Raw genomic sequence first — 288358 nt, 5'->3', positions numbered from 1 at the left:
CATTTTTATTCTTTTACAGAATCCATATAACGCTCAATCAGATCCTGATTGGTTAATGTTTGGATATTTATATCAAGTAAAATTAATACAACTGACTAGGAACAGAAAAAAGGACTGAAAAGTTCTTTAGACTCAAGTGAGAAGCACAAACTCAAAGACCTAGGATTGTGTTTCCACGCTACACAATAACTAATTATACATTACAAAAGATTAATATTTTCCTTGTTCTCACCATACAAAGACTTGAGATTGTATTGCAGTACAAATGATTCAGCAGATTATTTCAGCAGAATGAGTAATAGAGATAGAGGGTTTAGAGAGTGGATGACAAACAGAAGCACCAAATAAAAACTATTTTCTCCTATTGCATCCTTTAATTAGGGTTTTTTGTCTAAAAGCTTGGGTTCCTATAGGCAATCCAACAAAATTTTGATATTATTGGATTTTTCAGCAACATCTAATGTTATGAAAATAGTGAGAATGCCTGTGCATTATATTACAGATGTTATTCAGGGTACAGTATCTGTCTGCCTGTCTTTTAGTTAGCAGAAATTAAACATCTAAGGGCAGCTAAAAACAAACAAGTTTAAATCTCCCGATTAATTGGATTGATTGGCTGAAGTACAGCTAATGACTCAAAGTAGAAGGTTCTAACCTAATTTCTAGCTGCTACAGCTATTCTGTGTTCCCCTTGATTCCTGTAATTGTTCTGACCCAAAGAATGAAGAGGTGTCATAAGGAGTACAAAACGAGACCCGAAAAAAGACAGCCTACAAGAAAATGGTACAAATGCGTTTTTACATCAGTTTTACCACATTTGGATTTTTTCCTGCTTCTTTGTATATTGAATGCTGGCTCTCATACAGCTTTGTACACAGAAAAATAGTTATGGATTTTGGAAGGAGGGGAGCAAAAAAACTGAAACACAAAAAAACTGAAACACAAAAGGAGTAATAGCGGGAAGGTGTAATATTATCCCTTTTTCTGTCACGCATATGCCATTGGATAGAGAGCAGTGCTTGGTAGCTCCCTGCCCTGTATTTGTGACTCTTTTTTTATTGCAGGGCTTTCTTTTTGTCATAGCGGTATTGTTTTTGTATAACCCACCTTGTTTGAAAACGTTCAATGTACAAATCCAAATATAAATGTTAGCAATTACACATATTTGGGCTCATTTGGACTGTGCATCTTTTTGGGGGCTAAATCGGTTTGCACAGGTATTTAAGAAGTGTGTGACTTCCATGCAACACAAATAAAGGGGCGTGCCGTCGGACAATCCGACTGATTCGGACTGAGCGCGGGATTTGACTCTCAAATTGTGTCGCAAGCCCAATAACTTACATGCACCACTAAAAAGATGGTGAACTCTGTCAGACCTGAGCGGGGAAGCGACACATGCAGGATATCGGGCGCACGATCTTAGTGAATCACAGCTCAGTGCACTTTCTGTGAACTCCGGTGACCGTGTAAGTAAATGTGCCTCGTTGTGCTATTTTGTGTAACATGTTGGACTCCATAATGGAAATAAGTGCATTATAACCAATCAGGTCCATTATTGTTATTTTCATTGTTCTGCTCCTACACTTGTTCAGAACAACAGGATATTGATGCGAACAAAGAATGACCTCTTTGAACCTAAATAATTAAATGAATAAAGATTGATGATTGTGTAATTTTTGCTCTAATTAATTAAAACATGATGGAAGTGAGCCTTCTGTACGTGCAGATAATTATAATAAAGTGATTATTTGTTATTTTCCCTCATTTCCTGCTAGTTGAAGGTAATCAACTACAGTGTTCCGGTTCTGAAGCTGGGCCATCATATGAATCCATGCAGAATGTGTTTGATAAGAAGTCATTTCGGCCAACCTTGAATTATAGCCGACCAACTAGTGTGAACATCTCTTTCACTATCTATGCAGTGCTTGGAGTGGTGAGTATTCTTGCGAAGTTGAGATTCCACATAGTCAGGAACTTAGACATGATATTACATAGGTCCATAATAATATTACTGTTGTCGATGCTTGAAACATGGGCATAACCACCAAGTTGCAATCACATCAAAGGGAGTTTACCACCAACCAACTTAACCACAAAGAAATAATAGAGCACTTTAAGGACATCAACCATTTGATTTTATGCACTTTATTTTAAAATATTTCAGTCCAGAATTATAACATTCAGGACCTTGGTAAAGCTGGGTGCTGCTGGCTGCCATACATACCCAGCTTCACCAAAGTACTGAATGTTATAATTGTTACACTGCATCAGTGTAGCTACAGCATTCTCGAGGTATGTTTAGTTCATAATGCATGAAATTAAATGGTAGATTTCCTTTAAAAAGCTATACAGACATACAATTTTGTTTCCTGTTAATCTGCAATTTTAGACACATTTTTAAACAAAATTCTGATTTTATATTTATAAATATAAGCCTCTTGTTGCACCAAGTACAAGACCATAGCTGGTGTTGTACCATTTTTTCTTTTTATGCATTCAAGCAGCAACTTGCAGTTCTCATTTGAAGAAGGACTGAAATATTTTAAAATAAAGTAGGTGTAGAAAGAAGAAAATACCAGACATGAACTGGTCCCTGGTGCACCAAGGAGCTAATTTGCATAAAGATAAAAAGCTCTGGCTAATAGAAAAAGGAATCTCTAGGAAGTTTATCACATACCCTATAGAATGGTGCTTTTACTGGTGGGAAAGTTGGGAGGACTTTCCTTTAATAGCTTCCAAACATCAGAACAAAGAAAAAGTCAAGATGCATGCAGTAGTGGACCATCATTGGGATCAGTGGGGTACCAGTGGCTGAACCTCAGCTTTTTAGGATTTTAAGTGCTTTCAACACATTGGGGCAGATTTACTTACCCGGTCCATTTGCGATCCAGCAGCGGGTACTCCGACGCTGATTCAGGTCCGGCCGGGATTCATAATCCGATCGTGTGCGCCAAAATCCTGGGGCAATTCAGGGAAAAAATGGTAATATTCGGGAAATACGTTGGAAAATAGCGATTCGGGCCCTTAGTAAATGACCCCGACTGTTATATAGTTCACTAGTTTCTGTGTAACTAATAGTCATCTGATAATATTTTAATATTAATTTTGAAAGGGAGCAAGCTAAGTAATATATGTTATAAATAAGAAAGAAATGGCTTAAATAATCTGCGCTTGCTTAATGAACTGTGGTTTAAATATAAGGGTAATGTCAGCATATGATCGCGATAATCCAAACACTAACCTGTGGATGATGATCCAGTTGTATCCATTTTTATAGATGGTCTGTTGCGCTTTGATAGTGGGATTGCTATATAAGTGAATCTCACAGGCTGGTAAGTGGAATCGTTAGTTCATCCACAGATGCTCATGTTAAAGTCATTTGTACTATTACTCCTAAAGACCTACCTTAGGTACAGAGAGTCAAGTGGGACAAGTAACTTCCACCGACACATTCTTTGGCTTTCTTCCTCAGGGTTGAGACTCTGGTTCCACTATAGGTTCTTATATACACTCCGTAAGCTATTTACTCATATGGCTGAAAAACATCCCATAGAGCCAATTTCCGCACCATCAAAGAAACTGCACAGAAATTTTTTGTACACCTTAACGGCTTGAGAGTGCATATTTAATTAAATTTCTTACAGTACCAAGATAATTAAAGATTTTTATTTTTATTAATTTTTATTATGTAATTGAGCCCTAGGAGTCAACATAGTCCCTTTTTAATGTTTCATGTATATTAAATTTGAAAGTAATCCATTTCCAATAAGATACAGTAAGAAAAGATCCAAGCAGCACTGTCAAAACACACAATAAGTAAAAAGTGGGTGCACGCCTATGAGGGCCAGGCCTCAGGTCCTTCAGTTATAGAGACCTCAAGCTGAGAAAGGATCACTGTTTGGAGCCGAAATGTTGCTCTTTTACATGGAATAAATCCACTAAGGTATTTTTCACTACAATTTGGTGTGCTGCCTTTTTTTTCATTTGTTTCCAATAAGATATTTATATAATACATAACCATATTGGCGCTAATGGACATATGTTAGATATACGGTACAAAAACCCCATCTCTAAAGAAACCATGAGGATAAAAATTCAACAATCCCATGTGAAAACAGAGCTACAAGCTTGCGGATACAAGCTATTGTATATAAGTACCGATAGTGGAGCCTTCGTCACAAAGTTTCAGCTAAGCCGTTTGCTGGCGATTCCATGCTGATCTGTTACCTTGTGGATTATCGTAAGTAGTAATAGTAGAAACTACTACAACATCTGTGGATGAACTAACGATTTCACTCACCAACCTGTGGGATTCACTTCAACATATAGCAATCTAGCTATTGAAACGCAACAGCCCATCTATGAAAATAGATGCATCTGGATCATCGTCCACAGGTTAGTGTTCGGATTATCGTAATCATATGCTGACATTACACTTATATTTAAACCACAGTTTGTTAAGCCAGCACAGGTTATTTAAGTCATTTACTTAATAGAGATCTTATTGTTGTCATTGGATAGCCACACTGATGTTACCAGCGAAGGCACTGTACACCCAGCAGATATCCAATTAACCATATTCTATTGCGCTGTATATAAAAAAATTCAAGAAAGAAAGGAATAAAGCCAGGGTAAAGGAATATGTAGCCAACTGAATATGTAGCCTTCAAAAAATCAGCTATTTTTCTTACAGCTGGTTGTTGAGGTGGTTTTTATACAACAATGGTTGTCTGTAATAAGAAATCTGCTCCAGAAATTGGGACTACAAGTCATCTGACCTTTTCTACACAACTCTCTTTTCTTTGTAGAATGAAAAATCTCAGATACTCACCACTTTCCTTTGGCTACGGCTGGTACGTAACATTGCCCATATAACTGATAATTTACACATTACATGTATAAACATGCATTTTAGGCCAAATGCGCACGTACATGTGCATGTATAGTAATATCTTTGTAGTAATACATTACATGCGAGCTGAGTGCCACTTCTGAAATTGCTCATAGAATGTAGTAAAACTACATTAGTTTAATTTTAATTTTAATTTGTGTCGCATGTATCTGGTTTACTCAAAATGTATAAACACTTCATTTAAGTGTAGGGTCTTAAGAAACTTTTCATATTAATCCACATTATTTCAGAAACTTCACCAGGGGAGTTCCAAATGTATTAAACTGTTACTCGTCACATGATAAAGCTGTTTGCATATCTTTTAAAAGCTGAACTTCACCAAAAAAATCTTTTCCTTTTTAATAAATACAATGTGCAAATTAATAGGTTTCAACCACAAAACCAGTTTGAGAGTCAGCATGTTGGACCTACAGTGTCACCTAGCTTTGGTATTCTGACAACTTTCCTGGTTTTCAATCTTTTACTTCTATACAGGGATCTGGACTCTTCAGTAGCCATTTTCTCGACCATGGACTGATAATGGTCTGAAGCACCAGGCATCAGACAGACAGTCATCAAACACCAGGACAGGGCAGATGGAGGTCAAGCTCATTCAGGAGTCAGGTCATAGGTTGGGATGGACAACACAGATTTGTGTTCAGAGGCTAGGCAGCATCGACACAGGAGATTTACAAATCAGGGTAGAGTCACAGAACCAACGTCGATGGAAAAGCCAAGGTCTGGAACGGTGAAAAGAGTAAATAAGCAGGAATGCAGGATAGCTGTGTACAAACTAGCTAGCTTGGAGAATTTTATACCATAGGGGTACTTGCCACTCAGGACAACAGGATTTACCGTATTCAAAATTGAAAAGTAAGATGCACTGGCCCTTTAAATTAACAAGAGCAGCTTATATATGCTCTATGATCTGAACAGTTTTATGGGGAGTAGAACATGAAGGATTCTAGAGATGCTAGTAGGATGCAGAACTAGTAACCTGGTAGCTGTGACCATTAGGAGAAGAATGATAGCAATGCCACAGACAACCATACACAGCCCATTGGAAAGTAAAGTGCTGTTTTGGGAGAAAAAATACTCTTTAATTGCTTTACAGTATTATTTTTTTCCAGTTTTGGTATCATGAGTTTCTGACGTGGACCCCTGAAAAATGTGGATCAGTGGAAAAAATTTCTTTGCCCGTTGAAGACATCTGGACTCCAGACATAATTGTCTATGAATTGTATGTATGATTTGGAAGTCATGTAATTATTATTCTACCTGTGCATACTATGATTTAAACAATTAGCAAATCACTAAGTGGACAGTCAAATATTCTGAGGTGGCTGTAAATAGAGACATAGCAGGATTGGTCAATGAGACAAATAATAAACGGTAAAGCAAAGGATAACTTTATTGTGAAAATATAATCCTCATGCATTCTGTATACATCTATATGAAGCAAACTGTTTTCTCTGCAGTATAGATGAGGACAAATCACAACGTACTCCCTTTGTATATGTTAATCATACTGGACGTGTTCGCTATGACAGAATGCTTAGAGTGGTCAGCTCATGTAACCTTGGTATCTTCAACTTCCCATTTGATGTTCAGAACTGCTCTTTGACCTTTGGATCATACATGCACACAGGTTTGTATTACAGAATTATATAGTCAAATAAGATAAACAGCGTCACCTTCCCAAAAGAGACGGGGAGACGTTTTTATGGGGTATTGTGAAATGCCATGTGTCTCTGTAGAAAGTACTGTTATGATTTTTTTTTTTTTAACAAAAAAAACATTTTATTTTTATTGGAAAGATACAACATAACCAAATTATGCCAGAAAGCACCAATAAAGACAATAAGTATCTGGTTTAAATAGTCATTACCTCCGACCTTAAAACACATTTTTGGTCCATGGTGTTACTTCATAGGAGTGAACATCAAGGTCAAATTTGATTGTCACCTACTGACCATTAATATGAGTTGGGTTAATAGATTTTTTGGGGTTTGATTATCACTTCTGGTGAATCAATTGTCAAAATGTATTACAAGGACCAGTAAATTACCAAAGCAGACCCTCTAATTTGTTCCCCTATCCTTGAATTATGGCTTACTCATAGGAGAAACAGTGTTGTGCTAGCAACAGTAACCAGGCTTTGTCGCAGCAGAATCAGACATTCTCCAGAGACGCTAGTGACTACAGACTCCAAAGCTCTCAGATACAAGGGGTTATCTGTGGTGAGACAACATGTTACATAAAGTAGATATTCTCATTGTTAAGAGTGACCCTTTTAAGGCATTCTTTACAACATATCAAATCCAGGCTATTTTTAAACATATTTTTCCCATCTTTCTGGAAGAAACATTTGCTTTCTCCCTAAAACAAACCGAGACACTCTTTACTATGGGTTAGTACTTAACATGTTACAACACTGAAACACACCATAAGCTTTTTCATTTAACACTATAGAATTTCATTTAACATTATAACAACTTCACTAAAATTGGGCCCAAAAAACAAAACCCAGCAACAAAAGTTGAGCACAATTGAGAGACAAAAAAAATAAGAAGGCCATGCTTGTCAGAAAACTGAGTTTTTTGTGGTGTTGACACAGACACAAAGTAAAAAACCCTGTGCCCAACAAAAAAACAGATGCAAAAACAAGTAATAAATTCCCCCCACTGTGTCTGGTAAATGCAGATGTAAACACTTTCTGTTTGGAAGTGTCATGAGATTTATATCTTCCCTAACTCGATGCTGATCTATTTATGACACATATTCATAAAGAAATCTATGTGACCTCATTATATTGCACTTCAAATATGCAAATATGTCCTTTGTTCCTCTTGTAGTAAGGGATGTGCGCCTAGGGTTGGCCCTTCCTGTGGAACAGATCCTTCAAAACTCTTTACAGTACCTGGAGACAAGCGGAGAGTGGGAGCTCCTTAGAATTGAAGGTGGCCCTGATATTTTGAAATTTGGCATTGATGAATGGGATATAATTACATTCTGGGTAAGATGACTGTTTTCACCAAAAAAGGAGTGCGAGGAAAATAAATATGCAAATATTTTTTTAATCCATTGGGTGTATCTGCATTCCTGTGTCATATAGCATTAAAAATGTGTTTGCTGCTCTAGTGTATTTTATTGTATGTGTCAATGTCTACCCAATGCTGTATTTTAAACCTACTTGCTATTATAGGGGACCTATCACCACATTTTTCACAAATACAGCTAGTGACAGATTCCCTTAGAGCCCATTTCATGTTCTCCTACCTGGCATCAGAGGGCATGTGAGCTAATTATCCACCATCCACCCATTTACCCCTCCCCGTGCCACATGCCTCCTCACCATTCAGCACTTCAAGTCATGTGACCAGCGTGTGATGTCATTTAAGGTCCTTTACCCAGTAACATTTATGTAGGGTAGGTCCCTGATGGAACACTTTAAACTCCAGTCTATAAGATGAAAGAGCTAATAACAGTACTGTAGATTCTGCTGGAGCAGTTGTCATGTCTTCTGTTTACAGTGCTGCTTGGATAGGTAAGTGAGGGTTAGAGCCTTGAGCTGTTTGCTTATTTTCTCTCACCATTTCATTGGCAAACTATAAACCTTCCTTGGGTCTGGATTCCTGTGACAGTAAGGGATTTTTCCAGTGGGTAGTGGACCCACTGGACCACCATGGACGATGACGTAAGCGGACACCTGGGACTGGAGTCTAGGTGGTACCCGGTTTTCACCAGAGCCAGCCGTAAAGCGGGTTGGACTTGCTGTAGCGTGGTACCACCAGGTCATTTCACAGGCGCGACTTTGTCCGGCCAAGGCGTAGTACAGAATCATCAGGAAAACTCGTGGTCAGGGACAGGCAGGAGGTCGAGACCGGCAGCACAGGTTCAGAGTCAGGGGTGTAGCGGTAGGATAGGACGGGCAGCACGGGGTCGGAGTCAGGAACGGAATGAAGGTCACATCAGGATAATCACAATGGGCATGGAACAAAGCTTTCTCTTAAGCATAGAAGCACAAAGATCCGTCAGGGGACACAGAAAGGGGCTGCAAATTTATCTTTGCAGGCGGCCAGCCAGCACCAATTATCGTCTTGCTGACCCTTTAAATATTACAGAACCAGTGCGCGTGTTCCCGTCTCCTAGGGAGCGAGGAGACCACTGCTGTAGGCGAGAGCGGTGAGTCAGCGTACAGGCAGTCTTCGGGGCTACAGTAAGGTGCCCGAGTGTGCCTGCAACCCGGGATATGGGTTGCAGGGGCACCCGTGACACTATTGCCTTCCGTGATCTGCATCTGTGAAAAAATAGGACATGTTTCATAATTTTTTCCACGAACAACGAATAAGTAAAAATACAAGCCAATGTGAAAACACCCATAGAAATAAATGGCTTCATGAGGCATCCATGTAAATCACAGAACCATACGTGAAAACCTATATGTGAAAGAACCCTTATTGGTTTATTTTCCTTTGTATTAATTCTGCCTGATCTGGTTTCTAGTTTCCTACATTCTGCTTTGCTGTCTAACAAGCCTTTGCTGCCTGATTTTTTACTGTGCTGCCAGTACCTATTTTCTGTACTATGATTTTGTCTCTAATGCACTCTCTCAGTTTGACTTGTTGACCATGACTTTGGCTTTCCCTAATCCCTATGCCTCACATTAGCTAGTGTAGGCAATGTTGCCTAGTTGAGAGCTATCATCTAGGATGGTGATGTAAGCTGAAACCACAGGGTGGTTTCATATCAGGCCACATTCTCCACACACCTGGTGCATACAGAATGTAGAGTGTTATAGTATATAAGGCTGTAAGATGCATATTGTATCTAATTAATAGTACCATCCACTATACATGGCCAAAATTGTAATCCATCTGTTGTTTGCAGGTTGTGATAAGGCGTCGTCCTATACTTTATGTGGTGAATCTCCTAATTCCTAGTGCCTTCCTGATGCTGATTGACATACTGAGCTTTTTCCTTCCACCACACAGCACTGACCGTGCATCCTTCAAGATGACCTTGCTCTTGGGATACACTGTGTTTCTACTAATTATGAATGACTTACTACCAAGCACAGCCAATGGGACTCCTCTAATTGGTAAGAATATTTTTACCATGTCTTATAAATTATAAGGGTATTTTAGTAGTTACAAGTAATTCCATATCCATTCAATAGGAGATCAGTGGGGCCAGGGAACCTTTGTGCCCAGTATGAATGTAACAGCAGGTTGCACTATTCTTCTATTTGGGACTGCTTTTAGACCAGAATAGACCAGCAGCATCCGGTAGTAACTTGTTGCTCCATTCATATGTGACACACGGAACCGCTGTGGGTGCCTAGGATGCAGCAGCCAAGAGAGAAAAAGAAAAGAAAAACAATCGCTAGGCCAAAGATTCAAAAGACAAGGTTGGAGCAAGGTCAGAAACAAAACCAAGCTCATGATGAGGATTTGCACTGTGAGATTTCATTTGTTTAAACACAAAGGTGAAGTTTATCCGAACTTTTTGCTTGTTTTCTGATGGACAAGCCTTGAAATATTCACAATTCTTGCCCATTGCCAGGAATTTAGACTATTTTCCCCCTTTCATCACCTTCACACAAAGTGGGCGTGAAGGGGCCTGTGTAAATGCGGCTGCGCACTAGCTAGGACCTGGTGCAATTCAGTAAGTCCTGGAAAATATACCATAATTAATTGGGACAATCTTCTGAATACCAGGGGCACTCTACTGAAGTCATCGCACTTCATATTAATATACATAGTACCATCAGTTTCTGTGGAAACATATGTATTTAAAGGAAACCTACCACTTGAAGTGGCAGGTTTCAGATGGAAATACCGAGCACCAGCTCAGGGTGAGCTGGTGCCGGAGCTTATTTTTGTTAGTGTTTAAACCGCTGTATTGCGGTTTAAAACACTTTTTAAACTTTATAGCCGGCGCGGGGAGGTACGCGCTCGGCGCTTACCATGCGCGCGGCTCTCGTTCACTTCCTATGTAGCCGCACGGTCGCGGTCACGCATGGTAAGCGCCGAGCACGTACCTCCCTGCGTGGGCTATAAAGTTTAAAAAGTGTTTTAAACCGCAATACAGCGGTTTAAAACACTAACAAAAATCAGCTCCGGCACCAGCTCACCCTGAGCTGGTGCTCGGTATTTCCATCTGAAACCTGCCACTTCAAGTGGTAGGTTTCCTTTAAATAAATATATCATCAATGCTTTGATTTCTCTGATATTTCAAAATAATTATATGTAACATTTTCAGACAATTGTATTATTATGTTCTACAGGTATTTACTTCTCAGTTTGCCTTGCACTACTTGTACTCAGTTTATTGGAGACGGTAATAATAACCCATGTGCTTCATCGAGGGACACTGCAGAGCGGCTCTATGCCAAACTGGGTCAGAAGATTTGTCCTAGGTTTTTTAGCCCAGATCATATGTTACAGTGACCCCAATGTCCATAATGATATATCCTCCTCCAATAACCATGTTTTGTCTCCAACTAATGAAAATGCATCAAGACAGTCGCCACCCAGTCCCTGCCATGACAAAAATGGCAATACAGGTAATATCCATAACAGTGGACGTTTCATTAAAGAGGGGCTCTGCTGTGGACATTTCTTTAGTGAGGGGAGGCTGCTGGACATTTCAGTAAAGAGAAGGAGCTGCATGTCTTATCCTAGTCAATGGGGGAGATTTATCGTACGCTGTTGGCCACACCCCCCATTGGCCAGCAAGTAAACTACTTGGCGTAGTTTTGCGTAAAAACTTTCGCTCGCTGGTTTTGCATAAGAATACATAGCGTGGAGTTCGCTTATTCGCGTATTCTTGTACTGTGCAAGAATTTGTGATTATTCCACTGTTTCTATGCCAGAAAACTGGCAGAGATGCAGTGATAAATCTTCCCAATAAGTTTTCCCAGGTTTTTCTTTTTGTAGTATAATTTGGTGCCTTTGCTTGTACTCCAGTATGTACAGTATGTATATTGTTTTTCCTCATAGTGGAAAACTCCGCCTGCCCATGGCCCAAGACGAGGCCGTGGAACACCTGGTCCGGGGCCACGGCCAAAGAACTGAAACTTAAAAAAACAACTCGATACTCACCTTTGGCTTCTTCTCCTCTTCATCGTGGCTCATCTTCTCTTCATGGAAATGACCTGTCTGGCGCACACACTGTTACGTCACACAGTTTCGCGGATGTGTGAAGTCATAGTGTGTGCGCCCCTGCAGACTGCTGCCATGAAGAGAAGATGCAGCTGCAGGGACAAGAGGCCAATGGTGAGTATTGAGTTATTTTTTTAAAAGGGGCTCTGCAGTGGACATTTCGTTAAAGGGGGGGCTCTGCAGTGGGCATTTCATTAAAGGGGGGCTTGCAGTGGATATTTCATTACAGTGGGCTCAGCAGTTTACATTTAATTAAAGGTGGCTCTGCAGTGGACATTTGATTAAAGGGAACTTGTCACCAGAGATCTCATTTTCACTAAAGACAGGTTACCAAAGCCCATTACAGCTGCATTGCAAATATGCCTTTCTGCCTTCTTTAAGCATTTGCATTACAATATAACTGTGTGTTATATCTTGCACCCTGACAGAATCCTCTGTGTAGTCCCAGGGGTTGGGCTTTGGTTTGGACGAATTTCAAAAAACAACATGTGATTTGTCTGTGCTGCAAAATCCTGCACAGACTAGTCACATGTTGTGTTTTGAAATGCATGAAAACCAAAGTACAGCCCCTGGGACTACACAGAGGATTCTGTCAGGATGCAAAGTAAGTTATAACACACAATTATATTGTAATGCAAATTCTTAGAGAAAGCAAAAAGCCAGGTGCAATCCAGGTGTAATGGACTTCTGCAACCCGTTTTAGTGAAAATGAGGTCTCTGCTGTAGACATTTCATTAAAGGGGGCTTTGCAGTGGACATGTCATTAGGGGGGGGGGGTTGCTGTGGACATTTCATTAACAAGGGGCTCTGCTGTGGATATTTCTTTGTGAAGGGAGGCTGCTGGACATTTTAGTAAAGAGTAGCGGCTGCATTTTCCACTCTAGGCTTATATAGTTTTCCCAGGTTTTTCTTTTTGTGGTAAAATTAGGTGACTTTGCTTATCCTTGAGAATGTACAGTATGTATATTATATTAGTATTTTATTTATAATAAATATTATTTTTATATTTGTTTCCTCATAGTGGAAAGGCTAAAGACAAAGGAAGGTGTACATTGTAGGTGTATTTGTGTGAGGCTATAGAAAAAGGGGTATTATAGTGTCCCCTTTTCTGTAGCCCCCTTCGTATAAAGAAAGACAATAGAAAAAGGAGCAGCTAAAGAAAAGAGGCACTGACACATTGTAATGTTTCAAAAACCATACAGCCTCGGTCCTTACAAAGAACATGTGAATGCCACACCCCAATGACGACACGTGGAGTGATGATGCAAATAAGATGACGCACTGCTGGACTTTGTCAATGAAAGGGTTAACACCTGGTGGCACCAATCTCGGTTGTCAGCGGTGGGTGTTTGCTGCAATATGCAGCAAGCCCCATATCTGAATGATGAGGTGTCAGCCTGCAGGCCCTCTTCATACATCATTGGAATCTATGAGCCACACTATAAAGGCGTGGAGTGCTAAGAGGTTAAGGATCATTTTTTTTTCCTTTATTATATTTTTTATCAAACTTTATAATTCACATTTTTTTCATGACTGCGTGTACAGGACAGAGAAACATAAGCAAGGGTTTTAACATAAATCTACCCTCAAAATCAGGCATGTTAAACCAGGGACACTTACACTGTGACTATGGTAATCTTGTTATATTTGTTGTCCACAACCTCCTTCCTTCTAAAATGAACATTTGCTAATGAGCCTGAAGGGTTTTGGGGGGTGTTATCAGCACCCCTCCATGCTGTAGCTTCACAGGTTGTTACACTGTTTCCCCCTCACCCCTCTGCTCACTGAGCACTTCACCCTTCCCTATACAGCAGAGGAAGTTTCAGTACACAGTAGTAGGGGTAAGGGCTCTTTGCATGCTATAACAGCAGTAAAACTGCTCTGGAAATACCATCCAGAACCCATGTAACTCATTAACACAATTTTAAAACTGATTATAGAAGGAAGGAGGCCACAGATAACAAATATAAGAAGATTACCACAGTCACAGTGCCTGGATCTATGAGTAAGTGTCCCTGGTTTATCATGCTTGATTTTGATGGTAGATTTCCTCTAAGCTAACAACTACCTGGGTACTGAGAAATCAGGGAGACATAGGGGCACATTTACTTACCCGTTCCCTGCGCGATCCCCGATCCGGACTGTCTGACGAGGATGAACTCTGCTGCGATTCATGAAGATCGTGCGCCCGATATCCTGCATGTGTGGCTTCCCCGATCAGGTCCGCCGGAGTTCACCTTCTTTTTCCCGGTGCATGTAAGTGCTTGGCTTGCAACACAATTTTTAAGTTAAATCCCGCGGTTTGCCCGAATCCATCAGATCGTCCGACGGCCCTCCCCCCAATTTGTGTCGCATGAAAGCCGGCGCGATTGCCAAAATCCAATCATATGCGCAAAAAAAACCCTTGTAAATGCCTGTCCCAGCGCCGCAAAATGTAAATCGACGGGATGTCCGACGAAAGTGTGATCCGTGGGGCCTTTAGTAAATTTTTTAAAATAAAGAAATAAAAGTATAGAGGAATTGCTAATGGAAAATATGTTTTTATATCTATTTTTTCAGAGCACAAGGAGTTTTCACCACCTGTCCTGGAGCTGCTTCCCCCAGAGGCCTTGTGTCCAGGTGCAGAGCGGCAACTCGCTCTTATCAGTCAAAACCTGCGTATGGTGAGAGAAATGTTGGAGAGTAGAAACCAGCTGCGGGCACAGGAAGAAGAGTGGGTGCAAGTTGGTTATATTCTTGACTCATTGTTGTATCGTCTATATCTGATCTTCTTAGGATCATATGCTATTATAATAATCAGTGTGTGGTGTGTTTGGTACAACATATAGACATAAGAGGGCAGCTTTGGACTGCTGAGGAAATCATTCTGAAGGTTCACTATTCATTTAAATGGAATTTGTACAAATGTATTTTAATGTCATAGTTTTCTTTGTTAGTATCACATAAAGGACATATAATCAATAAAATATTATTATCTGTCAGTTGTTTATGAATCACATAGAACCTAGAATAATCTTCTGTGATATTACTGCCTCATTACTTTTTTCAGAGCTTAGGTCCTTGGTAGGGAAGAAAGAAATCTTGTTTGTCTTGATGGTGCTTCCTTTTCACAGGATTACTGTAGCTCCGGTGATGAAGGCTTGGATATTCTACTTTACATTTGCAAAATACAGTTAAAGAAGATATAATAGCGTTTAGTATGGAATAGACAATAGATGATGGAGCACATTTACTTACCCGTCCCATTGACGCCGCCGATCCGGAATACCTGACAAGGGTTCGGAGCTGCCGCGATTCATTAAGATCGTGCGTCCAATTTCCTGCATGTGCCGTTTCCCCGCTGAGGCCGGCCAGAGTTCACCTTCTTCTTCCCGGTGTATGTGAGTGCTGTTAGCGACACAATTTCATTTTTAAATTCTCCGGTTTGTCCGAATCAGTCGGGTTGTCTGACGGCCATGCCCCCCGATTTGTGACGCACGAAAGCCGACACGCCGCAATCCAGTCCCGTGCGCCAAGAACACGGGACAATTCAGTGCAAATCAGAAAAATTTGGGAAATCCGACGTAAATGTGTCTGACGGACCCCTAATAAATGTGCCCTGATGTCTTAGTTTATTTACACCTCCTATCTGCCCAGGGTATGACTAGAAAACTCTCCATACACCTCAATGAGCCAATGGCCTGCTGTAAAGCATATTACTAAATGATGTTACTAAAGTCCAGGCTAAAGTTATTAACCCCTTCACGCTCTACAAGGTGTGTGGGCTGTATGAAGAGAGCTTTATACAGAGGTGGTGTTTGCTGCATATGACACCTCACACAGCTCTGTACACCATGGTATGAAAAAGTTATTTACGCCAGAAGATGGCAATTTTTTTTTTTTGTACACATTCATTTAATTTTTGAAAATGTATTAAAACACAATAAAACCCTTTATAAATTTGATATCACCATGATAGTACTAAACCAATGAATAAAGTAAATGTATCATTTGGAGCCCACAGTGAAAGCCGTGAAACTGAGCCCACAAGAAAGTAACTCAAATGCGTCTTTTTGCCAATTTCACCTCATTTTAATTATTTTCCAGCTTCCCAGTACGCAGCATGGGATAATAAATAACACCACTAAGAAATAAAATTTGTTACACAGAAAAAAAGCCCTCACACAGCTCTGTACATGGAAAAATGAAAAGTTTATGGATTTTTGAAGGTGAAGAGCGAAAAATGAACAAAAAAAACCCTGCGTCCTTAAGGGGTTAAGCTTTGTAATTTCTGAACATTTGTCTGCAACAAGGTCAATATGGTCATTGGATTTAATAAAAAACTAATTCTGGCGTGATGTGTGGTATAAACTAAGGTCATATAAAATGCCAGGGCGTAATTACAGGGGTAGAAGCCATAGCAGCCGGTATGGGGCCCACAGTGTCAGGGGGCCCCATCATCCTACCTGACACACTAAAGAGTGGAGGATGTGAACCAGTATATACATATTATGCTGCACATTGTACAGCATTATATGTATATAACATATATATGCTGCATCTGTGATGTGTATATTCTGTATTTGTATACAGCGTATGGTGTCTTTATATACTGTATGTGTGTATAAATTCTGTATGTGTGTGTATATGCTCTATATTTATATGCATGAGTGTTTAGCCCCGTAGCGCAACAAGACGTACCCTTACGTCTTGTTGCACATGGGAGAGTATGAAGAGGGCTCACGGGCTGAGCCCTCTTCATACTCACCGGGCGTTTGCTTCACAATGAAGCAAACGCCCGTCGGTAACACCAGTGATCAAAAGGCTGTACAGTGCTAAAAGCAGAAGCATTGAAAATGTCATCAAAAGTCGCAAAAAATTACACCACCCACAGTTCCGTACACTGAATTATGAAAAAGTTATTAGCGCCAGAAGACGGCAAAATGAAGTATTTTTTTTTTGTACAGGAGGTTTTAATTTTTGTAAATGTATGAAAACATTATAAAACCTATAAAAATGTGGCATCCCTGTGATTGTATTGACCCAATGAATGAAGTAGACATGTCATTTGGGGTGCACAGTGAAAGCTGTAAAATCCAGGCCCACAAGAAAACGGCGCCTATGCGTTTTTTCACCATTTTCACTGCATTTGGAATTTTATTCCCACTTCCCAGTACATGGCATGGAATATTAAATACCGTTACTATGAAGTGCAGTTTGTTACGCAGAAAACAAGCCCACACACAGCTCTTTACATGGAAAAATAAAAAAGTTATAGATTTTTGAAGGTGGGGGAGTGAAAAATAAAGACGCAAAAACAAAAAAGGGCCTGGTCCTTAGGGGGCTAAATGTGTGATTGTAACTTGCACGTGTGAGTATATAAATATGTATATTTTTGGGAAGGGGTGCTCCATGCAGAAGTCTGCTATGGGGCCCAGGCTCTCCTAGTTACGCCACTGATTTAATGAGTATTTTAGACTCCTTCCAGATACTTACGTGTACAAAAAAAGGAAACGGACTGAAAACGCATGCATTTTTAAACACATGCATTCTTGTTTGTTTACCAAGCATTTGGCTGGTTCTAATTTGCTTTCTAGCTGCCTACACTTCTAGAAATGAAGATAAACATGTTCAAAGCAGCCAAACGCAAGGGAAACATTCAAAAACGCATGCGTTTTTAAGTGCATGGGTTTTCAGTCTGTTTAAAAATGGTCCAAGAACGCCCTGTGTGGCAGCCCCCATGGGTGCCTTACACCGTATCCCAAAAGATGTGCCTGTGCACCCAAATTTTAGTACATTGTTCTGTCATTAACTATGATAAGGATAGAAGGTGTAAAGAGTAGACGACCTATACAACCAAAAAATATTGGGGCACATTTACATACCCGTCCCTTGCGCGATCCCTGCTGTGTGTTGTCCGACGATCATGGACTCCAGCGCGTTTCACTAAGATCGTGCGCCCGATTTCCTGCTTGTGTCGCTTTTCCGCTCAGGTCCGCTGGAGTTCACCATCTTTTTCCCAGTGTATGTAAGTGCTTGGGCTTGCGACACAAATTCAAATGTGTCACAATCCCCTTTTAAATGCGGCACAAAATGGTAATCGCAAGACATTTGTGCGGTCCGCGGACCCTTAGTAAATGAGCCCCATTGTGTATTACACATGTCTCTCTAAAAGATACTGGAGGATATGGAGACAGAATAGGCGAGGGAAAACATCCACTACTGAGGCATGTTAGATCTGCTATATGCCATAGCGGTTGGGAGGGAGTGGGTGAATAAGAGGGATTGGCAGGATAGCGGCTAAAGTACATTTCTCTTTTGTAGGTTTGTTGTTCTTATATGATGTCTTGAACTTACCTTTGTTTTTTATTGAAATAAAAGAAATTTCAAAAAAAGACATGTCTCTGCATGACCTGTATCTTTCCCTCTTGTAAAATTTGCAGTATTTCCCTTTTATCAGCATGCTGCCCTCTGCATACACACAGCTGCCCTCTCTTTCTCTACTTCAGGTTGTCCCTGTGATGTCACCCTCTCTTTCTTCTCACAGTCCCTCCACACTGACAGAGACAGGGAGAGTAGAGAGGGAGAGAGCTCTGAAATGTAAAGAAAGAAGCATAGTAAGTCTGCACACAGAACAAAAGTAGCAGGACTGCTGAAGCATGTAGTGAATATACAGGGATTATTCACAGGGCAGTAAAGCCACATGGGCAATTTATGTAAAAGAGTGGCCAACCCCTTTAAGGTGGTTATCCAGTTTACATAAATAAATGTTATTGTTAGTAAAATGAAAAGTTATTCAACTTTCTTATATACTCTCTGTATCAATTACTCACGTTTTCTTGATTCTGTTAGTTGTCATTCTATGAGTAGCTTCACTGTTTACTTCTTGGTGATAGAAATCTGTTCATGTGATGTCACACAGGTGCTGGGCTCAGAAATCAGTGCTGTGTGTTATAAGGAGCTGTGCACCTGTGTGGCATCACATGACCATGGGCTGGTTTCTCTCCAGTTCCTATACTTTGTCTGAAAGAAACATTATGGGTTTGGTTACATGTGGCGTTTAAATTCCGTTTGGAAATGCAATACGATGCATAGGCTGACACACTGCCAGTAAGGTCCTGTATGTAACAGGACCTTTACTATGGACAGCCCTGGGGTTGGCACAATGCAACAATGCTTCGGGGAGTGGTCAAGCAGGGAATCTCCCTGCAGTCATTTAAATTCTGCGGTTCCGCTGATCGGGGCATTTAAACGGTTATTACCCGTGATCGAAGCTCACTTGGTGGTTTAGCACTGCTGACACCCTGCAATTCCCAGTTGGGGCTCAGCTCTGATGCAGAGCTGAACTGGAGCACTAACAGTGGGAGCCCGCGCCGTAATAGTACAGCACAGAGTGGGAAGAGGTTAATTATGCCATGCTTAAAACCATGTTTTCAAATTCCATCTCCCTACTTTATACTTTAGATAGAATAGGCAAAAAACAGATATTCAGATTTGCAATTTTTGTAAGGATGCAACATTTATATACATTACAGGCAGTCCCCGGGTTACATACAAGATAGGGACTGTAGGTTTGTTCTTAAGTTGAATTTGTATGTAAGTCGAAACTGTATATTTTATCATTGTAGTTCCTGACAATTTTTTTTTTTGCCCCAGTGACAATTGGAGTTTCAAATTTTTTTGCTGTAATAGGACCAAGAATTATCAATAAAACTTCATTGCAGACAATTTTAAGCTGATTATTGCAATCTGGGACTATTTTAAAGCATCCAGAGAGCTTCACCAGAGGTCACAGTGGGCAGAGGGGTCCGTCTGTAACTATGGGTTGTCTGTAAGTCGGGTGTCCTTAAGTAGGGGACCGCCTGTACTGTTTACCTTTTTTTGACCCCTTAAGGACGCAGGGTATTTTCGCTCATTTCTCGCTCTCCATCTTCAAAAATCCATAACTTTTTTATTTTTCCGTGTACAGAGCTGTGTGAGGGCTTATTTTGTACGTAACAAATTTTACTTTCCTGTGCGTCACGTTCTTGTGGGCTCAGTTTTTACGACTTTCACTCTGCGCTCCAAATAACACCTCTGCTTTATTCTTTGGTTCGGTGCGATCGCGGTGATACCAAATTTATACAGGATTTATTGCGTTTTAATACATTTTCAAAAATTAGACGAATGTGTACAAAAAAGAAAAAAAATTTTTTGCCATCTTCTGAAGCTAATAACTTTTTCATACTTTGGGGTACGGAGCTGTGTGAGATGTCATTTTTTGTGAAATGAGCCGACGTTTGCATTGCTACCATTTTGAGGTCTGTGCGATATTTTGATAATTTTTTATTACATTTTTTGTCATCTAAAAAGGTGTAAAAAACGCGTTTCGGACATTTGGACGCCATTTACCGTCTCAGAGGTCACCGCCGTCAATAACCTTTTTTATATTTTGATAGATTTGGCATTTTGGGATGCGGCGATACCTAATGTGTCTGTGATTTTTACTATTTATTATATTTTATATCAGTTCTAGGGAAAGGGGGGTGATTGAACTTTTAATATTTTATTATTTTTTACATTTTTTAAACTTTTTTTTCCCACTATTTCTTAGACCCTCTAGGGTACATTAACCCTAGATGGTCTGATCGCTCCTGCCATATACTGCAATACAACTGTATTGCAATGACACAGGCTCATTGTAATGGATATGCAGGAACTATGTATCCTCGGGTCAAACGAAGACCCAAGGGTACCATGGCAACCGATCGCCGCCCCCCGATGACATGCAAGCACCGACCGCGGGTGATAGCAATGGGTCTTTGCTGCGATATGCAGCAAAGCCCATCTCTGTATGAAGAAGGCTCAGCCCGTGAGCCCTCTTCATACAACCTTCACAGCTCCGAGCGTGAAGGGGTTACACTGCATTCTAAGGGTGAATATTTTATGTGATAATTTATCTTCAATTTTATCTGATAACTTATTTTATTCCATTTTTTTCAAATGTTCAAAATTAGACTAGTATCTTCACTTTATAGATGTAATTTAAAATCAATGTCATATATTTAATACCATCCGTACAGAGCCCCTATATTTCAAATCTTAGGCTATAAACACACGACTGTTGGGGGGCGTATATACGGCAATGGGCACACAGCCACGTGCAGCACCATACCACATGTCCTATCTTATCCCCTATTACGGCGCCCTGCCCCCTCTCCTGCTCTCCCACGCGCCAACATGTGCACACGTGTGTGTAAATGTAGCCTAACAGAGGGTTGCATTCATATTTTTTCTCAATTTTCAAAGACATAAATTTAAAAGACTTAGGCTATATGCACACTGCTGTTGCCCGCCGTACCGTAGCACGGTGGGCTCATGGCAGTGCACGGGGAGAGGAGGAGGATGTATCGCTGCCCACCCCTCTCCATAGGAACATATGGCACATGGTGCCGTAATACGGGAAAAGATAGGACATGGGAAGGCAATCCAGGAGAGAGGTGGGCTGGCCAGGAGATAGGTGGGCGGTAGACGTTACACAGACAGAGGGCCCGGGGGCACGATCTGGCAGGCACCCGGCAGTACGGGGCCATGGCGAAACACTGCAGGGGCTGAACCTCATGGCCGCTATATGTCATGAAATCACAGCATATTTTATCACATGAAATCACAGCAGGCTGCATGGAGAGGAGTAGAAGTCCATGGAGGCTGCTGTGATGGTTTTATGTGGTCAGATATGTACATGGGGTATAGTTTTCATATTAAGTAGCTCAAGGACCTTTGATGATGTCACCCTGGTCACATGACATTAGGCCACGGGCGCGGGCGCCGCCATCTTTTTTCTGATCGCCACGCCCCCGAACGTCATCGGGGGGCGGCGATTGGTTACCATGGTAGCCTCGGGTCTTCTTTTGACACGAGGCTACATGGCTTATGCAGGTTCGTTACAATGAGCCAGTGGCTCATTGTAATGTATGACCTGCAAAAATGCCATATATTGCAATACTGTAGTATTGCAGTATATGGTAGGAGCGATCTGACCATCTAGGGTTAATGTACCCTAGATGGTCTAAAAAATAGTGAAAAAAAAAAGAAAAAAAAAAGTTTAAAAAATAAAAAAAATTAATAAAATATTAAAAGTTCTTTCCCTAGAACGCATATAAAACATAATAAACAGTAAAAATGACACAAACATATTAGGTATCGCCGCGTCCCAAAATGCCTGATCTATCAAAATATAAAAACGGTTACGGCCGGCGGTGACCTCCGAGGCGGGAAATGGCGCCCAAATGTCCGAAATGCGACTTTTACACCTTTTTACATAACATAAAAAATGAAATAAAAAATGATCAAAATGTCGCACAGACCTCAAAACGGTAGCAATGAAAATGTCGCCTCATTTTGCAAAAAATGACCCCTTACACATCTCCGTGCGCCAAAGTATGAAAAAGTTATTAGCGTCAGAAGATGGCAAAATTTTTTTTTTCTTTTTTGTACACATTCGTTTAATTTTTGAAAATGTATTAAAACACAATAAAACCTATATAAATTTAGTATCACCGCGATCGCACCGAACCAAAGAATAAAGTATGCATGTTATTTGGAGCGAAGAGTGAAAGTCGTAAAAACTGAGCCCACAAGAACGTGACGTTTTTTTTCAATTTTTCCACATTTGGAATTTTTTTTCAGCTTCGCAGTACACGGCATGTTAAAATAAATAACATCACGGGAAAGTAAAATTTGTTACGCACAAAATAAGCCCTCACACAGGTCTGTACACGTAAAAATGAAAAAGTTATGGATTTTTGAAGTTGGAGAGCGAGAAATCAGCCGAAAAACCCTGCGTCCTTAAGCGGTTAAACATTGTGCACCATATGTTAGTACTGTATAAATATTCTACTTCTTGTGCAAAGCATGCCCCGAACTAAGCACTTTTTTTGTGACATATGGAGTTTTCTATGGTGGAAAGGGAATTTGGGACATTTTTATTCAAGAGAGTCTACCCAAGCATTGTAATCTTGTCTGAATGCCTCTGCAGCCCCCTTAGTCTCCATCTGACTGGACACAATAATGGCGAATGCGCACCATTATATACATTGTACATCATAATATGTATCTAACAGTAAAATACTCTATAGTACACGGCTGAGTCAGGAACTCAGATATAAATGGGAGGAGAGAGCAGGACTTTGAATCTCTCATCTCTATCTTCCTGTCGTCTACTTCCCCCATGTGGTCTCCAGTTACTGGGACAATATATTTAACAAGCCAGACTCCAGTAGGGGGCTATAGCTTTAACAAGGCCGGCAAAAAAAAACCCCTGTGAATGGTGCCTTTTTGTACACCATAAAGGGAATGATACCTAACTCCCCCACACCTCCCAACTGCTTCCTGATTCTTGCACAGAGTCATATATATATATATATATATATATATATATATATATATATTTTGTGGCAGTTGTTTCTGCTTTTATACTGCTTTCTCCTGAGGAAAGTTTAACATATTCATTACTCAGATCAGTTCTCCCCGCAAGGAATTAGTACAAAAACAGAAGTACATATTTCAGCACATTAACCAAAAACAGTGGAATTGCCATTTCAGTGAAGAAATTTGTGTCGCATTGGGTATAATGCAGCCGCAACACAAAAGGGTCGCGTGTGACACGTATATGGCACGGTCAGTTCTTAAATACCTGTGCAAGCAGTTTGCACCAGAAAGTGAAAAGTCTGTCAGAAAAGGACAGCGCAAGGACTTGAGTAAATGTATGAATAAGAAAACAGTGAAAGCAGGAAGACTAGAAATGTCTCCATTTTTCCTGCAGATACCACACTAGGAGTAAAGGCAGACTTCGAAATAAATAGCTAAGTAATGACATGGATCTGCCAGAGGTGCTCACAGAGCGGTGAATGACAGAAGTCTGCAGGTGTTTTAATATGAAAACAAATCTAATGCAGCTGCGACCAGGAGCAAGACTCCCGTTCAGTTCTATGGCTGCTCCGCCTCCGTGTGGTCATCGTGACTAATAACTTTGGGTGCACCAAGATGGCTATTCTGCTGAATTGACAAATTGAAAACTCTTGTCTCTTCTAGGCCACCGTAGGCGCCGCCGGGTGACACCGCGTACGGTGGCCGAGGAGGCTAAGAGTGCATGCGTGAATAATATGGCTTCGCGTGCAGGGAAACGCGGTGCCGGGGCAGATGATGAATTGCCGCCGCTCCAGGCCGTGCTGATCGCTGACAGTTTTAATAGACGCTTTTATCCCGTCACCAAGGACCGGCCCAGGGTGAGCGCCCTGTCATGTGGGAGAATGGCTGACAGATGGCATGTGCCCGCGTGTGCAGGGCTCTGCTGTGCTTCTTCCTAGTGATTGCATCAGACTTCTACCTATGTTACAGTGTAGACGGGTTACTGTGATGCTCAGTATAGTATAGTGCACCTGTCATTGGGCTCTAGAGCACCTATGTAATTGTAGTCAATGAGATCTCGCTAAATATGGGGCATTGATCTCATGATACCAGTATAAACAGCGCCTCAGACACTGATTCTTTCCTAATATTGGAGAAGCTGGTGAGGACAGATGCTGCTTCTACTAGCTAATCTGGAGGGAACACTCAGGACACACTGCCCCTATTCTTTAAGAGGAATAAAGCAGTCATATTATGTAAATAATCAACTGTGAGCACTGTACCATACCATACTGTCTGGTGGGGAGCACTATACTATACCATACTGTCTGGTGGGGAGCACTATACTATACTATACCATACTGTCTGGTGGGGAGCACTATACTATACCATACTGTCTGGTGGGGAGCACTATACTATACCATACTGTCTGGTGGGGAGCACTATACTATACTATACTGTCTGGTGGGGAGCACTATACTATACCATACTGTCTGGTGGGGAGCACTATACTATACCATACTGTCTGGTGGGGAGCACTATACTATACTATACTATACTATACCATACTGTCTGGTGGGGAGCACTATACTATACTATACCATACTGTCTGGTGGGGAGCACTATACTATACCATACTGTCTGGTGGGGAGCACTATACTATACCATACTGTCTGGTGGGGAGCACTATACTATACCATACTGTCTGGTGGGGAGCACTATACTATACCATACTGTCTGGTGGGGAGCACTATACTATACTGTCTGGTGGGGAGCACTATACTATACTATACCATACTGTCTGGTGGGGAGCACTATACTATACCATACTGTCTGGTGGGGAGCACTATACTATACTATACTGTCTGGTGGGGAGCACTATACTATACTATACTGTCTGGTGGGGAGCACTATACTATACCATACTGTCTGGTGGGGAGCACTATACTATACTATACTATACCATACTGTCTGGTGGGGAGCACTATACTATACTATACCATACTGTCTGGTGGGGAACACTATACTATACCATACTGTCTGGTGGGGAACACTATACTATACCATACTGTCTGGTGGGGAGCACTATACTATACCATACTGTCTGGTGGGGAGCACTATACTATACTATACTGTCTGGTGGGGAACACTATACTATACCATACTGTCTGGTGGGGAGCACTATACTATACTATACTGTCTGGTGGGGAGCACTATACTATACTATACTGTCTGGTGGGGAGCACTATACTATACCATACTGTCTGGTGGGGAGCACTATACTATACTATACTATACTATACCATACTGTCTGGTGGGGAGCACTATACTATACTATACTGTCTGGTGGGGAGCACTATACTATACCATACTGTCTGGTGGGGAGCACTATACTATACTATACTATACCATACTGTCTAGTGGGGAGCACTATACTATACTATACTATACTATACTATACTATACTATACCATACCATACTGTCTGGTGGGGAACACTATACTATACCATACTGTCTGGTGGGGAGCACTATACTATACTATACTGTCTGGTGGGGAGCACTATACTATACCATACTGTCTGGTGGGGAGCACTATACTATACTATACCATACTGTCTGGTGGGGAACACTATACTATACCATACTGTCTGGTGGGGAACACTATACTATACCATACTGTCTGGTGGGGAGCACTATACTATACCATACTGTCTGGTGGGGAGCACTATACTATACTATACTGTCTGGTGGGGAACACTATACTATACCATACTGTCTGGTGGGGAGCAGTATACTATACCATACTGTCTGGTGGGGAGCACTATACTATACTATACTGTCTGGTGGGGAGCACTATACTATACCATACTGTCTGGTGGGGAGCACTATACTATACTATACTATACTATACCATACTGTACCATACTGTCTGGTGGGGAGCACTATACTATACTATACTGTCTGGTGGGGAGCACTATACTATACCATACTGTCTGGTGGGGAGCACTATACTATACTATACTATACCATACTGTCTGGTGGGGAGCACTATACTATACTATACTATACCATACTGTCTGGTGGGGAACACTATACTATACCATACTGTCTGGTGGGGAACACTATACTATACCATACTGTCTGGTGGGGAACACTATACTATACCATACTGTCTGGTGGGGAGCACTATACTATACCATACTGTCTTGTGGGGAGCACTATACTATACCATACTGTCTGGTGGGGAACACTATACTATACTATACTATACCATACTGTCTGGTGGGGAGCACTATACTATACCATAGTGTCTGGTGGGGAGCACTATACTATACCATAGTGTCTGGTGAGGAGCACTATACTATACCATACTGTCTGGTGGGGAGCACTATACTATACCATACTGTCTGGTGGGGAGCACTATACTATACCATACTGTCTGGTGGGGAGCACTATACTATACCATACTGTCTGGTGGGGAGCACTATACTATACTATACCATACTGTCTGGTGGGGAGCACTATGCTATAACATACTGTCTGGTGGGGAGCACTATACTATACCATACTGTCTGGTGGGAAGCACTATGCTATACCATACTGTCTGGTGGGGAGCACTATACTATACTATACTGTCTGGTGGGGAACACTATACTATACCATACTGTCTGGTGGGGAGCACTATACTATACTATACTATACCATACTGTCTGGTGGGGAACACTATACTATACCATACTGTCTGGTGGGGAACACTATACTATACCATACTGTCTGGTGGGGAGCACTATACTATACCATACTGTCTTGTGGGGAGCACTATACTATACCATACTGTCTGGTGGGGAGCACTATACTATACCATACTGTCTGGTGGGGAACACTATACTATACTATACCATACTGTCTGGTGGGGAGCACTATACTATACCATAGTGTCTGGTGAGGAGCACTATACTATACCATACTGTCTGGTGGGGAGCACTATACTATACCATACTGTCTGGTGGGGAGCACTATACTATACCATACTGTCTGGTGGGGAGCACTATACTATACCATACTGTCTGGTGGGGAGCACTATACTATACTATACCATACTGTCTGGTGGGGAGCACTATGCTATAACATACTGTCTGGTGGGGAGCACTATACTATACCATACTGTCTGGTGGGAAGCACTATGCTATAACATACTGTCTGGTGGGGAGCACTATACTATACCATACTGTTTGGTGGGGAGCACTATACTATACCATACTGTCTGGTGGGGAGCACTATACTATACTATACCATACTGTCTGGTGGGGAGCACTATGCTATAACATACTGTCTGGTGGGGAGCACTATACTATACCATACTGTCTGGTGGGGAGCACTATGCTATAACATACTGTCTGGTGGGGAGCACTATACTATACCATAGTGTCTGGTGGGGAGCACTATACTATACCATAGTGTCTGGTGAGGAGCACTATACTATACCATACTGTCTGGTGGGGAGCACTATACTATACCATACTGTCTGGTGGGGAGCACTATACTATACCATACTGTCTGGTGGGGAGCACTATACTATACTATACCATACTGTCTGGTGGGGAGCACTATACTATACCATACTGTCTGGTGGGGAGCACTATGCTATAACATACTGTCTGGTGGGGAGCACTATACTATACCATACTGTCTGGTGGGGAGCACTATGCTATAACATACTGTCTGGTGGGGAGCACTATACTATAATGTCTTAGGGGGGAAGCACTATACCATACTGTCTGGTGGGGAGCACTATACTATACCATACTGTCTGATGGGGAGCACTATACTATACCATACTGTCTGGTGGGGAGCACTATACTATACCATACTGTCTGGTGGGGAGCACTATACTATACCATACTGTCTGGTGGGGAGCACTATACTATATCATACTGTCTGGTGGGGAGCACTATACTATACCATACTGTCTGGTGGGGAGCACTATACTATACCATACTGTCTGCTGGGGAGCACTATACTATAATGTCTTAGGGGGGAAGCACTATACCATACTGTCTGGTGGGGAGCGCTATACTATACCATACTGTCTGGTGGGGAGCACTATACTATAGGAGAAAAAAAGGAAATGCGGTCCAGCCAGGCTCCAGATACAAAACGATTCTTTATTCAGTGCAGGGTAAAATATGACAATCCACACCTGGTAGGCGTATAGCCTACGCGTTTCGGACGCTTGTCACGTCCTTAATCATGGCTGATTAAGGACGTGACAAGCGTCCGAAACGCGTAGGCTATACGCCTACCAGGTGTGGATTGTCATATTTTACCCTGCACTGAATAAAGAATCGTTTTGTATCTGGAGCCTGGCTGGACCGCATTTCCTTTTTTTCTCCATTTGATGTACCCCAGCAGTAGGGGGGGCCCGTGCCGGACTCGATACTGACGGGGAGGTGAGCTGGCGACTCTTTTTCTTCTAGCACTATACTATACCATACTGTCTGGTGGGGAGCACTATACTATACCATACTGTCTGGTGGGGAGCACTATACTATAATGTCTTAGGGGGGAAGCACTATACCATACTGTCTGGTGGGGAGCACTATACTATAATGTCTTAGGGGGGAAGCACTATACCATACTGTCTGGTGGGGAGCGCTGTGCTATATTATACTGTCTGGTAGGGAGCACTATATTATACCATACTGTCTGGTGGGGAGCACTATACTATACCATACTGTCTGGTGGGGAGCACTATACTATACCATACTGTCTGGTGGGGAGCACTATACTATACCATACTGTCTGCTGGGGAGCACTATACTATAATGTCTTAGGGGGGAAGCACTATACCATACTGTCTGGTGGGGAGCGCTATACTATACCATACTGTCTGGTGGGGAGCACTATACTATACCATACTGTCTGGTGGGGAGCACTATACTATACCATACTGTCTGCTGGGGAGCACTATACTATAATGTCTTAGGGGGGAAGCACTATACCATACTGTCTGGTGGGGAGCGCTGTGCTATATTATACTGTACTGTCTCGTGTGTTATAGTCTGGTAAAAATTTAATTCAAACGCATCCTGTGAATGTGAGCTGTTAAACACTGCTTCGATTGGTCACTGAATAAATAAACTGAGTTCTCACCATTCCGATGTCCCGAGCAACTCCTCTTTTATTTTCATGGGTGCGGACGGCTCCAAAATTGTGCTGAAAAACACGACTTTTACTCGAATATATACGGCAATTGTTTTTTCAATCTTTTATTCTTGTTGTACAATGCAGTCTGGTTACCCTGCAACCTAGAAATAGGCTACAAATACTTCCAGTGGACGTACTACCAGATGAAGCTACTGTTTGTGGGCTTGGGGGGAGTAGGGTTAGTGTCGTGACAGGTTCCCTTTAAGTTGACTTTGTGGTTATTGGATGTGTTTTAAATGCATCCCAGAAACCCAAGTGCTTTTACATGCTACCATGCGTTTGGCTAATTTGAAAGTGTTTTTCTTCATTGCTGAATGTAAACATCTATGTCCCAATGTTAACACAGCTGCTTACACTTCCAGCAATAATGAAAACGCTTTCAAAGTTGCCAAACGCACATATCGTGTAAAAACACATTTGTTTCAGGAATGCATTTAAAAACCCAACCAAAAAACGTCACGTATGAACGCACCCTCAGACTGCCATTGTCCCAGGGCTGTATGAATATTATAGCCCCTACAAGTCTGGAATTCACTTCCTACATATGGTACTAGAATCAAGCTTGATGGGGAATGAAGGATATGTCCCTTCTGCCTGCTTTCAATCAGCAGTTTCAGGATGTTTGGAGGACCTTCAAAGGTCCTGAAATAACTCTCTTGTAAATGAATATTGAGAGTTGGAACAGATGTATGAGAATTTCATGGGTGAAAGCCGTTATCAGTTTAAAATGTGATTGGTGGTTTGTGTGACCATGGACCCCCTAGAAGGCTATAGGATACTGCCCAAACTGCCTCAATTATGATCCACTACTGCCTGGGACTAAAGTACAGTAAATTACCAGCAGCCATTAGTCCCTTTGTAAGTTGGGTGTCCTTAAAGGGGTTTTCCTACGAAGACAAAATTCTCAAATGTACAAATAACAAAATAACACATTCTCTATTTTACTGTTATTAACAAAAATACAACATGTCACAGATATGATTTCAACCTGTTTCTATCAGTCCTGGTGTTTACAATTTTGGTTCTCCGTATATACGACCGTAAATATTCTGACTATGGTTGCATTCTTCTCACGAATAGCTTATCTTGTACCTGCCTCTACCCCCCATGCATTACAAGACCAGCTCAGACACAGGCACTTCCTGCTAGCAAGCAGCATTGCGCAGAGTTTACTCTACAAACTGCAGACAAGATGAGGTCTTTTTTCTAGGGGAGGGAGGTATAGCAGAGGGTGTCATTGTGTCTTATAATCCATCTCATGAATCTTTTATCCCTCTTTTTTATGTGTCAGATACTAATGAATGTTCAGAAGTGAAATAAAAGTGTAGAAAAACCCTTTATCCAGATAATTTAGGTACATTGTTGGCACGCAGCATCTCACAGCACTAGGGTGATCATAAAGTGTCTGCTTATAGGGTCCCCTCCCACACTATAGGAGCTAAAATAACGATAAAACTGAGTATTGTGTAAACATTACTAGGTTTAAAATTAAAATTTGAGAACTTTCGTTCATGGGTAAAACCCTTTGGAGACTTCCTGTATCTGAATACCTTGGGTGTTCTTATTTTCCTTGTTCTTCACTATTATTATTTTTGAAGGACAGATATGAATACAACCTTTTATATTTAGCATCTTCTGGATGGTGTCTTCTGTGGTCTAATGCTCTTAATGATTTTTCTCTTTGCAGGCTCTTCTACCATTGGCTAATGTGGCTTTGATTGATTATACTTTGGAATTTCTCACTGCCACTGGTGTTAAAGAAACATTTGTGTTTTGCTGTTGGATGGCAAATGAGATAAAAGAACATCTGAGGTAACAAAAACTTAAAATGATATAAAAGCTAAATCAAAACCTTTTATCCAATATCTTCCTATTCAAATTCTGGTACTGCCGCACAATATACCCATGTGTTGACCTTGCGTGATAACATACACCTGCTGCGGAGTTTCCCCCTCTGGAAGACTAGCGATACATTGATTTCATTGAGCACAGTGACTCTAAAGGGGATCTGAAAACCAGATGACCACCTCTCCTATGATGACAAATGTCATTTTAATGGTGAAGTGAGGAAAGGTAGCAGCTTACATGTGGCCACCTGTTACTAGACATTCATCTTTATTATCTTATAAGTTTATGGAGAAACTAATGTTCTTTGATCAGTAATGTAAGTTGACTCTCCTTAAATATAGATATGATTTGCATAAATACCAATTTATAAGAAGCTGCCGTTTAAAATGTCTTGTTCCTTGGCAGGAATTCCAAGTGGTGTCGGGCTACTAGTTCTAACACAGTGCATGTGGTGACCTCCGAACTTTACCGCTCTCTTGGAGATGTCCTCCGAGATGTGGATGCAAAATCTTTGGTCCGCTCAGACTTTGTGTTGGTCACAGGGGATGTGGTTTCTAATGTTAACATTGAAGCAGCTTTGGAGGAACACAGGTCAGAAATGGAAGTTTCCACAGGGCTCTTACATTTAACTTTTCAAGACATTTGCTAAAGTGACCTGTTATTTTTCTTCAGGACTCGAAGGAAGCTGGAGAAGAATATTTCGGTTATGACCATGATCCTTAAGGAGTCCTCACCAGGGCACCGCACAAGGTGCCAAGAGGATGATGTTATCATTGCTATGGATAGCAAGACCAAAAGAGTGCTGTTGTACCAAAAAAAACAGGACTTGAAGCGCTACCACTTTCCAACGGTTAGATATCAATCATTTATCCATATTTATATACCGGTCACATACCAGCACCCCCCCCCCCCCTTCTCACTTTAAAGGAAACCTACCATTTGGGATAGGGCTTATAAGCTGGAAATGCAGTGCACCAGCTCAGGGTGAGCTGGTGCCAGCGCTTATCTCCGTTTGAAAGTGTTTTAACAGTTTATTAATGTTTATATCCTTACTAGCTTCCCCGCACCGGGGTCCGCGCTCGGCGCACCATGCGCGCTACCACTTCCTATTCAGATGCACGGTCGCGCGCATGGTGCGCCGAGCGCGGACCCCGGTGCGGGGAAGCTAGTAAGGATATAAACATTAATAAACTGTTAAAACACTTTCAAACTGTTTAAAAACATAACGGAGATGAGCACCGGCACCAGCTCACCCTGAGCTGGTGCATGGCATGTCCAGCTTATAAGCCCTACCCGAAGTGGTAGGTTTCCTTTAATGCAGTGGATCTAGGTGGCCCTCTTGAGGGCCCCTCTGAAGGCGTGAAGAATTTATTTGAATACTTTACCAATCCTTAATCTGTTTTCAGAGCATCTTCCAGAGTAAAGCGGACGAGATAGAGTTGCGTCATGATTTGTTGGACTGTCACATTAGCATCTGCTCTCCCCAGGTAAGTGAGTGTTTTTGTGCATCATTGCCTTATGTAGATTTTCCCAGAATGATTTTTCAGTGACCAACCCATGGATATGCTGATCTTTGTGTCCGGCATTTAGTAGGAAAGGCTGTAGATTATTGTGAAAAAAAATGAGTTAAGTGAATTATGTTTTTCCTGATGATGGGTTTGTGTACATCCCGGATATGAGATTGGGTCTGGGCAGCATATATTTTGAATTTTGATCATATTATTGTATCCTGCCTACTACCTCCAAGGTCTGGGTCTGATCCAATGTAGGAGGGTTCCTAGAGCCCTCCTATGGGTGTGAAGGGTTATGACTTCTCCTTATATAACCAGGGCATCTCTTTTGTCCATTGTTCTTTTACCATCACAAGATCAGGTAGGAAGAATTGTCAAGTGTGAACTATCTTTTCTGTACACAGTAAGGGAATTGCTAGTTTTACACTAGCAACCTGTACTCTATTAACCTGTACATATCTATTGTGTGTACTGTTTTGTCTAGTGTGCCCCTGCATTGTTCTTTTATCTTGATTCACGAATCCTCACGTACGTCTGTCTGTTATAAATACGCTACCAAAATGTGTTTGTGCCCTGTTGAACCCGGATGTATGACACACATACACTGCTACCCGGCTACTACCAGTCTGAAAGACATTACACTTTAAAAATAAATTCTGCATTTTTTTAAACTTTGCATCTGGTGCAGATCTTAAATATCTAGATTTTTCCTTCATTTGTGGGTAATGATACTGATGGTTATATCTTGCACCCATCTTTCTGGCCTCATATTGTCTAGCACTACCATTCCTATCTTAGTAAATTAGTTATTTGACCATTTTAATTATGATTTTATATTCTTTCCATTTATTACACCTGTAGGTAGCAGAACTGTTCACAGACAACTTTGATTACCAAACTAGGGATGACTTTGTTCGTGGAATTCTTGTTAATGAAGAGGTGAGTAGAACTGGAGGGGGGTCTGATCCATAATGACTTATTTCTTTAAAGAAGTCCTGTGACTAGAATCCCCCCCTCCTCCCTCCTAACCAACAATGCCTGCTGGTAAAGGGTTAGAAGTCTTCCCCATATCACCTAAAATTAGCTGACAGTGAGAGCTGTACCCTAATTACAGCCATTTGTCTGATATGCAAATTAGCCTTCTTGATTCTTATATCATGGGTTTGACTCTTCTCATCTCCCCGGCTGCCAATATTCAACTATTTATTTCTAGGAAATATTGTGTATGTTTTTTTACACAGTGCCTTGTGTTACTTTCTTGTGACCAGGGTGATGTCATTTAAGGTTCTATGCCCTTTACATTTGCAAAATGCCTTTGTGGGAGTACCCCTTTAATGATCAACTTGCCAAATTCCTATTTGTGGCCATTTTCTACAGATCTTAGGAAATCAGATACACCTGTATGTGACCCAGGAAGAGTATGGTGCACGTGTATCCAACCTCTCAATGTATGAAGCTGTTACTTCTGATATCCTGTGTCGTTGGCTGTATCCTATAACCCCAGAGACAAACTTCACTGACCAGGAAGAGCAGAGTTATACACACTCCCGCCACAATATTTACAGAGGGTCAGAAGTCAGCCGTGGCCATGGCAGTGTCCTGCATGAGAATGTACTAATTGGAAGCAACACAACAATTGGCTCAAAATGCAGCATCAGCAACACCAGTATTGGGAAAAACTGCAGAATCGGTGAGCTATGACTGGTCGAATATTATGGAAGTGAAGTGAAGAGAAGATCATGTAATAAAATTGTTCTGGACATGAAACCATTTTCAGTGAAGTGTTGCCAGATCAGCAGATTAAAGGCTGTATAATCCCTAATATATTTATATACATACATACATCTGGTATTGTCAAACAGAGATGCCCATATTTAAGGCTGATGGCCATCCCCAGCACTAGGCTTGTACTAAATACATTTTAGCTACCTGTTTTTCTGTTCTCTTTTGCTAGGTGATCGAGTCATCTTGGAAAATGTGTATATTTGGGATGATGTTCGCATTGAAGATGATGCTATAATCAGAAGATCTGTAGTTTGTAATAACGTTGTTGTGAAGAAAAGAGTGCGGATTAATGGACACTGTGTCTTGACCTCAAAGGTATTTGAAATACTTACCTGCTGATCTCTCCATACAGATGATACCCACAATTACTATTACTCTGTCAACCTCTAGGTCATAGTTGGTCCTGATTTAGAGCTGCCAGAGAATACAGTTATTTCCCTGCATCATCCAGACGAGGATGAGGAGGATGATGATGAGTTCAGTGATGATGCAGCGTCTGGCAAAAAGGAGGAACAGTTAAAGGTCAAAAGTAAGGAATATAATAATTTGCAGTATTAAATATAAGGTGTATAATGTCAGGAAGATCCCTTATAGTCTTCACCAAATTAAAATGCTTCATGTTTCTGTATATTTATCTGGTTAGTGTGATTTGGATTATCTCTTGTTATGCTTCCTGCAGTATTCCTGGGTAATATCTAATACAGTCGGTCCTGTACTTAAGAACACCTGACTTACATACGACCCCTAGTTACAAACGGACCTCTGGATTTTGGTAATTTACTGTACTTTAGTACTAGGCTACAATAAACAGCTATAACTGTTATCACAGGTGTCTGTAATTAAGATTTATTGTTTATCCTGGTTCTCATGACAAACCAACATTTTTACAATTATAAAGTATACGATTCAGACTTGCATACAAACTCAACTTAAGAACAAACCTACAGACCATATCTTGTATGTAACCCGGGGACTGCCTGTATTTAAAAATGAAAACACTTACCATTTTCCTTGCCTAAACAATAGTATTATCTGTAGCAATTCATGCTTAAAGTGAACCTGTTAATAAAACACGATTTCACCTAATGACGGTTCCTATAGCCTTTTTAATACTATTTCCCAATCTGTTTTTATCATTAACATTCCTGGTTAAAATGATACAAAAGTATAACTGACTACTTGCCAGCAAACTGGATCAAGTCACAGGATATCATAATCATCTGCTCTGCTAGCTCTCCCTCATTCCTCCTCTCTCATTCAGCCTTTAGCTGACCCAAGCAAATCCGTGAGAGATCTAGCAGAGCAGATGATGAGGATGACAGCAGGGAATCCAACAACATGTGACCCAATGCAATTTGCTGCCAGGGGGCCAGGTAAACTTTTATCAACTTTTAAAAAGAAGTAGGACCATTAATGTTCATAATAAAAGCAGACTGGGAAATAGGTTCCCATTTTCTGTGTAGTACTTAATCCCAATCTGATTTTATAATTTACATTACATTACATGGTTCCACCCATTTTTAAAAGTTGATTAAAGTACTCTTGGCGTTCTGTCGGCAAACTGCATTGAAGGCATTGGAGTCCTTGCTGTCAACATCATCATCTGCTGTGCTAGATCTTCTTCCTTCCTCCCTACCTCACACAGACGTGAACTGACAGAGATTTGCTTGGGACACACGTTCAGGTAATGGCTGCATGAGGAAGAGCTAGCAGAGCAGATAACTATGATGATTGCAGTCTTGTAACAGACGCCCCTGTGACTCGATCCAATGTGCTGGCAGAGGGGCCAGGTAAAGTTTTATCAACTTTTAAAAATGACTGGAACCATTAATATTAATTAGAAAAGCAGCTTGGGAATTGGTATTTGACTATGAGAACCTGTCATTAGGTGAAAATTATTGAATTTCCATGTATATTTTTGTGTTTTTTTTTTTCTGTATAAAATATGCTGTAGTTTGACACATTACGAGATGCAAACCTTTTATACCAACTATTTGTGAACAGTGTACAATAAAGTAGAAGTTGGATCGGAGGGTGAAGGTTATGTATGGAAGTCATCGGCAATGGCAGATGAAGAGGAAGAGGAGGATTTGCAGAAAAGCCTATGGGGTGAGGTTTTCAAACATAAACTGCTATCTCTATATTTTTAGAAAGGTACTGTAATTTACTGTGCTAATATTGGCAGTTGTAATGATCACCTTTGTAGTTTGCCATTTTTTTGCAGTCTACACACAGGTGTATGTTGGTTGTAGGTGCATGACTTTTCATTTACACATGAGTCTAAGACAAAATCTTGGTTGATGCAGTGAGAATAATTTTGATTAAGTTAAAAGAACATGTTGTCAACAAACTTTGCAGAAATCAATCAATTCTCAATTTTTAACAGACCTCATTTCTGATATCTGTATCTACTTTAATTTCCTCTTTGTATTGCAGGTGGAGTGTAACCAAGTTTCTTTCACTACCAATATATGCAAAGTTTGTTGTAAAGTTTAGTGATCATCTTAGAATCTTTGTACTGTTCCCTCCTGAAAGAAAATCTACCATTTTATTACATGCATTATGAAGCAAACATTCCTTGAGAATGCTGTAGTGACACTGATGCAGAAGCATATCTTGTTTAATCCCTGAGCTGAGTGGTTTTGCAGAAAAAACAATTATGACATTCAGGACCTTGGGAAAGCTGGATTGCATGCTTCTTGCAGTACATAAACACTTTACACATGCTGTCTGCAGTGTCTATACAAGACTAATCAACCTCTGCTGCATCACTCATACACAGCAGCTGGGAAATAGTGCAGCTAGTGCTTGAAGTCAGTGATTACATCATTCTCCTGAGCGGTGTAAGGCCGACGGCACACCTGGCGTTTTGAACCCTTTTTAATTAAGATAATTTGTAGTAGGAATAACAGAAGACCAGCGCTATTTAGAGTTCTAGATGCTGTAGAACTATAACTTTGTGGCACAAACATTGGGGCACATTTACTTACCCGTCCCATTGACGCCGCCGATCCGGAATTTCCAACGAGGATTTGGAGCTGCGACACAATTTTGAAAGTTAAATTCTGCGGTTTGTTCGAATCAGTTGGGTTGTCCGACGGCCACACCCCCGATTTGTGTCACATGCAAGCTGACGCCGATGCGCCACAATCTGATCACGTGTGGCAAGAACGTGGGGCAATTCAACGCAAAACAGGAAAAATCGTGAAACCCCACGGAAATGCGTCCAACGGACCTTCGTAAATGTGCCCCATTATGTACTTATTATAGATATGTTGGTATCCAAACTCCATTCTTTTTTTTTTTCTTCTTCTGTTGCTGGAAAACCACAGATAGAAACTAAGTTAAACACTAGATAACCATTTTAATGGGAACTACTTTTATAATTACACATCTTTTGTTTCTGCTTTTAACAGTTTTATCACTTTTCAGGCCTCAAAATCACAATTGACGAGGACAGTGACAGTGATAGTGTGAAGATATTTTCGGACCCGGTAGGCAGCCCTTCTACTTCTCCCCTACCAGATGACATTAAAGGTACACGTTCTGTGAATGTTTGTGATCATGTCCACGTCATGGACTGTGTGGGTTAAACCAAAATAAGCCCTTGAAATATTGGGTTTAAATTGTTTCCTCCTTTTTATTTGGTTCTAATTTTTTCATGCTCTTTCACTGTTTAGTGTTTCAGAATGAAGTTTTGGGGACATTGCAGAGAGGCGTAGAAGAGAATATTTCCTGTGATCATCTTGTGTTAGAAATCAACTCTCTCAAGTAAGTTTGAATTGGAAGATATGCATTCAATACATTTTTTTTCCTCCCTCCATTAAGTGTTTTTTATTTTCTTTCTTTCTTTCTTTCTTTTTTTTTTTTCCATTGTTAAAGTATTGTTAATGATATGGCTGGGGGATCATATACTCGCCTCTCTCTCTGCTCCAGTTATCCTGCAGCGCTGCCCGTCACTGCCAGCTTCTGAGTGTATACTGAGGAAGGCGGTGATGCACGTTTATAGCCATACTCCTAAGGACATCTAATGTCACAATCAAGCATTGTATACCATTTACTTATAGATTTAGGCACTGTGACTGTGGTAATCGTATTATGTTTGTTATCCATGGCCTCTTTCCTTCTAAAATTAACTTTCAAAACTATGATATTGTGCTATAAGAGCTATGGGCATGTTACAGAAGCCCTCTGTGCTCTGGCTTCACAGGCTCTTGTTACACTGTGCAGCAGCACATCTCAATCGCGCCCTCCCCCTGCACTTCCTGTAATCTCAGTAACAGTGAGCACACAATGGGAGGGGGAGTGGTCCTCTATAGTGTAACAAAATGTGAAGTGCTTCTGATGACACACCCCTGAGCCCTTCTGACTCATTAGCCTAAGTTTACAAGTTTATTTTAGAAGGAATGAGGACATGGATAACAAATATAAGAAGATTACCACAGTCACAGTGCATGGATCTATAAGTAAGTGTCCCTGGTTTATTCTGCTTGATTACAATAGTAGATTTCTTTTATGCTACATTCCCACAGCTGTGTGCTCGGCCATCCCGACTGTCAGACGAGCACAGGGCTGAGAGGAGGAGGGCTAAGCCTCCTCGCCCTTCCCCTCTCCATACTACAATGAGCAGCTGCGCAGCAAATCTGCTAAAATATACAACATGCTCAATGAATCTTGACCAGGAGACATAGAACTCTATGGGGGCCATGTTCTGGTCACAAATTATGTGACCAGATCACTGCCCCCGAACGGCCTTGTGAATGAGCCCTCAAGCTGAAAATGTGTTTTTTAAATTGTCCCTTTATTACAGATATGCCTATAACATCTCGCTGGTGGAAGTGATGCAAATTTTATGCAAAGTGGTCCTGGACTTCCCTTTGCAGCAGCTGAATGGAGTACTTGATGTGAATCCTTACTGTAATGCACTATTACCAGTGAGTCTTTTATTTTAAAAATAGAAAATAATCTTAAGAGCACAGGTTGGGTGCTTGGCCTCCTCAGACTTGTAGGCTTTGAATCTACTTATGCCTCTTGCATAATTCTACCTGGCCAAGTGTTTACAAGTTCAATGAAAGTACTTATTTGGCATCCGGGTTTCTATACGTGTATCAAAGGTATCCCATATCCACTGGAAAGGAGTCAGCGGGACCACCAGGCCTACAGCAATCCCATAAATTGGGGGCACTAAATCTACTGTGTCAATAAAATGGTTGTGCACATTGAAAACTACTAGTCCCTTTCATTAGACTGGTGGAATGTTGAACTTTAATATCTCCATTTGTCCAATAGAAGTTTGGCCCCCCGAGATCTTGGGAACCATCCCATCAATCCAGTTATCAGATATTTATTCTGCGTCTTGTAACATGTCATAACTACTAATTAAACAACAACAAAAAACTTCTGTTTACCCAGCTCTTAAAAAGATGGACCCCAGTGTTCAAGAATTATGTAAAGCGTGCATCTGACCACTTGTGCTGTCTTGGTGCAATGGAAGAGTTTTTTTTGGATCATGAACCTCTTTGGGCAGCAATTGCAAAGGTAATAAAGTAGAACTGTATTATCACATATACAGTGTGTATGTTTCTAGTCAATCTGGGCATTAAGGGGTACAAGTTAGTGACTTACAAGTTAGCCTCTATCCACAGGATTTGGGCTAACCTGCAGATTGTGGGGGTCCCACGGATCATGAGAAGAGGGGTCTGATGTACCCCCGTCATTTCCTGAAGAGAGCAGACGGTCGCGCATGTGCTCCATTCATCTCTGTGGGGCTAACAGGGATAGTCGAGTGGTGTACTCTGCAATCTCTGTCAGCTCCATAGAAATGGATAGCTCTCCTCGTCTTGGGGTACAACAGAACCCCCCCCACCCCCCATCATTTGGATCCACATCAATCAGGTTAACCCCAATCCTGTGGATAGGGGCTAATTTGTAAGTCATTGGAGAACCACTTTAAGTAAACATGTTTTTAATATTTAAAGGGGTTGGCCAGTTTTGGCGAATAAACTGAATATGTTTGTATAATGAAAAGTTTTTACAATTTTCCAATATACTTTCTATCTGGAGATCTCTGCTCTCTACCTTTTAAGAAGAAAGCTCTGTGTTGACTTCCAATGGATATAAATGCCCATGGTCATGTGATGTCACACAGGTGCATCAGATGATTATGGATGGATTTTTACATATCATTAGTTAACGATATTGCATTGATCTTTTACGTTTTGTTTTTTTTTAAGCCTCCCTCACTGTTCCCCTTTATTCGTAGGTTCTAATGGGATTTTACCAGCAGGATGTGTTGGCAGAGGAGATGATTCTCCGTTGGTTTTCACAAACAGAAATAACAGAAAAGGGACGGCAGCTACGTAAAAAACAAGCAGTAAGAATGTCTTTTACATATCATTCTTGTCAGGTTTTATATTATTTTTTTTACTTTATTTACCTTGTTTATTTATTTATGCAGCTTCAGAAGTTTATACAGTGGCTGGAAGAAGCAGAGGAGGAATCTTCAGATGATGAGTGATGTCGAGGGGGACTTCCTGCTCAAAACCTTTGTTTTTGTTAGCTAGTCACTACTAAGTGATGAACCAGAATGTGGGAGTAGAGGATGGGCCATTTATTTTGTACTCCATTGCCTCTGTGCCACATAATGCACGTATATAATTTAACTGCCAAGGATTATTTAGACCCTTCCACCTAATCCTCACCATCACCAGGGTCAAAAGGATTTGCAGCTTCTTTTGTACTGCTCGTTCTGAGCTCATTTTAAAATGCACCTCTTTCAGCATACTATTTTGTATTCTCTTTATCACATCTCAGTTGACAACTTCTGACATGATAGTTGTCTCGGACTCCTCCATGATCTTATATAATCAGAAGAACTTGCTATATGGCCAACTGTGCTCATACCAACCTTGACAGAACTAAAAGCTGATGAATGCTCTTTTGAATGCAAATATTTATTTTGGGGAACAAATAAAGGCTTTATGGTTCTTGATTAGTTCAAATCTACAGTTCCTATTGTATCAATTTAAAAACGTCAACTCATCCCGTGAAAATGTCACTTTCAGCTCCGTCAACTGAATTATAAAAAGTTGTAGGTTTTGGTGTATGGCTATTATTTCAAAAGATTTAAAATGTTTTTAAAGGCATTCAAACAGCACTAAATCAATACAAATTTGGTATATCCATTATCATATTTTACTGCATTGGATTTTTTTTTTTGCAGCTTCCCAGTAGTGTGCATGTAATATTAAGTACTGCCACGAGGATTTGCATTTTGTCCCACAGATAACAAGCGCTCATACAGCTCTGTGAACTGAAAAATAAAAAGTTATGGGTTTTAGAAGGTGGTGAGTAAAAAAAAACTGGAAACACAAAGCTGGATAAGGAGATCTGCATGAAGGTGTTAAGACTTGTATTTATATGTGTGGATGATAACCTTATCAGAATTAATTCTCGGATACATGAATTATTTTATGGGCTTGTTACACGTCTCTGCTAAACTCCCAATACTTGGAGGTAGTGTATCCAGCCTGTAATGGTTAGCGAAGGTCAAGGATGATGAGGAGGTGGCTGTAGAACAAGGTGAATGTGCCCTGAGACCTCCTAATAAAGATAAACCAATTATGGCGGACGGTATGCTTAATTCACCTGGTGAGAATGGACTTACTAGTACAGGGAAGCCTTATTTTTTCCATAAATGTGTCCTATACCCATGATTAAAAGGGAGGAGATGGAAAAAAAAGAGAGCGCAGACCGTGTGTAGTATGTCTGCATATATACACTTTTCTGTCATGGAGTAGAAGTGTAGAGAATAGGCACAACTGTGCAAGAAGTTCCAAGCAGAAGTGAATGTAGCTGCAGTGTTCAGTCCTCAATATCTAGAATGGAACCAGAGGTACATGGAAGTTGCACAGTGGAAGGATAGCCAGTTCTTAGGGGGGTATAAACACTTGTGAATGGCACTTCTATTCTCCCCATTCACACATCTTAATTTTGAAATTACCTACATAAGATAAGGAGATGTAACACAGTAAAAAAAACTTTATTTAGTACATAAAATAATAAAAAGGACAATGGGAACTTAGGTGCTCGGACCAAGCAATTTGTCAGGTTTTCTGTTTTTTCACGTGATAAACTCAAAGTTAATGGTTAACGCATGGCAATAATTTAAGGTGTTTTGCATCTTAGAGTGTGGTGCATAGACGGCATGGCCTAGCGGGCAGTGTAGCCGCAAACGAGAGCAGAGCTCCAACCAGGACACTTGTAAATACAGCCTGTAAGCAAAGCATTCACCAGGTTTTTACGTATACCAACAGCAGAGGGGTCAAGCATAGTCTGGATCTGTCAGCAGTAGGGGAAATTTGTCAGAAACTGCAGGGAAAAGCTAGAAAGTCAGTCAATCCAAGTTGGACTGAGGCTGGGGCTACGATAGGCTCCTCATCAGCAACCTGATTCTCCACCAGCAGGGCATAGTCCTCTCCCAGCTCCAGGTACTCTGTAATAGCAGTGGGGTAGGGGCAGCTCAGAGTAGGGACTCCAATGACAAGCAGTATTTATTTTTCTTCCAAGACTTCTCTCTGGAAGTACAAAATTGAAGTAATAGGCTTTGTGGATATAAAGCAATGCCCAAGAGGCATACTTTATCTATCCGAGCTGTGGGTGGTCGTGTTTGGGAGTACAAGTTTTTTTTTTTTTATGAACCTTGGTCTACCAATAGAGGTCATTTTATTATTATTTTTTTCAACTATATTTTTTATAAAATTTTTCAAAAAGGGAGGAATTAAATATACTTGTGCACCAGATAGCACTTTAGAGTAAGGAGTTGGTTCACATGGTGCCTAGCAATGTCTTATCTTATAACCTTGCACAGGGTTACTAAAAGTATACATTTATCAAGTATAGCAGAAATAGCTATTGTAGACAGCTAATTTCCAATGGTCTACGGAAATATCTGGAACAGCAATATCCACTAGGGTGGAGAAGGAAAATAAGAAAACCGACTCACTATGGTACCCAGGGATAAAATGGAGGTACCGAGTATTTAAATGAGTACTATATGTAACTGGGGGTGGAGGAGACTTTTTTTAATCGGGGATGAATATTAATGTAAATAGGGGGTTGGTCATAGGTTGCTGTTTATAGCTTTACAGAGGAGTATTTATGGAGAGGGCTGTTATGGGATACTATATATAATTAAAGTGGGAGGTTCCATCATGGGGGTCAGATTTAATTATGGGGGCTGTATATGGGGTTCTGTATATAAGTTCATTAGGGTGACACTATTTCTGCAATTATTAGGAACTGTATATTAAATTTTGAAGTTTGGGATACAGTATATAACACTTAGGAGGAGAGTGTTGTTATCTAGGTGACATATTGTAAGTGAGTGTTGTATTTTTATGGGCGCACTGTGGAAATACTGCATGGAACTGAAGACATCTGGCGGTGAATTCAACAGTGACTGTCATGGACGGGAGAAATCATAATGAAGTTCTCTTACTAACAAAGCAAATACTCACCATGTTGCTAATGTCTGTGTCACTGACTGATACAGGTGTGTGAGGTAGTGTCAGTGATCAGTGATGCTGTGTGAAGATATTATTAGTAATGTTGTCAGCATACTTTAACCCCTTACGCGTGCCATACTAGTACAGCGCTTGTCGGGTCCCGATGCATGGAGAGAGCTTGCGGGCTGAGCCCTCTCCATAGCCGGTAAGTCTTTGCTGCATATTGCAGCAAAGACTTACCGGTAACACCCGCGAACGGTGCTAGCGGCATCTTGTCACGGATCGTTGCTCCCCGTGACGTCATCTGGGAGCGGTGATCTGTCGCCATGACAGCCCTAGAACTTATATAAATATTAATGAACAGTAAAAATCTTAAACACATTATCGCAAAATGGTGATCAAAAGGTTGCACAGTCCTTATAATAGCAATGCAAACGTCATCAAAAGTCGCAAAAAAATGACACCACCCACAGCTCGGTACATCAAAGTATGAAAAAGTTATTGGAGCCAGAAGATGGGAAAATAAAAAAAAAAATTGTGCAGGAGGTTTTCATTTTTGTAAATGTATGAAAACATTATAAAACCTATACAAATTTGGTATCCCCATAATTGCAACGACCCAAAGAATAAAGTAGACATGTCATTTGGGGTGCACAGTGAAAGCTGTAAAATCCAAGCCCACAAGTTAGTTTTTTTACTATTTTCACAGCATTTGGAATTTTTTTTTCCCGCTTCCCAGTACACGGCATGGAATATTAACTATCATCACTATGAAGTGCAGAAAATAAACCTTCACACAGCTCTGTAATGGAAAAGTTATAGATTTTTGAAGGTGGGGAGTGAAAAATAGAAATGAAAAAAAGGCCAGTATATGGTGGATTTGCTGATGTGGCACATTATAACAGATCTTCAGAAATTAGGACCAAATAACAATGGGACAGGCACTACCAATGTAAATAGATAAGGTATAGTCCACGTATCCTAAGTATAAACTGAATCAATAGATAAGGTATAGTCAGATCTTCAGAAATTACAATGGCTAAAGTGACGGATCATTGCTCCCTGATGATGTCACGGGGAGCGACAATCGTATCCAAGACGGCTGCTTTGCATGCAGCATGTAAAGAGTTAATACCCTGGCCTAAATGTACACCAACATAGCTTCACCATATGGAGGGGACAGATTAAAAATCCTACCCTTAGGCCTATGTGGAGGTAAAGTATCAGCAGCAACTTTGTCAAAATCGTCAACAAAATTGGGAATAAAGTCAGGCAGATTCACATCATCAGTCTGGAGTTCAGAAACAAGTAATGCTTTACAGTGAAAAGAACATTTTTACCCCAATTTAACAATTAACCAGATGTCAAATCAAAGACAGGATTATGCAGGGCTAACCATGGAAGCCCATCAGCAGATACATTTTTAAAACATAAAATTCCAATTGTGAATTGACACTACCTGCAAAGTAATCCGGGGAGTCCTAAAACAAACTTTGCAGTCTGTCTCTTAAAACGGGAAGGAGTCAGCTCCTGTTTCCAATAATGGAGCATCCGGTTTAGCCAAATTAACCACAGGCTTTGTGAGATACAGATTTCTCAATAACCCAAAGGGTTACAGGCAATAGTATTCTTGAAACTGGTACAGGAAATCCCTGTGTGGCTGTTTCCTCAGCTTCACGGTATGAACTGAGGGATGTAACATAGCCTTTTAACCCCTTAAGGACGCAGCCTGTTTGCAGGTTAAGGCTCGCAACTTTTTTTGGAAATTTGACCAGTGTCTCTTCCTGTGGTAATAACTTTTCAACGCTTTAAGATATCTCTGTGATTTTGAGATTGTTTTCTCGTGAGACATTGTAGTTTATGTTAGTAGTGTCATTTCGGTGATCCGTTCCTTTTTTGGGGGGTAAAAATTCAAAAATTTAGGAAAAATTTGAAAAAAATGACTATTTTCAAAGTTTCAAATGTTATAATTTTTAGACAAAAAGTGATACCACAAATTTTTTTTGATAGAAACCTTTTGCCATTGGTCTTCTTTTTATATCCATAATTTGTTTTACGTTTCCATTATTTTTATGGATGTGAGAAGGTTTGAAGTTTTAGTAGCAACTTCTCAGATTTTCTTGAAATTTGAAAAATGCGAACTTTTTGGTGATCAATTCAGTTTGGAAGTGCCCTATAAAGACTTATGTACTATATACCCCCACAAGTAACACCATTTTATGAACCTAACATCTCAACCTATTCAAATCAGCATTTAAGAAGTCTGTTAACCCTTTAATTATTTTTCCGGAAGCATATGAAAATGGAGTGGAAATTTTGAAATTTCAATTTTTGATTTCAATCTTTCCAATTTAGCCCTAAAACGGATACATTCAGAAGGAATTTGCGGTAAATATATATTCCTAATTTCTTGCCCTGCTTCTTCCGAGTACGGCAATACCAGACATGTGGATGTCAGCTGCTGTTTCCCCGCACAGCGATGTCCAGAACAGAGTTAGCGATACTGGGAAATTGGAAGGCCAATTTGGCAGCAAATATTTTGTGGTGCCACAGTGTAATTGAAGAGCCCCTGAAGTAAAAGTACAATAGAAAACCCCCCAAAATGTCACCATTTCAGAAACTAGACCCCTCAAAGAATTTATCGGTGGTTGTGGTGAGCATTTTAACCCCCGACACGCTGGTCAAAATTGCGTTTTTATCTCAAAAATGTCATTTTAGTGCCTCATATACTGTGCCCAACCCATGCCACTTTAGACAAACACCCCAAAAATCATTCTGCGGGTTGTCCTGAGTACAGCAATACCACACATGTGCCAATAATTTACAGACTGGGCACACAGAAGGGATGAGAACGGAAGGAGTGAAATTTTGATTTTACAGCTCCGTTTTCACATGTTTGGATTTGGAGTGCCATGTCATGTTGGCAGGGCCCGTGAGGTGCCAGTGCAATAGAAACCCCCAATAAATGATACCATTACGGAAACTAGACCCCTCAAAGAATTTATCGGTGGTTGTGGTGAGCATTTTAACCCCCGACACGCTGGTCAAAATTAAATGCAAAGTAAATGGTGCAGAGTAAAAATTGCGTTTTTATCTCAAAAATGTCATTTTAGTGCGTCATATATTGTGCCCAACCCATGCCACTTTAGACAAACACCCCAAAAATCATTCTGTGGGTTGTCCCGAGTACAGCAATACCACACATGTACCAATAATTTACAGACTGGGCACACGGCAGGGGTCAGGAATAAAGAAGCACAATTTAGGTTTTCAAGCTTCGTTTTCACTAGATTGGTAATGGGGGGTACCCCCGAGGTACCAGTACAATAGAAACCCCCAAGTAGTGAACCTATTTTGGAAAGGGCACCCCTCAAAGAATGTATGTAGGCTTGTATGAGCATTTTAACCCCCAACACGCTGGCCAAAATTGAGTGCAAAGTAAATGGTGCAGAGTAAAAAATGTGTTTTTATCTCAAAAATGTCATTTTAGTGCCTCATGTACTGTGCCCAACCCATGCCACTTTAGACAAACACCCCAAAAATCATTCTGCGGGTTGTCCCGAGTATGGCAATACCACACATGTGCCAATAATTTACAGGCTGGGCACACGGCAGGGGTCAGGAAGAAAGAAGCACAATTTAGGTTTTCAAGCTTCGTTTTCACTAGATTGGTAATGGGGGGTACGCCCGAGGTACCAGTACAATAGAAACCCCCAAATAGTGAACCTATTTTGGAAAGGGCACCCCTCAAAGAATGTATGTAGGCTTGTATGAACATTTTAACCCCCAACACGCTGGCCAAAATTGAGTGCAAAGTAAATGGTGCAGAGTAAAAATTGTGTTTTTATCTCAAAAATGTCATTTTAGTGCCTCATGTACTGTGCCCAATCCATGCCACTTTAGACAAACACCCCAAAAATCATTCTGCGGGTTGTCCCGAGTATGGCAATACCACACATGTGCCAATAATTTACAGGCTGGGCACACGGCAGGGGTCAGGAAGAAAGAAGCACAATTTAGGTTTTCAAGCTTCGTTTTCACTAGATTGGTAATGGGGGGTACCCCCGAGGTACCAGTACAATAGAAACCCCCAAGTAGTGAACCTATTTTGGAAAGGGCACCCCTCAAAGAATGTATGTAGGCTTGTATGAGCATTTTAACCCCCAACACGCTGGCCAAAATTGAGTGCAAAGTAAATGGTGCAGAGTAAAAATTGTGTTTTTATCTCAAAAATGTCATTTTAGTGCCTCATGTACTGTGCCCAACCCATGCCACTTTAGACAAACACCCCAAAAATCATTCTGCGGGTTGTCCCGAGTATGGCAATACCACACATGTGCCAATAATTTACAGGCTGGGCACACGGCAGGGGTCAGGAAGAAAGAAGCACAATTTAGGTTTTCAAGCTTCATTTTCACTAGATTGGTAATGGGGGGTACCCCCGAGGTACCAGTACAATAGAAACCCCCAAGTAGTGAACCCATTTTGGAAAGGGCACCCCTCAAAGAATGTATGTAGGCTTGTATGAGCATTTTAACCCCTAAGGTGCTGGCTCAAATGTAATACAAAGTGAGTAGTGCAGAGAAACAATTCTATTGCAATTTATCAAATATGCCATTGAAGTGACAAAAGTATTTTGCCCAACTCATGCCACTGGGGAAAAACACATCAAAGATCATTCTGCGGGTTACCCCGGTTAGGGCAATACCCCATAGGAGGCAATAATCTGTAGAATGGAGACACGGCAGGGCTCAAAAGGGAATAACATGTTGGAGCACAGACATTGTACATTTTTTTTTTCTTTTTGGCATCATGAAAGATTTGTAGATGCCAATAGGGGCCAGTACAGTAGAAACCCCTAAGAACTGACCCTATTTTGGAAACTACACCCCTCCATGAATTAATCTAGGGGTATAGTTAGCATTTTAACCCCACAGGTGGACCCCTGAAAAAGTGCATAATGGATAGTGCATAGTAAAAAATATCCATTATGTCATTTTTTGCCCAGCTGCTGCCATGGGAGACAAACACCCTAAAAATCATGATGCATGTTTTCCCGGGTAAAGCATACGGGGCAGTAATCTACAGGCTGGGCACATGGCAGGGCTTAGAAGGGAAGGTGCGGCATGCGGCATGATGTATAAGCTGTGCGTCAAGGTAACAACAGGGTACTCTAAAAATCCAGGGATGTATGATAAATTCGGAAGCAATCTTTCATACATAACCCTGGTTTTTCTGGGCATGTCTCACAGTGATGAATGGTGTCCTTCCTAATGCCATTTTTGGAGCACACCCTGCACCTCTTTTGTGACCTTCCCTTGCTGGCTGTTTGGGGAACTACTCCTGGAAAGTGCTGCCCTGGTACAATACGTGATGGGGCCTCACTTCCAGATGTGCTAGCACTCCCCCCTTCCTGGTCTCCAAAAAGAAAGTACTTTATTACCACCTCTTGAAATTCCAGGAAAGTTCCCCTCTGGCCGGCATATCTATGCAGCACATAAGCATTATACAATGCCATCTGCATGATGTGCACGGCCAGCTTCTTGTACCACACCCTCGACTTCCGCATGGCATTGTACGGCTGAAGCACCTGGTCAGACAAGTCCACCCCTCCCATGTATTTATTGTAATCTAAAATACAGTCTGGCTTGGGGGTTTCTGTACTGGCACCTCGTACTGGGACAGGGGTGGTGGTGTGCTCATGTATTGTGGTTAATACAAGGACCTCTCTCTTGTCCTTGTACTTAACACACAATACAGAGTCGCTGCATAGTGCCCTGCTTTCGTGCCTTTTAAGTTTTTGCCCAAGCAGCGACTTAGGGAGACCTCTCTGATTTCTGCGTACAGTGCTGCATGCCGCAGTATTTCTGGAAGTGAGGCACTTGAACAGGGTGGTGCTCGTGTAGAAATTGTCCAGGTAGAGGTGGTAGCCCTGGTCCAGCAGTGGGTGCACTAAATCCCACACTATCTTCCCTGTAACACCCAGGAAGGGGGGGCATTCTGGGGGCACTATAGTGGAGTCCTTCCCTTCATATACCCTGAACTTGTATGTGTACCCTGATGAACTTTCGCACAGCTTATACATCTTCACACCATACCTTGCCCTCTTATTGGGCAGGTACTGGCGGAAGTGAAGTCTCCCTTTGAATTGTACCAGGGACTCGTCTATGCTCACATGTTTGGCGGGGGTATATGCCTGGGCAAACTTGGCACTAAAATGATCTAATATGGGCCTGACCTTAAATAACCGATCATAACTGGGGTCACCTCTGGGTGGGCACTCTGTGTTGTCAGTGTAGTGCAAAAACTTATGGATGGCTTCAAAGCGCATCCTGCTCATTGCCATGCGGAACATGGGGGTGTGGTACAGTATGTCTGTGCTCCAGTAGTCCCTGATTGAAGGCTTCTTTACTATCCCCATGAGGAGTATTATGCCCCAATACTTGTGCATCTCTGCTGCAGTGACAGGGGTCCACCTGTAGGGTTGTGCATAAAAGGATGTGGGGTTTTGGGCAATATGTTGTGCAGCGTAGAGATTTGTCTGAAATATAATAATATTCAGCAGCTCCTCATCAAAAAAAAACTTAAAAAAGTCCACAGCTCTGAGCCCTGTCGTGTCAAAGTTAATTCCAGGATGGCCCGTAAAGTCAGGGACCTGAGGGGTATAATTATCTGGGGCTACCCATGTGGGGTCAGTGGAAGCCCCAGACGCTTCTCCTGCAGAAGTCCCAGAAACTTCTCCTGCAGAAGTCCCAGGCACTTCTCCTGCAGAAGTCCCAGGCACTTCTCCTGCAGAAGTCCCAGGCACTTCTCCTGCAGAAGTCCCTGGAACCCTACGGCGCCTTCTTGGGGGTCCTTCCAGGTCACTGGCAGATGAGCAGGAGGATGATGATAAGTAAAAGGGACCATCATCCCCACTAGCTGACTCGGTGTCAGAGGCAAGCATGTTATATGCCTCCAACACGGTGTACGTCTTCTGAGACATTGCACACAAAAAAAATATAGAACTAGAAAAATTAGATAATGTGCACCAAACTACACGGATAAACCGTCTAGCAGGCACACAAAAAAAAAAATATAATGCACACCAAACTACACGGACAAGCCGCACAGATAGCACACACAAAAAATAATGTGCACTAAACTACACGGACAAGCCGCACAGATAGCACACACAAAAAAAAAGATAATGCGCACCAAACTACACGGACAAGCCGCACAGATGGCACACACAAAAAATAATGTGCACTAAACTACACGGACAAGCCGCACAGATAGCACACAAAAAAAAAAGATAATGCACACAAAAAATAATGTGCACTAAACTACACGGACAAGCCGCACAGATGGCACACAAAAAATAATGTGCACTAAACTACACGGACAAGCCGCACAGATAGCACAGAAAAAATAATGCGCACTAAACTACACGGACAAGCCGCACAGATAGCACACAAAAAAAATAATGTGCACTAAACTACACGGACAAGCCGCACAGATAGCACACAAAAAAAATTATGTGCACTAAACTACACGGACAAGCCGCACAGATAGCACACACAAAAAAAAGATAATGCACACCAAACCACACGGACCAGCCGCACAGATGGCACACAAAAAATAATGCGCACTAAACTACACGGACAAGCCGCACAGATAGCTCACAAAAAAAATAATGCGCACTAAACTACACGGACAAGCCGCACAGATAGCACACAAAAAAAAAATAATGTGCACTAAACTACACGGACAAGCCGCACAGATAGCACACACAAAAAAAAAAGGTAATGCACACCAAACTACACGGACAAGCCGCACAGATGGCACACACAAAAAATAATGCGCACTAAACTACACGGACAAGCCGCACAGATAGCACACAAAAAAAATAATGCGCACTAAACTACACGGACAAGCCGCACAGATAGCACACAAAAAAAAAGATAATGCACACCAAACCACACGGACCAGCCGCACAGATGGCACACACAAAAAGTAGCTACGGGTACACCTACGGCGCTAAAAAAACCTATGTGCACCGCGCAAAAAGGCGCTACAAATGCACCTAGCTTGCCCTAAGACAAACTAACTACCGCTAAGACTGCTAAAAGATTCTGTGCAGCGCTATTCACACGGCGCACTGAAAAGTGCGTCCAGTGCAGAACAACGCTAACACAGCGCACTGAAAAGTGCGTTTGGGTTCAGAAGGGACAGACAGGGAAAAACGGAAGACACGTGGGATCACACAAGGCGATCACACAGGGAACACACAGGACACAGGAAAAAACAGATAGGGATGGGAATTTGTAGGTAACAATAGGGATCAGATAAGGATCAGAACACTATTTTTAGTGTAAAAGTGTATTTTGGTGCACACAGTAACGCTCTCTCCTCTCTCCAGCGATACCAAACCAAAATGGTGCCGCTGGAGGAAAGGGCTAAAACCACGTTTTTTAGCCTAAAATCGCCGTAATTGGCCAGTCAGGTTTGACTGGCCAATCACGGCGATCGGCGGGCGGGACCGATTTGATTGGTCGGGTGACAGAGACAGGAACTCCTCCTGCCTCTGTCACCCAAATCTCAGCCCGCTGTCACCACGTCTCGCGACGTGGTGACAATTCTAAAATAGTATGCGCTCGCGCAGTAGCTGTACTGCGCTGAGCGCTAATCGTCGGAAGCTGCGCAGTACAGCTACGGCGCGGAGCGCTAAGGGGTTAAAGGAACCTGTCACCAGGGACCTCATTTTCACTAAAGACAGATTGCAGAAACCCATGACACCTGCAGTGCAAACATGCCTCTCTGCCTTTTCTAAGCATTTGCATTACAATATAATTGGCGGTTATACCTTACTTTGTGTAGTCACAGGGTTGTGCTTTGGTTTGGACGCATTTCAAAAAACAACATGTGTCTTGCCTGTGCTGCAGACTTCTCAACTCTCAGCCTCCACCTTTGTGCTCCTGTACAGCTCCTCCTTCCCCCACTGATGTCAGCTCTCCAGGCTGTGACCTCTGTGAAGGAGCAGAAGAGAGAAGCTGTACAGGAGCACAAAGGAGGTGAGGAGTGAGCAGCACAAGTCACGTGTTGTGTTTTGAAATGCATCCAAACCAAAGCCCAACCCCTGTAACTTAGCAGAGAATTTTGTCAGGGTGCAAGGCAAGTTAAAACACACAATTATGTTGTAATGCATATGCTTAGAAAAGGCAGAATGGTATATTTGCACTGCAGGTGTGATGGACTTCTGCAAGCTGTCCCTGGTGACAGGTTACCTTTAAGGAGTTAATTTTATCACAATTTCCAGGCCCAGTCTTTTGAGTCTGTTTTTCACAGTCAGATGTTTAGAAAAAAAGACTTGTTAGACATGTTAGGGAGCTCCCAAGATCCCTTTTGCTGCTTCCAAAAATCAAACCTAAAAAGGATATTAACTGAATTAAAGGGACTTTTAAGTGGAATCTGTAAGAATATGTGAAATCTCATTCAAGCAGTGGGTCCTCGTTAAGACTTAAGAATTTTAAGTATTTTTGTCTGATAGCAATACTATTGTTTTCAGATGTGGTTGGAATACAGGAGACAGTATAGAAAAGTCACTTTATATCCCCAAATAGGACCAAAACTGTATACTGAACAGAAATAACATTACTCTCTGTCACAGATTTACTTCTTCGATATTTGACCCTAACTGTGGCATGGAATACAAAGCTTGCAACTTTGCGAACTGTCATACATCGGGTGTGGTTTATGTCAGTCATTGTATATGTGGAATGAAATACCTTGGGAAAACAATCTGAGAACGAAGAAGAATCCTTGAATATATTGGAGATAAGCCTATTGCATGTCATGTAAAGGAGAATCCAGGAGAAGCTAATGCTATAGAAGGTTTTGTGGCCCCAGAAGTAGTTACATCTACAGAGTTACTTTATTCAAATAATCCTCATGAAGGAATGTACAGCTTCAAAACAGAAACATCCATAGGCCTTAACCTGTTTTGGACCGACTTTAGACGTCAGCGGTCGCAGGTCCAAGGTCTGCTCCCGGTTTATTACCGCTTCTGCACTCCTCAAAGCATCGCGCTGAAGTGCCATGCATCTTTAGGCGGTCATGTGACTGACTGGGGTCTAAAGAGTTAATCATAGGTGCTGGAAAGCTCCAGGAAAGCTCTAATCAGAATCACCTGTGACAAGCGGTCTTTTCCCTTTGTAACTGGGGCTCGCCCCGTTTGCCCAGAACTGTACATAGTTTATATCAAAACGACCAAAACAAAATGGGAAATTCATTAATAATGTTCTTTTTGAGTTAATTTGATAATTAAAAAAAAGTACTATAAATGACAAAAAAAAAATACTTTTTTCCGCTTTTAACCCCAAATAAAAATGAAAAAAAAAATGTTAAACTTTTATTACATTTTAACTAGCCCTATGCACCCTGAAACCTGAGATAAGTCCTCTCAGCAGTTAAAGCACTTATGTCTATTGGAATATAAAAATAAGGACAAAAAAGCTAAGTGAGTATTAAATGTGAACACAGTGGCAAGATAGCCGTGATATCACTGCCTGGTCTGAGTCCTACTATTACATTAATGGTCTAGCCCTTTTCCACCTTTTTCTATTTAAAATATTTCACTCCTTGTCCCTTATCAACTCTCCCTTCCTTATTGCAAACTTGCCCTGTCCCTTTTATGTCTCCTACATGTTTCACTAATGTAATTATTCATATTTAATCTTCTACATACTTCAATGGAGCCAATTCCTCATTACTACCTTAAAGGGGTTATCCGGGTTTTTAAAAATACTGAGGGCCGGGCTGGGGTGGGCTAGTTAAACATAATAAACGTGTACTTACCTCCTCCGGCGCTGCCGATGTCCCGCGCCGTGGTCCGTCTGTCCCCTGTTGTTTACAGGGGCACAGAAGCCGCACACTGGGAGCTTCCATTCCGCGATGTGGCCGGCTCCTCCCATCCGTCCCTATCTCTCAGCGTTGTAAGCGCTAAGAGATGGTGTCGGATGGGAGCTTCTGGCCGGCCGGAAGCTCCCTGTGCGCCCCGGAGGAGGTAAGTAGATGTTTATTATGTTTAACTAGCCCACCCCAGCCCGGCCCTCAGTATTTTTTAAAACCCGGATAACCCCTTTAACTCCTTGTTGTCAGCTGCTATATATGAAGGCAAGGTTTTACCAAAAGCAGATCCCAGGGAGCTATTAGACAAAATTCTTTCTGTTATTAGCCACCTCTTACAAATAAGGGAACCCCTGTCTTTACACTTCCCCTTCTTACCTTCCTGCAATGGAAATTCTTATATAATGTAATTCATTGTAAAATTGGGGTATTGTTACATCTTCCCATAACGGGAGTTTATTTAAGAAACATGGACCCCAACCTGTCCAATCCCTAATCTAACCCAAGAGCTCTGTACTCTAAGCATTTCTTAGGGTCAGAAAGTAGAAGTTCTCCTTACAGAGAGTTTGCCAATTAAGGCTGCCTTGTAAACGTGTCCTAGACACATAGGGGCACATTTACCAAGGGTCCGCAGACCACATTTTCGTCGGGTTTCTTAAATTTTTCCATTTTGCGGCGCATTTAACTGGGGTTTTTGCCACAAACAACCGGATTTTGGCGCAATTGCGCCGACTTTCATGTGACACAACGTGGCCGTCGGACAACCCGACTAATTCCGGGATTTAACATTCAAAGAAGAAGACGGTGAACTCCGGCGGACCAGAGCATGGAAGCGACACATGCAGGTAATTGGACGCACAATCTTAGTGAATCGCGGCAGCTCCGAATCCTTGTCGGACAACGCACATCGCGGCGGGATGGGTAAGTAAATGTGCCCCATAGACATTGATGCTCCATTAAGGAGTTCTGGGAAATATGCAAATACATTTTCCAGGATGAGGCATGGAAAACAATGCCTCTTTTTGCTATCTAGTAAGGGAGCTCCCTTAGCATCAATCATGACGTTCTAGAAGCCTAATGACATGATGTAGGATTACCGTAAAGTCAAACCAGTATATGTATGTGGGCAGCACTGTTGCAATGGAAATTCTTATTTAATGTAATTCATTGTAAACTTGGGGTATTGTTACTTCTTCCTATTCCATGAGTTTATTTAGGAACATGGACCTCAACCTGCCCAATCCATAATCTAACCCTAGAGTTCTGTACTCTATGTATTTCTTAGGGTCAGAAAGTAAAAGTTCTCCTTACAGAAAAGTTGCCAATTAAGGCTGCCTTGTAGATGTCTTACCTGTCCCATTTATGCTCCACTAGATGACTCTGGAAAAATGCAAATATGGAGGAATAAGGAAAGCAATGCCTAATTTTACTACCTTGAAAGGAAGCCCCCTCGTCCCATCCTGGAAAATGTTTTTGCATAGTTCCCTATGTATTTATTGTGATTCAAAGTGTATGTAGCATCAGATGGGGGAGATAGAGATGGCATGGCATTGCCATGTGTATTACGATGCAAGGATTGTTCGTGTAGTGATTAGACATTAGATGTTGGCGTCCAACATGCCATTTGCAGATAGTAAAGAAGGGAATGACAGGAGCAAGGCTTCCTGGGGACCACTATCATCCATGTGACATCCAATGGATACTTACATGACTCATTTAAAAGGCCACTGTGTTTCTTTGACCCGTCTGGTGAACATCACACACAGCCGGCATAATATATGAAAAACTCAATACCTTCCCATACCTTAAAAAATATTGTTTGATGTCAGTACTTCACTATGTCACTATTTCTCTGTCTCTGTGCAGATAATCCAAATAACTCTGGGATTATAAAATACTATTACACATAGGGTGACTTGTCATTCTGCTAATACCTACTTTGGATCTTAAACTAACTATAAGCTGTTAACTTGGGTAAATCCTTTATTTATTGTTGTGTGTATACTTAGACAATAATCCTGAGATCTCCCATCTATTATTTGGCTTCTATTTCTACTTTGAGCATCTTATAAGCACATGTATCCAAGTATTGGCACTATTTTTGAAAGAAAGCAGGCATGCTTTTCAACCTCTGGACTATCTATTTAATGGCCCTTTTTTTCTATCCAACATGCTATACCACACTCCTCCTTACATTGTTGCTCACTTAGGTCAAACAGGCCTGAACAGCCATGTTTAACTACAGCTGACTAGGAAGATGCGGTGGGGATGGGGCTTCGGATTGTGGGCCTTTACTAGTCTTTATCTTTGTTTCAGCCATAGTAATTAGTCAAGCTAGTTAATTTGTCCTAAAAAACACTTTGCCTACCCCACTAATGCTTAGTGGGTGGACATGGTTTCATGGTCTTTATCATTTTGTCCCAATGGCACTCAGGGTTGGCTCCATGGCCTCTTTAACTTATTACATTACCCCAGTCTGAAAGCCAAGAGGACCAGAATCTTGATGGATAGAACACTGCCTTGGGAATTTTTGGACTCTCATGCTGATAAGGAGGGACTTTGTCAACAGAAGTGTTTCTTCTCAGGTATACACTTTTGGCTCTTTATAACCCCCTAATTCCAAGCAGGATGAGGCCTTGTCTGTTTTTCTTGATTACTTTGGGGTACACAAGGTCAATTAATCTGTTTTATACAAATTAATTTTGTATTAATTTGTTTTATACACACTCCCTGTACTCACGGGTTCTGGGAGATGCAGGAAGTGAGTTGGGGCTGTCCACACAACACTATCTTGCAACCCTGAACGGGCAAAAGACCCCTTTCACTAGCCTCAGTGAAACAGAAGCTTATCAGCTGCACATCCATGATGCAAATCTCCCGTTCCACCACATCCCAAAGATGCTCTATTGGATTGAGATCTGGTGACTGTGGAGGCCATTTGAGTACAGTGAACTCATTGTCATGTTCAAGAAACCAGTCTGAGATGATTCCAGCTTTATGACATGGCGCATTATCCTGCTGAAAGTAGCCATCAGATGTTGGGTACATTGTGGTCATAAAGGGATGGACATGGTCAGCAACAATACTCAGGTAGGCTGTGGCGTTGCAACGATGCTCAATTGGTACCAAGGGGCCCAAAGAATATATTCCCCACACCATGACACCACCACCACCAGCCTGAACCGTTGATACAAGGCAGGATGGATCCATGCTTTCATGTTGTTGACGCCAAATTCTGACCCTACCATCCGAATGTCGCAGCAGAAATCGAGACTCATCAGACCAGGCAACGTTTTTCCAATCTTCTACTGTCCAATTTCGATGAGCTTGTGCAAATTGTAGCCTCAGTTTCCTGTTCTTAGCTGAAAGGAGTGGCACCCGGTGTGGTCTTCTGCTGCTGTAGCCCATCTGCCTCAAAGTTCGACGTACTGTGCGTTCAGAGATGCTCTTCTGCCTACCTTGGTTGTAACGGGTGGCGATTTGAGTCACTGTTGCCTTTCTATCAGCTCGAACCAGTCTGCCCATTCTCCTCTGACCTCTGGCATCAACAAGGCATTTCCGCCCACAGAACTGCCGCTCACTAGATGTTTTTTCTTTTTCGGACCATTCTCTGTAAACCCTAGAGATGGTTGTGCGTGAAAATCCCAGTAGATCAGCAGTTTCTGAAATACTCAGACCAGCCCTTCTGGCAACAACAACCATGCCACGTTTAAAGGCACTCAAATCACCTTTCTTCCCCATACTGATGCTCGGTTTGAACTGCAGGAGATTGTCTTGACCATGTCTACATGCCTTAATGAGTTGCCGCCATGTTATTGGCTGATTAGAAATTAAGTGTTAACGAGCAGTTGGACAGGTGTACCTAATAAAGTGGCCGGTGAGTGTATATATAATATATATATATACACACACACTAGGAAGAAGTCCAAGCAGCACAAACGAAAGCATCAAATGCAACGTTTCGGCCTCAATGGAGCCTTTCTCAAGCAGTGTACAAGTGACAAATGGGGGTTATATATACCAACATAAATGGGTCACATCTCTCATTAAATATGTAAACTTCCATCTTAAAACTATTTGTGATATATGTAAGACATCATGTGTGAATACATAACACCATCATCAGTGCGTGAAAAATACATATATTAATAAACAATGAATACAGGCAGTCCCCGGGTTACATATAGGGTCTGTAGGTTTGTTCTTAAGTTGAATTTGTATGTAAGTCGGAACTGTATATTTTATCATTGTAATCCCAGCCAGAACTTTTTTGGTCTATGCGACAATTGGATTTTAAAAATGTTGGGTTGTCATAAGAATCAATATTAACACTAAAGCTTCATTACAGACACATTTGATAACTGTTACAGCTGATCATTGTAGCCTAGGACTAAAGTACAATAAATTACCAATATCCAGAGGTCCGTTTGTAACTAGGGGTCGTATGTAAGTCGAGTGTTCTTAAAGGAAACCTACCACTTGAAGTGGCAGGTATTAAAAGGAACTACTGAGAACCAGCGGTTTAAAACACTTTTTAAACTTTATGGCCAAAGCTGCTTCGGCGCAGGGAGGTACGCGCTCGGCGCTTACCATGCGCGCGGCTCTCCTTCACTTCCTATGTAGCTGCGCGCACAGTCGCGTGCATGGTAAGCGCAGAGCACGTACCTCCCTGCGCCGAAGCAGCTTCGTCCATAAAGTTTAAAAAGTGTTTTAAAACACTAACAAAAATAAGCTCCGGCACCAGCTTACCCTGAGCTGGTGCTCGGTAGTTCCTTCTTATACCTGCCACTTCAAGTGGTAGGTTGCCTTTAAGTAGAGGACCGCCTGTACATCAGTGTATATATAAGAAACTTATAGTCATTGATACTATACACCAGTGATGGCAAACCTTTTAGAGGCCGAGTGCCCAAACTACAACAAAGACCCGCTTATTTATCGCAAAGTGCCAACACAAAAGTTTTATTTGTGATTTATACTCCCTTCTCTGTCACAGTTTTCATTGATACCAGCCCCTGAGGACACCAATAAAGCAGAAAATAGTCCCAGGTAGAGCTGTCACTTTAAAATATATAAAATAGCTCTGTGCACAGCAAGTCCTGGGCTGTCTGGGACTGCAGGAAGATACCTGGAGTCATCTCTGGTGATGGCCTGAGTGCCCACAGAAAGGGCTCTGAGTGCCACCTCTGGCACCAGTGCCATAGGTTAGCCATCACTGCTATACACTATCCATATTTTATAAAGTGCCGAGTGCTCAAAGTGTAATCCTACCTATGTAAACATGCACGATCATCTCCCCATATTCTGCTAGCGGCAAATCTGTGGTTTGTTTGTTTAGATGCGTGCCAGGGATGCGTGAATATCCAATAAAGTTCCCTCTTTTTTATTATTTTTTTCCCATTCACCACCTCTCCTCAGGGGTGGAACATGATCAATTATCCAAAACTGCAATCGCTTCTTGGTGTGTTTGAAGTCAAGAAAATGTTTGGACACCGGAAGGTCTCTTCGCCCACCTTGGATGGTGAATCGATGCTGATTAAAGCGAATCTTGAACTCAAGGGTGGTTACCCCTATGTATAATAACCCACAGGGGAAAGTGAGTAAATAAATAACAAACTCGCAGTTATCTGATAACTGTCCCCCCGATGTGTAAAATATGTGCCCTTGTCCATTTGTGGACAATTAATTCAAGGGCAACAAAGGCTCTTTATTAATTAAAAAAAATTCTCACAACACAGACAACACCCAAACACATGGACTTGTCACCACTATATCATCTCACTGACTGGGCATCAGTTACAGCAATAACAATCCTGTGTTGTAATGTCAGTGGCCTGTACACTATCCATGGTTTTCTGGCAAAAGGCAAAGCTGGTTTTGGGGTGTGTTTACATGGTACCATAGTGATTCTTTTTCTGCAGTTTTGAAGGGCCAGAGTGCACCTGCACTATAGACATGGTATTACCACTGAGGTGACAGGAGAACCAGGCAAGCATAGCTTCTTTATTGTTTTTACAGCCTCCCACACCATCTTAAAAGAAATTGATGCCCTGACAACCCGTGAGGCTCCAGGGGTAGTGGACCCACTGGACCACTGCGGACGATGACGTGAGCCAACACATGAGACCGGAGTCTAAGTGGCACCCGGTTTTCACCCGTGCCTGTCGCAAAGCAGGTTGGACTTGCTGCGGTGTGGGACCACCAGGTCATTCCACAGGTGCGACTTTGTCCGCAGTGGCAGCCAAGGCAAACTACAAAGACGTCATAGTCAGGGAGAAGGTCAGGACGGGCAGGATGTAGCAACAGGTCAAGGCAGGCAGCAGAGCAGCGTAGTCAGGAACGCTATCAAGGTCACAATGGGAAATCACTATAAACGCAAAGGACATGGGAAAAATAGCTTTTTCTACGGCTTTTAGTCACAAAGATCTGGCAGGGAACACAGGAAGGGGCTGGGAATTTATCAGGAAGGGCAGCTGGCCAGCACCAATTACAGGTGCACTGGCCCCTAAAATCTAACAGAGCCGGCGCGTGCGCTCTAGGCCCTGGGAACGCGCGTAAGGTGCCGCGTGAGTCGCCGGCAAGGTGAGTAGCGCGGCAAGCGCATCGACCGACATGGAGGTACATGGATGCGCCTGCAACCCAAGGCAGGTGTCCCAGGGGCACTCAGGACAACCCCTTTAAATTCAGTCCGAGGTCTGACTAAAAAACTGCATGAAGAAGGGCAAATTTTCAGCAGCTAAGGGAGGACCTTATAGGTATAAACTGGAATAACGTTCTCAAAGACAAAAGCACCCCCCAAAAATGGTTAGCTAATACTGTAAGGCGAGCAATAAGCGAGAAAGATAAGGCGTTTGAGGTGCTAAAACACTAAGGTAGCAATGAGGCGTTATAGAAAAAAATAAAATCCTGTAAAAAGCAGATAAAGGCCGCAAAAATAGAGACTGAGAGAAATATTGCCAGGGAGAGCAAAAAAAATCCCAAATTATTTTCCAAGTACTGCATATAAATGATAAGAAACTAAAAACGGAGAGTGTGGAACCTCTGAGGAATAACCTGGGGGTCACGGTGGAAGGAGATAAGGAAAGGGCCAATCTACTGAATGTAGCCTTCCTGACTGACTTTACCCAAAAAAATCCCTTGGTGGAAGACATGATGAGGAATGTACCGTATATACTCAAGTATAAGACGACCTGAGTAAAAGCCGAGACCCCTAATTTCAACACAAAAAGCTGGAAAAACCTATTGACTCGAGTATAAGCCGAGGGTGGGAAATGCATTGGTCACAGCCTCCCCAGTATATACAGTATACATAGCCCCCTGTAGTATATTGCCTGCCAGCCCCTGTAGTTTATAGTCTGCCAGCCCCCTGTAGTATATAGCCTGTCAGCCCCCTAGTATATAGCCTACCAGCCCCTTGTAGTATATAGCCTTCCATCCCCCTGTTGTATATAGCCTTCCAGCCCCGTCGTATATAGCAAACCAGCCACCTGTAATATATAGCCTCTCAGCCCCCTAGCATATAGCCTGCAGCCCCCTGTAGTATATAGCCTGACACAGTGCCACATAAAAGGTTTGTGCATAAAATGAGACTGCTGGGACTAGGGGAAAATCTGTGTGTTTGGGCAATTGGCTTAGTGATAGAAAACAGAGAATCATCATTAATGGCACATTCTCAGATTGGTTGACGTTACCAGTAGAGTGCCACAGAAGTCAGTATTGGGGCCACTTCCTTTTAATATTTTTACTAATGACCTTGTAGTGGGTTTATACAGTCAAGTTTCAATATTTGCAGATGATACTAAGCTGTGTAAAGTAATAAATACTGAGGTCGATAGTTTAGCATTACAGAGGGATTTGTGGAAGCGTGAGGAGTGGGCAGAAAAATGGTTGATGAGGTTTAATGTAGATAAATGTAAAGTTCTGTACTTGGGGCATGAAAACAAAAAGTACAATTTTTTTCTAAACATCAATTACTTGGTAAAACTGAACTGAGCCAGGCGGCTGCTGCTAAGGCAAATAACATTATGGGATGTATCAAGAGAGGAATAGATTCTCATGTAAGGACATAGTTTTGCCCTTATACAAATCACTGATCAGACCACACATGGAATATTGTGTACAGTTTTGGGCACCAATGTATAAAAAGGACATAGTAGAACTGGAACGAGAGCAACCAGGATTATAAAGGGAATGGAAAGACTAGAATACAATTACAGATTACAAAATTTTGGGTTATTCAGGGGAGACCTCATTACAATGTACAAATACCTGAATGGACAGTACAAGGATCTCTCCAAAGATCTTTTTATACCTAGGCCTGTGACCAGGACAAGGGGGCATCCTCTACGCCTAGAGGAGAGGTGGTTCTACCATCAACATAGACAAAGGTTCTTTACTGTAAGAGCAGTGAGACTATGGAACTCTCTGCCGCAGGAGGTTGTTATGGCGGATTCTATGTACATGTTCAATAGAGGCCTGGATGCCTTTCTGGAGAGCAAGAATATCACTGGTTATGGGGAAAAACATGTATTTATTTCTTAAAGGTTGGACTTGAGTCTTTTTCCATCCTTATATACTAAGAAGAAACCTGCACAGGTAAATATACCTTCTGGGCACGCTAACACAGGAAAAGTTGGATTCATTTTAATGAAGGTTTGTTTGTTTATTATTATTATTGATATCTCCCATTCTTCTGGCTGAATCAGTTTAGAAACCACGAAGCTTTTGGGCTATTTGTGTGAGTATCCCCCTTCTGTTGGATGATTTTCTGCTGTAAACAGCGCCTATTATTTAAACGGGTTTTTCATAGAAGTACTGAACATTGTCTCAGCACCAGTCTGTAGTTAGTGACACAATGACAGTACGCACCCGCGTTACACGTCAGTAATGAAAGGACGCAACTTCTATCCATGCTGCTCGCCTTCCAAACTACACAGCCAGATACTTGCAGTAACCCGCTGTCTGGCGGATATCCGGCGCTTCGTCAGGTCACATGACAAGGGGCGTAACCAGAGTCTACTGTTCGCCTCTGCGGCGCTTGCGCAGGAAGCAGCTGGCTCTTTACTCTTTTGCGCATGCTCAGTTCTAAGAGACGGACACCGAGTGACAGAAACAGACCGAGAACCCAACCGGGAACTGGCACCGCGGGAGTCTCCGTCGGCTCGTGTGCCCGTGCAGGGGGTATCCAAGTCCCTGGAGTGTCAGCGAGGCGGGCAGTTATTGGAGGAGCGGGCCTGAGTGTGGGGCAGGGGCTGACAGGCCAGACACTAAAGTGTTTATTAGTGCCCCCCACCCCCTCAGTGTCTGCCTCCGCCGCCTCACTCTCTGGCCTGGGCCCCTGCATACGTTGTGTCAGTGGGGATCCTCCGTCCACCTATGGGCCGCCTTGTATGACAGCTCCCGGGGCCGGGCCCCTCCTCACACCTGGATAGAGCCGTCTCCTGTGCTGCCCGCACCCCGGCTGCATCATCATGGGGGAGACCAAGGTGATCTACCATCTGGATGAGCAGGAGACGCCGTATTTGGTCAAGTTGCCAGTGCCCTCTGATCGAGTGACTTTAGGAGATTTCAAGGGAGTGCTCAACAAACCCAATTACAAGTTCTTCTTCAAGTCTATGGACGATGATTTCGGGTGAGTGATAAAGTCCAATGCTGGAGCTGCCTATAATATCTATTGGATGGGATCTAAGATGAGCTCCATGGTAAAGGTTGTTCAGTTTGATGGGAATATCAGGACTGTTATAATGGAGACAGCATAATCTGCATTCGGGGACCAGTGTCTACAACCATATAGATATTCCACTATATATGACATTTGCTTCCATGTGGCCTCAGGGCAGCAGAATTTCTTTGAGCAAATCTGCATCTTTTCCTGGTAGTGCCAATCAGATGTTCTTAAACGGAACCTGGTACAGCATAACAATAAAAAGTCAGCCTAAGAGTAGATTCACATTGGCGTGGTTGGTCCATGCATCACAGAATACGCTCGGATTTAACAAACTGACTACAGTGTCCATAACAGTACGGCAAGCATAATCATATGTCGTTCAAGGAATCCCTGCTTCCCCGCAGAACTAAAATCATGGTTACAGTCTGTTCTGCTGGGAAGCAAGGATGATATAAGCCTATGATGCTCAAAGTTCTGTCCTAGACACTGTAGTCGGTCCGTGAAACAGGACACTGTCCTTGATGCACTGAACGTTCTCACCAGTGTGAATCTACGCTAATATGTAATTAGCAAGTTATTATGCTAGAGAAGATTGATATATAATTATAGTACAACTTATCACTTACTAATTTAAATCTCTGCTCATTCAGGTTCATGGGTGCAGTGGATGCCTTTACTTCATTAATAATAACTGTACAACGAGAAATAGCAGTCATTGACAGTGTATAACCTCCATCTGGAATCCTAACCACAGAAAAAGAGCAGATGTTTGACAAGTTATTATAAAATTAAAGGAAAAGCTCTTTGTGATGACTGCCACAGTATCATAGTATATATCATAGTTAAGGGCTCTTCTAGGGAAGGTCTTATTATGTATGTATAATTATATATATATATATATATATATATATATATATATTACACAAATTCATCATAAAGATCTGATCTTGACTGTCTGCATTACTATACATCAACTCTTCCCATGCTCCAATATGCTTTTATCAGACAACACTGCTTCTTCGTGATGACATGTTTGCTTACTGCTTGAATTTAAGTCCTACACACGTGGCAACTCTTATGGATTACCATAAATGAGTTGAATTTATTTACCCTGTCTTGTTTGTTATATTTAAATAACCCTAACATGTAGACATCCGCCATCAGAAGTTTACTTTTCTATATTTAGATATTAAATGCCATCTTTGGGAATGATGGTTATAGATGAATCTACATACTTCTGTTGTTTTGAAGTCTTGGAGGAACCAGTGATGTGTAGGACAAGTTGCTGGACAAAAAATAAATCTCAAATCCAGACATTCTCAGTGACGGACATGAGTCATTGTTCTGTAGGATTAGGGAATAATAACATTGCTGAGTCTTTAGGCAGATGCATGAGTTGTCACGGTGTATCTGATATTATACAATCATTATATAAGCTGTAATGATGTCATTGAGGGGGTTGATGAGCGGCCAGCATCACGGAGTACAATGACTCGGCTCTAGGACTGTTTGCCTCTTCCTTACCGCCTTGAAGCTCTGCCCAGGCCCTTTGTCTGCCGGAGAGTGAGACGCTACAGAGCGAACGAACGCTGCTGTGACAGAACAGAGTTTAGGAGCAACCAAGTCTTTCTGCCATACGTAAACAAAGGCAAAGGTTGAGCATTCACGACTACAGTAGCCCATATTATTTATATAGACGCTTAGTAGGGTGACTGGGTACTGTGTCACTTTATATTGTTACTGGATTGTCATTAACATGACAAGAATGTGCTAGAACACAACATGTTTAGCAGCGATGATGAATTTTGTGACTACGTCCCATTGAAAGAGCGTAAACTCAATCTGTTGTCATATGTAAAGAAACCGGAGAAGTGATGCCCGCCTGTGTTATTCATAGAAGTTTTGCATCAGGTTTCCCTCATTCTTCACTTTGCCCTATGAAAGATGACTTGTCGTAGGGTTTTTCCCTCCTGTTAACCTCTTTCCTGCCAGATATAATATCTGGTAAGATGATCTCTGTTTTTACCTTTTTTTTTTTTTTTTTAATAAGTTTGTAATGAAGTTCAAAAGCAGCAGCCTGTCGTCTGCCTGTCATTCCCAGGTGGGATGAGCATGTCCGGAGCTGTAGCTTAGCTTTCATTTCTTGTTTGAGGATTACACAGTTACTAGCACATGATGCTGTCATTTACCAAGTACACAGTGTGTAGCAGCAGCAGAATATTGAATTAGTCATATTAATAGCGTTGTATTTTGGCATAGTACATTTAATAAGCATGATGTATGTATATACATTTATATTTTACTTCACTAGCACCCCCACCCTTTGGTTCTGGGGTTCCATCAGTATGAAAGTGCTGACATCATGTTTATTATCCAAGTGACCTCAGCAGTCAAGTGCAGTATAAATGTGAGGTCAGCAACTGCGATTAGAGAAAACCAGATGCATTAGAGAATGGGAACTACTGCTGGTGCCTTAGAGATCCTCTCTAGAGAGGCCAGTATGCAGTTTTTTTTACTGATCGTTTGGAATAGATAACAGTTGCCATAAGTTGTTTTTTTTTATGCTTGTAAAAAAAAAAAACTAAAAATCGATGGAACTATCATATAACATAGTAATTTTTAATGATTTTGCTAAATGTGTAACAGCAAGAGTCTGCTATGGACATAATGTAAAATAGAAAGAGACACAGGCGGCGCCCCTAGCGCAATAGGTAACTTAAGAGTGTGATGAGATAACAAGGATATCTGCTCACCTGAAGACACCTTGTGTCTTATGCGTTTAGAGCAGATATTTGTTGTTCCGTCTATTCTTCAATGTTTGTTGGTAGGGTATGCTGCTTCTTCCCGGAGTCCGGTACAGGATTGTGCCGGATAGGAAATCGCATAGATATGGAGTTTAGAAAAACCCGGGTTTGTATAAGACGCACTGCCCGAATAGGTCCGACACAGTTTGTATGGTTCAAGGTTAAGTTTATTTGTATTGTAAAAGGACTACGCGTTTCGGGGGTGGTCTACCCCCTTCATCAGGTCTGTGGTGGATACTTATGCGCCGAGGTGACAGAACTAGGCTGGGTGTAAAACCCAAAGCAGGTAGAGGACGGTTGGTCCGGGGGTGATAGTTGTATGCTTGAATCTGGCGCGAAGGTCACTATCTATGTTGCAGTAGATGGATGTGTTCCTGCCAGAATTGAGAAGTAGGGAGACTCCTTAGGGAAACTGTCGCTTAAGGCCACCTCGCAGATATGTGGAGCCATTGATGCTCTACTGGGGGATTGTGGGAAATATGCAAATACATTTTCACAGATGGGACAAGGAAAACTTTGCCTCTTGACTGCCTTACATATTAATCAATATATCTAATCCATAAAAGAAACCGACCCCCAAACTGCAGGAAGCAGACTCTGTCTTGTGAATGAATAGTATAGTATAACCGCTGGCCTGTAAATTTTTTTTTTTTTTTTATGTAAAATATCAGGATTAGGGGAGGATATTGTTTTCTCTTTCTTGGTTACGGTCTCTCAGTTGTAGGTTAGAGAAAGGACCTTTTAGAAAAGCATCCACTATTACATCCTTTATGAGGATATCCTACACGTGCCATTGTGAGAGTGATTGATGGGTCCATTTATTTCCTGTTGTCAGAAGGACAGGTTTTGATATTTCTCCTTCCAAATTTTATTTTTAGGGGTAGAGGAGGGTTAATATATTTAGATATTGAAGCTCTTTCAAAATATTTCTGACCATAGCTAATAAAGGGCATCATCGTTTCCTACCAGAACTAACTGCTGTGCTATGGAAGGCTGTACCCACACAAGTTGCCCATAGATTTGCTTTGCTTTGCCAGCTACCCCTTCCATGCAAGAAATAAGGCTGAAGTGATTTGGGGGAGTGACAATAGCAGTAACGATATATGGAACAATATTTTCAGCATGAGCTGTAATTTGGTTATTCCTGTACCGCTATTAGTAGTTGTGTTTTACCACTTGTGAGTAATGTCCATATAGTGATTTCTAGACTAAACAAACTGCAATAAGTAGAAGTGTCAGTAATATAACTGGGGAAATATTAACGCTATATCAATGTCAGTGTCTCAGGCTTGTCTTTTATAGTTTCCAGCACGGCAGGATTTTGAGACTGGTTCTTTTTACATGCCTCCTCCCTACACACTCCCTTCAAGAACGCTGCCAGACCATGGAAAGATATCAGGCAGAGCGGAAGACTACAGATGTCAGACAGAAAAGCAACAAATCCTTTATATTGTTATTAGAAAGAGACCTAGGAAGTAAAAATGTGCTTACTTGCCAAATTTAGGACAAGACTTGTGCCTGTTGTATAGAGCTGGGATTACAATAAAGTTTGTAAGGTTACCAAATATCACCTTGAAGCTAATTTTACCAGGACTAGCAGGTATTTCTAATTATTTCTAATAAGGAATCCAGGCTTCCTGCATTCATTATTATTACAGTTTGTATTTTAGAACAGGGGTTCATCTCCTTGTTTGCTGGAGGAAGATTTGTCTTTCTTTCTGTGTTGATGAGACTGGTGGAGGTCTGGTGGTCTCCTCAACCAGAGGATTGCAATCTCCTTTTGTGTATAAATATGTCATATCATACATTAGGGAAAACATATATGCATTAAAATAAAATTTGACAGGTGCAAAAGTATGGGCACCCTTATCATTTGAATACTCCTATGTATCGGTCAACAATACAGTGCACTTTGCACAAGTAGAAGCCGTATGGGAGAGTGATGCAAAAGAAGCCGTTTCTGCAGGCACGCCACAAACAGAGTCGCCTGAGGTATTCAGAAGCACATTTGGACAAACCAATTTCATTTTGGAAGAAGGTGCTGTGGACTGATGAAACAAAGATTGAGTTGTTTGGTCACACAAAAAGGTGTTATGCATGGCGGCCAAAAACCACAGCATTCCAAGAAAAACACTTGCTGCCCACTGTAAAATTTGGTGCAGGTTCCATCATGCTTTGGGGCTGTGTGGCCAATGCCGGCACCGGGAATTTTGTTAAAGTTGGGGGTCGTATGGATTCCTCTCGGTATCAGCAGATTCTTGAGAATAATGTTCAAGAATCAGTGACGAAGTTGAAGATACGCCGGGAATGGATATTTCGGCAACACACTGATCCAAAACACCGCTCCAAATCTACCCAGGCATTCATACAGAGGAACAATTACAATGTTCTGGAATGGCCATCCCAGTCCCGAGACCTGAATATCATAGAACATCTGTGGGATGATATGAATCAGGCTGTCCATGCTCCGTGACCCTCGAACTGAACTGGAATTGTATTGTAAAGGGGAATGGTCAAAAGTATCTTCATCCAGGAACTAATGAAATGCTGCAGGAAGCGACTAGAGGCAAAAGGAGGATCTACTAAATATTAATGTCACTTTTCTGTTGAGGTGCACATACTTTTGCACCTGTCAAATTTAGTTTTAATGCATGTTGCACATTTTCTGTAAGTACAATAAAGCTCATTTCAATCTTTAAATATTACTGTGTCCATCAGTTATTAGATATATCAAACTGATATAGCTGTTGCAAAAACCCAAATTTCCATACCTATAAATGATTAAGACTAATAGGGTGCCCAGGGGGCGTGGCTAGACCCTGAGCCTGATGGCAGCACATTGAGACAGCTCTGCAGCCCCGGTGCCTATTTTACCCTAAAGGAGGGGACCTACCCTGGCCCCTAAAGCTAAAAAGACCCCCAGAAGGGGAGTAAAGACCTCAGGACCCCAGAAAGCGAAACGGGTGGGCGAAATACCACTCACCCGCTTTTTTCTCCGCTCTTCTGCAGCAGCCAGCACAGGACCACGTGCTGCCCAGAGAACCGACGACCTGCCGAGGAACCAGCCACAGCCGACAGACGCCCTCACCATGGCACCCACGCCTGCAGCGGGTAAGCGGGGATCCGCGGTATCCACCGCCGCGCCGCCTCCACACGTGGCCCGCGGCGATCCAGTCCGGGCCTCTCAGGCCGCGCCGAGCCGCCATTCTGGCACGCAGCCAGACAGACAGCGCGGATCTCCTGAGGCGCAGCAGCGCCAGAATGAAACAGCGCAGCAGCGCCAGAATGAAGCGGCGCAGCAGCGCCAGAATGAAGCGGCGCAGCAGCGCCAGAATGAAGCGGCGCAGCAGCGCCAGAATGCAGCAGCGCCAGACTAAAGGGGCACCTCCGCAGAATCCTGACCAGAAAGGCAGCCCACCCCACACTGAGGGGGGGTCGCCCCTCCATCTTAAACAGCCTAACCTGCAACATTTACAGACCTCTGAAGACGAACACGACCCTATGGATGAGGGTCAGTTTGAAAGCGAAGGACAGGGGCGGCATCTTGAGAACATCCCACTGAGATCCCCCCAACTCCCACAGCCTGGGGAATTTGTTCCTGGAATCCCGTTTATCCTCCGGTCCCAAGCTACGGAAGATGAGCTAAGTGCAACCCCTACTTTTGCCCGCTACGCTGCACCTTCCCCAGAATGGGCGTCATCGCCTGAGAACTTCGGCACAGACGAAATGGCGGTCAAGAGACCACCGGTATCAGAACCACTCTGGCACGCTCATCTTCAGAATCTCCCTACCAAAGAGGGCTTTAAATCTTTAATTGCTGAAGTGAAGGAGGCTTTCAGATCTGAAATTTCGGAGATACGGCGCGACATATAGGGCATGACGCAGAAAATTGACCACCTAGAAGCTGGACAGGCGGACTCAAGGCGCCAGATCGCACATACGCAACATACCCTGCACTCCCATTCTGTCACACTACAAGACATGGCCAGACACCTGGAAGACCTCGACAATAGAGGAAGGCGTAATAATATAAGGGTGAGGGGCCTATCGGAGGTGGAAGGTAAAGAAGATGTCCGTGCCACACTTCAAGCGCTTTTCTCGACACTATTGGGGGAGCCGGAAACGCAAGTAAAGCTTGACAGAGCTCATAGAGCATTGAGGCCCAAAGTAATGGGAGGAAATCCGAGGGACGTGGTCTGCTGTGTACATGACTTTGAATTAAAGGAGCGCCTCATGTTTGCGGCGCGGAAGAAAAAGAATTTTGCTTTCAATGGGGATACCATACAGCTTTATCAGGATCTCTCTGGGATCACCCTTCAGAAGAGACGGATTTTACGGCCGCTGCTGGACATTTTACGTCAACACGACATTTCCTATCGCTGGAACTTTCCTTTTGCCCTGTCGGCCACTAAAGATGGAATAACGGCGACGCTCTCAACGATGGAGGAGCTGCAGGAATTCTGCGACATCTGGAACATCCCGACTCCACGACTGGACGACTGGGGGGGCCTTCCCCCCCAGATGCGACAAACGCAGAATAAGACCCAGCTGCAACAGAAGAGACGAAGGCCGCGAACCAGAGCTCCATCCCAGGACTCTTATGATTAGAGAGGAACATCTGCTGAACATATATCCTTTATAGTTATTATACTTGTTTGAAGGGGGTCTTATGTTTGCCCATATTTGCATTGATTTGGGGTACCTTTCCCCTCCTTTGTGAATTCAGATGTAATTTGCACAAGGGCACCGGGGTTAGTGTCTCGATAGTTAGAGTTATATCTCAGTTTCTATTTTTGTGTAGAACTACACTTGATGCTTTTTTCTTTTTTCCTCTATTAGGTTCTATTGCCACGTTTTTCCCCACCGAGTGGGTCTACTCCGGATCCCGCCCTCTGACCCTGGCATAGGGTTGATACAGGAGGTGGTGAAACCGGTTCAGCTGACTATACTCCCCCATCTTAGGGGTAGACCAGCTGAATAGACCTGCACTAGGGCCAGGAGATTCTCCTCTCCCTGGTTATAGTATTAGGAATTTATCCTTGTTTTCTTATTACCCCCCCCCCTTTTTTTTCTCTCTCGGGGGTTTTTTTTTTGTTGTTTTTTCTTTTTTATCTGTCTTGACTGTTTGTCTTGTGGAGTGCAAGGTTTGTCCTTTCCCCTGTCGCCCCCCCCTGTTGCCTCTACGGGTTTCTCTGACGCTCTAGGCTTCTGTACACTGACACCCTTTAGTACAGTCACTCTAGGGCTTTAGGGAGAAAAAGCCACACTTAGCCTCTCCTACCTCCCTCCCCCCCCTCCTAACACAGAACTTGTCCAGTTACATCCTATTCAGGGGAGACAGCGTATCTTGCCCAAGAGTATTGGTTAGCTAACTCACCATGGTTCAGCTTTTGACACTCAATGTAAAGGGTCTCAACTCAGCTCGCAAGCGACGTCTCACGCTTAATGAGCTAAAGAGGAGTAGAGCAGATGTGGTGTTCTTGCAGGAGACACACTATGATACGACGGGGAACTTTAATTTTGCTAAGCACCTTTACCCGGTATCTTATATGGCATCTACAGAGAACAAAAAAGCAGGAGTGGCGATCCTGTTCTCCACCTCGTGCCCCATAGTGCCTGAGACAGTAACTGCGGATCCCATGGGCCGCTTTCTCATTGTTCAGGGCAAAATGTTCGGCTCGCCTGTGATTTTATGCAATATTTACGCACCCAATTCATCGCAGGTCCGCTTCATTACCAAGGTCCTGAATAAAATAGCCAGACTCCCAGCAGCACCCCTACTGATAGGAGGGGACTTCAATGTAATCTTCTCAGAAAATATGGACCGGCTGGCTATCGACCCCAATCCCGCCACTAGATCACAGAGCACTATTTCAGCGGCTTTCCGTAGAGTCATCAGGAGGTTTGCTTTATATGATTTGTGGGGAGTGGGCAACCCGGGCGACCGCTCATTTACTTTCTACTCTGCACCACATGGCACCCATACTCGTATAGATTACTGGTTTGGAGACATCCAATTCTTGCGAATGATGCATTCCGCAGAGGTGGGAGACATATCGTGGTCAGACCATGCGCCAGTCCTATTACAGCTTAGTGAGGGCCATACCACAACGAGGGCATGTCATTGGCGTTTAAATGAATCCCTTCTTAAGAAACCCCTGATCAAGGAGGAGTTAAATGGAGCACTACGGGAATATTTTCAGCTTAATGAGGATTCAATCCCCTCTATCCCTATGATATGGGAAGCTCACAAGGCGGTCTTCAGAGGCCATTGTATAGAACAGGGAACCAGATTGAAAAGAAACAGGGTCCATCTGGAAAAGGAATTGAGAAAGGAGATTGGTAAGCAAGAGGCAGCCCTATTAGCCAAACCCACTAGGAGGAGACTCCAACAGTTAATTGAGGTTAGGGAGCAGTTGCGAGAGGTTCAGACTCAAGAGGTAGAGAAATTACTAGTGTTTACTAGGCAACGGTATTACGAACAGGCCAATAAGCACCATTCTCTCCTAGCGAGACAATTGAGAGAGAAGAGAGAGCACCAAACTCCCCATGTTATACGGGATCCCCGGGGAAATCTATTACATGACCCGAGAGCGATTGCCTCTCGCTTCCAAGAATTTTATGCCAAACTGTATTCCCTGCCAAATACTCTACCCCTGGATGAGGGCCTTAGAAAAACGCTGCTCTCGGACTTCTTGAGCTCCTGCTCCCTACCGGGACTCCCCTCAGAGGCCATCGAGACGCTCAACTCAGAGTTCACGTCGGATGAGATAGAGGAGGTGATCAAAGAAATGCCAAATGGGAAATCCCCGGGCCCAGATGGGCTCACATATCTTTACTATCAGACCTTCTCCCCTGTGGTGCTGCCACATATGACAAAAGTATTTAACGCGTTCTTACAAGGTGAACCCATGCCTACAACTTTCACCCATTCCTATATCACCCTTATCCCCAAGCCTGGGAAAGATGCAACCGATTGTGCTAATTATAGGCCGATTGCACTCCTAAACGCAGACCTAAAAATATTCACAAAACTACTGGCCAATCGCCTGATTCAGTGGATTCCTCAGGTAATCCATAAGGACCAGGTGGGCTTTGTACCTGGACGGCAAGGTGGCGACAACACGAGGAGAACAATTGATCTTATCGATGTAATTAATAAGCAAAAAGATCAGGCCCTAATTCTCAGTTTAGACGCAGAGAAGGCGTTTGATCGCCTCAGCTGGCCCTTTATGTTTCAAGTCCTGGAACACATAGGAATAAAGGGTCCCTTTCTCCAGGCTCTGAGGGAGTTCTATTCAAATCCCACAGCAGAAATTAAGCTCCCACACGCGTCCTCCCCACCTCTGCGGATCAAGAATGGTACACGTCAGGGTTGTCCACTCTCTCCCCTCCTCTTTATTCTTTGCATTGAACCCTTGGCCTCCATTATCCGTCTAGACCCCAATATCCATGGCGTTATGGTTAGAGACAAGGAATTTAAATTGTCGTTGTTCGCAGATGATATCCTGCTCACCATCACTCAGCCCCTAGTCTCCCTACCCAACCTACAAGCGAGGCTACAACAATATGGCCGTCTCTCGGGCTATAAAGTGAACACCTCAAAGACGGAGGCATTGCCCCTCAATTTTACCCAACCGCTGGTAGACCAATTGAAGGGCACATTCAGATATAACTGGAAAGCAGACACTATCAAGTACCTGGGGATACTCCTGACCCCCTCTTACAATACACTGTATGGGCAGAATTTTCCTGGTAGTTTTCAGGAAATAAGGACTCTCCTTAATAACTGGAACAGTCTCCCCCTCTCTCTTTTTGGCAGGATAGCAGCGGTCAAAATGACTATTCTGCCTAAGCTGCTGTACCTTTTTGAAACCTTGCCAGTAGCGGTGCCGTTGGGCGCTCTGAGGTCCCTGCAAGCATCAATATTGCACTTTATCTGGGCGAAAAAGAGACACAGAGTTTCCAGGTCTGTTCTACTCTCTCACAAATCCAGGGGCGGCTTATCGGTGCCGGACATAACCAAATACTACTGGGCAACACACTTGAGACGCATTCCTGCATGGTCCACCCTACTGGCATTCTCTAAGTGGATGGAGATAGAGAAACTGTGGCTGGCCCCTTTTCATCCTAACTCCTACCTTTGGCCCAAAGAGGCGCCTGCGCTGCCTGATTCCCAACTAGGCCCTATCTCATTTACGATTAAGTTATGGAGGGCCTGTTTGGCCAGGTTCCCATTGGTGTCCAAGTGCTCCCCTATGCAATCCTTTTTACACACTCCCCTCATGCAACAAGCTGGGGCTGGGCAGGAAATTAAACCCTGGCATGAGAAGGGTTTATTTAGATTTGCAGATATTGTGGATTACCGCGATAGGAAGATCTTGCCCTTTGCAGCCCTACAAGATAAATTCCATCTCCCACAGGCGGCCAATTTTCACTACATTCGAATTAGACACTTTTTACAATCCCTGGACAGTGCTGAGACTGTCTCGGCACCCACTACGTTTGAACACATTTGCAAAACTGCGACCCAAACATCTGGACTCATATCAGATATCTACATGATACTACTCCATCCCAGCCCAGACGAGCTCATTGCACACCCGTATATGGCCAAGTGGGAGAGCATAGTGGGGGGGCCGATATCTCAGGACACTTGGCGACTGATTTGGCATAGGGCGGCTAAGACCTCCCTGTGTGCTACACATAAGGAGAACCAGTACAAACTGTTGATGCAGTGGTACCATACCCCATCCTTGCTGCACAGATTATTCCCAGACACACCAGATACTTGCTGGCGATGTGGTTCAGTGGGAGGTACTCTTCAACACATCTTCTGGACGTGCCCATTGTTGCAGCCTTTTTGGCAGGCAGTAAAGACTCTCCTTCGGGAGGTCGTAGAGGTGGATATCCCACTCTCCCCATTATTTCACTTGCTGAACGTCTCTCCACACCCCATGGCCAAGGCAACCACAAAACTGAGCTTACACATTCTCACAGCTGCGAGATGTCTGATAGCGCAGTTTTGGAAGAGACAAGCCCCCCCCTCCCGAATGGATCTTCTTTCTAGGGTTAGAGAAACTCGCAGTATGGAATATCTGACCGCTTCCCTGAATAATCGTATTCCACAGTTTGACAAAACCTGGGATCGATGGGACCGCTACTGGATTGAGGAACGAGCAAGAGGAGGAGAGTGACAGGGCCATCCTTTTAGTGTCTTCCCAAGTGGTAATTGTTGTCGTAGTGAGTATGAATGACTTTGTCTTTGTCCGTACCCTTTTTCCCAACCTCTTCAGAATGGTTAAGCATTGATATGATGCCATCTTTGGTATTTGTTTTAATATAGTAGGCATATGTTACTGTTGGATTTTGCATTATGATACGCAAACAGGATATTTACACTGTTGATACTCCACGGGGACATGGATCCCTTCTCTTTTGTCTTTTGATTGTTTTGTTATTGGAAGATTTTTATGTGATATTTGTACATGATAACTTGTTTGTTAAATATTTTTGAAAAATAATAATAAAAACACAATTATATAAAAAAAAAAGACTAATAGGGTGCCCAAACTTTTTCATATGACTGTAAAGGAAGTACTTTTGCCCTTTTGGATACATACATTAGTGCAGGTAGCAATAATTCTCTAAGCCCAGGGCACGTGGCTGATGTGCACAGTCCAGGTCACAGTCATACACTGCTGACAGTCAATCCGGTAGACTATGTTGTACAATGAAATCAGCGAGCGCTACAGACCTGTATCTCTATGCCAGGGAAGCCGTTGCTGTAATGCACTTCAGTATATCTGCATTCAGTCATATGTTTTCTCCAGACCCCGTGGTGGATGTAGGTTTATGTCTTCTTTTGGCAGCTGCTGTCTGACACCATAGTTTCCAGAGTTTTCTGTGGAATGATGTTTACAGTAGACAGGTCACAATTGTAGAGGAAATTCCTGGCAGCAGCTTTTGGCATTCGGTGCAGAGGTTGTTTTTGTCCGCTGTGAACCCACACTTACCTATATGTCTGTCCTGTGCATTACATGCTTAGACCAGGTGCAAACAGATGACTTTTGTTCTCCTGCTGAGAAATACTTTTTTTTTTTTTTTTTTTTAAACAGTATTTTGGCAGGCTAAGTAATATACTGGGATTTTGGGAGCAAGTGAATTTACTATACAGTAATCTTTTCATTTCACCCAGTTGTATAACTGTACTTGTGTTCTTTGCTTTATAGGCCTAAGGCACATATAGATTGCTTATTTAAAGGGGTTTTCCTACGAACAAAAGTTAGAGCCACAGATCACGAAAACGAGGGGTCCGATGGGGTCCCACGAACCTCCGTTGGACCCCTCGTGGCTCCGTCAGACTAATGGAGCAGACGGCTGCGCATGACTGTTCTGCTCCATTAATCTCTGTAGAGCTGACTGAAATTGCTCACCGATCTCCGTCAGCTCTATAGAGATTAAACGGTCATGCGCGCCCGTCTGATCCATTAGGGTGACGGAGCCACGAGGGGTCTGATGGAGGTACATGGGACCCCTCGTTTTCTGTGGGGGTATCCCGTGGATAGGGCCTAACCTTTGTTTGAGGGAAAACCCCTTTAACCCCATAAGGACCAGGTCCTTTTTCGTTTTTGGGTTTCTATTTTTCACTCCCCACCTTCAAAAATCTATAACTTTTTTTTATTTTTCCATGTAGAGAGCTGTGTGACGGCTTGTTTTCTGCAAATTGCACTTCATAGTGGTGGTATTCATATTCTGTGAAAATGATGAAAAACCACATTTGCGCCATTTCTTGTGGGCTTGGATTTTACGTCTTTCACTGTGCGCCCTAAATGACAGGTCTACTTTATTCATTGGGTCAATACGATCATGTGGATACCAAATTTGTATAGGTTTTATAATGTTTTCATACGTTTACACAAAATAAAACCTCCTAAAATTTTCTATTTTCAGACTTTAAAATGTTCTGTTTTTCAAACTGTCTTACAACCTAAATTAGTTACTAACATTTGCCATATCTTAGCTTTGTGTTGCCGTCCTTTTAGAAGTGTCCTTTTGTTTTATTACGACGCTAGAAAGATCACAAATTGAGCAGCATTCTCTCAAATTTTTTAAGAAAATTTTAGAAACAATTATTTTAGGGACCATTTCATTTCTATAGGGGTTTTAGAAGTTCTGTTAATAGAACCCCCACCCGTTCTATTAATTTCCCTTGTTAACCCTTTATGTATTTTACAGAAATGCAAACAAAATGAAGGTTTGATTTGGAATTCACTAATATTTATCATAGATACATTCATTTACCCACACTAACTGAATAAAAGTAGAAAATGCAGCTAGGAATATATTGTGCAGGCTCAGCCCATGAGCCCTCTCCATGCACCCGCACCTGATGCGCGCCATACTATTACGTCACGCGTTGGGAACGGGTTAGACCTTTGCCACTGGTGGGCTTTTTCCATGTTACTTTCTGTTTATCGCTCCCCACTTATAAAAAATCAATAACCCTTTTTAATTTGTACAGAGCTGTGTGAGGGCTTGTTTTTTGCGTAACAATTTGGACTTCCTAGTGGCAGTATTTTAGATTCCATGCTATGTACTGGGAAGTGGAAATATAATTCAAAATGCAGTAATATTGAGAAGAGCCGGCATTTGTGCCATTTTCTTGTGGGCTCTGCTCTTGCGTCTTTCAATGTACACCCCTAATAGCGTCTATAATATATTCTTTGGTTCGGTACGATCACAGAGAGACTTCATTTATAAAGATTTTATTAGGTGTTAAGAGATTTTACAAACAATTAAAACCTTTTGTACCCCCAAAAAATTATTACCTTTACCATATTCTGACTCTAATAACTTTTCCATGCTTAGGAGTACGGAGTTGGCTAAGGTGTCCATTTTTCCGTGACGAGCTGACTCTTTCAGTGCTACCATTTTAGAGACTGTGCAACCTTTTAGATACATTTTTATTACATTTTTTTAATGTGCTGCGAAACGGCAAAAAGGTGGCGATTCAAACATTGGAGCACATTCTTCTGTTACTGGGATCATACCGGGAAGAACAGTTTTTATATTTTTATAGATTGGAAATATATTGGGTATCACCACATCTGTTGTGGGTTTTTTTTTTTCCACTTTTTTCCACTTGTGATTGCACCTCCCTGTAATGTCATCGAGAAGTAGTGATCAGTTGCTATGAAGTACCCTAGAGGGTTTAAAAAAAAAAACAAAAAAACTAAATAAACAGTAAAACTCACAAACACGTTAGGTATTACCACCTCTCAAAATGCCTCATCTATCAAAATATAAAAACTGTTATTGCCGGTGAAAAAGTCTGAAACGCTACTTTTACACCATTTCACATCAGATAGAAAATATAATAAAAAGTCATCAAAATATTGCGTAGTCCTCAAAAACTTTTATGCCTTTTCCAGAATTGCGATATCAGACACCTTGCTGCAGTAAGTATATGTAAACACATTCTAGTGGTTGCCTTGGCCAGAGGCTGGGAGGAGACGTTCAGCAGATAAAATAGGGGGGAAAGTGGGACATCCACCGCTGTGACTGCTTGGATAAGGGTCCTCACCTCTTGCCAGAAGGGCTGAATATATGGGCACGACCAGAAGATATGCTGAAGGGTCCCGCCTGCGAGGCCACAGCGCCAGCAAGTGTCAGGTGAATCCGGAAACAGTATGTGGAGTAAAGAAGGTGTATGGTACCATTGTAACATCAATTTGTACTGATTTTCTTTGTAAGTGGTGCACCGGGAAGTCTCAGCAGCCCTTCGACAGATCAGCTGCCATGTCTCGTGCGTTATTGGTTCTCCCACTATGCCCTCCCATTTGGTGTGAAGTGGGCCAAAGCCAAAGAAAGGTGGTTTAAAGACTGGACATTAAGGCAGATATTCTCCCCAAAAGGAGACCTTGATGAACTGCCTCTGTATAAACCGGGGTAGTATTTGTTAATATATGGATGTGTGGTAGGTTTTTCCGGATCTGGATGCAATAATACCATGTAGATGTCTGATATAAGGCCAGCGGTGTGAGTAGCATTTTTGCAAATGTGTTCAAATACCGTTGGTACTGAAACTGTCTCGGTGCTCTCCAGGGATTGCAACAAGTGCCTGATACGCATATAATGGAGGTTGGCGGAGGGTGGGAGATGGAACTTGTCCCGCAGGGTGTCAAACCTAAATAATCCCTTCTCATGCCAAGGCTTGAGTTCCTGTCCAGTTCCCGCATGCTGCAAAGGAGTGTGCAAAAACGACTGCATTGGACACCAAGGGAAATCTGCTTGTACAAACTCTCCAGAGTTTTAATGTAAAGGCAATGGGGCCTAGTAAAATGCTAGACATCGGAGGTGGCTCCTTGGACCAGAGGTAGGAGTTAGGGTGGAATGGGGCTTACCATAATTTCTCGATCTCCATCCATTTGGAGAATGCCAGAATACGCCGTAAATGGGTTGCCCAGTAATACCTAATTATATCTGGTATCGACAAACCTCCCTTAGATTTATGGGATAGCAGGACAGATTTGGAAATCCTGTGTCTCCTTTTAGCCCATATAAAGTGTAGAATTGATGCCTGTAGAGACCGCAGGGCACTTAGTGGGACCGCCACTGGTAGCGTTTCAAAGAGATAAAGCAGCTTGGGCAGGTCATTGGTCATTGGTCATTTTAACCGCTGCTATTCTGCCAAAGAGAGACAAGGGAAGGCTGTTCCATTTGTCAAGCAGGGCCCTTATTTCACGAAAGAGGCCGGGAAAGTTCTGCCCATATAGGGAATTGTAAGAGGAGTATCCCCATGTATTTGATAGCATCTGTTTTCCAGTTATATTTGAATGTGGTCTTAAGGTTGTCTACTGGGGTTTGTGGGAGGTTAAGTGGCAGGGCCTCCGTCTTGGAAGTGTTAACTTTGTAGCCAGTGAGGCGACCATATTGTATTAACCGCACTTGTAAATTGGGGAGGGAGATAAGGGGTTCGGTTATATACCCCATTATCTATAAAGTGCTACAGAATATGTAAAGAAAGATTTATTATTCATCCCTTGTGCTCCCTCATGTGATTAGTGAGGGGACAGGTCAGTCATTGCGTCTGTGGTGGTTCCCAGTGGCAGGTAAGTGTATGTATACCGTTCATACTTGGGATATATGTTTTCTATCTTGCCATACATGACAAGAAGGTTTTTCCTTTTTTTTTCTTTTTTCTGTAGTTCACATTTCGAGACGTTATAATAAACAAAGGGCAGGTGTCCTACACTAAATCCTGCCCCTTCACTGACAGCTGTCTTGTCCCAATGGGTGCCATAGAGCCTCCCTGACACTTATTGTTATTCATCCCTTCATAGCCATGGGGGATGGGAGACTTTGTTCCTCTCTTAATTTAACAGCTGTGTATCTGCTATTCCTCAGTGCTGGGAGATTGTAAATTCTGCCTGCTTAAGGAAACATGGTAAGACTGTGTTTAGACAGTGCCATTGATGCACATGTTTTCTGCTTAGTAGTGAAGTCAGTGTTTTTTGTTTTGTTTTTTTTTTGTTTGCCCAGGAAACACAGGGTTGGGGGTAGTGTGTGTGTGCATATAAATCGGTATGTTTTTTTTAAAATATATAAATATATATATATTATATTATGAAAAAAACATACCAATTTATTACAACATGTGCCAAGCTGTTAATAAATCAGTACTTTTTTTTTTCCACATAAAACCTCGGAATGCTGCCATTTCTTTCTGCTTATACTTTGGAGGAACTGTGGTCCAGGTTTAGGAAGTGCACCTGAGTGGTATTTACATCTAGGAATGCTTCTATAAATTTATATATATATATATATATATATATATATATATATACTCACACTCATGTTTGGCCTACAGGTGGCTGTGGATTTTTCAGTTTTAGTTATGAACATCACCTCCTCTTTCTGCATGTGCATAGAAAACTTGTATTTTATATTATTATTTCATCAACATAGTAAATAAATGATCTATTCCATCATATTCTCCAGAGATTTATATTGTGGGGGTCATATGCAAATAATAAAAACCGTCATAGGAGTGAGATCAGTCTATTAGGATGCTTGTATAATGGTCCAGTCATTCGCTATAAGGCAACGGAATAAAACTAATCAAATAAATAAAAATTCTGCTGTTTGAACCAGTCAATAGCCAACATCTTGTGTACAGAATCCAAAGTCAGTGTGATGCTGGGAAGTCTGTAGCTTGGTATCTGGTGTTTTGCTGGATAATGGATGGGAGTACATGGAATGTATTGGGAAAGAGTGAGTTTAAAGGAAATCTACCATCAGAGGTCGCAATAACGCCTCTAAATGCATCTATGATGCTTGTACAGGCTGATTTACTCCCCCCCCCCCCCCCCCTCTCAAAAAAAAAAAAAAAAAGCACCAAGCGTATCAATACACTTAGTGATTATCCTGTTTGAATGTGGACTTCCAGCTCCAAGCGTTGCCAGCACTCGCTGCAATCTTACTGCAAAGGATATTTTCCTCCTTTGTATCATAGCACTGAGTGACTGAAAGAAGAATGAGGGACTTCCAGCTGAGTGTCCGGGCTCTACCAGGGGGCTCTCTGTGCCTGGTGCTGAAAGACAGGTTAGGGAAGGAGGATTGAGGATTGGAGCGGGATTTGTTCTCCATGAGGTGTAGACTGGTGGGCGGGGCCATGGTTCGGTTGCCAGGACTGTGCTCCTCAGTCATTGTGGATGACGCTAAAATGTCTGATCTGATTACAATTATTAGATCACCTGGCTGAACAGCCCAAAACATTGCTTGGCTCTTGTCTGATGCCCACTGGCAGCTACTGTGTTGTCTGTGCCCATGTGAGCGTCACTGGCAGGTACAGCACCTCATCTCTGTGGGAAGTAAGAGAATTCCTAAAGAAGCCGTTCTTGCCAGTCATAACGTGTAGGTGCCATTGGTTTATAGTTGCATTCTTGACTGTTCATTCTTATTTTTTTTCTTTGCTGATGGTAGATCTATATGGCATAGCATCTTTATTTCCTTATGATAACCGATTTCTCCCAATACTATATAATTATTAAACATTGCAGTACATCACACATTCTTTATATTCTCTAGCTTTACAATACTGATCTTTTACATTATCTTGCGCATAGTCCTAGTTATTTCTGTTGTACATCCTGTTCCTCCTGTTGTTTGTATCCTTGGTAATAACCAATATGTCCAGTTCTCTGACTCAGGAATGTACTAACTCTCTTTAAGACTTGTACAGAAGGGGACCTACAAACCCTTGTTTGTACCTTCACTATCAGCTTCCCTTGCGCTTTCATTATTTCAGATGGAAAAAATTGCGGAAATAACAGTAGCAGTAATTATAGTCAATTGAAAGTAATGTAAATTTTTAAGCGTATCTCTTAGACTTCCATCAATATTGCTTTGGTGATGGAAGATAATGTAGAGCTGAACAAAGGTGTGAAGTGGGCCAAAGCCCAAAAAAGTTGGTGTAAAGACTGGACATTGAGGCAGATTTTCTCCCCAAAAGGAGACCTTGATGAACTGCCTCCGTATAAACCGGTGTAGTATTTGTTAATCTTCATCTCCGGCCAGAAGTATCTGTATACTGTACAGATCACTGATTACAGTGATCCAATGGGCTGTTGCCATTAGATCATTGTTATCTGTGATCTATATACATGTAGTCCCCTACTTAAGAACACCCGATTTACAGACGACCCCTAGTAACAAACAGTCCTCTGGATGTTGGTAATTTACTATACTTTAGTCCTAGGCTACAATACACAGCTATAACAGTTATTTAATGTGTCTGCAGTTAAGATTTATTGTTAATCCTGGTTCTTATGACAATCCAACATTTTTAAGATCCAATTGTCACAGAGACCAAAAAAGAATTAACTGGAGTTACAATTATAAAATATACAGTTCCGACTCGCATACAAACTCAACTTAAGAACAAACCTACAGAACCTATCTAGTATGTAACTGCCTGTATACGAAAAGCAGGGAACACATATATAATGTGTTCCATTGTAAATGTGCCCCTGTAAAATAAAGTGTAATTAAAAAGCAAACAAAAACAAATTCTTATAAAAGATGAATTTAGAAGGAAGGAGGCCATGGATAACAAATATAAGAAGATTACCACCGTCAGTGTCTGGATCTATGAGTAAGTGCCCCTGTTACCTTTAAAGGACATCTACAACCATGATGAAGGATTGTATGCAAATGAACCTGAGGGGCTCCAGGCTCTATTAACACATATGGAGCCTGGAGCCCCCCAGGCTCATTTGCATACAGTCCTTCTTCCTGGTGGTAGATGCTCTTTATGTTTCATACAAATAGGGAATGAGATAGCCCTGTATGAAGAGATGGGTTTGGAAGCACATTTGAGACTTCAGTAGTTGGTTATTAGTCTGATAGTTCGAGGTAGTGCGTTCCGGAGAATTGGTTCAGTTCAGGAAAAGTGCAGGAGGCGGTTTATAGGCGTTTTCATTTGAAAAGAGTAGATGTAGTATTAGCAAGAAAAATGTGGCTGATCGTTGCTATGGAGGATTGGCTTTTGGATCGACCACATTGAACATTTGCAGTTTATCAAACCAATTTATTGGCGCTGTATATGGCTTGGAGGGATGGCAGGAATCATACATTTTACATCAATCTGCCATGAGTAACTTGGCAATCTGCAGATAGATTACATTTTGAGGGGCGTTTTGTTGTGCAGTAATAGCATATTAGAAATATATTTGAGATTTTCAGTTATTTTATGCATTCTCTCCATTTCTCTGAGATGAATTCCCAAAACAATCAAAAATGATAAAGAAAAACATACATTGTTCCATTTGTGGAACATACGGCAGAAGTCTGACAGATTGTGTTGACTTTCACTGCTTGGTGGTGACAGCTGGCCAGTCTGAATGGATTTCTCTATATCTCTAAGAAGAAAACACAATTATTTGGCCACTCGTGATGATGATGGTAATAATAATATTATTGATTTCTTGTGCGATGGTTGTCTGCAAATAAGTAAGAAGGGATTGAGTCTTTGTTCACACCATAGTTGCTATATGTATTCGGTTTTTGCACAGTGGAATGAAGTTTTCTCCAGCACATAAACCAAACATTAAGGTTAAAGAAGATGTGAACCGCGTCTGTAGAGGGCTCTGAATGCTCTAGGAAACTAAAATGTTGGATGTGTCCAAGAAAAACAGCTTCTGGCCCCATCCACACAGCATTTGCTTTCTGAAAAGTAGACCTTGTATGGCTTTTAAGTAGGATCATGGTTAGATCCTGAGGAGTTGTGCTTCCAATTGTTAGCTATTATTCTACATAGAAATGTCTTTCTATGTATACATGTAGGTGTTCTACATGTCTATGCTCTAAATGTAGGTGTTGGTGAATTTAGAACAAGTGTTAGATATTGGGTAGCTCAGTGATCATTGTATATATCTTGCCTATAATTTCTATACGCAGGACTATGCCTAGAAGTGGTTATTACAATTGTGCTGGTCCATGTACAGCCTCTGTTCCCTGAATTTGTTGGTATTCAGCACATGAAGATGTGGAGTGGGCTGGAGAGATGACTGTGTGTGGCCTGCAGTGACAGTAGGTGGAAGCTATACTATCTTTAGCCTGGTTCTTTTCTGTCCTGGCTTCTTATTCTGTATTTCTGTCTCTTCTACAGCATGCTACATACGTAGGCTCGTGTAGTAAGAGTGTTGCTGGTTAAAGGCATCCGATGAGCTGCCACGTAATAGGCAATTTTTTGAGCATTTCTGACAGCAATAACCGCACTGTTATTCTGTGTGCTCCTCTGCAATGTAGGTTTGTTCAGCTGTGTCTCTAGGTCCACTGTTGAAGCATCCACCCTTACCAGCAGGAATCCCTATACTTATGTCTGCTTTTATGGTGTTTGCATATTCCCAGTGTGGAATTTATTCACAAGGTTTATGTTATTGGGAGTGTCTACTGCTCTTACTCTGCAGACATCTGTTAATATCCCAAGGGATCGTAATTGGGTGTGCAAGTCACAATGGTGACTGCTATATGTTTACTAGGACATTAAAGGTCATGGCTTGGAGAGCATCCGAATCATCTACCCTTAATGTGCCATTTGGTTTTAGTTATTGCATTGATTCCTTGTGTATATTTTATGCTGCTGACTGACCTAATAGGAAACACATTGATGGTTTTCAGCTTTACTCTGATCTTCTATACACTCTGTTTTTTTTTTTTAGAGAAGTGTCTCACTGTTTTTGTATTTATTTTATTAGTTGCTTGTTATTTCTCGTATTAATCTCCTTTTGATTTTTATTACAGTTTTTACAATACAAAGCTGACAAAATAGAATACACACAGTATACATTCACAGCATCATACATTTTCCTGCCAGCAACCTTAATTTACACATTATTTGTCATTTTATGATCCTCCCCATCCTCCCACTCACACCCACCTGACCAGAGAAGAAGAAAAAATATAAAGCAAATGTACCTTTTGCCCGTCATTCTATATCCATTTCCCCCATATTTTAGTACATTTCTCAGTATTTCACTTCTTTCAGTTTTTATTATTTCAAATAGCTTAATTTTCAATGTCAAGTTCTACCAGCTTTTAACATTTTGGCGTCGCATTGCTTGCCCATTCTTTGGTGATGGGAATCTTCGCAATTGTCATTAGTCTTTAACAATAAAACCTGGCTTATTTCTCCTGTACCTCTAGTCTTAAACCTCCCAATGACTATTGGGATTGTAGGGACCAGGGCCGTTCACAGGACACTGTTGATCCGTTCATATATATCTGCCCAGAGTTTACTGATGTTAGGACGGGACCAAACAATGTACAAAATAAGCATTGTCGTGGGCTCTCCCCCTCATACATTATACTAGGTAATATGATGCATTTACTTTCTGTTTTATTCACTTAACCTACTCCCTTATGTTCTCTTGGCTGCTATTACTCTGCACACAGCACTTTATTTGTGCACTACCATCTTTGTGTTTTATATTACATTGTTGTAGTGAAACTGTCTGTGATTGAATCCACGATGCACTTTATTTGTATATAATCTTTTCTTAAGCATTATTTGGACCCCATTATTGGGATGATGTGTATATATATATCTAATTGACAGCCTTGTTCATTTTTTCTATTTTTGTTTTGTCATTTACGTGAGGAATACCTTATTGAGGAGAGTCCTTTATGTTTGTCATTCCCTACATTGGGTTTTTAAATGTTTTTATTGTCTTGTTTATGAATTAATAAATTGATATTTTCTACACATCCGCTGTTTTTCTTCTCTGGATCTGATGGGAATCTTCGCAATTGTCATTAATCTTTAACAATAAAACCTGGCTTATTTCTCCTATACCTCTAGTCTTAAACCTCCCAATGACTATTGGGATTGTAGGGACCAGGGCCGTTCACAGGACATTGTTGATCCGTTCATATATTTCTGCCCAGAGTTTACTGATGTTAGGACGGGACCAAACAATGTACAAAATAAGCATTGTCGTTTACACATTTGTAACATTTAGAGGAGTCCCTAATTTTTATTTTATAAAGTTTGACAGGAAAATAATAGAGCATGTAAATTTTAACTTGAATTTATCTCAACATTTTCTACATATCCCGTCCTTACTTCGAAATCGGACCTACCCATCTTTCCCACCCAATCTGACTTCTCTTTGACCCCTTCAGAGTAACCAAATATTTATACATTCTTGAAAGTGTGCCCCTTTTATTCCTTGTGGTTTTAATATACTCTGTAGATTGGTGTGTGTCGATTCTTACATTTTTATAAGCTGATAACATTTTTACTGCGTGAGCAACCGTAAAAAATCCCTACAAAACTATAAATTCTAAAACCATTTATAACCACAGAATATGAATACGGTGCTCATGAAGGTTGAATGTAGTGGACGATCCATGTTACTGCAGTTTAGCTCACATCAGAGTGCAGATGTTCTTTGTTAGTTTCCCAGTTCCTGAGAACAGCTGATTTGTAGGTTGTTGGACCCTCAACAATCTCTCCATGGGTTAATCAAAATTTTGATATAAATGCAATAGATTCCAGCACCTCGTGTTGATATTAAAACTTCATTTTTTCTTTTAACGTGAATTGCTGGACTTTATTGCATTTATGAAAGCTTTGAATTTCTTTCTGCTGGAGAGCTGATATGTGGTACCCATTGATAGAAGAATCATGAGGCATTTGCAGGCTAAGAACTTGCATGAATTTACTCTTGTGAATCATTCCTTTTTAGGCCACCAAATGCCTATAACAACTGTTCATTTATTGGTTATAAGGAAAAATATTTATAAAGCACAACCAATAAGAAATCAGTAAAAATGTTTCCATAAGTGTAGCCACATGCATTGGTATACCCTACTTTGACAACTCATGCAGTGGTGTTACTGTTAATATTTTTCTTATTTAAACTTTGTGTATTCTGATTTTTTTTCATTTTTTCTTTTTCTTGTAGAGTGGTGAAAGAAGAAATTTCAGATGACAATGCAAAGCTGCCATGCTTCAATGGGCGGGTAGTATGCTGGGTAAGTTAGTGTGTGGTCACATAGCCTCAGCCAGTTTTATCATTCAGCAGTAGTTATCTTCAATGAAATGTTGTTTTGACCTTGGTCTCACATATTCCTTTCTATATGGGCTCATGCACATAGCCATGGTTTGCGCTTTCATGTGTGTGAGCCACCTGTCTTGCCCACAAAACGCAAAGCAGGACTGTTTTCCTGCTAAGGTTTGTGGACCACACACACAGATGGCATGAGCCACAAACAGTGGACCACGGATCGGTTCTTTGCAGCCCATGAATGCACATGTTATTGAGCAGGTCGGGTGAGTTTGAGAATGTCTATTCTAACTTTACACCTCATATTTGTTGACTTAGTTAATCCTCCAAAAATGTGTCAAAAAGTTATCACATTTGCAAAATTGTTGGAGTAACCGAAGCCGGACCTATTTTGTTGCACGGGTTCAAAAAAGGCATTGAAACATTTTTGTATCCAATCTTTGATTGATAAATATGCCTTTATGTTTTTTATTTGAAATGCACAGTCAACATAAGTACAGACTAAAAGTTTGGAGACGCCTTCTCATTCAAAGAGTTTTCTGTATTTTCATGACTATAAAAATTGTAGATTCATACTGAAGGCATCAAAACTATGAATTAACACAAGTGGAATTATATAGATTTTTCAAAGTAGCTATCTTTTGCTTTGATTACTACTTTGCAGACTCTTGGCATTCTCTTGAGGAGCTTCAAAAGGTAGTCACCAGAAAAGGTTTTCACATCACAGGTGTGCCCTGCCAGGTTCTTATAAGTGGGGTTGGGACCATCAATTGTGTTGTGCAGAAGGCAGGTGGAACAGCTGAAAGTCCTACTGAATAGACTGTTAGCTTTTTCTAACCATAATACAAATAAAGAAAAGTAAAGAAAGAAATTAAAGAAAAACAAGTGGCCATCATTACTTTTATTAAATGAAGTTCAGTCAGTTTGAAAAATTGGGAAAACTTTGAAAGTGTCCCCAAGTGCAGTTGCAAAAACCATCAAGAGCTACAATGAAACTGGCTCACATGAGGACCACCCCAGGAAAGGAAGACCAAGAGTAACCTCTGCTGTGGAGGATGAGTTCATCCCAGTCACCAGCCTCAGAAATCGCAGATTACCAGCAACTCAGATTAGAGACCAGATCACTGCCATACAGAGTTCTAGCAGCAGATGGATCCTTACAACAACTGGTAAGAGGAGACTGTGTATAGCAGCCTTCATGCTAAAATAGCTGCTAGGAAACCACTGTTAAGGACAGGCAACAAGAACAAGAGACTTGTTTGGGCTAAAGAACACAAGGAATGGACATTAGTCCAAATTTGAGATCTTTGGTTCCAACCATGGAATGGACTCTGCATGCCTGGTTCCCACTGTGAAGCCTGGAGGAGACATACTGAACCAGCATGGTTACCACAGCATCTTGCGGCGACATGCTATTCCATCCGGTTTGCGTTTAGTTGGACCATCATTTATTTTCCAACAGGACACTGACCCCAAACACAAATCCAGGCTGTGAAAGGACTATTTGATCAAGGAGAGTGATGGGGTGCTACGTCAGATGACCTGGCCTCCACAGTCACCAGACCTAAACCCAATTAAGATGGTTTCGGGTGAGCTGGATCACAGAGTGAATGCAAAGGGGCCAACAAGTTCTAAACCTCTCTGGGAACTCCTTCAAGACTGTTAGAAGACATTTCAGGTGACTACCTCTTGAAGATCATCAAGAGAGTGCCAAGAGTGTGCAAAGCAGTAATGAAAGCAAAAGGTGGCTACTTTGTGGATTCACACTGAAGGCATCAAAACTACGAATTAACATATGTGCAATTATATATTTAACAAAAAAGTGTGAAAAAACTGAAAATGTCTTTTATTCTAGATTCTTCAAATATTTAATTGCATAAGTTTTAATTCGTAGTTTTGATGCCTTCAGTGTGAATGTACAATTTTTATTTTCATGAAAATACACAAAACTCTTTGAATGAGAAGTTGTGTCCAAACTTTTGGTCTTTACTGTAGGTCTTTGTAATGAGGGAGCTGGTCTGTATTAAATTAGGTGCACTATTTGAGTTTTTTGGGGTTTGCATTTCTCCTGACTTCACATCAGACTGGGTAGAGTATAGGAGACTGTGCACACAGGTTAGATGCGGCATTGCATGTAGGTGATATCACTGTAATAAAGCTTCCAGTGTCATGTACAACTGTAAATTCACAACAGATTCATTCATTTAATAGCTATGTGTATACATATTTTACACTTTGTTTATATACAGTGAAAATCTGTCCATGTCCTAGTTGTTTCTATGCTCCGGAGCAGAGCAGCAAAACCTTCAAGGGGCCGCACTAGAAACCAACACCATAGACATACTAAAACCACAGTACATCACATTGCCACCCCAGAAACAAGTACTGTTGTAACTAGTGCATTTGTACAATTACTAATGCAGACCACAGAGCGTGCTCAAACCAGACGATAATAAGACTCAAGACCTAAACTCGCTAGACTGATATGGAGACTAAGAAGGTTACTGCCTATGCTAAGGTTCCACTGCAAAATCCCTTATGGGACAACCCTGGCCTCAGACATATTACAAATGAGATAGACCCGGCTTTCTGGAGATCTCATGGCGTCTATACCATATCCAACATATGGGATAAAACCTCTCTTTTTACCTCTTGAACAACTAAAGGATAAATTCCAAATCCCCAGACATAGCTTTTAAAGGTTCTTGAAACTGACACATGTGCTGCAAGCACAGTTTTCTAAGGGGAGCTAAGATCCCAGGACCCTGGTGGCCTTATAGCTAACACATACTCCCACCTAATCCAAGCAAAAACCCACACCATGCTTTGTCGAGCTTTGGAGGAATGAAAATCCTTGATTCCGTCCTTGAGCAGGGATGAGTTTGCAGATTTATTGTAGTCACATAGGTTTCACCAGCTATAAATAATAGCTTGATTCAATTTGTCCTATATCAATCTATCTTTCTTTAATCTGATCATTTAAGATGGGACACATTCCCTCTCCCAACTGTCCTACATGCCAGTATATTCCGGCCTCCTTCTATCATGTGATCTGGGAATGCCTGACTTTGCTGTCTTTTTGGGCTGCAATTCTGACTACTTTAACCGATATAGTGGGTTAGCCAGTTTCTCTTGACCGTAAGATCTGCTTTTTTGGCTGAGGAATTCTGGTCCAACTACACTAGAATTTTTTTGAGAGAAACTCTTTGCATGGTCCGTAAAATCGTACCCATCCACATGATGGATTCTGGTCCACTGAGCATATCCCAATGAAATAAAATTAGTGAACTATGTTATTCCTTATAAAAAAATGCAGTATAAACCTAGATCCGCCCAGAGAAATTAAATAAAAATGGCGAAAATGGTGCGACTCTCCTCTAACTCTCTGCTCTACTGCCGCCTGATTTAACCATGATCATATTATCCAAACTGAAAAGTTGGGATGCCTCTGCAGGTTAGGCGACTTCACTGTGTTGTTTAAGGACCTTGCTATGTTACAAACAGACCGATATCTCACGAGACTGTTAATGTTTCATATATGGTTTAGCATTCAGTTTTTTTAGGTCTTGTATAGTACTTATGATATTATATTTTGATGTATGTCATGTAGTATGCCTTAATACATGATATTGTAACCTCTATGTTCAAATAAATGAGTTTAAAAACAAAATATTACTGGAGACCACCCTTAGAGCTGGCCTATAATTTAGTAGACCCCCAAGAGGATATAATGCAGGAGACCCCGAGAGCAAGCAAACAGCCATGAATACAGGCAGTCCCTGGGTTACATACAAGATGTAGGTTTGTTCTTAAGTTGAATTTGTATGTAAGTCAGAACTGTATATTTTATCATTGTAATCCCAGCCAGAACTTTTTCGGTCTCTGTGACAATTGGATTTTAAAAATGTTGGGTTGATATAAGAACCAGGATTAACATTAAAGCTTCATTACAGACACCTGTGATAACTGTTACAGCTGATTATTGTAGCCTAGGACTAAAGTACAATAAATTACCAATATCTAGAGGTCCGTTTGTAACTAGGGATCGTATGTAAGTTGAGTGTTCTTAAGTAGGGGACCGCCTGTACTGGAGACCTCTCCCTCCCTCAAAGCAGTCAATAATACTGGCTATATGACTGTCCATTAGCTCTGCCTTTTGTCGATGTTAGCTCGTCATCCTGCAGAGGGGAGGGGTTCCCCAAAAGACTGTTACTGCTGTATATTTATATAGTGGGATATATATCAATGGAAGAAAGAAACTTAATGTGAACAGAGCTTTAGTCTCTTTTAACCCCTTCTTTGGCTCCAAAGCTAGAAGTTCTCTAAGACAATATGTACATTACACAAATAACAGATCCATGCTCCGTTATTTCCAGTCCATGTACCAAACTCCGTTATTTCCAGTCCATGTACCACAGCTGTGTGTATGAGTCCATAGAAATGAATTTGTTCTTGTAATATCCTTTGAATCAATGGATAACACACATACAAAAACAACATTTGTATGCATTCAGACCAAATCAGATCTTGACAGCTGCTGCAGTCTTGGAAACCTGTTGTGCTGCCATTACATATGGAAACCGTTAAATGCTTTATACTCTTCCAAATCCAAAACAGCTTATTTCATCCTTAAATGCCTGTCCAGGAAAATCCATCTCTGCTTCTGCCAGGCTTCTGTTATTATCGTGTGTTGTTTCTCCATTGAATTGTTTCCTCCATTCTTCTTTGTCTTTCCCTTACTTGGCTCTCCTCTTCCAATCTACATACTTGTGCTGTGAGTCACAGTGTGTACCAGGTCTGTCGGCTTAGGGGAATGGCTGACCACAGTCTCCTCTGTCCTTTTGGTCTCCAGGTCAGATGAGGTAATAGGATGTTGTCAGCACCAGAATTTTAACCTGTAATTGTGGAATATTCTTGACCATGCAGGAGATGTAGTGGCCTTTAAAGAATTCAGTTCCTTGTCATGTTTGGGTACTTGGTTGGTTCATGGAAGCATATCTGCTTGTTGTTCTACCGATAGGCCTATATTTATATATAGTTTTTCTACTCTGTATGTTTTTGTTTTTTGTGGTGTTCAGTATTTGCAGTTGTTGTTTTGTATAATAAATGGTAAATATTGATATTTATGTGTCTGTAAAATCCTAAATGTAATCATTAGGTGGCAGTGACTGGGTTCTGTCAGCAGACACATCCCTTCAGTCTGTAAATTTAGTACGTGTGTGGTCACCAATGGCATTTTCTTTACTTTCTTCACAGCTCGTCTCTGCAGATGGTTCCCAGTCTGATGCGGGCTCTGTGTGCGCTGACAGTCATTCAGATTTGCCTCCACCAATCGAGCGGACAGGAGGCATTGGAGACTCCCGTCCACCATCTTTTCAGTAAGTGTGTATGTTTTTTGGGAACCAACTCTGGAAAAAGATGTTACTTATGACTGCTAATAAATAAATTATATGAACCCCTTCATGACCGATTGTTGACCGAGGTCATTGTTGCCTGAATGTTCAGGTCAATTTTTGACATTCTGCTATGCGCTTCTATGGAAAAGCTTTACATATAACAATTTTTACTTCCTGTATATACTCGAGTATAAGCCGACCCGAGTATAAGCCGAGACCCCAAATTTTACCACCAAAAACTGGAAAAACCTATTGACTCGAGTATAAGCCGAGGGTGTAGTTTACAGCCAGCCTGCCCCCTGTAGTTTACAGCCAGCCTGCCCCCTGTAGTTTACAGCCAGCCTGCCCCCTGTAGTTTACAGCCAGCCTGCCCCCTGTAGTTTACAGCCAGCCTGCCCCCTGTAGTTTACAGCCAGCCTGCCCCCTGTAGTTTACAGCCAGCCTGCCCCCTGTAGTTTACAGCCAGCCTGCCCCCTGTAGTTTACAGCCAGCCTGCCCCCTGTAGTTTACAGCCAGCCTGCCCCCTGTAGTTTACAGCCTGCCTGCCCCCTGTAGTTTACAGCCTGCCTGCCCCCTGTAGTTTACAGCCTGCCTGCCCCCTGTAGTAGTATACAGCCTGCCTGCCCCCTGTAGTAGTATACAGCCTGCCTGCCCCCCTGTAGTAGTATACAGCCTGCCTGCCCCCCTGTAGTAGTATACAGCCTGCCTGCCCCCCTGTAGTAGTATACAGCCTGCCTGCCCCCCTGTAGTAGTATACAGCCTGCCTGCCCCCCTGTAGTAGTATACAGCCTGCCTGCCCCCCTGTAGTAGTATACAGCCTGCCTGCCCCCCTGTAGTAGTATACAGCCTGCCTGCCCCCCTGTAGTAGTATACAGCCTGCCTGCCCCCCTGTAGTAGTATACAGCCTGCCTGCCCCCCTGTAGTAGTATACAGCCTGCCTGCCCCCCTGTAGTAGTATACAGCCTGCCTGCCCCCCTGTAGTAGTATACAGCCTGCCTGCCCCCCTGTAGTAGTATACAGCCTGCCTGCCCCCCTGTAGTAGTATACAGCCTGCCTGCCCCCCTGTAGTAGTATACAGCCTGCCTGCCCCCCTGTAGTAGTATACAGCCTGCCTGCCCCCCTGTAGTAGTATACAGCCTGCCTGCCCCCCTGTAGTAGTATACAGCCTGCCTGCCCCCCTGTAGTAGTATACAGCCTGCCTGCCCCCCTGTAGTAGTATACAGCCTGCCTGCCCCCCTGTAGTAGTATACAGCCTGCCTGCCCCCCTGTAGTAGTATACAGCCTGCCTGCCCCCCTGTAGTAGTATACAGCCTGCCTGCCCCCCTGTAGTAGTATACAGCCTGCCTGCCCCCCTGTAGTAGTATACAGCCTGCCTGCCCCCCTGTAGTAGTATACAGCCTGCCTGCCCCCCTGTAGTAGTATACAGCCTGCCTGCCCCCCTGTAGTAGTATACAGCCTGCCTGCCCCCCTGTAGTAGTATACAGCCTGCCTGCCCCCCTGTAGTAGTATACAGCCTGCCTGCCCCCCTGTAGTAGTATACAGCCTGCCTGCCCCCCTGTAGTAGTATACAGCCTGCCTGCCCCCCTGTAGTAGTATACAGCCTGCCTGCCCCCCTGTAGTAGTATACAGCCTGCCTGCCCCCCTGTAGTAGTATACAGCCTGCCTGCCCCCCTGTAGTAGTATACAGCCTGCCTGCCCCCCTGTAGTAGTATACAGCCTGCCTGCCCCCCTGTAGTAGTATACAGCCTGCCTGCCCCCCTGTAGTAGTATACAGCCTGCCTGCCCCCCTGTAGTAGTATACAGCCTGCCTGCCCCCCTGTAGTAGTATACAGCCTGCCTGCCCCCCTGTAGTAGTATACAGCCTGCCTGCCCCCCTGTAGTAGTATACAGCCTGCCTGCCCCCCTGTAGTAGTATACAGCCTGCCTGCCCCCCTGTAGTAGTATACAGCCTGCCTGCCCCCCTGTAGTAGTATACAGCCTGCCTGCCCCCCTGTAGTAGTATACAGCCTGCCTGCCCCCCTGTAGTAGTATACAGCCTGCCTGCCCCCCTGTAGTAGTATACAGCCTGCCTGCCCCCCTGTAGTAGTATACAGCCTGCCTGCCCCCCTGTAGTAGTATACAGCCTGCCTGCCCCCCTGTAGTAGTATACAGCCTGCCTGCCCCCCTGTAGTAGTATACAGCCTGCCTGCCCCCCTGTAGTAGTATACAGCCTGCCTGCCCCCCTGTAGTAGTATACAGCCTGCCTGCCCCCCTGTAGTAGTATACAGCCTGCCTGCCCCCCTGTAGTAGTATACAGCCTGCCTGCCCCCCTGTAGTAGTATACAGCCTGCCTGCCCCCCTGTAGTAGTATACAGCCTGCCTGCCCCCCTGTAGTAGTATACAGCCTGCCTGCCCCCCTGTAGTAGTATACAGCCTGCCTGCCCCCCTGTAGTAGTATACAGCCTGCCTGCCCCCCTGTAGTAGTATACAGCCTGCCTGCCCCCCTGTAGTAGTATACAGCCTGCCTGCCCCCCTGTAGTAGTATACAGCCTGCCTGCCCCCCTGTAGTAGTATACAGCCTGCCTGCCCCCCTGTAGTAGTATACAGCCTGCCTGCCCCCCTGTAGTAGTATACAGCCTGCCTGCCCCCCTGTAGTAGTATACAGCCTGCCTGCCCCCCTGTAGTAGTATACAGCCTGCCTGCCCCCCTGTAGTAGTATACAGCCTGCCTGCCCCCCTGTAGTAGTATACAGCCTGCCTGCCCCCCTGTAGTAGTATACAGCCTGCCTGCCCCCCTGTAGTAGTATACAGCCTGCCTGCCCCCCTGTAGTAGTATACAGCCTGCCTGCCCCCCTGTAGTAGTATACAGCCTGCCTGCCCCCCTGTAGTAGTATACAGCCTGCCTGCCCCCCTGTAGTAGTATACAGCCTGCCTGCCCCCCTGTAGTAGTATACAGCCTGCCTGCCCCCCTGTAGTAGTATACAGCCTGCCTGCCCCCCTGTAGTAGTATACAGCCTGCCTGCCCCCCTGTAGTAGTATACAGCCTGCCTGCCCCCCTGTAGTAGTATACAGCCTGCCTGCCCCCCTGTAGTAGTATACAGCCTGCCTGCCCCCCTGTAGTAGTATACAGCCTGCCTGCCCCCCTGTAGTAGTATACAGCCTGCCTGCCCCCCTGTAGTAGTATACAGCCTGCCTGCCCCCCTGTAGTAGTATACAGCCTGCCTGCCCCCCTGTAGTAGTATACAGCCTGCCTGCCCCCCTGTAGTAGTATACAGCCTGCCTGCCCCCCTGTAGTAGTATACAGCCTGCCTGCCCCCCTGTAGTAGTATACAGCCTGCCTGCCCCCCTGTAGTAGTATACAGCCTGCCTGCCCCCCTGTAGTAGTATACAGCCTGCCTGCCCCCCTGTAGTAGTATACAGCCTGCCTGCCCCCCTGTAGTAGTATACAGCCTGCCTGCCCCCCTGTAGTAGTATACAGCCTGCCTGCCCCCCTGTAGTAGTATACAGCCTGCCTGCCCCCCTGTAGTAGTATACAGCCTGCCTGCCCCCCTGTAGTAGTATACAGCCTGCCTGCCCCCCTGTAGTAGTATACAGCCTGCCTGCCCCCCTGTAGTAGTATACAGCCTGCCTCCCCCCCTGTAGTAGTATACAGCCTGCCTCCCCCCCTGTAGTAGTATACAGCCTGCCTCCCCCCCTGTAGTAGTATACAGCCTGCCTGCCCCCCTGTAGTAGTATACAGCCTGCCTGCCCCCCTGTAGTAGTATACAGCCTGCCTCCCCCCTGTAGTAGTATACAGCCTGCCTGCCCCCCTGTAGTAGTATACAGCCTGCCTGCCCCCCTGTAGTAGTATACAGCCTGCCTGCCCCCCTGTAGTAGTATACAGCCTGCCTGCCCCCCTGTAGTAGTATACAGCCTGCCTGCCCCCCTGTAGTAGTATACAGCCTGCCTGCCCCCCTGTAGTAGTATACAGCCTGCCTGCCCCCCTGTAGTAGTATACAGCCTGCCTGCCCCCCTGTAGTAGTATACAGCCTGCCTGCCCCCCTGTAGTAGTATACAGCCTGCCTGCCCCCCTGTAGTAGTATACAGCCTGCCTGCCCCCCTGTAGTAGTATACAGCCTGCCTGCCCCCCTGTAGTAGTATACAGCCTGCCTGCCCCCCTGTAGTAGTATACAGCCTGCCTGCCCCCCGTATGCCAAGTGAATAAAAAAAAAACAAACTTAACCCCTTAACGCTGAAGCCACTTTTCACCTTCCTGACACGGACCATTTTTTAAAATCTGACATGTCTATTTAAGTGGTTATAACTTTGGAACGCTTTAACATATCCAGTTGATTTTGAGATTGTTTTTTCGTGACACATTGTACTTCATGCTGGTTGAGAAATTTAATAAATATATTTAGTATTTATTTATGAAATAAATGGAAATTTGGCAAAAATTTTGAAAAAAACAATGTTTTCCAAATTCAAAATTTTCTACTTTTTGGAAAGTTGGTCATATCACTAAAATAACTTGATAACTAACATTTTCCATATGTCTGCTTTAACTTGGCATCATTTTTCAAACATCTTTTCCTTTATTTTGGATGTTAGGAGGCTTATAACTTTAGGTGCAATTTTTCAGATTTTCACGAAAATCATCAAAACCTACTTTTGGAGGGTCAATTTAGTTAGAAGGGACTTTATAAGGCCCACATGACAGAAACCCCCCACAAATGACACCATTTTAGAAACTACACCCCTCAAAATATTCAAAACAACCTTTGGGAATTTTGTTAACCCTATGAGCGTTTCATGAGTGTGAAAGATAAATGAAAGTGAAATTAGAGAAATGTAATTTTATCTTACTATAGATTCATTGAACACTAAAATTTGCACCTTCACAATGGGTTAAAAAGGAAAATGCATTTTACAATGTTGAGGGCAATTCCTCCTGAGTATGCCAATACCCATTTTGTCACTGTACCCTGCTGTACGGGCACAGGGGGGCACTTGGAATGGAAAGAGCGTTGTTTCGTTTTTGCAGGGTAAATATGGCTGAAAAAGTTTACATGTGTCAGGATGCATTTGGAGAGCCATAGTGGTACCAAAACAGAGGAAAGCCCCAACATGAGACACCATTTTGGAAAGTACACCCCTTGGAGAGTTTAGCAACGTGTAATTTGTGTATTTTTCCCAACAGGTGTTTGATTCAATTAGGCCCCAAAAGGGAAAAAAGGTGAAAATTTTCTCAAAAAAGTCACTTTTGCCCCAAATTTTTGTAAGCCACAAGGGATAAAAGATGAAACAACCCCATAAATGTGTAAAACTATTTCTCCTAAGCACAGAACTGCACCACTTTTGCATATAAAGTGTTGTATGGGTGCAAAGTAGGGCTCAGAAGGGAAAGAGGGGCTTTGGCCTTTTAGAAGCCAGATTTGACAATCATCCTTTACATGTGTCAGGATGCATTTGGAGAGCCCTAGTGGTACCAAAACAGAGGGGAACCCCAACAAGTGTCACCATTTTGGAAAGTTCACCCTTTGGAGAATTCAGAAAGGTGTAATATGTGTATTTACCCCTACAGGTGTTTGCTTCAATTAGGTCCCTAAAAGGAAAAAGGTGAACATTTTCCCCAAAAAGTCACTTTTACGGCTAATTTTTGTATCCCATAAGGCATTAAAGATGAAACGACCCCAAAAAATGTGTACTAGCAATTCTCCCGAGTATAAAATTGCCCCACACATGCAAATAAAATGTTGTATGGGTACGCAGTGAAGCTCAGAAGGGAAAGAGGGGCGTTGGCCTTTTAGAAGCCAAATTTGACAGACATCCTTTACATGTGTCAGGATGCATTTAGAGAGCCGTAGTGGTACCAAAACAGAGGGGAACCCCAACAAGTATCACCATTTTGGAAAGCACACCCCTTAGAGAATTTAGCAAGGTATAATATGTGTATTTGTCCGTAAAGGTGTTTGATTTAATTAGGACTTAAATAGATAAAAGGTGAACATTTTCTTATAAAGGTCATTTTACTCCTAATTTTATATAGCCACAAGGGATAAAAAAATGTAATAACCCCTCAAAATGTGTGAACCTATTTCTCTGGAGTGTAGAAGTACCCCACATGTGTATATAAAATGTTGTATGGGCGCACAGTAAAAGGAAAGGGGAATGTTTGCCTTTTAGAAGCCAAATTTGACAGAAATGTTTGACATGCATTTGGAGAACCCTAGTGGTATAAAACAGATAAGAATCCGAAAAGTGACCCTAATCTTTGAATGCACACCCCTTAGAGAATTTTGCAATGTGTAATATATGTATTTGCCCCTACAGGTGAATGATCCAATTAGGCCCGAATCATTAAAAAGGTGAAAATTTTCCTATAAATGTCACTCTACCCCTAATTTATGTAAGCCACAAGGGATAATATATTAAATAACCCCAAAAAAGGTGTAAAACTATTTCTCCCGAGTGTAGAAGTACCCCACATGTGCATATAAAATGCTTTATGGGCGCACAGTAGAGGAAAAGAGGGATGTTTGTCTTTTAGAGGCCAAATTTGTAAGAAATCCTTCACATGTGTCAGGATACATTTGGAGAGACGTAGTGGTACCAAAACAGAGGAAAACCCGAAAAGTTACCCTAATTGTTGAATGTACACCCCTTGGGGAATATAGCAAGGTGTAATATGTGGTGTAGTGTAATACATGTGGTGAAATGAGCATTTTGAACATATAGGTGCTTTCCAAATATGATGTGCAATGGAGTCCAAGATGGAAATTGCAATTATTTCTGGAAAGTTCAGTGCCCGTTATGTGGCGCCCCTTATGAGATAATCGAGGGGTATAGGGAGCAACGGGACCTAACAGTTGTTACAATTATTCATTTTACCGAAATTAATTCACAATAGGTTGGGCGTGAATTGTGAATGTCTAGTGTATAAGGAGGTAGAATATACCAGGGGACCAACTAAACTTTTGTCACTCTAGAGTTGTCGCAGGTCTCTTAGTACATAGTGTCCATCCTAACTTCTCTTTTGGAACAGACTCTTTATTGAGTCCTACCATTAGAAGCAGCAGAATTCACCGGGAAAATGCTGTCCTGGCAAAACACAGGAACATCTAAACCAGAGGTACTGGGGCCCCGTCCTTCTTGTCCCAATATTAGTTTCCTAATATCTTCCTCTTGAAAACAGAGAAATGATACGGCAGGACATGCACATTGGAACAGCTCGTAAGAGTTGTACACCATAATCTGTACAATGTGCACGGCCCGCACTTTTGTACCATATCTTGGTTTTTCGTAGGGAAATTATCGCCAAGTGTTGCTCTTATTCACCCTAGCGATGCCCATTGTGACGAATATTGCTGCTTTTGGCTGGACCATATCGACCAGCAAATAGCGGCAAACATGGACAGAGGGGGGCAACAAAACCCCTCTGGACCGCAAGGCAAAATTGGTGGCTGTCAGGAACAGCCGCCACCCTGCCCCGATCACCATGTCTACAGACATAGTGACCGGTATTACTGACGTCATAAGTAAATTCGCTGCTATTGGCTCGTCTGAATTGATGAGCCAATAGCAGCGATAATAAACTGGGGGTGTGTGGGGGGGACGTAACCCTTCTGGTCCATGGGGCAGGATGGATGGCTGTCAGGAACAGCTGCCGTCTTACCCCGATCAGTGAACAGCCGCCGTCTTACCCTGACCGGTGTTGGAAAGTCACTACCCGCCGCACCGTTCTATAACAACGCTCGTTGGGAATAGGCTATACAATCTTTATTTATTTTTTAAGCAATTTAGACAAATAAGGGCTTATTTTTTGCGAGACGAGATGCACTGTAAAAAAAACTTAATTTTAGTGGGTTTTTAGCTTATTGAAGAAATTTTATTAACTTTTTACGTGTGGAGGAAAATAAAATCATCAATTCTTGTTTTGGATTTTTAGCATTTTTTTGGGGGGTTGTTCACTGTAGCATAACAATAATATATTATCTTTATTCTACGGATCACTACGATTACGGTGATACCTCATTTATATAGTTTTATTTTTATTTGTCCAATTTTATTGAAGGAAAACTAGAATAGAAAAAATTGCATTTGTTTTAGTATTGCCATTTTTATAGTGGCATAATTATAGTATTTTTTGGTTTACGGAGCTGGTTGTAAGCTTATTTTTTGCGTGACAAGTTGCTCTTTTTATCGGTATCATTTTGGTGCTTGTAACTTTTTCGTATCACTTTTTAGAACATTTTTTGTAAAGCAATTTGATAAAAAGTTTTAATTTTTGGCAAGTTTTTTGTTTTTTTTTTTACCACGTTCACCGAGCGGGTCCAATTATGATTAGGATTTATTGTACATATTGTTACGGACGCAGCGATACCAAATAAGTGGGGTTTTTTCGTGATTTAGTGTTTTTTTATACTTTATTACTTGTGTAAAGGGAAATGTGGTGTTTGGGGGGACTTTCACTTTCTTTTATTATTTATTTTAATTGTAAAAAACCTTTATTTATTTATTTTTACTTTTTTTACAGTTACTGTCATCTAAGCTTGAACAAGTGATCTTCTGATCACTTGTTCAAGCTTTTTTACAGGTTACACAGTGCAATACAGATGTATTGCACTGTGTAATGTAAGACACTGAGCATGCTGCGCATGCCCAGTGTCTTACAGCCGGGTCCTGCCAGGAGGCACGGACCCGGCACCGAGAGGAGGATCGCGCAGCCCCGGGCACCGGCAGTCCCGGGGCTGCGATCGGAGGAGCGGACCCCCCCGGTAAGCGCCGCGGGGGGTCCGATTCGCATTTAATTTACTTTAAATGCCTCTGACACGCCGCGGTCAGCGCGACCGCGGCGTGTTAGGGGTTAACACCCGCGATCGGAGAAATCTCCGATCGCGAGTGTTAGAGGCGGGTGTCAGCTATAACATATAGCCGACACCCGCAGCTTCTGGCCCCGGCTCCGTTCAGGAGTTGGGGCCAGAAGCTTGACGTAATAGTACTGCATTTTGCGGGAACGCACCTCCCGCGATGCAGTACTATTACGTCAAATGTCGGGAAGGGGTTAATACTCACCCTCCGACGATACTTACCTTTGATGCTCTGCGTGGCTCCCGGTTCTGGCGGCGGCTTCCGAACCTCGGTGGCAGCTCCTCTCTTCTTTCTTCACTGGCGTCTCCCGGGCTCTTAACTTACTTCGCTAGCCGGCAGTCGTGTTCATGCGATCTGCGGGCGGGCGCACACTATGATGCGGCAGTCATAGTGTGCGCCCGTCGGCAGATCGCATGGACGCGACTGCCGGCTAGCGAAGTAAGCAAAGAGCCCGGGAGCCGCCAGTGAAGAAAGAAGAGAGGAGCGGAGCCGCTGCCGAGAATCGGGAGCTGCCGCCGAGGATCCGGACACCGGAGTATTATTTTTTTTTTCTTAGTTGACTCGTGTATAAGCCGAGGTGAGGTCTTTCAACACATTTTTTGTGCTGAAAATCTCGGCTTATACACGAGTATATACGGTACTTTTTTCATGACATGTGAGACGTTCACTTGTTAGATTTATTAATTACATATTTTTTTCTTTTTAAATTTGTCAACAATTGACTACAAATAAATAAAAAAAAGGTTTGTCCAATTAAATTTATTTAAAAAAAATAATAATAAGTACCGTAGTAAATTTCACCAAAATATGTTATAAATATGTACAGCATTATTCCATTACACTTTCCCAGGTTAAGCTACAGATGCAAAGGGTGCATGTACTTCTTCTATATTTTAAAACTAACTATGTGTTGCACACTTATCTCCAGGAGCTGCATACAGCCAAAGGACCAATCCAGTATAAATCCAACAATTAAAACATACTAAGGTATTCTGACCAGAGCACCAGGATCACTTTCTTCCACTGCTTTTTTCAATGTAGTAGTTATCACTTCTCCTCCAGTACAAGTTTCCGAATCCTCCATTTAGAATAAACCACCATTCAGACGGCTATTGCTGCGTTTTTTGGTGTATCCTCCTTCGATCACACTATTCGTTCTAGCGGATCGCTGGAAGAAATTCACCCAGATAGTGTAGTACATTCTTGGCACTCAGGATTTATTTAATAAAAATCACAAACAATCATAAAAAATGCACATGTAAAATTTCCAAATGGGACGCCAGCTTCACATTACCGCCCGACCCTGGGTTTCGCCAAATACACCTTTTGACGGGGCGTTGCTAGCTTCCAGTCCCAATTGCTATTTATGCTACACACATGTAATTGTAATTCTTCATAGATTTCTTTACACAGATAAAAATACATAATAATTATATGATATACACAATAAATTATATAACGTGCAGCTCCCATACACAGGGTCGAGACACAGTATAAACCTATGTCCATATAACTATGGTATCGGATGGCTATCTTATCTAATGCTTAGTATTTACCAACATCCTCCAATTCATTCATAAATTGCGCTCTTAGGCTGGATTCACACTACCGTTGCCCGCCATACCGTAGCACGGCAGGCACACGGCGGCGCGCGGGGAGAGGAGGAGGGGGAGAGCGCTGCTCACCCCCGCCCCTCTCCATGGGGATGTATGGCGCACGGCGCCGTATGCCGTGAAAATATCAGACATGTCCTATTTTTTCACGTGGTACGGTGCCGCGCGTCTGCTGCACCGTACCGCTCCCGTAGGGTGCTATAAGCCCATTGCCGTCTATGGGGGACGTTTATTGGCCGTATATACGTCCCCCATGCGGCAGTGTGAATGCAATCGCAATCCTGGCGGGGAATTCAATTCCTCCCATCAACAGCCCTATGTGGGACACACCTTCCCTTTCACAGAAAAGGGAATCAGAATCTGTTGTCCTTCTCCAATCCCCTGCTTAGTGGTTCAGTCGTATAATCCTATCACAATCTCACCATCTGACACACCGCTTCACAACCCACAACTCTGGACCAATCTGAGACGATAGTTTTCTTTCCAATCCGATACTGAGCGGTATCTTTGTATAAACCTATCCGGACCTCACCATTTGACACACCACAACACCCATTAGGGGTGGGATTTTAGTATCCTCCTATCCATTCCTCTAGCAATGATACACCTTCCTATTTTTATAAACACTCCTGCTCTTAACACATTGAGGAGCTTCTACCTTTCCTGCACCTTTTGTAAAACGGGTTACAGCTCTATTCTTTTCCTCAAACGGAAACAAATACAAAATATGCCCCAATGAATCTACTATTACCGGAAATATGTACAGGCAGTCCCCGGGTTACATACAAGATAGGTTCTGTAGGTTTGTTCTTAAGTTGAATTTGTATGTAAGTCGGAACTGTATACTTTATTATTGTAATCCCAGCCAGAACATTTTTGGTCTCTGTGACAATTGGATTTTAAAAATGTTGGGTTGCCATTAGAACCAGGATTAACAAAAAAGCTTCATTACAGACACCTGTGATAACTGTTATAGCTGATTATTGTAGCCTAGGGCTAAAGAACAGTAAATTACCAATATCCAGGAGTCCGTTTGTAACTAGGGGTCGTATGTAAGTCGGGTGTTCTTAAGTAGGGGACCGCCTGTAACAGTGGGGCAGATTTATCAAGTGTCTGAAAGTCAGAATATTTCCAGTTGCCCATGGCAACCAATCACAGCTCAGCTTTCATTTTAACAGTGCTCATGAATATTTTAAAGGGGAGCTGTGATTGGTTGCCATGGGCAACTGGAAATATTCTGACTTTCAGACACTTGATAAATCTGCCCCATTGTCTTTATCAATATATATCGGACATCTATTCCATACCCAACTTTATGCACTTGCCCAAAGTTATAGATGGCATATATCCTGCGTGTACATTTGCTCTCAAAGGAGTACATCGACTTTTTGGTTTTATAAAACCCTCCCGATGTGTTGCATATTGTATTCTTTGTGCTCCTTTTATTCATTATTAATTTTATGAGGGTGACCTTCCACCTTACACACCCTCCACTTTACACATCTATAATTCACCTTTTTGTAAACATCCTTCGTGTTATCTTCCCCCAATATAACTATTCCATATTTAGAATTACTCCGTTATCACGTACATACAATTTCCTTGCACTTCAGCCTTTTTCTTTTACCACCACTGTACCTAATCCAATGCCCAAATTTTGCTACTCCAAAAATTTGACTTTTCAACATTCAGTCGAGCATTACCACCTATAAGTGTATTATTTTTAACAATCCTTCAAAATGCATTTTAATTCAAAGTCAATATTTCATCCCCCCGGTGTCAGTGTCCCCAACTTATGTATCCAATATCCCTCCCTTCTACTTAATATTAATGTGTTCCCATTGCTAATGTGCTGTAACTTTTTCTATTGCCCAAAAACGCAACGGGTCTGAATTATGTGTTTTCCTTTAATGTGCAGAAACACTGTGGCTAGTGACACCCTTTCTTATATTACGACAATGTTCAATATCCTAGTTTTGAGGTTACGCCCAGTTCTTTCTATATGTCCCCTGTTACAAGTGCAAACCATCAAATAAACCTCATTGGTGGTATCACAATTCATATTATTTTTTAATGTGCTTCTATGTCCATGTACCTCAGGATTGTTTCCCTGTGATTTTCTATTTTGCCTAGTTTCCCTACATGCTTTTTGCACTCACCACAATGTGCAAACTTCCTTTCTGTAGAGTGGTTATGGAGATATGTTATATCCCTTACATAATTATTGGTCAACATGTCCTAAAGCAAAGGGGCCCTACGTTTTTTCCAACAATAGGGGAACATCTTTTGGAAAAACCATAGATTATTTTCTCGCTGAAGGACATGTTGACCAATAGTTATGTAAGGAATATAACAGATCTCCATTACAACTCTATAGAATAACTTTGTATCTTGTATATTTTGCCTTCAGATGACAGACTGGAGGGGGGAACACTTCAAACACCTATATCTTCTGAACCCTAGAAACCCAATTCTATTGTTATATTAACCCCTTAACGACTTGGCCTTTTTTAGTTTTTTCACTTCCATTTTTCATTCACCAACTTCAAAAATCTATAACTTTTTTATTTTTCCACATAAAGACCTGTGTTATGGCTTATTTTCTGCGTAACAAATTGCACTTCATAGTGACGGTATTTAATATTCGATGGCGTGTACTGGGAAGCAGGAAAAAAATTCCAGATGCAGTGAAAATGGTGAAAAACCACATTTGCGACGTTTTCTTGTGGGCTTGGATTTTACAGCTTTCACTCTGCGTCCCATTCTTTGGGTCGGTACGATCACGTGGATACCAAATTTGTATAGGTTTTATGTTTTCATACATTTTAAAAAAAATTAAAACCTCCTGTACGAAATAATTTTTTTTTTTGCCATCTTCTGGCGCCAATAACTTTTTCATACTTTGGTGTACGGAGCTGTGGGTAGTATCATTTTTAGCGAATTTTGATGGTATTTTCATTGCTATAATTTTTGGGACTGTGCGACCTTCTGATCACTTTTTATAAATTTTTTTAATAATTTTCAAAATGGCAAAAAAATGCCATTTTCGACTTTGGACGCTATTTTCTGTTACGGGGTTAAACGCAGTGAAAAACCGTTATTATATTTTGATAGATCGGGCATTTTCGGACGCGGCGATACCTAATTTGTCTGTGATTTTTACTGTTTATTTATATTTATATCAGTTTTTTTTAAAAACTTTTTTTTATTTTTACTTTTACTATTTTTCAGACTCCCTAGGGTACTCTAACCCTAGGTAGTCTGATTCATCCTATCATATACTGTCATACTACTGTACGGCAGTATATGTGGATTTTACTCCCCATTCATTACAATTAGCACATTGTAATGCATGGGTTAAAACGAAGTAGCCTCGGGTATTCGGAACACCCGAGGCTACCATGGCGACGGGCAGCGATGATCCGTGACAAGATGCCGGCGCCCATGCGGCGCCATCTCTTTGAAGCCGCCGGCAGCATTGCCAGCGGCGATCCAGGTGAAAACACCCGCGATCGGTACTAGCACCGATCTCGGGTGTTACCGGTAAGCCTTTGCTGCAATATGCAGCAAAGACTTACCGGCTATGGAGAGGGCTCGGCCCGCGAGCCCTCTCCTTGCAGCGGGACCCGTCGGAAGGGGTTAAACAGGAAAGTCTCCTCTTTAATATGATATATGGATTTTGCATGGATGCTTAAGAGAACCGGAGATATCCACTCTTAAAGGGGTTATCCGGGTTTTAAAAATTACTTATGGCCGGCTTGGGCTATTTAAAAATAATAAACATCTACTTACCACCTCCGGCGCCGCCGATGTCCCGCGCCGCGGTCCCTTCCATCCGTGCCCCTGTTTGTTTACAGGGGCACAGAAGCCGCGCACTGGGAACTTCCGGTCCGCGATGTGGCCGGCTCCTCCCATCCGTCCCTATCTCTCAGCATTGTAAGTGCTGGGAGATGGTGTCGGATGGGAGCTTCCAGCCGGCCGGATCACGGATAATGAATCCGGCTCACAGAGGAGATGGGCCGCGGCGCGGGACATCAGCGGTGCCGGACAATGTAATTACATGTTTATTATTTTTAAATGGCCCACCCCAGCCCTCAGTAATTTTTAAGACCCGGATAACCCCTTTAAAGTTAGTCATGAATGGAAAGCATCATACTAAAGGGGAGGTTCTTCTGTTTAAAATTACAAAATTATGTTTCTATGTGCCAGGGTTCAGGTATGGCCATTTGAAATTTGGGCAGTGTCAAGACTTCTATGGGGCATGTGCAAATACGATGTATATAGCCGTATGGCAGTCGTGAAGGGGTTAACTATAACAGGAAAACTCCCAAAAACAACTTGGCATTATGTGCACTTTTATGGTTTTAACTTTTTTTTTGTGTGTGTTTTCTTCCTATAGTTCATATCTAATATATACTTGTGTGTGTGTGTCCGCTAAAGTAATCGCTGTAATCGCTGCCTGTGACTCAGACTTGGGATTGAGCCGAAATCCACACTATTACCCACCATATACAGGAGCCATTTGGTCTGCTGCTTCTCTGGCAGTTAGAAGCTGAGCCGTGATTGGTCCCTATTCTGACACAGGTCATTAATATGAGCTCTGAGCTTTGATTGATTGGTTACTATGGGCAATGAGTATAAGACAACTTGTGTGAGATAAGATGGATAGGGATACAGAGATGGGGGGAGCTTTATCAGAAATGTAAATCTGTTCGAGTTGCCCATGGAAACCAATCAGAGATCAGCTGTAATTTTATTAACATCTGTGGCAAAATTAAACTTGAGCTCTGATTGGTTGCCATGGGCAACTAGAGCAGTTCTGCTCTCAGACAGTTCTTATAAAACTCCCCATAAACATAGTGACCGTCAGACACAGTCACTTTTATGTGAGTGTCAGAAACTAAGACAGTCGCTGGAATGAGTGTCAAAAAAGTTAAAAATAAGGGATGGTCAGTGACAGTCTGACACAGTCTATAGCTGCATATAAAAAAAAATGTTTTAACCTAATTTATATTGTTGTAGCTAAAAGCACTCATTGGTTAATTTGAGTTAAGAATGTGCATGTATTCAGTGGCCACATGTCCCCATCTGTCATAAATTAGTGCATAGGATTTAATTTCTAGGGCTTAATTCTCAAAGCTCTATGGGGCCCTCAACATAATTTGGGTTCCTTCTTCCCTTCAGTATGGTTGCTATATAACTTTTGATGGAAGATTCAGGAACTGCAAGGTCTACATGGGATTTCCCAATACACCCTACTCATCTCTGCCCAACCTACTTCAACTTGAGGGAGGTAGCGGATGTGAGTTATTAGAGTGTCACATCCCATCTGCAACTTATGGCCGGGGCTGGCTATATACCACTTTCCCGCCGCAGCCCATTTATGTTTTTGCGTTTTCATTTTTCACTCCCCACCAGAGCTCTGTGACGGCTTGTTTTCTGCATAACAAATTGCACATGCAGTGAAATTGGTGAAAAAACACATTTGCACCATTTTCTAGTGGATTTTACTGTGCACCACAAATGACATGTCTACTTTATTATTTGGGTCGGTACGATTATGGGGATACCAAATTGTATAGGTTTTATAATGTTATCATACATTTACAAAAATTAAAACCTCCTGTACAAAAAAAAGTTAGTTTTGCCATCTTCTGGCGCTTATACTTTGGTCGCAGCGATATCTAATGTGTTTATGAATTTTACTTTTTATTTATATCAGTTCTATTGAAAGGGGGGTGATGTGAATTTTTTGATTTTTTTTTTTTTTATAATTTTGGTTTAAAAAAAACCTTTATTTTTACTGTTTTTCAGACTCTCTAGAGTACTTTAACCCTAGGTTGTCTGATCGATCCTATCATATACTGCCATACTACAGTATGGCAGTATATGGGGATTTTCCTCCTCATTCAATACAATGTGCTGATCTCACATTGTAATGAAAGGGTTAAAACGAGACAGACCCGAGGCTGTCATGGCGACGGATCGCCACTCCCCGATGACATCACAGGGCGCGACGACCCTCACAGGTGCCGCCATGTTATTATTTGCCGGTGGCGATCAGCGGGTTGACACTTGCGATCGGTGCTAGCATCACAGACTTACCGGCTGTGAAGAGGGCTCAGCCCCTGAGCCTCTCCATGCACCCGACAAGTGACGTACTATTACGTCACATGTTGGTAAGGGGGTATACTAAAGGGCAGGGGCCAGCAATATATTACAGAGGGCTGCTGGCTATATACTGGGGGGGATGTGACCACTCATTTCCCACCCTAGGTTTATACTCTATAGGGTCAATTGGTTTCCCTTTTTTTTTTTTTAAATTAGGTGCTTATTTGGCTTATACTTGGATCGGCTTATACTCGAGTATATACGGTAACTTCAGGGCTGATTATTGAAGGGTGGGTGAATATTGGTGGGATACATTGGGGAGTGATATAAATACTGCATCAGCAGTTTTGTTTTTTTTTTTGTTTTTTTAAATTTTGGTTCTTTTTGTGTTTTTGCTAAATGAATTAATATATATATAAACACATACCAAGATGTGATTGTCCCTTCTAGATTCTGCCTCCCTTTTCTCTCTCCTGTAGAAATCCTGCAGGTTAATTGAACTGTCTGCTAAATACAGAATAAACAGATTTCAGTTGCATTTTCATTATTGATGAGAGAAAAAAATGCTGAATTTTATTTTGCCTGATCTTACTTTTTCAGTCCAAACACTCGAGGCAGCCAAGAAAACCTGGACAATGACACAGAGACGGATTCTGTTGTATCGGCACAAAGAGAGAGGCCAAGGAGAAAGGAGACATCAGAACATGGTAATTGTAGATGTGTTGGGCGGTTATTACTATGTTGTGCTCTGAGCGATCATATTGAATTCCTATTGTAGCAAGCCAAGGAACATTTCAATTTGTTGCTTTTTAATTTGAATTCTTTTTTTTAAATTATTTTTAAAGTGATTTAATTTAATATGTATGGCTTACCATGAGGAAAGACTCTCCCTTTGATCAGTAAATATCCAAGCTTCAACGTGATTACTTGCTTTGTGTTGTGTCCTCCTATTTGAGCTCTAATACAAGGCTTAGCCGCTACCAAAACTACCTGCCTGTTGCACAATGGCGTCTCGTGGAATTCGCCATAACACCCCGACCTATGGAAAAACAACACTTATTGAGTATCCATAGTACTTTTAAGGTACTGGATAATTCCTTTGTTTTCCGGCCCCTGGATATGTGGTATTTTGCCACGTGTTTCCCAGAGGAACACCTCGTTCAGCGTACGTGTCACCTGCTTGACTGCAATGCTGAATGGCTTGTCATTTTTTTATAACTTCAAGTAAATCTGTCATTTGACACTGACACAAGCTCATGAGATATTCACAAGCTCAATAGCACGTCTGTGAATTTTTTATGGCTTCGCTTATAAATTAACTCCTTGTATCCTGAGTGAACTTGTTTTTTTTTCTTTGTGAACGTTACAGAATTGCCAGAGGTGACTGCACTGTGTTAATACAATGTGTCCTTTGAGACCCATGGGTTTCGTCTGTTGTCCCTATGTGTTATCTCCTGCAATCGTGAACTAAGTAGCAGTTTTTACATTTATCAACTCCGACGGTCATTTTATGTAAGAATGTTGATCATTTAGAAGGAAGCGGTTGTTTTTTTTTTCCCTCATTAAGTTCATGCATCATTAATCTTACTTGCAGGATCGCATGTGAAAGCCGCTGCATTATGCAGCCATTTTTAGCTGGGGTATGACATGGAAGGAATCTCCGCAGGAAGTCCACATTCTCAAAGACCATTTTGACTGCTGAATAAAAAAAAAGGTGACTTAAAGGACATCTACCACCAGGATGAAGGACTGTATGAAAATGTGCCTGAGGGGCTCCAAGCTCCATAGATATTAATGGGGCCCTCAGGCTCATTTGCATACAGTCCTTCATCCTGGTGGTAGATGCCCGTTAATGGCACCATCATAATATACCCACCTTTAAAGGGGTTAAAAAGCAATTCTGCTTTCTAATTAAAGGACATCTCCATGCCTGCCCTTGTGGAATCGGTGGTACTGCAACTTTCATATATTAATTTCTATACAGATGAGCTGCAGTTATGATACAAGCCATGGTCAGTTGTAGTGATATTTTGTAATGGTTATTGGCATTACTACAGATTTCCAACTTCTCCAGGGCTTGTCAAAAATGGAAAGAGAAGTATTTTTTTCTGTTCCAGCTTTATCATGTTCATTTAAATTGCCAGACACCCAGCAGTCGTGCAACTCTTAGATGACCATTCGTCTACAGTGGGTACTGAACACCATGGTGATTTATCACTGCAGAGTATGCCACCCAATTCTTTGGGTTTTGCAGAACATATACCCACTTTGCCTCTGAAACATAATCGCTTACTGTCCCCTGGATAACGCTTATGTGACACACTGTGCTGCTAAAAAATAAAAACCCAAATTAAAAAATTGGCCACCCTTATTTATATATTGCTGTCAATTTATAGAATATACACCTCCCCCAATTTAATATACTATATAAGCTATCCTCCTGAATATACCATATTTCAAATATAGCAACTCTCTAATTAATTTATATATAACAGCCCTCAAATTATATGCAGCACCCACCTTAATTGATGTAATTTTATAATATTTATATAGTGCCATCATATACTGTAGCACTTTACAAATGCTCTATATGCACTGCACCCACAATAATTTATTTATTTGCAGTGCCCCAATTTATTTGATTGTATACAGCAGAAACCCTCCCCTATCATTTACCATATTTACTAGAGTATAAGCTGGCCCAAATATAAGCAGAGGACCCTAATTTTACAAAAATAGAGTGGGGAAAATACATTCACTATAAGCCTAGGGCGGGAAATGGATTGGTCACAGCCTCCAGCCAGAATATAGGTAGTGAGCCCCCTGCCTCCAGCCCCCTGCCGGCCAGCCCTTCTGCAGTGTGTAGAAAGGTGAGTACAGATTTTTATTTTATTTTTATATATACCCGAGTGCTGAAAAACTTGGCTTATACTCGAGTATATACGGTACTTAAAGAGAAGCTGTCATCAGGAGCCCTTTTTCGAGCTCCCCCATGTTCCTATAGAAAATAGTGTACACGTTGCCAAAGAGTTTTTATAATAAAACTGGATTTTTCCCTTGGAAAACCACTTTGTCAGGCATCGATTTTAAATTAAAACAAAATCCCATATCATCCATATTTACTCTACTGTTGTTTATTTTCAGAGTTCTTAACTTGTATGATTTATCTTGGTTTATATTTCAGGCAGCCGACTCTATGGGGTTTATTGTGACTTTTTATTAAATAGTTGCACAAAAGTCTCAAACTCTTCTGCAACTTTTTCTTAAGTTTTTCATTCGCCTGACCACAATTTCTGCTGAAAGATTTTTTTTATACGTTGGCATCTGGATCAGACGCAACACTGAAAAATGTGTGCCTGGCTAACTTTGATAGATAAGTGGAAAATTTGGGTGCAAATATATCAAATGTGCCAATAAAGTCACAAAAATAAGAACATTCTAAGATAAATGAGCCCTTAGTGTGGGTGTGGTAAAGCAACACCTGTCTAGGAATGTGTGAAGACCCCAAATCACAGAGAGATTTACATTTCTATGGATGCTTTCACAGACTCATTAGTTTAACTAGTTTTAGGAGACTTGCCTTATCTTGAATATTTATTATGGCCAAGGTGCTAATGGGGGAGGTCCAGATGTATCAATTGCAGAAGAGGTCTTTACAATTCGTTTGCTATCTAAGTTTTAAAGAAACCAAAATTACTGGGTAGAGAGAGATTAGAATTATTCGGAGGGATTTGAAGTCTCCTCCCTGGATAACAGACAAAGAAGATTCTGCACTCCTAGTTGTATCCTTCCTTATATGACAATGTGGCCTCCGCTATGGCCACAATACAGCTCACACACATCTTCTCCGGGATCCTGAATGGGGAATCTGTCTAATTACATAGTGACATGGGTACATGCAGCACTCCATAGCCGCACTGTTTGTTATTTCAGAGGGCTGTGGGGAATCTTTGTGGCAGTTTTGGGGTGGGAATATTTGTTGGAGATTTGAATTTATTATAATAATAATAATTATTATTATTTATTTTACATTTCTGTAACTTTCTATAATGTCTGCTGTAACAAATTCTATCATACTTACCATACCTAACCTTAGATTTAAACTCTAAAGCATTTTATGCATCCCTCATCTCTGCTGCTTGGTAAATAATTCAGTCCTCCCTGTAAGCTCTAGTGGCACCAGGTGTATTCATAGCATTGAATAGTAAAGATAACACGGTTAAGTAGACTAAGGACGCCCACACCCTACAGGTAGCTTATGTTGTTTGACTTTGTTGCTGAGAGACACATTGACCCCCCCCCCCCCCCTCCTGCAAGGTAAAAGCGTGGGAGAAGTAGAGGAGGAGGAGTCGTATCGACATTGCACGAAATGCTGGAAGAGGACGTAAGCTAGGAGACCAGAAATGACTTACAAGTGTGAGCAGCAACACTCTAAACTTCCCTCCTTTCTAAGGAGATTGTAACGCCAAAGGATTTCATGGAGACAGAAGACCACATGTACAGAGAAGAGATGGATACTACATTTTTTCTGTATTTGTAGCTGGTAATTGCATCAATGTAGTGCAGAATCTTTTAGTTATATGACCGTGTGATTGGAATTGCCATCTGATGGTAAAATGGTCATGGTTCTCTGCTTTGGAAGTAAGGAGAGGAATCGTTCTACATCCAGGGCGTCTACAGCGCATCACCCTCTCAATGTACATCCAGAATTCTGGTACCCGGGTCCTGACCAGCCAAGTCTGCAGAGTGAGTGTCTCTACAAACAGAAGTTTGTTTTTTTTGTGGCTTTTTACTTTGTAATTTTCTAAAATGCTGTCTTCATACTGGCCTCATGGCTTCTGTTCCACATGGTCTGATCCATCATCACCCTGGTGAATAACTTAGAATAATTTGTCTCCTGTATGTACTTTGTTACATAATTCTGCTCGGGAACCCCATGTCCTGTGATCCCCCTCCCCACTATGACCACATATGCTGGAGATGAGATTCTAGGCTACTACCATTAGCCACCATTGCATGCTTGTAGCCACCAAGCTTCTTATTTCTGTAAATTACGAACTTAAGTTTTATTCAAGTAGAGAAATTCTTCAGGAGGTCTCCCATAAGAGAGCTTGTATGTCCCACATACACTCTTCTCACTTCTGTCCAGAGCCCTGCATTCTTTCTGCTGCTTTGTTAGCGCTCTGTTTGTTAGGCTAAACCGGTTATTTTAGTTGCTGAAGGAGACGTCACACTTCACATATCGGATATCAGTGTAAAATCTGTCTCTGCTGTATTTGCACTTCATAACTGGTGTCCTGCTTGCATGTTGTTGTTTTGTCTGTGACTGTTTTGTCTGTGAATATTCAAACCTGATTAAATATATATAACAGGTTTCTCACCTATAAAGAAGGAGTTATGTAATTTGTATCATTAGTAAACTTCAACTGTGACAGACAGAATCTACAAATAAAAAATACCTAAAATCGCCTATCAACCACCAAGAATTCTGGCTCTCGGACATGTTACTTTTTGTCTAAGGCCCCTTTCACACTCGCGCTTTTGACGCGCAGAACTTGCATTGCACACTGACCCATTGTAACCAATGGGTCTTTTCAGACTTGCATTCTTTTTCACGCACACATGCGCGTTTTTTTAAACGCGCGTTTAAATCTCGACATGCTCTACTTTTGCAAGTCACGCGCGTGAAAAACGCACCATACAAGTCTATGGAGATGCATCAAAAACGCATTGCACTCTGAGACACTTGCAAGTGCAATGCGTTTTTCACGCATCAATTGCCATAGAAAAGATACAGCTCAGCCCTGAGTCCATTTCATGCGGGTGAAAAACTGAGACACTGAACAAACTCTGACTGAAAACTGATTGCACTCTGATGCAAAATGTGCATTTTTCACTGACCAAACCCTGATCGCACCCTGATCAAACTCTGACGTGAAATGCAATGCGAGTGTGGAAGGGGCCTAAGAAGCTCCTTACTATGAACTTATTACCTGTGTTAATTGCAACTCCTTGAACTTGTTACATTTTATAAAAGACCCCTTTCCATACATTCATTCACACACTCCAACCTCTCCACCATAGCCAAGACCAAAGAGATAAGGAAACCACAGAGGCAAAAAATTGTAGACCTGTGCAAGGCTTGGATGGGCAACAGGACAAAAGGCAAGCAGCTTGGTGAAAATGCAAAACTGTTGGCACAATTATTTGAGAATGGAAGAAACTCAAGATGACAATGGCTCTTACTTGGTCTGGTGCTCCATGCAGGATCTCACCTTGTGGGATAATTCAAAATGAGTAATTTCAAAAATTGGCCCGGAACTACACAGGAACACCTGGATAATGACCTGAAGTGAGCTGGGACACAGTCTCAAAGATTACCACTGCATCATTGTGGGTTAAAATCTCGTGGGGCATGCAAGGTCCCCTTGCTTGTGCTAGTACATGTCCAGATCTATTTGAATGATCCCCATGAGGCATGGGAGAAGATCATGTGGTCAGATGAGACCTCTTGAGGAAGTAGAAGGATGATTACAATCCCAAAACTCTGTACCAATTGTTAAAGTTGGAAACCTCATACTTTTGGGGTGCATTTCTGCAAAGTGGACAGGACAACTGCTCTAGAATGAAGGAAGGACAGATGAGGCCATGTATCACAAGATTTTGCCTAAAACCGTTTTGCCCAACAAAGAGCATTTGAGATGGATTGTAGCTGGGTCCTCTAGCATGACAAAGACCCAAAACACACAGCAAGGTCAACCAACTAAGGAGTGGCTTCGTAAGCAGAATTTCAAGCTCCTGGTGTTGACTAGCCAGTCTCCAGATCTGACCCCAATTGAAACTCTTTGTAGGGAGCTGATCTCTGCTTGGTGTCAGAGAAAACTTCAACGTATACTTCCAGTGGATAGAAATGCCCATGGTCATGTGATGTCACACTGGGGCGCTGCTCTTTATATCTCAGAGTAATCACAACTGGAGGTATTGATACAGAAAGTATATTGCAAAATTATAGATTTTTTCTTCATACAAACAGTAACATTTATTTGCTGAAATGGTAATTATATTTCTATGTATTCTTTCATGCAACAAAATTATAATTAAAGGGGTATTCTCGTCTGGGAATTCACTTTCGTATATAAACATTTCTTCAATTAGATGTTGTTAAAAAAATGTTCCAGTGTAAAGATAATTTCTGATTTGAAGATAATTTCAAGTTCCAGTGTAAAGATAAATGTAGCGATATGGTCCCTTAGAAACAAGACTGTGTCCCTGGATACGACCACCTCTGCTGGAGGGATTGCACAAAGAAACAAAAAGTTTCTGTATATGAAATGTCTGGAAGTTACTGCAGGTCCCACAGCCGTCCTGTGGTAATGAACGCTGAACCCAGGAGGTCAGGCAGGACTCAATAGCGCATGTCTGGCCATTGCTGCCAAAATATGAGGTGGTCGTATCCGAGGAAGCCATTTCTAAGGGACAACATGGCTATGTTTATGAGAAATTATCTTCACATGGGAACTTTTTTTTTTTTTTTTTTTTTTTATAACATCCAATTGAAGAAATGTTTACATATGTTAAATACATTTAATTAAATGTGAATGCCCAGATTGGAATACCCCTTTAATTTAAATAGTGATTTAATTGTGATTTTCCTTTTTTTTTTTTAGTTTATGTCTTAAAGTTGAAGTTCCATTCCATTGAAAGTCAAGTATCAAATACTTATTTTACCCACTGAATGTATATATGTGTACAGGAGAGGGGGGATGAATAGCTCATGCTTATACAGAGGGGTAGGATGTATGGAAAAGTGTGTTTCCTTATTGACTGAAGAAGGATCTCAATACACACAGCCTACTGTGCAAGGTTTTAAGGAGATATTCTGAGCAAGTAAAACAACCCCACAGGAAGTAAGTGGTGTACAATAGGTGTGATTTTCATTATTTATTTATTGGGATGATTCTAAAATCCTCACATTAATACAGATCAGTATTTGTCGAGGGACATATATAGGGAAAACTGGAAAAGTAATGCAATTGTTGGCAGTATGGGGCCCCTTCATCATCCGGTCCCAGAGGTAATATCTATCTGAAACGCCCAGAAACAAAATTCTGGTGTCAGAATCTCCCCTTGTCAATATAATATCAGGATTGTGTTTCTTGTTGAAACTATACTGTAGAATATCCACTTTTAAAGTTGTAGTAAAAAATGTGGATTTTTATTTTTTAATAAATTTCTTAATTCCTGACTGTAACTACGACAGTGGATATCTCCAGTTTAGATTCATCTAGAAACACAATCCTGATATCCTTTCTAGGTGCCACTGTTCAGAAAGCATATTTTCAAAAATACATGCACCCTCTGCCTTGGCTCTGAACCTGGAAAACCGTGATTGATTTGGTACATATTTATAACTAGAGATGAGTGGATCCAGCATTCGGGGTTAGGCCACGTGACCCAGACTTATTGCTGGATTGGCCAATTCGGCAAATTGACGGCTCTAGCTACTATGCATGGCTATGATTGGTCAAGGGCAATACAGCAATTGTCTTGTTCTGTCAAACTATTCCAAAAACAAGAACAAAACAGAACTGCAAAAATTGACCTGGACATTCAGGCACTAGTGACCCTCACAAAGGGATTAAAGGACAACTACCACCAGGATCAAGGATTGTAAACCAAGCACACTGTGATATTGGTGTGTGCCCCCTCTGGCACAATCTGCTCTTTTTTTAAGCCTTCTACACCCTTATTTTTTAAAGACATAGGCTTTAAATAAATTATGCAAATAAGCCTACATGCATGGGGCTTGGAGCCCCTCTGGCTCATTTGCATAATTGTAAAAGCCTTTTTTTTTTTTTTTTTATAAACTCTAGAGTGTAAGAAGCTTAAAGAAGAGCATATCCTGCCAGAGAGGGAACGCACCTATAGTAAGCAACTCCTAGTGCCGTAATTCAGGGTGACGGGTCCTTTTTAAGATTATTGTCCAGAGTGAGATACAGAATATTGTTACTGTTTTATTGTTTTTGATTTTTTTTTTCCCCCCTTGTATCTATAATTAAAATTTTGGTAAACTAAATAAATTGCCAAAAAAATTTCATTTCCTGAGGACAAGTTCCCGTTTAGACAGTTTCAATTATTCAACTGGGGCAGGACATGTGCCAAATGTAAAGGTGGCAGGTTTTGGCAATATGTTTTCTCGGCATTTCTGAATGTTAGTAGTGTCCAGAATTGACTGCATACATTTTACCAGGTGAGGTTTTTTTTTTCCTACAGTTTAAATTCACAACGTCGTAATGAACTTGTCTAACACGCGATGGGAACAGCAGAATTTGCCCAGAATATGAAGTTTGCATTCTTGTGAGGCTTACTATAAGCTTTATATTTGTTATACATTCTTCCCATCACTTGTGATTTTAGTAAGTGTAGAAAGTTAAAGCATGTTTTCTTAAGACCTGTTCATAGTACCAGCACACACTGTGCATTGTTTTAATCAAGGATCAGAAGAACATCTGCCTTTTCACTAGCAGCCTATTTTGACCTTTAAGACCAAGCAGTTATTGTGGTGGTGGTTGTTGTTTTTGTGGTTGTAATATTTTCGCCATCCTAAACCCATAACTTTTGAAAAAATGTTATCGCTGTCAGGACTGTAGGACTGGTTGTGTTTTGAATGGCAATATATTTAGGGTACATAAAACATTTACCGTATTTTCCGGGCCATTAGGCGCACCGGAGACCCGACGGGACGAGACGCGACGCCGAGACGCGGAACGCGGGGAAGGTGAGGGGGAGATGGAGAATGGCATACTTACATAGGTCCCCGCTACCGGAGACGGCAGATCTCCAGCGGGAACTGCAGACCGACGCGGCAGACGTTGTTCGTGCCGCGTGGTCTGCAGTTCCTGCTGGAGATCTGCTGTCTCCGGTAGCGGGGACCTATGTAAGTAGGGTCCGCTGCCCTCCTATAGGGCGCACCGGACTATAAGGCGCACTTTGGATTTCCAAGGAAATCCAAGGCTTTTATGTGCGCCTTAGAGTCCGGAAAATACGGTAATAACGGTTTCTGTGGGAGGATTGGGGGAAAAAAGCTATTCTGTTCCTTTTTTGTATTTTGAAATTTATAGGAAATGTACCATTAAAATCCATCATGATAAACCAGGGACACTTAATCATAGATCCAGGAACTGTGACTGTGGAAATCTTCTTATATTTGTTATCTATGGCTTTCTCCCTGCTAAAATCATCTTTTATAATTATGCAAACAAGCTTGAAGGATTCTGGTAGGTGATTCCAGAGCCTCTTTGTTGTGCCTTCATAGGCTTTTACAATGAGCATAGCAGGTCCCCTCCCCACTTCCTGCTACTGGTTGATTTTAGACGGAGGCCATTGTCCCTGGTTTACGGATGAATTATGATTGGTAGATTTCCTTTTAATTTTTTACACTTTTACAAATAAAACCTGTTTATTGGGCTCCCAGGTCTGTATTTGAGTGCATTCACCTGCTAAAGTGTTATTTGTGGCAACTAGGGCAGAGGTGATCATTATCTTTATTTACTTGTACTGGCATGCACTTTTCTAGAATGTATTATATACAAGAAGATCTGGGCATGGTTATTAGTTATAATAAGCCACTGCATTTTATGTGGGTTCTTTCCTGTCAGCAATTTTAACATTCCAATAAAGGAATTAACTTGTTTGTAATCTTCTTGTGTGATGTGCTTTGCTCATCCTACTTGTAGTTGTTAAATTTAGGTAGGATATAAATGTGTTATAAACCTAAGGAAGAAAGGCAGCAATCCAAACCGTAGGAGAGAGTTCAGATATAAGTTGCATGCAGCCAAGGGTACTGGCGCTCAAAAAAACCCCATGTGGACATAGTAATTGGAGAAGACCACAGCACCGGAGGAGTTAAATTCCAACGAGTCTTTATTTACAATTCATCCAGGCATAAAACAGCGACGTTTCGATTCCCATTGAATCTTTATCAAGCATGGCCACAGACCTGCCACATCATTTCTCAGGATAGATGGATATTTTGTTCGAAATTCACATATGCCAAAATTCACATATGCCATATTTGCAGCTCCAATCCTCTTACTTCTTGCAATGGAGCATGAAAACGCTTTATTTCAGACTGATCCCACAAAGTCCATAAGTAAAATCCAGTTTAGAGACAAAACCTCACAAACCCCGACTCAACATTCCAATTTTATAAACTGAGTCATATGAAGGATTTATATCCAGGCTCTTTTGTTATCATATAATCTTCTATTGACATAGAAAATTAAATTTCCAGAAAATGGGTAACTATTCAGACTCCTCCGCTATGCGTTTTACTTTTTTCTATCCTCCTCAAACTATATCTAGCAATGAACTCTAGAGGAAATCACATAAGGATGTGCAAAATAATTCTTATTCTTTATTGTAGTCTACTACAAGCCTACTACAAGCATTGTTTTTAACATTTCCATGTTAAAAACAATGCTTTTCATAAAAACTGTGCATGCATTTAATCAGCCATCAAACATTTATTGATGCATACAGTGGGTTTGGAAAGTATTTAGACCCCTTAAAATTGTTCACTCTTCGTTCCTTTGCAGTCAATTGGTAAGAACAAAAAGTTCAGGTCTAAGTAACTGCCCAAGGAGCTCACATACAGAATTGTGGCAAGGCACAGATCTGGCCAAGTTTACAAAACAATTTCTGTAGCGCTGAAAGGACACTTGTAAGGTCTCTGTTACTACTACCTGTTGGAGCAGCTCACAAGGATCCCATCCCAGCCTCTTTTTAGTCAATTCATACATAAATCATTCTAAAATAATCTTTTCTTTATTATGTAAATGAGACTGGTCACATGGTCAGAGGCAGTGATGTCCCCCCTGTTACTTCTCCCCTCTCCTCCCCCTGCTCATGTCTGTGTGTAATGTATAGTAAAGCATTGCTAGTGTCTGTGCTTTATCTTCTGACATGCTATCCCTCCTAATACACATGTGTGCTACACAGACATGAGCTACACATGTATCTGACATGTTCTGCTATAACATGGCTACCTGGAGCTGTTGTATCTCTACTACACACACACACAGGCTGCAGGGGGTGCCAGCACCAGGAAGCACATGGAGGAGCCATTACACCATTATACCTCACACCATTATACAGACTGTCATTGCTTAAGTTTACAGGCATGTAGAGGGACTTTGAAGGGATAGAGGCAATGCTTTCTAATAGCAGTTTATGAAAATATATTTAGTTTAGGGGATTAATTTGCCTAGCACAGAGGCCTCCATATTCCTTAAATGGAAGAAGTTTGAAATGACCACAACTCTTCCTCAACCTGGTTATCCAGCCACACTAAGCAATCGTGAGAGGCTTACCAATGACTGTGGAATGTTATTTGTGCCCAACGACTGTACGCACCGCATGCATGTAGGCTAAGATTGACATTTACATATTTAACTGAAGATATGATATAAAGTGCTGTTTCGTGCAGGGCTTAGCAGATTCACAAAGTTTCATTAATAAACCTGGAGAATGAAGCCCATTTAAAAAAATTATATATTATTATTATTCTCCTTTCAGTCTCAACCCTGGCTTTTCATAGTGTAAATATGCTTTTCGCTTTACTGAGGTACAGTAACCCAGTTTAATAGGGATAGATCTGGAGCTAAGCTTGTTTAAAAGTTCATATAGCTGCCAACGCCCTTTATACCCTAATTCCATTAGGCAAAATGACCCCCTTATTCTTGGCATCCTGCTGCCCACCAAATCACATTCCTTGTCAAGCTAGTAACTATGGAAGCCTTTCGCTAACAATCACCCTCATTGTATGATATTTAGTGGTCTAAAAAAACAAACCCAACAATCGGCAGGAGAAAAAACTTCTCCACCACAGCAGTGACAAATGTAGTGTACTTTGTGGGGCAGTGGAGTCTGTGGCAATTTTGATGGAGTTGGACTGACTCCACAAATTATAAAAATTACAAAAATTTCCTTCTATTCTATTCCTGATCTCAGGGCTTAGGCCCTGGGTGAACAACATTTATTGGTCCAAGGGCCGTACTGTTCAACTTTAAGTGGCTGGATCAGTAACCAGCATCCTAGATGCACTACTACTAGTACTAATAATAATACCAGTATGTTTTGGAGTGTGGGAGGAAACCGGAGGACCCGGAAAAAAACCCCCGCAAACACCGAGAGAATATACAAACTCTGCAGATGTTGAAGACCACAGTACAGCACAAAATACCAACCCAGAAATTATAAATACCACAGTGCAGCAATAAATGATAGTCCAAAAACCAAATACTGTATTCAGAGCAGACAATAATAGTACTGGAGACCCCTCCACAACAGACATTAGAGACCCCCTGACTAGATGAACGCCAATATTGGAGTCCTCCCCCAGAGCAGACAAACACAGCAAAAATAAGTAAATCCTCTCCTTTCTTGGATACTTTTCTGCTCCCTGCACCCCACTGCAGCTTCTTCTCTCCTCTATGTGCCACTCAATTGTGTCCCATGCTGGTTGTGTGCGCTGAAGCTGTACAGTATGGCTGACAAGTACTTACCACTCCTGGATCGGCAGGAGAGGACCTGGAAGCAGTGAGGACTTCTCTTCTGCACTCAATACTACGCAGTCTCCTGCCCCAATGAACGATTGCATCAATTATCACCTGTCCACGCGGGTTGTGCACCTCTGATCCCCCTTTTAGGTTAGCTGAATGTGTGTTGCACTTTATGTATATTTTCGGTATTGAAGCTCCTCTGCTGTAGATTAGATGAATAAGGCACTGACAAGGAATGCCCGCATTTATCTCCGTACTGCTAGAGGGACCAGGAAAACGGGAGTCTGGAGTCGTTGATCATTTTTGGGGTAGTGGAGTCGCAATTGAAGTTTGACTTGCCGGCTCCACATCCCTGGTAATTGATTCTTTTATATGTATAAATAGCATAGCGTGTTAGATCATTTTGCCTTTTGTGTAGTTATAATGAAGCCTGTCTTATGATGATCCTGACTATTATTTATAGTGACCATAATCTCAATGGATAGTTAGATGTTTCACTTCTTTTTATTTGCTTCTATCTATCTTCTCTATCTCTTAAAGAAAATGTGGGATGGAATTGGTTGTTATAAGCTACAAAATAGGTGTTTTTTTTTTTTATTTTCTTTGTAACGACCGGACAGCATAATGTACTATTGCTGTCATGTTGGTTAGGATCCATGAAAAGAACTCAAGCTATCTTATCTATTAAAATAATTGTCCCATACAGTGGACATTTCAATGCAAAAGTGACAAGTTTTAATTTTTTTTCTTTGACTTGAAAAAATGTGTATTTCCTAAAATGGTATTGAAACAATAGCTTGTTCTGCAAATAACGATACCTTATGGAGCTGCATACAAAAAAGTATACAAAAAAAGTTCAGCTCTGTTTATTCTGACCCACAGAATAAAAAGCATGTGTCATATGGACTGCATTATAATAAATTGGTGCCACAAAAACGTACAATGTGTCCCACAGAAAACAAACCTTCATATTCTGTTTTGTCAGCAAAATGTTATGGCTTTTTGAATACAGAAAGTAATCATCTAATAATTGTTGTTCATACTGATTGAAACAAAGTTTTAGGTGAAAAAATAAACTCTACGAGTTGTTCTGCATGCATGACTTCTTTTAGCTGCTGCCTGCTCTTTGCTTTGGTGTTCTGAGGATGATGGGACTTATACCACCAAAATCAAGGATTTTAAACCAAGAGCACTTACATGCTTGTGTGTTCCCCCTCTAGTAGCCGCTCTTTATGCCCTTGCTTTTACAAAAAATAATTTAAAAAATATATGTGCAAATGAGCCTTAGGGCGTCCAGGTACAGTACATTTAACAGCTATGGAGCCCAGAGCCCCTTGGGTTCATTTGCATAATTTTGAATTATTATTTTTTTTTGTTTAAAAGAAGGGCATAAGAAGCTAAAAGAAAAGGGGGCACATATCTGCATTTCAGTGTGCTTTGTTTACAATCCTTGTTTCTGGCTGTAGATTTCTTTTAATGATTGGTCATAAAGACTTGGATATCATATTGACAAAAATGACCTCCTAATGGATTCCTTAACTCAGAATAAGCATAAACTTTACTACAAAAGTTTGTATCAATTCCTTTACTTCACTTTAAACAATGAAAATAACTATTTCCTAATTTCCTATTAAAGCTCCTAGGCTCAATGGCACATCAAAGATGGAGAGGCGCAGGGATACAGGAGGATATGAAAGCTCGTCCACCCTAATGAGCAGTGAGCTGGACTCAACTAGCTTCTTTGATTCTGATGAGGACGATTCTACGAGCAGGTATGTAGAAATTCAAACCTACGTGGAATGTGCCAGAAATAAAGTTAGAACAACGCCTTAGTACAGAACATGTGAGTTTAAAGGGAACCTGTCACCAGGGACCTCATTTTTCACTAAAGACAGATTGTAAAAGCCCATGACACCAGCAGTGCAAATCTGCCTTTCTGCCTTTTCTAAGCATTTGCATTACAATATAATTGTGTGTTATAACTTACTCTTGCATCCTGACAAAATCCTGGGGTAGTCACAGGGGCTGGACTTTGGTTTGCATGCTTTTCAAAAAACATGTGACCTGTTTAAGCTGCAGGCTGTCCTCCATGTTTGTGCTCCTGTACAGCTTGTCCCTCCCCCACTGATGTCAGGCTCACCAGGCTGTGACCTCTGAGAAGAAGCAGGAGGTGGAGCTAGACAGGAGCACAAAGGTGGGGGCCAAGCTCTGAGGAGTGGGAAACACTGACAAGCCACATGTTGTTTTTTTTAAAATGCATCCAACCCAAAGTTCAGCCCCTGTGACTACCCCAGGATTTTGTCAGGGAGCAAGGTAAGTTATAACACACAATTATATTGTAATGCAAATGCTTAGAAAAGGCAGAAAGGCAGATTTGCACTGCTGGTGTCATGGGCTTTTACAATGTATCTTTAGTGAAAAATGAGGTCCCTGGTGACAGGTTCCCTTTAATGACACCATCTCCTTATCAGACTGATGTTGCATGACCTCTCTTCAGTTCCATCACATATTATGTATACTTTTAGCTTCTTATAAAGGATGGCCCCCTTACAAGACAACTTTTATTGTAACACCTTAACCGCCCCTGTGAACTCAAATTCAGAGCTTCAGGTTTGTATCAGAAATGATATTTCCTGAAGATCGTATGATTTTGACAACGTCTTAGAAAATTGATCACACAATTAAGTTTTTCCACTATGCAACAAACTGCAAATCTGGGCCTATATGTAACCTCTTCTTTTTGGGTCCATATGTTTAGACAAATTTCCTTTTTTTTGGGGGGGGGGGGGGATCCGATGCTTGTATCTTTAGTACATAGACATGGGATGTGATTTTGTGTAATGTTGATAAGCATCAGATGTGTTATTAGTAAAGTCTCTGCGAGGATGTTATACTAACAAATCTAACACTCATCACACCGATAAATGTTGAGTACCTTGTGACTGACCTACACTGTCACATTTTGCATCTAAATGTAATACCAGGTTGAGGGAAGAGCTTCATTTGGCCTACATGTTATAGCTAACTTTATGACTGGGCAAGGTCTATTTGATCAGAACGTTGACCATTCAGTTTGATAATCTATAATTTTTACGATAATTGTAACATTTTATATGTATAATTTGATTGCTTGAAATGGTAAGTAACATTGTATATTATGTTACATTGTTTTGTACATCTTTTGGAGTCTAAAGGCTCATATAAGAGTTTGCTTAACTCTTAGCTCAAATACTTTTATTAAATAAAAACTTCTAGTAGACAAAATTTAGCTATGTTAGGGTGACTTGGTTCTTTATGATGCTATTTAATGAGTGCTGTTTTATTATAAACATTTTTTTTTCTAGAACAATGCAGATAATGTGATCATCCCCTACACTTTACTTGATAATCGGATACTAAAATATATTAGTATGGCATATAAATACAGAAAATGTTTTGCTTTGCAGGTTCAGCAATTCCACAGAGCAGAGCAGTGCATCTCGTCTAATGCGGAGACATAAAAGACGCCGAAGAAAACCAAAAGCCCCTCGTATTGAGCGGGTGAGTAGTGTATTTTCCCTGATGGTTGTGTTACTGCATGGACATGTATGTGGGAATGTGAAGAGCATTACTCATTTCATCATTTGAGTCGCTAGTCTGTAGCCTTTACTTTTAGTGTAGGAGACTCAAATATCAGCAATTCCGTTGTAGAATCTCTGCAACATAAAGCTTACAAAACTGTTGAATATGAATGTGCAGAAATTACTGTTTTTATGCCCCTTCCATAATAACCACCCAGATATAGCTGCTAGGCTTCCCTCTAAAGAAACAGTAATGACTTTGTTTTGTGATCTCTAATCATACTGATACCCTTTTATCTTCCAGTCGTCTTCATTCAGCAGCATAACAGACTCCACCATGTCTCTAAATATAATCACTGTTACTCTAAACATGGGTGAGTAAGCTCAACCATTCTTCATTGTATTTGATGTTTCCTCAAAGATCAGGTGAAATCGTTGGCCAATGTGTCTGTTTGTTTGTATTTCATCAGAAAAATACAACTTCCTGGGCATCAGCATTGTAGGCCAAAGCAATGAACGAGGTGATGGAGGAATATACATTGGGTCTATCATGAAAGGAGGAGCTGTGGCTGCTGATGGCAGAATTGAGCCAGGGGATATGTTACTGCAGGTGCTGTAAAGTTTGTGAACATTTGGGAATGGTTTTGGAGAGCACAAATCAACAAGGTCTCATGAAACAGGTTTTACTTATGGTATTTTATTAATTTTTTTTGTAGGTCAATGACATAAATTTTGAAAACATGAGCAATGACGATGCTGTGAGGGTCCTCCGGGAAATTGTGCACAAGCCTGGGTAAGTGCATTGTGACATGCATGTTCTAATTCTGTATTACCGAGATTTGATGGTATGCTAAATAACAGTTAAAGGAAACCTACCACTTGAAGTGGCAGGTATAAGAAGGAAATACCGAGCACCAGCTCAGGGTGAGCTGGTGCCGGAGCTTATTTTTGTTAGTGTTTTAAACCACTGTATCGCGGTTTAAAATACTTTTAAAACTTTATAGCCGAAGCTGCTTCTGCGCAGGGAGGTACGCGCTCGGCGCTTACCACGCGCGCGGCTCTCCTTCACTTCTTGTGTAGCCGCGTGCACGGTCGCGCGCATGGTAAGCGCCGAGCACGTACCTCCCTGCGCCGGCTATAAAGTTTAAAAAGTGTTTTAAACCGCGATACAGCAGTTTAAAAAGTGTGTTAAACCGCGATACAGCGGTTTAAAACACTAACAAAAATAAGCTCCGGCACCAGCTCACCCTGAGCTGGTGCTCGGTATTTCCTTCTTATACCTGCCACTTCGAGTGGTAGGTTTCCTTTAACCATTCTATATTATTCCCTTGCTTAAAATGGAGTTCAACATTGTATTTTGGAAATGCAAATGTTAACGGCGATGTAATTGGGCAAATTTCTTCTCTGCTGTTGTATTGCGTTTCAAACCGCAATGTAACCGCCACGTGTATGTACGTATTGTAACCACAATGAGACTGCCAAGTACCATAGGGGCCTTAAAAAAAAAAAAAAAAAGTTTAAATCGCCCCCTTCCCCTACGTTTAAATTTAAAAATAAACCAATAATTTAAGGTATTGCCACATTTTTAAATGCTCAATCTATCAAAATATAAACCGTGAACTCATAACAGAAAAAACAAAATGTTGGCATCAACACTGTTTTTATTTTTTTTAATGTGTTAAAACATATTTAACCTTTTTTTATATCTCTGTGATCGTACTGACTGAAATGCAAAAACCTAAAAGTACATCGGTGACAAGGGGTTCAGACTTATAGTGGCTTACAGGCCCCTGACTAGCTGTATATAATGGTTAGCTGGTATACTGGATCATCCGAGCTCTTTTTTTTTTGCAGGCCCATAACTCTGACTGTGGCAAAGTGCTGGGATCCCTCTCCTCGAGGTTGCTTTACTTTACCAAGAGGTAAGTTCTAATAATTTAACCCATTTTATAATCTGTTACTATTTTTTTTAAATGCAATGTCCTCCCTTGAACATATTCTATTGGTTCAAAATAGTATACACCTTTTATAGTGGTCACAAATCGGTCTCTTTAAAGGAACCCCTAATTTCCTGCATAAATGTTGATTTGAAATACTGACTATAGAGGGAACTTTCTGAAAAGTATCTAACTGTAGGCACTAAATAATGGTAAAATAATAAAAAGAGGAGATTCACTTTGAGGTTTTAAATCTACTTTGCAACAGTAAAGCTCCTGGGGCTAAAGTGTTCATGAGGATTTCCTGCTAACGTTTTATATTGCAAGTTTATAAAGTAGTTATCATTTATTAGGAACTCCCATTATAAGTGCCCTCTAATATAAAGAACTTTTCTGATTTCATAAATTTACTTTTGTTTGGTTTTTGTTTTGATTGGTTACCATTACAATTCTAAATTGCACAGTGCAGACAAATTAAATGAAAACCAGCAGTCAGGAATCTGAGCTAAGGTCCACTTCTAACTGGTACAGATCCAAAATTAGCATTATATTGGAGTTATTCTCCAGATTAAAGAGTATAGCCAAAATGTGAAATGACTGAATCCTCGGGCTGAATGAAAATAAATTGTGGCAACCTCTCCATTCCCTCTCAATGGATGCAGTTTCCTCATTTGGTTGGAGTCTTACAGCTATGCTATGTGTAGGAAAAGGGAATTTATTATATATCACATTCACTGTTCCACAAAACAGACTGAAATAGAGCATGACTTTGTGGCGGTTTTTGAGGGACCATTAAATCACTAAATTTGATATTTGTGTGTTCTGTTTTTCATAGTGAATGACATAGGTAGGGATGTCAATTCCTGTTGTGGTAGAAAGCAGCGCAAATATATATATAGAGGAGTCTGATGTATTGTAGGGGCATGAGTGGAGCATCTGACCCCGGCACGGTCTGTCGCTTGTCTTGACATGCGAGGATGACCTAGAAAACAAACCTATAATTAGCAGAGCGAAGGGACAAGATGTCCGGCGCTCTCGGCTTTTATAGGAGTAAAATAGACAAACAAAAAAAAGCTGCAAATACTCACCCGCTCCTCTTCATCTTGATCCCAGCGCTGTCTGTCTCTTGTCTGGATACGTTCAGGATCACCTGGAAAACAAACTTCTACTTGGCAGGAGCGGGACAAACTCTCCGATGCTCCGGGCTGCTAATAATGCACGCCACCACACCTCCCTCGCCCATTCTGGGAGCATGGGAGAGGTGACATCACACGAGAGGCATGACATCACTGGGAGATGGAGGTGTGGGGGCGTGCATAATTAGCAGCCCGGTGCGCTGGACATCTTGTCCCGCTAGCGGTGCTGCTAATTACAAGTTTGTTTTCTGGGTTTCCCGGCATGTCAAGATGAGTGAAAGGTGAAAAGGAGCGGGGGTGAGTATTTGCAGCCTTTTTTTTGTTTTTTTTTAGTGGTCAATTTCCTTTAACGTAGCTGTCCACTTTCAGGAAATAAATGATATTTGTGTAATAAAAAGTTATCAATTTTCCAATATACTTTCTGTATCAATTCCTCATGGTTTTCTAGATCTCTGTTTGCTGTCATTCAACAGGAAGGCTCATTGTTTACTTCCTGTGGATAAATGCCTATCTCTAGTCATGTGATGTTACACAGGCGCACAGCTCCTGTGTAAGAGTAATCAGAGCTCTGTGTTACAACAAGCTGACATAAAATGGGAAACCATATCAAAGATCTTTTTATGAAGTTGGATTATTAATGATTCATTCTTACGATTATTCAGTATTTGGGCTTATGCAGAAACGCTTTCCGCATCTTTATGCTATCAGTGATTTTCGTGGAGTTGTGTGAAAACATCCTTTTTTTTTTTTTTTTTTGTGGAAATGAAAATTCAGAGACATAGAAAACACAATATAGAAAAACACTTGGCCTGCAAACAATCATGTCTTGTGTGAACATGTCACATCCATCTGAATGGGCCCACTAGCCTAAATACACATGACATGCGTAGTTATACAGGACGCAAACAACGGTATTGTATGCAATCGGTATATGAGCTCCAGTCGCATGCTAATGACAATTGAATAAGACTGCCCAGGACTCGAACACAAGCAGGAATAGATTTTTTGCGTGTCGGGCAGTCGTCTCCTACACAGAGCCATGGAATCCACCACAGCTGTGTGCATGAGCCCATAGAAGTGAATAAGAACATCTGCTAGCACATGGCTCAAAAGGGTATTCCCACTTCAGCAAATTAATGTAATTTTTTTGTATGATGAAACATTATACAATTTTCCAATATACTTTCTCTCAATTCCTTAGTTTTCTAGGTCTCTGCTTGCTAAGATTCTATAGCAAGCTTCTATGTTTACTACCAGTCAGTGGCGGATTAAGACAACCATGGGCCCTGGGCTGTATAAAGATTGTGGGCACCCCAAGCGGACTTGAGTTTTACACACATAAGTAAAGCCTGTTACCCCTTATCCCCTGGTACATTAGGCAAGTCTTTAAAAATCCCCCATAGAAAAATGGATTTCTGCTGCACACTAAATCAGGTAGAATATACAGGTGCTCTGGAGGGGGTCCCAATCCCGTATAGTGTAGGAAATTTCTAGATTCCAGTCTGTTTCAGTTGTAAAATCCGATTTTTATTATACAAACCTCAAATGTGACATTTCGGTCAAGCTATTGACCTTCATCAGACTCAGTTTGCACAGAGAAATCAGACATGTGGTTTGTATATAGCAATAGCGGTCACAGCCATGCAGCACCTTATCCCAGAGAGCAGGTGTGATCGCCATTCCCACACATTGACCGAAACGTCACGTTTGAGGATTGTGTAATAAAAATCTGATTTTGCAACTGAAACAGTGTGACTGTAGTCTAGAAATTTCTTTTCAAAATCCCCCCACTCCCTTATCAGATAAATCCAATAACAAATGATAATGCCTCCACATAATATTGCCGAGACACTTTCAGAAGCGAACCTGGCTCCCTGACACTCTGTGACTGATTGACTATAAGGTGTCTACAGGACTAACCTTAGGTGACAATTACTCCATTATGAGTGCTCCCTCCTGGATGTAACTCCAGCTGTTTAATTCGCCCCGAGGTGTCTCCAGGTCCATACAGCATATCCTCCACTGCAACCCAAAAAATAAGTCACTTACAGTATAATTACAGTGTAATGCATTATATACTTTTTTTCCCCCTGCATACATTATCATATATCCCCCCAATTATTTGATAAATATACAGTGTTTTAGTGATTAATTATCCTATATCTAGTCCCCCAGAGTATTTACAGCATCCACAATTTATTATGTATACTGCACCCCCTGAACTGAATAGATAAAGCTCCTCCTAATTAATTAAAATAGAGCCCCCCGAGGGTGCGGTCTCATGTACTGTTCTGATTTTGTTTAGAAACGGAATCAAAGCGTACAGGGGCCCAAAAGCATACGTGTTTCTGTGGAAACGCATACGATCAGTAACCAGCACCTGGTATCTTGTATTGTATAAATGCAAGACTCTGGTGCTGGTTACCAATCACATGTGTTTCCATAGAAATACACATGTGATCGGCTGTGACAAGCCCCCATGCACTTTGATTTTGTTTCTAAACAATAAAAACTGAAACGTGTGACCACACCCTGTGTTTTGAGACGTATTACAAATGCATCAGTTAATGTAACAACTTATGTTTTCTTTTTTAACATTAATAATAATGATTAATGATGTGACATGATGCTCCATACATGCGATTCAAAACACATGGCAAACGCATCATGTGAGGGCATGCTCAATATTATATATTGTTTCCTCTAAACTATGTATACAACACCCTATTATTCCTTTATGTACAGCACCCTCCTTATTAATAATACCCCCCTTCCTCCCGACCCTAATTATTATATATAAAGCGCAACCCTAATTAATTTATATTTATTGCATCCCCCAGGAATTTATATATAGCCCACCTATTTTTTTTTATACAGCCCCCTACTTTATTTACTGCCCCCATATCAGCTCCTCCCCATTTTCTAATATAAAGCTCTTATATACAGCCTCCCCACTTTAGTGATATATAGCCACCCCCCAGGACAATTTAACAATATTTCATATAAATAACTATATAGGTCAGAACATTCCACAGCCCCCAACCCGACTAACAGATCTTCTCAACAATAAGCATCAGACACACCAGGGCTCAATCCTTCCCCCATCCACATACTGGCTACCAGATACCTTTTGAAATACCATGTAGAGCCGTCTGGCATACTTCCATTATGTGTGCACATTTACTGACAGGAAGCAGACAATGTGTCCAACACTCCTGTGATGCACCAGGAACAGCATTATTAACTGTTTCGTGCCAGGGAACAGAGATCTGTCCACAGCTGTGTCAGCAGTGCCGCTGACTTAAAATTTACAGAGGCCAGGCAGATTTTTACGTGTGTATGAGCGGCCTAAGACCCCGGGGAAGCCATTGACATACCGCCTATATGAGGTTCCCCCCACTGCTACCAGTAGACAGAAATCTGACCATTGTCACCAAGGTGCACGGCTCATCAGTATCACAGAGAGTAATCATAGCTGTGTGACATGCACCTGTGTGACCATGGTCAGATTTTTGTCCACTAGAAATGAAGAATGAAGGACCGCAAGCAGAGTTGTAGAAAACTGTGAGAAATTGATGCAAAAAGTATATTGGAAATGTGTATACATTTTTCATTATTCAAACTATTTCAATCACTTGCTCAAATGGGTATACCCCTTTAAATATGTTGTCATAGATTGGGCTTTCATTCCTTCAGGATGACATACACAATGACCCTTAATAAACATATAGTTCACTTGAGTAATGTTGTTGTTTTGTTTTTTTTAACCATCATCTCTCTGATGATCTATCATTTCATCTTGCATCTGCTCTTTGCTTTTCATTAGGTGAACCAATAAGGCCTATTGACCCTGCTGCTTGGGTTTCTCACACCGCAGCAATGACTGGTACCTACCCGGCATATGGAATGAGTCCATCTATGAGTACAATCACTTCAACCAGCTCCTCCATCACTAGCTCTATACCGGAAACTGAGCGTAAGATGACTTCTAATTCTTTAAGAATGTTATAGATTGTTATTCTCTTGCTCATGAAATGTTTTATTTATAAGAACAAGAAATCTCACTTTTTAATCATCTGGTTTTTTTTTCTCTTAAGGCTTTGATGACTTTCACCTATCAATACATAGTGACATGGTTACAATTGTGAAAGCGATGAGCTCCCCAGAATCTGGTTTGGAGGTGCGGGATAGGATGTGGCTTAAAATTACTATCCCCAATGCTTTTATTGGTAAGTAGGAAATTTATGCTATACTGATGACACTTCAGAAGGACTTTAAGTCCTCATCATTAAGGGAAGATAAGGTTTTCTGTGTCTTTCTCTTTCAATGTAAACTTATTGTGTTTATGTTAACATGATATTAATTTAATGCAATTAGGCAAGTCTCCTCAAAAGAGCCTTTGCATTGCGTTTCATTAGCTGCTTAGATGCCACATATGAAAGCACTCTCAACAAACAATGTATCTAACAGCCCAGATCCTTACACAGCATAGGACGCTATTGATTAACTCTATCCATGTCGCTAAGAAGTATGAAAGGCGTCTGTCAATGTTTTATACTAGAAAGAGGATCTTCAAAATTGGAAACCCTTGAAAATAACTTCCTTATCCAATTGGATTTTCGTGGTTAATTCTGATTTGCCAATGTATAAAATGACACTAGAGGCACCCTGGCCCGCTTTATGCTGCCCAGACCTCATCTGATACTATTTCCTGGTCTTCCCATTCTACGTCAGTGTGAATGAGTAGTGTGAGTATGTATGCAGTGTTACCTTTGTTCTATACTTCCCTATCTGCTATTTTATACAAAGAAGAAAACGGCAGCACTCCATTCAAGTGAAAAAAATGGTGTTTATTCCATCCTCTGCAACGTTTCAGCTGTATCCCAGCCTTTGTCCCAGCTGGAATACAGCTGAAACGTTGCAGAGGATGGAATAAAAACCATTTTTTTCACTTGAATGGAGTGCTGCCGTTTTCTTCTTTATATCATTGGACTCTTTTGGTGAGAGTGCAGGATAGCACCCTATAGTTTTTATTTTATTTTTTTTTACATAAGGATTGTGCTGCTGTGCTTTTGCTTTTTTCTTGCTATTTTATACAGTTAGCTCAATGCTGATATACCAATACATCTTTACTATAACAATCTGACTTAATGTGAGTAAGTAGTGCACACACTATAATGTCAGTAGGCAGCAACACCGTCAGATCATAGGGTGTACAGGGAGGAGGCGCAACAAGTAGAGGAACTGCCGAGGAGCATTGTAGGTAAGTATAACCGCTTATTAGATTTAAATACTCTTGTATGGTAAGGAAGAACTGTTTGCTGTTTTGTTCCTTTTTAAAAATGCTAAATAAAATCTTTAAAAATATATATTCATACCTATAGATTATTGGCTATTTTTTTTTTTTTAATGAAAGGTTGGTTGGCAGTCTCCAACTTATAGCGAACCTGTCATCAGCAATTGGCCTAATAAACCACTACCAGAATATTGTCAAGCAGTGAAGCACCATCTAGTTTTTGTTTCTTGCATGACCAGGCCGTGTGGCATTATCCAGAAAATCAACTTTTAAGTGAGCTGTAAATTGATTTATGCAGTCAAGGAGGAGGAGAGTTTAACACTAAAGTCAAGGTGTGGAACTCTGAAGCCTCCTCCTCTGTGATTGACATTGTGCATTGGACTTCAGGGGATCTGGTTTGTGATGTCTCTGGATGCAGAACCATCAGTTACAGTGAAGGGGACTTTCAGGGGAAGAGAGAGCTTAACCTCCCTGTTAAAATCTCTGCCTTTTATACAACTAATTTACATCTCACTTCAAAGTTGATTTTCTGTATGAGGCCACCACGCTGCGTCATGAGAGAGACATTATCTGGATTGTGTTCAGCTGCTTGGCAACATACATTTAGTGGTTTATTTCTGATCAGTTTCTGATGACCGGTTCCCTTTTAAGGACACCCGACTTACAGACACCCCCTAGTTACAGATGGACCTCTCTGCCCACTGTGACATCTGGTGAAGATCTTTGGAAGCTTTACTTTAGTCCCAGGCTGCAATGATCAGCTGTAAGATGCCTGTAACTAAGCTTGATTGATAATCCTTGTTCCCATGACAGCACAAAATTTTGAAAATCCAATTATCACTGGGACAAAAATAAAAAATTTGCCTGGAGCTACAATTAAAAAAATATACCTGTCCCCCCCGCTTTCGATCTTAAACTCCTCTCTTACCACATTTGAGGAACTTTGCCTCACCAAGACCCCAATCACACACACCATTTCACTGCTATATGGAATCTTTTTGACAAGGGAGACAGGAGACTGCAGACCGTACTACGCTAGGGCTTGGGAATCAGCTATTGGTAAAGAACTAACCCCAGAGCAATGGGACACAGTTTATTCCCTAACTCATGTTCTATCATCATCATGTAAACTGCAAGAGCTTAACTTTAAAATTCTTTCATGCTGGTACCGTACTCCGGTAAGGTTGAAACAAATATACCCCCAGGTCTCGGACCAATGCTGGCGATGTGAGATGCATGCTGGAACAATGGTACATATATGGTGGAGCTGCCCCTCAATTGTACCCCTTTGGCATGATGTCAATCTTCTATATAATGCCTTAACAAAATCTAATTTGACTTTTACTCCCGAACAGGCTCTGCTCTCAGCTTTGTCTGGTCCCATCTCAAAGATTAAAAAAGGCATGCTGAGGCACTTTCTTGTCGCCACACGCCAGATTATTCCCAGACATTGGAGGTCAACCACACCCCCGTCGAGAGCTGACTGGGTGGGTGCCATGACATACATTCAAAGGATGGAAGAGCTCAAGGCAATAGATGAGGGTAGAGCGACGGGATTCCACTCCACGTGGTCCACCTGGCTGGCCTTCAAAGACTCACCTGCCCTTGCTACGTGGGTCTCGTCTGGGGTGGTTCCTTGACTTAAATATACTTCACACCTTTTCGAACTATCCCTCAGGATACCGATGCTTCCCTTGGTTGTTTATTCTGATCTAGATATGCTCCATCTTCTTCCTATGTCGATTGTCGTATGATTGGATGTGTGACTGTAATTGTGTTTTAATGTTTGTTCAAGTTCTAAAAATTTTACACGTGTGAAGGTAACTCCGAACTGTTCGACGCTGCTCATTTACTTCGAGCTACACAGCCTCAGGCTTGACAAGGTACATAGATTAGTAATACGAGTTTATCAGTTAGTCGACTGCTAAGAGGCCATGTTAGTACTTTTGGATTGTCCAAAGATCGTTTTAAGTCAGCACTGATCTGACACTGGCAATCAACCTATCCTAAACTGCATGATTTTCATGCCTCATGAGGCAAGCAGTTCAGTGATACAAGTTACCGGTTCAGAGAACCACCGCTTTGTCATGCTATTGTTGTTATTTCTGTTTTTGTTTTTGGATTGTTCAGATAATACTCTTTGTATGACTTGTCTTGTACTTTCCAATAAACGTTTATTGACTCTAAAAAAATATACCTGTCCCAACTTACATTCAAATTTAACTTAAGAACCAACCAAATCTTGTACGTAACCCGGGGACTGCCCCCTTGCCTCATGCTACACCGTGACTTTGATCAGATTAATACATCTGTAGTGCGATACAAATCAAATATGCAGGATTCCCTCATTTATATAGAATTAATAGATTTTTCTGTTTCCAGGCTCTGATGTAGTAGACTGGCTATATAACCACGTGGAAGGTTTCACAGATCGGCGGGAAGCAAGGAAATATGCCAGCAACCTCCTAAAAGCCGGATACATCCGCCATACCGTCAACAAAATAACTTTCTCTGAGCAGTGTTACTACATTTTTGGAGATCTTTGTGGCAGTACGTAGCTATTTATTATGTCCCCTTTCACAGCTCTCTTTTGTTTTGCATTGCCTAATCTATTAAATGCAGAAGGGTCTTGGGTTTTCTGGGTTTTTCTCAGAAGATGAGATGCAGCCACATCAATAGACCTCTATGGGGGCCATTAGCAATCTGTGCAAGTAGCTTACTGCACCCATATACAGTCATGTGTATAAGGACTAAGCAGAATGTGTCACCAAATTTTGTTTTGATTCTAAAAGCCAGTTAACAAAATATATCACTTTATAAAATAGATCTGTCTTGGTTGTAATGTAAGTGATGTGACTGTTGCACATAAATCTTCTACAGTCCAAAATTAGATTGAATAAAAATTCCATATCCTACAATTTTAAATAGTGACTTGAAAAATATAACAGTATGTTAAACAAAAGTGCATTTCCTTGTGACACTTTCTCTTACATAATTGCAAAATGTAATCTTTTTCTTTGATTTTCTCAATGTATCAGACATGGCAAACCTTTCCTTAAATGACCATGACGGTTCCAGTGGGACATCTGATCAGGACACTTTGGCTCCTCTTCCACATCCAGGAGCTGCACCCTGGCCCATGGCTTTTCAATATCAGTACCCATTGCCTCACCCATACAGCCCACATCCAGGATTTCCAGAACCAGGATATAGCTATGGAGGTGGTAGTGCTGGCAGTCAGCACAGTGAAGGTAAGTGTTAGCGACAAATATGTTAGCAACATAAGGCAAACAGGTTTCTTAGACCTGTGTTCTCACGTGTGCCACTTTAGTGTTATTACAGTTAAACTTCCTCTCATGATCTACTTATTCTGGTTTAACACTATACTTCCTCACAGCATGAGCAGTGCAGGGCAAGGTAAAAGGAGTACAAGCTTACATCATTGAAGGACATTACTGATCTTTAGAAAAGAAAGACTTGGTAATGACTTCTATGAAGTGTTGTGTCCTTGTGTTTTTACTTCCTAGATGCTTTTTATACTCTTCTGTAACGTGAAAGTTTATGATTTTCAACTCTCAGGAAAAAAATTAGGCTTCCTCGTAGTTTCAACAGGTAAAATTTATGTGCATATGCATTGTTTCATTCACACTCTCTTCATATTTTTCTTCCTCTTGTAGGTAGTAGAAGTAGTGGCTCCAACCGTAGCAGTACAGAAAAGAGAAAAGACCCTAAGACTGGTGACTCAAAATCTGGAGGTAGTGGAAGCGAATCGGACCACACTACACGTAGCAGCCTACGAAGAGACCGAGCAGCCAGTGAACGCTCAGTACCAGCAAGCGAACACAGCCACAGGAGCCACCATTCCATAGCACACAGCATCCGGAGCCACCATACACACCAGTCTTATGGTCCTCCTGGGGTGCCTCCTCTGTATGGCCCTCCAATGATGATGATGCCAGCACCACCTCCTGTAATGGGCCCCCCAGGAGCCCCACCAAGCCGGGATTTAGCCTCCGTCCCACCTGAACTCACCGCTAGCAGACAATCCTTCCGCATGGCTATGGGCAATCCCAGTGAGTTCTTTGTGGATGTTATGTGAGCAAATTTCCAACGTTGGTCCAGTTTTTAGCAAGTTTGTTTCCTGAAAATTTTCTAATAATTATTTACATCCTGATACTAAGTCGAAAAGTGGAGAGGCCAGCACTACTCTGCTGAGATGTATGTGTGATGTTCGCATGGCCACTAATCCATGCACCTAATCCATCAGACCCCGCTCCAGACTGTGTGTTTGTGCAGAGGGAGCAGGAGGCTGCCCACATTCTTGCCTGGTTGCTTGGCTTTTGTAACAGATTGATTTTAACAAATTAATATTGCATCTGTTTAAACAAACAAATGCCAGTAATGGAATGGATTTACTCTTGTTTTGCTTCCTTTTTTTTCCTTTACAACTCTGTTTCTTTTATCAAGCAGCCAAGAATTCGGGGGTCTTTGACTTTCTCTGAGCAAGTTGCCAGTGAAAGTGCATGATCCTCAAGTCGGAGGGTATCCCTTCCTTGAACATATCATGGCGTCATTGTATAGATGAAGAAAATCCTTTGCCACAGGAAGATTTTGGTCTTTTTAGTAGAAGACGACGATTGGATTGAAGCACCACAAGCCTTACATTTTCATACAACACGAAGAACATGACTATTTTGCCTTTGGAGTGCCATGAATTTTCTTATTCCTTATATAAACTAATGTACATCAAACCTCATACCCTAAAATCTACTCTTCCATATGATGCAGCCCTGATAGCTCCCTTTTCTAAAGGTACCATTTTTTTTTTTTCCTAAAGAGTAGTAGGGATCTTAAGCTGCATCATCTTGTCTTGTATGAACACTTTTCCTGTCAGGGATGTCTGTAATTTTACCCCAAATTTTATTATTTTGTTGCAGTATATTGCACATCATACAGGCAGCATATGAATTAATACCTCTTTTTATGCGCTTGTGGTTGTCCTATTAAACACTACACTTTTATTTGTATTATTTAATCATTATTTTTTTGTGTGCAAACATTCTCCTGTCATCTAGAGAAAAATACGCACAAATGGTGCTAATACAATATAAGGATAATTTAAAATTTGTGTGTACTTGTACACACACACACACACATATATATATATATATATGTGTACAAGTTAACACTTTTTAATGTTTTTTTTAAACCTTCCTAGCCCCTCTCTCTCAGCAACACTAAAAAAGGCACAATTGGGGCTAGTGGCAAACAGATTCTACTTCCACTAACTTTGAACTTTTCCTCTGAGTTTGCATACAGACTGACAGGACGACGCAGAATGGCACAATTAGGAAAATTCATGATTTGCCTTAGCATTTACCCAAAGGGAGACTTGTGTTGTGCACAAGGTCTGTTCCCGCTTTCTAGGCTCTGCAGCGGACTTGTGAGCAGGAGCCTTCGTTTTACATTTGGTTGGTTTTTTTTCCATTGCTTTGTTGCACTGAGATGTTTCTGCTGCAATAAATCTACACACATTTTATATATTGTCCTATGTATTTGTGGAAAGGTCTAAAGATTTCGTGTTGGTTCTTGAAATGGGGTTTATTTTGCAACCTACTCTGATACTGTATACTCCGAAGTGAATTTCTGCATTAATTGATGTAGCAGGATTAATGTTACTGGTGTACATGGTAAGCATATTTATAGCCTATGGAGAATATCCTTGTGTGATACAGCAAAGAGAGATACATTAGCGTGCTTCTTATTTCACTGAATTGAAAATGCAGGCTGAATGCGCTTGTCAAAAAGAACTAGTCAGTGCTGTATGTGACACTAAACCACTGGGTTCAGTGAACCAGGTAAGTAGCACCATTTTGTTAGTTGTTTTGTTTTGTTTTGTTTTTTTTTATACTTTTTAAAGCTTCAGACTGCTTTCATAGCTCTTTAGATTTCTAGTTTTCTTATGTATTCTCACTTTCTTCATTTCTCCCGAAACCCCAAATAATCATACTAAAACAATCTTTATTACACCCCTAGATGAATAAGGGCTATTTCTATAACTGAGGACAATAGGGTAAAAAAAAACAGGTGTGTCCATTATGAACAAACATTTCAGAGACCTGTGTGGTAAAAATGTTCACTATAAACTTTTATAAATTCCAATGATTTTTTTTTTTGTTATTAAAATGGGGCCACTCTTTTAGGGTTTATAGTAGTGGGGGTAATGTGACTTACTGCTCCCAGCAAACACCATACTTTTACAGGGCAAGTATATTAGGTTCTTATACTTACACCACACTTTAACATGGTAAGTGGCCAACCCATTGAAGTATAATTCCGTTAGATGAAGCAAACCAACTTCATAAAGCTGTCAGTTTGACATTTTGATCTAATTTTGGACCTTCTTCAGACACTGATTGCAAGCGTAGTTTGTAAGTACCGTAGCTGTAGAACAATGCTTTAGAAGGCCAGCGATTGATTAGAGCAGTAAGCACTGCTGTAGAGAAGGCGCACCTTTTTAAGCGTTTTATGAACACATTTGAGGTATTACTATACTCGAGAGCAATTACATATGAATGCTTTTTTCACCTTTAAAAACAGAAACCAGTAGGTTGATTTCCTGGGAACCTTTGGCAGAACACATAATTTGGATTTCAGAAGCAAAATAAACTGCTTCTTTTAAGGCCACATGCACACAAATTTGTAAGTTTTTCCCAGCCACATGGACTAACACCAATAGGACCTGCTCTATTGTTGGTGACCTAAACAGTTGGCTCATGCATGGGGTTGTGGAATCCAAAGCCTTTTGTATAAGCACATAGAAGTGAATGAAGTGTGCTAGCAGTAGAAAGTGGCTTGCACATGGCCCAAAACTGTACTGCCAAATGCTGGACTCTCTAGTTGTTAAGATGCCCATCTTGTAGGTCTTCTTGACTGTTTAGAATAGGAGGACAAATTGCATAAGTTAAACTTTTAGATTCTCAATTTAAATAAAATTACAATTTCTCAAATAAAACAAAAAAAAATCATAAAATAAACTTTGGTCTACGTCTCCTTTAACAGACGGAGATGGCTGTGGGGGAAAATGCAGTTCATGTAATTGATTACATGGTGCCCAGGCTCCTCCCTGCTAAACTCGTCTATATAGAACATGGGAACCAAGTCTAGTTGACTGTACCAGAGGTCTGATATAGATTCTCATTGAAGATAAAAGATAAGCAAATTACAAAAGTGAAATTGGAGGATAACTTTTCACTGACCACAAGGGAGTGACTTATCTGGCCCATAGATAGATTTATAACTACGCATTTCCCATCTTCTTCTTCCGATACAGTTTCGCAGAGAATTTCATAATCCATCAACCCTGCAACAAACTTGGCACAATTCCTCAGAGCCTACCCATAATGCCTAATTTTTTAAGTGGTTTACTCAGATGGGAGTATGAAGAACAAGTGGTTAATGTGCTGGGAAAGTGGAAAAAATAGGTACTTGGGAATTGTCTTTCCTTGAACCACGACATTCACCACCAGGAAATGATTTGTCATAATCGTAATCCTGAATCGTTGAGGGAGAGGGGGGACAGAAAAAGGTAGTTTCAGACCCTCTCGGACGATCTTTAAAACCCATTTGTTATTGGAAATTTGTTCCCATTACAGGAAAAAGTGCAATAGCCTGCCCCAACAGTCATTGCTGGAGGGATCTGGGGGATTGTTCAATATTTCCAGCCCCCCTCCTTCTTTTCTCAAGATTTGTGGGTAGAAGCAAACCTTCTTTGGGGACAAAGGACATTTTTCAAAACTCCTGTCAAAGGGAAACCCCCTTTTTTTTTTTTTTTTGGTCAGAAGCCTTATCCAAGATTTTATCAAGTGCTGTTCCAAACAATAAAGCCGCACACAGGCATCTCCATTCCAGCTTTTTATCCATATGGCCCGTCTAGCTGAATTAGACAAGGCAGAGGATCTTGCAGAAAGTCTTTGGGCATCTACGGATCCGTCAGCCAAAAGGCTTTCTGGGTTGCTTTGACATCCAATCAGGGTCTCTTGAGGGGAACCTTCTTTCAATTTCTCTTCCATCTGCGTGTCCACATAGATAGCTGCAATGTTTGTCTTAAAAGCTGCAGATGGAACTTCCCAGGCTCTATTTAAGAGACCAGCAACTTTTTTTTATCCATGGGGTTCTTCAGAGATCCAGCATCATTAAATGGTAGGGCAGATTTCTCTGATATTTTGGAAATTGCTACATCAGTCTTTGGTTGGCCATTTCAGAATTCAGATTATTTTTTGTTAAAGGAGTATTTTTGCTTGACGGCTCTTGTCTTAATTCCTTCTTTTTACGTTTTTTCCACTTGGGTTTTAATTAAAGATGTGATGTTTTTATGCAAGAGGAAAACACACTTCTGTTTCTCACCCAATCCTTGAAACATCATGGACTGGACAATGCTTTTTCTGCTCTTCAATTTCCATGGAGGATCTGACCAGCTTTATCAGATGATCCACATCTTCCACCTGGAACAAGGGTCTTCCTGCATCCTCTTGATCTGAATCTAATACAGAGCTGCCATTAGAGAAATTATATTTATCATTTGAATCAGATATACAAGGCGGTTCAATAAGTACCACTGTTTGATGACAGAGGGCGTTTGTGAGGGAATTTGGTTTTATCATCATGTGCTGCCATCTATCAAACGACGGCAAAACAAATTGCAGACTGATTGATAGGTTAGTTTGGATTTGGCAGCCATTTGAGTAAGACGTGTTTCATGATTTTTCGCTAAGATGGAAAAAGAGCAGTATCGTTCGGTAATTCGCTTATTGTTTTTGGATGGGAAAAAATGCGGGGAGATAAAAGCAAAGTTGGATTCTGTTTTAAGGGGACACTTCGCAATCTATGACCACAGTTTTAGATATTGGTTCAACGAAATTTAAACGTGGGCGAACATCCGTTTTTGTTGAGGAGAGACCAGGACTCCCAACAGACGTGGTTACCGAGAATATCATTCAAAAAGTCCACGACATGATCGACTCACTGATCGACGATGAAAAGTTGCGCGAAGTAGCAGAGGCTGTAAGTGTGTCGACTGGAGCCGTAATTAATATTTTACATGATAAGTTATCGATGAAAAAATTGTCGGCCTGATGGGTGCCGCGAGTGCTCACGCAAGCAGATGCGACTGTTAACTTCGAAGCAGTGTTTTTGAAGCAATTTAAGCGAGATCCAAAAGAGTATTTGTAGTCGAGTTGTCACTGTTGATGAAACCTGGATTCATCATTACACACCAGAAACTAAGCAACAATCAAAACAATGGAATTCTCCTGGTGAATCTTCTCCAAAGAAGCAAAGGCTGTCCTGTTGTCCAGAAAGTTCATGGCGACGATTTTTTGGGATGCGAACGGCGTCATCCTCATGGATTCTATAGAAAAAGGAAGAACGATCACTGAACAATACTACAGTGAGTTATTGGCCCACCTGTGGGGTCGTGCGTAAAAAAAGGGTTTTCTGCAATATATTGTGCAGTGTAGAGATTGAAAAAAAACCTTATTGTCCTCCAGTATGAGCCCTGCCATGTCTCTGTGTATCCCAGAACTGACTGTAAAATCTGGGACCTGAGGGGCATACTGGGGGTCACCCATGTGGGGGAAGAAGTCCCTGGAATTTCTTCAGCACTAGTCCAAAGACGCCTTCTCTTTTCTGGGTCACTATGGGATGAGAGGATGGGATGATGATGATGATGAGGATGACAAATAAAAGAAACGCTCTTTCCCTCTAGCAGTTTCGGAATCAGAGGCAATAAAACTGTACGCATCCAATGCGGTTTAAGTTTTACAACTACCTCCTCCACACACTTTGTGCACTATTACCTCCTCCGCACTACCTCCTCCACACACGGCGTGCACTACTACGTCCCCCACACTACTACTACCACCTCCACACAGTGTGCACTAGCTCCTCTGCACTATTACTGCCATCACAGATGCCGTGTACTACTACCTTCTCTGCACTACTACCGCCTCCACATACGGTATGCAAAACCTCCTCTGCACTACTACCTTCTCCACACACAGTATGCACTGCTACCGTCACTACACACGGTGTGCACTACTACCTTCTCCACACACGGCTTAAAAGTGCGGTTCGGGGGGGGGGGGGTAGACACAAAGAAAAAGGCAGATTGAGGAGGAAAATGGTGTTATTGGGGACAGATCACAAGCACTCCGCTCTCCAACACCACCAAGCGTAGCAGGGCAATACTAGGATATGTCCCCAGGGTTATAGATCACTGTCATTGGCCAGTCTGTATTTACTGGCCAATGGCAGCAGTCAACATCACTGGACCAATCAAATCGTTCCTGTGATGTCATGGGGGGGGAATGTGACCTGTCACCCTGTCGTGAGCGTTGGCTGCATTATGCAGCAAACACCCGGTGAGTATAAGGAGGGCTCAACCGTGATCCCTCTTTGTAACCTTCTCCCCCCCCCCCCCTCTCCCACAACAGGATGTTCAGAAATGTCCAAATGCAGTAAGGTAAGGTTAAGGTATATCTTTGCTGATATCTTGGCTGATTTCTATAGACATTCCCATGACATGGCACAAAGAAGCAGTGGGGACATTTTATTATGACGTTTTTGTCAGTTTTGTGGTGCACTCATCATTTCCTGTTTGGACTACAGCAACATTCTTCTCTGCGGTCTCCCAGCTAACTCTCTAACTGTCCTCCACTCCATCCTTAATTATGCTGCCCAGATAATCCATCTGTCTCTTCCTTTCACCTCTGCCTCTTCTCTCTGCCAGTCTCTCCACTGGTTACCCATTGCACATCAAATTTGATTTAAAATTCTTACCATGACTTACACAGCCTTCCACAACTTGTCCCTTCCATATATCTCTGAACTTATTAACCAATAATTGAGCCAGCTCAAAAGCCAAAAAAAGCCTTTTAAAATTATGCAAACAAGCATAGCATGAGGGGATCTGGTCTCCATAGGTGTTCATGGAGCCCCTCATGCTTATTTCCATAGTTAAGTTTTTGTTTTTTTTTAAACACTTTAAAGTCCAGGCCATAAGAAGCTAAAAGAAGAGTGTATCCTGGCAGAAGGGGCACCTGCCAGTTTGTCAGCTTGGTCTACAATCCTTCATCCTGGTGCTAGATGTCCTTTAAAGAGAACCTGTCACCAGGGAACCTCACAAATCACATACAGAACCTTTTATGTCTTCTACATATTCCACTGATGCTACTACCCATGAGATTAGAAGCAGTATTCTTGTGCAAAAGAATTTTATTGATGTCCTGTTGAATATTGGCAGACTGTCCCTAAGTCCTAGTTCCATAATGCAGCATGTTATATAGCAATAAGCCCTAACAATCAGGTACAAGGAGGCAGCGCAGTGCAGTGCAGTGCAGTGCAGTAAACACTACATATGCAGGACCCCATATCTTTGAACTCACATCAGGGGAGTTGCATATAAGTTTATAAAGGAACCATTTAGGGATAAGAGAAATGCTTTTTAACCCTTTACCAGTGTGTGATGTATTAGTACATTACAAATATTGGGCAGTCCTTTTGCTCAGTGGTATTGAATGAATGAATTCCATGTCCAATGTTTCCAGCTTAGTGCATCTGGGGAAGCGGAGCCCAGCCCTGCACACAACTGGGTGTAAATATGTAGCTGTAAAACATAGTGTGGGTGGGGGGCACTATAGTATGACAGGCCACTAAGGGGGGAGGTACTAGTTGTTGGAGTTAGGGGTAGAGTAAAGGCAAAGTTTCAAAAGGGAAAAATGTTTGTTTTTGAAATGTTTTGTTGTCCATAAAGGTATGGCCTGTATATTAGTGTTAGTGCGTCTCCCCCTCTCTGGCTACACGGCTGGAAGCACAGTGTATGTGCCCTCACTCAAGGTCACAGGCGATCACCATGTCCTGAGTAACCTTCCCTTAAGACTGCACAGCCCCTCAGACACTGCAGTACTCCAGGCACTTCTACTATCAGTTGAAATATATTAAATTCTATTAAACTACGGAAAAATACAGATATAAAATAAATCTACACATCGAGGCGCTTCTCCAGATCACATGACATGACCTGATCAGTCAGGTGACCAGACAGGCGCGTCTTTCCCCTGCGCATGCGCATACCTCTCTGCCTGTCATGAGGGGGGGGGGGGGGGTAGTAGGAATTTAACGCAGCTGCGCGATGACGTAAGCACTGCGCAAAGAAGCGGGTGGGAGGAGGGTCGGCCATCTTCCACTCTCGTCTGAAGCTCTGGGACCGAGAGCAGGTAAACGGGCGGTGACAGGCGGAAGGTTGTGCGATTCTGCTGCGGCCATTCTCTTGGGTGGGTGATGTCGCAGGAGGTTATGAGCTCTAGAAGCTTCTCTTCTCCCGGGCTTGGGGTGTGTGCCGGAGGGAGGATACGGGCGCGGCTGTCAGATTGGCCGGTGGGGCTGTGCCTTGTGATGGAGCAGCGGCGCCATGGCTCATCCTCAGGGCGGAGGGGCTGCTCCATCCTCGGCGCTTATTATTACCCATCATGTCCCAATATCTCCCGGTACTCCCATAGGCCTTGTCACCAGTGTCCTGGCATATAACCTCTGTATGATGAGCCTCGTTATCTGTGGCCATCGGTCTTGTATCTTATAAAGGGCTTGGGGCTATTATTATTAGTTGTTGGGTAGTAGTAATGTTTCAGTCTGAGGTGAAGACCTGCTTCATCCTCTGCTTACAAGACCTATTCCCATAAAGAAGCGCTGTGTAATGCTGAATTTCACCTGTGGTGGCGCTGCAGGAATATTATACAGATTATTGGCATGACTGCAGAGGATGCATGTACATATACCAGTCAGTAGCCTGGCGCTGCTCATCAGTGACCAGACCTGATGTACATTTCATTTTGGTACATCTGTGGGGAACAGAATTACTAGGTTGGTAAATCTGCCAGGCTTAAGAAGTCCCCCACATAGAATAGGGCCAAGTCTTTCCATTATACATGGGTATGGGTTCAATATCATTCAGACAGCTAACTTGTAGGGGGAAAGAAAAAGTAACATGAGGAGTGCAAAATGTTGAACTTCGAGTACAGCCAAAATCAATAGCGAGATAACATTGGTCATAGAAAGCAGAAGCTTCTCATTACATTTACCTTTCTTGTTAGTTAGCGTAACCACTAGTGTATTTAGGAACCATTGAACTAAGGGTGATGAACTCCTCAGTAGAATGCACTGCACAGAATTGGGGATACCTGCTGGTATCAGTTCCTGCAGACAAGGAGGATCCCTGACATTGTAACATTGTGCTTGGTCTGTAGTCTGGAAGAGAAAAGACTTAACTTGTGAAGTGTAAGGTTGTGTCCATGAAGTATACACATTACTGTCTTCAGTGGCTTGCATCAGGGAGATCTACTGATCCGTACAGTGTCGGCAGAGCTGATAACGGGTTTCTATCTGCAACTGTCAGTCTATTAACCATAATGTTTTGGGAAATGGGGTACAGTAGAGCCTTGGTTTAGTATTAACTATTGGGAATTGTTTGAAACCACATTGGTTAAAGTAGATATTTTTTATTATACATTTCCAATAAAAAATGGCATACATAATGGAGCAACAATCAGATAAAAAGGTTACCCTTTGGCCAGGTGTAAACAAATGAAAGTCAATGTTTCCTTATACACAATAAAGTGCTAAATACGACAAGGACCATATTCCGTCCTGGTATAGAAATAGTTAAAGCTAATGCCTCCACTAGAAACGGTTAACAAGACCATTCCTACCCCTTAGTTATCAGAGTTGATTCTGGATGCCACAATTGTATCCAAAAGGAGGAAATAACGATAAGGGAACAAAAAAAAATCAATGACATATACAGACCGCAGGCAAAGAGAACCGACCTGCGACACGTGTTTCGCCCAGAAAATGGCTTAGTCTTATGTTGTATGTGAGGGGACATTGACTTTTATTTTACACCCGGGCAAAATGCAACCTTTTTATCTGATTGTTGCTCCATTATGTGTTTGTCATTTTTTTTTTTTTTTTATTGAAACGTATATATAAAAAGGATCTACTTTAACCACTGTGGTTTCATGCATATTAGTAAATTTGATAAGTATTGGATATTGTATGTGAGGTCACAGTGTTTGGCCCATGACTGTTGCCTCTTCAAACCTTTTTCAGTGTCATATTGGGAAATGTTGCGGCAAAATCTTGGGCAGGTGAAGATGTGGCCTTTTTTTCAGCGAGTTCTCCCGAGCCTCATAGGATCCAGTAGCCTCTAATCGCAGCTCTCATGTTGCAACACTTCAGTGCTTCTGTTTTCCTTTTTGTTGGCCATATTTGTGCCCTGATGCCCGTGGTTGGATCGACTTGCAGCTCTAAGTGGATTGGCATTCATTTTGCACATCCAATCTACAGTTGACATGTTACAAGGGGTGTTCACCTTGCCAATCACAGCCATACTTACTTTCTAGGGATGTTAATCTGTCGCATAGGCTGCTCGACAGCCCATTGCAAAACATGTCCAGCTTGTGTCGGTGTTAGGTGGAGTGACCCGAACACCGAACTTCAAGGAAATTGGCCCGCAGGATCAAAGACTGTAAACCAAGCACACTGACATGATGGTGTGTTCACCCTCTGGCAGGATCATCTCTTCTTTTAAGCTGCTTATACCCTAGTTTAAAAAAAAAAAAGTTAATTATGAATCTGAGGTGCTCTGGGCTGCATAGATGTTAATGGAGCCTGGAGCCCCTTGGGCTCATTTTCATAATTTTTAAAGCCCTTTTATTATTATTTTTATTTTTTTAAATAAGGGCATAAGAAGCTAAAATAATGGATCCTGCCAGAGCATTATTGTACTTTATTTAATCCTTGATTTTAGGGGGTATAGATTTCCGTTAAAATCGAGCAGGAGTAGCTGCCCTGATTGATTTATAGCGTTTATTAAAAATATTTTGGTCTAAGGGGCAGTTCTCCCTTCAGCAATGTTGTGGCAGCGGTGGAGTGGCAATGAGAAAGGACGAGTTTGAAATTCGGCACATGGCAGCTGAAGCCAAGGGTTGTGGCAGCATGTTGCCTTCACTCCTGGTCTGATGGAACCCTGAAACCACTTTTAGGCCCCTTTTACGTTGATCCATCATTACGACCATGGCGTCTGCTGTGACTGAACTAATATTGATACATGATGCACATGATATTATATCAGGGAAATAAGAACTCTGTGCTTCATATAACAATGTAATGCAGAGTGAGAAGTCCGTGGCACTGCTGTGATCACGGAATAACGTCAAAGGGGCCTTAGAGTAATGCCACACACAGCGTTTTTGGTCTGTTTTTAAGCCTGTTTTCAATCCGTTTTAAAACGTAACAGTTTTTGAAAACACATCAGTTTTTACCATTTACCATGCTTATGGCTGCTTCATCACCCTGTGTACGGCGGCACGCGTAGTGTTTTAAACCCGTTTTTGGGCTGTTTTTAAGCAGTCCCTTAAAAAATGCAGTGAGTTTTTTAAAACGCATCCATTTTTGTCCGGTTTTACCAATTATCTTCATTAAAACGTGTCAAAAAAGCATGTTTTTTTTTTTTTTTAATGGACTGCTTAAAAACGGCCCAAAAACTGGTTCAAAACGCTGCTCGTGCCGCCGGCCTTAGGGTGATGCCACACGTTACGTTTTTGGACCGTTTTATAGCATGCTTTAAAATGCATGTGTTTTTAAATGTTTACCATGCGTTTGGCTGGTTTTAATCTGTTTCCCAGCTGCCTACACTTCTAGAAATGAAAATAAACGGGTTCAAAGCAGCCAAACGCATGGTAAAAGGCTTCAAAACGGCCCAAAACCGCAACGTGTGCATCACCTTTAGGCCGGTGGCACACATGGCATTTTGAACCTGTTTTTGGGCCATTTTTAAGCAGTCCGTTAAACGCATGCATTTTTGAAAACTTGTCCGTTTTTTGACCAGTTTTACCAATTGTATTACTTAAAACGGGTCAAAAATGCTCTTTCAAAAACTGCATGTGGGTTTCTTTTTATTTTTTTATCGGACTTCTTAAAAACGGCCCAAAAAACCAGGTTCAAAACCCTATGTGTGCCACCTGCCTTAGGGTGAAGACACACGTGGCGTTTTTTGGGCCGTTTTTAGTTAGTGCGTTTTCAGATCGTTAAAAACACATGTGTTTTTGTCCGTTTTTAATTGCGCAAATTTGGAAAAATGGACTAAAACGCGTGCGCTTTTAACGATCTGAAAACACACTAACTAAAAACGCCACGTGTGTCTTCACCCTTAGGCTACATTCACACGACGTTGTACCCGCTGTACCGTAGCACGTAGGGAGAGGAGGAGGCCCCTCTTCCTAGCAAAATATGGTGCACTGCATTGTATTCTGGGGTAAGATGGGACATGTCCTACCTTGCTCCCAGCTATGGAACCTGTACCGCTTGGTGCCTATTGCCATCTGTGCGAATGTATATACGTCCCCCATACAGCTGTGTGAATATAGCCTTGGGGTGATTTTTGCCTGCATCAAAGGATTGAAGGAAACGCCCCTGTTAAATTTATGGAATCGTTTTTTTTCTAATGGTCTTTAGCCCTCTGAGCAGCCTTGGAGCTCTATGCACTTGGCAGGAGTAATGCTTGGTGCATGTTCAAAACCTAACATTTATGCAGAACTGATGCTGAGCCTTGGCGTCTCCTGCTCACGTGACCCCAGGGTGATGTCTAGTTTCTGTGAATTATCTTCTGTCGAGGCTGGCAGTGTTTTTGTGGACTTGTATCTCGATGAACAGATGGAAGCATGAAAAAACGGTTAGACATCACTGCTGTCAGCTACCAAGTTATTGCATACTTTCAGTTCTTGACTTGTGGTGTTACTGTAACTGAACTCTGAATGGCAGGAATTACCCATATATGAACAGTCTGTTATGACATATGACGGGTGAAAGGGGCTCTGCTGCTTTGGACATTTTGTACTTTGTAATAAGCTATATTTTACATGTGCAGACCCTCCCCCATGCCACCTCCCGGGTCTAGAATTCCAGAGTCTGCAGTCGCTTTCATCTGGAAGGACTTAGTGTTTTTCCCCTACTTCTCTATTCTTTGTATTATTCCCTGTGCAGTACAGCTGTGAGCCCCCCACCTATATGATCCATGTAATATGATCTATGGTTTGTCTTCTTGTATTTTCTATGCTCAGCAGTTCCTGGGCAGTTTCCTCTGAATTCAGCAGTTTCCTTAGAATTTGATGTGTGAGGATCCCGGCCTCTTCCTTCCTCTAGTGCTGACTGTTCATTGTTACAGATGAGATTATGAAGCATCCTTCTGTGCCAGCTCATCTATGCCGCCCCCAGTTTCTGTAATTCTCGCTGTGTTATATGCTTCAGCTGCTGCTCTAGACAGAAAACAGGCCCTGAAGAGCCATCATTGATGGGCGTCACATTGTCTTTCATGTAGTCATTTGTCACTTCTCTACAGGAAAGATGGCGGCTGGAGGTAGGCGTAAAGGTTGAATCCTTGGGTTTCTGTGTTCAGAGATATGATGCTTAGTATTCTGCTTACTGCTTTTTCAACAGTGTACATTTTTTTGGCGCATACATACACTTGGGAATATTGTACATGTTATTTTTTATTTTGTTTTTTGCCACATACCTAGAATGGTAAAGGGAATTTTGCTACTAGTATTATTCGTTCATCTTATTTTTTTTTTCTACCTCCTCCCCCCTCTCCAGGTCTGTTGTAATCATCATGGGAAGAGGAGACTGAAGCAGATCCACCATGATCGGAGGGCTCTTCATCTATAATCACAAGGGAGAGGTCCTGATCTCCCGGGTGTATAGAGATGACATTGGGTAAGCAGGTTTTTTTTTTCCTTTTCTGGGTTTTATAGTTTTGAGTAAAATCACATATCTCACACACTGCTTCCTGTGTGTACAAGCAATCTCATTGTTAAAACATACTGATAGGAGAGACCTTAGTAGAGTCAGGATATAGGAGCTACCGGTATTGGCTCTATTCTCCGTAGGCTCTAGACTGTTTGCTTTTCACCTAATGTAGCCATGGGGCAGACATGATCTCTTTGGTCTGCCAGGCTCATCATTATTGGAGATATTTTGTGCCCTGAAAGGGGATGCTTGAGAATTCCATGGGGGAGGCTTGGGGCTCACACACTCCACACCTGCTGTACATCCATAGTGTAGGACTCCCAGTGATTACAAGTATTTAGAACCTTGCACTGTCAGTTTGGATGGAGCAGTGGTGTGCATGTATGACCACCCATCAATTCACTGCTTTGGAAATGCTACACATCAGTTCCACAAGTGTTAATGGATCAGTGGTCATGAACACTCACAAGGTGCTTTAGCATTTTGGTACTTGGCTTGGACCCCCACCATCTATTAGACTTCCTTACTCAATTGCCCCTTAACCTCCTGGCTGACAGTCACGTTTATGTATAGACATCTTGGGTGCTTGGGCATCTGGCATTAAATCTTCTGTTCTGCTAACTGGCACCTTGGCTGAAGGGCATGCATTTATAAAGTTCTGTTCCATATTTACCACTTCTTCTGCTGAAGCCTGAGCCTCAAGGTATGACTGTTGTGTACTATGGAGGACCACTTATTCCCATGCACTGAGATTTCTTTGGAAGGTCCCATGGTGCTTTGCACTCCAATTTTATCAAGTGACATCAATTGTTTTACTCGCTGTAAAATCTTTCTTCTTTGGTTAATAACACATGGTCCCTACATTTATAGATTTGACCACTTCCCCTCTCTATTCCCCTATATTTCACAATGTTCAACTTCAAAAACGTGACCATTGAGCAGTTACTTTATTCTAGGGATTTTAAGGAGGACAAGCTTATGGTGCCCTCCTTATGGCTCTTCTCACATCTGACTTCTAAAAACATAAATGGGGGAGATAACTTGAATGTGTTCTGTCATCCCAAGGCCAGCTTGATCTTGTGGGGACGCTGGATGGAGTTATAAAACTATACTGTGAGGTTTCAGTTGTGCATTTTTCTGCCTTTCTTCGCGCATAAGCATTCTCCTGTACCCCACATGATTGATGGTTGCCATGTGTTTTATTTTTTCCCCTTTTCTCGTTTTTGCACTTTCCATCCTGTTTAACTGCAGAGTACAGTTCCTTTTTAATAAGTATTTGTAAAATGTTTAAAAGGCTTGCATACTTCATAGTGACTATAGGAATCAGCCTTTTTCAGAGAATGTACATTTTTCATGAATATGCTTTGATTTGAAGGGGTGATTGGGTGAAGTCACACAAATTGCCATTTAGGGCTGAGTGTTCGGCTTTAGATATAGTGGCGTGGCCTTATTCTAGAGGGAGCATTTGTGACCAGGCTACTGTTGCCTATCCTGGTACAATGTTCTCACTAGGTGATGTCTTGGCTAGACCAGGTCCTGCATGAGCACAACGCATGGTGCATGCCCTCCCTCTTGCAGAAATGACTGATTTGCATTAAAGGTTTTGCCTATCTACATTTAGCATGGATTCTGGTAGAGCTTAGCTGCCATCCAGTACTGAATAGCCAGGTCAGCTGTAGACAACCAGCCAGGGGTTAGGACATAGCTTGCTCAGCAAGCAGTCATATTACTTTGTTCGTTTAGGCCATATCTTCATTGGCATTAAGCAGAGAAGTGGCGTGACTGTTCTCTGCCCCTCTTTACTGTATGTTATAGCTGATGCATGTGAGGTGTGCATTGCTTCAGGGCGCTGTACTTTGCAGTATTCAGTGTGCACTTCTCCTGGGTCTTTGCTAGTGTGTGTGCTGTGTTCTTTTTAGTATTTTATTTCTAACCCTTTCTTTCATTGCTGTCACTGTCCTTTCCCTTGCTGGTGCCATCTCTATTCATCTCATCACTTCATTGGCTGCTGTAGTAATAGGTAAGATCTCTTACTGCTGCCACTTGCCCTCTTGTGCCAGCCCTATAGAGTGTCTGTGCTTGTACCAGATTTGCTCCATTCGTGACCCTAGAAGTTTTCATGTTCTAACCTTAAATTTAATGTATTGTGCGGTAAAAGGGTTTAGTGCCGATTGGCATAATTTACCTTTGCTAGAGACCTATTCATGCATCTGTTGTTCTTCTGGGAGTCCCTTTCCAGCTCCTGTCCAGTGAAAATAAATAATTATTACATATATAGTTATTACATGGTCACGATGCTCAGATAATACACTGAGCGCTTATGGTGGTGTACTAATACATCCTAATTTACTTTTATAGGGGTCAGATATTTAAAGAGACATTCCATTCCCTCCACTGCTATTCTTAAAGGGAATATATCACCAATTTTAGTTTCCTTTTTTGATATGAAGTTTTGTTCTTTTAGGGGTATGCGATTGAACTTTGTATCCACTACCGACAATGGATGATATCACAATGATAGGGGGGGGGGGGGGGTTTCTATGAAGGGGTTAAAGCAAACCTGTCACCAAGAATGTTAAATTTACCGGCTGAAGGTTACAATAGTCTATGCTATGCTGCTTTTAAAAATACCTTTGTCATCTTTCTAAATTATTTCAGTAGTTTACTTCCTATTACCTGGCTCCCTTCTAGCAGCATGTGGTGAGTCCCCCTGGTCGGACAGCTGCAGCAGCCTGTGTCTCCTCCAGTCATCCAACTCCCTCACAACTTCATGTTATATGCATTGAGCAGAAGGGATGGAGAGGTGTGGTGGTGAGGTAGGATGTGCAGGTAGACACAGCCTGTAGTTGCCCCTCCCCTGGGACTCATCTGTTTAATTCGCATTACCTATTCTAAACTACTGAAATGGTTCAGAGTGCTGACAAAGGCAGCATAGCATAGGCTATTGGAACAGGTCACCGGCTAAAAAAAACACATTTCCCGTGACGGGTTTGCTCTAAACGAGGTGACAGCTGAAAAGAACCCCCTCTCCTTCCCCTACAGACCTAGAAAGTTTCAGGCTATTGGGCTTTAATAAGAGTACCATATGCTACAATTTTCACTATATATTGTGAATTTGAAATTGCTACAATTTCTTTGGTGATGCATTCCCATTTAGGTTCCATGACACTGGGGTTTGGAGTGCATTGCACAAGATCCTGTTTCCCTACCATTAATATCTTTGATGGGGAATAAGCCTTTACCAGAAACCTACCATCAGAAGTACATCTGATAGTAGCTTCTTCCTGCCTGTATCTGCCCTAATCTTAATTTCAGTAAACTTGAACCCGTACTCTTAATAAACATTATAAAAGAAATATGTAAACTATCGGCAGAGGCTACTGGGTCATAAAGTAGCTTGGCCGGGAGTAGGGTTGCACCAATACCATAATTTTGAGTGTGAAATGATATGATGAGAAGTATCACGATACTCGATACCAATACAATACTTTTCAAGAACTGAAATAAGTATTGTCTTAATTCAACTTTAAGGTTGCGGTCACATGGGGTGTTAACATTCCGTTTAGAAACCCAATTCGGAAGTCTAGGGGCGGGGCTCAGCCAAATTGCATATGCTTTTCCAATGAATTGCATACGATTAGTAATGAGACCAGCAATTTGCGAGGAGAGCTTTCGTTTTTATGAAGATTGTGTTATATGTATTGTGAAGGTTATCCTGGTAATATAAAATGTATAATTTATTTTGTCTTAATTTTTTAAAAATACAGTTAAACTGAATAAAAATGTACAATACAGGCAGTCCCCTACTTAAGAACACCCGACTTACAGACGATCCCCTACTTACGAACTGACTTTTGGTCATTTACTGTACTTTAGTCCTAGGCTACAATAAACAGCTATAACAGTTAGCAATGGTGCCTGTAATTAAGCTTTATTGTTAATCCTGGTTCTTATGACAATCCAACATTTTTAAAAGCCAATTGTCACAGAGACCAAAAAAATTTTTTTTTCTGGAGCTACAATTATAAAATATACAGTTCCGACTTACATACAAATTCAATTTAAGAACAAACCTACAGAACCTATCTTGTATGTAACCCGGGGACTGCCAGTATAGTGATATATAGAGAGATCTATGAGAAGATACATTGAGCTTGTGTAACTATGGGACATCTAGTGAGATAAATCCTCCCATTGACAACAAGTCCATAATCCAGTGGATAGAGACTCTAGAGGGGGAGACTTGTCAGAAGGGTCTGAGGTTAAACTGTTCATGGCAACCATTCAGAGCTCAGCTTTAGTTTTAATTGGTTGCAATGGGCAACTAGAACAGTTTTGCTCTTAAACACTTGTGATAAATCTCCCCATCTACCCTGCTTCTCTATGGCGGGTGGAGGTTGTGAGTTCAAATCCCCATCTGGGCAAAAAAAATATTTAATTAAATAACGTGAAATAATTTAGAGATCATGTGTCAGGGGAAGCCCTGGGAGCTGTAAAAACACCATATATAGACAGTTCATGATCTTTCCTTGATGACGTGGTCCCTGCTCTGCCTCTGGCCTGACACATCTATACAAAGAATTCCCTGCCTGAGGTCTCTGGGGAATCCCGGACAGACAATAAGGGTCTGTACAACAGCAGAAGGCATTCGGAACAAAAAAATGACAGAAACCCAGTAATGAATCGTTCTGAGTTCGAAATCTCAGTCGTTGTTCGATACTTTCAATCTATTGCGCAACCCTACCCGGGAGTAGAGGGAACTCCACGCCCCAGTAGCCTCTGCAGCTATGGCCCACTTGCACGCTCCCTCTTCATGGTGCAGACATTGCATAGCTGGGGAATGATAGCGGAGAGTGCACACCACACACCGAGGCAGTACTATCAGTATGACGCGTCGCCCAGGCTCTCTGGCCACCTACCTGTAGACAGCACCTGTCCTGACCTGCCACAGGTTCTTCACTACAGGCAGACAGCAAGCCAGGGCTGTGAATGTCAGCCTCTGCTGTCCACAGGTGTGATAACATAACAGGGTACTCATAGCATCTATTCACTACCCACCACAGGAGTAGGAGCTACTGCGTGTGTACAGTAGCTCCATATAGGCTAGCGATGTCTGCACCATAAAGAGCAGCGTGCTGGAACGTGCAGGTGGGGAAGCCTCTGTGCCCAGCTAGGCTACTCCACTCCCCAGGTAATTTTACATATTGCTCTTATAACATTTATTAAAAGTTTTAAGATTGGGTCGGATGTAGGTATGGGGAATCTACCATCAGATCTATTTATGGTAGAATCTTTATGGTAGGTTTTGTCTCATTTCTACTAACGTATGAAAACATTGCAATTTATAAACAGAGGCTTCCAAAACCATGTCAAATAGCCTTTGTCACTGATGCTAAGAATAACATGCCATAATATATATATTATATATATAAATTTTTTTTTTTCTCCCTTCTGGGAATATGGCTTGCCTGACTTTGCAGACCCAAAACCTTCTGAAAGAGTCTTGTGATAACTTGCACCTAAAATCAGTAGGGGACTAGTTTTAAGTGATGTGTGGACTAGGGACAAGTTACACCCCGGGGACAGACTAACCGGGGTCATTGGATTCTTTGATGGCTCTGTGTTTGAAACCTCATTAAACCATAATGGGTCAGAAGTATTTTCCACACTGTTTGCTTCAAGGGGTATTCCCATGTGCAGTGTTCGACACCTCCTGTGCACCTGCCTCAAGAAAAGTCTTCTGGCACCACTCCTGCTACTAGGTAGGCTGATTTCAGTACCTGAGAGAATGTGTCAAATGTTGTGAAGCAGACATTTTCAACTTCCGTTTTATTTGAACAAGGTTGTGCAGCCAACTTCACTCAGCGTGTTCTCAGCGTCACTTAAAGTAGCTGCACATGCATGGACAAGTGTCCATCCAACCCAGCTGTAGGCTGGTGGTTCGCTAGATAAATACCCTCTGACTATCATTAATACTGTTCATGAATTCACGAGTTCATGAAGTGAATTTTCTTCATGCCAACCAATTCATAAAATTGTAATTTTCTGTTTGGATTAGGGGTACACACTGTACTTCATTGGTTTCATTTGACACCTAAAATGAAGTCTATGCACTTTCCCGAAGTATTGTGTTAATGTGGTTTTTTGTTCTTATTTTCCTTCATGCAGGAGGAATGCAGTTGATGCATTTCGCGTCAATGTCATCCACGCCCGGCAGCAGGTGCGCTCTCCTGTCACCAACATTGCTCGTACCAGCTTCTTTCACGTGAAACGTTCAAACATCTGGCTGGCAGCAGTAACCAAGCAGAATGTCAATGCAGCAATGGTGTTTGAGTTCCTCTATAAGATGTGTGATGTCATGACTGCTTACTTTGGAAAGATAAGCGAAGAAAACATCAAAAACAACTTTGTGCTTATCTATGAGCTGCTTGATGGTAAGCGCCCAGAAAGTTTCTTGTTGTCAGGCTTATCCTCTGTATGGCTTTTAGATTTAGGGGCACCTGTCACCAAATTTTTCACAAATTCAGCTAGTGGCAGGTCCATATAGAATCTTAATACAAACTGACATCCTTCTTGGAGCTTGAATGATGTCGGACATGGGAAGGAGCAGTGAAATTCGGCCCAATGAGGCCACGCCTTGTCTGACTGGCTCTAGATATGGCTATATTCAAGGTAAGGTTATACAGTTGATTTTATGGGAATCTTGAGGGGAATTGGTTTTTTAGCTAAAAGGTATTTTGAATATTTGTGAAAAATGTGGTGACAGGTTGCTTATGGCCGGGACGGGCTATTTAAAAATAATAAAGGTGTACTTGCCTCCTCCGGCTCTGCTGATGTCCCGTGCCATGGTCTGTTTGATCCTTGCCCCTGTTTACAGGGGCACAGAAGCCGCACACAGGGAGCTTCAGGTCTGCAACGTGGCTGGCTTCTCCCATCCGCCCCCATCTCTCAGCGTTGTAAGCGCTGGCTGTAAGCTCCCTGTAAACAAACCGGCGCTGCGGGACATCAGCGGCGCCGGAGGAGTTAAGTACACTTTTGTTATTTTTAAATAGCCCTCCCCAACCCGGCCCTAGGTAAATTTTATGAAAATGAGCCTAAGGAGCTCCAATGGTGGTAATGGAGCCTGGAGGTCCTCGGGCTCATTTGCATACAGTCATTCATCCAGGTGGTAGATGCCCTTTAAGTGGAGCCCTGGGCAGCTTAAGGAAAGGGGGGAAAAAGGTCATTTTCTAACTAGTGTGTTTTGGGTTTTTTTTTTTTTTTTTTTTTAATGCACGGTAATAGAAATCCTGGATTTTGGCTACCCACAAAATTCTGAAACTGGAGCACTAAAGACCTTCATTACCCAGCAAGGAATTAAAAGCCAGGTAATCTATCTGTGTGTGTCTGTATATACATTAACTACATGGGATTGATACCCACATCTTTGTAAAACTCAGTAGCTAAAGTTTGTTAAAGGGATTGGAAACTTTCTGATAAACTTTTGAAGTGTCCATAGCTCCCAGGACAGTGACAGTCAAGTAATTTGTCGACCTGATCAACTTTCCTGTATATGAGTTGAAAACCTGGTAACTCGCATGATTCCCCCATCTGGGACACTATAGATACGTTGACTGCCACATCCAGTGTTCATAAAAAGTATCTAGTGGCAGCAGTGGACAAGGCTCATCCTCTGCTCTGTAATGGGAATTACTCATTACTCGGCTTGGCAAATAGATGCTAATTTGTAAAGACTCATTCAAACGGGCGTGTCTGTTTCTTCTAAAAATACAGACTTGTGATATCCGTGTACAGTCTGTATTGTATCTGCATCTGTTTTTTTTCATATCCATATGTTGGTTATTTCAAGTCCACAAAAAAGGATAGTTTGAACGGACCCATATAAATCAATGGATCAGTATGCTATTTTCAAAAGAAAAGAAAAAAAGATGATATGGGCCAGAAACCTGGCAGTGCCAGACGTTAAACAATTAAAGAATTGCAGCTGGATATTAATATTAAAGGGGTTTTCTGGATTCAAGATGTCGATAATGTGTCTGCAGAATAGCACCTCCATGTTGTTTGGGGTTCACATCCAGCACCCCAACAGGTCAGCAGATAAATGGAGAATGACAAAGGAATGTAGACGGGTCTCTGGTCTCGCCACTACTTTATCAGCTCCTCTGTGGAGGTAGCGACCAGACAACGGCCCCCATAACGGCAATCTGAATGAAGCCTAAAGGGTTTGTCTAATTTCAGCAAACAAATCTGCTTCCTGTCATCCATTTCTTCCAATAGACAGATAATAATTGCTAGTCTGTTACTGTAACAAACCATGCAGCTCACAAAACCTTTAATTGGGATACAAGCTATAGTCTTTGCTGAAACTGATGAACCTTTTAATGTATTTCTTTTTGGTTTTATGCAGTTTATGTGGTGTCTGATGTACTAACTGCTCTCACTTTCCTTTAGCTGCCACCCTAGACTTTAACCTTTTCTTGTTTTTATCTCTGCATTTCCTGACCTGCTTGTCCACTTTCCCCACGTTTTGCCTACCGTATTGCTTCTCCTCTGCTTCATGTGACTGGATTGTAGCACCAGGTAGGAGTGAATGGAATAATGAAGCAGATTGTCTGGTGTGGGTTTTTCGATATGCTCTTTGGTATCTAGTAAATACCTAAACATTAAAGAAAATCTCCCATCAAAATAAAGCTTGGATAAACTAGGGACACTTGCTCATAGATCCAGGCATTGTGACTGGTAATCTTCTTCTTATGTGTTATCCATGACCTCCTTCCTTCTAAAATCAACTTTAGGATTGTTATTGAACCTGAATGGCTACTGGGGTTTTACCTGAGCCCCTCCGTTGTGTAGCTTCACAATATTTCAGTCTCGCCCTCCCCTTTATACACCCTCAGCACGTCCCTCTTCCTGATGTGATCTCATTGTCGCACAGGAAGTTTCATTATACAGTGAGAGGGAGGAAGTCATCCTGCACAGTGTAACAGCTTGTGAAGCAACAGCATAGAGTTGCTGTGGTAATGCCCCAAAGAGCCCCCCTGGCCCATTAGATTAATTATTCAAGTGGATATTAGAAGGAAGGAGGCCCTGGATAACAAATAATAACATTCTCTGTCACAGAAACCTCATCTATGAGTAAGTGTCCACTGTAGTCGTATCATAAGATTAAAGGAAACCTACCATGAGGAATCTACTGTCAGAAGTAGATCTGAAGGTAGATTGCTTCTGCCTGCCCACCCCTGCCTAATCTATCATTTACGCCAGAGACTACTTGGGCATGCACTACCTTGGCCAAGCAATGGGAGCTAAGGGTACTCCACGCGCCAGTAGCCTCTGGCCCCAGGAGGTCACTGTGTGGCTCTCTTCCATGGATAAGGGCATATGTGCACCATAATGTGATATTAGCTACATTGCCTACAGGATGATTTAGTATAATACATTTTTTTTAATTCCAACTTGCGTCCATCCTGTGCATGTTTGGTATCTTATTGTTGTCCATTGGCTGTTATTGTTATTATACTTTTTATTAACAAAATGACTTTTGACGATCTGTAATTATATGACATTGTTTGTGCCGACACCATATTGTGCCAGGCAACTTTTTTTTTTTTCCTGTGCATCGGTTTCCAATACAATTATATTTTTATGATTATTTACAATATTGATCTTTTATTCTACATGTTAGTGTGGAATCATCTTTTCTTTTTTTTTTTTTTTTTTTTTTTTTCCCCCGTGGTTTAAATTATGCCCAATACTAGTTATGTGCCTTCCCCATTGCCTATGGCCATGATGTCTACACAATTTTCAATAAACTGCAGGTCAACAGTCTGCCAGGAAACCAGAATAAGTTTCTACTGAAAAATCTTGGATAGTATTATGCCAGAATCCACAACAGAAAATATTCTTCCATTAGTCAATAAATATTAGATATCTTCTACCTGCCTTTGACCCAATCTGTAATTTAATAATCCTGGAACCTAACTTCTGCATTTAATTTACATATTGCTGAAATAAAGTTAAGAGGCTACTGGGGCATGGAGTAGTCTCTGCCGTTAATTTACATATTACTAAAATAAAGTTTTTAACAAGTTAGGTTCCAGGATTATTATTATAGATTAGGCAGGGATGGGCAGATCTATTTCTGATTCGTCATGGTAGGTTTCCTTTAATCTTATGATACGACTACAAGGGACACTTACTCATAGATGGAAGTATTATGCCAGGCAAATTTTTCTGTGCATCGGTTTCCATTATAATTATATTTTTATGATTATTTATAATCTTTTTATTCTATGTAATTGTTTGTGTGGAATCAATTTCTTTTGGTTTAAATGTTCAATACACATGGAACATGCCTCGTGCTCTGGATATCTGATTTGACTGTAGTGTCAATAGCAATACTTTCTGTTTTTTTTGGCTTGGTTGCCTAGTATTGGGCAGCAGCATGAGAACGCTGTAATATGTGTAGATAATTGCTGATGTCCAGCACTGGCAAAAAACATTGTAAAATATATATAACTTAATTTCTGTGTTCTGTTAGACCAAGGAGGAGCAGTCCCAGATCACCAGCCAGGTAACTGGTCAGATTGGTTGGCGGCGTGAAGGAATCAAATATCGTCGCAACGAGCTGTTCCTGGATGTGTTGGAGAGTGTGAACCTACTAATGTCCCCTCAAGGTAAGTGCAGTGTAATGTTTTACAGTAAATGAAGTTGTAGTCCTTGATACATGAATGACTCCATCTTGATTGATATTTCCAGGGCAGGTACTTAGCGCCCATGTTTCTGGTCGGGTGGTTATGAAAAGTTATCTGAGCGGCATGCCGGAATGCAAATTTGGAATGAATGACAAGATAGTTATTGAGAAACAAGGCAAAGGAACCGCTGATGAGACGGGCAAAACGTGAGCATCTTGTACTGTTGGGGGTTTTGCAGGAGATGCATATTCTTCATCTTCGCACCTATAATACATGGATGTGTGCCCAAATTGTCTTTTTATGTGTCTATTTGTTGCAGTGACTAAAAATCTATTCTAAAGGCAAAAACATTAGCAAGAAACGTGTGTTATGAGCTACATTTCTCCATCCTTAACTTTTTGTCTATTTCTTTAAAGGTAAAATGTTACATTTCCTAAATGTTTTAGGGGGAAACAATCCATCGCTATTGATGACTGTACATTCCATCAGTGTGTTCGACTCAGCAAGTTCGATTCGGAGCGTAGCATCAGCTTTATTCCACCCGATGGAGAGTTTGAACTAATGAGGTAAACTTTTATTGCTTTACCCCCCGATTAACTTTATCCACTGATACTTCTTTTCTGATTGGAAATGCAGTCACCGCTAGTCACTGTAGATTTAAGCCTTGCTTCATTATGTAATTTATTTGGCTTTTCTTGCCACAGAGAATGAATTTGTACCTGCCCTAATTTTGCATCTGTTTTGTCGCTAGAAAAGCTTTCTACTCTTGATCCTTCCCATGCCATCCATTGCTTGTGACTTTTCTCCTGCTTAAAATTGGAGTAGAGCTTTTCCTGTTTAATGCCATTTCCTGTTTTCATAGATATCGAACCACAAAGGATATCATCCTTCCGTTCCGTGTTATCCCACTGGTTCGCGAGGTGGGACGTACTAAACTGGAAGTTAAGGTGGTGATTAAATCCAACTTCAAGCCTTCCCTGCTGGCTCAGAAAATTGAGGTACTCAAGAACTAGGTTTTGAGAGAGAATCTCCCAACTTTGTACCTGTAACCTCTGATCTGTAAAGTACTGTGGAATATTATGGCACTAGATAGATATATTATATTTTATTTTATTTTTTTACCTTTTGTGAGAATTCTTTAATATTTATTCATAACGCGCATGCTTTTTACTGCACAGGTCCGAATCCCAACACCACTCAACACAAGTGGAGTGCAGGTCATCTGTATGAAGGGAAAAGCCAAGTACAAGGCCAGTGAAAATGCCATTGTCTGGAAGTGAGTGACTTGTTTTTTTGTTTTTTTTTTTTCCCTTGGAAATCTTTACACAAAACAGTTTGCAATAATACCCTGTGGTTCAGTTAATGGATTCTAAAACTGCTTGCTATCCATTGAAACCCCTTTCTCTGGAGCTGTCTGGAGCAGTCAAATGCATTTCAGTGGGCTCACACACACGGTTGTGGTTTTCCAAGGCCTCATTCATGAGCCGACAGTCTTTTCTGCTGTCATTGGCGTGTGAGTGGACTTCAAAATATATCAGTGTGTATTTCACAATGTATGTCAGGGCACAAAAGTGAGTCACCTCCGGACCTCGCAAATCCACAGTCAATGCAAGCAATTGGTACCACTGACTGAATGCTTCACATTTTTCTCTGCTATCCGCAGGTAAATACTTTAATTTTGTATAAAAAAAACTTTCCATACAACATTTTTACCATGCGATCAGCAAAACATGGCAAAAACTTTAGGGTACTCATCTTAGTCCATAAGTCCATTAATGTTAAAGCGCCATGCCAGACACAGTATGCTGAGCCCTCGGTAAAACAGCCTGCTATTGTGTATTGTGCTTTAACACTAATGAACCTATGGACTAAGATGAGTACCCTAAAGTTTTTGCCATGCTTTGCTGATCGCATGGTAAAAATGTTGTTTGGAAAGTTTTTTTTTTAATGCAAAATTAAAGTATTTACCGGCGGATAGCAGAGAAAATGTGAAGCATTCAGTCAGTGGTACCAATTGCTTGCATTGAGTGTGAGTGGACTTCACATACTGATGACACAAGGCCTACAAAGAGCCCATTTGATCTGTTGTTTTTAGGCCAGAAGGGAACCCTCAAGGAAAGTGTAAAAGCTTCTTACTTTGGATTATTTGGCCTTTCTTACGGCATGCTGAGGTCAACAGTTGAATTGGGGAGCTCCTGGAGCAATATTTTGGTGCATTACAGCATGTCTTGTTTTAACTGAAAGTGGTGTCTTTCATTTCTTAAAACTTTGATTACTAGTACGTCATCAGTGTTGCCCTTTTGTAATCGGTTATATGTTTATCACTCAGGATTAAAAGGATGGCTGGAATGAAGGAATCACAGATTAGTGCTGAGATTGAGCTCTTGCCAACCAATGACAAGAAGAAGTGGGCTCGCCCTCCGATTTCCATGAACTTTGAGGTAGTGTTTTTGTTTTGTTTTTTGTTTGTTTGCAAATAAATGAGACTTCAAAAATACTTGTAAGAAACCTGAAATCTGTCTCCTGACAGATTTACTTAGTCTCGGAGACAGTAGGCTGTCCACTGGGCAGTCATACCAGCATCAGCCGTGGTGGTTAGAGGCAGGTGTCGGCTGTGTTATACAGCTGACGTCTGCTGTGTAAGGAGAGAACTTGTCCCGTGAGCTCTCTCTCCATACATGCAGTGTAAGCGTAACTTCCGTATGAAGCCCTCTTCAGTATTGTATCTGCACTTGCTGTAATAACTTCTATTTCTCTTTCTCAGGTCCCCTTTGCTCCGTCCGGCCTCAAAGTTCGTTACCTGAAAGTGTTTGAACCTAAGCTGAACTACAGCGACCATGATGTTATAAAATGGGTGCGATACATTGGCCGCAGTGGAATCTATGAGACACGTTGTTAATGCATCAGTACAAGAGGAGGGAGCCACTTCCATTATTAATGCTGACCCCATTACACTACACACAGATGGGGTGAATCCAGGTCAAAAAGGAGACTATTCTCCAAGGCACTGAAGAGTGGAAAATGCTCCTTTCCTTTTTTGCTTCTTCCGCCCGACCATTGCAGCCAATTTGGCTCTTTATCCCCATTCAGTCTGGAGGCTCTACACACAGATTCAGCATTGGAAAGGTTAACCACAGTTGGAGATCTAGATTTATAAGGCATCTCCTTGTCCACCTTGCTGCTATGTGTTTATTCTTTTTCTAAAAGCCCTTCTCACATGCAGCTGCCCTTGACCTTGTATACTAGCACGGTCTGTGAGTATTGCTAGCGGATAGTAATTCTGAATAGTGTAGTGCTTCCTGCACGCTTCCCATCACATCCCTCCTTACCAGTAGCTAGCAGCGTCATGTTTACTGTGTCCAGGTAATCCGGTATCATTAACTATTAAGGCCAGCTCAGCAACCCGAGGGAATCATCATAGTGAATGGGGAAACACAGATGCCTATGTGTAGAGGAGTGATTACTTCTACAATTTTAGGGGGTGCAGTATGCAAAGTTTAGGACCAAATGTAGGGGAAAGGGTTAAGCGATTGTTCTCCAGGCCCTTTCACTACTCATCAGTGAGGAAGAGGAGGAAAAGACCATTCTATAAATGTCCCACAAAAGTCATTGTCATGGAGTGCAAAGAGTAAACATATCACTGCCAGCGAGCAGTCACTTTTCCTAAAGCAGCAAGGATGGGCTCCTGTAGCTCCCACTGATGTGATTTGTGTGGCCCTGTGACTTCTCTCATGTCCCTGTACTCCTTGTGCTGTGATTTGCTCTGTTTTTCTTTGTGATGGTCGAATCATAAACCTAATAAACAGTGTAGAAAATGGACAACTTGAAGCTGATTTATTTCTCAAGCATAGTACTTTTTTTTATCATTATTAAAAAAATATGACAGACTGGATGTAATGGAATGAGCACATTGCCAGTGTTGGGATGTCATAGTGAACTATCATTCAGGGAATCCCTGCAACGCATTAGAGCTGCACTGCAATCATGTTTAAAGTGTCTTTGCTACTACTCTGCTGGGAAGTAGGCACTCTGTACATCGTATTTCATGGGCGTGTAAAAGATCTTCCTTAATAAAGGGATACTGTACAAAATGTATAGACCAGATTTACATACTGCAGCTATCCGCTTAATTTTGCAACACTTGCACTGGTGACTTCTTATTCTATGCAGAATACATCTTGGAGATGAACATTAATTTGTTTTTTTTTTTAATTCTATTCTTGGCAGTGCAGCACTAGTGACTAGAAGAGATGGTCCAAGCTGCCTATGCTTATCTCTTATCTTATTCTCTTTAAAGGAAAGCTACCACCATGATAGAGGATTGTAAACCACCAACACTTACATGCTGGTGTGTGCCCCTTCTGTCAGGATCTGTTTTTCTTTTAGCTTCATGCCTTGATTTCTTCTTCTTCTTCTTCTTCTTCTTTTTTTCTTTTTCTTTAATGCAAATGAGCCGTTGGAACTCCGGGCACCGTAGGTGTTAATGGAGCCTGGAGCCCATCAGGCTCATTTGCTTAATTTTAACGCTTTTTTTTTTCCCATTCTTCAAAACAAGGGCAAAGGAAGCTTAAAGAGCAGATCCTGCCTGAGGGGCACACCAGCATGCAAGTGTACTTGGTGGTAGATGTCCTTTAACCCCTTCCCGACTTGCGGCGTACTAGTATGGCGCAAGCTGGGTCCCGGTGCATGGCCGAACCCTCCATAGCCTGTAAATCTTTGCTGCATGTTGCAGCAAAAGCTTACCGGTAACACTCGCGATCGGTGCTAGCATGGGCGCCGCCATCTTGCTGGGGATTGTCGCAGCCCGTGGCGTCATCCGAAGACCGGAGGCTCTTGTTTTAACCCTATCAGCACATTGTAATGGATGCGGAGGAAAATCCCCATATACTTCCATACTGTAGTATGGTAGGATCGATCAGACAATCCTAGGGTTAAAGTACCCTAGGTAGTCTGAAAAATTAGTAAAAATAAAAAAGTTTAAAAGAAATTATAATAAAAAACCAAAAAATTCAAATCTCCTCCCTTTCCCTAAAACTGATATAAACAGTAAAAATCCTAAACACAGTAGGTATTGCCGTGTCCGAAAATGCCCGATCTATCAAAATATAACAACTGTTTTTCATTGCGTTTTACCCCGTAATGGAAAATAGCGCCCAAAGTCAAAAATGGCATTTTTTTGCCATTTTGAAAAATATTTTAAAAATCTATTAAAAAGTGATCAAAAGGTCGCACAGTTCTAAAAATTATAGCAATGAAAACGCCATCAAAAGTCGCAAAAAATGACACTACCCACAGCTCCGTACACCAAAGTATGAAAAAGTTGGCGCCAGAAGATGGCAAAACTTTTTTTTTTTTTTTTTTTTTTTTTATGCGGTTTCTACCATTTTCGCTGCATTTGGAATTTCTTTCCCGCTTCCCAGTACACGGCATGGAATATTACCGTAAATACCATCACCATGACGTGCAATTTGTTACGCAAAAAAAAAAGCCATTACACAGCTCTTTGTGGAAAAATAAAAAAGTTATAGATTTTTGAAGGTGGTGGTGGAAGTGAAAAAACTAAAAAGGGCCAGGTTGTTAAGGGGTTAAATTATATCACTGGGCTGCTGTTAGTCAAGTGACCATGAGAACTGCTTAAGAGGTCATTTTAAGTCTGAAGGGATATGGGCTAGGCTTAAGGATTGTTGTGTAAAGTAAAAGGATTTGGGCAGTTTGTAAAAACTAGGTTTACCCTTGGGATGGTGGATTTTTTGGTTAAAGCAAAGAGCTTGATTTTTCTAAACTTGGGGACCTCTATACGTCGGAGCTGCAAATTGACAGTCAGGGAGTACTGCATCATATTTCTGTATTCTGCAAAAAAAAAAAAAAGCCTACCACCAAAATCAAGCATGATAAACCAGAGGCACTTGCTAATAGATCCAAGTATTGTGACTATGTTTATATTATACTTGTTATCCATGGCCGCCTCCCTTCTAAAATCAACCTTTTGATAATTTATGCTAATGAACCTGAAGGGCAGTGGTGGGTGTTTCCAGAGCCCCTCACAGGCTGTTACAATAAACAGGAGTTCCCTCCCCCAGTACTAACTGCTGCTGCTAGGTTACACAGGAAGAGGGCAAGGGGAGGGATCCACAGCACGGAGGGGTTCTGAAATGTCCCCAGAGCCCTTAATGTTCATAAGCATAATTTTGTTTGTTTTTGGAAGGAGGCCATGGATAACAAATTTAAGACTATGACCACAGTCATTGTGCCTGGATCTATGAGTAAGGCTTCTTTCACACTTAATGTATGCTTGCTCAGCTACGGCAGCGCGCTGAAGAGGGGTGAGTGCTGCTTACCCCTCCTCTCTCCATAGCAACGCCCAGCCGTAAACATGGGGCAAGATCGAGCGTGCTCCATCTTTTCCCTGTGCACGGCACGTTATCGTGCCACGTGTGTGCGCACCTTGCTACCGCTGGGCGCCATAGCTATCTATGGGGAAGTATTGACCAGATATGTCCCCAAAACGCCTGTGTGAAAGGTGCCTAATTGTGCCTAGTTTAGCATGCTTGATTTTGATACTAGATTTTATTTAAGGCTAGGCTCCATCATGAAGATAATTGCAAACAAGTTCTGCACCCTAATGGGAGCCAAATGAGCCCCCATAATAGTCAATGCAATTGTTTGGACTCCGTTGGCATGAGTTATTTTGCTCTTCTGTTCTTTTATTATTCTTGCTTAGTAGAACAGTCCAAAGAAGAAATGATGGTGAAAGCACAGCCTTCTTTATCTCCTGAACCCAGATCAAAACGAGCACAAAGGATGAATTGATGTTGCTGCAGCCAGGAAGAGGCCTGTGCAGCATATGATCACTTGTTTCATCTGCCCTTCCCCAGCTGTGCCTCACCAGCTTGCATTTAGATTGATGTTGCCTCCAAAAGTTAATATAGAGCAGCGCTTCTCAGAGGCATAAAATGTGCTTTCTCTAGTTAACATTGCTTTGCCACCTTCCTGTTGGATTGGTGAGCAGTGCTTCTCTGTGGGTGTCAGAGCATGAATAGCAAAGGGGAAGGAAGTTTCATCTTGTAACTGGTAGGTGTTACTGTCTAAATAGACATTTAACCACTATTTGTTGAATTGGGACCACAGTGTCCCTAAAATCGATGTCTTATAATGCAACAGTTCCCCAGGCAGAAGTTCTGCCTCATGGTAACTCCACTTTGCGCATTGCGTGGGTGTACGAGCCTGTTAACTGCAGTGGGGAGATTTATCAGAGTGCAGAACTGTTGTAGTTACCCATGGACCTGAGTGAAGTTGGCCCCCCACCTTGTTCAAATCAAACAAAATTGGTGTCAAACGTTTGTGCTACGTTTTGTGCTGGTTTGTGCAGCAGAAATTTTAGTTTGTGCTGCTATCATTTTTATGATATTAATGAAAGTTTCCAGAGGTCAACTGACCCCCCCACACACACACACACATTGTCCAAATAAAACAAAACTGGTGCCGAACAATTCTGCTGCACTGTTTGTGCTGCTTTTGTTTTGAATACACGAACAAAAAGGTCAAAAGTTCAACCAACCCCCCACATTAACCGAATCAAACAAAACTGGTGTCAAATGTTAGTGCTACGTTTGTGCAGCAAAAATTTTCACTTGTACCGCCATCATTTTTAAGGTGTTCAGGTGTTTACATAGGTTAAGGTGTTTAGGATGAACTGGTAAAAAACAAACCTAGTGACACTTCCCTGGTTTGATCACCAGGGGGGGGCTAACAAACACATTGTACTTTGAAAGAAATGAACTCTGATGACCTCTGGAAAAAAAAGTATGAATATATTAAAAATGATAGCGGCACAAACGAAAATTTTTGCTGCACTAACATTTGACACCAGTTTTGTTTGATTCAGTTAATTTGGGGGGGCTGGTTAAACTTTTGACCTTTTTGTTCATATATTCAAAACAAAAGCAGCACAACCAAAAAATTGAGCAGCACAAACATAGCAGAATTGTTCGGCACCAGTTTTGTTTTGTGAAGGGGAATATCTGTAAATGAGCTTTATAGTTTTATACTTTTATATAGCTGGCAAATACTAAAGTTTTTCCTCCTCAGCATTATGCTCAGATATAATACTTAAGATGGCGCCGGCATCCACACAGCCAACGCCCTATATCCAGGAAAAGAACAACATTCCTGATTCCAAGAAGGCTTCATCCCTCATATCGAAACTCAACGCCCAGGACATTATCTGTCCAGATACTGGAACTGACCAACCAGGGCACATCGGATGCTAGACAAATTTGCTTAACCCTTGCCCATTATGATGCTGTATGACACATAACCACACCTTTCTCTCTTTTGTATAAATTTGGGAACACGGAAATAAAGTCTTATCTTGCTGTCATGAAAGCTGGAGTGCAGAGCTTGTTTAAGATTAAAACTGAATAATCTTATCTCAGATTTATCTTGAAAACGTGCACACTTGCTCTAATTTGAGGTGACTGACTGGACCGGTTAATTGTCGATTACGACCCTGACAGTTTGATTTGGGCAATGTGGGGGGTTGGTTGACCTCTAATGACCTCTGGAAACTTTCGTTAATATCTATAAAACGATAGCAGCACGAAAATTTCTGCTGCACAAACGTTTGACACCAATTTTGTTTGATTTGAACAAGGTGGGGGGACCCAACTTCACTCAGGTTGCCCATGGTGACCAATCAGATCTCAGCTTTCATTTTCCCTCCCGCAGCTCTGATTTGTTTCCATGGGCACCAGAGTCGTTTTACCTTAGACTTCTGATAAATCTCCCATTGTGTGTATTAATAATAATCTTAATATTGCACCATCATGTTCATTGACACGAGGTATAAGAGCTTGTATAATGGTCCAGCTATTCTCTATAAAGCAACATAAATAGTAAAAATCTAATTAAAATTGCTGCTGCCATCAGCCAGCGATTGTATTAATTATTGATTTTAAAACTATTGCACTTTATAGAAGATATTTGGCACTAGTACAGAATTTAAAATCTGCGTATCCTGATCTTGTGCAGACGGCTTAATACCAAGCATGTCTTCATATATCTATGCTACAGACAACCCTACTTTCAATTGCATATTACAACTGTTAATATAATTACATTTGCACATAGGGGGAGATTAATCAATTGTCTGAGGTAAAAATTCTAGTGCCCATAGCAACCAATCAAAGCTTATCTTTAATTTTATAAACAGCTGTTGGAAAATGAAAGCTGAGCTCTGATTGGTTTCCATGGGCAACTACAACAGTTCTTCTCTGACACTTTTCATTAATCTACCTTCTGGTTTTCCCACAAGGAGTATACATCAGCTGTCAATGTTACAAAAATTACATCCCTTTTTAGCCAAGTAAATGAAGTTCTTTTGTCATGTAACTTTAGCGGGTGTGCTGCGAATGGAAGCTTGGGGGCAATGATATTCGCACCACCATTCCTGGCTCCCAAGAATCCTGCAGTGGTGCTAACCTCTTCAGGCATCCTTTCTGTCTGCATTGTCCAATCTGTCCCTGTGTGGTAGACTGATGGTGTGTTAACTGTGTGAGGTTTGTATTGGAGTAGCCATACATTTTTTTTTTTAAAACTTGGTTTAGGTATTAAAGCATAACTCTGATTTTAAAAAAATGTTGCCTATTACTTATGTACAGCAGTTTCTTTGCTATCCTCAGTTCAGCCCATCGAAGGCAGTGTTTTTTCCACACTCTTTGCTGACCTCTGTTGTGAGACCTTCGATTATGTTAACAAGAAATTCTACCAACTGCTGAAGGGGCTTCTGCTCACTCTGGAGGGGGAAGTCATGTGATAGTGCCTTAAGTAGCTAACAGGAGAGCCTTGTGTCTGCATCTGTGTGAGGGTGCAGAGGGGGAGACAGTGATATTGCCTGTGAAACTACAGCACTGAGTGGTTCTGGTAATGCCCACCAGAGCCTTTTAGGCTTATCAGCATAATTTTAGAAGGAAGGAGGCCATGGATAACAAATCTAAGATTACAAAAGTTGCAGTCCCAGGATTTATGAGTAAGTTTCCTTGGTTTATTATGCTAGATTTTCATGGTAGATTTCCTTTAAGTACATATTTAGCAGTGTTCAGAAGATTTACTTGTTGGAATTTCAACCTCCTTCATGAGAAAACAGAATGTATCATGGCAACTATGGGCAGGTTGCAATTGACTCCATTCTGGGCAAAGATAGGAAGATATTAGACTTTTCCCACTTTACTGCTGCTCAGGGAGATTTATGTAAAGTAGCTTTAGAACAGTAAAATGCCATAACTCTAGAAAGAAACAAGCTAAGCAATACAATACAGACATTGTTCGGTTTTGAAAAAGGGAAAACACATGACAATTTGGTAAAAATTATCATGAAATCAGTTACATTTGACTATTGGATAAAATAGTTTACAGTAAATGGACCCTACAAGACTCTTGCCCAATTGCAAATATAGAGGCCTGGTGCCGGTCTTAAGACTAAGGATCCAAAAAATAAAATGTGCCGGCTCTCCACTCACCCCCTCCATGCACGGAAGCTCTCAAGACTCAGGAGAAACTCCACATACAACAATGCGCAGCGATACAAAAAATCTTTATCGATGCAGGCATACAAAAATTCATAGGCACATGAAAAAGATTGATGCGTTTCAGCCACTTTAGGTTTTAATCATTATCTCATAACTAAAGCCTCAAGTGGCTGAAACGCGTCAATCTTTTTCATGTTCCTATGATATTTTTGTATGCCTATTAAGATTTGAGAAAGAAATACATTTTTTTTATAACTGTAATTTTTATTATCTTAAATTTAGTGTCATCCATTACAAAATTAAAACGAGAAGCAATATAACACAATAGTCATCATTCTTGTGAACATAAGTAACGGTTTCAGGTCGTACAGATAACATGTAAAGCACATGACATATTTTTCTAGAACATAATATAATATAGCAAGCCATCCATTTATCATATAGTCATACAACAGGTTACTGTAGGCAGATTCAAACTTCCCATAGCATGATTAAACCTGACTATTATAGCCAGGCCTATTTTGGCAGCTTCAAACTTCTAACGGCACCCAAACAAAAAATTGTTCTTGGGTGTAATTGGTAATTTGTATAACGAACTTATATAACCCGTCAATAAAAACGGAAACACAAGACTGGGGCAGGCGAGACATCAGACATATAAGGGTATCTGGGGATTCAGAGTTGCTTATCTAAGCTATAATAGTTGCTAGGTGCTAGGTAGAGCATAGCCTGGGGGGGGGCTTATATACCGACTTGTGTGCAGAAAAGAGTCCCACGGCTCCCACACTGACTGGAAGGCATCCTTGTCATCCTCTCTAGCGAGTGAATTTCTGTAATACGAAGAAACAACTCTGACAGTGGGGTCATCTGCTTCCAGGCTTTTGCTATTAAACTTTCGGATGCTGTACATAAGTTGAAAAATAGCTTTGCACAGTTTTTACTCATGTTCCATGGGGGTACATTAAATTAAGGAGATATATCAAAGGGTCTAACGGGACACCAGAACCGTACAATCTCCCCAACACCTCCAGTACGGCACTATGAGGGGGCAAGTCCAGAAGATGTGATAAACATAGCACCTCCAGCATGTAGCTGGAATTATTGGATTAAATGTGTGCAGTAGTGCGGGGGTGTGGTACCAGTGCATTAAGATCTTATATTGTGTTTCTTTATAAGCTGTGCATACAGACGATTTAGCCGTCCTGCTCCAAATTACCTGCCAGAGAGCAGGGGAGATGGTTTGTCTGGTGTCCGTCTCCCACTTAATCATATACTTGTGTGAAGATGGGGAATCCCCTAGAGGGGTAGACAAAATCTGGTAGATAGTTGATATCGTACCTTGTATCGAGGTGCTTTTCCTGCATAACTGTTCAAATTCAGAGGGCCTAGAAACCTGTGTAGATCCAAACTGATATGTAACATAATGCCTCACTTGTAGATAATGTTACCATTAGTCTCTATCAAATTACGTTCCTTCGTAAGGTAGTCAAATTGCCTTAATTCCAATGGGAAATGGTCAACCAGGTCCGCTAGATGAAATACACCTGCTTTAGACCATTGTCTCACCATGTGTGCCGTCAAGCTGTCCGGTATAGCAGGAGTATATAAGACTGATATCATTGGGGAACCAATTTTTTTTAATCAACGTCGGGAGTTGCTGGATATTTGTTTTTGTATGTAAGGTAAGTAGTCTTCTGCTCTTGGGCTAGTGCCATTTGCTTGCTCCTCAAGTCAGCCATTGGCCTTCAGCTCCCTAACCTGCAAAAAGTTCTTTGTGAGCTCTGACTCTTTTCCTATTCTGCTCTCAGCCACAGTTTTACCCATAGCCCACTGAACAATGATCACAGTCCAAAAAAAGATCAGTGCTCTACTCATCAAGAAAAGGTTCAGTTTCAATGGATAATCTCACCACCTTCCCTCCAGTTACAAATTGAAGAGCTCCTAGGTTCCTTGCTTTTTCTTCCGTTTCCCAAGGTTAGTCCTTAAAGGGGTATTCTCATCAGGGCATTTACATTTAATTAAATTCATTTACCATACGTAAACATTTCTTCAATAGGATGTTAATAAAAAAAATGTTCCTGTGTGAAGATAATTTTCTATAAATGTAGTGATATGGTCCCTTAGAAACCAGATAGCTTCCTCAGATACGACCACGTCACATTTTGGCAGCGGTGGCCAGACATGCGCTATTGAGCCCTGCCGGACCACCAGGATTCAGCAATCATTACCACAGGACGGCTGTGGGACATGTAGTAACTCCTGGACATTTCATATACAAAAACTTTTTGTTTCTTTGTGCAATCTCTCCAGTAGAGGTGGTCGTATCTGAGGAAGCTATCTCGTTTCTAAGGGACCAAATGACTACATTTATGAGAAATTATCTTCACACAGGAACATTTTTTTTTAATAACATCTAATTGAAGAAATGTTTTTATATGGCAGATTAATGAAACTGAATGTGAGTGCCCAGATGAGAATACCCCTTTAAGTGCAACCCCATGTCACTTTCGTGCCCGCGGTGCACCTTCAATCCCATGTCATGAAATAGACGGACAGATAATGCAGGTTTCCAAGGCAAAAGGAAGACTTTTTTATTGTATATACTCACAAAATAAGATTTAAAAACGTGCATATCACAACACAAAAATGCCAAACACCTCGCCAGACCCAGGTTTCACCTCTTCAGGCTTCTTCCGGGGCATGAAGAGGCGAAACCTGGGTCTGGCGAGGTGTTTGCCGTTTTATATGTGGGGAACTGTTGCCACTCATGAGGGGCACACAGTTGCTGTTAGTCACTGTTATAGCAACACTGTAGCTGTCACACACTGCTATGGCAGTATTGTGGTTTTCACTTTGTCACACTGACTGGCAGTCTGGAGACAACATTGGGGGCTATGGCTTAAAGGTGTATTCCCATGAAGACAAGTTTCTTATATGTACTCAGGATAACAAAATAACACATTCTCTAATTCACAGTTATATCTGTGAAATGCTGTATTTTTGTTATTAAGTCCAACCTGTCTTTATCAGTCCTGGTGTACACAATTTTAGTTGCCCCTAGACACATCGCTGTAACTTCTGACTTGAGTCGGGGAAGCCATCTTGGTTTTCTGTCTGGCGGCTGTGGAGCTGAGATTTCTGTCTCTCCCTGTTCTCTGCCTCTAGCCCTGCTCCCTGCATTCCAGAGATGTAGGAGAGTTAACTTTGTCATTGTGTGTAATAGGCATCTCATGGATCTCATCTCTCTTTATATGTTGTTAGATAATGCAATGTTCAGAAGCTAAATGGAAGTGTATATCAACCTGTATCCTGATAATCAAACCTCATTGTCAGCACACAACATCTCACAGCACATCAAGGATCAAATTGTGTCTGCTTAGAGAGTTCCCACCCACATTCTGGAATTTTGCACTGACCATCACTTAGTGATAGGAGCTAAAACAGGAGCAATAAAACTGATCAACATTGTAAAGTAAAGGGTTAAAAATGTTCTTTATTGTGTTTATATCACAAGGGGATTGAAATTTGAGAATTTCCTTTCATGGGAAAACCCCTTTAAAGGAAACCTACCACCACAAATCTACCTATAAAGGTAGATTGGGTGGTAGGTGCATCAATGGGACGTGAGGATAGACCTTTTAAGGGCTAATCCTCACGTCCCCTCACTTTTTTGGTAACTTTTATTCCATATATATTTAAATTTACTTATGTGGCTACCGGGGCGTGGAGTAGCCGCATATGAGATTACATGAGGCGGCTACTCCACGCCCCGGTACCCACTTTACCCCTCCTACTCACCCATCTTCGGCGCGCAGCTCCGCGTAGCTGCGCGCCCTCGTCCGTTGACCCTGCCGTCTGCGCATGCGCAGAAGAGCAGGCCCGCGCCTACGCGGTCACTGCTCCGAAACAGGCGCGGGCCTGCTCTTCTGCGCATGCGCAGACGGCAGGGTCGCCGGACGAGGGCGCGCAGCTACGCGGAGCTGCGCGCCGAAGATGGGTGAGTAGGAGGGGTAAAGTGGGTACCGGGGCGTGGAGTAGCCGCCTCATGTAATCTCATATGCGGCTACTCCACGCCCCGGTAGCCACATAAGTAAATTTAAATATATATGGAATAAAAGTTACCAAAAAAGTGAGGGGACGTGAGGATTAGCCCTTAAAAGGGCTATCCTCACGTCCCATTGATGCACCTACCACCCAATCTACCTTTATAGGTAGATTTGTGGTGGTAGGTGCCCTTTAAAGGGGTATTCATATCTGGGCATTCACATTTAATTTAATTAATCCACCATATATATAAATGTCTTCAATTGCATATTATTAACAAAAAAGTACCTGGGTGAAGATAATTTTCCATAAAGGTAGTCCATAAAAATGAGAGAGATGTCCTTGGATGGCTGCATATTTAAAAAGGTTGAATTGAAATGGCGAATTGTATCATAAAATGTTACTTTCATTGTATCAGGTAATAGCATACAGAAACACACACAATTTAAACACACAAAGCCAATAATTAGCCAGTAGCCACAACCAAAACGTACACAACTGCTGCAAATGTATTGATAAATTGGTCTGATTTATAGCAATGGGTACTTGAGAAAATCCAGGGCTGCTCCAGGACTGTTAGGAGTAGATTAGGGTCAGTACCAAGACCTCCCTCTTCATGCACTGTGGTCCAACTCCACATCTCTAATGGTTTGCTCCTGTACCTACTGTAGATGGCTGGTAAGAGCTGATCACCTTACTACAGGCAGTTACGTGCAAGATAGTTTCTGTAGGTTTGTTCTTAAGTTAAATTTGTATGTAACTCGGAATTGTATATTTTGTAATTGTAACCCCAGCCAGAATTTTTTTGGTCCCTGTGACAACTGGATTTTAAAAATGTTGGGTTGTCATAAGAACTAGGATTAACAATAAAGCTTCATTGCAGACAAATTTTATAACTCCTACAGCTAAGGTTAAAGTACAGTAAAATACCAACATCCAGAGGTCCGTTTGTAACTAGGGGTCGTCTGCAAGTAGGGTCTTCTTAAGTAGGGGACTGTACTACATTTGCAGCAGTTGTGTATACTGATTTTTGGTTTTGGTTGCACTACTGGCCAGTTACTGGTTTTATGTAATTAAATTGTGTGTATTCTGTATGCATTTACCTGATACATTAAAACTTACATTTTATGATACCATTCAACATTTCTTTACTGACTGTTCAGTGCTTTTGCATTACCAAACCCCCTCAGGGGAATGTGTTCGGGAAACCTTTGGTTTTCTAAATGTATTTATAAAGCTACCTAATGTTTTATGTGAATTACTGTAAATGTATTTAATGGTAAATAGACAGGAATATGCTGTAATGTGAATACATCCTAAATGTGCGCTTTTCTATACTGTGTGTAAAGGGTGTCAAATGTAACATATGGCTATAGAGAGCATATTGGAATCTGAGACAAAGGACGGGTTGTTCGTTTCTCCACGTGTCCACTAACAAAATACACATGAGTTCTGCAGCTCCTGGTTTACTCTTTCCCTCTTCCCCCTGTGGACTATGCTTGTGTCTGCCTCATTTAGATCTCAGACTGTTCATCTATATTTCCTTCCTCCAGCAGACACATCCTTGTCCCCCCCCCTGCTTTAGGATAGTTGTTTGTTTGATCTCCAATCTTTTATCCTCCTTTTTGAGGAGATTGCAGTGTTTTGATCTTACTGCAATGACTGTGGGTTACTCAAGGCGAGCATAGCAGCGGGCACTTGACTCCGGTGCCTGTTATATTCCCAGGATGGGTTTGATGGTTACAGATGGCATCTTAAGTATTATGTCTATGTATGTGATCACTGGTGCTTCCCTTCTTTTGCTCAGTTTTGGCATTTGGTATCAGCAGGAATCTGTCTATGATTTGGTAAGTAGAAGTTTGCACCCTGGCATTTATTATAAAACTTGAGGATAATGTATGATTTATTCACATTGCGTTTATAGCACCAACATCTGTTGTAGCACTGTACATAATCCTATATATATATTTGTATATATATAACAATATCTACATACTAACTATAGTTATATTTTCTGGACCATTGTGCAGTTAAAGGGAGACAGACAAGCTTGTGGTGTCAACTTCCCATCGCGCAGTGGCAGATGGAAACGTTATACTATAAATCCACTGGGATACAAGTGGGACCATTTAAACCTGACATACAGGTAAGACTTGCTGCAATATGCATGTACAGTACTGAAACATGGTACTCAAAGATATACATCCCTATGCTCACCCCTAAATAGGTGTATATGTATTTATATCTATATACAGTACTCAGTTTAAATCACACAATGTACTCATCGCATTTACTGTATTTTTCAGGATTGTTCAATATCCTAATACATTAAACAAAGGAGACACGGATAAAGCACTAGAGATTGCTTTCAGCATGTGGAGCAAGGTTTCCCCTCTAACCTTTCAACGTGTGTTCCCTAAACTCAAGTCAGACCTCAGCATAGGTAAGGACAACATCCTTGAATGAAATATGCCACTTAAATGTGTTAAGCCAAATGTTTTATGCAAACCTTAATGGGAATCTGTCATCAGGTTATCAACATTAAACCTAAAGCAGGTTCTCATAGAAGTCTTCTCACCGCTTCTTGTTTCCCATCCATTTTTCATTCTAAAAATTCATCGCTCAAATCCTTATTAAATTAATTGCCAGGAGAGTTACCGACACAGCGCATTATACATGGACAATGCATTTTCTGCAAACTTCTAGTCACACTCCTTGCAACTTAGTGAGTCTCATGGCAAGGTCCCAGCATCTTTTTTAATTAATTTAATAGAAATATGCACTATGGATTTTTATAATAAAAATGGAATAGGAAACCCTTTAATCGCTTTCTTCAGTTATATCTCTACCACCAATGCTGTGTGTTTTTACACCTTCTCTTCATGACAAACCTCTACTGACGCTTTTATCTTAGGAGCACATTCACACATGACAGATGACAGTGTCATCATCATTTATTTTACAAAAAGTAGGCCAAACTGCAGAAAAATTAGGGTTAAGTACATCCTGAGGCTGTGTTCAGACACTGCAATTGAATTGTATTTATAGACACAATCCAAGCACAGCAGGAGAGAGATGCATTTAGACCTAAAAACTTGTGATGGGGAATGAGCAACACATGTTTTGTCGGTTAACAATGCAAAACATGTGGTGCTTGTTCCTTAGGGTGCGTTCACACGTTGCAGTTAAAACTGCATCGCAATCAGCTTTGTGGTGGTTTTAGAATTAGTAGTACAGTAGTCAGGTGCTGCTAGTCCTTAGTGACTACACAAACGTGTTTTTACAGTGGTCTAATCTTAATTTAGCATGGGCCTCAGTTGCTTGGTTGTCTTCTGACAGCTGGGCACCCACTCTAACATCTTGGATTGGAAGAAGGTCCAATTCTACTGCTAACCTATTAGATTCTCTGATCTCACAACTATCGGTAAATGCATTTTGAGGAAGGAAGTTCCCTCTCTCATCCTATCGCACCCACGGGGTGCAAAATGAGGGTGCGGATAGTTTCCATGGCAACTGAAGTTCTTATGATGGCTTATAGGTCTGCCATGTAGGAAAGCCTATTATACCTTTCTTCAGATAAGGGAGTCTAGCTGCCAGTATATATTAGACTGGAACATAGAAGACTTGAAGTGTATTGACCACACATGAAAGATTTGTCTTGATATATACTCCTATTTTGAGCTTCTGCATAGCCACTTTCGATAATTGTTGTTGGTATTATGTATGTTATCAAATTTTTAGCCATGGCCCAACTTGGCAAGGATTTTCACTTCTGCTGCAACAACAACCTCCTTCATTGCTGACGCAACAGACCGACGCTGCTAGAGAAGCATGGTTGGGGCTACAGAGACAGCATGACTTACACTTGACAGAATATACCACTAAAAAAATGCTGAATCAGAGACAACGTATCTTTGCTGACAGGGACAAAGGAGGAAAGACATTGGCATATTTATCTAGGGTTGAGACCCCCCAAACAGTGGTGGCTGGCATCTCCGACCAATTGGGCTCCACGGTAACGGACCCTGCTGGCATATGCGCTCAGTTCATTCAGTTCTACTCCGGACTTTACGTCTCTAAGGTAGATCTCCCATTAGACGCCACGCGGGCCTATTTAAATACCATGTCTCTCCCAAGATTATCCGCGGCAGATAGAGATTTCCTTGGTGAAAAATTATCTCTCTACGCAGATGACCTACTGGTCTACCTAGTTGACCCGGGTCCCTCGCTTGGCGCCCTGCTGGCAGTGGTGAATGAGTTTGGGAGCTTTTCTGGGCTAAGGGTCAACTGGCACAAATCTGCCCTCCTTATGGTGGATGATTTTAACCTTGATTTGATCTCGCGGTCTTCCAGTCTCATGGTGGTTGAACATTTCACTTACTTGGGGATAGTCATTCACAAAGATGTCTCCAAATTTGCATCCCTAAATTTGACTCCTACTATGCAATATGTGACCGCAAAGCTTAAGGCGTGGGAGAATCTACCCATCTATTGGGTAGAATCAATATTTTCAAGATGGTCATTCTGCCCAAACTCCTCTACCTGTACCTTGCTGCTCCGGCGCTGCTGCCCAGGTCCCACTTCCTAGCCATTGACAAGCTCCTGACATCATTTCTGTGGGGGTCTAGTCCACTGAGAATCGCAAGGGAAACCCTGAGGGCCCCGACGGACAGAGGAGGGTTAGATTTACCGCATATGCACAATTATTACCAGGCAGTTCAATTGACATATGCAATGTGGTGGATAAGGGCAGACTCTAACAACCCAGCTGTAGTCCTAGAGGCGGCACTTATGGGCTCGTACGAGGCACTGACCAACTTTGTTTACAGGGGAGGAAAGGTTCATGGGCGTTACTGTACATCGAATATGGTAGCAACTGTGACAGTATGGAAGAGAGTAGTGGATTATCGGTGGGATGACTCTGGGCCTGGTCTCCAGTTACTCCCTTGTGGTGTAACTCCTTCCTGCCCGAGCTGAGATCTTTACCGGACTTTGAGTTTTGGGCACGTAAGGGGATTAAATATTTGATTTTAATCTAGCTCCAACAGCTTTCTATAGATACTTACAATTGCGTCATGCACTGGGGGTCCAGTTTGGGAGGGAGGAATTAAAGTTGGAACACTGCCCCATGGAGGCCATCGCTAGAACTAAGGACCTTGGGAAACCCACCTCCACCTTCTATAAACAACTGATGGATTCCCAGCCCTCTCCCGCTGAGAGAAGCTTCCATGTATGGCAAAGAGATATCCCTGACTTAGAGGACCATCATCTCAAAGAAATTACACACAACTGGCGCTCAACCGTTATTAGTGCCCCATACCAGTTGATACAAGTTAAGTGATTGTACCAAGTGTACTTGACCCCTTTGCGGCTGCGTCAGATGCATTGACTTCCCTCGGCTGTGTGTTCTAGGTGCGGGGAGGATACAAGTGCCTTCTTCCACATGGTTTGGGAATGCCCGTCCATTCAGGACTATTGGAGGGGCATTCATTCTTACATCAATGGGCGTCTGGGTCTTCCAGGTGCCTGCTCCCCTCAGGTGTGTCTCCTGGGCCTAGTAGGAGACGTCCTCCAAGCAAAATTTGAGAGGGTTTTGTTCCGGATCGTTTTTTCCTCGATCTGGGATGTGTGGGTGACTGCTCAGACTGCTTCTGGAGAGGAGGAGAGATAGCTGTGTGTGTGTGAGGTGTGAATGGGAGAGTGAATGAGTTTGCCTTCTGAGACGCACTATACGGGTATTATTTGTATTGATTTCTTTGTACTGCTAACCCTAACCTTTAAGGGTTAAAGATTATTATTATTATAACACTGTGTTAATGTATAAAAGTATTTAACTGGTTCGCGTCCCGCTGCATGGAGAGGCTCAGCCCGTGAGCTGATAGCACATTGTAATGAATGAGGAAAATCCCCATATACTGCCATACTGTAGTATGACAGTATATGATAGGATTGATCAGACAACCTAGGGTTAAAGTACCCTAGGGAGTCTGAAAAATAGTAAAAAGAAAAAAAACAATTATAATAAAAAAAAAAAAAATTCTAATCACCCCCCTTTCCCTAGAACTGACATAAATATAAATAAACAGTAAAAATCATAAACACATTAGGTATTGACGCATCTGAAAATGCCAGATCTATCAAAATATATTAACAGTTTTTCAATGCGTTTAACCCCATAACGGAAAATAGCGCCCAAAGTTGGAAATGGCACTTTTTTGCCATTTTGAAAAATATAAAAATATCTATAAAAAGTGATCAAAAGGTCGTACAGTCGTAAAAATGTCTGTAAAGCCCGATTACAGAGGGTCTAAGGCATTAGTCCCCAACCTTTTTGTATCAGGGGGCCAGTTAAACCAAATTTTTTTTCCAGGGACAGGTAACCCCCCTTACCATGGTCCTTGGGAAAAAATAATTGGATGCCCTGCAAATACCCTATATCTAAAACCAACGCAACTCTAAACCCCTGGTCTAAAATGCCACATTTCCTGCAGCTTCCCCCCTTTTCTGTAGCTCCCTCTGGATAGTGCTCCTTTTTGTCTGTATTTATATGCAGAGGGACTACAGAAAAGGGGACACTAGGAACACTATAATACTCCTGTTTTTATAGCATACCAAAAACATCTATAATGTCCCAATGCCTTTTCAGTACAAGGGAAAAAAATATACATACTGTACATACTCGAGTATAACCCAAGGCACCTAATTTTACGTCAGGTGTGAAGTAGAATAAATGCTGCGCAGCACCCTGCTCGAAACATCAAGGCTGAAACCCCTTTATGCATTGCGCTGTGAAAATGATAAATATCCCCCATTGACTGGAGTATAAGTCTATAGTGAGAAATGCAGCCGCTACTCTCCCAAAAAAATGTCCAGCAGCAGCCTCCTCTCACTACACTATAATATTACAATTGCATTTACACAGCTTCCGTCCCTTCTCTGTACATCTCTTCTTAACTAGCTGGAAGTGAATTAAGAGATTTGCTGAGCAGAGAATGATAAGTTGTTTTACTATCAGTTAGTGCTAATAGAATATTATATTATATAATATAACAAAAATGGTTGGAAAAGGTTTACAAAATGTGAATCCCTACAAAATCTGCAAGTAAATCTTTAACACCTATTTTTCACATGTCAGTTAAAGGGGTTTTCCCATGAAAGAAAATTCTCACATCTCAACCCCCTGGGGATGTTAACACAATAAAGATCATTTTGACTCCTTACTTTACAATTTTACTCAGTTTTTGATGTTTTAGCTCCTATCACTCCCTCGGCTGCTCAGTGTAAGATTCCAGGGTATGGATGGGGCCTCTCTAACATACACAGTATGATCCTTCTAGCTCTGGGGGGTGACAGTGTGTTAGATTATTAGGGTACTATTTCATCTGGCTTCTGACATTGTACTAACACACTGACACATAGAAGGAGAGAGATGAGACAGATGAGAGATGCATGAGATCCATCAGATGCCTATTACACACAGCACTGCTACATCTGTCTTCTCACAGATAGGTGCCTGCCTCCCCCTTCCCCTGGATCACATATCTCCTTGTAGTTCTTAGTTTTCAGCCTCTCTCTCTGTTCACGGTCTCCTGGCAGGATGTGAGTGTCTCTGAGCTTCGTGCAGAGGGTGTGGCTACAGGTAATTAGCAGAAAGACACAGTAATCTCATCCGCACGATCTTGCACAGAAATCCAAGATGGCGCCCGACCCTAAGTCTGAAGTTACAGGGTCGTGTCTAGGGGTAACTGAAATTGTGTACAGCAGGACTGATAGAGACAGGTTGGACTTATATCTGTGAAATGCTGTCTTTTTGGTAATAACAGTGAATTAGAGAATGTGTTATTTTTTTGTGCTGGGTACATATAAGAAGCTTGTCTTCATGGGAATACCCCTTTAAGGCTGTATGAAGCAGTATATATTGTATTAGTCTTCTGACCCCTAGGATGAAATTGCTCTAGGGGGCCTAGACATAAAGTTAAAAATGTTAAAAGTTGAAAAAAATGTAATATTAAAAAAAAAAAAACTAAAAATTCAAATCAACTCCCGCTTTCCCTAGAATGCAAATAAAAAATATTGAACGTTAGGTATCACCGCAATCCAAAATTTATCAAAATATTAAAACAGCTATTCTTGGCATTATTCTGTAAATACAAACCTAAACCTCCAAATTAAAGTTTCTTTTTGCTACTTAGCAACAAGAAAAAAAGACTTTATATTCCTTTTACACACAAGAATTTTTTTTCATACATAAGTTTTTATTTTTTTTCAAATCTATTAAAACTTAATATATAAATTTGGTATCACCGTGATCGTAGAGACCCAAAGAATAATGTAGAGGTGTCATTTGGAGTGCTTAGTGAAAGATGACAAAAGCCCACAAGAATGGGTGGCCACAAGGAAAATGGCAGGATATTGAACCTTTTATTAACCCTTTGCCGCACCATAATGTTCCTCAACCTCATGATGAGGCTGTGGGTGCATGAAGAAGGCTCCTGGGCTGAGCCCTCTTCATAAATACTGGGTGTTTGCTGCATAATGCGGCAAACATCCACTGCTAACACCCCCGATTGGTGCTGGCAGTGATTGCAGATGTTAACCATTGAAGTGCCTTTGGCAAAGCCACCGGGAGAACTTCAATGCCAGCGGTACAACGCCATCTTGGGCTGGATCGCGGCCCCCTCTGATGTCATCAGAGGGCAACAATACTTTACTATGACAACCCGGAGTCTATGTGAGACTCCCATGCAAGTCACTGTGCACGATCTATAACAATGATCTATATGTTTTTTGTTTTTTTTTTATTATGGCCCTATACATAAAATCATATAATTCAATGAGGGGGGTCCGTTACTCATGACTGTATGCAGTACACAGTTTTGGCATATTCTAGACCATTTTGCTTAGGAAATCTGATCCAGTATTTTTTAAATATGGAAAACAGTTAAGAGAAAAAAAATGTGAAAAGTAAAATTGGAGTTTTAGATATGTTAGAAATTTTAAAGATAATCATCTCTACCTTCATAACTAACAGATTAAGGCCTCCATCTTGTCTCTGTCTCTCAAATTGTAGACAATCATACTGTTTAATGTCAAATTTGTTTTTAGTAGATTCATTATTTCACATCCTCCCAGACTATGTTACACTTCACTTAACTTAAATCTCATTTTGTAGGATTTTACTCCTTTAATCACAGTGACTGTTGGGAATCCCCATTGCACCCCTGCTTTGATGGTCTAAATGGAGAACTAGCTCATGCTTTTCTACCACCAAGAGGAGAGATTCACTTTGATAATCATGAGTTCTGGGTGCTTGGACCTTCACGATTCAGCTGGAAGCAGGGTAAAATTTTTCAGTGCATAACATTATTACGTTGGAGATTTAGGTTATGTTCACATCTAGCTTTTACCCCCCGTGTTATGGATTTGTCGAGAGAATTCCAAATGTATACTTACAACAAAGGGCTGTAAAGTATCATTCTGTATAGGCATAAAGTGGGATACATCGTCTTATGCAGCCCCTCACCCTCTGACCCCTCACCATAGCTGATGATGTTATGGGCTCCCCCCTTCTGCACATTTATGGATAGTTACATCACTGAGAGAACAGCCTTGGTCTGTGTTTAGTAGAGGCTGAGGATGAATGCCATACAGTGGTATCCATCTCTTTTAAGCTATTATGGCTTCTGCTAAATGTATGTGCAACACCCTCGCCGATGCAATGGCGAAGGAGTGCTTGCGAATACGTCCCACAGCATGTCATCACATCACACAGGGGACATTGCAGTGGTAGCTCCTGCCTGGCAAAGCAGGAGTTAAGTGTTTTGTATGATTCAAGATCTGTCATCCAATCACTTGTATTGCATTCTGTCTAATGTAAGCTGAGATGTAATTGGAGGAGCAGCCACCACTTGACCAGAGGAGTTACAAAACCCCTGGCCAGGAATGTTCTAGAGAGCAGTCTCTCCCTGGAGGGAGAAGAGACCAGTCCTGGTCAGACCTGAGGATCTGCAGGACATCAGAAGAGTTTAGAGTTAGCCTAGCTCAGATCAGAAGAAGCAGACTGGGTTACCCCAGTCCAGACTCTATTCAGCCAGCATACCATACCAGAGCAGGAAGAGCCTAGCCCCTGCCTCTGAAGAGTGGAGCTAATAGATAAGAGTTAGTGAGGAAAGGGGTATCATCCTACCTTCAAGGGTGATACCTGAAGCACTCCAGGACAAGCTGAAGCTTCCTATTAGGACACAGCTACCTCCCAGCCTGCCCTCTGCATCCAGGCTGGCGATCTACCTCCTGTGGCTTCCTCCAACTGCATCTCAGTACTCCACCATTCTGTTAAAGGCACGTTGCTGAAGTTCCTGTCGGTTCCAATAAAGAACTGTAAGTGTTTCTGTTCAACCTCTGCCTCCGTCTGGTCCCTGCTACTACGGCTGTCATCATCACAGGCACCCTGTCCACTACACAGAGACTCATACTCTAGACACCAAAGGGTTGCCCCAGGGAGATCCGCTATAGCAGCCTCTCCCTCATCATTTCTTGCCAACACCACCCTGCTGGAGACCTGCCAGGCTGTAGGACAGCCCTCCGGTTAACCATACCAAGCACCGTGACACAAGCGTGCCTAGGCCGCAACCGCCAGCCACTCAGGTACTGCGGGCCCCGGCTGACTCCAGGCCCCGAGAAAAGGCTAGGCCCCGGTGGGGGATGTTGCATATGCCTTTTTTACATCAGCAAGTAGGATGAACCAGCGTAGTCTACTATGCTTTGTCATCCTGCTTTCCTACAGTATGGCGACTTAAAGTAAACAAGTGTAGGCTATAAGGAAGTTCTTATGTCCTCCGTCTGACACGTTCAGGTTTCTTGGCATGCAAGCTGAGGATGAGAATCTAGCCTTATTAACCCATCCAGGAGCACGTCCTTTTCAGTTCTTGAGTTTCTGTCTTTTGCTTCAAGCATATGAGGACCATCTGCAAGACATACCGGTAATGTATGGTACTTCCTAAATTAACCTTTTAATATTCTGTGTTAACTTCTGGAAAGATCAAAGATGCGCCATTCCCTAGCAGGCTTTATTTTTATGGTATTCACTATACAGTCCAAATGAAACAACCCCTATAAAAAAGTTGCATCATCATATGCCAACACTCAAGCATTTTTTTGACAAGCTGATGTTCTCATTTATACAATTTGGAGAACCACGCAAGCGTTTGATCACTTTAAACTTAACGTGTTTATGAATTCATTTATTTATGTATGATACCTGCAATATAGCAATTAGCCTTCAGACCAGGCCCATTTTTATCAGCCCCCCCCCCCCCCGTCCCCACAGAGCATAGTACATACACCGAGGCACTTGTCACCTGGGAGTGGCTATAGATGAGCAGTCCCCCCCCCTCGGGAAATAGCTCCTCCATGTGTCCTTTTCAAATATATGAAAACTCCCATCACACGGTTTAGCAACGCCCCCTGCTCCTCTATAGCCATTCCCAGGGGTCGATTGCCTAGTCACAGAGCACATGGTATTGAAAGGTACTATATGACCTATAGTAAAATAAAATAAAATAAAACCTATTTTTTAAATACAAAAAACTCTATGGCAGTGTATGTACTATGCTCTGTGGGGACTGTTAGTCTTAGGGCCATAGCTTTTTTGGTTAAAAATGTAAAAATTTATTTTCAGAAAAAAATTTAATGTATAGTATATTTTATTTCAAATTTACTCAAATGACCATTATAAATTAATGTCATATTGTGTGATGGTCTTTTTGACATGTAATATGTATAGTCTCAGGCAATAAGGGCCACTATGGCGATGTATTTTATAGTGTAGTGCGGGATATTTTTATTAGTAGGAAATATGAAACTCAATTTTTCCTGGAAAAAGCAAGACCTCATGAAGCTAAAGAGATATAGAAAAAAAGATATGGCCTCTAGAAGGGCATTGACGGAAAAAATTCCCTAAGAAATGGCCTATTCATTAACTTGCTAAGCAGGTGCGGAGATAAGGGGGTCAAATAACATGTCATTGATGGTACGTTCACATGTGGCGTTAATGCGTGTGTTTTTAAATGCATCACAGCTGAGATAAGGATTTGGCTAATTACATGGCTGTCAACACTGCGTTTACAAAATGCATGCTTTAATAAAACGCTAACAACATGTTATCATACAATGTTGACATGTGCGTTAACATCATGTTAACTCATGTGTTTTGTAAACGGAATGCTGGCAGCAATATAATTAGGTAAATCTCCTCTTCTCAGCTGTTGTGATGCATCTGAAAGCACATGCACTCCACATATGAACGAACGCACCCTCAACTGCTGAAGATCTTGGTGCTAAAATCGACCTTTGCAATAGAAAGATTGAGCTTTGCCAGAAACCCTCCAACCCCTGGTAAAATCGTAGCATGAAATTTATTAGAGACCAGCTAATTTTGGTGCAGGTAGCCTAAAGTACAGACCCAGGGCTTCTCACTATAAATTAAGCAGTTGTAGAATCCCAGTGAGTAGAGATACACTACTGGGGGAGACTGGAGGTTATAATTTCTTATTTCAACTCATAGACAGAAGATGGTTCCATATTTAGAGGGGTTTGCTCAATACTCAAATTTCAATCTCCTAGTGATGTTTACACAATAAAAATCATTTTAACCCCTTACTTTACAATTTTACTCAGTTTTATTGCTGTTTTAGCTCCTATCACTTTCGAGGGATCGGCAATCAGTTGCCATGACAGCCTCGGGTCTTTGTCAGACCTGAGACTGTCTGCATTCTGAAGATTTGTTACAATGAGCCACTGGCTATGAATACTGTTCAAAAATGCCATATACTGCAATACAGTAGTATTGCATTATATGGTAGGAATGGTCAGATCATCTAGGGTTAATGTACCATAGAGTGTCTAAAATATAGTAAAAAAAAGTTTCTAAAAAGTTACAAAAATAATTTAAAAAAAGTAAAAAATCTAAAACTTCAAATTACCCCCCTTTCCCTAGAACGGATATAAAACCTAATAAACAGTAAAAATCACAATATATATCGCCGCATCCCAAAATGCCCGATCTATCAATATATATATCAATATAAGACCTGTTTTTGCCGGCGGTGAACCACATAATGGAAAATTGTACCCAAATGTCCGAAACGCTACTTTACACCATTTTTACATCACATAAAAAATGGAATAAAAAGTGACCAAAATGTCGCACAGACCTCAAAATTGTAGCTCATTTCCCAAAAAATGACACCTAACACAGCTCCGTACACCAAAGTCTGAAAAAGTTATTAGCGTCAGAAGATTTTTTTCCCTTTTTTGTACACAATCGTTGACCTTTTGAAAACGTGTTAAAATACAATGAAATCTGTATAAATTTGGTATCACTGAGCCCACAAGAACGTGACGCAAACATGTTTTTTTTCAAATTTTTCCATATTTGGAAATTTTTTCCAGCTTCCCAGTGCATGGCATGGATAAATAAATAATGTGACTGAGAAGTAGAATTTGTTACACACAAAATAAGCCCTCACACAGCTCTGTACACGGAAAAATGAAAAAGTTATGGATTTTTGAAGGTGGAGAGAAAGAAATGAGCGAAAAAACCCTGCGTCCTTAAGGGGTTAAGTAGGCCACTAGGCAACATAGCCTTAGTGGGGCTCCCCCCAGTAGCAAGACTGTCTCTCCCCCCGGCAGTAACCACACTGTCCCCCCCCAGTAACAACACTGTACCCCCCACGTAGCCACACTGTCCCCCCCATTAGCCACATTCCATAAGCCACACTGTCCCCTCCATAGCCTCACGGTCCCCCTCTGTAGCCACACTGTCCTCCCATTAGCCACATTCCATAAGCCACACTGCCCCCTCTGTAGCCACACTTTCCCTCCCTACATAGTCACACTGTCAACCCCTGCGTAGCCACACTGTCCCCCTACATAGCCAGACTTTACCTCATAAGCCACATTCCATAAGCCATATACTGTATCGTGTGACCAGAGCTTTATAAGTTCTTAGTCCTTCATTCTTATTCCAGGTTCATATAAGTTCTCATCCCACATATAGGGTCCTAAAGTGCATTTACAGACCAATCCGACCAACCACGCTTCAGATGAGAATAAGACACCATTCAGACACGGAACTGCTATAACATTCTCCTAGTCCTCAGAGTTCTCCTAGTGGCTAATTCCGCTATGCAGAGAAAATCTTCAAGGACATAGTATAAACAGTTCCAAAGAATTAAGTAGTTTAATATCAGATCTACTCACATAAAAAGTAAAACTGTAAACTCCAGAAGGACGCCAAGTCATTGCACGACCCTGGGTTTCGCCTTGCAGCTTCTTCCGAGGCATTCCATAAGCCACACTGTTTCCTCCAACTAGCAACACTGACTCCCCCTAGGTAGTCATACTGTCCCCCCCCCAGGTAGTCATACTGTCCCCCCGTACATAGACACTGTCCACCCATCCATAATCCACACTGCCCCAACCCCTATGTAGCCCCACTGTCCCCCCCATAAGCCACACTGTCAACCCCTGCGTAGCCACACTGTCCCCCCTACATAGCCACACTTTACCCCATAAGCGACATTGTTTCCTCCAACTAGCAACACTGATCCCTCCTAGGTAGTCATACTACCCCCCCTACATAGCCCCACTGCCCTCCCCCATAAGCCACACTGTCTCCCCTACATAGCCCTCCCCCCCAAGCCACATTCCATAAGCTACACTGTCCTCTCTAACTAGCAACACTGACCCCCCCTAGGTAGTCATACTGTTCCCCCCTACATAGCCACACTGTCCCCTCCCCCTGTTGCCACACTGCCCATCCCACCCATGAGGCACACTTCCTCCTCCCCCCATAGCCGCACAGCCCCTCCCCCCATAGCCACACTGTTCTCCCCCACCCAGGCCACTGCCCCCCTCCCTGTGTAGCCACACTGTCCCCCTACTCTGGGAAAGAAAAAACCTCACCTTTCCATGTTCCCCCAAAGCAGCTCCTGCAGCCGCCTTCTTTCTTATTCATGTGCCTGCTGTATGCACTGGCTCTAAAGCCAGCACATATGAAGTGACAAAATCATCATGTGCGCTGGCTTCAGAGCCGTCGCGTATAGTGCTTAAAGCGACACTGGTACAATTGATCGAGGGGCGAAATTATTTTGATTTGACTTCTGAACATTCACTAGTATCAACACTCAGCACTGCTATATGCCTCCCTCCCCCTCCCCGGGATAAAGACCTTTTCTTTCTGTAGCTTGTAGCTATATTCTCCTCATTCTGCTTGCCAGCAGGAAGTCCTTGTGAGCCCGTCTTGGAATGCAGAGTAATCCTGAGTATATTTAAGAATCTTGTCTTTTTGGAAAACATAAGGACTACCTTAAGATTTGCATTAATATCCTTCTCTTTACCATTCTTTACAGGCGTGTGGTATAATGATCTGGTCCAAGTGGCAGCACATGAGATTGGTCATGCTCTTGGATTATGGCACTCTAGTGATGTATATGCACTGATGCATCCAAATGCTACATATACACGGACTCGGCGATTGGCACAAGATGATATTTTGGCCATACAGCATCTCTACGGTAACTTTTTATTTATGTCTTTCTACAACCTGGCCATGTGTTTAACCAGGAATAAAAAACAATGATAACTCTTAGGGCCACATTTAATAAAGCCCTTGAGCCAGTTTTCTCTCTGACTGCACATTATTGGACATGTATTTAACCCCTTCCCAAAGAGTGCCATAATAGTACAGCGCACGTCGGGTCCCGATGCATGGAGAGGGCTCACGGGCATAGCACCGATCGATTACCGGCAGCTTTGGGTCTTCCGAATACCCGAGGCTGTCTCGCTTTAACACTTTCATTAGAATGTGCGATCAGCACATTGTAATGAATGAGGTGGAAAATCTGTATGGCAGTATAGGATAGGATCAATCAGTACCCTAGGGAGTCTGAAAAATAGTAAAAATAAAAAAAGTTAAAAATAAAAAAACCTAAGAATTCAAATCACCCCCTTTTCCTAGAACTGATATAAATATAAATAAACAGTAAAAATCATTAGGTATTGCCGTGTCCGAAAATGCCCGATATATCAAAATATAATATTCGTTTTTCACTGCGTTTAACCCCATAACAGAAAATAGCTCCCGAAGTTGAAAATGGCACTTTTTTGCCATTTTGAAAAACATTAAAAAATTAAATAAAAAGTGATCAAAAGGTCGTACGGTCCGAAAAATGGTAGCATTAAAAAAACGGCATCAAAAGTCGCAAGAAATAACACCAACCACAGATCCATACACCAAAGTATAATAAAGATATTAGTGCCAGAAGATGGCAAAATCCCCCAAAAAAATTTTGTAAAGGAGGTTTTAAGTTTTGTAAATTAAGAAAAATTGTAAATTATGAAAACATTATAAAACCTATACATATTAGTTATCCCCGTCATCGCACCGACCCAAAGAATAAAGTAGACATGTCATTTGGGGCACACAGGGAAAGCCATAAATTCCAAGCCCACAAGAAAATGGCGCACCAGAAAAACAAATATTACAAATATTACAAATATAACAAATATTGTTAGGGATTTTTATGCAGGGCCCCAACAGCCCTCTTGACTTTTGTAAGGTGGGTCCTAATTAATCCTTTGAGGGAGGATGAGATAGCTGCCGGCAGCGAGCTGACAGAGTAAATGCAAGACACAGTCGGTCTTCCGATGCACTCAAATCCCACTCTAGCATTGCAGACATCTAAGGGTTACTACTTCCCGTCTCACTGCTTCAGCTAACACCACAGACTGTCTGAGCATCTGTCACTGTCCAGTCTCTGTCCATCACCTTACAAAGTGGTTCTTTGCCAAAAACTCTGAGCTTAGGTTACAGTGAACAATAGTGGCAAATACATAACACAGAGACAGTCTTACCCGGTCCGTCCAACCAGTGAACCAGAAGTGACATATCAAGGTAGACAATAAAAATTAATATCTTACCCTGAGAGCGCTCTGGTCAGTTCTGTTCACCAAGCCGGCGGGGACCCTTCACGGAGGCTGTCTCGGTGTTGTTGTTGCTCACCCCCAAGCCCACCCAGAAAAGGACGCCACTTTGTCGGAGCAGTGCAGAGAGCGCCAGATTCATGCTGAATGGGAGCCACAATTCATGAATCTGGCGTACCCTGCACACTTCACAGGCAAACTGCACATAGTGCACTTTGCACTGTTTTTGATAAATGTACCACATAATGGGGCAGATTTATCAAGCTGTCTGAAAGTCAGAATATTTTTAGTTGCCCATGGCAACCAATCACAGCTCCCCTTTAAAATATTCACGACTACTGGTAAAATGAAAGCTGAGCTGTGATTGGTTGCCATGGGCAACTAGAAATATTCTGACTTTCAGACAACTTGATAAATCTGTCCCAATGTGCAAAATAGCAATAAGTTTGCTAATCACTAAAATAAGACACACAATAGTGGCAATAATTGAGGGGGCTTAAATAACTAGAAAATATATGTGACAGTTATTATAATTATGCAATTGACAGGCTGTCCAGCCTCAAGATCCAGCTGTATGGCACAAAGCTGCAGGTTACCGGGGCCATGTTACCAAAAGTGTCATGGGCCAGACTGTAAGGGTAAGAAATATTGTATGGATTTTCCATTCTCATTTTTCACTAAATGAGTCAGACGTGATTATTATAATTTTCTTTTCCATTAAGAGGAGTCTGAAATAGGTCCCAAATCACACAAAGTTAAGGTGAAGACATTTTATGCTTCTGTGGGTCAAATGGTCACACTCAATTGTACCCAAAGTGCATCACAACCATATTGGAGACTAAGGTAAGACGCATTCCCATATGACGAATACTGTCATTCCTGATTCATATATCATCTATCATTACATTGTTATTTCTTCATGTACACTGTTAATGTGACAAGGACTGCGTTCCTGACTTTTACCTGTGTTCCTGCTATCAATAAAAGCAAATTATCAATAATATCAAATTAAACATAATCTTGAAGCGTAACCCATCAGCGTAAGTTACCCATCAGCCTCCTGATCTGTGTGAAGGGGACAGCAGGCTTTCAGATACACCACTAAATGCAAGAGAAATAAGCTGAAAAACAACACATTTTCTTCAAAAATGTATTCATGCTTAAATTAAAATATCCTTCCAATCAATAAGTCTCAAATCATAGCTATGGTCACATTTAGTGTGTAAATTTAATAACCTAGCAGTCTAAAAATGTAACCCACAGAAACAGTTTGGCTATGACCATAAAATGCTTAAATCCCCAGGTCAAGTAGCCAGAAAAACTACATTGACTGTTTCAATTTGTTCTTTAAGAGGCCCTTTAACCACCTCACTTGTGTGGTGGATATTTGTTGATATCAGTCCCAGTATCTGACCATTGTAATCTGTGTTCTGTCAGTTCTGTCTGGATCTGGAGGCCTGTGTCATACTAATGTTCTCTGATATTGTCTAATCAGTGGCACACAGTGTGTGATCTCTCTATGCTTTTCTACATGTCGTGTTCATACATTTTGTTAAATTCTGCTAATATTCAGTGTTACAAATTGTTACACAATGTGGCAATTTGTGATGGGAACAGGATACAAACGCAATGTAAATGCATACGTAATGGAAATGTGAGTACAGTGTAAACACAAACGCATCGTAAACACAGATGCAATGTAAACGCAAACATGACGCAAACACAATGGGGCTCATTTACTAAGGGTCACGCACACACTTTTGTCTGTGCACCGTTTTTGGGGCTTACACAGGAATATAAGAAGTGTCTGCGCTGGGATTGTGCATGTGATCCTTTTGTGACGGCTGCGCTAGCTTCCATGCGACATAAATTAGGGGGCGTGCCATTGGACAGTCCGACTGATTCGGACTGAGTGCAGGATTTAACTTTCAAATTGTGTCACAAGCCCTTGCACTTAGACGCACCACTAAAAAGATGGTGAACTTTGTCAGCGACACATTCATGATATCAAGCACACGATCTTAGTGAATCACAGCACATTCTAGTCAAACAATACACTTTGGGGCACATTTATTTACCTGTCTGAGAAGTTCATCCAAAGTGCATTGTTCCGCGATAATGCACTGTGCTGCGACTCACTAAGATCGTGCACCCGATATCCTGCATGTGTCGCTTCCTTGCTCAGGTTCGACAGAGTTCACCTTCTTCTTCCCAGTGCATGTAAGTGCTTGATCTTGCAACACAATTATAAAGTTAAATCCCGCATTTAGCCACAGTCCAATCGCATGCAACACAATCCCCAATACCTGTCCCAGCGGAAACCCCAACGAAAGCGCGACCGCGGGACCTTAGTAAATAAGCCCCTTTATGTGAACTCCGGTTACTGGGTAAGTAAATGTGCCCCAATGTAATTGTCAATGCAAGTGCAATATAAATGCAAACACAATGTAAACACCATATAAATGCAACACAAACACCACGCAGACGTAAGCAGAAATGCCACGCAAGAGCCACGTGTTAAACTGTCATATGCAACATAAATACTAGGTAAACACAAATGCAATGTAAACACAACAAATGCCACGCATATGCAATGTAAATGCAACGTAAACGCCACATAACACGCAAACGTGATGTAAATAAAACCTAGACATGACGCATATGCCACGTAAATGCAATGCATTTGCCACATAACTTTACATACGAGTAAGAGTAAATGCAACGCAAACACCACAAAAACACAAATGCTATGCAAATGTGACAAACGTCATGTAAACACAAATGGCACATAAATGCAAATAAGACTAAAATGCCATGTAAATGCAAATGCCACTTGTAGATTGAACCCCACGTATAAGCAAACACACACAGACGATAACACGAATGTGACCCAAGCGCCACAATGCAACATTAATGCTATGTAAATGCGACTGCAAGATAAATGCAATGCAAATGTCAAATGAACGTGATACAATAAATGTAAACGCAAATGTGATGTAAGCGCAAACGCCATGTAAACGACATGTTTGCTTAAATGTAATCTAAACAATTTGACATCACTTTTGCAGTAACATTACGTTTGAGTTTACATCACGTCTGTGTTCACATCATGTTTACATCATGTTATCATATTTCCATTTACAATGCACTTGTGGTTACTTGTGTAAACACATTGTCAACAAGATATTGCAAAATGTTTATGAACATCGTCTTTAGATGCACATAGAGAAATCATAGATCACTACTGGTCATAGTATCCTATATAAAATGAATAGAGATGAGCGAACATACTCGTCCGAGCTTGATGCTCGTTCGAGCATTAGCGTACTCGAAACTGCTCGTTGCTCGGACGAATACTTCGCCCGCTCGAGAAAATGGCAGCTCCCGCCGTTTTGCTTTTTGGCGGCCAGAAACAGAGCCAATCACAAGCCAGGAGACTCTGCACTCCACCCAGCATGACGTGGTACCCTTACACGTCGATAGCAGTGGTTGGCTGGCCAGATCAGGTGACCCTGGGATAGACTAGCCGCTGCCCGCGCTGCTCGGATCATTCTGTGTCTGGATGCCGCTAGGGAGAGAGCTGCTGCTGGTCAGGGAAAGCGTTAGGGTGTTCTATTAGAATAGTGTTAGGCAGGAGTGATTCAACAAGAACCCAACAGCCCTTCTTAGGGCTACAATAACGTTATACTTTTTTTTTTTGTTTGCTTGTGGCTGGGCTTGCTGGCACTAGTAGTGCAGCTAGTACCATATTGTGAGGAATTTGCAGGGGGACTTGCTACCGTTGTGTTTAGCTCTTAGTGACACACATATCCACCTCAAACACCAAAGTGGGAAAATTTATTAGGGGTTTGATTTCAATTAGGCACAGTCTGCCATTTCCTTTTTATTTTACGTTTATTTTTTCATAACTCAGCGTCATCTCATCAGTGTGCTTTCATACTTTGCTAGAAAATAGCCAAAGGAGAATCCAAACGGCTTACTTACGCCTACAATAGCGTTATATATATTTTATTTCTGGTTGATCTGCTGGTGGCTGTCCTTGCTGCAGTGCATCTACTAGCCAATTGTCAGGAATTTGGAGTGAGACTTGCGACCGCTGTGTTTAGCGCTTAGTGACGCACATATCCATCGCAAAGACTGAAGTGGGAAAATTTATTAGGGGTTGGATTTCAATTAGGCACAGTCTGGCAGTTTCTTTTTATTGTACGTTTATTTTTTCATAACTCAGCGTCATCTCATCAGTGTGCTTTCATACTTGGCTAGAAAATAGCCAAAGGAGAATCCAAACGGCTTACTTACGCCTACAATAGCGTTATATATATTTTATTTCTGGTTGATCTGCTGGTGGCTGTCCTTGCTGCAGTGCATCTACTAGCCAATTGTCAGGAATTTGGAGTGAGACTTGCGACCGCTGTGTTTAGCGCTTAGTGACGCACATATCCATCGCAAAGACCGAAGTGGGAAAATTTATTAGGGGTTGGATTTCAATTAGGCACAGTCTGGCAGTTTCTTTTTATTTTACGTTTATTTTTTCATAACTCAGCGTCATCTCATCAGTGTGCTTTCATACTTGGCTAGAAAATAGCCAAAGGAGAATCCAAACGGCTTACTTACGCCTACAATAGCGTTATATATATTTTATTTCTGGTTGATCTGCTGGTGGCTGTCCTTGCTGCAGTGCATCTACTAGCCAATTGTCAGGAATTTGGAGTGAGACTTGCGACCGCTGTGTTTAGCGCTTAGTGACGCACATATCCATCGCAAAGACCGAAGTGGGAAAATTTATTAGGGGTTGGATTTCAATTAGGCACAGTCTGGCAGTTTCTTTTTATTTTACGTTTATTTTTTCATAACTCAGCGTCATCTCATCAGTGTGCTTTCATACTTGGCTAGAAAATAGCCAAAGGAGAATCCAAACGGCTTACTTACGCCTACAATAGCGTTATATATATTTTATTTCTGGTTGATCTGCTGGTGGCTGTCCTTGCTGCAGTGCATCTACTAGCCAATTGTCAGGAATTTGGAGTGAGACTTGCGACCGCTGTGTTTAGCGCTTAGTGACGCACATATCCATCGCAAAGACCAAAGTGGGAAAATTTATTAGGGGTTGGATTTCAATTAGGCACAGTCTGCCATTTCCTTTTTATTTTACGTTTATTTTTTCATAACTCAGCGTCATCTCATCTGGCATAGCAGTGTGCTTTCATACTTGGCTAGAAAATAGCCATAGCAATAGGATAGCATTGTTTGGTTTTAAAAACTAAAAAACACAAAAAAAAACTAAAAAACACAAAAAAACACAAAAAAAAGTAAAAAAAAAATTAAAGTTATAACTTTCATTTTCAAAATGTTTAACCCGAGGGCTAGGGGTAGAGGACGAGGGCGGGGACGTGGGCGTCCAACTACTGCAGGGGTCAGAGGCCGTGGTCCTGGGCGGGGTGAGACACCACCTGCTGATGAGGGAGCAGGGGAACGCCGCAGAGCTACACTCCCTAGGTTCATGTCTCAAGTTACTGGGACTCATGGTAGAGCACTGTTGAGGCCAGAACAGTGCGAACAGGTGATGTCGTGGATTGCCGACAATGCTTCGAGCAATTTGTCCACCAGTCAGTCTTCCACGCAGTCCACCCATGTCACCGAAATCGGCACTCCTCCAGCTTCTGCACCTCAGCCTCCTCCCCCCCAGTCTGCCCCCTCCCAGGAAAATTTGCCATTTGAACTGGCATACTCTGAGGAACTGTTTTCTGGACCCTTCCCACAGTCACAAACCACTTGTCCAGTTGCTGCTGAGCAATTTTCCGATGCCCAGGTTTTCCACCAGTCGCAGTCTGTGGGTGATGATGACCTTCTTGACGTAGTGGAAGAAGTGTGTAAAGAGGTGTCCGGCGATGAGGAGACACGATTGTCAGACAGTGGTGAAGTTGTTGTCAGGGCAGGAAGTCCGAGGGGGGAGCAGACTGAGGGATCGGAGGATGATGAGGTGACAGACCCAAGCTGGGTTGAGAGGCCGGGTGAACACAGTGCTTCTGAGACGGAGGAGAGTCCTCGACCAGAACAGGTTGGAAGAGGCAGTGGTGGGGCCAGACGGAGAGGCAGGGCCAGAGCAGGTGCATCAGCGCCAAATGTGTCACGTAGTGAAGCTCCCGTGGCGAGGGCTCCCGCGGCGAGGGCTAGATTTTCAGAAGTCTGGAGGTTCTTTAAGGAAACACCGGATGACCGACGGACTGTGGTGTGCAACCTTTGCCAAACCAGGATCAGCAGGGGTTCCACCACTACTAGCTTAACTACCACCAGTATGCGCAGGCATATGAATGCTAAACACCCCACTCAGTGGCACCAAGCCCGTTCACCTCCGGCCGTGCACACCACTGCTCCTTCCCCTGTGTCAGCTGATAGTCAGCCCCCTGCCCAGGACCCTGGCACAAAAACCCCATCGTCGCCTTCACGATCCTCCACAGCATCCACCAGCGTTCAGCTCTCTATACCCCAGACGCTGGAGCGGAAATGTAAATATAGTGCAACCCACCCGCACGCCCAAGCCCTTAATGTCCACATCTCCAGATTGCTTAGCCTGGAGATGCTGCCCTATAGGCTAGTAGAGACCGAGGCCTTTCGCAACCTCATGGCGGCGGCCGCCCCTCGGTATTCGGTCCCCAGCCGCCACTACTTTTCCCGATGTGCCGTCCCAGCCCTGCACCAGCACGTGTCAGACAACATCATCCGTGCCCTGACCAACGCCGTTTCTGACAAGGTCCACCTGACCACGGACACGTGGACGAGTGCTGCCGGGCAGGGCCACTATATATCGCTGACGGCACATTGGGTTAACTTGGTGGAGGCTGGGACCGAGTCTGACCCTGCGGCTGGTCATATACTGCCGACGCCGAGGATTGCGGGGCCTACCTCGGTCCAGGTCTTTCAGGCCTACTATGCCTCCTCCTCCTCCCACCCCTCCTCCACCTCCTCCTCCGAACTACCATCCGTGGCCATGCCGCCATCAGTCGGTAGCTCTAGGCACAGCAGCAGTGCCGTCGCTAAGCGACAGCAGGCGGTGCTCAAACTGCTGAGCCTAGGCGATAAAAGGCACACCGCCCAAGAGCTATTACAGGGCATCACAGCGCAGACTGATCTGTGGATGGCACCGCTGAACCTGAAGCCAGGCATGGTTGTGTGTGACAACGGCCGTAACCTGGTGGCGGCTCTGCAACTCGGCAGACTGACACATGTGCCATGCCTGGCCCATGTGTTAAATCTGATAGTTCAGCGTTTCCTCAAGACATACCCCAATCTGACTGATTTGCTCACGAAGGTGCGCCGCATCTGTGCGGTGCTGAGTAACTGAGTAACTTTGAGGAGTCAACACAGATGGTCAATGGCGATGCCGCCATCATCAGCCTCACCATCCCGCTGCTTGGCCTGTTGAAAAACTCTCTGATCAGCATGAAGTCTGAAGCTTTGCGCTCGTCACAAGAGACGGGGGAAGAAGATTCCCTTGTTGATAGCCAAAGCACCCTTAGGTCTGTTTCTCAGCGCATATCGGAGGAGGTGGAGGTGGAGGAGGATGAGGAGGAAGAGGAGGAGAATGTTGGTGAGACACAAGAGGGGACCATTGTTGAGTCCTTCACTGTTCAGCGTGTATGGGCAGAAGAAGAGGAGTTGGAGGAGTTGGAGGAGGAGGAAATGGACAGTCAGGCCAGTGAGGGGAGTGAATTCTTACGTGTTGGTACTCTGGCGCATATGGCAGATTTCATGCTAGGCTGCCTATCCCGTGACCCTCGCGTTCAAAGAATTTATTCCAGCACCGATTACTGGGTATTCACTCTCCTGGACCCACGGTACAAGCAAAATCTTTCCACTCTCATCCCTGGAGAGGAAAGGAGTGTGAGAATGCATGAATACCAGCAGGCCCTGGTGCACAAGCTGAAACACTATTTCCCTTCTGACAGCGCTAGCGGCAGAGTGCGTAGTTCTGCGGGACAAGTAGCGAGGGAGAGTAGGCGTGCAGGCAGCTTGTCCAGCACTGGCAAGGGTACGCTTTACAAGGCTTATGCCAGCTTTATGTCACCCCAGCAAGACACTATCACCTGTCCCCAGTCTCGGCAGAGTAGGGCTGATCTTTACAGAAAGATGGTGAGGGAGTACGTAGCTGACCATACCATCGTCCTAAATGATCACACAGCTCCCTACAACTACTGGGTTTCAAAGCTGGACATGTGGCACGAACTGGCGCTGTACGCCTTGGAGGTTCTTGCCTGCCCTGCTGCTAGCGTGTTGTCCGAGCGGGTTTTCAGTGCAGCTGGTGGCATCATCACCGATAAGCGTACACGCCTGTCGACTGACAGCGCTGACAGGCTGACGCTTATTAAGATGAATAAAGCCGGGATTTCTCATAATTTCCAATCTCCACCAGATGAAGGAAGCTCAACCTGAATAATTTATGCACTCCTCCTCCTCCTCATTTTCCTCCTTCTCCTCCTCTTTGTACACTAAAGCGTAGGAAACTGGCTATTTTTTGACAGGGCCCACTGGCTCTAGCTATAGTACTTTATGCATTTAATTTTTCTGGAGGGCCACCTACCCGGTCCTCTGTTTTAAACAATTTTTGGGAGTGCCACATACAGGCACTCAATCTATTCAATTTTTCTGGAGGGCCACCTACCTGCTCCTCTGGTATGAAAACTTTTTTGGACTGCCACATACAGGCACTCAATCTATTCCATTTTACTGGAGGGCCACCTACCTGCTCCTCTGGTTTGAAAAGTTTTTTGGACTGCCACATACAGGCACTCAATCTATTCAATTTTTCTGGAGGGCCACCTACCTGCTCCTCTGGTTTGAAAACTTTTTTGGACTGCCACATACAGGCACTCAATCTATTTCATTTTTCTGGAGGGCCACCTACCCGCTCCTCTGGTTTGAAAACTTTTTTGGACTGCCACATACAGGCACTCAATCTATTTCATTTTTCTGGAGGGCCACCTACCTGCTCCTCTGGTTTGAAAACTTTTTTGGACTGCCACATACAGGCACTATCCAAATTAAATTGTCTCCATAGCAGCCTCCACACGTTGTCTCCATTGCTACCTCCAAAAGTCGTCCATATAGCTGCCTCCATACATCGTCCCCTTATCAAACGAGGTGTGTCAGGCAGAAATTTGGGTTGTTTTCATGGATTCCACATCAAAGTTGTTAACTTTGTCGCCACCCTGCTGTGTTATCCACAAAATATACTGGCAAACTTTTATCATTTACCAATATTATTTCAGCGCTTCTTGCGCATCTGTTTACATTCCCCTCACCCGCCATATCCTAAACTTATAAGAACGCTACTACACTTGATCTTATACAAAAGGTTCTTAGAAGTGCTGTTTGGGGAGTAGCCTAGAGACAGGGGCTTGGATTGGCGAAAGCTCGCCTGGCAGCGGAGCGCCAGCTCCATGCGCATCATGCGCTTCTTGCGCATCTGTTTACATTCCCCTCACCCGCCATATCCCAAACTTATAAGAACGCTACTACACTTAAATTGGTGCAGGCTGGGACCGAGTCTGACCCTGGGGCTGGTCATATACTGCCGACGCAGAGAATTGTGGGGCCTACCTCGGTCCAGGTCTCAAAGGTCTAGTATACCTCCTCCTCCTCCCACCCCTCCTCCACCTCCTCCTCCTCCGAATTACCATCCGTGGCCATGGCGCCATAAGTCGGTAGCTCTAGGCACAGCAGCAGTGCCATCGCTAAGCGACAGCAGGCGGTGCTCAAACTGCTGAGCGTAGGCGATAAAAGGCACACCGCCCAAGAGCTATTACAGGGCATTCCACATCAAACTTGTTAACTTTGTCGCCACCCTGCTGTGTAATCCACAAAATATACTTGCAAACTTTTATCATTTACCGATATTATTTCAGCGCTTCTTGCGCATCTGTTTACATTCCCCTCACCCGCCATATCCCAAACTTATAAGAACGCTACTACACTTGATCTTATACAAAAGGTTCTTAGAAGTGCTGTTTGGGGAGTAGCCTAGAGACAGGGGCTTGGATTGGCGAAAGCTCACCTGGCAGCGGAGCGCCAGCTCCATGCGCATCATGCGCTTCTTGCGCATCTGTTTACATTCCCCTCACCCGCCATATCCCAAACTTATAAGAACGCTACTACACTTGATCTTATACAAAAGGTTCTTAGAAGTGCTGTTTGGGGAGTAGCCTAGAGACAGGGGCTTGGATTGGCGAAAGCTCGCCTGGCAGCGGAGCGCCAGCTCCATGCCAAGATCCAACTAACATAGTTTTAACTGCAGCACCTTTAATCTACTACTAGTTCACTGCCTCCATACATGGTCCCCTTATCAAACGAGCTGTGTCAGGCAGAATTTTGGGTTGTTTTCATGGCTTCCATGTTAACTTTGTCGCCACCCTGCTGTGTAATCCACAAAATATACTGGCAAACTTTTATCATGTACCGATATTATTTGAGCGCTTCTTGCTCACCTCCTTTGGTTCCTCTCTGCCACCCATTGGTTTGAAGCCTGAGTCCATTTAGGGTATGTTGCCATGCCACTCTCTAGCCTGCCGCTGCTGCCGCTGCCTCTGCATGCCGTCCCCTATAGTGTCAGGGTCAATTATTGGATGTTTTACATGCTATCTAGCTTCATTCTGTCACTCTGTCATGGCCATGCTGTTGCCCATAATTTTGGCATAATGGTGCGATTAAGCAGCCTCAGAGGCATCCATGCATGCTGCCCCTGCTGTTTCCTGTCCATTTCCGTGGTGTTTCCATCCTTTTCTGAGGTTCCCAGGTGTTTGGCCAAGCTTCCCTGTGCAGAGCCTTGGTCCCCTTGAAAAATGCTCGAGTCTCCCATTGACTTCAATGGGGCTCGTTATTCGAGACGAGCACTCGAGCATCGGGAAAAGTTTGTCTCGAATAACGAGTACCCGAGCATTTTAGTGCTCGCTCATCTCTAAAAATGAAGCTTCTCATAGTGTACCACAAAAAGAAAAAGTTCATGGTGGAGTTTGCGTCCCAATGAATGCACAGCGCATGACCGGAACTATCAGCCGTACATGCACTGTATTATTGTAACAAGACGGACATGACCATTGGAAGTGAGGCACTGCGTTGAGGCACTGACTAGCTACTTAGCCTTAGAGCCAGTGAATAGCATACTGTGGGGTTGATATCCCTGTAGATGTATCCTTTTTGTACATTAGCGTTTTTACACTTTCTATACTTAACTGTATGATGTTCCAGTTTTTGACTTGTTAGCGCTATTTTTCTGTAAGCAGAGGTATTTAACACTAATGTACCTGGCAGCCCTCACTCCAAATGGCCACCGCGTTACAATATTGTGCAAAGCACTTGCATTGATTGAAACATGAACTCCGCCATGAACTTTTTCTTTTGTTTGTATAGTATGAGACGCCAGGTACCGAGATTGAATTAATAAGTCACATGATCTTGTGTATAATATGTATTCACTTCTATTTTATATATATGGATGAATAAATATTGAGCACACATTGCTTGAGAAAGGTGTTAACTTCACCAAAATGTCACCTGTTTGGGATTAAACTTCACCCCAATTTTCACCATTTTGGGTTTGGAGTGCTGATTTATTTTATTTTGGATACCTTATTATGAGTTCCCTACTTGAACCCTGGAGCTCTCTAGCATCCCTCCATCAATAGGGGTTAAATACCTGTCACATCGGCGTAAAACCCAAAAACGGCAAAAAGTCCGATGAAAGTGCGTCCACGAACACTTAGTAAATAAGCCCCAATGTTATATTTAGAGCTTTATGGGAATTGGGGCTCATTGGCGCGCTGACTGTGGCATTTAACCCCTTCCCGCCGCGGCCCTTTTTCGATTTTGCGTTTTCATTTTTCACTCCCCACATTCAAAAATCTGTAACTTTTTTATTTTTCCATATACAGAGCTGTGTGATGGCTTATTTTCTGCGTAACAAATTACACTTCAAAATGGTGGTATTTAATATTTCATGCCATGTACCGGGAAGTGGGAAAAAAATTCCAAATGCAGTGAAATTGGTAAAAAAACGCATTTGTGCCGTATTCTTGTGGGCTTGGATTTTACGGATTTCACTGTGCACCCCAAATGACATGTCTACTTTATTCTTTGGGTCGGTACGATTACGGGGATACCAAATTTGTATAGGTTTTATAATGTTTTCATACATTTAAAAAAATTAAAAATCTCCTGTACAAAATTTTTTTGGGGAATTTTGCCATCTTCTGGGGCTAATAACTTTTTCATACTTTGGTGTATGGAGCTGTGGGTGGTGTCGTTTTTTGCGGATTTTGATGACGTTTACAATGTTATCATTTTTAGGACTGTACGACCTTTTGATCACTTTTTATAGAATTTTTAAAAAATTTTTAAATGGCAAAAAAGTGCCATTTTCGACTTTGGGCGCGATTTTCCGTTACGGGGTTAAACGCAGTGAAAAACCGTTATCATATTTTGATAGATTGGGCATTTTCGGACGCGGCAATACCTAATGTGTTTATGATTTTTACTGTTTATTTATATTTATATCAATTCTAGGGAAAGGGGGGTGATTTGAATTTTTAGGTTTTTTTATTATAATTTTTTTATTTTAACTTTTTTTTTATTTTTATTTTTACTATTTTTCAGACTCCCTAGGGTACTTTAACCCTAGGTTGTCTGATCGATCCTATCATATACTGCCATACTACAGTATGGCAGTATATGGGGATTTTACTACTCATACATTACCATGTGCTGACAGCACATGGTAATGAATGGGTTAACCCGAAGTAGCTTCGGGTCACCCGAAGTTACCATGGTGACGGATCGCCGCTCCCCAATGACGTCACGGGGAGCGACGATCCACGGAAAGATGGCGGCGCATGCGCGCCGTCGTCTTTTTGAGGCCGCCGGCACCTTTGCCGGCGGCGATCAGCGGTAAAACACCCGCGATCGGTGCCGGCACCGATTGCGGGTGTTACCGGGTAAGCCTTTGCTGTAATATGCAGCAAAGACTTACCGGCTATGGAGAGGGCTCGGCCCGCGAGCCCTCTCCATGTACCGGGACCCGACATGTGACGTACTATTACGTCACATGTCGGTAAGGGGTTAACAGGTTGAGCACCCGCGATTGGAGCCCACTCCGACCGCGGGTGTTACACTGGGGTGTCAGCTACTGGGTGCAGCTGCCATCCAGTTTATCCCGATGCTGGCCCAGGTCAGATCTCGAGCTGCGCTGGAATTGGCTCAGCGTCTGATATATCGTAGGCAGAGCGGGACGGGGTTAATCTCTGTGCTGAGTGGTTTTGCTGATAAAACAGATATAACATTATGATAATGAAGCTCTGTCGCTTCTATGGCTGCTTCAGCGCTTGGTTCAGCGCTTCTCCTAGCATGTGAGTTTTTCACTGCAGGAGAGAATGATGTAATCCCTGGGTTGTGCCTGAAGGTAGAATAATCAATTGCTACACCATCCCCCAGCTGCTGTGTATGAGTGATCCTGCTCAGGTTGATTCTTCATGCTTGACTAACCTCCATTAGTAATTACAAGCTCCGTGCATAAAGTGTTTATGTCAGCCAGCGTGACCCAGCTTTCCCAAGCTCCTGAATGTTATAACCAAGATATGGGATTAACCAAGATATGATCCTGCATCTGTGTAGTTGCAGCACAATGATGCACATCACATCCAAATTTTTTCATGAAGGTTTTTTTGAGTATTATTTAGCAGGTAATACACAATAATACAGCATTTGTACAGCATTCATTAAACAATATATTCACCCATTAGAGCATTGTATATAGCAATTATCCATAGTCAGGCAATGTAGGCTAGCTCATATGAGCAGTGACAAGCTCTACAGGGGACACCCTGATTAACACTACACAGGCAAGAATGTATTGCATCATATTCATTTGCCTTTATTTAATAAAATACCAGTTATCATGGGGGTCTGGCAATTTTTAATTGAAAACGAGCAGATTACGCTACTCCTTCCAGCCATACACCACTAAATTGAATGTTTTAATATGACAGCATGGTCATACATTTGTAACAGTATTTCTCACTACAGTCACATCTGAGTTTTATATTCCACACTCTTTCTTAGTTGGTACAAAGATGGCAGTCGTCTAAATATGTCAGCCCCAGGAGTCTCAAAGAAGTCTTCAACTAGTCTGATGATACAAGCACAAGTTTTCACCCAAGGACGTTACACGTGTGTAATTCGCCAAGGAATTGTGACTTTGGGGGGAAGATCATGGAATCTCCGTGTAATCTAGCATTTCCGAAAACTGACCATAAAGATCATGAAGAAACCAGGATTTGTCTGACCAGACTGTACAGAAAAATCACAGGTTATACTGAAACTGAACCATTCATGAAGGACTGTTCAATAGGGGTCAAGCATTACATTTCAGCAATTTGTGTTACAGCCAGTGTTCTGTGTGATTGGAGCAGACAAGTTATCCCTCATACTGTTATCAGTTGATCTTGTATTTCATTGCACCTATTAAAAGCTACAACCAATATCCTAATCGCTGTTTTTGATCAACCATTTTACTCTGTAGCCTTCTTTCTCTGTTATTCCCTGTTAAGGAGGCTGTCTAATGTGTCATTCTCTAGTTCTTACATAACACCAGGGGCGTCGCTAGGTCAAAAGATTTTTTGCCTCGTGCCCCGAATGTCCCGGGACACTTCTCCTGCTGCCTGGCCAGATTTCCCTACGCTCTGCCCTGCAATGGTGAACAGAGCTGTCGGCTCCGTTCCCCACTACAGGGAGCAGGAGACGCGATCACACAGCGTCTCCTGCTTCAAGCAGCTCACTACAGCTGCCGGGAGCAGGAGATGCCGGGTGACGACGTCACCGCGACTCGGTCCTACAGAGAACAGCGACAAGCCTGAGGAGACTGAGGTGAGTATCAGTGTTTTTTTTTTCTTATGCAGTGGGGGAAGCGTGAGAGGCACAATCAGGCGACTTAGTCCTGTGGGGGACATTGCTGATGGCTACAGGGAGCGCTGGGGACATCCCTGGGGCCAGTGAGGAAATTTGGGGGCTGTAGGGATATTACAGGGAGCTTTGGGGGCTTCTTAGTCGGGGCTCTGGAGGACATAATATGGGACTGTGGGGGACATTACAGGGGGTTCTGGGGAAATTCCTGGGGCCTGTGAGGAAATTAGGGGGCTGTGGGGGGCATTACTGGGAAACAGTGAGGAACCTTACAGGGGGGCCTCTGGAAACACTACAGGGGGGCTGTGGGGAACATTACAGGGGGCTCTTTGGGCATTAGAGTGGTATCTGTGGACATAACAGGGGGCTCTTTGGACATCACAGGGGGGCTGTGGAGGACATAACAGGGGGCTCTTTAGACATTGCTGGGGGCTCAGGTGTACATTAGAGGGGACTTTGGGGACATTACTGTGGGCTGTGAGGACATTGGGGCACTGTGGGGGACTTCTTAGTGGGGAGTGTGCAGACTGCTCCATTATGAGGACATGATTAGGCAGGGCATCATTTAGTTTAGGGTCACATTGAGGGCAAATTAGTGGGGGGGGCACAGTTAAAGATATATATAGGTTTAATGGCTTTTACAATATGTTATATTAGGAAGCATTTATTATTTCTGTAATAACAGTATTTTCAGGAGGACTTTCTGTGTATCTGTAGGCCCCTTTCACATGATTGTATATGGTGGCCGTATGCTAGCTATATGGACAGTAGCAAACATACGGCCACCATAGGAGAGCATTGTTCACAGTACAGTGAGTCACCAGAAAAAAAGATCTTCCGTAAGAATGTGAGGAGCGGTCAACTCTCCACCTCCCCTGCCAAGCAGTCCTGGCCTGGCCGTAGCATACATGTATGTGAATGGGGCCTTACAATAAAGGAGGGGGAGTGTTAGGGGTAGCAGCAGAATAACACTGTTAGGGGGCCAAGATGTAGGGACAATGAAGAACATAAGATGTCTGTGTGGTGAAATCAACAAGGAGGACATGTGGCTGAGGAGACGTGGTGATGCCGGGCCTAATGGAGAAGATAGCGGACACGTCACCTGCAGTCACTGGATGGAACAGGTAGGGATTTCTCCTGTGGTTTCTGTAGCTGTATATGTTAGGTACAGTAGTTATAGGTCCAACCACACATGTACCGGAGTGGGCATTACTGAAAGTTCGATACATGTGCATTGGGGCTGTGCCCCATATTCTTTACCACCCTAGCAACGCCCCTGCATAACACTCTATAAGCAGAAAATGTTTTTGTCTATCACTTTTTATGTACAGTGCAGTATTACTGTTTCTGATCAGAATCCATTATTACTTTTATGGTGTACCATTTCCTCTATGCCATTCTAACAGTACTTAGAAGCTTCATCACAGCATCACATGGGCAGGAAGAGTCAGTACCACCACTTTGCTCTCTCTAGATAGCAAAAAAGCTAACAAAATCTTTCCCTCAAGCGTAATAAGCACAAGGGAATAGTCTATGTAATGTCATCATATACGGTATATATTGTATCCATATATGAATGAAGTAGAGAAAGGTTGAGATCATGATTCACACTGTTTTAATGTAACTGTGTGTAACTGCAGTCAAAAGCATCAAGAAAAAGAATAAGAGACTGAAATATGGAATTCATTAAATTTATTGGAGTTTCCCTTTAAGGGTGCAGTCACATGCGATGCTTGCATGGTGCTTCCATGAAAACGCATGCGATTTGTAACTAGCACCCAGTGGGGCAGATTTACTTACCCGGTCCGTTCGCGATCCAGCGGCGCGTTCTCTGCACTGGATTCGGGTCCGGCCGGGATTCATCAAAGCAGTTCCTCCGCCGTCCACCAGGTGGCGCTGCTGCGCTGAAGTCCGCTGGAATGCCTCGAAATACACCGGCCTATCCAGGATGAAGGTGAGTGAAATTTTCGCGACACAATTTTTTTTTTAAATGCGGCGGTTTTTCCGAATACGTCGGGTTTTCGTTCGGCCATGCCCCCCGATTTCCGTCGCGTGCATACCGGCGCCGATGCGCCAAATTCCGATCGCGTGCGCCAAAAACCCGGGGCAATTCAGGTACAATCGGCGCAAATCGGAAATATTCGGGTAACACGTCGGGAAAACGCGAATCGGGCCCTTAGTAAATGACCCCCAGTGTCTTGCATTGTTCCATTTGCGATTGGGCGGAGGCCCACCCCCGGACGCTTGCATTGCATTTTTAAGCTCCACGTGTGACCGCACCCCAAACTGGAGACTTCTGTGATTTTTTTTTATGTCTTAAATGGTCTGTTTGTGGCCCTTCTATTATACTTATTTATACTGCTAAAAATAACGGAAGCAATGGTGCCGGGTAGGTTTACAAAGGCTGTACAAACAACAAAACATTTGTGTTACAATACACCAAATACCTTTAATTAACCCCTTATCACCGACACTAGTTTTCAGCTCAATGACCAGACTCGATTTTTCAAATCTGTCATGTCTCACGATAATTGGTTATAACTTCGGAACGCTTTAACAAATCCAGGTGATTTTGAGAATGTTTTCTCGTGATACATTGTACTTCATGTTAGTTATAAAATTTAAGTGATACGTTTTGCGATTTGTTCTGAAAAAAGTGAAAATTTGGCAAAAGTTTGTAAAAATTCTTCATTTTCCTAGTTTGAAATGTTCTGCTTTCCAGACAGGAAGTAAAACTACCCAAAAAGCTTTATAAATTACATTTACGGAATGTCTGCTTTATGTTGGGATGATATTTTATGCATCCTCTCACTTTTCTAGGATGTTATGAGGCACAGAACTTTAGGTGCGATTTTTCTCATTTTCATGAAAATTGCAACTCAGCTTTCAGGTGACTTTGTAAGGCCTAAGTAATAGTAAAACCCTATAAATTACCCCACTATAGAAACTTCACCCCTCAACGTATGTAAAACAACTTCTATTAAGTCCATTAACCCTTTAAGTGTTTCACATGGGTTAAAACAATATGGACCTGCGATTTAGAAACTATGGAATTTTTTTGGAACATACATTCATTTAGGCCAAACTGACAGTTTCAGAATAAATTAAATGATGAAACGCACTGCAACGCTTGATGCCCAATTCCTCCCGAGTGTACTGATACCCCATATGTGGTGGTAAACTTCTGTACAGGCGCACGGCCGAGTATAGAATGAATGGAGGCGCCATTCACAGCAGATTTGTATTGTCACATTGTACTACCTATACATTTTTATTTTTTTTTGGTAATGCAAACATATGAGGGCTTATTTTTTACGGAATGAGATACAATGTATAGATAATTCATTTAGGGGGTCTATAGCTTATTCATGAGATTTTATTAACTATTTCAAGGGGGACACAAACAAAATCATCAATTTTTATTTTGGATTTTTAGCATTTTTTTCCCCCCGCTCACCGTAATGTAAAAATAATATTTTATCTTTATTCTCTGGTTCACTACGATTGCGGTGATACCTCATTTATATAGTTTTTCTTATCTTTGCTCAATTTTCCTGAGCAAAACCAATATTGGAAGGCAGGACCCGGCGAGAAGAGGAGCCGACAGCCTCGGGTCACTCGTCGGGACCCGGGGCAGCGGCAGGAGGGATAGGATCCCCCGGTAAGCACACCGGGGGGGTCCGATCCACGGGGGACACACTTGCACGCCGCGGTCATGCTTGACCGCGGCGTGTAAGGGGTTAAACACCCGGGATCTGAGTTTTTCCGATCCCGGGTGTTAGTGCCGGGTCTGGGCTGTGATATCACAGCCCGACACCGGCACTATACTGACCCGATGTCCCGAAATCTTCTTCTGATGCGGCGCCATAGAAAGGCGTCGCATCAGAAGAAGTACCCTTAATGAGCGCCGTAGATTCCCGATAGGGCGGTCATTAAGGGGTTAATCTTGCCTATCATTTGAATGTTATGGTGAAAAATTATGACTCCGGGGTAATGACCAGTCAGATCTTGTTGTGTTCCTTTTGATTTTGTCTCTGAATTTTTGACGTTTCTCAAACCCTCAGAATAAAATGGGTATGACAAAAATGAAGACTGTCCAATCTGCAGCTGCTTCCTTACTGATGCTTACATGGTCGCTATTAGACTACAACTGAAGTCAAGATGTGCGGTATCCAATGTCATGGCTTTAAAAGGGATGGAAGCTAATGAATATGATAAAATGACGGAGATATGGTAAATGTAAATTAGTAACTACTTAAGAGTATTTTGAAAATAGCTAATTTTCATAAAATTTTGCCAAATTCACCTTTTTCATAAATAAATGCAAAATACACTACAGATCAAAAGTTTGGAGACACCTTCTCATTCAAAAAGTTTTGTGTATTTTCATGACTAAAAAAATTGTAGATTCACACTGAAGGCATCAAAACTATAAATTAACACATGTGGAATTATTTACTTAACAAAAAAGTGTGAAACAACTGAAAATGTCTTATATTCTAGGTTCTTCAAAGTAGCCACATTTGGCTTTCATTACCGCTTTGCACACTCTTGGCACTCTCTCGATGAGCTTCAAGAGGTAGTGACCTGAAATGTCTTCCAACAGTCTTGAAGGAGTTCCCAGAGATGTTTAGCACTTGTTGGCCCTTTTGCCTTCACTCTGTGATCCAGCTCACCCCAAACCATCTTGATTGGGTTTAGGTCTGTTGACTGTGGAGGCCAGGTCATCTGACGTAGCATCCCATCACTCTCCTTCTTGGTCAAATAGTCCTTACACAGCCTGGATTTGTGTTTGGGGTTGTTGTCCTGTTGAAAAATAAATAATGGCCCAACTAATCGCAAACCATGTAACCATGCTGGTTCAGTTTACCTTCAATTTTGAATAAATCCCCAACAGTGTCACCAGCAAAGCACCCCCTCTTACCAGTTGTTGTAGGGAACCGTCTGCTGCTAGAACTGTGTGACATTGACCTGGTCTCTAATCTGAGCTGCTGGTAATCTGCGATTTCTGAGGCTGGTGACTCGGATGAACTCATCCTCCACAGCAGAAGTTACTCTTGGTCTTCCTTTCTTGGGGTGGTCCTCATGTGAGCCAGTTTCTTTGCAGCACTTGATGGTTTTTGCAACTGCACTTGGTTACACTTTCAAAGTTTTCCCAATTTTTCGGACTGACCTTCATTTCTTAAAGTAATGATGGGCACTTGTTTTTTTTTACTTAGAATTTGTATTATGGCTAGAAAAAAGCAGGTAACAGTCATTTCTAACAGCTGTGTATCCACCTGTGTATCTTCACAACACAACTGATAGTCCCAACTACATGCACATAGTGGTAGCGCATCTCTCCCAGCGCTACCACTGACAGGAGTCAGACACAGGATGAGGTGAGTAATGATTATTTTTTTGCTGTTGGCAAAAGGGAGGGGGCCTTAAGACAATATGGAGGGGGGTGGCAGTGTGCATGGGGGGGGGGCCTTAATAAAAAACAGAGGGGGAGCCTTAATAAAATATGGAGGGGGGGAATGGCAGCATGCATCGGAGGCCTTAATAAAATATGGAGGGGGGTGGCAGTGGGCATGGGAGGACCTTAATAAAATAAAGAGGAGGGAATGTCAGTGTGCATGGGGGGACCTTAATAAAATATTAGGGGGATGGCAGTGTGCATGGGGGCCTTAATAAAATAAGCAGGGGGGAATGGCAGTGTGCATGGGGAGGGTCATATTAAAATATTTAGGGGGGGGTGCCAGTGTGCTTGTGGGCCTTAATAAAATATGGAGGGGGTGGGAATGTCAGTGTGCATGGGGGGGGCCTTAATAAAATATTAGGGGGGATGGCAGCATGCATGGGGGGATCTTAATAAATTATGGAGGGGGGGAAGGTGGCAGTGTGCATGGAAGGCCTTTATAAAATATGGAGGGGGGTGGCAGTGTGCATGGGGGGCCTTAATAAAATCCGGAAAGGGGGAATGGCAGCGTGCATGGAGGGCCTTAATAAAATATTAGGGGGTGGCAATATGTATGGGGGAGCCTTACTAAAATATTAGGAGGGGTAATAGCAGTGTGCATGGGGGGGCCTTAATAAAATATGGAGGGGGGGTGGCAGTGTACATGGTGGGCCTTAATAAAATATGGAGGGGGGGGGGGCGTGGCAGTGTGTATGAGGGGGCCTTAATAAAATATGGAGGGGGGTGGCTGTGATTATGGGGGAGCCTTAATAAAATATGGAGGGGGGTGGCTGTGATTATGGGGGGGCCTTAATAAAATATGGATTGGGGGGGGGGTGGCAGTGTGTATGACATTGTTTTATCCAGGTAACATTATACTGTATGTAACTGTGGTATTTTTAGGGGCGCAGTGAGGGGGATCTGCTTCCCAGAGCTGAACACATCTGCCAGAAAATTCTGAAACCAGATTTTACCATGATTCTGGACGTGAAGGAGAAGACATGACACCTGTGAGGTACTAGATCCTACTTCTACCTGTGTCAGATCAGTATTGTAGTCACTGACTAACCTACTAGTGTGAGAGAGCTCTCAGGTTATGTCATATCTATAGGGTCAGAGAGCCGGGTGTGACTTCTCTATATGGTGCGGGGACGCCATAGTAGGGTTAATATCATCAGTTCTAATAAAGGTTTTCAGCATTTCCTTATTGGAAGGTTGGTGTACACTAGGGTCCAAAAACTTACATCCCTAACCACAGCCCAGCCACCAGCAGAAAGCCCGGGAACCAAAACCCGGGAAACCTGGGGTAACTCTTATACTATCCCTAACCACAGCTCAGCCACCAGCAGAAAGCCTGGGAAACCAGGGGTAACTCTTATACTATCCCTAACCACAGCCTAGCCATCAGCAGAAACCCGGGAAACCAGGGGTAACTCTTATATTATCCCTAACCACAGCTCAGCCACCAGCAGAAAGCCCGGGAAACCAGGGGTAACTCTTATACTATCCCTAACCACAGCCCAGCCACCAGCAGAAAGCCTGGGAAACCAGGGGTAACCCTTATACTATCCCTAACCACAGCTCAGCCACCAGCAGAAAGCCTGGGAAACCAGGGGTAACTCTTATACTATCCCTAACCACAGCCTAGCCATCAGCAGAAACCCGGGAAACCAGGGGTAACTCTTATACTATCTCTAACCACAGCTCAGCCACCAGCAGAAAGCCTGGGAAACCAGGGGTAACTCTTATACTATCCCTAACCACAGCCCAGCCACCAGCAGAAAGCCCGGGAAACCAGGGGTAACTCTTATACTATCCCTAACATTAATGCCCTGAGATAACGTCACGACTGCAGCCCCTGTACACAAACCAAGAACCGAGCACTAGCAGAGAGGGAGGGAGAAAGGGCTTAGCTTATCCTTTACTTGCCTCCGCTAGTGCTTAGAAATTCCCTTATCCCAGAATATTTCTTTGAAGTAGTAGGTGGGCCGCCAAATTCAATTTCACTGGGGGGGCCCCAGGCACCTCAGTCTGACCCTGACTATAGGCAATGAATGAAGACAACTTATGTGTGAAGTAATATGGGTAGGGATACAGACATAGGGGAAGATTTATCAGAAATGTCTGAGGTAAAAAAATGAAACTTGAGCTCTGATTGGCTGCCATGGGCATCTACAGCAGTTCTGCTCTCAGACACTTCTAATAAATCTCCTCATAGAGAAAGTAACAGTCGGAGACGGAAACAGTCACTGGAATTAGAGTGTCAGAGACAGTCACTGACTGAAAGAGTCAGAGACAGTCACTGAAAGAGACTGCCAGAGACAGACAGGACGGTCACTAAAAGAGACTGTCAGAGACGTACAGTCATTGCAAGAGACTGCCTGAGACGGACAGTCATTGCAAGAGGCTGCCAGAGACGAACAGTCATTGCAAAAGACTGCCAAAGACGGACAGTCGCTGCAAGAGACTGCCAGAGATGGACAGTCACTGAAAAAGATTGCCAGAGACGGACAGTCATTGAAAGAGACTGCCAGAGATGGACAGTCACTGAAAGCAACTGCCAGAGAGGGACAGAAACTGAAAGAGACTGTTAGAGACGGACAGTCACTAAAAAAAGATTGCCAGAGACGAACAGAAACTGAAAGATACTGTTAGAGACGGACAGAAACTGAAAGAGACAGACAGTCACTAAAAGAGATTGCCAGAGACGGGCGGAAACTGAAAGAGACTGCCAGAGACTGACCAGTCACTGAAAGAGACTGCCAGAGACAGACAGGACGGTCACTAAAAGAGACTGTCAGAGACGTACAGTCATTGCAAGAGACTGCCTGAGACGGACAGTCATTGCAAGAGGCTGCCAGAGACGAACAGTCATTGCAAAAGACTGCCAAAGACGGACAGTCGCTGCAAGAGACTGCCAGAGATGGACAGTCACTGAAAAAGATTGCCAGAGACGGACAGTCATTGAAAGAGACTGCCAGAGATGGACAGTCACTGAAAGCAACTGCCAGAGAGGGACAGAAACTGAAAGAGACTGTTAGAGACGGACAGTCACTAAAAAAAGATTGCCAGAGACGAACAGAAACTGAAAGATACTGTTAGAGACGGACAGAAACTGAAAGAGACAGACAGTCACTAAAAGAGATTGCCAGAGACGGGCGGAAACTGAAAGAGACTGCCAGAGACTGACCAGTCACTGAAAGAGACTGCCAGAGACAGGAAGACAGGAGACCACTATATAAAGGGGGTGGAGGACATTCTATGATATAATAGTTATTTATATATTACAACATATTCAGGGCCGGCGCCAGCACCCGGCAAACCCGGGCAAGTGTCGGGGCCCCAGCTGCTGGGAGGGCCCACTCATGGCCAAACCCCCGTCCCAAGCAGCCTGGCCGTGCCGGGTGCTGGCGCCGTAAAGCGGCGCTCTGTGTGCTGCATGACGCTGCGTCTCTGCATGGCCGCGGTCACAGGCTACGCTAGCGCACAGGGGGGGCGGTTATGAACGTGACGCTAGCGGAACCTGTGACCGCGGGCTGAAGCACTGTGAGGCTGCCGGAAAGAGAAGGAAGACGGAGAGGGAGAAGCTCCGGACCTGAGCAGAAGGCTGAAGTAAGTATTATTCTTTTGTTTTGAATGGTCATATTTACTAGTATAGGGGCTGTTAGTAATGAATGGGACATAAGGAGGGGGCTGTATGTAATCCATGTGGGGAAGGGGGCTTGATTATAATGGGAAATCTGATGAGGGGGCTGCATATAATGTATTGGGGGTCAGGAGGGGGCTGCATATAATGTATTGGGGGTCAGGAGGGGGCTACATATAATGTATTGGGGGTCAGAAGGGGGCTGCATATAATGTATTTGTGGCGAGGAGGGGGCTGCATATAATGTATTGGGGGTCAGGATGGGGCTGCATATGTAATGGGGGCGAGGAGGGGGCTGCATATGATGTATTGGGGGCGAGGAGGGGGCTGCATATAATGTATTGGGGGTGAGAAGGGGCTGCATATAATGTATTGGGGGCGAGGAGGGGGCTGCATATAATGTATTGAGGGCAAGGAGGGTGTGCAGAGGGTCCCAGGTTCGAATCTCAGCCTGGCCAAAACTTTATGTAATTTAATTATATAAAGAGCTTGTGTCTGGGGAAGCCCTGGAGACCATATATGGAGAGATGAGCTGATGACGTGGTCCCTGCTCTCTGGCTGAGCCGACACTTCTCTGAGAAGGATTCCCTCCCGATGTCTGCTCTGGGGAAGCCTAGGAGATGCAGTGACCATATATGGACAGATGCTGATCTGAAGCTGATGACGTGGTCCCTGCTCTCTCTGCTAAGCCCGACACTTCTCTGAAAAGGATTCCCTCCCGATGTCTGTAGAAGCCATTCTGTACTGTGAGTTCAGACTTTCAAAGTATTTACTATGGGGACACAGTGCGGGGACACCGCGGGACCTGGGGGGAAAATCCGTGACAATCTCATAGCTGCCCGTGACGCGGGGCAGAGGTACGAAAAACGGGAAAGTCCCGTCAAAATCGGGACGGTTGGGAGCTATGTATAATGTATTGGGGGCGAGGAGGGGGCTGCATATAATGTATTGGGGGGTCAGGATGGGGCTGCATATAATGTATTGGGGGCGAGGAGGGGGCTGCATATAATGTATTGGGGGCGAGGAGGGGGCTGCATATAATGTATTGGGGGCGAGGAGGGGGCTGCATATAATGTATTTGGGGGCGAGGAGGGGGCTGCATATAATGTATTGGGGGCAAGGAGGGGGCTGCATATAATGTATTGGGGGTGAGGAGGGGGCTGCATATAATGTATTGGGGGAGAGGAGGGGGCTGGGCTGCATATAATTTATTGGGGGTCAGGAGGGGGCTGCATATAATGTATTGGGGGCGAGGAGGGGGCTGCATATAATGTATTGGGGGTTAGGATGGGGCTGCATATAATGTATTGGGGGCGAGGAGGGGGCTGCATATAATGTATTGGGGGCTGGGCTGTATATAATGAATACATACTGTTACGTGAGTTGACTGCAAAGGGGCCCACTGAGGCTCTGTCGCCCAAGGGCCAACTGAAACCTGTAGCCGACCCTGAACATATTCTGTACAAAGATTGTTATAAGTCCCTGGTGAAGCTGACACGATTCCTGGGCACATATGATAGAAAAAAATCTTAAGTGCCGCAGCTACCACAAGACATGTGACAACCCATAAATGTCTCTTCCCACCTAATATCCAGCAACAGCACAGACAGAGCTCCCACTGTCAGCAAGAAACGTCACCAATGTGAACTGCGATCCACGAACTACATTTCCCACCATCCTCTGCTCTTCCGGATCGTATGACCTCTTCTGCGCCTGCGCTGTACTTGCCGGCCAACATGGCGACCTTCGTGGAGATCCTGAGGAGCGAGTTTCCGCAGCTGGATGCCGAGCTCTTCCAATATGTGACCGGTGAGCGGGCGGTGGTGGCCCGGAGAGGCCTGGGGTGGCCGCACGTTGCATTGTGTGATGATAGGGGAGGAGGCTGCCACATACACAGTCTATGCAGCAATGGCTGGCATGTAGTGGCCACACATGCTCCCGGTGCCAGTGATCTGGGTCACACGTCAGTTGTACAGGGCCATAGCCAGGTCATTACTGACTATGTGGGGTCTTGTGGATGGATATAGGCAGTCTGTCACACAGATGACGGTGCCCAGATCTGTCACCACTTGTGTCTATGTGATCAGATTATGTCCTGGGCAGGGGCAGGCTCTGGGCTGTGCTATGTCCATCAGACCCCCATGGACTGTAATGGGGTCAATCAAGTGAAATAGAGCAATGTGCTACTGCTCTACGTTATCTGTTTAGATTGCTGCTGTGAATGCAGCATATTTTATGTTTTGCATAATTCCTGGGTTGTTACAGATTTTTGTACAATTTCTAATCTCTACATCTTTTTTATCCCTTTAGATGTCCTGGACAGTGGCCAATCTGACTTTGAGTCTGAGAATGACTTGTTTGAGGCGGTGGGAGAGCTTCTGCAGGATGTGTCTGGAGATACCAAGGATGATGACGACATTCGTGACATCTGCCAAAGGATGTACAGAACTATGCGCCTGTAAGTAGCTCTACCTGGGAAACGTCATACCTGTAGTTATCGGTAGCCCAGATCCTTCCAGGGTTTTACTGCATTCAAGTTCAGGAAGAAACACATATTCTGTGTCTTAACATGGAGATACATGAGTATCTCCTGGAAGCCAAGACACCAGTCAGTGTACTATGAATTAATATATTGCATAGGATTCTAAATTGATATTAACAGTAAAAACTGCACCTTTTCCTGACTGGTCATATGACACTGGGAGCCATTAAAATAGCTTACCACCGGGCCGTGCGTTCCGAGCAGCATGCGTTGCAAGTGTGGAACGGCCCTAAGGCTAGTCTCTACTCAAGGGACATAGCAATTGAATATCTACTTTGCATAAACTGCATAGATCAGGAAGAACAATGAAGGCTACTGAGTTTTCCTCCACCGATCTCCTTATATTGTATTTCTTTTAGGGGGAATCATCAGATCCCATCACAATCACAGGTTCTACTCGATGCCCCCATCCAGCTCTCTCAGATAACAGATTATGGTAAGACCACAAGTCCCATGGACTTGACCACATCCAAGTATCTGTTTATTTACTATTGATTTGAACCCCTTCCCGCTCCGCATATGCCGGCTCATCTCTGGATCTAAATCATAACACAAACCCCACATATAAAGTATCACCGTGTCCGTAACAACCTGTAGAATAAATGTAAATCATTATTGAACCTGCACGATAAATGCCGTAAAAAAGAAATATGAAAAAAACAGCCAAAATGTATGTTTTTTACCTATTGAATCCCACAAAAAATGAAATAAAAAGTGATAAAAAAAACATAAGTACTCCAGAATGATACCGTTGCAAAGTACAACATTTCCCGGAAAAAAAAACAAGCAAGCCATCAACCAGCTCCGTAGCTAAAAAAGTAAAAATGTTATGCCACTTGGTCTGGTATCCCCGTAATCGCATCATCCCATAGAATAAAGATAACATGATTATTGGGCTATACGGCGAACACGAGAAAATAAAAAGTAAAAAATGCAGTACAGAATTGATGCTTTTCTACTCCTGCCCTCAATAAAAAGTTCCTAAATAGGAACCAATAGGGGATACCAACCCCAAAATGGTAACACTGGAAAAAGCATCTCATCCTGCAAAAAAAAAGGCCATCACATGGCCCCAATAACGAAAGAGCTAAAATTTTATAGCCTACAAAAGGAAAGTAAAATCCTGGCAGCTGCAGGACGCTCCTTCCCTCCTTCACCTCGCTGTGCGCAAGTAACGTCCACATGTGGGGGGTCTCTGTACTCAAGAGAAATTGTAGAACAAATCGTATGGTGGGTTTTCTCTTTTCATCTTTAGGCACAATTTGACCTAAATTTCACCTCCATTTTGATTCAATTACTATGAAGATCTCAAGGGGTTAATCTTCCTAAAAGCTGTTTCTGATAGTTTGAGAGGTGCGGATTTGAAAATGGGTTGGTTATATAGGGGTTTTTTGATGTTTAATATGTAAAATTTCATTCAAAACTGTATTTATCCCCAAAATAGTCAATTCTGAAAATACGGAAAACTGATATTCAATTTGTAAGCCGCGTCATAATAAATTACCCAGACATTGCAAAAATTATGAAAATGTAAAGTAGACATATGGGAAATGTTATTCAGCAACTTATTTAGGTGGTATATCTATCTGCTTGACAACGCAATGATTTAGAATTTTGAAAATTGGACATTTTTTTTAAAAAGTCTACATTTTTTTTTTCCGTTTTTTTTGTAAATAAACGCAAAACTTATCAGCCACAATTTACCACTAAAATGAAGTAGAACATGTGCGGAAAAAACAATCTCAGAATCTTTTTGATAAGTAACAGTGTTCAAAAGTTATAACCATATAAAGCAATGCAAGTCAGAATCCAAAAAATGGGGCTGAGCCATAAGCTACAAAATGGCTGCGTCCTTAAGGGTTTAAATGGTTGTTTCTCAATACATTTTGTAATCAATGATAAATGTTTCTTTTTTACTTTGTGCAGTCATCTTATCCTATTCTTGGTCAGGATGGACCTAATGTCTCGCCTAATAATTCAGTACTGTACTATATATAGTGCACTATAAGGTGCCATCTCACATAAAGCTGAGGACTTATCTGACTACATCTTGATATTTAAACTTGTGTTTATAAAGGTTCTGTACTCTTGTATCTACTTTGTCCACTGTCCAGTAATGCAGATTTGAGCCCTGTATGTACATGGTCCCATTAAAGGAAACCTACCACTGCTAATGGTAGGTATTAGATGTAAACACCGGGCACCTTTGCTAGTGTTTTAAACACATTTTGATGAACAGCCCCGAGGTAGCTTCGGCATTGCGCGCGCCTCCATAGGAAGTGCCGGAGGCGTCACGCACGCACGGCCCCGCGCAGCGCCGAAGCTACCTCGGGGCTGTTCATCAAAATGTGTTTAAAACACTAGCAAAGGTAAGCTCCGGCACCAGCTCACCCTGAGCTGGTGCCCGGTGTTTACATCTAATACCTACCATCAGCAGTGGTAGGTTTCCATTAATGCTGGATTAAATAATGTATCCTTCTCTCTAGGGTTAGGTTATCACTGTTTGCTTTTAATGTAAGAGTTCCCAAACATGACTCAAACCATCTGTGGTACTTGCTATTGTTTAACCTTCAAGTTCTCCGTAATTAGAAGTAAACACATTTCGCCATTTACGGACATTTACAAACACATTTACCTAACAATTTCATATTAAGCCCCAAAACACGGAGAAATAGTGGACAGTGGCTACTAAAATGTCGTATAAGGATTACGTTAATGCTTCTTTTTTTTCTGTTTCTCAGATGTGGACCCACAGGTCTTAAGTGTCTTGTTAATGAAAAAGGACCAGTCTTCAGTAAGATAAATTTTATTTATTTCATTCTGTTTATGGGAGGCTGTGTATGCTCTTTAAAGCTAATATTTTATGCACTGTCAATGTTGCAGTAACAGTTCATGTGTCCCATACTTATTACTGTCTACTTCTCCTTGTTATTCTTCATATTGAAAGTGAGTGTAGCCTAGTGGTTAGCATGTGCTGCATAGTGTATGGGAACTATATATGATATTGAATGAAAACTTTTGTGAAAAAAAATTAAATGGTCTGTATTTATTTTCTGTAATGTGACCCATCTGTGGCATCTGTATACCACATGATCGTGTACTTTATAAGAATATGTTATAGTATTCTCTTTGAACTCAGTTGAGCAATATGTGATGTGGTAAGGATTCCGGTTTCCTCTTGTGTTTTGTCATTGAAGCATTATAAATCTTTTCATAATAGTTTGATAACCAGATTTTTATTTCTAATATTACAATTATGTTGTCTTTAGACTGTTGATGTAAAGAAGCTGGAAAAAGCAGAAGCCAAATTAAAAGCAAAACAAGAGAAGCGTTCTGAACAAGAGACAAAGAAAGCTGTCGGGAATGTGTAAGTGTGAAGTTTAAGGGAGATTTCACCATGGCAAATCTGACGTGTACTTACAAGGAGATCTGCAGCTCTTATAGACTTGGACTAGATGGAGGAGAACATGCCCATTGTGATGTGCAGATTTTTTTGGGGGTATACTCTATTCTGAAAATTAGCAAACCCGTTTGGTATGGGCAAAGGAACAAACTACCATCGGGTGAACCGTATAGCACCAAAAATTTGAAAAGCAAAGGATAATTTTTTTGTACAACAATACGTATAAGGATTACGTTAGCATGTGCTGCATTATTTTAATTCAATTAATACATACTTTAAAAATACACATAATAGAGCAAAATAGGACAAACTACAATGAATTAAAACTGTGTGTGTCAAATATAGTGCCTATAACCAGCCTGAGAGTAGGTAACACAATACTATACAGAGTGTCTTGATAATACCTAAAATATTTTTGTATTGTTGTACAAAAAATTATCCTTTGCTTTTCAAATTTTTGGTGCTATCTATTCTGAAAGTTGTCATATTTGACAAGGATTTAGTTCCACAATAAATGCCTTCCTATGCTTCATGAAGTGAAATGTGAGGCCTAAGAGTTGAATATGAAGTATTATAGTAGATTGGAAAAATATTCGGATCTATAAAGTGCAACCCATATTACTGAAATGGACGTTTCTGTTATAAAACTAGTTTTAAATGCAAGTGTCTCCCCCCCCCCTCTTTGCAGTGTAATGGAAGAAGCTTCAGCAAGTCAAGCTGCCAGTAAGAAGGACAACAGGATTGAATCCAGTGGCAAGAACAAGTCATATGATATAAGAATTGAAAACTTTGATGTGTCATTTGGAGAAAGGTAAGCAGACAAAATATCTTTTATTTCCTTTGTTTTATGACTACTGCAATTCTGGTATCCATATCCTCGTTTTCCTCTGGATGGTTATTGATTCTGTGTAGTTATCTTTCCATATAGTGTTCAGTCTTCATAATGTGCAATGTGAAGGCCCTTCTATATTGTATATTTATGCATTTACTCAACTTCGAACTGCAGGGTCCTATTGACGGGAGCGGAGTTGCATTTGGCATCAGGTCGGCGATATGGCTTAGTAGGCAGAAATGGTCTGGGTAAGACAACATTACTGAAGATGCTTGCAAGTCGCAGTCTTCGTGTTCCCTCGCATCTCAGCATCTTGCATGTGGAACAAGAAGTGGCCGGAGATGACACTCCTGCTCTGCAAAGCGTACTGGAATGTGATACATTACGTGAAAGTCTTCTAAAGGAGGAGCGAGAACTTAATGCACGCATCAGTGTTGGAAAGTAAGTGGTTGGATGTACTCAATGAGTTATTAAAGTGTAATGTAACTTGGATTATACACCAGGACCCAGCACTCTGAAACGTAATGCACTTCGGTGTATATATATATATATATATATATATATATATATATATATATATATATATATATATATATATATATATATATATATATATATATATATATATATATATATATATATATATATATATATATATATATATATATATTAGTAATGGCAATCCAAATTTGTTTAGTGTTTAATGCCACTGGTTAATGTAAGGAAGAAAGATGCGTGTAATAATGTGTCAACCTCAGTAGCTCCACACTGTTGGCTGGATTGCCACTACTAATAGAGATACTGCATTGCATCTACTTTTTTTGTATAATAGATTGCCACAAGACTTCTCTAATCTTTCTCAGTGTTACAAAGGTGTGTTTATCAGCGGCACAGAGCTAGGCAAATATTACTTGAGTGCTGTTTGTAGTGAAATATATAGATGTTATTAACGTATCTTGTTTCCCACAGGGGAGATGGTTCAGAGAGTGTCCGTCTATCCGAGATCTATGGAAAACTGGAAGAAATAGAGGCAGATAAAGCACCTGCTAGGTACAAAATTGTATACTTTAAATTTGTTTTTCTTTCAGGCCTTTTTTATTGACCTGATGTAATTTTCGTTCATATCTCCTTCCTTCAGGGCTTCTGTGATCCTTGCAGGGTTGGGATTCAAACATAATATGCAACAGCAAATGACCAAGTGAGTGTCCAATTTAGCAAAATAAGTAACAAGGTGGTATGTGCTCTTTCTTAACTAGGCTTTGTAATGTTGTAAACTTGTTTGTGCCAGCAATGGATAGTATTATGCTACTCAAGTGGTAAAAATCTTTTTAAAGATTGATCTAGGCACCGCGACTGTGGTAATCGTCTTACATTTGTTATCCATGACCTCCTTCCTTCTAAAGTCCGCTTTTTAAAATAAAGCTAATGGGATAGGTTCCAGAGAACCTTCCATGAAAAATCTACCTATTAACATGGATCTGATGGTAGATTTCTATTAACCTAAATCTTAATCTGTCCTTGCCTAATTCTATAAATTGCCTATGTTATAATGAAATATAACTTTATCTACCAAATGTGTAAATTTTCCAGAGAAGTTCCTTAGGTTTGGAGTAGGCTCCCTGGGCACTGGAAACAAAGCCTACTCCACGCCCCAAGGGGCCTCACTGAAAAATTTGTATATTGGGTAAATAATTTTTAACCCCTTTCCGACATGTGACGTAATAGTACGTCACATCTGGTGTGGGTGCATGGAGAGGGCTCACGAGCTGAGCCCTCTCTATAGCCGGTAAGTCTTTGCTGCATATTCCATTGCCGGCTGTTTCAAAAGTCTTGTCGAAGATCGTTGCTCCCTGTGACTTCTCTGGGGGGTGGGGGTGGGGGGGAGAGTGTTCGCCATGAGAGCCTTGAGTTTTCCGGAGACCCGAGGCAATCTAGTTTTAACCCCGTTGATATGTGTAATTAGCACATTGTAATGAATGAAGAGTAAAATCCCCATATATACTGCCATACTGTAGTATAGCAGTATATGGTAGCATCGATAAGACAACCTAGGATTAACGTACCCTAGGGAGTCTGAAAAATTTTAAAAATTAAAAAAAAGTTTATTAAAACCTAAAAATTAAAGTTTCCCCCTTTCTCTAGAACTGATATATGTAAATAAACAGTAACTATCACAAACACATTTGGTATCGCTGCATCCAAAAATTCCCGATCTAGCGAAATATAATAATGTTTTTTCACTGCGTTGTAACCCCGTAGCGGAAAAAGGAACCAAAGTCAAAATGGCACTTTTTTGCCACTTTGAAAATATAAAAAAAATTCAATAAAAAGTGATCAAAAGGTAGCACAGTCCTAAAAATGGTAGAATTGAAAACGTCATCAAAAGTCGCAAAAAATTACGCCAACCACAGCTCTGTACACCGAAGTATGAAAAAATTATTAGCACCAGAAAATGGCAAAATAAAAAAAAAATTCAAATTTTGTACAGGAGGTTTTAATTCTTGTAAATGTATGAAAAAATTTTGGTATCCTCCGTGATCGCACCAACCAAAAAAATAAAGTAGACATGTTAATTGGGGCACACAGTGAAATCCGTAAAATTGAACCCCATAAGAAAATTGCGCAAATGTGTTTTTTGCACTAATTTTCCAGCTTCCTAGTACACGGCACGGAATACTAAATACTATCGCTAATAAGTGCAATTTGTTACACAGAAAACAAGTCATGAGACAGCTCTCTACATGGAAAAGTATAGTTATAGATTTTTGAAGGTAGGGAGTGAAAAATGAAAACGCAAAAACAAAAAGGGGCCTCAGCAGGAAGGAGTTAAACTAACCTAAACTTTATTATTATAGGATTAGGTAAAGATAGATTAGGCTTTTGTAGGTTGATTGGAACCTACCATGTTATCAACATTTTTTTAAAATATTTTTTTTTTTTCTGCTGCCAGGGAATTCTCAGGTGGATGGCGTATGAGATTAGCGCTGGCCCGGGCTCTGTTTGGCAGGTAGAGTATGTCTTTATTTGATTTTCCACAGATTTTTGTTTCTATAACCTTGATACTATATGTTGTTGGATAGCAGTTAGCAAGATTTGGCTGATGGCTTAACATGATCTTTTCTCTCTTTCTAGGCCTGACCTGCTTTTGCTTGATGGTAAATATTTTACCACTTTAATTTCATTTGAGCTGCTTTGTTCTTCTTGTTTTTACTTTACCTTTCTGACTTTTGTGTTACTTTACGACAGAACCTACCAACATGTTAGATGTGCGAGCCATCCTATGGTTGGAAAACTACTTGCAGGTTTGGGTTTGCTTGTCTATACTTCTGTGGTGCGGTTTTCTGTAAATATAGAGAGGAGGGTGGGCGAAATCTTATGCTGCACCTTTTTGTTTTGCAGACCTGGCCTTCCACAATCTTGGTTGTCTCCCACGACCGTAACTTTCTCAATGCAGTCGCAACAGACATTTTGCATCTGCATAGTCAGCGCTTGGAGGCTTACCGTGGTAACTTTGAAAGCTTTTTGAAAACCAAGGAAGAGCGTCTGAAGAATCAGCAGAGGGAATTTGAGGCCCAACAGCAATATCGGGAACATATACAGGTGATCACAGGGAATCTATATGTAAAAGATTGTATGCATCATTTTTTAGCTTATGTGGTGGACTTTTATACTCTTTATCTAACTTCAGGTGTTTATCGATCGATTTCGATATAATGCCAATCGAGCTTCTCAAGTGCAGAGTAAACTTAAACTTCTAGAAAAACTGTAAGTTTGATTATTTTTTAATTTTATTTTTTTGCGAGTCAATAGGAGGCTGCAATTTCTTATTCTATTGTTTTTGTCCGTTCTTATAGACCAGAACTAAAGCCTGTGGAGAAGGATTCCGAGGTGATATTAAGGTGGGCCTCTATTCATACATTTACAAACTTTTTTTCTTAATAGTTGCTACATATCAGGTTTACTTTTTGTCTGCTGACAGGTTTCCTGACGGCTTTGAGAAGTTTTCTCCACCAATTTTGCAGTTAGACGAGGTAGACTTCTGGTATTCTCTAGACCAGCCAATCTTCAAGAATCTTTCTGTGTCAGCAGATCTGGAGTCGCGAATCTGTGTGGTAAGAGCCCATATCTGTATATTACGATACAATAGTATTTTATTGATCCCCCTGAGGAGTAATTGTTACAGAGATGGGTGTAACGTTAGAGTTGCATACATACACTAGGAAAGGCGCTTTCTTACACATTGCTAGTTCCTTAGTTGCAAACAAACAGTTACAGCACAGGGCAGGTTAACATGACCACATTACATGACATAAGGTGAAACAATTATAGTACGAAATACAATGTTGAAAATAACAAATAGACACCAGTTAGACAGACATGCAGAGGGGATACTACAGTCTAACGGTGATTTTGGGTGAAACCGGGGTGTGCTGCTATAGGTTTGGCAAAAGAGACACTGCCGATAGCTCCACTTTTGCCAAGTACCGGTGATTAAGCTAACCGATGCTGGCTCTCAGTGGCTACAGTGTTAATAATAATAATAATAATAATTCCTTTATTTATATAGTGGCAACATATTCCGCATCGCTGCACAGAGCTTGCTAAATCGGTCTCTGTCCCCAATGGGGATCACAGTCTAATCAACCTACCAGTATGTTTTTGAGTGTGGGAGGAAACCGGAGGAAACCCACACAAACACAGAGAGAAGATACAAACTCTTTGCAGATGTTGACTTGGATGGGACTTAAACCCAGGACCCCAGTGCTGCAAGGCTGTAGTGCTAACCACTGAGCCATCGTGCTGCCCAGTGTTCCGCCTGACTTGCAATAAAACACTGGATGTGATCATTTACATTTCAGGTGCTCTGCCATAACTGGAGCTCATGGCTGCTCAGTTCCAGTTCTGGCACTCTGCTGCATCAAGTCATACGACGTAGGGCTGATCGGCTGGGTACTGAAAAGGGGGGTGACAGGCTGAGTGCCAAGCTGCTGCCGTGGGGGTTAGCCGGAGATGCACAGGCAGCCACCTAAAGCGGCACCATTCTTGACAGTACATTCTATTAAATGCAAGTCCATCAGATTTAGATTTAGATTAGTCGTTGGAGGAAAGAGTTGAATGGTGTGACTTTTTGCAAGTCTAAGATGAGTGATAAAGTAATTTTGAGTTTGCAAGTGCTTAGAAGAAAGTATCGTTTTGTTCACTTCTGGTTCAATTCTGGTCTAAATCTGTTGGGCACTTGTAGATGCGCTAAAAGACAAATTGGTTATAACTACCAGGTATTTAACAAGCGGGTGGAGAGAAGATGGAGAAGGAGTCAGGATGCCTCCATAAAGCAGTAGGGAATTAATTATGCATTCACACATACCAATACACAAGAAAGTTGCAAGTAGAAGACTATTGCTTGAGATGCCCAGGACTTCTGGTAATGAGTTAAGCACTCAAACCTGAAGATAAGAGATATGAGTGATGGTGAGATCAGGTGACAGTGATGGCAAAAGATGTTAATGAAGATGATGATGGATTGCAAGGTCATATTCCAAAATTCTTCATTCTGGTCTAATTCCTTTCTGCACTTAAAGAGATGCACTGCTGACCAACATCTTGCCATATTCTAGAATTGTGCTATTGACAAAATAAAAACTATTTTCAGAAATTGTGCTTGCTATGATGTGTCCATCTCCCTGTGGGTACTCCTATTCCTAATATCTAAATCACTTTAGAGTTGAAAAATGCTTCCTTAAAGAGAACCTGTCACCACATCTTCACAAATAAAGCTAGTAACAGGTTCTTATATAGTCCTATTAACTGATGGGCTTCTTTTAGCTTAACATTCCCATAAATCAACTTTGTTATATTACCTGGCATCAGAGTGGGCATTTACTGCTCAGCCGGCCCCTCCCATCTACTCCTCCTCATGTTCCATGCCTCTTCTCAGTATGGCGGCACGGTGACATCATCTAAGGTCCTGTTACATTTGCAACATCCATGACTTAAGTAGTCTTATCTGATATGAGCAATTTAACCCTGTAAATTGGAAAAATGGTTTATATCACTTATGGTTACTGAAGCCTTGCTAGCATGTGGAGCCGCTAAAGTATATCCGTAGCATACCTAAAATAAAAGAACAGCAAGGGTCAGACTGACAATATAGGGAATTTCATAGTGGAACAGTACCTTTTGATAGGCCTTTCCCATACTCCTAAAATCTAACCTGTGGTAATCTTATATTTGTTATCCACGGCCTCTTTCCTTCTAAAATCATGTGATCGGAGCCTCTCCATGCTGCAGTTTTACAGGCTGTTACACGGTTTCCCCCAAACCTCTCTCCTCCCTCAGAAATTCCCTCCCTCTGCCACATGTAATCTCACTGCAGTACAGGAAATTTCAGCAAACGGCGAGAGGGGCAAGTGTGCAGTGTAACAGGCTCTGAATATGCAGCGTGGAGGGCCTGTGGTAAATCCTCCAGGAGTGCTTTAGGACCAAAAAATGGTTTTAGAAGGAAGGAGATCCGGGATAAAAAAATATAAAAAGATTAGAGTCAGTGTCAATGGCAATGTAAGGAGTAAGATCTATGAGTAAGTGCCCCTGGTTTATCATGATGGATTTTGATGGTAGATTTAAAGGGTTTGCCCACTTTCAGTAAATAATTGATATTTGATATAGTTATACAATTTTTTTACTATTCTTTGTCTCAATTCCTCATGGGTTTTCTACATCTCCGCTTGCTGTACTTCTATAGAAAGCTTTTCTTTTTACTTCCAGTGGATAGAAATCTGAGCATGTGATGGACAGGCAGACGCACGAGCTGATATTATCACTGAGAGTAATAGGGTCTGTGTGATAATAACAGCACCTGCATGTCTAGCACATCATGGACATATTTCTACCCACTGGAAGTGAACATAAAAGCTTTCTATAACAGGACAGCAAGCAGAGATCTAGCGAGGGGATTGATACAGAAAGTAAATTGGAAAATTATATAACTTTTCCTTACACAAACAATATCAATTATTTGCTGAAAGCGGACAACCCCTTAAAATTTTCATCTTTATTTGCAAGAAAATAAAAATGCTGTAAAGAAAGTGTGGATTTGTTAAAGGCAAATGTTCTCCTCTTCCTGCCTATAAGGCACGAATACCAGATTGGCAATGGCTTTGCTTTCCCCCTGTGAATAACCATCGCTCCTGGTAATGGAATGAACTGTACTATTCTGGACTGAAATGTTTTCACGCATCGCAAAGCAATAGCACGTGGCCATTCCTACAATTATACATATACCTTGTGTTTGGGAAGCAATGCCACCTACTGTTGTACTTGTACACTGTATCTACCAATACAGTCCCTAGCTTACTCACACATCATATACACATTTCCAGGACCTCTAAGGTCTCAGCCCTTCCCTGCGTGCAGTGCATGGTTACTCGTATATACATGTTTCACTGCTTTTTATAGGTGGGAGAGAACGGAGCAGGAAAATCCACAATGTTGAAGTTGTTGATGGGAGAATTATCTCCGGTGCATGGCATTCGACATGCACACAGGTCAGTTATACGCATCAAAAGTTTAATTCACTATGGCTAAGCACCAATCTGTATGTATTCTGAGTCTACTGCAGTGTACAATGTGCAGGGGCCTATGTCATATGAAAGCTTTGATTAAAGTCTTGCCTGTCTGGACAAGTCTGAACCAATCTAGTACTCATTCTACCATAGTGCAAATGTAAATGTTTTTTCTGTACCGTCAGGAATCTTAAGATTGGTTACTTCAGTCAGCATCATGTGGATCAGCTAGACCTTAATGTGAACTCGGTGGAGCTTCTTGCAAAGCGGTTCCCAGGTAAAGCACTTCCAAGCAGCTTTGAAATGTAAGGTTGTCTGTGCACATTGCGGATTACACACAGATTTTGTTGCATAAAATCTGCACCATAATACAGTAGCATTAAGGTGAACAAGATTTTGAAAAAGTAATGTAGACTTTTTTTTGTTTTTTTTTGTTTTTATTACTTTAGCATGGAATTTTTTCTTAATGTGTAAGATAAAATAATGATTCTGTCCCTATTGTGCGTCATTGCTGATTTTTGCATGTTTGTTACATTGAAGTCTGTCTTTTTACTCTGTTATTTTCTAACTGACAATCCAGCATTACCACCGCTTTACTATCCAGTCATTGATTATAGTGTTATATGAATATAAGGAAAATTGGTTGAATATCTCATCTGTATTTAATTGGTTTCTAACATTTCAAGAATTTGTTTTTACTTTATTTTCTGAGGCAGCACGTACCATCTAGTACTGTACCAATTCTTCAAATACTGCCTGTTTTCTATCTATATGAGATGGTATTAATTTATTCTGGTGCATTATACCTATATTACACAGGTAAAACGGAGGAGGAATATCGCCATCAGCTTGGCAGTTATGGGATCTCTGGTGAACTGGCTGTACGTCCTGTAGTTAGTTTGTCTGGAGGCCAAAAGAGCCGCGTTGCTTTTGCACAAATGACAATGCCTTGGTACGTCTTTCTATAATATTTTTTGCATATTTATGAATACATTTATTGAAATGAATATATATTTTTGTTTTATTAGCCCTAACTTTTACATTCTGGATGAGCCGACCAATCACCTTGACATGGAAACAATTGAGGCTTTGGGAAGAGCACTTAACAAATTCCGGGTAACGGTCCTTTTAACCAATTGTAAAATTTTAGAATATAATTCCTTCATTTGAAGTGAATGCATGCAAAATGTTATAGACCCAAGTACCATATTTTCCAGGTTATGAGAAGACTCCCCAATTTTCCCATTTAAAAAAATAGAGCTTGGGTTATAATAAGACTACCCAGAGATCGCATTAACTCCTCTACAAGCGTCTCTCGCACATGTAGATGCAGTTTTAACCCTTGAAAATAGCCTGATGCCCATAAATCTGCATGTCAGGTCTGGGGGCTGCAGTCTCTCAATGTTGCTTTACTGCTGTAACCCCCGGCCTGATAGAAGATTATGTGAGCGGAGATCCGCTACTCAATACAGGTCTGGTCATGTGATCTAAAGCAGAGGAGACAGGCGAGAGGCAGCCTGCAATTTGCACTGAGCAGCATTGAGGGAGAAGCTCCCCCCCCCCCCCCCCGTGTGTCTGCTAAACCCGTATGTCTGCAAAGTATGTATAGGTAATGTCTGATGTTTGTATTTTTGTGTTTTGTGCTATTTGTGTATATAGGTATGATGTCTGATCTACATGTGAACATTGTGTACATGTTTATTCACTTGTATAATGTATGACCGTAGTGTGTGTCAGTGTTTTTGCTTGTACATCCCCCCCCCCCCCCCGACTGTATTACACCTCTTTCCTTCTCACAAATACTGTAAGTCCGGTCTTGTGTCCCTACAGTTTAATGCGACACTGCAGTTGCTAAATATCTTATACCCTCTGTGCCCGCACGTACAATAGGAGTTACACAATCATTACTGTGATATTTATGCACAATAATGGTTGTCTTGCATGAATTACAGCTATAGTAACATTATTTACTCCTATGAGTTATTTATTTGTATTGGTGAAAAATATTCCTTAAAAATGAGTATTATTATTTCTCTTCTTGAAAAAATTTGTTAGCGACCTCTGAGATTGCCCCTCTGTCTCCCAGACTATCCTGCTGTGAATTTGTATTATTTGCCTTTTTATTTACATTAGATTGGATGTTTCTATTTAATATTCAGTCCATGCTGTAATAGTATGTTGATGCACGGCTGCTAATACAAAAGAAAAAAAACCAATAAAATATATCCCATCTATGTTTAATATGTCTGTCTTTAACATTTGTTTTTTTCCTTCTCTAGGGAGGAGTAATCCTGGTTTCCCACGATGAGCGATTTATCCGCCTTGTTTGCCAGGAGCTGTGGGTCTGTGAAAACGGTGGTGTGACCCGAATCGAGGGAGGTTTTGATGAATACCGGGACATCTTGCAGGAGCAGTTCCGCAAGGAAGGATTCTTATAGTTTGTACTCTATAAGGGTTTGCTGAGGCTCTTCTGTGTCTCCCTAGCTTTGCTGGTGTCCTGTACATACTGATAGTCCCACGTTGGAGAGCAAGGTTCCTGATGTCTAAAGAAGTCAGATATTCTGCAAAGTTGGGCTTTAGGACGTTGCAGCTAAAGAGACTGACGGATGTTCTAGCCAAGGGAAGATATTTATTTTGCCAACAGTATAGACTGGGCAGAGAAAGCTTTGTTTATGTGAAATCATGTTGTGCTCCACATTACCATCCAATTACTGTATTTGCCACGCTTCTTTTTTTTATCCTCGCCCTTGTCTTATAGCAGTATCGAACCTTCATATTTATTTTAAGTGTATATCAAAGTAATGACTCAAATTTCGTAACACAAAAGATGGTCAATGATTATTTCTACTGCAGAGATGTTTATGTATTTTAACTTTAAAATGGCTTGGGTCTACAGTCCTCCAGCAGCTGATAAGTCGTCTAATACAAGTGGGAGTATATGATGTGTATGACTTCAGTGCTCATTAAAGTTTCCACACTATTCACATCTTGTTTTGAACTTAGAGGGGTATTCTCGTCTGGGCATTCGCATTCAGTTTCATTAATCTGCCGTGTGTGAACATTTTCTTCAATTAGATGTTATTAAAAAAATGTTCCTGTGTGAAGATAATTTCTCATAAATGCAGTGATATGGTCCCATAGAAACAAGACTGTGACCTTGGATACAACCACCTCTGCTGGAGGGATTGCACAAAGAAACAAAAGGTTTTTGTATATGAAATCTCCAGGAGTTTTTGCATATCCCACAGCCGCCCTGTGGTAATGAACGCTGAATCCAGGAAGTCCGGCAGGACTCAATAGCACATGTATGGCCACTAATGACATCTATTTGAAGAAATGTTTACATATGGAAAATGAATTAAATTAAATGTGAATGCCCAGATGGGAATACGCCTTTAAGACAGCAGCCAAGGATTATTCCACTACTTTGTTCCTGAAGGCTCTATTAAACGTAGAAATATCTCCTCCGATTGATCTCCTTGCTGACTTCTTTATAATAATTATTTTCCTTACTTTGCCTAATACCCCTGCTTTATTTCGGAGACATGACCCTGAACCAATTGATGGGCAGTTTGTGTTCAGTAGTATTGTGCAGACAACATCTTGCTCAGTGTAAACTACTCTCTTGCCTCCTGTTAAGTTATTATAGGTGCCAAGAGGTGGATATGTGAAGCTAACTCAATGTAAATAAAGAGCAAAATCCTCCTACTACTTGTGTATTATTTTACCTTTTTTACTGATTATTAATATATTGTTACTAGCTTTTCATTAGAAACACTCCAAATGTGAACATTGCTTATAAATTGTTTATGTGACTACCCTATTTGCAGGCCTTAGAAGGGCTTCTGTTCTTTGTTGTAATGTTGTTGCCTCTTGCAAAATGGTATAAACCTTTTTAATTTACTTATCTTCACTTTGTATAAACATGACTCTTGTTTGGCCACCTGACATGGACTCCACTATGATGCAAGGACTCTCATTAACTGTACTGTGCTTGGCCCATGAAATCCCTCCAAGCTAATGTAGAGTTTTGTTTGGATCAGTGAAGCTATCAAAAAATGTTTGAAATAATAGGCCTTATATTGCTTTACTTCTAGTGAATAACAATTGACAATTGGGTTTCAATAATTTCTCAGACCCATGTAGTCCTGAAGTTTAACAATTGTAATAATTTTGTGAAAAGGGTAGAAGGATAAGATATCTATAGATGCCTATTTCTCTTTACCATTTCTCTAAATTGTTACGAAAAAATAGTATTTAGCCAGCCACCAATTGTGCAAGTTCTCCCACTTAGAAAGAGGAGAGAGGCCAGTAATTGACATTATAGGTAGACCTCAACCATGAGAGACAAAATTTGAAAACAAATCCAGAAAATCACATTGTCTGAATTTATTTGCAAATTATGGTGGAAAAGAAGCATTTGGTCACCTACAACTTCTGTAGCTTCTCTGTCCTCCACTTATTACCTGTAGTAGTGGCTCCTATTTGAACTTGCACAGGATAAATCAGAGGAAAGAAAATTTGGCACTCACCGCTTCTTTAAAACTTCTTTCTTTATGAATTCATTTTGAAATTGCATACACAACGGGAGAGGGTGGCTGGGGAATGCGTTTTTATACAGGGACGAGTCATTTCGCGCTTGTCTTGGGGGGCTTCCTCTTGCCTGGCTCTCTAGCCGCCCTCACCTGTCTTTTAAATGAGGGCCCCAGGAGAGGCTGCTACGTCATGTAGCCACGCCTACAACCTTGAGGCACAGTATTGGTTAAAAACAGGCAGAGACAAACAATTTGTTTGCCCCGCCCCTATAATACAGCTAGACAAGGCTTCGGAGCTGAGTGAGAACTGATGTCAGATTTGAGAAGGAAGTCCTGTTTTCAATGCCGCCAATCAGATTGGACTTGAAAGGGAACCTGCTGCTGCCGGGTACCACCAATCAGAGTCCGTGATACCAAGGGGAAGGCGGGGCTATCTTTAGCAGACTGTTGAAGTGCATTCTCCATGACAGATATAACAAGTTAGCCGATCGGAATATGGACATGGAAGTCTCGTTGCACTATCAAAGGTAAGTTGGCTATGAATTTTATAACCACAGAGGTACTCCTTCATCTATAAATAACCATTGTTAGTTCAACAAACAATAATGCACATGTGTGTTTTACTCTAGATCGTAATTGAGTTAATACCGGTATATTGGAAAGCTTACTATTGTAAATGTATATTTTACCTTCTCTCTTTATTTCTATTTGTAAAGACTTCACAGAAAACCCCCCATATAATTTCTATCATTAAGACCCAATGCTCCGGTTTGTATAATCCATTGCGCTTCTTTTCTAAGTAGCAGTTTATGTCCCTTGTCTTGGTATCAGGACCTGCTCCATACCTGCAAAGGTGAGCAGATCAGTGTTACCCCTATGGGCTGCATTGACATGTTCTATGAGGCGCGGAGCTCCTTTGCCGCTACTTACTGAATTCTTATATTCCCTGAATCATGTGAACAGTGCCCTTATTGTTTTACCTATGTAAAATTGGCCGCATGGGCAGAAAATAACATATATGATAAAGCAGGACCTACAGGTAATAAATTGCCTGATTCTATGTTCCAAGCCACAAATTTTCAAGAATTTACCCTTGATCATTTGGGCGCAATGACTGCAGCTTCCACATTTGTGATTACCTATGGGGGCAGCTTTTCTTAACCAATTTATCCCGTTGTCCGTATCTGGGAGTTTGGAGTTTCAAAGAAGCGGTGAGTGCCAACTTTTCTTTCCCATGATTTATCCTGTGCATGTTGAGATTAAGAACTGAACATTGTTTCTATAAGGTTTAGCACCACCTTGCAATCATAAAGCTGCATTGTCACTCTCCTAGGAGTAAATACACTCCATTCACCATACCTCCTTCATACAAAGGTCCTCAATAGTGTCCTTCTATAATTTCTCATACTTTCATAGAAACCTCCTATTTGAACTAGTTCTCAGTATAAAAGACACTTGTTCACAACCTCAAACGGTCACACTCCAAACTCCACTATGGTAAATACTAAAGAGCTGTCGAAGTACACCAGAAACCAAATTGTAGACCTGCACCAGTCTGGGAAGACTAAATCTATGATAGGCAAGCAGCTCGGTGTGAAGAAATCAACTGTGGGAGCAATAATTATCAGTGGTCTGGCATTACTTCCATTTTTCTGATCTCCCACGATCAGGGGCTCCACGCAAGACCTCACCCCATGGGTTTACAATGATCACAAGAATGGTAAGTAAAAGGGGCCTAGTGAATGACCTGCAGAAAGCTGTGACCATGGTAACAAAGGCTATTGTAACACTCTACCCTGCCAGGGACTCAGATCCTGCAGATGTGTCCACCTGCTTAAGCCAGTACATATTTTCTGGAATTGTTTTCAAATTTTGTCTCTCATAGTGGAGATCTACCGATGCTATTTGAGTGGCTGACATTAACCCCTTACCGTCATGTGACGTAGTCTTCTGAAGACCCCAGGCTACTTCGGGTTAACCCATGCATTACAATGTGCTATCAGCACATTGTAATGTATGAGTAGTAAAATACACATATACTGCCATACTGTAGTATGGCAGTATATGATAGGATCGTACAGACACCCTAGGGTTAAAGTACTCTAGGGAGTCTGAAAAATAGTAAAAATAAAAAAAAAAGTTAAAAAAAATTTATAATAAAAAAACCTAAAAACTCAAATCCACCCCCCTTTCCCTAGAACTGATATAAATAGTAGAAATCATAGACACATTAGGTATTGCCCCGTCCAAAAATGCCCAATAAAAATATTATAACGGTTTTTCACTACGTTTAACCTACATTTAAAGGAAAATTGCGCCCAAAGTCCAAAATGGCAATTTTTTGCCTTTTTTTAAAAAAAATGTTAAATTCTATAAAAAGTGATCAAAAGGTTGCACAGTCCTAAAAATGGATCAAAATCCGCAAAAAACGACACCTCCCAAAGCTCCGTACACCAAAGTATAAAAAAGTTATTAGCGCCAAAAGATGTAAAAATCGCCAAAAAATTTTTTGTACAGGAGGTTTTAATTTTTTTAAATGTATGAAAACATTATAAAACCTATACAAATTTGGTATTCCCGTGATCGTACCGACCCAAAGAATAAAGCAGACATGTCATTTGGGGTGTACAGTGAAATCCGGAAAATCCAAGCCCACAAGAATACGGCACAAATGCGTTTTTCACTGCATTTGGAATTTTTTTCCCGCTTCCCAGTACACTGCATGGAATATTAAATAACACCATTTTGAAGTGTAATTTGTTACGCAGAAAATAAGCCATCACACAGCTCTGTACATGGAAAAATAAAAAAGTTATAGATTTTTGAAGGTGGGGAGTGAAAAATAAAAACGAAAAAGGGCTGCGGTGTTAAGGGGTTAATACTTTTTCCCCACTGTATGTCTATAGCCTAGCCTTTACCTTACACTTTTTTTTGTCCTAGTCATAGAAATGCATAATATTGGTTCAACATGATTTTCTCTCCGTAAAGGAAATGTTGTTTTGGGTCCAGCAACGTCACATCTGGCGACCTGTAGCAATCATTGTTCCTCAGGAACTCTGGAATAACCCTCTATTCCAAAAGAAGATGGAAATGTGTGTTTAAGTTGAGTATTTTATTAACATAAGCTATTAATCAAAACTTTCCACTAAATCCACAAAAACATCATTATTACAGCAATATAAGTTAACATTTAGTCATTTCTCTTGGATATAGGATTATGCTTTTGTTGAGGTTATCGGACCCATAATTTAAGCAGTGGTGAGTGACTTCTTTATTCCTCTGGGGTAAATGCCTCTTTATGGCGGATATCATCTGGACTGGCGCCCCCATGTTTTACATTGGGTAGTACAGCTTCCATATAAAATCTTTTCAGCTTTGATTCTTTGGCTTCCCAAAACTCTGGATCAAATTTCACTGGGATAACTGCAGTCTCTTTTTTAGTGTAGACAACAAAGTCTGCATCGCTTATTCGTGTAACAGCCATCTGGCACTGTACCTGCGTGTAGTAAGCATGCTTTGATTTCAGAGTATAGGAATCGCCATTCAAAACTAAGCAAAAATCCCGGTCTTTGCATGCTTCACGTATTGTGTGCTCCCTATGTTTGAATGGGCACTTGACCTCTAAAATATTTAGGGTCTCTCCTGTACGCCTGTCTTTTACTATCCCATCGGGACTTGCAGCCAACCAGTTGCTGGTTGGGTGAATGAATAATCCACATTCTTCTACCTGTACTTCTTTGCCTTTACTGACTGATGCTAGTTTCTCATAGGAATTTACAGCTTTTTTCTCATTCTTGATACCCCAGTTCATGGCAGCAGTTTGCACATGAGGTGCTGAGCCCAGTATAGCTTTTAGATAAGACTGAGGTATAGCACTGGTCTTTTGATTAGCAAATCTACTGTTAGATATTTGATGTGCTAAAGATGCGGTGATGCGGTTTTGACGCCAGGAATACCATTCTGGATTCTCTCTCTGCCCGCGTGTCTGTCGTTCTATTTTAGCAATCTCTCCTGCAGAAAGTTGAGTGCCAGATACAGGTACAGCGGGCGTTGTTGCTTGTCTTTTAGGGACATCTGGGGTAGCCTCTGATTTCTTTGAGGTTGGCCTATACCCGTTTCCAGTGGTTGCTCTTCTTGAAGCATTTGAGGAGTCTCCTGTGGTCACTTTGTGTCTTGCTGTTGGATGAGCACCTTGCTGATTTAGTATTTTAGGTGGTTCACTGGCACACTGTGGCTGTTGAAATTCTGCACAAGTGCCAGTCTTTTGTAATCCTTTACCTTGAGGATGTCTTTTCTCTGACAAATTGGTATAGTTTACCGCAGGTTGAGTGCTTCTTCCTGGCACAGATTTTTGTGAAGGTTTCTTTTCCGGTGGCACCATTGCAATATTTTAAGGATTTAAAGAAACTGAAGGGAAAAAAAAATAATTTGGATATTTAAAAACTTGATCAAATACATACTCTTTCATATAGTTCTGTATGTATGCAGTTAAATAGGTACAGAATACTAAAGTAGTTACAGTTAAAAATGCAACTTTGATTAGTTTTAAATGAAAGACCCTTTAAAAAGTAAACGGGCATTTCTGTTTTATTTGTTGTAGCTCCTTAGGGCTCTTTTACATTGCCATTATTCACACCCGTGGTTCAGCTATTTCCATGGATGGCTCACAAAGCCAATTGATTTCTATGGGTGTTTTCACATTGGCTTGTATTTTCACTGATCGGTTGTCTCTGGAAAAAATTATGAAACATGCCCTATTTTTAACGGAAGGTGAAAGAGCCCTTAGATGCATGAATTAGCCTCCCTTCCTCTCCTGATGTTGTTTCCTTCTATCAATTAGTAAATTGATAACTGGGTGGTCTCTGAACTGTCCAATTCTTAAAGGGAACCTACCACCACAAATCTACCTATAAAGGTAGATCGGGTGGTAGGTGGATGTAAGGGACGTGAGGATAGCTCTTTTTAGAGCTAATCCTCACGTCCCCGCTAACTTTTGGGAAACTTTATTGACCTAATATGTAAATTTCGTTATGCGGCTACTGGGGCGTGGAGTAGCCGGCACGAGGCTACACAGCGCGGCTACTCCACGCCCCAGTAGCCACATTACTCCTCCTACCCTGTTGTGTGCGGCGCGCAGCTCCTCGTAGCTGCGCGCCCTCATCCGACAAGCCGGCTACTGCGCATGCGCAGTAGCTCCGGCCTCGGAGCTGGGACTGCTCAGCCGGCGTTCTGCGCATGCGCAGAACGCATCATGATGCACGCAACAGGGTAGAAGGAGTAATGTGGCTACTGGGGCGTGGAGTAGCCGTGCTGTGTAGCCTCGTGCCGGCTACTCCACGCCCCAGTAGCCGCATAACGAAATTTACATATTAGGTCAATAAAGTTTCCCAAAAGTTAGCGGGGACGTGAGGATTAGCTCTAAAAAGAGCTATCCTCACGTCCCTTACATCCACCTACCACCCGATCTACCTTTATAGGTAGATTTGTGGTGGTAGGTTCTCTTTAAGGCAAATAAGGAGCAGAGCATCTGTCAGCCTATCAGGGAAACCAGAGCAGATTTGGGTAGTACACTGGGGTGTCGGCTATTAGTTATAGGGTGTGTCCCGATGCTGGTTCTGCTGAGATCTTGAGCTGAACCGGCATCAGCTCAGCGTCCGATAAATCGGACGCTGAGTGCTAAGTCACTGAGCTCAGTGTCCATTATATAGGACGCTGAGCGTCAAGAGGTTAAACATGGGATCAAGGGTGCATCTTTCAGATTAGATCTCAAAATGCGATCAAAACGCAAAATGAACGTGGCTAAGGCCGGCGGCACACGTCTTTAACCCGTTTTTGGCCCGTTTTTAAGCAGTCTGTTAAAAAACGCACCCATTCTTGAAAAACGCATGCATTTTTTAAAACGCATCCATTTTTGACCAGTTTTAGCATGTAGTATGTATGCCGGCCCGGCGGGCATACGGCTGTGTAAATGTAACCTTAGGGTGATGCCACACATGGTGTTTTGAACCCGTTTTTGGTCCGTTTTTAAGCAGTCAGTTTAAAAACACATGCGTTAAAAACTGTTTTTACAGGTTTTACCGATTATCTTAATTAAAACTGGCCAAAAACGGATGCGTTTTTGGACGGACTGCTTAAAAACAGACCAAAAACGGGTTAAAAACGCCATGTGGGGCACCACCCTTACACTGCACTAACATTTGCGTTTACAAAATGTAATGTTAGCAGCTATGTAATTATGCAAATGTCCTCCCCTCAGCTGTTATATTGCGTTTAAAAACACAACGGGGGTCCCGGGATGTCAGAGGTAATCTACCACTGACATTCACGGGTAACACCCGCAGTCGGAGTGGGTTCCGATCGTGGGTGTTTAACCCGTTAAATGCCGCGGTCAGCGCGACCGCGGCATTTAACTTGCCTTTGGGGGGGGTCTTTCCCGCACGATCGGCACCCCTGATCATTGCTATGGCAGCCCTAGGGTCCTATCAGTACCCCAGGGCTGCCTGCTGGCACTGCCTGAAAGATGGCGTCTGTGACATCATCTTAAAGGCACAGTGTCACCCTGTGCATGTGCATAGGCTGACACTGCTAATACCCTGCAATACATCAGTATTATCATGAACAAGCATCCTATGGTGGAAATAGTAAAAAAGTAAAAAATACTGTTTTTCAATAGAAAATAAAGTAATAAATCAATAAAAAAAATGTCCATAAGCCCCATAACATCTGAAGAGACATATAACGCTAAATCATAACACAAACCCCACATATATAGTATCACCGCGTCCATAACAACCCGTAGAATAAAATGAAATAATTATTGAACTTGTACGATGAACGCCGTAAAAAAAAACTTTAAAAAACCTGCCAAAAATTATGATCTTTACCTATTTAATCTCACAAAATATGCAATAAAAAGTGATCAACAAAACAGATGTACTCCAGAATGTTGCAAAGTACAACATGTCCCGCAAAAAACAAGCCATTAACCAGCTCTGTAGCCAAAAAAGTAAAAATGTTATGCCACTTGGAATACGGCGATGCAAAAATGATAGATTTTTCCCCACATTAGGTTGTATTTGGCAAATTTAGTAAAATATAAGAAAAAATATTCAAGTCTGGTACCCCCGTAATTGTATCGACCCATGGCATCCTCAGTCTATATTGCTGAAGTAGCTCTGTAGTATAAGATTACATGTGCTCAAGTATATATTACATAGGGTTAGATGGTGCTGTAGGGAGGGGAGTACATACATCCTCAGTTTATATTTCTGAAGGAGCTCCGTAGTATAAGACTATATGTAGTATGGACTTAGTAATGAGTAATGAGATCAAGGATTATCAATAAAGCTGCATTACAGATACCTTACAGCTGATTATTGCAATCTAGGACTATGGTAAAGCTTTCAGAAAGCTTCACCAGAGGTCAGAGGGGTCTGTCTGTAACTATGGGTTGTCTGTAAGTCGGGTGTCCTTAAGTAGGGGACCGCCTGTATTCTGTTCTACATTAATGGTATATATTGGACTTATGATTCCTCAACACCAGGATGCAAATAACTAGTGGTCTTAGCTGTGCAGAACCATTATCTAGGCAGAGGTGCAGTATTTTGTATTTTAATAGGAGAGGGTATGTTAGCCCCCATGTATTTATTGGAATCATGGTTACTCTTTTTGATTCCCTGTTTCACTGTTTTTAAGTGGATTATTATTGCTGTCATTACTATATAGTCAGTTACATTTTGTAGAGTTGGGATATACTATTTTACTTGGACATTTCCTCGCAGGTTTTGCAAAAAAACATCTCTGAGAACTAGAGTTTATTGGCTTTGTGGGGGGTCGAGTCCATTTGAGGTGTCAAACAGCCTCTTCTGTGGCGGTGGAGGAGTTGGGTGGAAGTTGCAGGTGGACTGATTTTTAACTAATAGAGGATGTTAAAACTCATGGTGGTGAACAGGCTGAGCTTTGGAAGTGGCCAGCCTGAAGGATGTCTTAATGGTAATGTTATCCAGGGGCGGGCACGGTGGTGAAGCACTGGAGTGAGGATCTTCACAAGGGTCATTGGTGCCCATAAAGTGGACTGACTCTGCTAGAATGGCAAGCCAGAGCGTGCCGCCCCTTTATTGCTGTCTGGCCGGCGGGCTGTACGTCAGGCAGCTGGGGATCTCACGGTATAGGTGAAGCCCATTCCTAGCTAATCACCCAACTCTTCTTCTAACTGTTTTAGTCTTGTGATTTAAATAAAGCTGTGGCCTATTTGACACCATAAAATAAAGTGTTTTGTGTATATTTATACCGGACACAGTGTTCCCCTTTTGAGCTGTTATGACGAAGTGAGGGTCCATCCCATATCGAAAAGTCATGCCCCTTTGCTCGGGGCCTGTTGAAAGCCCTTGATCACGAACTCCTTTTTTCTGTGCCCAGGAACACCACGACATGCCATGCTGCTCTTTATGGTTTGTTCCAAGGCACCCACATGGTGGAATTGCTTCAAAGACGTCATGTGGTAAAAAAAATCTCCCCCAAATTCAGGCTAATATGATTCATCTCACCTCATTTTCACATGAGATGAATTAAGTTTAGTGGTTACAGGGTTGGTGTCACTTCAGAAGCCTCTATCTTTGGTTCTGTGAAACGTGTTTTTCGTCATATTAAGAATAAGAATCCTATGGAAGCTGAAAATCTTATGGTTCTGTGAGTTATAGAAGTGGACATGAAAGCAGTTAAAAAATATGTTTGTTCCAAGGCACCCACATGGTGGAATTGCTTCAAAGACGTCATGTGGTACGCCAGGAGGCGCCTCACCATGCACAGAGAAACTTTGTCCATCCAGGATTGTCACCGGCTAGTCTTGAGCCAGCTCAGAGACTGCGCCTCCCTTGACAGCAGGATGGACTTAGAAGAAGAGGACTGACAAGCCACTTCTTCACTTTTATCTTGTGGACTTTATTTTCTTGTTTTATTTGATCATGGATATGCACCTTCATGTAGTATCATCTCATAGGATGCAGATCATTCCTCAGGGCCGGCGCTATGGGTAGGAAAAGTGGGCAATTGCCAAGTGAGGTTCTATGTGTCACAGAGCCAGAGATACAGCTCTCTGAAATGTCCCCCCCCCCCCTCCAGATTCTTAGCCATAAGGCTACAGGGAGAATTTGCTGCACATAGGAGCTGCTGCACCTCACAGATAATGGAAATATTCACTTTATATGTTACTACATTATTAGAAGGGATAATATCAACTAATATTTATGTTTTTTAACCCTTCTCAATGCAGAACTATCTAAGAACACACTTTCTCTCTTATTGCCTTTTATTTCGTGATAGTTTTTTTTTTTTTCTGTGAAAATTGATTGATATGATGAACATTAGATCCTCTTTGCCCAATGTCGCTATTATATATTAACACCGCGACCCAGAACATGTATGTAAAGCTATATATAACACCAAAAACACACACATGTTCCATAATAAAGTTTTTATTTCCCACCATCCTCCATTATTTACACCAATGTTATGACATTCTTACTCAAATTCTTATGACGCGCTGAGGGTTCTGTTATTGTGCAGCTAATACAATGGCGCACATCTAAACGTGACTTTTGCTATCTCATTAGCTTGGTTTATGGATATATAGTTATTTATTTGGGTTACCATTGTGTAAGGGAGCATTGACGTTCAGTGCAATTTTCTGGATAAATTGTTTGGTGTCCCCTGTGGATGTAACGTTCCCTTTGCTGCATATTTTGGTGAATATACACATGTGGGGTCTGTATGATCTCCTCACATCTTACTGTTTTAGGAAAGTATATTTTCTTTATATAAGTATCTGGATTTGTACATATTTTAGAGGAAATTTTGAATGTTAATTGCCTAATGCATCGCCTGCTTGTCTGCTTTAAAATTATATAGGTTTTATGGCGCCTTTACTTTTTAATCTGTTTTATTACTATATTTTTCAGGCTGTGACTGGCTGTGAGGTGAAGGTGAATATTTTCTGTTTGGAACAATTTTTTTGCCATCAAAGTCAAATTTTAAGTATTTTTTATAAAATGTTTCAGTTTGAATAAAAATTGCATGAATGCGCCTATTTCTATAAACTCTTTAATGCAATTTTGAAAATGGGGCAAGTGTTTCATCTTTCATATTTATCTTCTATCATAATAATAATTAATAATTTCTTTATAAAGTGCACACAGGTTACGCAGCGCTGCACAGAGCTTGCCAAATTATGAGGCCCATTGGGGACAGGGACCAATCTAATTAACCTACCAGTAATTTTTTGGAGTGTGGGAGGAAACCAGAGGACCCCAAACACAGAGAGAACATACAAACTGTTTGCAGATGTTGACCAGCGCTGCAAGGTTGTAGTGCTAACCACTGAGCCACCGTGCTGTCCATCAATTTCCCTATGATCTATCTCCTATAAAATTCTCCATTATTACAGATTGTTTTACCATACTAAAGGGAGCCTCTTTCTGACTGTGACTGGTCATAAAATAGTTTTATTTTTGGGCCCCATTTTTGGTTTTGCCTGGGGCCCCACTTTGTCTAGCACCGGCCCTGCATGGAATAACGATAACATGATTATTAGGCTATATGGTGAACACCAATAAAAAAAAAGTAAAAAATACAGTACAGAATTGATGCTTTTCTACTCCTGCCCTCAAAAGAAAGATTATCTAGGGTGGTTTTAATGCTAAATATTTAAAGTTTAATTCAAAACCATAATAATCCCCAAAATAGTCCATTCTGAAAATATGGAAAATCTATATTCTTTTTGTAAGCCGTATGACATCCAAATAAATTATCCAGACATTTCAAAAATCATGAAAATGTAAAGTAGACAAATGGGAAATGTTATTTAGCAACTTATTTAGGTGGTAAATCTATCTGCCTGAAAGTACGATGATTTTCGAATTTTGTAAATGGCAATTTTTTCTTAAAATTCATCATTTTTTCTTTTTTGTTGTAAATAAACGCAAAACTTATCTGCCAAAATTTACCACTAAAATGAAGTACAACATGTGAAGAAAAAACAATCTCAATATCGCTTTGATAAGTAACAGTGTTCAAAAGTTATAACAATATAAAGCGACGCAAGTCAGAATCCAAAAAATTGGGCTGAGCCTTAAGCTGTAAAATGGCTTATACATGGGTCAATACACGAGATCAGCACTTAAAAAAAAACAAAAAACAACTTATATACTCTCCCTCCGGTGGTCCCGATGTCTTCCGTGCCTGTTTCTTCCCAGCCGGCACATAGTATGATGTCAGCAGCGGCCACGTCATAGTATGCGCCTGCCAGCCAGGAGGAAGCATGGGCGCGCCCTGCAGGCTGTTACAGAAGAAAAAAGACTGGTGCAGAAGACAGAAGAGGAGCCGTGCTGACATTGGGGAGCCGCACTGCGCAATGGGGCCGCCGGAGGGTGAGTATAGTTTTTTTTATATACTACTACCACTGGGGGCAGGCTGGGCTGGCTGTATACTACTGGGGGCAGGCTGAGCTGGCTGTATACTACTGGGGGCTGGCTGTATACTACAGGGGGGCGGGCTGGCTGTATACTATAGGGGGCTGGCTATATACTACTGGGTGCTTGCTGGCTATATACTGTAACCAATGCATTTCCCACTCTCAGCTTATATTCTAGTTAATAGGTTTTCCCAGTTTTTGGTTGTAAAATTAGGGGTCTCGGCTTATACTCGGGTCGGCTTATAGTTGAGTATATACAGTACATAAGTAATTCTGCAAAGCCACAGTTACATTACCTTATATTAGTCTTCACAGGTTCTTCTCTCCTAAAGATTTCTTTCTGTTATCAGTTTCTTCATATGTCATGTTATTTGTAATCCTCCCACTTCTCAGTTCCTCCCTTAGCTTTACAGCTCATGCTGAACAGTTTGCACCCAGTGAAGGCAGTTAAAAAATAGGCATTAATATGATCTTTATGTGCAGCTTGCATTTCCAACTATAGCACCATCTATCTCTGGTTCTGTAGCTTACAACCCCAGCAACCAATGAAGCTGTTTCATCTAGCACTGGGACAAGATGTCTGGCTAATTATGCATGTCCCCTGCAAACCCCTCTCCCAGCTTAAATTCAAAACCCTCACTTGACGTCACAAGGGCACAAGTGGCACGGGTGTGTATAATTAGCTGTCCGAAGCGCCGGACAGGTTGTCCCCGCACTCCAGGCTGCTAATTCTAAGTCTTTTTTATAGGCGATCCTGGCGTGTCAACATTAAAGAAGACCAGCGCCGGGATTGGAATGAAGAGGACCGCAAGTGAGTATATGTGGTTTGTATTTTGTTATTCATCAATATACCTTAATTTGCCGCTTCTCCTTGCAGCAGAAACCACCTCTCTTGCCCTACAGTGTATTATATCTTCTTCCTTGAGTGTAAAGCTGTGTTGTGTTGGCATCTCCATCACATCTAGATTTTCAGATGGTCTGTAAGAACTGGTTCCTTTTCTGCGACTTGTTGCTCTATAAACTGTCTATGGAGGATATAGGGGTTAGATTTAAAATAACTGGGTGGCTTTATATGGAGTACTGTATATAATATAATTTGGGATTATGCATATGGGGCCCATTATAAATAAAGTAGGGTAACTGTATAAAAATAAAACAGGTGTGTATATAAATTAGCAGGGTGCTGTACATAAATTGCTTATAGTGTTGTTTCAAAACACAATGCATTATATGTACGAAGTCTTAGTGGGGTATTATATTAATTATGGGATACTGGTATATATAATAAATTGTAGATGCTGTATATACTATAAATTATTCAGGGGTCTATATAAAGTATGTTTTATGTGAGGAACAGTATGTCCAGTTGCGTTGTGAAGATAATATATGTTTAGGAACACGCTCCATTATATTGTAGGTGAGGTGGGGGCGCATTTTCAATTTTTCACCTTTGGCAGCAAAAAGGCTAGATTCATCTATTCTCATGATGGAGGAAAGACAAGGAATTCTCCCAATGAGGGGACAAATGATGACTACAAGTGTTGGTGATCACTTATTTGGCTGAATGTAGGAGATTTCTAGGTAATCCTTTTTAAAAGGCAGAGACAGAGACATGGAAATTGCAGTCATAAATAGCATTACCAGCTCCTGTGTCAGAATTTCCACTGTCTTATACACTGCATTATAATAATTGAATACCCTATGCCAGAAAGACTGTATCATAGGACATGACCATCGTACGTGCATCCATCCTACCAGGGCTTTGTCTGACAACTTGGATCAGATGATGGGTACATATGAAACAGTTTGGTTGCGTATCATAGGACATGACCAGCATATGTGTATCCATCCTACCAGGGCTTTGCTGACAACTTGGATCAGATGAGGGGTACATATGATACAGTCTGGTTTCATACCTATGCCAATGGGATAATATTTTATAATTCTTCATGGGAGTGTAATGTCCAGAACTAATTACGAATTCATACCCAGGGAACCCTGTGGGACTGAACACCTTACTGGGCTCCCCCATTTCAGATATCCAGCTATTTAGGGCTCTTCCTTTATATTCCCAGGATCCATATTACAACATATAGTCCTCTGGCATAGGCTGCATGGTAGAACAGCGCCTCCAAGTGGCGGAAATAAGTTGTGCATTAGTATAATATTTCTGTATGTGTTACCTAAAGGTTGGCAGCTTAGACATCTCTGTCTAGAAAGAATAAAGAATAAAACTATAGCTCTATATGTCATGCTGCTGATGCAGGAGAGCAGACTCAGCTCCCTGGAGATTATTGCCAGCCTAGCTGACCATTAGTCCAGGCTGAGGTACTATTTTGTTCCTGCTATGCCAGGACTATTATCCTGCCACAAAAAGGCAGCCCTGCTAGCCCTCAGAGAAAGGAGTTTGTTACCAGTCTGTTACATAAATAATAAATGAACCATTAGTTTATAATATCTCTGTTTGCTGTGTGCATTCCTGGCCTGCCACTTCCATCACATCCCCCATCTTACCATCTGTTGGGAATCTGTCACCTACACCGGAAGTGCTCCAGGGGCCAACCCTTCTTCTTGCTTCACCCTGCTGTCACTGGTGGGTGTGGATGAAGCCTACCCTAAGACAAGGCAGTTTATCAAAGTTTATCAGTTTATCATTTTTGGAAAAAAGTTGCAGTGTCCCAGCACCATATCCCAATTGCTGCACTACACTATATCTTACGTAGTTGAGGGTTGCAAAGTTATTTGGCTACTGGTGACTTCTAGGGATCTGTAGACTCTCCTGGTGCATATAGCGATTGTGCTGAGGTACAGGGCATGTTTCTCCTGGCTGTTACAAGATATTCCAGTGCCATCTAGCCACAGGTTGAAATGTTTAGTTCAATTGTTCATAAATATGTGCTAATATGAGGTAGTGGCTAAGAATCCCTGCATCTCTCCACTTCATCTGCGCCAAACACCATCAAGGGCCTACTGTCAAAAAGGGAGCCCTGGAGGGGGACTAGAGCACCAACTAACACTGTGCGCTCTCTCACTGTTGCCGCCAGTGACCAAAGCCGTACAGGATCAGTACTGTAAAGTTTAGGCCACTGTGTACATCTTACAGGCATTGCCCCCTCTTCCTGAGTATTGCTTCTCGCATGCCCCCTGCCAGTTGTGGCAAAATACTTTCCTCTGATAAGATTAATAACAACATATTAATAAAGTTTATTACATGAATAGTTGATTTATAAACTAATGAGCCAGTGACTAAATAAGGCTTGTATCCAACATCAAAGAAAAGAGAAAGATAAGAATTTACAGTTCACTTAAAGGGATATTCTCACAAAGACAAGTTTTTAAAAATATACTCAAGTCAACAAAATAACACAATTCTCTAATTCACTGTTATTAACAAAAATACAGCACTTAACAGATATATTTCCAACCTCCACAATTTCAGTTTCCCTGGTTTCCGACCCTCTATCTTCTGAATTTAGGGTCGGCAGCCATCTTGCTTTTCTGTCTGAAGCCGTGGAGCTGAGCTCTTTTCTGCTCTATGACTCTAGCCCCCTCCCCCTTGCATTCCAGGACCAGCTCACACTGATACATGCTGACTTCCTGCCGGCAAACAACAACACATCACATCCTGAGTTACGAGCTACAGGCAGATATGTTCATCATCTGGAGAAAGGGGGAGGGAGGCACATCGGATCTAACAGTGTGTATGTAGCTGAGATGTACCAGAGATAAGAATGTTATATATATTTCATGGATCTCACCCTCTTATCTTTGATCTGTCTCATATCTCTTTCTATGTGTCAGATACTATTGAATGTTCAGAAGGTAAATGAAAGTGTGTATACACCTGTACCCTGATAATCTAACCACATGCGTCTGCTTAGAGAGTCCCCACCCACACCCTGGGATTTTACACTGACAATTACTGAGTGATAGAACTTAAACCAGCAATAAAACTGACTAAAATTAAAAAATAAAGGGTTAAAAATTTTCTGTTATGGGCAACCACCTTTAAAGATCAAAGAGATCATATTTCTCCTCAATGAACTTCATGGCTTTTATAGGGTCCTCAAAAGTGTTGATAGTTCCATTCTCTAGGTACAACTTTAATGTGGCCGGATACAGGAGTCTGAATCTCACCTGCTTTTGAATTAGAATCGAGCAACATGATGAAAATGCTTTTCTTTTCTTTCTAACTTCAAATAGATAGTCATGGAAAATAAAGATCCTATTATTATCCAGTTTGAACTCACTCTGTTTTCGCCATGCCCGAATTATTTCCATTTTATCATTGTCTTTATGGATTCTTGCTATCACTGGCCTCGGTTTTGAATATTTCGTCTTGTCTCCTTCTTTTCTCACTCCTATCCTATAGATCCTTTCCACACGTATATTGCCTTTTAGACGAAGCATTTGAGGGATCCTATTTGAAACCAGATCATGTAAAGAGTTTTAAGTATAGCATTCTGGGATCCCTAGAATCCGGACATTTTTTCTTCTAGGTTGCTTTTTCAAGTATGAGAAATTCTTGGCTTTCTTTAAGAAGGGTAAAATGTTAGTTGTGAAAAATGTTTCCAGTGTTACCTCTGTCTTTTTCCAAAAATCAGTGTCAAAATATACAGGGAGAACAGTCATCTCCTTATGTGTGTGAACAATTAGCTCTGCAAATGAGGTATCAGTCACAGCCATATGACACTGTATTTGAGTGTAGTAAGCATGATCCACTCGCAGGGTGTAAGATGTCCCATCCCACTTCAAGCAGAAGGAGCGATGTTTGCAGGCCTCTCGCAGTGTACTGTCAGGATACTTGTGTAAGCATCTCACAAGCAGGGGCCAGCATTCTTTACTCTTATGGTTTATCACCCATCGGCCATAACTTACAAGCCATGACTTTTCTGGGTGGTGGAGCACATCATAATATTCTACATCTAATTTCTGTTTGTTTTTTACAAAGATCATATTCTTGTACTTCTCAATGGCTTCTTCTTCCATAAGTCGGACCCACCTTTGTCTTTTTCTCAGTTTTCGAACTCCCGTGCTCAGCAGAGTTCTTATCTGTGATGCAGGCATGTGCTCATTTGTATTCTTAGCAAATCGACTGTGAATTATTTCATAAACAGATGAAGCCATTATGCAGTTTTTATACTGGCCCTGTAAAGACCTTCGCTTCTTCTTAAAGTGATGATGTGGTTTGCGATTAAATGGTTTTAGGAACCTCCAGACACTGGTAAAGCCATTGAACTTTTTCACAGACGCCTTACTTCGATTTGTTTTTTTTCTTATTTTTTTTTCAAAATTAATCATCTCATGATCTTTTCTGCTTAAATACAGAGATGGTTTTGCTGCAGGTTTGGAGGAACACCTGTTCATAAGGATATTTGATGAGGGTGGTGGAAATGTGCTTTTTGAATTTCGTGGAAATTTTTTACCACTGATGAAAGGTGGTGCACTCTGTGGAAACAGAAGGTGGCTGAGATCAATTTTAATGGGTTCCATTGGTTCAGTCATTGGTTTCAAATAGGTGATGTAGTATCTGAATGATTTCTTCTTCGGCTTAATAACTGGATTATAACCAGAATTATTAGAATTATTGTATTCTTTTTTACTTTGTTTCTTTATTACAGGCTTTAAAATGGTCCGTAATGCAGAAGTTGTGACCCAGGTTCCTTGAGTAGGGTTTTCAGTGTTTGAAGATTTTTTCAGGATTGATGTAGTGGGTTTAATCAGTGGAAGCAAAGTAGAATTGTTCTGTTTTTCGGTTTTACTTTTGCTTAGTTGCAGTGAATTTTTTATAGAGCTTGTATACAATAGTTCCTGTGTCTGTTGAGATTTTTCCATCTTTGTTTTTTTATCTTTTTTCTTTCTGTTCTTGTGTTTCCTTTTGGCTGCTTTGGAATTGCTCTTGACATTTGGACTGTTTGTTGAAACTGTGCTATCTAGAACTGGTTCATATTCATTCTTGTTTTTTGCAATGCTGTTGCTTTGGTTGTTAGGTATTGTTAAAGCGTCCTGCATTTGTTTTCCTGCGTTAATTAAATAAGGAGCTTTGTTGCTCTGTGTTTTTGATATATCATTCTTGACAGCTTGATCTTCATTTGTATTCTTCTTAATGTTTGGAACTGTTATAGCACCTTCACTGTCTGCAGGTTTATCTGAGCTTCTTGTATTTAAGGATTTTTTCATTGTGCATGATGAAGGGTTGCCAGAAAATGATTTAGAATCTTTTCTTTCATTTAAAGATGAAATACTGGTAGGTAGTGGATCAATTTGTGAGCTATTCAGGTATATGCTGCCTGTTGACATACAATAGACCTGTCCTGTTGCTGGACATTGTACATACCTTCCATTTGGGCTTTTTGGGTCTATAGGCAAAGGCAGAAACAAACTTGACTTATTTAACAAAGATAATTCTGGAGATTCTTGCATTTTTGATGCAATAGAAGATTATTCTATTCAGAAACCACCAGTATAATATATGCAAGTTACCCTGGAAGAAAATAAAATATTGTAAGATATTTATATAAAAATGGAGAATGTCTGTATGTCTAATATACTATTGTAATTTTATTAGTTTAAATTGTATGTTTGTATGACAGATGTATCTAAACACATCTGCCACAGTTTTTTTCTGATTTCCCTGTTCCAATACATTCAATTTCATTATGCACTTAATCCTGTCATATTAAGCATTCAACATAATGATGCCACTACTCTTGAAATGCTTGTCACAATTTACTCTACTTGTCAATGTACATATTAAATAAAATCGTTATTGAACCATAAACACATCTGCCATAGGGTGGCCAAAATAATGGGGGTCATTTACTAAGGGCCCGATTCGCGTTTTCCCGACGTGTTACCCGAATATTTCCGTTTTGCGCCGATTGTACCTGAATTGCCCCGGGTTTTTGGCGCACGCGATCGGAATTTGGCGCATCGGCGCCGGCATGCGCGCGACGGAAATCGGGGGGCGTGGCCGAACGAAAACCCGACGTATTCGGAAAAACCGCCGCATTTAAAAAAAAAATTGTGTCGCGAAAATTTCACTCACCTTCATCCTGGGTAGGCCGGTGTATTTCGAGGCATTCCAGCGGACTTCAGCGCAGCAGCGCCACCTGGTGGACGGCGGAGGAACTGCATTGATGAATCCCGGCCGGACCCGAATCCAGCGCAGAGAATGCGCCGCTGGATCGCGAACGGACCAGGTAAGTAAATGTGCCCCAATGTCTTGAATCAGATAAATGCGCCATTCTACAGCCAATTGCCCAAATGTATATCATTGTGTCTGTGCCAGTTTTTGTCTATCTTTGCCTTTAAAAGAAGATCTTTGGAACTTGACATGAAGTGTTTGTACCACTTTTGTGGTTGCACTTTGTTTCCCACTGTACAAAACTGTGCACCTAAAGGGGCGTGAGTTCGTGCCATATGTATTACTGAGCTGCGCCACAATTCTGTTGCAACAGCATGTAGCAAAGTGCAAAAAAAGGTGTAACTGTGTGCACATCCTGACAACAAACCAGATTTACTAAGAGTGTGCGCCACTATTGGATTATTTGGCGCAACCTGCACATGAGTGAGGAAAACTGCAAACTTAGTCGGTTTGCACTTTTGATATATTTGGTCCATTGTACAGTTTATATATCATATAGTTTTAGATATTTAGTAAATAGTTCCCTCTATAATTAGAGATTGAATCACAGCTAGTAGACTCTACCATTTGCTCACAGATAGAAACAAACCATAACTTCCATAATTTCCACTCCACATCAGGCTATAATCTTTCCACAGGTAACACTGGATAGTACACAAGGGGGGAGATTTATCACAAGTCTCTTAGAGCAGAACTGTTCTAGTTGCCCATAGCTTTTACTTTGCCACAGCTGTTTATAAAATAGATAAGTTAGTACCTTAGAAAATTGATGATAAATCTGCCCCAAGATGTTTATTTCAGGCACTTTCATGAGGCTAGAAGTTAAGTGTAAGAAAGAGCGTACACAGATGAAGTACTCCCTGGAGACCTATCTACAAAGGTTACATTTGGCAGACCAATTGCAGCCCACCCTGCATATCACAAAATGCGTATATGATGGTAAACTCCAGCTAAGGCACTTTGTACCGCCACAAACGAGAGAGCCCTTAGATAGACACAAGGATTCTATCATTATACTAATAAGAGGGACAAAATTTAAGCCCTCCACCACTGCCAAAAGGAGCATCTTTTTTTTTTTTTTTTTTTTTTTTTATATAATTGTATTTTTATTATCATTTTCAAAACAATATAACAAATAATTTGCACGTATTTCACATTAAGATTTTCCAATAATAGTACAAACGAGAAAACAAGTGTTGTCCCCAAAGATATTGACAGCTCAAATTTCCCATTTACATACTGGGGTACAAAGTTTAACAGTGCAATGTTTTCCTGATAGTAAACCAAATACCAAGGAACGCTTGAACTTCATGCTCAGTTGGTCTAGAAGGGTTGGGGAGGGGGGGGGGGAAACCAACAGAAGACATTCAGACGAACTCACCATGACAACAATTAACACTCGGGTAGAAACGATAGGGGTGACCACCTCACTCTCCTCCTCCTGCCCGCTCTTCTATCCAGTAGCGATCCCAACGTTCCCAGGTTTTGTCGAATAATGGGATACGATTGTTCAAGGAGGCGGTCAAGTGTTCCATACTGCGAGTCTCCCTTACCCTAGCGAGTAGGTCCATTCGGGAGGGGGGGGCCTGCCTTTTCCAAAATTGCGCTATCAGGCATCTTGCAGCTGTGAGTACGTGCAAGCTCAATTTTGTGGCCGTCTTGGCCATGGGCTGAGGAGAGACGTTTAGCAAGTAATACAATGGGGAGAGTGGAATGTCCACCGCTACAACCTCCCGGAGGAGAGACTTTACCTCCTGCCAGAAAGGCTGCACCAATGGGCACGTCCAGAAGATGTGCTGAAGAGTTCCCCCGGCCGAGCCACATCGCCAGCAGGTGTCTGGCGTATCTGGAAATAATCTGTGTAATAAGGATGGGGTATGGTACCACTGCAACATCAGCTTGTACTGATTCTCCTTATGTGTAGCACATAAAGAGGTTTTAGCTGCTCTATTCCAGATCATCTGCCACGTGTCTTGTGATATTGGACCCCCCACTATGCTTTCCCATTTGGCCATGTATGGATGTGCTATAGGGTCATCTGATCTTGGGTGTAATAGTATCATATAGATATCTGATATAAGACCAGAGGTGTGGGTAGCGGTTTTGCAGATGTGCTCAAACGCGGTGGGCACCGAAACCATCTCAGTATTGCTTAGGGACTGCAGGAAGTGCCTAATACGAATATAGTGGAAGTTGGCTGTATGTGGGAGATGGAATTTATCTTGCAAGGCAGGGAACGGCAAAATCTTCCTATCTCGGTAGTCTACTATGTCTGCGAATCTAAACAATCCCTTCTCATGCCATGGTTTAATTTCCTGCCCAACTCCAGCCTGTTGCATAAGAGGGGTGTGTAAGAAAGATTGCATAGGAGAGCATTGGGATACCAGCGGAAACCTGGTCACACAGGCCCTCCACAATTTAATCGTGAATGAGATGGGACCCAATTGGGGGTCAGGCAATGTAGACGCCTCCTCAGGCCAGAGGTAAGAGTTGGGGTGGAAAGGAGCCAACCATAGTTTCTCAATCTCCATCCATTTGGAGAATGCCAGCAAGGTAGACCACGCTGGGATTCGTCGCAAATGTGTTGCCCAGTAGTATCTGGTAATATCCGGCACCGATAGTCCACCCTTGGATTTGTGAGAAATTAGAACAGACTTGGAGACTCTGTGCCTCTTTTTGGCCCAGATAAAATGTAAAATTGATGCTTGCAGGGACCTCAGAGCACCCAATGGAACCGGCACCGGCAGGGTTTCAAAAAGATAAAGCAGCTTGGGCAAGATAGTCACAAAAGGAGCATCTTAACTTAGTATAATCTATTAAAGGGGTTTGCCCACGAAAGAAAATTCGCAAATTTCAATCCCTTAGTGATGTTTACACAATAAAGATAATTTTATTAGTATTACTTTACAATTTTACTCAGTTTTATTGCTGTTTTAGCTCCTATCACTCAGCGATGGTCAGGGTAAGATTCCAGAGTGTGGATGAGCACTCACTTAACAGATACTTCATGATTCCTCTCTGCTATGAGATGCTATGTGATGCTCTGTTATATGCCTCCCTCCCTCTCCCCTGGATAAAGACCTTATCTGTCTGTAGCTTGTAGCTTTACTCATTGAATAAGAGAATGTGTTATTTTATTATCCTGAGTATATTTAAGAATCTTGTCTTTGTGGGAATACCCCTTTAATACACAGGGCGGCTCTGTTACTTCCCACCCAGAGCGTATATATAACACCTTTTGCCAGTTTTATCAAAATACTTTAAACCCCCAATTGGATTCTTCCAGGATAGATAATTTCTTGAATACCTTGCAACTGCCATCCCTTTCTGTCCTAGCAGCTGAGACCCTCAAAGCCCTAATCACCGACAAGGGGATTTTGTAAAATGTTAAAGCCCTTAAACTAGGTAAATCACATGGCCCAGATGGTCCCTCTGTAGCCTATTCAAAAGACTCCTTCTGATCCTTCTACCCCATATTTGATGGTATTGTAATGCCCTGTTACGTGAACAAATGCCATATGAACTTTATTCACACATATGAACTTTAATACCTAAACCAAATAAGGACACCCTCATTTCTAACAACTATAGACCCATACCTCTGCTTAATGTGGACCCAAAACTCTTCATCTCTATTATGGCCCAACATATGCTTTCCTCCCTGCGCTGATACATAAAGACCAACTTGTCTTTATCCCATCTCACCAAACCCCGGATAACATTCCTAAAAATGTTAATATTATTCACTTTGGATTCCCTTCTAACCTTATTACCACTCTTAAACTACTTTATGACCAACAAGTCATCTACCTTAAATTTCCTAAAATTAGACCAGAACCAATACATATTACTAGCGGCAGCAGCAGCTAAGGATGTCCCTTATCCCCAGCCTTATTTGCCTTGCTTATGGAACCATTGCCATGTGACATAGCTACTGGGAACACTGTGACTTGGCTACTGAAGAGCAATGTGAATTGACTATTGGAGGAGCAATGTGACTTGGCTACAGAGGAACAATGTGACTTTTCTACAGAAGAGCAATGTGACTTGGCTAGAGAGGAGCAATGTGACTTTTCTACAGAAGAGCAATGTGACTTGGTCACTGAGGAGCAATGTGACTTAAGCACTGTGTCTTGGCTACTGGAAAAACACTGTGACCTGGCTTCTAGATGAGCACTGTGACCTGGCTACTGAGGAGCACGTTACTTGGCTACTGGAAGGACACTGGGGGTCATTTACTAAGGGCCCGATTCGCGTTTTCCCGACGTGTTACCCGAATATTTCCGATTTGCGCCGATTGTACCTGAATCTGCCCCACTGTGTCTTGGCTACTGGAGGAACACTGTGACTTGGCTCCTGGAGGAACACTGTGACTATACTCCTGGATGGGTACTGTGACTTGGCTACTGAAGAGCAATGTGATTTAGCTACTGTGAGCACTGTGACATGGCTACTGAGAAGCACTGTGACTTGGCTACATCGACAGTCTCAGATTGGGATTCCTCGGGCCCACCAGTGAAATCTGATCTTGGGGCCCACCACAGCTATACGTTTGTTACATTATCTATTAATATATTCATATAAACACATAGGATAGATGAGACGCTATATACCAAATATATATGTATAAATTACTGAGAGGGTACCTTGTCCAGCACTACTTATGCAGGGCCTGAGGGCCCACCTAACTCAGGGGCCCATCGGTGGCTTCACTTCTTCACCTGTGGGCCAGTCCGAGCCTGTACATAGAGCAATATGACTTGGCTACTTAGCCTGTGCCTTTTGATATATGGACCCAGTCACAAGTGTATCCACATAATTCGTGTCTTAGCTACTTAGCAGCACTGTGACCTGGCTACCTGGAGCACTGTGACTTTGTTATTAAGCTGCCCTTTGAACCTTAAAAACCTTTGAAAAACAGTTGCTGTTTCGTCATTATTTGACATCCATATCATTTACATACTTCTGTGTAAGTCATCCCTAAAATCTGCTAGTTTCCTGCATTCTAAATTTGTTGTAATAATTTCATTGATTGTCAAAGAAAAAAATTTGACCGATAAGACCAAACATAAACAGAGAAAATAGAAATATACTAGACCATATATATTATAAAATCTTCATTTGTATACCCCCTTGTTATAATAACCCTTTAGCTATTACTTGCTCACCCCCAAACTTATAATGCCTGTTATCTCTAGTCCTCCTTATAAAGCCTCCTTCCCTCTAGTTCTCCCTGGCAGGGCAAAAAAAAATCCAGGAGGAAAAAAACCCCAGATGATCACCTACCTGTGTTCTCCTCCGACAGCAGATGGTGTTGCTGACATTATGGGTCTGTTATGTGCAATGAGAGTTGACTACTTTATGATAAGGAAGTTACCGTTTATTTTTGATTATGTGAAACATTTACATTATTAGATGCATAAGTATGCAATTACAGAGATTCCACTATCTGATCTACACTAGTTTTCTCATTATTGATTAAATGGCCTCTGTTTTTGACTATTTCTATGTTTTTATTTGTGAGTTGTATTATTGAAAAATGTCTAATAAACAGAATAAGAGTAATAGTAAAGGTCTGTGCCCATGTATAGAGCATTTGACAAACTTTTAAATATGTACACTACTTGATATATTAGAGGTGACCCAATGTTAGCATTCCTATGTTTAAATCCAGAGTCACTGCCTTTTCTCTGTGACTATTTTTCATATTGCTCATACACTGCTCACCTGTATGGCAGAGAACTGTTTCCTCCTATGCTTCTTTCTGGGTTTCGAAGAATAATCCAGTGCTCACACATAAGTTCATGGAAGTTTCGTTTTCCACAAATGACGCTGCTACATTTCCTGTACTGACCTCTGGTGGTTACTTATTACTACACCTTTATTTGTATATCTCTTATCTGTCAGGGCATATGAAGCAGTCATAGAAATCACAAATTAAGAAAACCATTTATAATAGGGTTTCTATGCAACAGTCAGCTGATGTACATCACAGACAATATTACAATAGAAGATAACACTGCTATAGAAAATTCTATGGAACCTTATCTGTATGGAGCATATATACAAAACACTCCATAGTCCCCTAGGACATTCCCTTTAAAAAATACAGGGAGACTTTGCTAATGACTAATGCCTTGGCAGCAACTTTTTTTACATGGATAAGGTATGGGATGATCTTTGAGCGTGCTACCTCATAAGTAGCATTTCTTGTTCGTCCTACAGCAGCACATACTAATGGGTAATGTACACCTACTGCCAGACAGAAGACACAACATTGAAAAGCAATAGACAAAATCCACACTGTGCCTGGCACACTATAGACTCACACTTGGTACGGTAAACAAATCTTCTTTTATTGATATAAAATTATCTTACAGTCCAACATAGCAGTATCCATAGATCAAGGTGTTTCAACGAACAGGGTCTAAGGCTGCATTCAGACAGTGTCTAAGGCTGCATTTACATCGATATAAGCCGGGCAGGCATACGTCCAGCGCCATGGAGAGGAGGAGCGGTGACCCCTCCCCTCCCCTCTCCATAGAAATACATGGCGTATAGGTCCTACTACAGGGAAAGATAGGACATGTCCTATCTTTGTCCTGGGTATGGAGTGGTACAGGCTTGCGGCTGTACATACGTACCCCATACGGTCGTGTAAATGTAGCCTTAGTTATGATGTAAACACAGGGCCGGATTAGGGTGAGGCGCAAAATCTGGTGAGAGCCCCCAATGAATGTAGTCCAGACAGGAAACAGCAATCGCTATCTCAATGTACAACCTCCCAATAACATAGGTATTTTTTCCATTCCCGTTCTGTTTTCCTTCCAAGAGTGAGGACTGCTGTGATGCATGAGTTGTTCTCTGCTCTTCTAATACAACAATGCTGCCTTTATTTATCATGTATCATTATTCTTTTTTTATCAAAATCCTGGATATCCATACAATTGTGGCGAAGACGTACCATCTCTAAATAAGGTAAATTGCTGACAACATGTTTCAGGTGGCATGATGTTGCTAAAAGGGTAGAATAACCTGCAACACTTTTCCTGTATGGTTTAACCTTCAACCCATTAGCTGTATATCCAAAAAGGCAATACTGTTAACCCCAAACAAATGTGCGAACTTATGGTTAAGATCATTGGCCTTCAGATACTCAACAAAAACTTAACTTAAACTCAACTTAAACAAATGTTTCTTCTGAACCTCTCCAAACCCACACCAGGTCGTTGTATACCAACCAAACCAGACAAGTCCCTGTATGGGTTGGAGAGGAAAAATACAGCATCCTCTTCCCATTTCATCATATATATATTTGCAAGGGAGGGGGAAAATTTGGCTCCCATAGGGGCCCCTCCACTTAATAAAAAATAATGGGGGTCATTTACTAAGGGCCCGAATCACATTTTTTCATCGGGTTACCGGAATTTTACCGTTTGCGTCGATTTTCCCTGAATTGCCCTGTGTTTTTAGCGCAACCGATCGGTTTGGGGCGCATCGGCGCCGGCATGCACATGACGGAAATCGGGGGGCGTGGCCGAAAGAAAACCTGACTGATTCATTAAAACCTCCATATTTAAAAAAAAAAAAAGGGTCGCTTGACACGCACTTACCTGCACCCAGGGTAGCTCCGACGGACTTCAGCGCAGCAGCAACACCTAGTGGACATCGGACGCACTACCTTAGTGAATCGCCGGAAGACCCAAATCCTCCATGGAGAATGCGCCGCTGGATCGCAAATGGACCGGGTAAGTAAATGTGCCCCAATGTATGCCATCAAACAAAAAACAATTGTGCTTGAGTAGAAATTCAGTCGTATTTAAAATAAATAGTTTTAGGTTGGCATTATACATTCCTGTATTTATCCAAATGCCTTTCCAGCACCACTAGCGTGTGATATGGAGAAATAGAAAGCGGCAACATCACACGTGGCCCAACTGTATTCCCCCCTCCACTCAAAGACTTCCAAAGTCTGTATAACATGTTTCATATCCTGCAATATGGAAAACCGGATTCGGAAAAACCGCAGAATTTAAAAAAAGATTTGTGTCACAAGATCAGCACTTACATGCATCGGGACGAAGAAGGTGAACTCCGTCGGACCTCGGCGCAGCAGCGACACCTGCTGGATATCGGGCGCACGAACTTAGTGAATCCAGACCCGAATCAGCGTTGGACAATGCGCCGCGGGATCCCGACTGGACTAGGTAAGTAAATGTGCCCTAATATCTCAATTTTTCACACCTTGATTTAATAGTTTCCTCATGCTCTTTTGACACGCAGAAGTTGTATTGCAACTCAATTTTGTATAAGTCTCTCTATCCTTTGATGGAGAGTCATTCATCGTTTTGTATATGGATGAGTTATGATGGGAGTTGTATTAATGCTATGTGGATAGATCATGACTAAGACACTATGGGGCTTATTTACTAAGGGTCCCGCGGCCTCATTTCCGTCGGGTCTCCCAAATTTTTTGGGTATTGAGCCGGAGATTGTGTTGCACGCAATCGTTTGGTGTCGCAATTGCGCCGGCTTTCACGTGACACAAATCAGGGGCAGTCTGTCGGATGATCTGATGGATTCGGACTACGCACTGGATTTAACAATTCAATTTGTGTCGCGAGACATGCACTCACATACACCAGGAGGAAGAAGATGAACTCCGGCGGACCTCCGGGGAAGTGACACATGCAGGAAATCGGGCGCACGATCTTCATGAATCACGGCAGATAGGCATTCCAGTGGACAACGCACAGCGGGGATCATGCAGGGACCGGGTAAGTAAATGTGCCCCTATATGTCGAAACACATTTATCTATGGATACTGGACTGTAAGAGGATTTTATTTCAATATAAGAAGATTCATTGACCGTACCCAGTTTGAGTCTATAGTGTGCCATGTACAGTGTGGATTTTGTCTATAGTTGGATCCATGTACTTTGGATGCCGCGAGCACCGCTTACATTTGGGATTGGTTCAGAGCCTACACAATCTTCATATTTAAAAGCAATACACCAGAATTGCATTACCCTAATTGTCTCCTCCTAAGGATGATAAGAGACCATTGAGACATGAAATGATGCAATATGTTTTTGTCTCCTTTCGGACTGATTTTTTCCCTTAAGAACTCTGCATGGTCTGTAGCTGGTCTCCCATTAACTTCGTAATAGAGTGATATATCCCCTGTAATGATTAGACTCCCCTTCAAAATGGATGCTTTGACATTGCAGGGATATGGCTATATCTCCCTCGGATCATTTGGGATCAATGGCTATAGCTCCCCGGTAGTAGCAGGGATTGAGGAAATGGGATGGTTGGCTATACAGTATCTCCCTTAAACATTGGGATCAATTGTTTTATCTCCCCTTTTTACTAAGCCAAGTGGTGGGAGATTGTTCCCTATGGTCATCCACAGATAAGGGGATCTTAGTGACCACTTTTTTTATTTTTACTATTTTTTTGTACCCACACTGACGCATGTCATACTATTACTGTGCGCGTCATTAAGGGGTTAAGGAAGAAAGCCAGGAAAAGTAAACATAATGGCCTAAATTTATAAAGTGTTTGCACTAGTTTTCTTTCTGACTTTGCAGTAGAAAGAACGTGCAAATTGCTTGCACATATTTTTTATAAAGTGTCTGTACCAGTTTTGTGTCGTGTCTGACAAGACTAAAATAATGGGGCACATTTACTTACCCGGTCCTGCGCAATCCCCGTTCCGGAATGTCCGCTGGAATGCACATCTGCCACGATTCAAGAAGATTGTGCGCCCGATTTCCTGCTTGTGTCATTTCCTCGATCAGGCCTGCCTGAGTTCCCTCCCGGTGTATGTAAGTGTATTGGATGTGACAGAAATTTAAATGTTAAATCCCACGCTTAGTCTGAATCTGTCGGATCATCCTAAGCGCCGCTTTGTGCGACACAATGCCCGGTGCGATCCCCAAAAAGTAGGGAAGCCCGACGAAAATGCGGCCACGGGACCCTTATTAAATAAGACCCAATGTGCACCAAAAGGGGAGTGTTACTGCTTAGTCGGACCATGCCCCACATTTCATCTCGTCCTCATACAGTTCTGTAATTTTGATTTAAAGGTATTAAAATATAACAAACATAAATTTATGTAGTAGAACTGACCCAGCGCATGAAGGGAAGGTGTCATGTGTGCCATATGGGGATAGCTGTTAAAACAAAGCCCATAAGAAAATGGCAGAAAGCGTTTTTATGTGATTTTGTTGCATTTAGATTTTTTTTCTAGCGCTCTCATATGACCTATTTAATATTACATGGTACAAGTTGAGAGAATAAACTGTCCCGCAGATAACAAGTCTCATACAGCTCTGTAAATGGAGATCTTTTTTGGATTTTGGAAGGTGATGAGTAAAAAACTGTAAAGGGATGCGGCGTCCAGTCATAACAAGTTCTCTCCTATCCACAGGATAGGGAATAACTAACTGATATGTGGGGGTCCCAGTCAGGGCTGTCTCTATTCTTATTGCCGCCTGAGGCGGAAATTGAAACGCCACCCACCCCCCTAAAAAAAAGTAAATATCCTTAATATAATCCCCTTAGTAATTTATAGTATGTACAGTACCCACAACTTATTATATACAGTATACCAAACCCCCTGAACTGATTACATACAGGACCCCATAATTAATATAACTATATATCAGCACAGGGTATACAGCTCCACCCAGCACAGGCTATACAGCTTCCCCCAGCACAGGGTATACAACTCCCCCCAGCCCAGGGTATACAGCTCCCCCCAGAACAGGGTATATAGCTCCCTCCAGAACAGGGTATACAGTTCCCCCAGCACAGGGTAAACAGCTCTCCCCCAGCACAGGGTATACAGCTCTCCCCCAGCACAGGGTATACAGCTCTCCCCCAGCACAGGGTATACAGCTCTCCCCCACAGGGCATACAGCTTCCCCTCCTTCAGCAGCACATAGCAACCCCCTGTAGAACATTAAAAAAAAACTTAAAACTTATCTTTAGCCTCCAGCCTCATCATTCCCACGAAGCTGCTGTCACTGCCTCCTCATCTTCTCCTGCTGGAAGCCGCGCACTGACTGTGAAGGGACACAGGCCGGCATACCTGATGATGTCACGCCGGCCTATGTCCTGTAGAGCCGCACACACAAGCAAGTCTGTGCTGCGCCTCTCTGCACGGACAGCCCCGTCAGCGACTCCACCAGCAAGAAACTGCTGGAGGAGGCCTCGGAGCCCCCCCAGGCGGCCGAAAAGGACGCAGAAAAGCAGGTGTTTTTCGAGGAGCTGGAAGCCGGTTTCAGGGAACACGGCCCCCTCCCCAGCTCCATTGACCTGACCGCGGAAGAACAGCACCTGGACGAGGTGCTTGAGAACCTCAAAAAGGTTCCGGACGGAACCGAAGCCAAGCCGCCCGACCGGACAGGTAACTAAGGCGGTATCGTCCCAACCTAACCCTCTTTTTCTTCCCTCATGATGGCTAACCTAACATTTTTTTCCATCAATGTTAGAAGCATCAGAGATAAGTTTCGTTGTCAGACTGCACTAACTTACCTTGCCTCCCAGTCATGTGATGTTTACATGTTACAGGAATGTGGTATCCGCTCCTCTAGGTCCTACAACCATCTGGCCAGGGGCTGGAGTCACGGTCCTTCCTACTGGTCCGGTGGGGGCGATTGCTGGTCTGCTGGTACCGCCATCCTTCTCAGGGGGAGCGCTTTCACGCTTGATTCCGTCCAGGAGCTAGTCTGCGGCCGACTTCTGGTCGTAGACGGCACCTGGGCGGGTGAGCTCGTGCTGCTCATCAGCGTGTACGCTTCCCCTGACAGGGGTGAGCGACTGGAGCTTTTCCAGAACCTCAGGCCGCAACTCGCCACCACTAGGGCGGTGGTGTTGGCTGGCGATTTCAACTGGGGGAGAGTGGCGCAAGCTGGACGCCACGTCCAAACTGCTGATAGAGGTAGTGATGGAAGCATCCCTGAGGGACGCCGTCGGGGCCGGCTCCGTGAATTACACCTGGAGCAGCTCCGACGGCTCTTCCCGATCTAGGATTGACTTTGTGTTCACCTCCAAGGCAATCAGGCAGTGCGGGTCCTCCACGGTCCCCTGCTTCTTCTCCGACCACAGGGCCGTGCAGGTAAGGTGCGCCCTGGGCCACGGCTTCCCGCCAGGCCCGGGCTCCTGCTGGCTTAGGAGGGAGTGCAGGCGGAGCTGAGAGACATCTACATGGTCCTGAGAAACGACAAATGTTTATTTGAAACCGTAAGAGAATGGTGGGAATATGCTAAAGTTGAAATCCGTTCTTTCTTTCAGGACAAAGGCAGGCGGCAGGCGGCCGCGGCCAAGAGAGGCCTCAGAGACCTCCAGCGCCAGCTGAGATCCCTGCAGGACCTCCAGCGCTGCGGCTGGGACATCAGGGAGGAGCTGGAGGACACCAAAAAGGGCCTGAAGAGGCACTTTGAGGAATCCAGGCGAATCATTTTTCATGCCAAAGTGGACAACCTGGAGAAGGGTGAGAAGTGTAACTCTTTCTTTTTCAGGAAACTCCACGCCGGCCACACGCCCCTGAACGAATTACGAGATGAAAGCGGATGCATGCAGAGGGGGAAGAGCGCCGTCATGGGAGTCGTCAGCGACTTCTACGGCGACCTCTACTCCCGCCAGCCCACGGACGATGAAGCCGCCGAGAGGTTCCTGTCAGGTTCCTGTTCCAGTTCCTGTTCCTGTTCCAGCCCGATCGCTAACACCCTCGATCCTGCAGGTGCCGAGGCCGTGGACGCCCCTCTGACGGCGGCAGAGCGGCTCTCTGCCGCTAAATCCTTCAGACCCGGCAGGACTCCGTGCAGTGACGGTCTCCCGGCCGAGCACTACGTAGCGCTGGGGGACCTCATCTACCCGTACCTGCTGGAGTTCTACTAGGAGATGGTGGTGAAGGGCAGGATGCCGCCGTCCCTGAGGCAGGGACTGATCACGGTCTTGTACAAGCACAAGGGAGAGAGATGCGACCTGAAGAACTGGCGTCCCATCTCTCTGCTCAACGTGGACTACAAGATCCTGGCCAAGGTGCTCGCCAACAGGCTGAAGGGAGTCATTGGAGAGATCGTCCACCCGGACCAGACCTGCGGCGTTCCGGGCCGCCGGATCGCGGACAACCTGGCCCTGGTGAGGGACACCCTGCACTACGTCGGAAGCCGCCGCGTCCGAACGTGGCGCTGGTCAGCCTGGACCAGGAGAAGGCCTTCGACCGTGTCTCTCACCGCTTCATGAACCAGGCCCTGCACAGGTTCGGGTTGGATAAGACGTACTGTTCGTACGTGACCAATGTACCTTGATATCCACAGCTCGGTGTTGGTGAACGGCTGGAAGACTGACCCCCTTCCCTGTGCTTTTGGGGGTCAGACAAGGCTGTCCTCTTTCACCCCCTCTTTTTGTTTGCGTTGTAGAGCTGTTCGCAGAGTCTATCCGGCAGAACGAAGGGATCAGAGGCATCATCGCGATGAGGTCAAGTGCTTGCTGTACATGGACGACGTGACGGTCTTCTGCTCCAACCGGAGCTCGGTGACGGTGCTCGTCCAGACCTGCGAGGAGTTCGGACAGGCTTCGGGGGCAAAAGTCAACGGCAAGAAGTCGGAGCCATGCTTTTCGGAGACTGGCAGCTTGCTTCTTCTGCCCCCTTTCCCTTCACCATTCAGCAGGACTTCATGAAGGTTTTGGGAGTGTGGTTCGGGAAGGAAGGCGCAGCCCTGAAGACCTGGCAAGAACGCTTGGCCAAAGTAAACACCAGAGTCACCCTGTGGAGCCTCAGACAGCCCTCCTTGGAGGGGAAAACGCTCGTCCTGCGTAACGAGGTGCTGCCCGTACTCCAGTACGTCTGCAAGGCTGTTACCAGGACCGTTTTTCATTTTGCTTGGGGCTCAAAGATGGACCAGGTCAAGCGAGCGGTCATGTTCAAGGAGCCAAGCAAGGGGGGCAAAGGTCTCCCCGATATCTCCACTTTGCTCTGGATCTTCTTTGTTTGCGACTGCGTGCACAGGACCCTGAGGAACTCTGCAAGATCTGCAGGAAAGTCCATGTCCCGCTTTTTCCTCCTGCCACTCTGGAGGGGGCTCGGCTGGGACAAGTGGGACAGGTCCATCCCTTGCAACTGGGAAGCGCCCTGGTACTACGCCCAAGCCGTCCGCTTCGTGAGGGAGCACCAACTGGAGGGACTCCAGCCCGATCCTTGCACAAGCTCATCTGAGCCAAAGATTTGTTGGAATTTGTCCCAGGAGTCAGCCAGGACACGGGCCAGATAGTCTGGGCCAACGAGTCCTGGGCCAGACTGCTCAACAGGCACAAGGACATATCGTGGATGGCCATCCAAGGGGGGCTGCCCCTGCAGGCCTTCACATATGCCCGAAAACTGAGCAACACCCCCTATTGCCCCAGGATGGAGGAGACACCTCTGCACCTGTTTTGGGAGTGCCCCTTTGCTCAGAGCCTGTTGGACACCCTGGAGCCCCATTTCCAAGAATCTGTGCCAAGGAGCTCCATGATGCACCACGCGGTGCTTTATGGGCTGTTCCAGGGCACTCATGCCATAGAGCAGTGGTGGCGAACCTATGGCACGCGTGCCAGACAGGGCACGCTGAGCCCTCTCTGCTGGCACGCATGCCATCATCCTCCACCGTGTGCAGAGGCCCACAGGTCCTCAGTTTAGAAGAACAGCATCTGCCCCTTGCGCTCAGATACAGAGCAGGCAGGTCACGGGGTAGATGCGGTTCTTCTACACTGAGGACCTGCGGGCCCCTCAGATGCAGCCCACAGCCGGGTGCAGGATAATGTCTGTGCTCCTGTCAGAGGAGCCGCTGCTCTATAAGAAGTTCCCAGTGCAGCGCTGGGAGCAGGAAGCAGAGGGGGTGAAGCTTATACCTCCCCCTCCTACCAGGAGACCTAAAGTGGAGCCGGGACAGAGCTGTGACCCGGAACATCCAGAGGCTGCAGTGTGCCTTCCTCATAGATAACTGTAAGTTGTACAGTGTCTAAAATTTGTTTATACAGTTCACATACATATATACCTGTGCAATGCATTTATGTGTGTGTTTATGTGACATTTACACACATATGCATAACACAGATATATAATATGTCTTTTTTATGCACGTGTGTGTGTGTTTATGTCTGTGTTATGTGTATATAAGTATATGTGTGTGTCTGTATCTGTGCTGTGCATATTTGTGTGTATATATATATATATATGTGCCATGCATACTGTATATATGTGTACACTGTATATGTCTGTGTTTTGCATACTGTATATATGGGTGTACTGTATATGTCTGTGTTGTGCATACTGTATATATGTGTGCACTGTATATGTCTGTGTTATGCATACTGTATATATGTGTGCACTGTATATGTCTGTGTTATGCATATTGTATGTATGTGTGCACTGTATATGTCTGTGTTATGCATACTGTATATATGTGTGCACTGTATATGTCTGTGTTATGCATACTGTATATATGTGTGCACTGTATGTCTGTGTTATGCATACTGTATATATGTGCACTGTATATGTCTGTGTTATGCATACTGCATATATGTGCGCACTGTATATGTCTGTGTTATGCATACTGTATATGTGTGCACTGTATATGTCTGTGTTATGCATACTGTATATATGTGCGCACTGTATATGTCTGTGTTATGCATACTGTATATATATGTGCACTGTATATGTCTGTGTTATGCATACTAATAGTGGTGGTAAACATGTGGCAGTATTATTTGGCCCTTATGTAGGTAATATTGCTCTAAATTACCATGTTGGCACTTTGCGGTAGATAAGTGGGTTTTGGCTTGCAGTATGGGCACTTGATCGCTAAAAGGTTCGCCATCACTGCCATAGAGGATATCCAGGCCACCTGGCTCCTTATAAATTACTATAAGGATGCCATCTAGAATGCCAGGAAACTCCTCACTTGACACAAGACAGCCTTTACATTGCCAGGCTGCTACAGACTTGTCCTCAACAGTCTGTTGGATTATTCACTAGCAGGGAGACAGTGAGACAGGAAGGAAAAGCCCCACTGAGAAAGCTCCTCCTCCCTCTGCTAGGTTTACTGACCAGCAGTGATGTTGATTCTGCAGTGTCCAAGCGGAAGTCTATGTCTTATCTGTGAGGACACAGTAATAGCAAGTCAAACTAATGCCAACTGGTTTTAGACCCCCTGCTATGAGCTAGGTTCGCCTCCCCGGGCGCCCACCTCCTCCCTCAGGGAGAATCCAGGCGGAAGCCACTTTTTTTGGACTTTATAAGACATATATACGCTTTTAACAAGTTCAGGACTTTTGTATGAGATGCTGGACTTTGCTTAGATTAGGTGTGTTAGGAAATGCAGGCTGTATTTATCTGGCAAACTCCAGAAAACACTCACTTACCAGGAAGTGGACTTTTGCTAGGTTCCCTTCCTTATTTTTCCCCCTTCTGCGTCTGTCTTTCAATACAGCTTTGGGCAAGTGTTACCCCCCACCCTCTCCCCTTTCACCCCGCACCGGTTTCTGTTTTTACACTTTGTCGTCGCCGTAATTGAAATGCAATGCGTGTTTAGTTAGGTCAATTGAGCGAGCAGTGTGCTAGTATAATCCATGGCATAGTTAAGGAATATACTTCTGTGTGCTGAAGACATTATGTAAAAATCTTAAATTATTGTATATGTCATATTGTGGTCTGGGCTGCAACACAGTATATGCTGTATGTTTGTACAAATGAAGATAACTTTGACTTATGCTCTTTCAAAGAAACCTCTCTGTCTCTCAATTACATTGACATCATAGATGTATCAAGGTAATTGATTTTATTATGGTAGTATGGACTTGCCAGCATCTGATCTGATCTGATCTGCTGGCGATCCACCACTCTCAACAGGGTTCTGCAATCTGCTGCTTGAGGCAGGAACTTCACCCTGCTTCATGGTAGATGTGGCCCTGGTATTTAGAGACATATGACCGGAGTCAGCAATATAAATCAATTTTTCTTTATATCCAAATGTGAAAAGACATAAAACACCAGTACATCACCATAGCTTCGGCAAACAGTGTCAATTGTCCATAAAATTGTAGCACGCTAGGAGATCATGGCTTTTCACTGAGCAACCGACGCCCGTATGGAGTCGGTTGCTCAGTGAAAAGCCATGATCTGATGGTCTGATGAGTCTCGATTTTTGCTGCGACATTCAGATGGTAGGGTCAGAATTTGGCGTCAACAACATGAAAGCATGGATCCATTCTGCCTTGTATCAACGGTTCAGGCTGGTGGTGGTGGTGTCATGGTATGGGGAATATTTTCTTGGCACTCTTTGGGCCCCTTGGTACCAATTGAGCATCGTTGCAACGCCACAGCCTACCTGTCTTGAACATGACAATGAGTTCACTGTACTCAAATGGCCTCCACAGTCACCAGATCTCAATCCAATAGAGCATCTTTGGGATGTGGTGGAACGGGAGATTCGCATCATGGATGTGCAGATGACAAATCTGCGGCAACAGTGTGATGCCATCATGTCAATATGGACCAAAATCTCTGAGGAATGCTTCCAGCACCTTGTTGAATCTGTGCCACGAAGAATTGAGGCAGTTCTGAAGGCAAAAGGGAACCCGTTACTAGCATGGTGTACCTAATAAAGTGGCCGGTGAGTGTATATAATGGCAATGATAGACCTTAATGATGCTTATCTGTATGTCCCAATCCTACAAAGTCGCAAGAAGTTCTTGCAAGTGGCTTATCAGACTCGGGAGGAGATTTGTTATCTCCAGTTTACCTGCCTGCCATTAGGCATTTCTTCTGCCCCGAGAGTATTTACCATGCTGGTGGCACTGACAATATGGCATCCATGTTTTATCTAAACCAGGAGCCTCCCTCACCGAGAATGCAGGCAGATAATGACCTGGACAGAGGTTAAGTGGGTAAGAGGTTAGCTCAGTTTCATGGCAGATCTACTCAGCTGGAAGACACTGGATCCGTCAGATTGGGGTCTGGATCCTGAGCTTTTCTCAAAATCATCCAGAATTAGGAAGTTCCAGTCCTAGATGTGGTGGTATCCAGGGAGAATGCCAAGGTCACCCAATTCAGCTCCCTCTCCATCCTAGAAAACCAGACGGAGGTAGATGGCTTATCAGTCCCGTGGCATCCAGGTCTGGTGTATGTATTTTCACCAATCCCATTGATATTTTGAGTCCTTTGAAAGATCCACCATGAGGATGAAATCCTTCCTTTTTGGCCTAGGAGGACATGGTTCCCTCTTCTGCTTCCCCAGCAAGGGGAAAAGTCATAGAGGACTTACTACTCATAGACTCATAGAGGGGTTATTCCATCCCACCCTATAACAGTTGCATTTAGCAGCATGGAGACGAGCAGTAGAGCAGTAGAGATTGAGATGCCAGGGCCCTCAAGGAAGCCTAAAGGAAGCAAGCACTTGCAAAGTTTATAAAAGAATCTGGAAGATTTACTCTGCCTGTTCTGCACAAAGCGATATGGACCAGACACAGATATCCTCTTTGCTTCGGTATCTTCAAGAGAGCTATGAAAATGTTATAAATCCAAACACTATCAAGGTGCACTTAATGGCAAAAAAATGCCTTTACAGAAGAAAGATTTTCTGGCCATCTTTTGTTGTGATGTTTCCTGAAGGGCATTCAAAAGTTATGGCTGCCCTTCAGAGAAACACTTTATTCTTGGTATCTTACTATTGTTCTGAAGCACTTGAATTTAGCTGTGTTTGAACCGCTGCAATACATCACTTTGAAAAGGTTGTCCATGAAGGCCTTATTCCTAGTAGTAGTACCATTGGCCAGAAGAGTGAGCGAACTACAGGCTCTTTCTGTTTCAGACCCTTCCTGGGTTTTCTGCCATAAGTATTTTCACCATTTAACATTAGCCAGGAAATTATTTTGGCGGCTCTTTCTCATCCTGGTTTGGAATTTCTAGATGTCAGGCGAGCCTTTCTAGATGTCAGACAAGACTGTCCATGAAGGCCTTATTACTAGTAGTAGTAACATTGGCCAGAAGAGTGAGCGAACTACAGGCTCTTTCTGTTTCAGACCCTTCCTGGGTTTTCTGCCAAAAGTATTTTCTCCATTTAACATTAGCCAGGAAATTGTTTTGGTGGCTCTTTCATATCCTGGTTTGGAATTTCAAGATGTCAGGCGAGCCTTACTCACTTATAAAGAAGTCACTAGAAGCTTCTGTAAATCTGAAAATCCCAGCATGCTGGGCCATGAGGTCAAATATGTTTGATGGGCCGGATTTGCAAGGCGTGGTCAAGCCCGACGACCTTCATCAAGCATTATAGAATTGATGGATATAGAGGATTCAAGCTTTAGGCTGCTGCTACTAGCTCCTTCCCATAATAGCATATCAAAATCCCATTAGTATGTCCTGCCATAGTACGAACAGAAAGTGGGAAATGTACTCACCTGAAATATCCATTTACTGGAGTCCATAGTCCATTTTCCCACCCTATTAAACTGCTTTTCACTTTTGCATAATTTCAAGTGGTCTTTTTTCCTCCTAGGGAGCACATTACCCATTAGTGTGTGCTACCAATGGAAATGGAGAATTCAGGTGAGTAAATATTTCACATACACCTGACTGATACATTACTATTGCAAATTTTTTTTTAAAAAGGGATGAACTAATCACACTCCACCCAAACCATGACCTCTAAACTGGATTAAGTATCTAGAAAGTCTAGCAAGGAACAAATCAATGAGTAAAAATGTGCAAGTTGTTCATAAATTCAAGAAAACAGTCTATAGAAAAACAGAAAAAATGAATCCCACTGAGCATAGAAGTAAGTACCTGGACAGCAGACGGGGCAGCCCATACATAAGGAGCTGATAGTGATGAAGTTCAAAATTTTACTTCAACTGTGACCAGGGGCGGACTGGGAATTTAAAGTGGCCCTGGAAAAAGATTAAAAGTGGCCCCATGATATAGGCAGGGCCAATTTACTTTAGGCGTGGCCATCACATGTGTTTGTACGTAAATGCATGCATCACAATGAGCGCCCGGTGTCCCGCATTTACACAATACGCGCTGATTGCCAATCACATACGTTTGCATAGAAACGCATATGCGATCGGCCGTGACCCGCCACGAGACGTTTTGATTCAGTTACAAAAGGGAATCAAAACGCTAAGGGCGCGTTCACACGTTGTGTGTTGGCCTGGGTTTTCATTGTGTTTGAAACGCATTACAACAGCTGAGAGGTGATTTGCCTAATTACATTACTGCGTTTCAAACACAATGAAAACCCAGGCCAACATGCAATGTGTGACCCCTCCCCCCCCCCCCCCCACACACACAGCAGGCACCAGCCCCATCTCCCCACACACACACACAGCAGGCACCATCTCCCCACACACACACCCACACACCAGCACCATCTACACACACACACACCAGCACCATCTCTCCACACACACAAACACAGCAGGCACCAGCACCATCTCCCCACACACACGCACCAGCACCATCTCCCCACACACACGCACCAGCACCATCTCCCCACACACACGCACCAGCACCATCTCCCCACACACACGCACCAGCACCATCTCCCCACACACACGCACCAGCACCATCTCCCCACACACACGCACCAGCACCATCTCCCCACACACACAAACACAGCAGGCACCAGCACCATCTCCCCACACACACGCACCAGCACCATTTCCCCACACACACGCACCAGCACCATCTCCCCACACACACAAACACAGCAGGCACCATCTCCCCACACACACGCACCAGCACCATCTCCCCACACACACGCACCAGCACCATCTCTCCACACACACAAACAGAGCAGGCACCAGCACCATCTCCCCCCACACACAAACACAGCAGGCACCAGCACCATCTCTCCTCAAACACACACAGCAGCAGGCACCAGCCTCATCTCCCATACACATACACAGCATGTGCCAGCCCCATCTCCCATACACATACACAGCATGTGCCAGCCCCATACACATACACAGCAGGCGCCAGCCCCATACACATACACAGCAGGCGCCAGCCCCATCTCTCATACACATACACAGCAGGCACCAGCCCCATCTCTCATACACATACACAGCAGGCACCAGCCCCATCTCCCATACACATACACAGCAGGCACCAGCCCCATCTCCCATACACATACACAGCAGGCACCAGCCCCATCTCCCATACACATACACAGCAGGCACCAGCCCCATCTCCCATACACAGCAGGCACCAGCCCCATCTCCCATACACATACACAGCAGGCACCAGCCCCATCTCCCATACACAGCAGGCACCAGCCCCATCTCCCATACACAGCAGGCACCAGCACCATCTCCCATACACATACACAGCAGGCACCAGCCCCATCTCCCATACACATACACAGCAGGCACCAGCCCCATCTCTCATACACATACACAGCAGGCACCAGCCCCATCTCCCATACACATACACAGCAGGCACCAGCCCCATCTCCCATACACATACACAGCAGGCACCAGCCCCATCTCCCATACACATACACAGCAGGCACCAGCCCCATCTCCCATACACAGCAGGCACCAGCCCCATCTCCCATACACAGCAGGCACCAGCACCATCTCCCATACACATACACAGCAGGCACCAGCACCATCTCCCATACACATACACAGCAGGCACCAGCACCATCTCTCATACACATACACAGCAGGCACCAGCACCATCTCTCATACACATACACAGTAGGCACCAGCATCATCTCTCATACACATACACAGCAGGCACTAGCATCATCTCTCATACACATACACAGCAGGCACCAGCCCCATCTCTCATACACATACACAGCAGGCACCAGCCCCATCTCCCATACACATACACAGCAGGCACCAGCCCCATCTCCCATACACATACACAGCAGGCCCCAGCCCCATCTCCCATACACATACACAGCAGGCACCAGCCCCATCTCCCATACACATACACAGCAGGCACCAGCCCCATCTCCCATACACATACACAGCAGGCACCAGCATCATCTCCCATACACATACACAGCAGGCACCAGCCCCATCTCCCATACACATACACAGCAGGCACCAGCATCATCTCCCATACACATACACAGCAGGCACCAGCATCATCTCTCATACACATACACAGCAGGCACCAGCATCATCTCTCATACACATACACAGCAGGCACCAGCATCATCTCTCATACACACATACACAGAATGCACCAGCCCCATCTCCCATACACATACACAGCATGCACCAGCACCATCTCCCATACACACAGCAGGCACCATCCCCCTTCCACCCCTCCAGCACTCACCTCTTCCTCCATGCTGCCAGGCCCGGGCTGTGCTGTGGGAGCGTGGTCTCCTGTGTAATGTGCAGGGCTGTGGGGGCGTGGCCTCCTGTGTAATGTGCAGGGCCGGGCCTGTGAGGAGTCCAGCGCTAGGGCTGACATCTGCAGGGGAAAACAGGCTCCTGCACTGCCACCCCTGCTGTGCATCCATATCATAAGGTTAATTTATCATATGGATGCATCAGGGAGGGAGGGCAGTGCAGGAGCCTGTACATAGGAAGTGATGTGCCCGACAGCTCGACACATGTAGTGAGGGAGAGGAGGAGGGGCCAAGCGGAGGAAGGGACCGGCCCCATCAGCTGCTCAGGGCACCGGCCCACCGGGAAGTCTCCCGGTAAAGTCTATGGCCAGTCCGCCCCTGACTGTGACTGTGGTAATGTTATATTTGTTATCCATGGCTTCCTTCCTTTTAGACTCAATTTTAAAATTATGCTAATGTGCCTGAAGGGCAATTAAGTTGGTTCAGAGAGCCTCTACATACTACAGATACACAAGTTGTTACAGGGACTCTCCCTCCTCCTCTGCTCCTCTTCTACAATCTCACTGCCAGAGAGGAAGTTTCAGCACACAATGGGAAGGAGGAAGGGCCATGTATAACAAATATAAGAAGATTACCATAGTCACAGTGCCTGCATATATGAGTAAGTGTCCCTGGTTTAACATGCTTGATTTTGATGGCACATGTCTTCTTATATTTCTTATCCATGGCCTCCTTCCTTCTAAAATCAGTATTCTTATGAGCCTGAGGGGCAGTGGGGGAGATACCAGAGCCAGGGAAAGTTCTGAGGGAGCAGGGGGAGGGTGTGACAGTGTAACTGCCTGTAGAGGGTAGCCCCTCAGGTTCATTAACATAATTGTAAAAGTTTATTTGCAATGGTGATTTCCATGGAGACGGAGTGATTGCCACAGAAACTTTGTGTTTGGCATGAAGAAGTTCTATGGAAATGGAGTTGCTGCCATGAAAAAATAATGGTTGCCATGGAAACGGAGTGGTTGAAATAGAGATGCTAGCCCACTTTATTAAAGTGTTTGCACCACTTTTCTGTCTGTTTTGCACTGAAAAGAATGTGCAAACTGCTTGCACATATATTCTGTTTGCTCCAGTATTCTGTCACTGCTGCACTGTGTCCGCAGTGCCACAAAATTCTGAAGGGTTGTACCGGTGCAGAGTCGGACACACTGGTGCACACTTCCTGAGCAGTGCAGGGTGCGTCAGATTAATGAAGACCATGCACCAGTATTCAATAGTCTGGCGCACTCTGCACATAAGTGTGGCAAACTGCACATAGTAGAATAGTACAATTTTGATAAATCTGGGCCAATATGTCTATGAAATGTTTACATGTCTACAAGATTAGTGATACTGTACTAGCAAGGATAGGTATTTCCCATATTAAAAGAATATAAAAGGTATAATGCAATAAGGAAAAAAATGTAAGTTATATGAAAGTCCTCAAAAATGCCTGAAATTCTTTTGGCAAACTGAACCACTTCCTCCAAAGCAATTTGTGCTTCTGGTAATATGCACCAAAAACATATTTTTTTGTAGTAAGAAAGGGGATAGGTTAGGGGAAAAGGGAGACTTACTTCTACCTTATGGTCATCTTGTACCTTGCATCAATCCTGATGTAAGTTTTGTGCATTCAATATTATGTTCTGCTATAAGCTTTAAATCTGCCTCTGACTACCTTTCTCGACCTGGCCCATTACCCCTCCTGGGGGTTCCATGAACACTCAGATAACAGGACTAGCACAAACCATCTTCTGATGCTTCCATGAAGAGCTCCAAAGCTTGAATGAGCAGTGAGGCTGTCCCAGCTGCCAGTAGAATCTGTCCCTTTTTGATGTCATGGTCCCCGTTTCCAAGGAGCTTAACTATGACACGTGCAGTGTTCCGTTTTATGCAAGTAAGCCTCACAGTTTCTTCTTGTGATCAGCCAACTTGAATCATATCCTCTGTGGAAGCCATTTTGAATCTCCATTGCTAAACCTCTCTCACACACAAATGGCACAAATGGCTCTTGCAAGCACCTAAAATGAAGACAACTGCCTACAAGGTAAAATGATTAAGCACAAACCAGGAGCACAGACATCTATATTCATGCTCTTTAATATTTCTTTTTCAGTTTGCATAACTCATAACTACATTGACATTGATGCTTCAGATGTTGCAAAAAAACTCGTGGAATTTTCCTAAAATGTTATAAAAATGAGGCATGGGTAACCCTAATTAAAAGGATTCAACTGAAGGCAAAAGAGGGCAATGACACATTTGGTTGGATGTAGGGAAGTAAATGCATTTCATGACGGAGGTCCTACATCCAGCCATATATGCTTCCATTAGATGTAGGCCTTTCATTCCAATGAAAAAGTATGATTTTTAATTAGATTAATAAAGATCAGTGTTTAGTAGCAGAAGCAAGCATCTCAGGCTAATGCTACTTTGTATAGAGATATCTGGGCATGGGTAATGGAGGTCTTGATATTAATTAGTCCTTCTGGTAATATGCACCAAAAACATATTTATGTGTAGTATGATAGGGGATAGTGTAGAGGGATAAGGGACATTTACCTAAACGTTATGGTCATCTTGTACCGTGCATTAATCCTGATGTGAGTTTTGTGCTTTTAGTACCATGTTCTGCTATAAGTTTTAAATCTGCCTTTGACTACCTTTCTGGACCTTACCCACAACCTCTCCTGGCGGTTCCATGAACCATGAACCAGATAACAGGGGCAGCACAAATCATCTTCTGATGCTTCTTTGAAGAGCTCCAAAGCTTGAATGAGCAGTGAGGGTGTCCCAGCTGCCAGCAGAACCTGGCCCTTTATGATGTCATAGTCCCAGTTTCCAAGGAGCTCAACTATGACACGTGCAGTGTTCCGTTTTATGCAAGTTAGCCTCACAGTTTCTTCTTGTGGCAGCAAACTTGAATCTTTACCTCTGGGGAAGCCATTTTTAATCTCCATTGCCAAACCTCTCTCATACACAAATGGCTCTTGCAAGCACCTAAAATGAAGACAACTGCCTACAAGGTAAAATGATTAAGCACAAACCAGGAGCACAGACATCTATATTCATGCTCTTTAATATTTCTTTTTCAGTTTGCATAACTCATAACTACATTGACAAGTTGTGGAATTTTCCTTAAATTGTTATACAAATGAAGCATGGATAACCCTAATTAAAAGGATTCAACTTACGAAAAAAGAGGACAATGACACAATAGGTAGGAAACTAAATGCACTCAAGAAGGAGGTCTTGCATCCAGGTATATATGCTTCCATTAGATAAAACCTTTCATTCCAGTTAAAAAGTCAGATTTTTAATTGGATTAATAAAGATGGCTGTTTAGCAGCAGAAGCAAGCATCTCAGGCTGATGCTACTTTGCATTGAGATATCTGGGCATGGGGAGTGCAAGTCTTGATATTGATTTGTGCTTCTGGTAATATGCACCAAAAACATATTTATTTGTAGTAAGAAAGGGGATAGGTTAGGGGAAAAGGGAAACTTACTTCTACCTTATGGTCATCTTGTACCTTGCATCAATCCTGATGTAAGTTTTGTGCATTCAATATTATGTTCTGCTATAAGCTTTAAATCTGCCTCTGACTACCTTTCTCGACCTGGCACATTACCCCTCCTGGGGGTTCCATGAACACTTAGATAACAGGACTAGCACAAACCATCTTCTGATGCTTCCATGAAGAGCTCCAAAGCTTGAATGAGCAGTGAGGCTGTCCCAGCTGCCAGTAGAATCTGGCCCTTTATGATGTCATGGTCCCCGTTTCCAAGGAGCTTAACTATGACACGTGCAGTGTTCCGTTTTATGCAAGTAAGCCTCACAGTTTCTTCTTGTGATCAGCCAACTTGAATCATATCCTCTGTGGAAGCCATTTTGAATCTCCATTGCTAAACCTCTCTCACACACAAATGGCACAAATGGCTCTTGCAAGCACCTAAAATGAAGACAACTGCCTACAAGGTAAAATGATTAAGCACAAACCAGGAGCACAGACATCTATATTCATGCTCTTTAATATTTCTTTTTCAGTTTGCATAACTCATAACTACATTGACATTGATGCTTCAGATGTTGCAAAAAAACTCGTGGAATTTTCCTAAAATGTTATAAAAATGAGGCATGGGTAACCCTAATTAAAAGGATTTAACTGAAGGCAAAAGAGGACAATGACACATTTGGTTGGATGTAGGGAAGTAAATGCATTTCATGACGGAGGTCCTACATCCAGGTATATATGCTTCCATTAGATGTAGGCCTTTCATTCCAATGAAAAAGTATGATTTTTAATTAGATTAATAAAGATCAGTGTTTAGTAGCAGAAGCAAGCATCTCAGGCTGATGCTACTTTGTATAGAGATATCTGGGCATGGGTAATGGAGGTCTTGATATTAATTAGTCCTTCTGGTAATATGCACCAAAAACATATTTATGTGTAGTATGATAGGGGATAGTGTAGAGGGATAAGGGACATTTACCTAAACGTTATGGTCATCTTGTACCGTGCATTAATCCTGATGTGAGTTTTGTGCTTTTAGTTCTATGTTCTGCTATAAGTTTTAAATCTGCATTTGACTACCTTTCTGGACCTTACCCACAACCTCTCCTGGCGGTTCCATGAACCCTGAACCAGATAACAGGGGCAGCACAAACCATCTTCTGATGCTTCTTTGAAGAGCTCCAAAGCTTGAATGATCAGTGAGGCTGTCCCAGCTGCCTGCAGAACCTGGCCCTTTATGATGTCATAGTCCCAGTTTCCAAGGAGCTCAACTATGACACATGCAGTGTTCTGTTTTATGCAAGTTAGCCTCAAGGTTTATTCTTGTGGCAGCAAACTTGAATCTTTTCCTCTGGGGAAGCCATTTTTAATCTCCATTGCCAAACTTCTCTGATACACAAATGGCACTTTGAAGCACCTAAAATAAAGACAACTGTCTACAAGGTAAAAGGATTGAGAACAAACCAGCAGTACAGACAACTCTATTGATGTTTTTTAATATTCATTTTTCATGTTGCATAACTCATATCTACATTGACATTGATGCTTCAGATGTTGCAAAAAACTTGGGGAATTTTCCTTAAATTGTTATACAAATGAAGCATGGATAACCCTAATTAAAAGGATTCAACTTACGAAAAAAGAGGACAATGACACAATAGGTAGGAAACTAAATGCACTTCAAGAAGGAGGTCTTGCATCCAGGTATATATGCTTCCATTAGATAAAACCTTTCATTCCAGTTAAAAAGTCAGATTTTTAATTGGATTAATAAAGATGGCTGTTTAGCAGCAGAAGCAAGCATCTCAGGCTGATGCTACTTTGCATTGAGATATTTGGGCATGGGGAGTGCAAGTCTTGATATTGATTTGTGCTTCTGGTAATATGCACCAAAAACATATTTATTTGTAGTAAGAAAGGGGATAGGTTAGGGGAAAAGGGAAACTTACTTCTACCTTATGGTCATCTTGTACCTTGCATCAATCCTGATGTAAGTTTTGTGCATTCAATATTATGTTCTGCTATAAGCTTTAAATCTGCCTCTGACTACCTTTCTCGACCTGGCCCATTACCCCTCCTGGGGGTTCCATGAACACTCAGATAACAGGACTAGCACAAACCATCTTCTGATGCTTCCATGAAGAGCTCCAAAGCTTGAATGAGCAGTGAGGCTGTCCCAGCTGCCAGTAGAATCTGGCCCTTTATGATGTCATGGTCCCCGTTTCCAAGGAGCTTAACTATGACACGTGCAGTGTTCCGTTTTATGCAAGTAAGCCTCACAGTTTCTTCTTGTGATCAGCCAACTTGAATCATATCCTCTGTGGAAGCCATTTTGAATCTCCATTGCTAAACCTCTCTCACACACAAATGGCACAAATGGCTCTTGCAAGCACCTAAAATGAAGACAACTGCCTACAAGGTAAAATGATTAAGCACAAACCAGGAGCACAGACATCTATATTCATGCTCTTTAATATTTCTTTTTCAGTTTGCATAACTCATAACTACATTGACATTGATGCTTCAGATGTTGCAAAAAAACTCGTGGAATTTTCCTAAAATGTTATAAAAATGAGGCATGGGTAACCCTAATTAAAAGGATTTAACTGAAGGCAAAAGAGGACAATGACACATTTGGTTGGATGTAGGGAAGTAAATGCATTTCATGACGGAGGTCCTACATCCAGCCATATATGCTTCCATTAGATGTAGGCCTTTCATTCCAATGAAAAAGTATGATTTTTAATTAGATTAATAAAGATCAGTGTTTAGTAGCAGAAGCAAGCATCTCAGGCTGATGCTACTTTGTATAGAGATATCTGGGCATGGGTAATGGAGGTCTTGATATTAATTAGTCCTTCTGGTAATATGCACCAAAAACATATTTATGTGTAGTATGATAGGGGATAGTGTAGAGGGATAAGGGACATTTACCTAAACGTTATGGTCATCTTGTACCGTGCATTAATCCTGATGTGAGTTTTGTGCTTTTAGTTCTATGTTCTGCTATAAGTTTTAAATCTGCCTTTGACTACCTTTCTGGACCTTACCCACAACCTCTCCTGGCGGTTCCATGAACCATGAACCAGATAACAGGGGCAGCACAAATCATCTTCTGATGCTTCTTTGAAGAGCTCCAAAGCTTGAATGATCAGTGAGGCTGTCCCAGCTGCCAGCAGAACCTGGCCCTTTATGATGTCATAGTCCCAGTTTCCAAGGAGCTCAACTATGACACATGCAGTGTTCTGTTTTATGCAAGTTTGCCTCAAGGTTTATTCTTGTGGCAGCAAACTTGAATCTTTTCCTCTGGGGAAGCCATTTTTAATCTCCATTGCCAAACTTCTCTGATACACAAATGGCACTTTGAAGCACCTAAAATAAAGACAACTGTCTACAAGGTAAAAGGATTGAGAACAAACCAGCAGTACAGACAACTCTATTGATGTTTTTTAATATTCATTTTTCATATTGCATAACTCATATCTACATTGACATTGATGCTTCAGATGTTGCAAAAAACTTGGGGAATTTTCCTTAAATTGTTATACAAATGAAGCATGGATAACCCTAATTTAAAGGATTCAACTTACGAAAAAAGAGGACAATGACACAATAGGTAGGAAACTAAATGCACTTCAAGAAGGAGGTCTTGCATCCAGGTATATATGCTTCCATTAGATAAAACCTTTCATTCCAGTTAAAAAGTCAGATTTTTAATTGGATTAATAAAGATGGCTGTTTAGCAGCAGAAGCAAGCATCTCAGGCTGATGCTACTTTGCATTGAGATATCTGGGCATGGGGAGTGCAAGTCTTGATATTGATTTGTGCTTCTGGTAATATGCACCAAAAACATATTTATGTGTAGTAAGAAAGGGGATAGGTTAGGGGAAAAGGGAGACTTACTTCTACCTTATGGTCATCTTGTACCTTGCATCAATCCTGATGTAAGTTTTGTGCATTCAATATTATGTTCTGCTATAAGCTTTAAATCTGCCTCTGACTACCTATCTCGACCTGGCCCATTACCCCTCCTGGGGGTTCCATGAACACTCAGATAACAGGACTAGCACAAACCATCTTCTGATGCTTCCATGAAGAGCTCCAAAGCTTGAATGAGCAGTGAGGCTGTCCCAGCTGCCAGTAGAATCTGGCCCTTTTTGATGTCATGGTCCCCGTTTC

At 42.2% G+C, this 288358-nt stretch overlaps 8 protein-coding genes and 1 long non-coding RNA gene across 17 annotated transcripts; 6 read left to right on the top strand and 3 right to left on the bottom strand.

The window, feature by feature from the left end:
• Positions 1–1831: 1831 nt before the first annotated feature.
• On the top strand, positions 1832–14990 carry LOC140122873 (5-hydroxytryptamine receptor 3A-like). The gene is made up of 9 exons (XM_072144118.1): positions 1832–1933; positions 4809–4853; positions 6022–6131; positions 6370–6539; positions 7747–7907; positions 9782–9992; positions 11181–11459; positions 12124–12175; positions 14573–14990. The coding sequence occupies exons 1-9, from the start codon at positions 1832–1834 to the stop codon at positions 14883–14885; spliced, it is 1443 nt and encodes a 480-aa protein (XP_072000219.1). The 3' UTR covers positions 14886–14990.
• A 9076-nt stretch (positions 14991–24066) lies between these two features.
• Positions 24067–41770, top strand: EIF2B5 (eukaryotic translation initiation factor 2B subunit epsilon). The gene is made up of 16 exons (XM_072142411.1): positions 24067–24302; positions 31320–31444; positions 31886–32071; positions 32153–32330; positions 32887–32967; positions 33853–33930; positions 34369–34681; positions 34946–35091; positions 35167–35305; positions 36781–36885; positions 38209–38313; positions 38457–38547; positions 39587–39710; positions 40189–40314; positions 41039–41149; positions 41234–41770. The coding sequence occupies exons 1-16, from the start codon at positions 24180–24182 to the stop codon at positions 41291–41293; spliced, it is 2091 nt and encodes a 696-aa protein (XP_071998512.1). The 5' UTR covers positions 24067–24179; the 3' UTR covers positions 41294–41770.
• A 22422-nt stretch (positions 41771–64192) lies between these two features.
• On the top strand, positions 64193–142190 carry DVL3 (dishevelled segment polarity protein 3). Of its 3 annotated transcripts, XM_072142408.1 has the most exons (16): positions 64193–64797; positions 89111–89180; positions 94469–94590; positions 111761–111867; positions 126359–126494; positions 128169–128262; positions 128587–128656; positions 128753–128892; positions 128999–129075; positions 130137–130204; positions 135182–135331; positions 135453–135584; positions 139034–139201; positions 139690–139902; positions 140329–140724; positions 141122–142190. In XM_072142408.1, the coding sequence occupies exons 1-16, from the start codon at positions 64637–64639 to the stop codon at positions 141151–141153; spliced, it is 2136 nt and encodes a 711-aa protein (XP_071998509.1). In that variant the 5' UTR covers positions 64193–64636; the 3' UTR covers positions 141154–142190. The 3 variants fall into 3 exon arrangements, with proteins under 3 accessions (XP_071998509.1, XP_071998510.1, XP_071998511.1); XM_072142409.1 differs by having other exon boundaries at positions 140329–142190; XM_072142410.1 differs by lacking the exons at positions 64193–64797; positions 89111–89180; positions 94469–94590; positions 111761–111867 and adding an exon at positions 115521–115906.
• Positions 142191–148809: 6619 nt separating this feature from the next.
• Positions 148810–169026, top strand: AP2M1 (adaptor related protein complex 2 subunit mu 1). 3 transcript variants are annotated; one of them, XM_072142407.1, is made up of 12 exons: positions 148855–148926; positions 151447–151484; positions 154358–154477; positions 160679–160944; positions 161795–161877; positions 165051–165186; positions 165269–165410; positions 165651–165770; positions 166067–166202; positions 166383–166480; positions 167534–167645; positions 167969–169026. In XM_072142407.1, exons 3-12 carry the CDS (start codon positions 154404–154406, stop codon positions 168101–168103), a joined length of 1302 nt encoding a protein of 433 aa, XP_071998508.1. In that variant the 5' UTR covers positions 148855–148926; positions 151447–151484; positions 154358–154403; the 3' UTR covers positions 168104–169026. The 3 variants fall into 3 exon arrangements, with proteins under 3 accessions (XP_071998506.1, XP_071998508.1, XP_071998507.1); XM_072142405.1 differs by lacking the exon at positions 151447–151484 and having other exon boundaries at positions 148810–148926; XM_072142406.1 differs by lacking the exon at positions 151447–151484 and having other exon boundaries at positions 148862–148983.
• Positions 169027–181276: 12250 nt separating this feature from the next.
• On the top strand, positions 181277–211277 carry LOC140120567 (matrix metalloproteinase-23-like). The gene is made up of 8 exons (XM_072139557.1): positions 181277–181621; positions 181805–181920; positions 182081–182217; positions 188947–189114; positions 195185–195349; positions 197306–197395; positions 197480–197600; positions 210864–211277. The coding sequence occupies exons 1-8, from the start codon at positions 181502–181504 to the stop codon at positions 211033–211035; spliced, it is 1089 nt and encodes a 362-aa protein (XP_071995658.1). The 5' UTR covers positions 181277–181501; the 3' UTR covers positions 211036–211277.
• Positions 211278–213914: 2637 nt separating this feature from the next.
• Positions 213915–222471, bottom strand: LOC140122040 (uncharacterized). The gene is made up of 3 exons (XR_011854246.1): positions 222374–222471; positions 216628–216936; positions 213915–216509 (listed from the first exon to the last, which is right to left on the bottom strand). It is a non-coding gene; the product is annotated as an uncharacterized lncRNA (long non-coding RNA).
• Positions 222392–238833, top strand: ABCF3 (ATP binding cassette subfamily F member 3). The gene is made up of 21 exons (XM_072142403.1): positions 222392–222598; positions 223100–223247; positions 223691–223767; positions 226073–226125; positions 226601–226698; positions 227423–227545; positions 227741–228007; positions 228536–228616; positions 228705–228764; positions 230517–230573; positions 230699–230721; positions 230813–230868; positions 230966–231166; positions 231255–231331; positions 231421–231465; positions 231546–231678; positions 235019–235107; positions 235311–235402; positions 235945–236077; positions 236154–236241; positions 237405–238833. The coding sequence occupies exons 1-21, from the start codon at positions 222487–222489 to the stop codon at positions 237561–237563; spliced, it is 2172 nt and encodes a 723-aa protein (XP_071998504.1). The 5' UTR covers positions 222392–222486; the 3' UTR covers positions 237564–238833.
• Positions 238834–242757: 3924 nt separating this feature from the next.
• LOC140120566 (uncharacterized) lies at positions 242758–251539 on the bottom strand. The gene is made up of 2 exons (XM_072139555.1): positions 251424–251539; positions 242758–244067 (listed from the first exon to the last, which is right to left on the bottom strand). Exon 2 carries the CDS (start codon positions 244039–244041, stop codon positions 242932–242934), a length of 1110 nt encoding a protein of 369 aa, XP_071995656.1. The 5' UTR covers positions 244042–244067; positions 251424–251539; the 3' UTR covers positions 242758–242931.
• Positions 251540–254209: 2670 nt separating this feature from the next.
• On the bottom strand, positions 254210–282471 carry LOC140122037 (uncharacterized). Of its 5 annotated transcripts, XR_011854245.1 has the most exons (4): positions 282249–282471; positions 264002–264174; positions 255265–257611; positions 254210–254724 (listed from the first exon to the last, which is right to left on the bottom strand). XR_011854245.1 is itself a non-coding variant. In XM_072142401.1 (3 exons), the coding sequence occupies exon 3, from the start codon at positions 257548–257550 to the stop codon at positions 255577–255579; it is 1974 nt and encodes a 657-aa protein (XP_071998502.1). In that variant the 5' UTR covers positions 257551–257611; positions 264002–264174; positions 282243–282471; the 3' UTR covers positions 254211–255576. The 5 variants fall into 5 exon arrangements, 4 of the variants coding, with proteins under 4 accessions (XP_071998502.1, XP_071998500.1, XP_071998501.1 ...); XM_072142401.1 differs by having other exon boundaries at positions 254211–257611; positions 282243–282471; XM_072142399.1 differs by having other exon boundaries at positions 254211–257611.
• Between the last annotated feature and the right edge of the window lie 5887 nt (positions 282472–288358).

The sequence above is a fragment of the Engystomops pustulosus genome, chromosome 3 (genome assembly GCF_040894005.1).
Source record: "Engystomops pustulosus chromosome 3, aEngPut4.maternal, whole genome shotgun sequence".
NCBI lineage: Eukaryota > Metazoa > Chordata > Amphibia > Anura > Leptodactylidae > Engystomops > Engystomops pustulosus.
Note: the sequence above shows the minus strand (reverse complement) of the source record. Positions and strands in the feature narration are given on the sequence as shown.

Coding starts and splice junctions, on each gene's coding strand:
- LOC140122873 (XM_072144118.1), top strand. CDS start 1,832: ATGCAGAATGTGTTTGATAAGAAGTCATTTCGGCCAACCTTGAATTAT. Junction 7,908..9,781: donor GGGATATAATTACATTCTGG/GTAAGATGACTG, acceptor TGTTGTTTGCAG/GTTGTGATAAGGCGTCGTCC. Junction 9,993..11,180: donor CAATGGGACTCCTCTAATTG/GTAAGAATATTT, acceptor TATGTTCTACAG/GTATTTACTTCTCAGTTTGC.
- EIF2B5 (XM_072142411.1), top strand. CDS start 24,180: ATGGCTTCGCGTGCAGGGAAACGCGGTGCCGGGGCAGATGATGAATTG. Junction 35,306..36,780: donor GGAACAGTTAAAGGTCAAAA/GTAAGGAATATA, acceptor ATTTGTGAACAG/TGTACAATAAAGTAGAAGTT. Junction 38,314..38,456: donor CCTACCAGATGACATTAAAG/GTACACGTTCTG, acceptor TTCACTGTTTAG/TGTTTCAGAATGAAGTTTTG.
- DVL3 (XM_072142408.1), top strand. CDS start 64,637: ATGGGGGAGACCAAGGTGATCTACCATCTGGATGAGCAGGAGACGCCG. Junction 89,181..94,468: donor ATGGGCGGGTAGTATGCTGG/GTAAGTTAGTGT, acceptor CTTTCTTCACAG/CTCGTCTCTGCAGATGGTTC. Junction 135,332..135,452: donor CTCTATACCGGAAACTGAGC/GTAAGATGACTT, acceptor TTTTCTCTTAAG/GCTTTGATGACTTTCACCTA.
- AP2M1 (XM_072142405.1), top strand. CDS start 154,404: ATGATCGGAGGGCTCTTCATCTATAATCACAAGGGAGAGGTCCTGATC. Junction 154,478..160,678: donor GTGTATAGAGATGACATTGG/GTAAGCAGGTTT, acceptor TCCTTCATGCAG/GAGGAATGCAGTTGATGCAT. Junction 167,646..167,968: donor CGATTTCCATGAACTTTGAG/GTAGTGTTTTTG, acceptor TCTCTTTCTCAG/GTCCCCTTTGCTCCGTCCGG.
- LOC140120567 (XM_072139557.1), top strand. CDS start 181,502: ATGGGTTTGATGGTTACAGATGGCATCTTAAGTATTATGTCTATGTAT. Junction 182,218..188,946: donor CAAGTCAGACCTCAGCATAG/GTAAGGACAACA, acceptor CTCATTTTGTAG/GATTTTACTCCTTTAATCAC. Junction 189,115..195,184: donor ACGATTCAGCTGGAAGCAGG/GTAAAATTTTTC, acceptor CATTCTTTACAG/GCGTGTGGTATAATGATCTG.
- ABCF3 (XM_072142403.1), top strand. CDS start 222,487: ATGACCTCTTCTGCGCCTGCGCTGTACTTGCCGGCCAACATGGCGACC. Junction 230,722..230,812: donor TGACCTGCTTTTGCTTGATG/GTAAATATTTTA, acceptor ACTTTACGACAG/AACCTACCAACATGTTAGAT. Junction 236,078..236,153: donor GCACAAATGACAATGCCTTG/GTACGTCTTTCT, acceptor TTGTTTTATTAG/CCCTAACTTTTACATTCTGG.
- LOC140120566 (XM_072139555.1), bottom strand. CDS start 244,041: ATGGTGCCACCGGAAAAGAAACCTTCACAAAAATCTGTGCCAGGAAGA.
- LOC140122037 (XM_072142401.1), bottom strand. CDS start 257,550: ATGCAAGAATCTCCAGAATTATCTTTGTTAAATAAGTCAAGTTTGTTT.